Source organism: Pseudophryne corroboree, unplaced genomic scaffold (genome assembly GCF_028390025.1).
Source record: "Pseudophryne corroboree isolate aPseCor3 unplaced genomic scaffold, aPseCor3.hap2 scaffold_695, whole genome shotgun sequence".
Taxonomy (NCBI): domain Eukaryota; kingdom Metazoa; phylum Chordata; class Amphibia; order Anura; family Myobatrachidae; genus Pseudophryne; species Pseudophryne corroboree.
This window is the reverse complement of record NW_026970279.1, coordinates 4213-292570: the sequence shown is the minus strand read 5'-3', so window position 1 is coordinate 292570 and position 288358 is coordinate 4213. Positions and strand designations below refer to the sequence as shown.

The 288358-nt window shown below is 46.5% G+C and overlaps 4 protein-coding genes and 1 pseudogene across 4 annotated transcripts in view; 3 read left to right on the top strand and 2 right to left on the bottom strand.

Moving 5' to 3' along the window:
* The window catches only part of LOC135037961 (zinc finger protein OZF-like), a 36434-nt gene extending 18771 nt beyond the window's left edge, over positions 1-17663 (bottom strand). The window contains exon 1 of the mRNA XM_063954613.1: positions 17481-17663. Within this exon, the coding sequence (XP_063810683.1) occupies positions 17481-17622 (142 nt within the window). The 5' untranslated portion in view covers positions 17623-17663. The remainder of the gene's footprint in view (positions 1-17480) is intronic.
* Positions 17664-38207: 20544 nt separating this feature from the next.
* LOC135037959 (zinc finger protein 345-like) lies at positions 38208-86111 on the top strand. Its single transcript, XM_063954611.1, has 6 exons — positions 38208-38311; positions 40084-40115; positions 42876-42954; positions 43075-43176; positions 43332-43967; positions 83543-86111. The coding sequence occupies exons 3-6, from the start codon at positions 42921-42923 to the stop codon at positions 85276-85278; spliced, it is 2508 nt and encodes an 835-aa protein (XP_063810681.1). The 5' UTR covers positions 38208-38311; positions 40084-40115; positions 42876-42920; the 3' UTR covers positions 85279-86111.
* A 55175-nt stretch (positions 86112-141286) lies between these two features.
* LOC135037958 (zinc finger protein ZFP2-like) lies at positions 141287-287267 on the bottom strand. Its single transcript, XM_063954610.1, has 5 exons — positions 286998-287267; positions 201651-201768; positions 201470-201567; positions 200319-201327; positions 141287-142694 (listed from the first exon to the last, which is right to left on the bottom strand). Exons 1-5 carry the CDS (start codon positions 287064-287066, stop codon positions 141379-141381), a joined length of 2610 nt encoding a protein of 869 aa, XP_063810680.1. The 5' UTR covers positions 287067-287267; the 3' UTR covers positions 141287-141378.
* LOC135037963 (5S ribosomal RNA) lies at positions 194416-194534 on the top strand (annotated as a pseudogene).
* LOC135037960 (zinc finger protein OZF-like) lies at positions 238811-243560 on the top strand. The gene has a single exon (XM_063954612.1). The coding sequence runs from the start codon at positions 238890-238892 to the stop codon at positions 240327-240329; it is 1440 nt and encodes a 479-aa protein (XP_063810682.1). The 5' UTR covers positions 238811-238889; the 3' UTR covers positions 240330-243560.
* Positions 287268-288358: the final 1091 nt, after the last annotated feature.

The following is a 288358-nucleotide window of genomic DNA, read 5'->3' as shown; positions in this document are numbered from 1 at the left end:
AATTTCCACTCAAAGTTTCCTTTAAAGCCTAAGAAGTGTCCTGGAGCCACTCCTAAAGGGGGGGGTGCTGTCACGATCCGGGTATCTGGATGCCATTACCTGCCGTTTAGGTGTCTTCTGAGACTGGCCCAGCATTCCAAGTCCGGATCTCATCTGTGTCAACACTCTGCACATCCCTCCTGTCATTCTGAGACACTACCACAGCGACGCCATGTTTGAATCCAACATGGTGTCTCCCGTCCTCCGCGGCCGTTCCTGTGTTATTGCTGCAGGCTCTTAGAATGGCTTTTCACGCCTGCCGCTGCCTTTGCTGCCCTCCAAGTGTCTCAGCATATAACTGTCATCTGGCGTCTCCTGTCCTCAGCGACCAGCGCCGCCATTATCACCATGTTTGCACATTTCATTCCAAACCAGGTTTTCCCTCCAGGTTCCAGCATGGGCGCAGCCATGTTGGATTTGATCACATGCTCCAATTCCTCCAATCCACCATCCCTGGAAATCTGCATAATTGCCCAGCCAATGCCTGCATAGCTGCAGGTATAAGTATCCTGTGTCTGGGCCAGATAGATGTCAGTGCTTTGAATGGGCGCAGCCATCAAAATTGTTTGTTTGACTGCGCACTGAGTCCCTTTTTGTTCGGATAAGCTGCCGCACTTAAAGGTGACCAGCCTCCAAACATAAACAAAAAATACAAAATTGTGCTGCGCTCAATCCTGGTGTTTGTAATGTGCTTATCCCTCAATTTGTTAAAACTAATTGTCTGTATGGTTTTAGGTAAAGTATGACCTACACAGGAAGGTAATAAAACATAATATCTTTTATAGTTGACCAGTGTAATTTATAGTATATACCAGATCGTGAATGAAATACTTATGTGGCAACTGTATTTTTAAAGTACTAAGCTCCGTTTATTTAAGCAATTATAGTCCAATATTGTCCATATCATTTCTCAATGTCACCCTTTCTTAATGCGGCGTCCCGCATGCAAGTTTCACCAGATTCTACTTGGTACAGTCTTTTGAGTACTCAGTTGCTTCTGCAGTAATACTGTAAAAGGTACTTGAGTCTTCACGGTGTGGAGCACTCAAAGTTTATTCATATAGTACACAGACACAGGGGTTTCCTCCGGACTGGCTTACTCCTCTCACCCTGGCTGTCCGTGGTGCGTCCTGCTTCGGACGCTCCCCGTGCGCCAGTCGGTTCGATTGAGCAGCCTGTCTGAGGCAAGGGAGTCCGGGGGGCGCTCTACGGAGCTGCTCACCAGGCTAACCCCGCCTCATACGGACACTCACCTGTTGTCTCTTCCCGATGATAACCCGAGTTCCAACACCGACTTCTTCCTCCGTTCCTCGTCCTGCGGTTGCTTAGTTACGAGCGCGATCTCTGAATGTCCGGGTCACGTGACCAGTTCTCTCATAGATCGTCTCGTCCCCTCTGCTCCGTGTGGCAATGATAAATGAAATGTGGATAATAAAATCAGTGGTGCCTCCAACACGTTTCAGCCTCTGTCAGGCCTTCCACTGGGAGAATGGTGTCATGGGCGCAGCCATGTTGGATTTGATCACATGCTCCAATTCCTCCACTCCACCATCCCTGGAAATCTGCATAATTGCCCAGCCAATGCCTGCATAGCTGCAGGTATAAGTATCCTGTGTCTGGGACAGATAGATGTCAGTGCTTTGAATGTCATACCTTGTTCCAGTCTCTCTCTCCTGTGGCTTGTTTCTCCAGGTTCCAGTTCCTGTCTCCAGCATCCACAAAGAGACCCGCACCTGCTTTCCATCCTGCGGTGCAGCCTGACTCTACAGTCCTCCGTGGCTGTCCAGTTTCCAGCTATCTACTATCTGCTTCCAGCAGCCAGCTTTCAACAGATTCCAGCTTCTACTAAACACCGGTGCAGATCCAGCGGATCCTATCTTACCAGCAGTATCCACTACCACCGGTAATCATCTATCAGCTAATCTGTTTCTACGCTCCCAAGCATCTCACATCATCCACTCTGTGTTTCATCACCTGGCTGGTCCCATCCAGCATCCACTCCGTGACTTCAGTACCTGGCTGATTCCATTCAGCATCCACTCCGTGTCTTACCACCTGGCTGGTTCCATTCAGCTGATACAGCAGCTTACTCAAGTTACTAGTTTCACCTGTTACAACTACTGGCATGTTCCTCGGCTATCTCCACTACTACAACCAGGCCTGGTAAGGTTACTTCATCAAAGGACTATAACATCTGTTCTGAACCTACCAGTGGTCTGTGATACCTTCCATGGTTACGTGTTCCAGGAACTGTATTATTTGCCACTGTCATTGCTAACCTTGAATGCTGCTTGTCATTACACGGAGTCTGTTAATAAACTTTTATTTTGAATTTTAAACTGGTTGTCATGGTCACACCTTCGGGTAATCATTCTGCACTTACATGTCCAGGGGTCTGATTAATCCTCCCAGGTTTAATTTCATCTCAGCCCCTACAACCGAGGCTTCCTCCCATCAGCCTAAAACCCTCAGTTGTGACAATACCATTATCTTTGCCTTGTCCACAGGAAGGAGCACCTTCTGAGAAACCATGTCCAGTATCATTACCAGGAACTGAAGTATCTGCGTAGGATCTAAGTGGGATTTCTGCAGTTTGAGAATCCACCCATGATCCCTGAGTAGTCTGTGCTCTGAATATAGCCATTATGAGGAGATCGTCCAAGTATGGAACAATGTTCACTTCCTGCTTGTGGAGTTGTAGCAACATCTGTGTCATCACCCTTGATAACACCATCAGTGCCGTTGAGAGACCGAAAGGCAAGGCCTGGACCTGGTAGTGACTGTCCTGCAGTGCAAACTTGAGGTAAGCCTGAAGAGGTGGCCATATTGGGATGTGAAGATACGCATCCTTAATATCCAGAGAAACCAGGAATTCCCCTTCTTCCATGTCACGCTTGGCCTGAGTTGGGGATCTGATGGCTGATAATTGACTGAGGGAGCAGCTATCGGCAAAGGAAGGAAACGAGGTGGCTGAATGTAGTTCTTACTCATGGATTGAAGACTTAGGCCCGTGGATGTAGAGGGGTAGGCAATGAGGACAATGACAAAGAATGATACACTGAAGAAAGAGGAATTCAGTTTTAATGAGACCTCAATCATACACAACGACTAGGAGAGAAGTCTGAGAGAATTCTGAAAGATGGAAGATTAGTGATTTGTAAACGATGCTGAAGAACACTGACTGAAGAAGTGACTTGTGATTTGTAATTTATGCTGAAGAACACTGAATGAAGAGATGACTTGTGATTTTTAAAAAATGCTGAAGAGAGGATCGCTGTGAGCACCATCAGAAACGGAGACCCTCTAGCAGATAGAGGGCCCAGTGGTTAAACCTAGAGATGAGCGGGTTCGGTTCCTCTGAATCCGAACCCGCCCGAACTTCATGTTTTTTTTCACGGGTCCGAGCAGACTCGGATCCTCCCGCCTTGCTCGGTTAACCCGAGCGCGCCCGAACGTCATCATGACGCTGTCGGATTCTCGCGAGACTCGGATTCTATATAAGGAGCCGCGCGTCGCCGCCATTTTCACACGTGCATTGAGATTGATAGGGAGAGGACGTGGCTGGCGTCCTCTCCGTTTAGATTAGGAGAGAGAGAGAGAGATTGACCTGAGGCTGATACTGTAGAAGAGAGTGCAGAGTTTAGTGACTGACCACAGTGACCACCAGACAGTGCAGTTGTTTTATTTAATATATCCGTTCTCTGCCTGAAAAAAACGATACACACAGTGACTCAGTCACATACCATATCTGTGTGCACTGCTCAGCCCAGTGTGCTGCATCATCTATGTATATATTATATATCTGACTGTGCTCAGCTCACACAGCTTATAATTGTGGGGGAGACTGGGGAGCACTGCAGTGCCAGTTATAGGTTATACTATAGCAGGAGCCAGGAGTACATAATATTATATTAAAATTAAACAGTGCACACTTTTGCTGCAGGAGTGCCACTGCCAGTGTGACTGACCAGTGACCTGACCACACTGACCACCAGTATAGTTAGTAGTATACTATATTGTGATTGCCTGAAAAAGTTAAACACTCGTCGTGTGACTTCACTTGTGTGGTGTTTTTTTTTTATTCTATAAAAAACTCATTCTGCTGACAGACAGTGTCCAGCAGGTCCGTCATTATATAATATATATACCTGTCCGGCTGCAGTAGTGATATATATATATTTTTTATATCATTATTTATCATCCAGTCGCAGCAGACACAGTACGGTAGTTCACGGCTGTAGCTACCTCTGTGTCGGCACTCGGCAGTCCATCCATAATTGTATACCACCTACCCGTGGTTTTTTTTTTCTTTCTTCTTTATACATACATACTACTACATCTCTTTATCAACCAGTCTATATTAGCAGCAGACACAGTACAGTACGGTAGTTCACGGCTGTGGCTACCTCTGTGTCGGCACTCGGCAGTCCATCCATAATTGTATACCACCTACCCGTGGTTTTTTTTTCTTTCTTCTTTATACATACATACTACTACATCTCTTTATCAACCAGTCTATATTAGCAGCAGACACAGTACAGTACGGTAGTTCACGGCTGTGGCTACCTCTGTGTCGGCACTCGGCAGTCCGTCCATAATTGTATACCACCTAACCGTGGTTTTTTTTTCTTTCTTCTTTATACATACATACTACTACATCTCTTTATCAACCAGTCTATATTAGTAGCAGACACAGTACAGTACGGTAGTTCACGGCTGTGGCTACCTCTGTGTCGGCACTCGGCAGTCCGTCCATAATTGTATACCACCTAACCGTGGTTTTTTTTTCTTTCTTCTTTATACATACATACTACGACATCTCTTTATCAACCAGTCTATATTAGCAGCAGACACAGTACAGTACGGTAGTTCACGGCTGTGGCTACCTCTGTGTCGGCACTCGGCAGTCCATCCATAATTGTATACCACCTACCCGTGGTTTTTTTTTTCTTTCTTCTTTATACATACATACTACTACATCTCTTTATCAACCAGTCTATATTAGCAGCAGACACAGTACAGTACGGTAGTTCACGGCTGTGGCTACCTCTGTGTCGGCACTCGGCAGTCCGTCCATAATTGTATACCACCTAACCGTGGTTTTTTTTTCTTTCTTCTTTATACATACATACTACTACATCTCTTTATCAACCAGTCTATATTAGCAGCAGACACAGTACAGTACGGTAGTTCACGGCTGTGGCTACCTCTGTGTCGGCACTCGGCAGTCCGTCCATAATTGTATACCACCTAACCGTGGTTTTTTTTTCTTTCTTCTTTATACATACATACTACTACATCTCTTTATCAACCAGTCTATATTAGCAGCAGACACAGTACAGTACGGTAGTTCACGGCTGTGGCTACCTCTGTGTCGGCACTCGGCAGTCCATCCATAATTGTATACCACCTACCCGTGGTTTTTTTTTCTTTCTTCTTTATACATACATACTACGACATCTCTTTATCAACCAGTCTATATTAGCAGCAGACACAGTACAGTACGGTAGTTCACGGCTGTGGCTACCTCTGTGTCGGCACTCGGCAGTCCGTCCATAATTGTATACCACCTAACCGTGGTTTTTTTTTCTTTCTTCTTTATACATACATACTACTACATCTCTTTATCAACCAGTCTATATTAGCAGCAGACACAGTACAGTACGGTAGTTCACGGCTGTGGCTACCTCTGTGTCGGCACTCGGCAGTCCGTCCATAATTGTATACCACCTAACCGTGGTTTTTTTTTCTTTCTTCTTTATACATACATACTACGACATCTCTTTATCAACCAGTCTATATTAGCAGCAGACACAGTACAGTACGGTAGTTCACGGCTGTGGCTACCTCTGTGTCGGCACTCGGCAGTCCGTCCATAATTGTATACCACCTAACCGTGTTTTTTTTTTCTTTCTTCTTTATACATACATACTACGACATCTCTTTATCAACCAGTCTATATTAGCAGCAGACACAGTACAGTACGGTAGTTCACGGCTGTGGCTACCTCTGTGTCGGCACTCGGCAGTCCATCCATAATTGTATACCACCTACCCGTGGTTTTTTTTTCTTTCTTCTTTATACATACATACTACGACATCTCTTTATCAACCAGTCTATATTAGCAGCAGACACAGTACAGTACGGTAGTTCACGGCTGTGGCTACCTCTGTGTCGGCACTCGGCAGTCCGTCCATAATTGTATACCACCTAACCGTGGTTTTTTTTTCTTTCTTCTTTATACATACATACTACTACATCTCTTTATCAACCAGTCTATATTAGCAGCAGACACAGTACAGTACGGTAGTTCACGGCTGTGGCTACCTCTGTGTCGGCACTCGGCAGTCCGTCCATAATTGTATACCACCTAACCGTGGTTTTTTTTTCTTTCTTCTTTATACATACATACTACGACATCTCTTTATCAACCAGTCTATATTAGCAGCAGACACAGTACAGTACGGTAGTTCACGGCTGTGGCTACCTCTGTGTCTGCACTCGGCAGTCCGTCCATAATTGTATACTAGTATCCATCTCCATTGTTTACTTGAGGTGCCTTTTAGTTGTGCCTATTAAAATATGGAGAACAAAAATGTTGAGGTTCCAAAATTAGGGAAAGATCAAGATCCACTTCCACCTCGTGCTGAAGCTGCTGCCACTAGTCATGGCCGAGACAATGAAATGCCAGCAACGTTGTCTGCCAAGGCCGATGCCCAATGTCATAGTACAGAGCATGTCAAATCCAAAACACCAAATATCAGAAAAAAAAGGACTCCAAAACCTAAAATAAAATTGTCGGAGGAGAAGCGTAAACTTGCCAATATGCCATTTACCACACGGAGTGGCAAGGAACGGCTGAGGCCCTGGCCTATGTTCATGGCTAGTGGTTCAGCTTCACATGAGGATGGAAGCAATCAGCCTCTCGCTAGAAAAATGAAAAGACTCAAGCTGGCAAAAGCAGCACAGCAAAGAACTGTGCATTCTTCGAAATCCCAAATCCACAAGGAGAGTCCAATTGTGTCGGTTGCGATGCCTGACCTTCCCAACACTGGACGTGAAGAGCATGCGCCTTCCACCATTTGCACGCCCCCTGCAAGTGCTGGAAGGAGCACCCGCAGTCCAGTTCCTGATAGTCAGATTGAAGATGTCAGTGTTGAAGTACACCAGGATGAGGAGGATATGGGTGTTGCTGGCGCTGGGGAGGAAATTGACCAGGAGGATTCTGATGGTGAGGTGGTTTGTTTAAGTCAGGCACCCGGGGAGACACCTGTTGTCCGTGGGAGGAATATGGCCGTTGACATGCCAGGTGAAAATACCAAAAAAATCAGCTCTTCGGTGTGGAGGTATTTCAACAGAAATGCGGACAACAGGTGTCAAGCCGTGTGTTCCCTTTGTCAAGCTGTAATAAGTAGGGGTAAGGACGTTAACCACCTCGGAACATCCTCCCTTATACGTCACCTGCAGCGCATTCATAATAAGTCAGTGACAAGTTCAAAAACTTTGGGTGACAGCGGAAGCAGTCCACTGACCAGTAAATCCCTTCCTCTTGTAACCAAGCTCACGCAAACCACCCCACCAACTCCCTCAGTGTCAATTTCCTCCTTCCCCAGGAATGCCAATAGTCCTGCAGGCCATGTCACTGGCAATTCTGACGATTCCTCTCCTGCCTGGGATTCCTCCGATGCATCCTTGCGTGTAACGCCTACTGCTGCTGGCGCTGCTGTTGTTGCTGCTGGGAGTCGATGGTCATCCCAGAGGGGAAGTCGTAAGACCACTTTTACTACTTCCACCAAGCAATTGACTGTCCAACAGTCCTTTGCGAGGAAGATTAAATATCACAGCAGTCATCCTACTGCAAAGCGGATAACTGAGGCCTTGGCATCCTGGGTGGTGAGAACCGTGGTTCCGGTATCCATCATTACTGCAGAGCCAACTAGAGACTTGTTGGAGGTACTGTGTCCCCGGTACCAAATACCATCTAGGTTCCATTTCTCTAGGCAGGCGATACCGAAAATTTACACAGACCTCAGAAAAAGAGTCACCAGTGTCCTAAAAAATGCAGCTGTACCCAATGTCCACTTAACCACGGACATGTGGACAAGTGGAGCAGGGCAGGGTCAGGACTATATGACTGTGACAGCCCACTGGGTAGATGTATGGACTCCCGCCGCAAGAACAGCAGCGGCGGCACCAGTAGCAGCATCTCGCAAACGCCAACTCTTTCCTAGGCAGGCTACGCTTTGTATCACCGGTTTCCAGAATACGCACACAGCTGAAAACCTCTTACGGCAACTGAGGAAGATCATCGCGGAATGGCTTACCCCAATTGGACTCTCCTGTGGATTTGTGGCATCGGACAACGCCAGCAATATTGTGTGTGCATTAAATATGGGCAAATTCCAGCACGTCCCATGTTTTGCACATACCTTGAATTTGGTGGTGCAGAATTATTTAAAAAACGACAGGGGCGTGCAAGAGATGCTGTCGGTGGCCAGAAGAATTGCGAGACACTTTCGGCGTACAGGCACCACGTACAGAAGACTGGAGCACCACCAAAAACTACTGAACCTGCCCTGCCATCATCTGAAGCAAGAAGTGGTAACGAGGTGGAATTCAACCCTCTATATGCTTCAGAGGTTGGAGGAGCAGCAAAAGGCCATTCAAGCCTATACAATTGAGCACGATATAGGAGGTGGAATGCACCTGTCTCAAGCGCAGTGGAGAATGATTTCAACGTTGTGCAAGGTTCTGATGCCCTTTGAACTTGCCACACGTGAAGTCAGTTCAGACACTGCCAGCCTGAGTCAGGTCATTCCCCTCATCAGGCTTTTGCAGAAGAAGCTGGAGACATTGAAGGAGGAGCTAACACGGAGCGATTCCGCTAGGCATGTGGGACTTGTGGATGGAGCCCTTAATTCGCTTAACAAGGATTCACGGGTGGTCAATCTGTTGAAATCAGAGCACTACATTTTGGCCACCATGCTCGATCCTAGATTTAAAGCCTACCTTGGATCTCTCTTTCCGGCAGACACAAGTCTGCTGGGGTTGAAAGACCTGCTGGTGAGAAAATTGTCAAGTCAAGCGGAACGCGACCTGTCAACATCTCCTCCTTCACATTCTCCCGCAACTGGGGGTGCGAGGAAAAGGCTCAGAATTCCGAGCCCACCCGCTGGCGGTGATGCAGGGCAGTCTGGAGCGACTGCTGATGCTGACATCTGGTCCGGACTGAAGGACCTGACAACGATTACGGACATGTCATCTACTGTCACTGCATATTATTCTCTCACCATTGAAAGAATGGTGGAGGATTATATGAGTGACCGCATCCAAGTAGGCACGTCACACAGTCCGTACTTATACTGGCAGGAAAAAGAGGCAATTTGGAGGCCCTTGCACAAACTGGCTTTATTCTACCTAAGTTGCCCTCCCACAAGTGTGTACTCCGAAAGAGTGTTTAGTGCCGCCGCTCACCTTGTCAGCAATCGGCGTACGAGGTTACATCCAGAAAATGTGGAGAAGATGATGTTCATTAAAATGAATTATAATCAATTCCTCCGCGGAGACATTGACCAGCAGCAATTGCCTCCACAAAGTACACAGGGAGCTGACATGGTGGATTCCAGTGGGGACGAATTGATAATCTGTGAGGAGGGGGATGTACACGGTGATATATCGGAGGATGATGATGAGGTGGACATCTTGCCTCTGTAGAGCCAGTTTGTGCAAGGAGAGATTAATTGCTTCTTTTTTTGGGGGGGTCCAAACCAACCCGTCATATCAGTCACAGTCGTGTGGCAGACCCTGTCACTGAAATGATGGGTTGGTTAAAGTGTGCATGTCCTGTTTTGTTTATACAACATAAGGGTGGGTGGGAGGGCCCAAGGACAATTCCATCTTGCACCTCTTTTTTCTTTTATTTTTCTTTGCGTCATGTGCTGTTTGGGGAGGGTTTTTTGGAAGGGCCATCCTACGTGACACTGCAGTGCCACTCCTAGATGGGCCCGGTGTTTGTGTCGGCCACTAGGGTCGCTAATCTTACTCACACAGCTACCTCATTGCGCCTCTTTTTTTCTTTGCGTCATGTGCTGTTTGGGGAGGGTTTTTTGGAAGGGCCATCCTGCGTGACACTGCAGTGCCACTCCTAGATGGGCCCGGTGTTTGTGTCGGCCACTAGGGTCGCTAATCTTACTCACACAGCTACCTCATTGCGCCTCTTTTTTTCTTTGCGTCATGTGCTGTTTGGGGAGGGTTTTTTGGAAGGGACATCCTGCGTGACACTGCAGTGCCACTCCTAGATGGGCCCGGTGTTTGTGTCGGCCACTAGGGTCGCTAATCTTACCCACACAGCTACCTCATTGCGCCTCTTTTTTTCTTTGCGTCATGTGCTGTTTGGGGAGGGTTTTTTGGAAGGGCCATCCTGCGTGACACTGCAGTGCCACTCCTAGATGGGCCCGGTGTTTGTGTCGGCCACTAGGGTCGCTAATCTTACTCACACAGCTACCTCATTGCGCCTCTTTTTTTCTTTGCGTCATGTGCTGTTTGGGGAGGGTTTTTTGGAAGGGCCATCCTGCGTGACACTGCAGTGCCACTCCTAGATGGGCCCGGTGTTTGTGTCGGCCACTAGGGTCGCTAATCTTACTCACACAGCTACCTCATTGCGCCTCTTTTTTTCTTTGCGTCATGTGCTGTTTGGGGAGGGTTTTTTGGAAGGGACATCCTGCGTGACACTGCAGTGCCACTCCTAGATGGGCCCGGTGTTTGTGTCGGCCACTAGGGTCGCTTATCTTACTCACACAGCGACCTCGGTGCAAATTTTAGGACTAAAAATAATATTGTGAGGTGTGAGGTATTCAGAATAGACTGAAAATGAGTGTAAATTATGGTTTTTGAGGTTAATAATACTTTGGGATCAAAATGACCCCCAAATTCTATGATTTAAGCTGTTTTTTAGTGTTTTTTGAAAAAAACACCCGAATCCAAAACACACCCGAATCCGACAAAAAAAATTCGGTGAGGTTTTGCCAAAACGCGGTCGAACCCAAAACACGGCCGCGGAACCGAACCCAAAACCAAAACACAAAACCCGAAAAATTTCAGGCGCTCATCTCTAGTTAAACCACAAGAGCAGGTGGACTGGGAGCAAAGGACTGGAATAACAGAACTGACCACCAGGCGGACACAACAGAGCCAGGATACCAGGGGTTAACCTGGGAGCGCAGGGCACCTTACAGCAGCAAGTAACTTGAAGTACTGGCAACATAGCTAAGCATCAACCCCTTTTTATAAGGGAAGCCTGTACCGGATTGGCTGGACACGAACGGGGACACCTATTGACTTGGATTGGTCTCCAACATGGTGGCTCCCTGCACAGAGGACATATGTGGAACCAGCACACAGCCACTACCTCTGGCCCCAGCCTCCCAGACATCGCAACCAGCAACAGGACACTTGGAAACAGACACCTCCGGCTGCCATGCTCCCCTCCCCAGGACCCGGACCCCAGCCTCCAGACACCTGGCAGCCGCACCAGAAGACCTAGCTGTTGTAGCTCCTATCCATCGCAGCGAAACCAGCCAGTTAAGAGGAAGCTAAGAGGAAGGCTGCAGGGACCAGAAACGGTGGTAAGACTCAGGATGCTGACAGTACCCCCCTTTTTAGGGTGGTCTCCGAACACCCATGCTCCTTAGTGGGATTCTTGGCATGAAAGGCACAACTCAGTCTTGGAGCATGAACATCCTCTGCAGCAACCCAAGATCTTTCCTCCGGACCATATCCCCTCCAATCTATGAGATACTGGAGATGACCATACCTCTTGTGGAAGTCAAGAAACTTATGAACCTCGAATTCCTCATTTTAAGCAGCTTGAACCTTGGGAGGTTAAGGGAAAGCTGCCCAAAAATTATTTAGTACAAGAGGCTTTAGCAGAGAAATGTGAAAGGCATTTGGAATCTTCAAATAGGGAGGCAGTTTCACCTTGTAAGAAACAGGATTCAACACTCTTTTCATAGGATACGGACCGATGAATTTTACTTTCTGGTAGGAACTTTGAGTCTGAGGTTTCTGGTGGATATCCAAACACAATCTCCCACTTTGAGACTAGGAACAACCCTACGTTTCTGATCAGCATAGGTCTTTTATTTCTGGGAAGTCTTAAGTAGCGCCTTTTGAATTTGTCTCCAAATCTTAGTGAACTGACGAAAAGCGGATTCAGCAGCAGGAACCTCAAGAGGTGGGAGAGGAAGGAACTCGTGGATGAAAACTGTAGTTAATTAAGAAAGGAGTGGAATTGGTAGAAGAATGATATAGGTTATAGTATGCAAACTCAGCAAATGGGAGGTAATCCATCCAGTCTTCCTGAGCAGGGGACATGAACATCCGTAAGAAAGTTTCCAGATCTTGGTCGACTCTTTCAGTCTGTTCGTCAGTATGGGGATGGTAGGCTGAAGAGAAGTTCAACTTAACTCCTAGGACAGAGCTGAGAGCTTTCCAGAACTTGGCGACGAATTGAGGACCCTGATCAGAAACTAGTTCCTGTGGAAGGCCATGCAAATGAAAATTGTATGAGAAAAACAATTTGGATAGCTGAGGAGCAAAGGGAAGACCAGTGAGGGGTATGAAGTAAGCCATCTTCGAAAATCTTTCCACAATGACCCAAATGGTGTTGTGCCCTCTGGAGACTGGCAAATTGGTTATGAAATCCATAGAGATGTGAGTCCAAGGCTTTTGAAGTGTTGGAAGTGGATGAATAAGACTCGACGGAGATGTTCGTGGACTTTTATGTTGAACACACTTGGAACAGGCAGCTACAAATTCAAAGACATCCGTGGTAAAATGAGGCCACCAGTAGAATTGCTGAATGAACCTGAGAGTCTTAAGACCACCAGCATGACCCAAGAAAGATGAAGGGTGAGCCCATGTAAGCAATTTCCTGCAAAATTTTGGTGCTACAAAAGTTCTCCTTGGAGGAGGTAGAGGAACAGTACGAGTTGAAGCAAATGAAGCCGGATTCAGAATAAATTGTTTCTCAGAGGAGAGTGAATCATCCGTTTGAAAAGAACGAGAAAGTGCATCTGCTCTTTAATTTAAAGGTTCCTGGGTGTTTAAAGACTTTGAAGGAGAACCGAGAGAAGAAGAGAGCCCACCTGGCTTGCCATGGGTTTAAACAATAGGTTTAAGCCATCATTGAAGGACTTGGAGACGGGATGGGAGAAGATTCTGAATGATCAGGACTGGGGCTCAATGTTAGCTGATTAGGAAGAAGAAAAGGTCTCCAGTCATTTTGAGAGGTTTCCTGTTCAGGACGAGGTTTAGCTTTCTTATGAGTTGATATTCCAGTTCTGCCCATTCTTCAGTATAACATTATGGAGATCAGAGAACAAGGTCAGGAGGCCAGTAGCGACATAGCAGAAGTACTGAAGTGTGGAAATAGGGAGACATCAGTGAGCATAGACCCCCCAGTGGCCATCGGTTACAGAAACATCGTGAGGTCAGTTGTTTATGGGTAATAGCAAGAAGATGCCATCCTTGAGCGGTCAAGTAATTTATATGAGCCAGCAACTGGAGCCTGCTACTGTCCTGGACACATGGACTGTTACGCCATAGCTATACTGATGCCCCAAGAGCTCTAATTGGATCTTGCTGGGATTGAGGGGAGCAGGAGGGGAAAAAAACAGCAGCAGTCAAACAGTATGGAGGATGTAGTCAGCACAGTCTGCCACCAGAGGGAGTCGACAGAGCAGGAGTGGAGGCCAGGCAATAATAATAATAATAATAAAAGCAGTTCAGGCGACCACTTACTGCCCAGGTAGGGCCGCAGTGACAGAAGTCCTTGCAGGAAATCACTGAGGCTGTAGTGAAGGGCACTGATCATGGGCTGGCAGTGTCTGTAGCTCCCAGGGAAGCGGCTGGTTTCAGGAGAGCATGTGGCTATATTGCCAGTTTTCAAGATGGCCACTTCTGGCAGGGAAGCCCAGATCAGAAGAAACTGGCCGGCTATGGTGGGAGAACCAGGTCAGTAATAAGGCAGGAGAGGAGAGGGTACTAGGATGCAGGGGCACAGGGTAGCGTATCTGGCTGCACAGGAACCCCACGTGTATGTCCTCTATAATTCACAGCTCTGCCAGATTACCCTGTAGCACCATGGGTTAGGAGGAGAGGGGGAGATGCCGGGACACTGCTGCAGTGATGACAGGCAAGCGCTCCATGTATTCCCCGCTGCCACGACTCAGGGCTTCAATGGCCGGACAGTAGGACAAGGCAGGCTGCGGACAGGTGAGCTGACTAACCTGACGCCTCCCTGCTGAGGCCACCAATCCCCGTAGTATGCGCAGCATCAGATGCCAAGAGAGCAGCTCCGCTCAGTGTCTCCCGCTGCGTTCACCGCTGATCCCCAGTCAGTCTCTCCACATAGCACGGCTAGGCACCAGACCTCGCTGAGGTCTGGTCCACGGTGGGATCACTGCACAACTTCCGTCCGCGGTTTCGGATCCAGCTGTAGGCCGCAACCTGCAAAGCCAAATGAATGGCTCCCCGACTCTGCAACCTACACACCGGGGTGTCAAAACACACAGAGGGAGCAAGAAAGGGCCCGAAAGAGCCCGTAGGACAGCTGTAAAAGGCAGAAAGGACCTATATAAGCAGGAATTCCTTTATCCTGCTTCCTGCTGCCTTTCCAGTCAGGCCACACCCCCTGTGACATAATTTATTGATGTTGAAAACAAAAGTAATGTAGATTTTTGCACCAATCTAAGACCTGCGAATCTACTTTGGGAGCCACCTCCCTTTTTTTTTAACAGTCCCCAGCTGGACGAGGATAATTGGAATTCCATTTCTTGGAATTCTAACTTCCTACTGGGCGTAACCAAAAATTTTCATCAGCAGTTTTGGGATGTTTAAACACAGTTGCCTTAGTTTTTAACACAGGCTCTGCTGCCTCTTCTAATGATAGAATGGCTTACATAGAACTAATTAGCTCAGATGATATGCCCACTGAGCTGAGACCTTCCGAAGTGCAATGAGTCCTCATCCTCTAACGAATCCTCATCTAAAGCATGTGTAGATGGTGAAGATGTTGTATCATGTCTATGTGATTTACTTACCACCAGCCTTTCAGCCTGCTTTTTTGAGAGGCTGACAATTCCCTAGGTGTATAAACCTCAGAATGAATGTTGCATGTAAGGGTTAATAGGGAAACCTATCACTGGTATAGGAGCTGGTATAAACTGCTCAGCTACATTGGATAATGTCTGTGCAAAGTAGCCCATGAAGGTTCACCAGAACCTGTGCCTGCCTCATTGTACACGTGGGTAAGCGTTGTCGCGACCCGGCGGGGAGTTGTTGGAGCGACTCTAAGGTGCGTATAAGATGCTTTATAGAAAGATCACTAAAAAAAAAAAATAGTAATACAATAAAATAAAATAAGAAAACTTATGGCTGCTAAAAAAACAGCAGCCCTCTGACCATGGTCCGGCTCCTGCCGCACCAAAGAACTGATTTGCCTGAGTCAGGAGGCGGTGATATATGGACAGGCCCGTTGCATGCTGGGAGGCCGAATGCTTTGACCGTTTTTTGCAAATCTGCTGTCACGTCATCATATCCCAATGTTATCCTGTGGATAACCTGTGGACCCTGGCAGAGAAAGATATATATATTTAGGAGGATAGAATTTGATCGGTGTTGTTACACTGTTTTGTTGGCAGGTTACTTGATACTTTTGTCCTCATTGGTTACTATAGGTCACGTGGACGGGGTTCTCTCCGTGTCCCCGGACGTAGCATGTGTTAGATGACGTCACTTTGATGCGCTGGAGTGCGCGACGGATGGCGACATGGACTGTTCCACCGGGTATATTAGGAGAGTGGTTGTCTGTCTCTTGTGTTCTGCACCCTGATGAAAATGCCGCGAATAGAGCATTGAAACGTTGGTACACTAAACCTGCCTGGTCTATTTATTCTGAGTGCCGCCTTGTATGGATTCTACATTACGTTGCACCAACTGATGCAGCCTGGTTTGGAGGGCACCAGCTATTGATTCTTTAATATTTTCTTCAGGTTTCTTTTTCAGATGGAACCATGGGTCGTGCACGTGATACAACTGGCAAAAGGGATCCATTGGTTTTGGCCAAGACCAGCATTTGATTGTTGGTGATTCCTTGTAGACAGTGAGTAGTATCCATCTACAGTGGAAGAAGCATGGACACCAAGAATCTCAGCGGGTGAATAGTGGGCGAAGTAGATCATGACAAATCGGGACCACAGGCATTTAGGACCCCTAGCAACCACCAATCGTTCCAAATGCATCAGGAACTGCACCAACAGTACAATGCCGGACCCAGCCAAGCAGTCCCACAGTCCCAGATCTGGTGAATTGGAAGGCCACGTGAGATGTGGTGGCACGTCAGACTGGTGCTCTGAAAACCTATCCAAGCCTTTCGGCCACTGTTCCGCCGCTGAGAGCATACCTAAAGTCTAACACTAATGTGATAGCTGTTTTTATGGTAATTATTTTGAGCAATAGAGTAGGACCTGCAGTATAGTGGGGTCCCTTGTCAGGGGCTGCAGGCTTAAATGCACTGAGCAATACATGAACTAAAACTCCACTGTTTATTATTGTTAGTTAATATAGTGAGTGCAGGACACATTTATGTATGTAGTAAGGCTACTGGGAGACCTTAGATTGAGCAATATTGGATCTGGCCATTACATTCCCTAAAGTCATAACCTCAGAACTGCACAGAGCAGGAACTATTATTCACAAGTAATTAGGAATGTGTTCATCATGAACAAGTCCACAATTACCGTCTGAAGGTTACACAATTATTTCAAGTCTACAAAATTGATATTTGAGAATAAAGCCTTTAACAGAAAACACCCCTGAAGAAGTCACTATTGACAAAACGCGTTAGGTGACACGCAATTTGGATTTAGAGTGAATTGGAGTGGATAAGAACAAGCCCGCCCATGCAAGGGTGACAACAAGTGCAAAACGCTTGTCTTCTGATTATACAGATATGTACTTGTGATAAGATTTTACTCTGTTTTACTTGAAGTTCTAGATTCAAATTTCATTTAATACAAATTGCATTTGGTGAGCTCAGGTCTACTGTATAGCAGGAAATATTTCATACCTGCATCATCTAACAAAATGCATATAAATTAGGCACTCCACAAAAAACAATACTAATTATATTATATACATACATACATATATACACATTTATATATAATCACTAATAATAAACTTATGCTTGTTACTTTTAATAACATTATAGTGTTGTGTGTAATAACTCTCTACATGTGATATTTGTCATAGGTAGCCTTGTGTTAGAAACACCCAACTGAGAACAGGGCTGATGGCGGAGGAGGGTGTAGGATAAGAGATTGCTGTAGTGACTGAGCAATGAGAATATGTGACTTCTGTAATAAGTGTTTATTACTCACCTGTGCTGATATCTGTAGGGATCTCCTCCTCCTTACACTGCTGATCACCCCTCACATACGTCTCTTCTTCTCCCTCTATATCTTCTGCCTTTATATCAGTCACATACGTCTCTTCTTCTCCCTCTATATCTTCTGCCTTCATATCAGTCACATACGTCTCTTCTTCTCCCTCTGTATCTTCTGCCTTCATATCAGTCACATACGTCTCTTCTTCTCCCTCTATATCTTCTGCCTTTATATCAGTCACATACGTCTCTTCTTCTCCCTCTGTATCTTCTGCCTTTATATCAGTCACATACGTCTCTTCTTCTCCCTCTGTATCTTCTGCCTTCATATCAGTCACATATGTCTCTTCTTCTCCCTCTATATCTTCTCCCTTTATATCAGTCACATACGTCTCTTCTTCTCCCTCTATATCTTCTGCCTTTATATCAGTCATATATGTCTCTTCCTCTCCCTTTATATTTTCTGTTTTAATATCAGACAGACGTTGTACCTAAAAAACAAAAAACACTATAATGACATTTGCATACAGTCAGATTAAACTGAGGTGAAACAGTATAATATCAGTGTATAAGACACATAGCTCCTCTACAGATCATATAGTGATGGTCACTTTGGTCTATTGGGGAAACCCTAAATCCCATCTACCTGAACCTCCTGTGGGATCCTGTGATTCTCCTCTGTACAATCCTGGGAATACAGAGGACGGGGACATCTCTCTGGGGTATCTCTGTTACTGGGTCCATCTGTAGGAGACACACAGTGACTGAGTACAGTGTATATATGTGATTATCAGATGATGTGTGTATATAGGGGGCCCCCATACCTGCTCTCCCCTGTACAATACATGATTGTCTCCTCTTACCCAGTGATGTGAGGGGCAGGTGATTCTCCATCATCACGTCCTTGTACAGACCCCTGTGTTCCTCTATATACTCCCCCTCCTGCATGGAGACATAGACAGTGACATCCTGACACCTTATAGGCACCTGACACAAACAGTGATACAGTCATCACCCAGACACATCCCCTGGTGTTACTGTATAATGTCCCATTCCCAGCAGTCACCTCTCCAGTCATCACCCAGACACGTCCCCTGGTGTTACTGTATAATGGCCCATTCCCAGCAGTTACCTCTCCAGTCATCACCCAGACACGTCCCCCGGTGTTACTGTATAATGTCCCATTCCCAGCAGTCACCTCTCCAGTCATCACCCAGACACGTCCCCTGGTGTTACTGTATAATGTCCCATTCCCAGCAGTCACCTCTCCAGTCATCACCCAGACACGTCCCCCGGAGTTACTGTATAATGTCCCATTTCCAGCAGTCACCTCTCCAGTTATCACCAGACACGTCCCCCGGAGTTACTGTATAATGTCCCATTCCCAGCAGTCACCTCTCCAGTCATCACCCAGACACGTCCCCCGGAGTTACTGTATAATGTCCCATTTCCAGCAGTCACCTCTCCAGTCATCACCCAGACACGTCCCCCGGAGTTACTGTATAATGTCCCATTTCCAGCAGTCACCTCTCCAGTCATCACCCAAACACATCCACTGGTGTTACTGTATAATGTCCTATTCCCAGCAGTCACCTCTCCAGTCATCACCCAAACACATCCACTGGTGTTACTGTATAATGTCCCATTTCCGGCAGTCACCTCTCCAGTCATCACCCAGACACATTCCCTGGTGTTTCTGTATAATGCCCCATTACCAGTAGTCACCTCTCCAATCATCACCCAGACACATCCCCTGGTGTTACTGTATAATGTCCCATTCCCAACACTCACCTCTCCAGTCATCCTCCAGACACATCCCCTGGTGTTACTGTATAATGCCCCATTCCCAGCAGTCACCTCTCCAGTCATGACCTAGACACGTCCCCCGGTGTTACTGTATAATGCCCCATTCCCAGCAGTCACCTCTCCAGTCATCACCCAGACACGTCCCCTGGTGTTACTGTATAATGCCCCATTCCCAGCAGTCACCTCTCCAGTCATGACCTAGACACGTCTCCTGGTGTTACTGTATAATGCCCCATTCCCAGCAGTCACCTCTCCAGTCATGACACAGACACATACATTGGTGTTACTGTATAATGTCCCAATCCCAGCAGTCACCTCTCCAGTCATCACCCAGACATATCCCCTGGTGTTACTGTATAATGTCCTATTCCCAGCAGTCACCTCTCCAGTTTTCACCCAGAAACATTCCCTGGTGTTACTGTATAATGCCCCATTCCCGGCAGTCACCTCTCCAGTCATCACCCAGACACGTCCCACAGTGTTACTGTATAATGCCTCATTCCCGGCAGTCACCTCTCCAGTATTCACCAAGACACATCCCTTGGTGTTACTGTATAATGCCCCATTCCCAGCAGTCACATCTCCAGTCGTCACACAGACACATACATTGGTGTTACTGTATAATGTCCCAATCCCAGCAGTCACCTCTCCAGTCATCACCCAGACATATCCCCTGGTGTTACTGTACAATGTCCCTTTCCCAGCAGTCACCTCTCCAGTTTTCACCCAGAAACATTCCCTGGCAGTCACCTCTCCAGTCATCACCCAGACACGTCCCACAGTGTTACTGTATAAGGCCTCATTCCCGGCAGTCACCTCTCCAGTCATCACCCAGACACATCCCTTGGCGTTACTGTATAATGCCCCATTCCCAGCAGTCACCTCTCCAGTCATCAACCAGACACATCTCCTGGTGTTACTGTACAATGTTCCATTCCCAGTAGTCACCTCTCCAGTCAGCAGTGGAATGATCTTGTTGGTGAGTTCCTGGATCTTCTGGTCACTGTGTCTCTCATGTATCAGTGAGTGAGGTGGAGGCACCGTGATGGGGCTCTGGGACCTGCTCAGTCCTCCTGACACATGAGCATGGCAGCTGGGTGTCTCACGCTCACCAGATGTCTTCTTCACACCTCTGTGAAATGGGGGAGACATAAATATCACTGTAAATATCCCCTCACCTCCACAGTCATGTCTCTGTATTATTACAGTAGATAATAGGATTTTGGTACTTACCAGATAAATTATTTTCTTTGAATCCACAGGGGGCACTGGAGTACTCTTGGGATATGGACGGTGCGAAAGCAGGGATAGGCACATTTAAAAATGTAAATGTGTAACCCTCCTTCCCCCTCTATACTCCCAAGATGCCTTAGTGTTTTTTTTTGCTGAGCCAAATAGGAGCGACAAAGAGGATGAACAACGGACAATTACATTAAACATCCTAGTAGTAATTGGTGTACCCCCTTCTTAAAGTAAACCTTAGTTACCTTCTAAAACTCAGTAAATAAAGACACGGAGACATGATTTTGGCAGAAAAATTGCTAGCTATTTATTTGACCCTAACCATAGCAAACCTGTGAATGGAAAAATTTGTTAAGCTGCCGAATCAGCCGGCAAAATGGTGGCAGAAAAAAGAACGGCTCAATTAACTATTGGTAAGGTTAAATTATTAAACTGACCGAAACCGTCCAAACCTTATCAAAAACCGGTAATAGGTGTCAACACAACCCCCACAGTGACTTCCCACCGCTCCTGGGTGCCCTGCCGCTGCCTCCCGGATGGGTGGTCGAGCGGCCATTAAGTCGATGGAGGTGAGTGCACCTAAACCAAATAAACTGAAGCTTACTACCTATATATAAGCGATACAACTACAAACTGCCGTTCTTTTCCGCCAATAAATAGCCAACGAATGAAAAACCAGCCAGCAATCAAAACGCCAATGCACTCCGCATGATTTAAGACAACCTTCATCCCCATAGGGCGGGAGGGCGGGAAAGAGATTCAAGCAGCAAAGAGGCCTAAAATGGCCGCTGCAGTCTATATATACCTCACCCTCCCCTTTTTCCTAAGGCTGTACTACCTCACTTCTGGGTACACCCCCTCACAGGATGTTTAACCCATTCCTCTCCTATGCAGTCAATTCTTTCTCCTAAACATCCTAGTAGTAATTGGTGTACCCCCTTCTTAAAGTAAACCTTAGTTACCTTCTAAAACTCAGTAAATAAAGACACGGAGACATGATTTTGGCAGAAAAATTGCTAGCTATTTATTTGACCCTAACCATAGCAAACCTGTGAATGGAAAAATTTGTTAAGCTGCCGAATCAGCCGGCAAAATGGTGGCAGAAAAAAGAACGGCTCAATTAACTATTGGTAAGGTTAAATTATTAAACTGACCGAAACCGTCCAAACCTTATCAAAAACCGGTAATAGGTGTCAACACAACCCCCACAGTGACTTCCCACCGCTCCTGGGTGCCCTGCCGCTGCCTCCCGGATGGGTGGTCGAGCGGCCATTAAGTCGATGGAGGTGAGTGCACCTAAACCAAATAAACTGAAGCTTACTACCTATATATAAGCGATACAACTACAAACTGCCGTTCTTTTCCGCCAACAGCGAAGGACTCCCACCCAGAGTCCTCGCACCGCCACCATAAACTACCCTAACTCCTGCAACACTAGGAACAGATCCTCCAGGAAAAACATCATCCCCTCATCGGATAGATGCACACCATCAGGCCGAAAAAGGTGTTTGTCTCGGAACCGAATCCTGGGGTGGCGAACCACTTTGCCTCCGTGAGCCAAGACCCACTTCGCCACCGCCGCATTCACCTTTATCCTGGCCTCATCTATTACGCGTCCGTCCTCCACACCGCGCCAACTCAACCTTGGCACCATCAGGGAAAAAACCAATACACAATTGGTCCATGCTGCGGCCACCTTCGCCAGATCCTGTATCATGGCCCACCTTAGCTCCAAAGAAGTCCTCTTCCCCAAGTCGTTGCCACCTAAATGGACAACCAATACCTTGGGAATTCCATGCTTCCTAGCTTGACTGACTAATCTATTCAATAGATCTGCCCACATCATTCCTCGCCAACCAAGCCACCTGATTCCCTGACCTCCAGGGAACCTTTGAGCCGTATCCGAGGCCAAGGACCTAGCTGCCCAAAAGACATAAGAGTGGCCAACCACCCAAACGCGCAAGCCATCAGCACAACAACCTGAATGGAAGGAAAAAGGGGTAAAATGTGTTACTAAAATCTATACCAGAAGATAGAAATTGCAATAACCTGAAGGATCTGCCAAAAAAGAAAAATTTCTTTGTTCAATAGTTCCTAAGCCGCAGCAGTCACGGCCTAGCCGATCTCCCGATATACTATTAAATTTAGAGCAAAGCAATTAAGACTTTAGGGGAAAGGTAAAATAAACGAAAATAAAAACGGGGGGGGGGGGGGGGGGGGGGGGAGGGGGTATGAAAAAAGAGGGTAAAACATGAAATAACTCAGCTGGAGGTGAAAGCATAAAAACCTGCTGAGGGACTTTGATAGCACAGATTAGCCGAATTAAATGATTAGAATTCAGTCCGTCAAGTCAGGCAAAAATAGCAAAATAACTCCAGACCCCCGCTGCCGGCTCACGCCCGCAGCGGCAAGTGGCTAATCCCTGAGTAGGATCACAAACTGGTAAACGAACAAACATATAGTGAACATGACATGATCATAAAACAGCAAACCTTAACTTACTCTAACTTATCGATGCCAGCTACGCTTCTGCAACAAATCTCAGGCGACGGGGCGAATGTATCGCTTATAACAGGACGACTTCCATCGTCCCACCGCCTGGATCTGGGCTCCCGAAAAACCCGCTGCCGCTGCCGCCGTAGCAGCCCCAATGCGGAAGGAGTGTGTACCGAAGTGGGAGGGGGAAAGGCCCAAGCTCGTCAGACAGCGACCCATCATCCACCGAAATTGGAACTTAGTTACTGGCAGCCCATTATAGTGCATCAACCACGACCCCTGACAGTCGGGCCTTACTGCTTCATATTGTACCGCCAACCGTACTGGGCATATGCTCTCATCCAATGCCGGAACCAGGGTGACCCATCGGCCCTTTCCCATCTGGTCCGTCTTAGAGCGCCGCAGTCTGCACAGCAGGGACCCCTCACTCACCACCACGTCACCCACCAGCATGCGCGAATCCGTACGCTTAGAAGGCGCTACCAACTCCGAAATCCTAAAGGCACCATGGTAGGCCATAGAAAAAGCCAATCTGAAAAGCAGCGCTTCAAACAAAGACGATGCTATGGCTCCCACCGACCCAATGATGTCCGGCAACAGTGCTGCATCAATGGGCCTCCTTCTGTCAGGTGGCGTAGGTGCAACGCGCGCCCATCCTTTCATAGCTTTAAGCAGAATCCCGCTTTTTGTCAGATCTGGAACACCTTTAATTCTGCAGAAAAACGCAATGCCAGCCAGGTACCGGGACACCACTGCTCTGGACCTACCCGAAACATAAAGCTGCCAAATAAAAGAAAGCATCATCCGATGCCCGCTCTTACCTCGTTGCTTCCGTCCTCTGGTAAAGTCTTCCCACTCGCTCCAGGCCTGTTCGTAAGCCTTAAGCGTGGATGGCGCGACCGACCGCAGCGCTAGCCCTTCCATTCCGGCTCGATGACCTGCCAGACATAACCGGGACAATGAAAACCCTGTTGATCGGCCTCGGGAGCCAGCAAGTAAAACCTATCCCAGTGCCCTCGCGATAGCGCATCAGCGACCCCGTTCTCCAGACCCGGCACATGCTGAGCACGGAACCACACGTTCCTGCGCAAACAAGTAAGCAGCAACTGCCCTAGGACCCTCAGCACCACGAGCGATTTAGCCCTCTGGTTGTTAATCGCGTGTACCACGCCCAGATTGTCGCATCTGAACAGGATACTGCGATGCGCTAGCCGCTCGCCCCAAACCTCCAGCGCAACCATGATGGGAAAAAGCTCCAGGAGCAGAAGGTCCCTAGTGAGACCAGCCTGATGCCACTCCGCTGGCCATGCTGCTGCGCACCAAGCTCCTTCAAGATAGCACCCAAAACCGGATGCTCCCGCCGCGTCTGTGAAAAGCTGCAATCTGGCGCTATCTGTCGTTGGTGTTAGCCATATCCGAACCCCGTTAAAATCTTCCAGGAACGAGGCCCAGACTGCCAGATCTCTTTTTATCTCGGCTGGCAACCTTACAAAGTGGTGCGGCCGGGAACATCCCGCGGTTGCTCTTTCCAGCTTCCGGCAGAAAACCCTGCCCATCGGGATGACCCGACAAGCAAAGTTAAACATGCCCAGCAAGGATTGCGCCTGCCGCAGTTTAACCTTACGCGAGCCCAGGAACTGTCCAATGACCTCGCGAAGCTTAGCCACTTTGTCCAAAGGCAGGCGACACTCGCCCGCCACTGTGTCGATCTCGATACCCAGAAATGACAGGCAAGAGATCGGCCCCTCCGTTTTGTCTTCGGCAACTGGCACTCCGAAGTGACAAAACAAAGCTCGTATACTGAAAAGCAGGTTGCCGCACCGCGGCGAACCTGCCGGACCCGTACAAAGGAAATCATCGAGGTAATGGGCAACTCCGTGCCCACCCGACGAAGACTCCACGCACCAATGCAGGAAGGTGCTAAAACGTTCAAAATACGAGCATGAAACGGAACATCCCATCGGCAAACATTTGTCGATGAAATATTCCGCTCCAATCCGGAATCCCATAAAACGAAATGAGTCCGGATGGAGGGGTAGCAACCTGAAAGCGGATTCGACGTCAATCTTTGCCATGAGGGCCCCAGTTCCGTAGCTGCGGACCAAATTGAGCGCCTCGTCAAACGATTGATATACTACCGAGCAATGGCCCTGAGGTATAGCGTCGTTTACCGAGGCCCCCGGTGGGTAGGAAAGGTGCTGTATAAGACGGAAGGCCCCAGGTGTCTTCTTGGGCACCACCCCCACCGGGGAGATGACGAGGTCAGCCACGGGGGGTGCAGCAAAAGGCCCCCCCATCCTGCCCAGCCTGACCTCCTTATCGACTTTTTCCCGCAACACTAAAGGCAAGGACCTAGCCGACTGAAGGTTCCTCTGCGCCCTAACTGTAACCTCGCTTGCAACAGGCAAGCGGAAACCAAAACTAAAACCTTCGAACAAAAACCTGGCATCGTCCTTATTCGGATACCAATTGAGCCATTTGCGCATAGCTTCTATCCTAACTGGCGTTGGTGCCCTGCGGAGCACTCCCGCCGGGAGCTCCCTTCGAATAGGGTTGTTTAGCGCGGGGACCCTGCCGAGCATTCTTGAAACAGGAGGAGGCGGGGTGGAAACCCCCGCAATGCAGGCAAGCGTGGCGGAACCGACACTGCTTGCCGTATGTACATGCCGCGTTGTTAAACGCGAAGCATAACCCCTTATTTCCTGCCTGTTTACCAGTCCGGACGGCCGACCTAACTTGCTTGGCCGGCCCCCCGACCCCGCCGAGCGCTTGGGCGGACGGACCAACTCGGGGTCCGTCCGCCCCAGCGCCCCGGGGCTCCGTGGTCTGTTGTGAGGCCCTGGTGACCCTAAGCCAGACCTCCACGTCTTTGAACCCAAAGTCCATAATGTACAACCCATCTTGTTTTTCTCTAAACTCCTCGTCATACCTACGCCATTCATCATCCGCCGACGTGCGCTGCATGTCATGCACGAGGTGCAGGTACCGGATGATGTTCATGTGTTCGTCTGGCCTGTCCTCGAGGTAACAAGCCGCGAAAACCCAGAACCCTGCAAGCCAATTATCGAACGTGCGAAATGCCTCGGCCCCTATGCCCTCCTTAGCGGTAGCTGCCTTGAATTCCTTCTTCGCGCCCTTCGTCAAGACGAAGATATCCACGAAGTCCCCTTTGCGAATGCTTTTGCTGCAGCTATCCCTGAGCCCTCGCATGACAGCTGTATATTCGCAGCGGACCACGCCCGGCAGGTCGCGTCGCTTCCTAGCCTTGCGAGATTCTTTGCTAACCCGCCTTCGCCTCTTATGCCGCTCCTGTCTCCCGGCTGCCTTTTTGGCGTATTTAATCGCCCGTTTCCTCGCCTTGGCCGTGCTACTTATGTCGGACACTGCCGAGGAAAGGGAGGAGGAGGAAGACGATGAAGAAGAGGACGAGCTGCGAGAACTTGAGGAAGTACTCGCGACCGACACTGACTGCTCCGCCTCACCTGAAGCCGTAGAATGATCGGATCCAGATTCATCCGGGGCGATGTATGAAACGTCCTCAACTTCCGATTCCGCTCCTTCCGTATCATTCCGATCAACTGCGGGCAAAAAGGGGGAAAAGGACCCAGAGACAGAGAGTGGCGAGGGCCTAGCCCTACTATGCGATGGCGTGCTACGTGAACGCACATTCCCACCCCGCCGTGGCTGCTGCTGCAGCTGAGCCGCGGCCGCACCAAGCTCACGGCACGCCCGCGCGACCCTCTGCGCGGCTGAGCCCGCGCCCGTTCCGCTAGGGAACTCCCCTGACCCGACCTCGCGGTCGGGGGCCGCTGAGAGCGGGCCCAAAGCTGCGACCACCGTGGCGAGGGCCGTAGTGAATGCGTCCTGATTAACATCCGCACCCCCTGGCGACGGAGCGTCCCCCGCTGGGCGTCGAGCGGGTGGAACGCGCCGTGTGGACCCGCTGATGGGCACGGGAAGCCATGACCCATCAGGACCACAAACCGGTCGGCCTTGCGGGGAAAGGTCCGTATTGACTGGGTGCCTCACCCCGGACCTAAACCCCCCCCCCGCTTGCCGAGCCCGCCCGCCCAGGAACCCCTGCGGCGATGAGGGCACTGCTCCGTGCCTCATGTGAAGGCCGCGGTGTTATGCTGTCCCTCCCGTCCACCCTGCTGGCGGACAATTGCCGCAAACCTGGTTGATCACCGCCAGGCCTATTTGCCCCCCTCGCCCCGCCGGAATTACTCCGTTGCGAGGAGGGATGAGGGGACATTGAACCGTGTGGCGGCGCTGCGCGCACACGTGTGCCCGTGGCGCCGCCGGAGCCGCGCGTTGGTGCGCGCGCCAGCCGTGCGCGCGCCCCAGCGCCTCCCATCCTGGCCTGCTGTGTATCCTCTGCACCCGACGATCCCGCGCTGGGCGCCTCAACGGGCCCAGGCCGGATCGCCGTAGTCCCTGCTGCTCTCCCAGTTCTCCCCCGCCGCGTGGACCTTGCAAGCGGCCCTGGCAGGGGAGACTGGTTGATGGACACCGCTACAGGAGCCGGGCGGCGTCCAGCGAGGCGCGCCAGCGCGCGCCCGCGGGCCACCACCGCCCCGACGCCCGCAGCTGAGCCTGGAGGTGAGGACCGTTGGTCCCCCCCCTCCAGGATACCAGACCTCCGGGCCGTCCCTTGCCGCCCACCGCGGCCGCCAGTAGCCTCATTCGCGACCGCAGTGCCGCCGGATGAGCGCGTCCGGCGCCCTGCACCCGACGGTCCTGCAGCAGCCCCAAGCCCAGACACAGCCTCCCCCGCACCGGAGATCCCGGCCCCGGGTTCGCTGGCCTGATAACGGGCCGGGGTGCCCGCAGAACGACGAGGGCGGCTGGAGGCCATAACAATGTTAAAGTTTCAAAAGGGGAAACGATCTGCTAGGCAGACTTACCCCAAAGAGATTCAAGCAGCAAAGAGGCCTAAAATGGCCGCTGCAGTCTATATATACCTCACCCTCCCCTTTTTCCTAAGGCTGTACTACCTCACTTCTGGGTACACCCCCTCACAGGATGTTTAACCCATTCCTCTCCTATGCAGTCAATTCTTTCTCCATAACATTATAACATAATGGACAATTAGAAAGTTGACACGACAATAGATAACAATCACCTTAACATTTGAACAAGTCGGTGAAAATGTGTTACCATAAGAACTATTGAACTTACCACCAGCCAGGTGAAACTGCTCTGGCTGGGTGTCCAGTGCCCCTTGTGGATGCAAAGAAAAGGATTTATCTGGTATCAAAATCCTGTTTTCTTTCTAATCTACTAGGGGTCACTGGAGTACTCTTGGGACGTACAAAAGTTTCTCCCTTGGGCGGAAGAGCTGTCTGATGTGAAAGAAGATATTACCTGTTTTAGAAAAGCGTGATTTGTCCAAAGTTCCGCTCTGTCAGTATGAAATACCAGATACAGTGGCTTGCATGACAAGGCACCCAATTGTGCTACACGCCTTGCCGATGCTAAGGCTAAGAGAAATACTGTTTTCCAAGTTATAAACTTAACATCCACGTGTTGCAAGGGTTCAAAACTTGACTGCAAAACCATGCAAAACTACATTCAAGACCCATGGAGCTGTAGGTGGAATGAATGGAGGTTGAACTCTAAGGACACTTTGCAGGAAATTGTGAACTGTTGGCAAAAGAGCGAAACGCCTTTGAAAGAAAACTGACAAGGCAGAGACCTGCACCATTAGTGTCGCGAAACGTAGTCCTTCATCTAACCCCGTCTGTAAAAAGAGCAAAAGATGGGATAACTTGAAAGAAGATGTTGGAAACATCCTAGCTTCACACCAACCTATATAAGCTTGCCAAATTCTGTGATAATGAGCTGCTGAAACTGGCTTCCTAGCACGTAACATGGTTGGTATAACCAACTGTGGAATGCCCTCTTGTCTTGAGAGTGGTCTCAACAGCCACCCCGTAAAACGCAGCCACGCTAAATCGGGGTAAAGGAACGACCCCTGCTGTAGTAGGTCTGGACATAGCGGGATCAGCCAGGGATCATCTGCGAGTAGACCATGGAGATCCAAGAACCACACTCTCCGAGGCCAATGAGGCGCCACTAGTATGACGATCTTGGACTCTCGTTTGATCCACTTTAGCAACCGAGGAAGCAGGAGAAACGGAAATAGATACACGAGGCTGTATGGCCACGCTATGGTGAGAGCATTCACTGCCACTGTCTTTGGATCTCTTGTTCTGGACACATAACTGTCTGATGATTATGGCGAGAAGCCATTAGATCCACCTTTGGGTAACTCCACCGTTGGACTAACATCTGGAACACTTCTGGATGTAAGGCCCATTCTCCTGGAGGAAAATCCTGCCGACTGAGATAATCTGCTTCCCAGTTGTGCACTCCTGGAATGAAGACAGCCAACAATATCACCTGGTGATGTTCGGCCCAATTGAGGATTCGAGCAACCTCTCGCATGGCCTTGTGACTTTGAGACCATCCCCTTTTTGTTGATGTATGCGACTTCTGTCGCGTTGTCTGACTGAACCTGAACAGTCTGAAACAGGAGCAAGTGAACTGCCTGACGCAGAGCGTTGTAAATTGCCCTGAGTTACAGGACAGTGGTTAACAGTAATCTTTCTCGGTCTGAACATAGACCCTGAAACTGACAATGTTGGACCACTGCTCCCCCACCTTTGAGACTTGCGTCTATCATCAGAATTATCCAATTCCAGACTCCAAACCTTTTTCCTGCACTGAGATTTTGTATGTGGAGCCACAAGAGTAGTGACACATAACGGACAATTAAAAAGTTGACACAACAATAGATAACAATCACCTTCACATTTGAACAGGTCGGTGAAAATGTGTTACCATAAGAACTACTGAACTTACCACCAGCCAGGTGAAACTGCTCTGGGTGGGTGTCCAGTGCCCCCTGTGGGTGCAACGAAAAGGATTTATCTGGTAAGTATCAAAATCCTGTTTTCTTTCTAATCCACTAGGGGTCACTGGAGTACTCTTAGGACCTACCAAAGTTTCCCCCTTGGGCGGAAGAGCTGTTTGGCACCTGTAACACTAGACGGCCAAAGCTAGAAGCTGATGCTGCAAACGTATCAAACTTGTAAAAGCGCACAAACGTCTGCACTGATGGCCATGTAACTGCATGGCAAGGTTGTGTCGTAGAAGCTCTAAGGCCTGCTGCCCATGACGTTCCCATCGACTAGCATGAAAGTGTACCTGATGAATGGTCAGGTTAATCTATCTGGCCAAGGTCTGTTTGGAAGCTGGCCAACCTATATTGACTGCATCATAGAGAACAAACAAAGTATCCGTTATATGTACAGTTGATGTTCGGGCTACATAAACGTGAAGTGCACGTACCACATCCAATATAGCTGGAGTACCTGAATCTTCTGAAAAACAGGAACTGTGATTGGTTGATTGATATGAAAGAAGATATTACCTGTTTTAGAAAAGCGTGATTTGTCCAAAGTTCCGCTCTGTCAGTATGAAATACCAGATACAGTGGCTTGCATGACAAGGCACCCAATTGTGCAACACGCCCTGCCGAAGCTAAGGCTAAGAGAAATACTGTTTTCCAAGTTATACTACAGCAGGGGTCGTTCTTTTACCCCGATTTAGCGTGACTGCGTTTTACGGGGTGGCTGTAGAGACCACTTTCAAGACGAGAGGGCATTCCACAGTTGGTTATACCAACCATGTTACGTGTTAGGAAGCCAGTTTCAGCAGCTCATTATCACAGGATTACTGTCAATCAGTGTCCTGGAACTCAGGGCAATTTACAACACTCTGCGTCAGGCAGTTCACTTGCTCCTGTTTCAGACTGTTCAGGTTCAGTTGGACAACACAACAGAAGTTGCATACATCAACAAAAAGGGGATGGACTCAAAGTCACATGGCCATGCGAGAGGTTGCTTGAATCCTCAATTGGGCCGGACATCACCACATGATATTGTCCAGTTGAAAAGGACCTGAGTGAAATCTTCCGAACTGGAGTGTTTTGAAAGATGCTCCCATCTGTCTTACCAGTCGAATGCACAAATGCACCGAGACTGTCCGTGGTTTGAGCACTGGCAGTACTAGATGATGAATAGCATGTACTTTCTGTTGTGACAGGTAAATGCATTGATCCACCATAATCAGAATCATTCCTAACACTGAATTCTTTGACAATCCAACCGTACTGAACTAGTACACTGTACAACAGTAAGGCATGTTAAAGAATTTGTTGAGACGAAGCCTTGATGAGAAGGTCATTTAAGTATGGAACGATTATCACTCCCAGGGTTCTGAGATGAACTATCATCACAGACATCACCTTTGTGAATACCCGAGGCGCTTGTCGTACTGTAAACTTAAGTACGCCAGATGCGGATGTGGTGGCCAAATTGGAATGTGTAAGTACGTATCCTTGAGATCCCGCAAAATCATGAATTGCTGTGGTTCTAAACCTGCAATCACTGACCGTAGGGATTCCACCTTGAATGTGTAGTGACGTACCGATTGAACCCCTTTAGGTTCCATATTGGTTTGACTGAGCCATCCGGCTTTGGTACTACAAAAAGATTGGAATAAAACCCTTGACCTTGTTGGTGTACTGGAACCTGAACCAAAACTGCTGAATGTACGAGAGACTGAACAGCGGTCTGCAGACCTGCTCACTTGTCTGCTGACACAGGCAGACCTGTCTTGAAAAACTGCATCGGTGGTAGACAGTCAAACTCATTGAAACCTCTTAAAACAAAACTGCGGATCCACCCATCTGTGATGTCTGAAACTACGCGAAGGGAAACTTCTGAAGGTGTGCTCCCACAACTGAAGAGCAGAGATGGGCTGGAAGCCCGTCATGACACTGGCTTGAGTCCTGACGATGGTTAGTGGTTTGTTGAAAATCACGTCCCTCTCTGCATGGCGGCCTGTCAAGAACGCAACCACAGCAGCTATTGGGCTGCAAGCCGAGAACAAACTTGTCCAACGTCCAACGAAGCCGTACCTAAATACTCAACCAATTCACAAATGTGATCGGTAAGAAATATAAGCTGGTCTGAGGGAAAACCCTGTTGTAGGCCTAACCTGAGCTGTTTTACCCATGCAACTACAGCCTTGTTAACCCAAACTCCAACTTAAACAGGTGTAAGCATCACCCCTGTTGCTGTATACATGGACTTTAGCATGGCCTCCAGCTTACTCTCCGAGGGGTCTTTAAGCGTAGCTGCACCCGGGACTGGAATAGTAAATTTTAGTGAAAGTTTAGAAACTGAAGACTCCACCGATGGCGATTTAGTTGTCATAGCCTGTGGGAAAAGATATTTAGACAGAAATCGCTTTGTCCCAGAAAAGTGTTTAACTGGATTTAGCCATGCTTCTATTAACTGCTTATTAAGAGATATGAATAAGAAAAACACAGTCGCCCATAGTCTATTAGCAATAAAACCTCATATGTTTCAGTGCAACCTAGCAGCTGGCGTACCGCTCTAATGAGATCATCATAGCTCGGGCTATTAGTGACCTCACTATCTGACTCCTGACCCAATGCTGAGATATCAGCACTGAATCGTCAGAATGTGATTATGAGACAAACAATGACCATTCTTAGAAATTGAACTATACATGGACTTTGTAACCCAGCAAAGTTCTAGAAACATCCTGAGCCCACATTGGCTGCTCACACGGTAATAACCGTGAATCAGACTTAGCCGCCTCACGGTCTTTTCGTGCAGTGGACAACTCTGACTGCAAATCAGACATTCTCACAGTTATCACAGACAAGCTGCTGTTTCTCATATTGTCATGCAGACACAGACAGACAATAATACAGTGAGACAACATCCGCACAACTCAGTGAAAATAACTGTAGCGTCTATAATACCACGTGCACCGCACTGTGTCATAGAGGAAATCTATGATGGTCACTGTGCCACCTACTAAACACCCCTGCCCCCTCCAGTGGCCGTGTGTTGTAGGACTGACATATTGCTGTAGGAAGAAGCAGGAAGCAGGTGCGTCACCTTTGTGTGAAAACGGCATCCCAGCATGTGCATCTGACTATAACCTATGACCCCCAAAAGCACTTATAACCTAGGCCTAATAGCCTGTTATGTCCCTTATATCCCTGGCCACCATCCCTTATATTTAGGGGGAACCGCTGAACAAGGGACCGCCATGACCTCCCCCAATGCTTAAAGCAGTGAGCCGCGCCTAGTTTCTTCCACCACCCCCCCCGCATTGTATACCGTGCGCCAGCTATGAGCGACGGCGCCCTGCAGCAGCCTCAGCTACCCACCGTGGTCTGTGCGCTGGTGGAAGCCGGAGAGCGGGGTAGATGTGTGTCAGGCGTCCAGCGGCGGCAGTGTGATCTGTTTGCTGCTGCAAGCCGCGCTGCCGGGAGCCGCTTCTCTGGAGCAGCAAGGTGTAGCCTGACAGGTGCCCAGCGGCAGCATTATTTGACCGCTGCTGGAAGCCGCTTCCCAGTTGTCTAGAGGGGCAGATTGTAGTGGCCAGTGGTAGCGCTGTTTGGAGCTGCGCTGCCGGGAGCCGGGCAGGTGTGGAGCGACACAGGCGCCCAGTGGCAGTATGTGTCTGACCGCTGGTGGGAGCCGGGAAGCAGGGGAGTTTGATCCAGTAAAGCTATACCTTAGTAAGCAGCTTGTGGAAAACACGTTCCCTGCACATGGAGGGGCGGCAGCAGGAGCTGACTGCCCCACTATCACAGCAACAAACAGGCCCAATTGGGTGGCGGCATAAGCTGACTGCCCGCTCCTTACCTCAGTGTAATGGGGAGGCTCCGACGTGGCTTCTCTCTAAGCTCCATCAGCTCCTGCAGCCATGTCTGAATCAGCTAACGCTGATGAAGATCTATAGCGGGTCTTCTCTGTCTAAGCACCAACAAGCCTTCACTGCACAACAGCAGCACACACTCACGGACCCACGCTTCTTAATAAGCTGGGAAGTGTGATTGATACAAGAAAAAATATTTAGAAAAAGTAAATGTAAACCCTGGAATGACTCCAGGATGCGACCTTCCCTGGTGAAGGCACAAAAAACACTGAGGCATCTTGGGTGTATGGAGGGGGGAAGAGGGTTACACATTTAAATATTGAAATGTGCCTATCCCTGCTATCGCACACCATCCGTATCCCAAGAGTACTACAGTGCCCCCTAGTGGATGAAAAATAAATAAGTGATGTCACTGTGACACTCCCAGATCCCCTAACCTCCCCAGTCATGTCCCTGTATTATTACTATAGATACAAGTGATTTCACTGTGAAGCTCCCAGATCTCCTCACCTCGCCCTCACGTCCCTGTATTATTACTATAGATATGTGACGTTACTGTGATGCTCCCAGATCACCCTCACCTCCCCAATCATGTCCCTGTATTATCACTACAGATATAAGTGACGTCACTGTGACACCCCCAGATCCCCTCACCTCCCCAGTTATGTCCCTGTATTATTACTATAGCTATTAGTGATGTCACTGTGACACTCCCAGAACCCCTCACCTCCCCAGTCACGTCTCTGTATTATTACTATAGATATTTGATGTCACTGTAACACTCCCAGACCCCCTCACCCCCCAGTCATGTCCCTGTATTATTATTATTATAATTATTATTTAAGAAATAAGTGATGTCACAATGATGCTCCCAGATCCCCTTACCTCTACAGTCATGTCCCTGTTTTATTAGTGGAGATATAAGTGATGTCACTGCGATGCTCTCAGATCCCCTCACCTTCCCAGTCATGTCCCTGTATTCTTACTAGAGACATACGTGGTGTCACTGTGACGCTCCCAGATCCCCTTACCTCTCCAGTCACGTCCCTGTATTATTAGTAGAGATATAAGTGATGTCACTCTGATGCTCCCAGATCCCCTCACCTCCCCAGTCATGTCCCTGTATTAATACTATAGATATAAGTGATGTCACTGTGACATTTCCAGATCCCAATACCTCCCCAGTCATGTCCCATTATTATTATTACTATAGATATAAGTGACGTCACTGTGATGCTCTCATATCCCCTCACCTCTCCAGTCATGTCCCTGTATCATTATTATAGATATGTGAAATCACTGTGACATTCCAAGATCCCCTTATTTCCCAGTCATGTCCCTTTATTATTACTATAGATGTAAGTGATGTCACTGATGTCCTCACCTTCCCAGTCATGTCCCAGTGTTATTACTATAGATATAAGTGATGTCACTGTGAAGCTCCCAGATCCCCCTCACCTGCCCAGTCATATCCCTGTATTATTACTCTAGTTATACGTGATGTAAATGTGACGCTACCAGATCCCCCTCACCCCCCAGTCATGTCCCTGTATTATTATTATAGATATTAGTGATGTCACTGGGACACTACCAGATCCCCTCACTTCCCCAGTCATGTCCCTGTAATATTACTATAGATATGTAATGTAACTTTAACACTCCCAGACCCCATCACCCCCACTCATGTCCCTGTATTATTATTATTATTATTATTATTATTAAAGATATAAATGACGTCACTATGATGTTCTCATATCCCCTCACCCCCCAATCATGTCCCTGTATTATTACTATAGATATAAGTGATGTCACTGTGACTTTCCCAGACCTCCTCACCTCCCCATTCATGACCTTGTATAATTACTATAGCTATAAGTGATGTCACTGTGATGTTCCCAGACCCCTTCACCCCCCCCAGTCATGTCCCTGAATTATTATTACAATTATAAATATAAGTAATGTCACTATGATGCTCCCAGATCCCCTCACCTCCCCAGTCATGTCCCTGTATTATTAGTATAGATATAAGTAATGTAAATGTGACGCTTCCCCATCCCCCTCACTTCCCCCAGTCATGTCCCTTTATTATTGCTATAGATAAGTGATGTAACTGTGACGCTCCCAGACCACCTCACCTCCCCAGTCATGACCCTGTTATTACTATAGAAACATAGAATTTGACGGCAGATAAGAACCACTTGGCCCATCTAGTCTGCCCCTTTTTTTTAATCCTTTAGGTAATCTCAACCCTTTTTGAACCTTAATTCTTTGTAAGGATATCCTTATGTCTATCTCATGCATGTTTAAATTTCTCTACAGTCTTAGTCTCTACCACCTCTGATGGGAGACTATTCCACTTATCCACTACCCTTTCTGTGAAGTAATTTTTCCTTAAATTTCCTCTGAACTTTAAGGAAAAATTACTTATAGATATAAGTGATGTCACTGTGACATCATTACCACTCCCAATGTATAATAATAATAATAATAATACCAGGACACCACAAGCTGCTGTCCCTGTATAATAATAACCACACACAAAAACCTGCTCCCTCTGTATTATACTAATTACAACAGGACACCCCATTCTGCTCTCCCTTTATAGTAATAATAAAATGACACCACAGGCTGCTCCCTCTGCAAAATAATAATAATAATAATAATAATAATAATAATAATAAGACACAACAGGCTGTTCCCAATGTATAATAATAATAATAATAAAAATAAAAGGAAACCACAGGCTGCTTCTCCTGTATAATAATAATAATAATAATAATAATAACAGAACACCACAGGCCGCTCCCTTCTGTATACTAATAATAACAGGACACCACAGCCTGCTGCCCCTGTATAATAATAATAATAATAAGTGGACACCAATAGCTACTCCTTTATAATATTAATAATAGGACAACAAAGGCTGCTCCTCCTGTATAATAACAACAACAACAACAACAACAACAGGACACCACAGGCTACTCCCCCTATTGAAATAATAATAATGCTTCCTCTGTATAATATTAACAGGACACCACAGGCTGCTCCTACTGTATAATAATAATAACTGAACACCACAGGCTGCTCCCTCTGTATAACAATAACAGGACACGACAGGCTGTTCCTCCTGTATAATAATAATAACAGGACACCACAGGCTGCTCCTCCTGTATAATAATAATAACATCAGGACACCACAGGCTGCTCCCCCTGTAGAGTAGGATGCCACAGGCTGCTCCTCCTGTCTATTATGACAACACATGATGCTACCCATGTATATTATTGCAACACAGGCTGCTCCCCCTGTATATTATGACAACACAGGCCACTCCCCCTGTATACTATGACAGCACAAGATGTTACCCCTGTATATTATGACAACACAGGCTGCTCCCTCTGTATATTATGACAACACAGGCCACTCCCCCTGTATACTATGACAACACAGGCCACTCCCCCTGTATACTATGACAACACAGGCCACTCCCCCTGTATACTATGACAGCAGAGGATACTACCACTGTATACTATGACAACACAGGCCACTCCTCCTGTATACTATGACAACACAGGATGCTACCCCTGTATATTATGACAACACAGGCCGCTCCCCCTGTACACTATGACAGCACAGGATGCTATCCCTGTATATTATGACAACACAGGTTGCTCCTCCTGTATAATATGACAACACAGGTCGCTCCCCCTGTACAGCACAATGCCACAGGACACAACACCAGTAATGGGCCGGGTATAGAATTACGGTAAGGGTGGGTTCTGCGCCACCTGTATTACGGTAAGGGTGGGGTCTGCACCACCTGTATTATGGTAACGGCGGAGTCTGCGCCACCTGTGTTACGGTAACGGCGGGGTCTGCACCTCCTGTATTACGGTAACGGCGGGGTCTGCGCCACCTGTATTACGGTAACGGCGGGGTCTGCTCCACCTGTATTACGGTAATAGGACACTAGAGTGTCAGCCACCTGTACAGGGATAATGCAGCACCAGAGACTGCTCCAGCTGCACTATAACAAGGCACCAGAGGCTGCTCCCCCTGTAGTACAGAACCTGACACCAGAGCTGCTCAGCCTATAGAATAATAATAATAATAATATCATTACCTGCTGCCAGACACAGCAATGGCTGCTCCCTGCTCCTGCTGCCTTGTGGGAATGATAGAAGGAAGGCGGAGCTCAGACCAGGGGAAAATGGCCGCCGCTCCTGACGTCACCACACGGCCAGGGAACCTATTGCTGCTGCCGGACTGGTCTACAAGAAAATGGCCGCCGGCCTCCTGAACTGAGGACATATATGTTAATGTTAATTAGCAAAGAGCGGAGCTGTGGGCGGGTTGAAGTAGGGGAGGGGCAAGTAACCAGTAAGCAGCCTGTGCCAATCATGCCCTACTTTCGGACTGTGCGTTCCAGCTTACTTCCGTATTGTGCGTTCCACATACAGGAAGTGGGTTTTCATCGACTGTTGCAGCCTCCCAGTGTCCGTGGAGATCAGGTAATGGCGTCTTACTATACAGGGGGAGCAGCCTGTGGTGTCCTAATATTATTATTATACAGGGGGAGCAGCCTGTAGTGTTCTGTTAATATTATTATACAGGGGGAGCAGCCTGTGGTGTCCTATTATTATTATTATTATACAGGGGGAGCAGCCTGTGGTGTCCTGTTATTATTACTATACAGGGGAGCAGCCTGTGGTGTCCTGTTGTTATTATTATTATACAGGGGGAGCAGCCTGTGGTGTCCTGTTATTATTACTATACAGGGGGAGCAGCCTGTGGTGTCCTGTTGTTATTATTATACAGGGGGAGCAGCCTGTGGTGTCCTGTTATTATTACTATGCAGGGGAAGCAGCCTGTGGTGTCCTGTTATTACTATACAGGGGAGCAGCCTGTGGTGTCCTGTTGTTGTTGTTGTTATTATTATTATACAGGGGGAGCAGCATGTGGTGCCCTGTTATTATTATTAAACAGGGGGAGCGGCCTAAGGTGTCCTGTTGTTGTTGTTGTTGTTATTATTATACAGAGGGAGCAGCATGTGGTGCCCTGTTATTATTATACAGAGGGAGCGGCCTGTGGTGTCCTGTTATTATTATAAAGAGGGAGCAGCCTGGGGTGTCCTGTTATTATTATTATTATTTTTATTATTATTATTATACAGGGGGAGCGGCCTAAGGTGTCCTGTTGTTGTTGTTGTTGTTATTATTATACAGAGGGAGCAGCCTGTGGTGTCCTGTTATTGTTATTATACAGGGGGAGCAACCTGTGGTGTCCTGTTGTTATTATTTTTATACATGGGGAGCGGCCTGTGGTGTCCTGTTGTTATTAGTGTTATACAGGGGGAGCAGATTTTTGTGTACGGTTATTATTATACAGGAACAGCAGCTTGTGGTGTCCTGGTATTATTATTATTATTATACATTGTGAGTGGTGGTGATGTCCTACAATACTGGATGAATGGCCTGAGGTGTCCTGCTTTTAAAGACATCTGTTATTATCTTTATACTGGGGTGCAGCCTTTAGTGTCATTATTATAAAATGTATTATATGTAATTGTGGGGATTAAAAATATTGCTCAGTATGAAGCAAATGTACATCACACACCTGGGAGTGTCACAGTGACATCACTTATATCTATAGTTATAATACAGGTACATGACTGGGGAGGTGAGGGGGATATGGGAGCGTCACAGTGGCATCACTTATATCTATAGTAATAATACAGAGACATGACTGGGGAGGTTAGGGGATCTGGGAGCGTCACAGTGACGTCACTTATATCCATAGTAATAATACAGGAACATGACTGGGGAGGTGAGGGGAACTGGGAGTGTCACAGTGACATCACTTATATCTATAGTTATAATACAGGTACATGACTGGGGAGGTGAGGGGGATCTGGGAGCGTCACAGTGGCATCACTTATATCTATAGTAATAATACAGAGACATGACTGGGGAGGTGAGGGGATCTGGGAGCGTCACAGTGGCATCACTTATATCTGTAGTAATACAGAGACAAGACTGGGGAGGTGAGAGGATCTGGGGTTGTCACAGTGAGATCACTTATATCTATAGTAATGTAACTCCTCTTTACCTGGGGGTACAGTGTATATGTGCAATGTGCCTCCACCCAAGCTATTTAGAGCCCAATACTCTAATCGCTTAAGAAATACCCTACCCCTGTAGTGGTCGCCTATAACATTAGTATGTGATGTAACCAGATAGGACTATGCACATTTACCTATCGTACCTTTCCTTTGTGATTTCAGGCTCTTCCACAGATACGGAGACAGTTCCACCCGTAAGTATGCTAGTTTTAATATGTAAGAAGCTATAGGCCACCTTATACAGTTATATCATATAATACTCAAACCATGAACCGTTCTACTAATATACCCCACCTATACATAATAATATACCCCACCTATACATAATAATATACCCCACCTATACATAATAATATACCCCACCTATACATAATAATATACCCCACCTATACATAATAATATACCCCACCTATACATAATAATATACTCCACCTATACATAATAATATACCCCACCTATACATAATAATATACCCCACCTATACATAATAATATACTCCACCTATACATAATAATATACCCCACCTATACATAATAATATACTCCACCTATACATAATAATATACCCCACCTATACATAATAATATACCCCACCTATACATAATAATATACCCCACCTATACATAAGGTAATGCATGCAATACATAAAATACGATTCCACAAGAAAGTTGTGGGGCTGTGTTTGATAAACCACCCGGATTCTCTTACTATAATCGTGCACGGTTGCGGCCCTTTCATGTCTGTGTATAAGAAGTACTCTGGGTTATATGGGTCTCCACTTGGAGCAATTGTCCTCATGATTGTTGAGCAATCCCTACTTCACGGCAATGAATAGCATGGTTTCCATGGAAGATCTAATTGTAGCGCTCCTAGACAACCTGAAACAGGAAGGTAGTACATAGAGCTGTCCATCCTGGAATCCCTGACACCCGTGGTCTACTCGTTACATATAGTGGGGTGATGATCTGTGTTACCTGTCCCAGTATAAGCATAGCCCCACTGTAGATCCGTGGGGGTGGCTCCAGAACATACAGAAGTCCCGGTTATTGGGACCTGTCTCTGATAGGTGAGGGGTGCTTAGTCTCCCTAGTGTACCATTTCCAAGTTTAGGTGACCCTGCGCCCTCTCCGAGCTGCTTTCATCATTATACACCCCGCACTCTATGACTGCTACCCGGCTGGTCATTATCTAATGGATATGGAGTCTCTAGAGGTGATATTTATACTCCTCAGATCCACCAATGCTGCTGGTCCCTGTGCTACTGTGCTGGGGGCTGGTACTTTAATAGTTAAAGGATGGTAGGGGAGTATGCAGATTAGCAGGATTTATATGGGGGCATCCTGCACTTACAATGATAGTGTGCCCGGTCTGGACCTCCCCCCGACTCCGCCTCCACCAACAACCGGGCTCTCCCTGTCTTCCTGCGGGTTGGATGGGATGAGGGACACAGCTCTGCCTCGGGGGGATGGGGGGGGAAACTGTCTGCTACTGCTGGACTCCTGGTAGCTGCTGCCCGAACTGCGATCTCCTCCCATGTACTAGCCTGCCCCGCCAGCGCTCCGCCTCCCAGCACTCTCCATGACAACCAGGCACCGGGACGTCCCTGCTCGGAGTCCACCAGGGGAAATTAACACAGCTCTTCTCACCCGCAGCGGGAGACATCCAATTCCTTTCCCCCACAGGGGCTCTCTCACTCGCAGGGAACCGCCTTCCTGTAAGCTCCCTTGTCTCAGCCGCCAGCCTTTTTCTCTCCCCTTAGTCAGCCCACCAACAAAACCGCCACTACACGCGCCCAGCCACCTCTCTCAGCACACGGGACCTCTGGAAGCTTCTCCATGATCTCCACTGCGCGCTGCACGCTTACCAGAGTCCCCTCACCTTCAGCAGGCACAGAATAATAACATGCATAAACACACTATACATTATTGGATCACTAGAAAGATCCAAGTTATTATCACATATGTGGTATACATCAGTTGGCAGCATCTCTATTACCTTATAGAGCTACACATTCATTAATTGATTTGCCCCCTCATAGTGTCCCAAGGCCTTCAAATCACTAGAGTACTACAGTAATAATACAGGGACATAACTGGGGAGGTGAGGGCTCTGGGAGCATCACAGTGACATCACTTGTATCTATAGTAATAATACAGGGACATGACTCGGGAGGTGAGGGGATCTGGGAGCGTCACAATAACGTCACTTCTATCTATAGTAATAATACAGGGACATGACTGGGGTCTGAGGAGACTTGGGAGTACAATAACACCAGGATATGTGTCTGGGTGATGACTGGAGAGGTGACTGCTGGGAATGGGGCATTATACATTAACACCGGGGGACGTGTCTGGGTGATGACTGGAGAGGTGACTGCTGGGAATGGGGCATTATACAGTAACACCAGGGGATTTGTCTGGGTGATGATTGGAGAGGTGACTGCTGGGAATGGGACATTATACAGTAACACCAGGATATGTGTCTGGGTGATGACTGGAGAGGTGACTGCTGGGAATGGGGCATTATACAGTAACACCAGGGGATGTGTCTGGGTGATGACTGGAGAGGAGACTGCTGGGAATGGGACATTATACAGTAACACCAGGGGATGTGTGTGGGTGATGACTGGAGAAGTGACTGCTGGGAATGGGACATTATACAGTAACACCGGTGGACGTGTCTGGGTGATGACTGGAGAGGTGACTGCTGGGAATGGGGCATTATACAGTAACACCAGGGGATGTGTCTGGGTGATGACTGGAGAGGTGACTGCTGGGAATGGGACATTATACAGTAACACCAGGGGATGTGTCTGGGTGATGACTGGATAGGTGACTGCTGGGAATGGGACATTATACAGTAACACCAGGGGATGTGTCTGGGTGATGACTGTATCACTGTGTGTGTCAGGTGCCTATAAGGTGTCAGGATGTCACTGTCTATGTCTCCATGCAGGAGGGGGAGTATATAGAGGAACACAGGGGTCTGTACAAGGACGTGATGATGGAGAATCACCGGCCCCTCACATCACTGGGTAAGAGGAGACTGTCATGTATTGTACAGGGGAGAGCAGGTATGGGGGCCCCTATATACACACACATCATCTGATAATCACATATATACACTGTACTCAGTCACTGTGTGTCTCCTACAGATGGACCCAGTAACAGAGATACCCCAGAGAGATGTCCCCGTCCTCTCTATTCCCAGGATTGTACAGAGGAGAATCACAGGATCCCACAGGAGGATCAGGTAGGTGGGATTTAGGGTCTCATCCAATATACCAAAGTGATTCTCACTATATGATCTGTAGAGGAGCTGTGTGTATTATACACTGATATTATACTGTTTCACCTCAGTTTAATCAAAAAGTATGAAAATGCCATTGTATTTTTTGGGTTATTTAGGTAGAACGTCTTTCTCGTATAAAGGCAGAAGATATAGAGGGAGAAGAAGAGACGTATGTGACTGATATGAACGCAGACGATATAGAGGGAGAAGAAGAGACATATGTGACTGATATAAAGGCAGAAGATATAAGGAGAGAAGAAGAGACGTATGTGACTGATATAAAGGCAGAAGATATAGAGGGAGAAGAAGAGACGTATGTCACTGATATAAAGGCAGAAGATACAGAGGGAGAAGAAGAGACGTATGTGACTGATATAAAGGCAGAAGATATAGAGAGAGAAGAAGAGACGTATGTGACTGATATAAAGGCAGAAGATATAGAGGGAGAAGAAGAGACGTATGTGACTGATATACAGGCAGAAGATACAGAGGGAGAAGAAGAGACGTATGTGACGGATATAAAGGCAGAAGATACAGAGGGAGAAGAAGAGACGTATGTGTCTGATATAAAGGCAGAAGATATAGAGGGAGAAGAAGAGACGTATGTAACTGATATAAAGGCAGAAGATACAGAGGGAGAAGAAGAGACGTATGTGACTGATATAAAGGCAGAAGATATAGAGGGAGAAGAAGAGACGTATGTGAGGGGTGATCAGCAGTGTAAGGAGGAGGAGATCCCTACAGATATCAGCAGAGGTGAGTAATAAACACTTATTACAGAAGTCACATATTCTCATTGCTCAGTCACTACAGCAATCTTTTATTCTACACCCTCCTCCGCCATCAGCCCTGTTCTCAGTTGGGTGTTTATAACACAAGTTTATCCATGACAAACATCACATGTAGAGAGTTATTACACACATCACTATAGTGTTATTAAAAGTAACAAGCAGAAGTTTATTTTTAGGAATCATATATAAGTAGTAGTGTGTTTTTTGTGGAGCGCCTAATTTGTATGAGATCTAAATTTCTCAGTTTAGCAACCTTTTATTAAATAACCTTCATTTTGTTAGATGATGCACGTATTAAATAATTCCTTGTATATAGTAGACCTATTTGGCCATTTGTGGTCAGGTTTATATCATTACATTTAGCGAGGTGTAATCGTGGTGTAAAGGACAGAGTTTGATTCCTGATTAGTTAAAAAAAGCAAATCCCAAATACTGAGCAACATCACTAAACAGGTAATTTCAACTTTAAACTTGTCATTTATTTTGTACTGTCTGGACATGGCTACTAATAACAGATGCACGGACATAATTTTTAAAGCTATATGTGCAAATGCTAGGAGCTTAGGAGACAAATTTCCAGAGTTAATAGTGATAATGAGAAGGGATAACCTGGATATTGTGGCAATATCATGGTGCAATGAGGATCATGACTGGGACATAGCTATTCCAGGATACAATTTATTTAGGAAGGATAGAATGGTCAGTATAGGAGGAAGGGTAGCAATGTATGTTGAAAAAAAGCATAAAGGCTACTTCAATTAATAAAAAATATTTTAGACAATTCTGAGGCCCTTTGGGTCACCACAGAAACCGGGAAGAAGGACATTATTCGCATTGGGGTGATCTGTAGACCACCTAGCCAGGGGCAGGATTTGGACAGGAATCTATTTGTTATGCACACCAGTGCCTGCAGGAATGTACAGGTGTTTGAACTGTTATGCACTCCAGTGCCTGCAGGAATGTACTGGTGTTTGAACTGTTATGCACACCAGTGCCCGCAGGAATGTACTGGTGTCTGAATGGATAGGTATGCAAAACAAATGAACTCACAGACAGACTGGGAAATATGACATTACGTACACAGAAGGTGATAGGGTAACAAAATACACACAAAGTGAACAGAGAAGCCCAGAGGCTAAGGAACTGGGTGTCTCCCTAGTATTAGTAATGCTCAGATGGGAAAAGCAAGATGTTGTGTTTTAATACGTAGAGAACCCGAAATGCTGTTGCTAAGGGCAACAGCAAAACCCTAAAGGGTTACCAACGGGTGTGGCAGTAAACTCCTTGGTCAGAGATGGAATGATAGACACAAGGAGAGTCTCCACAATCCTAATTCTCACTTGCAGTGCACAGGTTCAGCTTACTGCCACTAAGCTGACACCTGACACCTTGCACAGTGAGACAGGATTTATGCAGGCAAGTCTTAGAATACAGCCGCAAACTTGCTAAGTTCACTGAGTAGTAAAAGAACCCCAGCAAGCTAAACGACTGACTCAAGTCTTACTGCTAGGTCTGGGTTGGCAGAGTGTAGTACCAAATCCCCAGGCCTATTTGCAGTAAGCAACAACAAATACAAAGCTACACAGTACTGGCTAACTTTCAGAAACTGACTAACCAACAAAGATTCAGCAGCATCTGCTTAACCTGAGAAGAGGCCTTATAAAGCAGGTGCTGTCCACGCCCCACTCAGACCTCACAGACTGTGAGCACAAAAACCAGCACCGGATCCCCTGCCGTGCACAGAGCCTGTAACCACTGCACAGCAAAAGACCCGAACCGGAGTATCAGCTGCGCTCAGGTTACTCCGCTAGCACTTGTCTCCCAGTTGCCATGACGACGTGGCAGCACAGGGCAGGAGACCCTAACACTATTGTTGGACATCAGTAAAATGGTTTTAAAGGGAGAAGTCATAATCATGGGAGACTTTAATTTAACTGATGCAAATTGGGTGGGGGTCTTTTACAAGTTCAGCTACAAGTGGCAAATTTCTATATTCCTTACAGGGAGCATCTCTCAATAAACAGCAGACATTTCCCTTCTGCATAGACGAGCGGTTGGGAAAGAAAGAAGTAAACCTCCTTTCTCTAACGTCCTAGTGGATGCTGGGGACTCCGTCAGGACCATGGGGAATAGCGGCTCCGCAGGAGACAGGGCACAAAAGCAAGCTTTTAGGATCACATGGTGTGTACTGGCTCCTCCCCCTATGACCCTTCTCCAAGCCTCAGTTAGGTTTTTGTGCCCTTCCGAGCAGGGTGCAATCTAGGTGGCTCTCATAAAGAGCTGCTTAGAAAAAGTTTTTAGGTTTTTTATTTTCAGTGAGTCCTGCTGGCAACAGGCTCACTGCATCGAGGGACTTAGGGGAGAGATTTTCAACTCACCTGCGTGCAGGATGGATTGGAGTCTTAGGCTACTGGACATAGCTTCAGAGGGAGTCGGAACACAGGTCACCCTGGGGTTCGTCCCGGAGCCGCGCCGCCGATCCCCCTTACAGATGCTGAAGATCGAAGGTCCGGAAACAGGCGGCAGAAGGCTCTTCAGTCTTCATGAAGGTAGCGCACAGCACTGCAGCTGTGCGCCATTGTTGCTACACACTTCACACTGAACGGTCACGGAGGGTGCAGGGCACTGCTGGGGGCGCCCTGGGCAGCAATATTTAATACCTTTTATGGCAAAAGAATACATCACATATAGCCATTGAGGCTATATGTATGTATTTAACCCAGGCCAGATATCTCAGAACCCGGGAGAAAAGCCCTCCGAAAAGGGGGTGGGGCTTATTCTCCTCAGCACACAGCGCCATTTTCCTGCTCAGCTCCGCTGTGAGGAAGGCTCCCAGGACTCTCCCCTGCACTGCACTACAGAAACAGGGTAACAAAGAGAAGGGGGGCATATTTTGGCGATATTTATATATTTTAAAGCGCTTATATCAGAAACAACACCTTTTAGGGTTGTTTATATACATTTTATAGCGCTTTTGGTGTGTGCTGGCAAACTCTCCCTCTGTCTCCCCAAAGGGCTAGTGGGTCCTGTCTTCGATAAGAGCATTCCCTGTGTGTCTGCTGTGTGTCGGTACGTGTGTGTCGACATGTATGAGGACGATGTTGGTATGGAGGCGGAGCAATTGCCGGTAATGGTGATGTCGCCCCCTAGGGAGTCGACACCGGAATGGATGGCTTTAATTATGGAATTACGTGATAATGTTAGTACATTACAAAAGTCAGTTGACGAAATGAGACGGCCGGAAAACCAGTTAGTACCTGCTCAGGCGTCTCAGACACCGTCAGGGGCTGTAAAACGTCCCTTACCTCAGTCAGTCGACACAGGTACCGACACAGATGAATCTAGTGTCGACGGTGAAGAAACAAACGTATTTTCCAATAGGGCCACACGTTATATGATCACGGCAATGAAGGAGGCTTTGCAGATCTCTGATACTGCAGGTACCTCAAAAAGGGGTATTATGTGGGGGGTGAAAAAACTACCTGTAGCTTTTCCTGAATCAGAGGAATTGAATGACGTGTGTGATGAAGCGTGGGTTAACCCAGATAGAAAACTGCTAATTTCTAAGAAGTTATTGGCACTATACCCCTTCCCACCAGAGGTTAGGGCGCGCTGGGAAACACCCCCTAGGGTGGATAAAGCGCTCACACGTTTATCAAAACAAGTGGCGTTGCCGTCTCCAGATACGGCCGCCCTCAAGGATCCAGCAGATAGGAGGCTGGAAACTACCCTGAAGAGTATATACACACATACTGGTGTTATACTCCGACCAGCAATAGCCTCAGCCTGGATGTGCAGTGCTGGGGTAGTGTGGTTGGATTCCCTGACTGAAAATATTGATACCCTGGATAGGGACAGTATTTTATTGACTTTAGAGCAATTAAAGGATGCGTTTCTTTATATGCGAGATGCTCAGAGGGATATTTGCACTCTGGCATCGAGAGTAAGTGCGATGTCCATATCTGCCAGAAGAAGTTTATGGACGCGACAGTGGTCAGGTAATGCGGATTCCAAAAGGCATATGGAAGTATTGCCATATATAGGAGAGGAATTATTTGGGGTCGGTCTATCAGATCTGGTGGCCACGGCAACTGCCAGCAAATCCACTTTTTTACCTCAGACCCCCTCCCAACAGAAAAAGACACCGTCTTTTCAGCCGCAGTCCTTTCTCTCCTATAAAAACAAGCGGGCAAAAGGACAGTCTTATCTGCCCCGAGGCAGAGGAAAGGGTAAGAGAGGGCAGCAAGCAGCCCCTGCCCAGGAACAGAAGCCCGCCCCGGGTTCTACAAAGCCATCAGCATGACGCTGGGGCTTTACAAGCGGACTCAGGAGCGGTGGGGGGCCGACTAAAGATTTTCAGCAATCAGTGGGCTCGCTCACAGGTGGACCCGTGGATCCTGCAGATAGTATCTCAGGGTTACATGTTGGAATTCGAAAGGTCTCCCCCTCGCCGGTTCCTAAAGTCTGCTTTACCAACGTCTCCCTCAGAAAGGGCGACGGTATTGGAAGCCATTCACAAGCTGTATTCTCAGCAGGTGATAGTCAAGGTACCCCTCCTACAACGGGGAAAGGGGTATTATTCCACACTATTTGTGGTACCGAAGCCGGACGGTTCGGTAAGACCTATTCTAAATCTGAAATCCTTGAACCTGTACATACAGAAATTCAAGTTCAAGATGGAGTCACTAAGAGCAGTGATAGCGAATCTGGAAGAAGGGGACTTCATGGTGTCCCTGGACATAAAAGATGCTTATCTGCATGTCCCAATTTACCCCTCACACCAAGGGTATCTCAGGTTCGTGATACAAGACTGTCATTATCAGTTTCAAACGCTGCCGTTTGGTTTGTCCACGGCACCTCGGGTCTTTACCAAGGTAATGACCGAAATGATGGTTCTTCTACGAAGAAAAGGCGTATTAATTATCCCTTACTTGGACGATCTCCTGATAAGGGCAAGGTCCAGAGAACAGCTGGATGTCGGTGTAGCACTAACCCAAGTAGTGCTTCAACAACACGGGTGGATTCTGAATCTTCCAAAATCTCAATTGATCCCGACAACACGTCTGCTGTTCCTGGGAATGATTCTGGACACTGTTCAGAAAAAGGTGTTTCTCCCGGAGGAGAAAGCAAGGGAGTTATCCGAACTTGTCAGGAACCTCCTAAAACCAGGAAATGTGTCAGTACATCAATGCACAAGAGTCCTGGGAAAGATGGTGGCTTCTTACGAAGCAATTCCATTCGGCAGATTCCATGCACGAATATTTCAGTGGGATCTGCTGGACAAATGGTCCGGATCGCATCTGCACATGCATCAGCGGATAACACTGTCACCAAGAACAAGGTTGTCTCTCCTATGGTGGTTGCAGAGTGCCCATCTGTTAGAGGGCCGCAGGTTCGGCATACAGGACTGGGTCCTGGTGACTACGGATGCCAGCCTACGAGGCTGGGGAGCAGTCACACAGGGAAGAAACTTCCAGGGTGTATGGTCAAACCTGGAGACGTCTCTTCACATAAATATACTGGAGCTAAGAGCGATCTACAATGCTCTAAGCTTGGCAAAACCGCTGCTTCAGGGTCAGCCGGTGTTGATCCAGTCGGACAACATCACGGCAGTCGCCCACGTAAACAGACAAGGCGGCACGAGAAGCAGAAGAGCAATGACAGAAGCTGCAAGGATTCTTCGCTGGGCGGAAAATCATGTCATAGCACTGTCAGCAGTGTTCATCCCGGGAGTGGACAACTGGGAAGCAGACTTCCTCAGCAGACACGACCTTCACCCGGGAGAGTGGGGACTTCATCCGGAAGTTTTCCACATGATTGTGAACCATTGGGAAAAACCAAAGGTGGACATGATGGCATCTCGCCTCAACAAAAAACTGGACAGATATTGCGCCAGGTCAAGAGACCCTCAGGCAATAGCTGTGGACGCTCTGGTAACACCGTGGGTGTACCAGTCAGTGTATGTGTTTCCTCCTCTGCCTCTCATACCAAAGGTACTGAGAATTATACGGAAAAGGGGAGTAAGAACAATACTAGTGGCTCCGGATTGGCCAAGAAGAACTTGGTACCCGGAACTTCAAGAGATGCTCACGGAAGATCCGTGGCCTCTACCTCTAAGAAGGGATCTGCTTCAGCAGGGACCTTGTATGTTCCAAGACTTACCGCGACTGCGTTTGACGGCATGGCGGTTGAACGCCGGATTCTAAAAGAAAAGGGCATTCCAGAGGAAGTTATTCCTACCTTGATTAAAGCTAGGAAGGAAGTGACAGCACAACATTATCACCGCATTTGGAGAAAATATGTTGCGTGGTGTGAAGTCAAGAAGGCCCCAACGGAAGAATTTCAATTGGGTCGATTCCTACATTTCCTGCAGGCAGGATTGTCTATGGGCCTCAAATTGGGCTCTATTAAGGTTCAAATTTCGGCCTTATCGATTTTCTTCCAGAAAGAATTGGCTTCAGTGCCTGAAGTACAAACTTTTGTCAAAGGTGTACTACATATACAGCCCCCGATTGTGCCTCCAGTGGCACCGTGGGATCTAAACGTAGTTTTGGATTTTCTCAAATCCCATTGGTTTGAGCCTCTCAAATCGGTAGATTTGAAGTATCTTACATGGAAAGTAACCATGCTACTGGCCCTGGCTTCAGCCAGGAGAGTATCAGAGTTGGCGGCTTTATCGTACAAAAGCCCATATCTGATTTTCCATTCGGACAGGGCAGAACTGCGGACACGTCCTCATTTTCTCCCTAAGGTGGTTTCGGCTTTTCACTTGAACCAGCCTATTGTGGTGCCTGCGGCTACTAGCGACTTGGAGGACTCCAAGTTGCTGGACGTTGTCAGAGCATTGAAAATATATATTTCAAGGACGGCTGGAGTCAGAAAATCTGACTCGCTGTTTATCCTGTATGCACCCAACAAGATGGGTGCTCCTGCGTCTAAGCAGACGATTGCTCGTTGGATCTGTAGCACAATCCAACTTGCACATTCTGTGGCAGGCCTGCCACAGCCTAAATCAGTAAATGCCCACTCCACAAGGAAGGTGGGCTCATCTTGGGCGGCTGCCCGAGGGGTCTCGGCATTACAACTTTGCCGAGCAGCTACGTGGTCAGGGGAGAACACGTTTGTAAAATTTTACAAATTTGATACCCTGGCTGAGGAGGACCTGGAGTTCTCTCATTCGGTGCTGCAGAGTCATCCGCACTCTCCCGCCCGTTTGGGAGCTTTGGTATAATCCCCATGGTCCTGACGGAGTCCCCAGCATCCACTAGGACGTTAGAGAAAATAAGAATTTACTTACCGATAATTCTATTTCTCATAGTCCGTAGTGGATGCTGGGCGCCCATCCCAAGTGCGGATTGTCTGCAATACTTGTACATAGTTATTGTTACAAAAATCGGGTTATTATTGTTGTGAGCCATCTTTTTAGAGGCTACTTCGTTGTTATCATACTGTTAACTGGGTTCAAATCACAAGTTGTACGGTGTGATTGGTGTGGCTGGTATGAGTCTTACCCGGGATTCAAGATCCTTCCTTATTGTGTACGCTCGTCCGGGCACAGTACCTAACTGAGGCTTGGAGGAGGGTCATAGGGGGAGGAGCCAGTACACACCATGTGATCCTAAAAGCTTGCTTTTGTGCCCTGTCTCCTGCAGAGCCGCTATTCCCCATGGTCCTGACGGAGTCCCCAGCATCCACTACGGACTATGAGAAATAGAATTATCGGTAAGTAAATTCTTATTTTCTCTTTCATCCACTAGGGGACACTGAAGTCTTATACAGTAGGGGTGTGAAGCTTGCAACCGGAGGTGTGGCACAATCTAAAAATTAGCATTGTCTGCACAGCCGGCTCCTCCCCCTTCACATCCCTCAGTTTGAAAAATTGTGCCAAGGAGGTACAAGCACAAGAGGGGAGCTCCTCTTCCATTTCAATACTGAGACTGAGTTGCCCTAATGTAAAGGGGGACGAAAGTCTTAAGAATAGAGAGACAATGATCCCTACTAAAGGGGATTTGCATCTCTCCTCAGAAAATCCGGAGCACAGAGTCAGCAGTGAGTACTGGTTGTAAAGGGGCCCTAGTTACAGTTACACTTACGGTAACCATAGCTTCTTCATGGATCCAGGAGGCGGACCGCACACAACGCTGTTACCTTCTGGCTCTAAGCCCTGGGACGCAGCTTCCCCCGCCGCCCCCCCACCCTCCTTCCCCTGGCGCTGTGACAGAACAATCGGTTTAATACTCCCGCTTCATGTCAGCTGCCCCGACCGCCCCTCCTTCCTCTACAGACAGAGGGCTGAGGGAGACACAGCGTGGCTGTCAGCGGCAGCATATACCACCGCCTCTTAAACACACAGCGGGGCGCTTGAAAAGAGCGTCCCCTCCCGCCGCCTGCTGAAACGACATATCTCTCACGGCTAGCAGCCGCAGCTTCCCCTGCACTCGCTGAGACCCGGGCTATATCCCCCGCACGCTTCCTCCCGCCGTCGGTGCTAGTACGAGGGATTCTCATACGCTGCTGCCTAGTAACTTAAGCCCTGTAGGCTAGCAGCGCAGCTCCTCCGCCGCTTCCCTTCTTTTATAGAGAGTAGAGGCTATTCCATTTGGGGGTTAGATGATGTTTGATGAGTTAGATAAGTTGATTTCGCAGGCAACTGCTATGACATCTACCTTTCTACCTACTTCTTACTCTAGCACCACGTCACACGTTAGAGGAGGTTGCTCGGGACCAGTGTTTAAATTCATTCGATCGCTGTCGTACCGAGCCAGAAGAGGTTTTGGAGCAACAGACTCGTGGAACCAGAGGTAGAGGTCGTTTATAGTCGACACCAGAAAAGCAGAGCAGACCTGCTGACAAACCCGTGGCATGACGGTTTCCCTGCTCACTTGGGGTCCCCCTTGGGGGGGCAGAGTTGGAAGGTTTTCGGGACGCCTGGGCAAAAACATCACCAGACATCTGGGTCAACAATATATTTCCCAGGGTTACAGGATAGTTATAAGAGCGTCCACACAGTCCATTTATTTGCAGCGCGAGGGCCTAGCTGCCCGTTGTGAGCAGGAGCGTTACAGGAGGCAACTTCAAAGACTCCTGCATACAAAGGGTTAAGTCGCCAGTCCCGGATCCTCAATGAGGAACGGGATTTTATTGAAAACTTTTGGTAGTGCAAAATACCTTCATATCCCGATTTGGACCCCTCACCAAGCTTACTTAAGATTTGCACCGGTGTGGGATCACTACCGAATTAGGGCCCTGCCATTCGGTCTATCATCAGCCCCAAGAATCTTTATAAAGATCATAGCAATAGTGGTGACAGGATTGAGACAGGGGTCACGATCATACCTTATCTAGACGATCTACTGATCAAGGCCTCATCTCAGAAACAGCTGATAAAGGATGCTCAGACATCTCATCAATTTCTCATTCAACATGGGTGGATTGTGAACTTCCAGAAATCCAACCTCATGCCAACTCAACGGATTAATTTCCTCGGTCTCATCTTGGACACGATACAATTAAGAGTATTCCTACCAGAGAACTAGATCCAGGATCCACAGAGGTTAGTGGCTCAGGTACTAAGGACACAGACAAGTTCTCTACACCTCTGTGCTACGTCTCGAGAAGAGGGTGGCGTCATTCGCAGCTCTCCGGTACGGAGGACTTCATTCCTGACCATTCCAGATGAAACTCATTGCTCAGGGAGCAGGTTTGCACTGGCTTCTTCAACGAAGAATCCAGCTTCCACCACGCACACGAACCTACTTGATTTGGTGGTCTTTGCACAAGAATCTCGCAGCAGGCAAGAGATTCGGCATTTGGGATTGGAGGATCCTGACAACGGACGCCAGTCTCAGAAGTTGGGGTGCCGTCCTAGTGGAACAAATTCCCAACGGTTTGCAGATTCAAGATGGAATAAATCCAGTCAGTTATTGTGGGTTTAGAACATGGAGGGTTCATGGTATCCATGGACATAAAGGATGGACGTTACAGGAGAGCAGCCTACCCATAAACATTCTCCAACTGAGAGCAGTTTACAATGCGCTTCTCTTAGCCGCAGACCTAGTCATGGGTCAACACTTAAAGATACAGTCGGACAATGTCACGACGACGGCTTACATAAACCATCAAGGAGGAACAAAGAGCAGGATGGCATTAAAGGAAGCCACAAAGATTTTGTTGTGGGCAGAAAGGCGAAGCATCATCCTCTCGGCAGTGTTCATTCCAGGTGTGGAAAACTGGGAAGCAGATTATCTCAGCCGCCAGGACATGCATCCGGGAGAGTGGTACCTACATCCACGGATTTTCGACATAGTGGTGAGGAGATGGGGTCTACCTCAAGTCGACCTAATGGCGTCTCGGCGAAACCATCAGCTGCCGCGATATGTGTCCAGGACAAAAGATCCAGCAGCAGAAGAGTGGACGCTTTAACACTTCCTTGGTGGGGTGTACTAGTGGTGACCGGCGGTCTCTTGACCGCCGGTCACCTTACTGACGCCGGGATCCTGGCAGAATACCGACGCCGGGATCCTGGCAGGGAGGGTCGAGTGCAGCACGCGGTCGCCACGGGTTCTATTCCCACTCTATGGGTGTCGTGGACACCCACAAGTGGAAATAGTCCCTGTTGGTCGGCATGCCGACCGTCGGGATAGTGAGCCGTTGGGCTCACGGAGGAGGTCATGTGACTGTCGGTCAGGTGACCGGCGGTCACATGAATACCACCCCCTTGGTGTTACAGGAGGGTTTACAATTTTCCACCTTTCCCACTCTGAAACGGTTGAAACGAGAACGAGTGTGGCCATTTCTAATCGCACTAGATTGGCTCCGCAGGAGTTGGTACTCAGACCTGCGAGGGTTACTAGTGGAAGATCCTTGGCGGTTACCTCAGAGGGAGGACCTGCTTTCTCAGGGACTGTTCCAACACCCAGACCTGCACCGGCTACATTTAACGGTGTGGCTATTGAAACCCGGATCTTAAGAAACAGAGGCATACCAAGAGCGGCCATTCCTACGATATTTGCCGCTAGGAAGCCGGTCACAGCCATGCACTACTACAGGATTTTTTAGGAGGTACATGGACTGGTGTTAAGAACGTGGGTGGAATTCGATGAACTTCCACTTATCCAGACTTCTACTTTTCCTTCAGGCCGGTCTAGATGTAGGACTTAGGCTGGGCTCTCTCAAAGTTAAAATTTCGGTGCTCTCCATCCTATTTCAACAAGCAGTTAGCATTCTTGCCAGAGGTTCAAACCTTTTTACAGGGGGTTCTGAGGATACAACCCCCTTCTCGTCCTACCACTGCGTTATGGGACTTAAATTTGGTGTTGGAATTTTTGAGATCTCCAACTTTTGAGCCGTTAGCAAGAACAGACCTGAAATATCTCTTTTGGAAGGTCACATTATTGCTTGCCTTGGTTTCGGACAGGCGGGTTTCTGAGTTGGGAGCCTTATCGTGTAAGAGTCCTTTGAATGTTTCATGAGGATAGGGCAGAACTCTACAAGAGCAGATTTCCTTCCTAAGGTTGGTTTCGGCGTTTCACGTAAACCAGCCAATTGTGGTCCCATCTTTTCAGGGTCTCGGAGATGGGAAAGTGTCCTTGGATGTTGTTCGAGCTTTACGGGTATATGTACAAGTTACGTCGTCCTTCAGAAAGTCAGACCATTGTTTGTTCTTTATGATGGGCCAAAGAAGGTTTGGCCAGCATCTAAGCAGCCTTTGTCTAGATGGATTCAACTTGCCATTTGGCAAGCTTATATTTCCTGTGGCAAACAGGTTCTGGTTCAGATGGGTGCTCATACACCAGATCAGTGGGTGCCTCATAGGCGGCTGCCAGAGGTGTTTCCACTACTCAACTTTGCAGAGCGGCGACGTGGTCCTCAGCCCACACATTCGCAAAATTTTACAAGTTTGATACCTTTGCGTCCGGACACTCTAAGTTTGGACGTTTAGTTTTGCAGGCCACCGACAGCACTCCCTCCCTTGGGGATAACTTTGGGATGTCCTCTACTGTGTAGGACTCCAGTATCCTCTAGTGGATGAAAGAGAAAAGAGGATTTTGGTACTTACAGATAAATCCATTTCTCTGAATCCTCTGTAAATGCTGATTTACTTACAGGACTAAAAGCAATACTTAAAACCACACTTAATACACTTTAAAATCGAGCCACTGCGGCCGCTGTATGCAATCCTTAACCTACGTATTTATTACTCAGTTTGTGTACAAAGTTCCGTACCGTGTACGCACTTTGCATACTAACGCCGCGACGGACGTACAAAGTACATGCGGTGCATACACACACAACGACACGCCGTGAGCACTATGCAGTTTCATGTGTATCTGTAATTCACTCACAAATCTAGCAGAGAAATAGACATGACACCAATTGTATTTAGGAAGTTGGGATCCTACCCACCAACATATCATTGATAAAAGGGGGTTACAACAAAGATACAACTACATTAAAAGAAAAGAGGCTACAGTCAATGGTACATACGTTTGGTTTCGCCTGCGCTTCCCGGTCCGGTCCTCAGTCATCAAGATAGATGACCTTCAGAATTGAGAGAGTGACCTGGCATGCAGCTGGCTTTTTATACATTTGTCCAAAACCTAACACAATGGAAACTGTAATCTCTTTGTCCATTAGACACAAGGATGGTCATTTACAGTACAGGAGAGGTCATAGGTCGGTTTGAATAGGTGGGCGATGTCTGGTCCAGGTGCACTTGCAGATATTCTCCTCTGGGTTCCCGCCGCATATCAAGAGTACAGTAAATACAGTTAATATTAATATTCTTCTCCTGGGCATAACTATTCGCAGGAGCGTGCGATCTTCTGCAAACTAACACTGAAATATTGCTCTTAAAATACCCTACAGCTGGATACCAAACACCACCTTATAACCTAGTTCTGTCCCCTCCTATCCTGTAAAGGTGAATCCCTTTGTTGCTGTAACATGTAAACAAGTATAAATCGCTGGTGCGGTGCATGTGGGCTATGTCCACATTGTGCACTGTTTGGATTAAATATATAATGTGTTTTTATGGCTTTTCCATGCGATTACAAACACTGCCGTAATTACTCATACCACGCGCTAATATGCAGGACCGTGGGAGCGATCATATGCAAATTGTGAATATGTGCATCCACGGCAGAACAAGAATGTGCACGGAGGCCATCTGTGTGTAGTTTGTACGTGATGTATGTACTGAAATATTTTTGACTTCGACAGTCCACCCTTTGGCAGTCATCAATAACTGCCACACTTATATATACAAGTTTGGATGATCGTGGGAGAGTTGTAGGTGAGAAATGTATAACATAGCAGGATAGTAAAAAGCATGTATGTATGAATCAATGTCTGAGGGGCATGTATCATCGTGCTGTATATGTTCTAAATAAGCTTCGAGGTATTGCGAAGTATACATTAAATCCTTCTCATCCCGTATTAAGGGTCTGTAAATGGGCAAACAAACACTACCGAGCTCTTTTTGGCTTCTTATTCCAACAAATGGGGTGCACATTTAGTTGATGATACATGGAGGGGGAACATATGTGAATGCTACTATATATGGGTAACACTTGTCGACTATGTGTGCCATTACCTGGAGGTTGCAGAGATGAAGATAGGATATATATATATAAATATATAGGTAAAGCATGAAATAAGCGGCACTCAAAGTCTGGTGAAGAGGTCAAATATATTTCACACACATAGGTGAACCGACGTTTCGGGGACCAAGCGCCCCTTTTTCAAGGTGAACAACAGTGTATATAAGAAAAATCATACCTTTTAAAGAAGGAGAAAAACCCGCCAAGTGCTCCAAAACACGCCCGCCCGGCCGCTCGTGGTCTGTCTTCCACTCCGGCTCTTCCGGATGATGTCATGTTCAATGCGCCCTGCGTGCGCGTCATTGCCATGGTTACCCGATGCTACCCTCGGCCGGGCTGCGGCGCTAATTAGAAAAATGTAAACAGTGTGAAATAGCAGAAGTTACAGAACCAACCACCACTAAAGCTAAATCAATTGCTGCAATTAGGTGATACTTGGGAGAATGTATATTATATACAAACCCTCCACAACTTTGTGTAGCATGTTTGAATATTTAAAACATAATGAATACAAAACGATGACCCATATGGCTTGCTGAATGGAAGTCTTATTTTGACAGACTGGTGCGGAATGGATAGAATGCAAAAGATCTCTAGTTTTATAAAACAGTGGGACTATTGCCGTGGTCACTGGAACACTGTAAAGATCAAAGGGACTATTAGACTAAAAGAAACGCCCCCTGCTGGACCAACTCCATTGTCACCACGTATCACCTTAATTGCTGCCAAGTGCAAATGCTCTTTAGAAAAGAAACAAATGTGCATGAAATAAGTCACTGATTCATAAGAACGGTCACAAGAATTGAACCCCTGCTCTTGTCATTAATTCTATGGTATTGTTACTAGAAAATGTTCCAATTCAATCTCTCGTTCAAGCCATGGGGATTGGTTGTGTTCAATTCAAAAATCCATTTGGTTTCTAAACGCAATAGTTTGCCATCCCTGTCTCCCCCTCTAATGTGTTTGGGAACATGATCTATGATCATGTGTTTCAAATCATTCATAGAGTGTTTAGCCAGCGCAAAATGTCTTGCCACCGGTTGCTCCGACTCCTTTCCTGCCAAAGCTTGCTTAATGGCCGACCGGTGGAGGGCCATCCTTTCCCTGAATGTCCTAACTGATTTTCCCACATAGTGGAGACCACATGGGCATTTTATGAGGTAGACTATGTGAGTGGTAGTGCAGGTGAGAACATGATTGATTTTATATGATTTGTCTCGATGGGGGTTGTCAAACCTGGAGCCAACTATCATGTTTTCACACGTAGTGCATTTGATGCACTTGTAGCACCCGGGCTGTCTGGTCAGGAAAGTAGATGAAGACTGTTCCTGTCGTTGGAATCCCGTAATGTCTGTATGGACTATTACGTCCTTGATGTTTCTGCCCCTTGAAAAACACATAATTGGTCGTGTCCCCCTAAAAGTCGGTAACGACTGATCCGAAGCGATGATGGGCCACAAGGCTCTAGTCGCTCTCTGTACTACCGGACTTGTGGTGTTGAATCTGGAGATGAAAGGGATGGCCAGGCTTTTTGCGCGTTTGCTGGGTTGGAGAAGGGCCTCTCTGGACAATTGCATCACCTCCTGCTTATGCTTTGCAAGGAGTTGACAATTATATCCCCGTTCCCTGAATTTCAGAATCATCTTATCAAGCTCTTCTTCCAGCTTATCTCGATCGCTGATCAGGCGTGATACCCTGATCATTTGGGAGTGAGGCAGACCATTTTTGAGGGCTTTGGGGTGGTGGCTGTTGGCTCTCAACAGGGTATTTCTGTCTGTTGGTTTCGTATAGACCCCTGTCTGCAATGCACCCTCCATGATGGAAATCTGTACATCCAGATAGTGAATGGAGCTTGTGCTAGTTTGATAGGTGTATTTGACACCTTCCGGTCTAGAGTTGGTAAGGTGCATCAGCTGGTCAAAACTTTCCGTGCCCCCTGTCCACAGGAGGAAGAGGTCATCTATATATCGGGAAAAGAATAAAATATGTTGAAAGATTGATTTCTCTTGAAAAAACACCTTCTCCTCTTCCTCGAACATGTAGATGTTTGCAAATGATGGGGAGACATTGCTCCCCATCGCACACCCCATCTTTTGGCGATAGAATTTGCCATTAAATAAAAATAAATTTTTTTCTAGGGTCATACGGAGGAGGTTCATGAACAATGGGATGTCTAGTTTGTCCATGTTTTCTTTTTTCAAGAAGGCTTCCATGGCTGTTAATCCTGCCTCATGTGGTATGTTAGTATATAGACTAACTACATCCACCACACACATGAGGGTTCCCTCCGGTACCTGCTGGATGGCTCTCAACCGATTAAGAAAACTGGTAGTGTCTTTAATAAAGTGCTTGTGCTTTAGAACCAATGGTTGCAATATACTGTCTAAAAAGACTGAAACTGGTTGAAAGATGGATTCTCTGGCAGCAATGATGGGTCTGCCTGGTGGGGAAAATTGGTTCTTGTGCAGTTTGGGTACCGTAAATAAAATGGGCACTAGGGGATTTTCCTGAAGAAGTGCTTTGTGCAGTTTTGTGGTTAATTTACCACTGTCCTTGGCTGCATCTAAAGTGCTTTTTAGTGCTTTTTGGTATTCAACGGTAGGATCACGGGCCAATTCCTCATACACGCTGACATCCGCAAGTTGACACTGTATGTCCTTCACATAATATTCCAAGTCAAGAATTACTACCCCTCCCCCCTTGTCCGCGGGACGGATGATTATGTCCCTATATCCGCCTAGTTGTTTAAGTGCAGTTTCTTCTTCTTTAGATAAATTGTGATGTTTTGGAACAGTGGCTGCTGCCTTGTTGTATTTGTGCACGGAATCATCCAGCAATCTAGTGAAGGCTTTAATGGAGGCGTTAGTGGACATGGGGTCAAAGGAGGATACAGAACGCTTATTGAGGAAGTCTTGGTGTTTGCAATCTAAATCAGTGGGTGCAGATTCTTTAGCCGGTGCATTTTGAAAGTACTCCTGGCGTCTGAGTTTGCGTGCATACTGGTGAAGCTCTATATTCCACCTGAAATCATTGAATGTGTTGGTAGGTACGAACGACAGGCCCTTCTCCAGTACACTCTGCTCTGCCTCAGAGAGTGTTCTCTTGGAGAGATTGTAAATCATCGTTTTTTGTTTGAGGTGGCACTTTTGGTCCCGCGTGCACTGGCCGCCCCTGCGGGTGGTCTGCCTCTTCGCCCTTTTTCGGGTTGTGCCACCGGCGGGGTCCCTAAAGGGACGCTGGGCTCCAGGGTCGGTCCTTCAGAGTCACAGAGCCCAAACTCGCTATCGCTGTTAGAGGTGCCTGCAACATTCTGCTGCATTTCTCTTCTCTTGCGCCAGCTATGTCTGCTTCTGTGGTTAAATTGGCCTGATGTTTGTGTACTTTCTCCCATCAACCACCTATACACCCGATTGGTGGTTTTCTTATATACACTGTTGTTCACCTTGAAAAAGGGGCGCTTGGTCCCCGAAACGTCGGTTCACCTATGTGTGTGAAATATATTTGACTTCTTCACCAGACTTTGAGTGCCGCTTATTTCATGCTTTACCTACTCACCCATTCCTGAGATGGCACCAAAGCAGTAAAATTGTGGAGGGGGAGTGCCGGTCTGGACAGTCTGTGTCTGTATATAAATATATATATATATATATATATATATATATATATTAGAGATGTTCACCGGACATTTTTCGGGTTTTTTGTTTTGGTTTTGGGTTCGGTTCCGCGGCCGTGTTTTGGATTCGGATGCGTTTTGGCAAAACCTCACCGAAAATTTTTTGTCGGATTCGGGTGTGTTTTGGATTCGGGTGTTTTTTTTAAAAAAAACCCTAAAACACAGCTTAAATCATAGAATTTGGGGGTCATTTTGATCCCATACTATTTATTAACCTCAATTACCATAATTTCCGCTCATTTCCAGTCTATTCTGAACACCTCACACCTCACAATATTATTTTTAGTCCTTTAATTTGCACCGAGGTCGCTGGATGGCTAAGCTAAGCGACACAAGTGGCCAACACAAACACCTGGCCCATCTAGGAGTGGCACTGCAGTGTCAGGCAGGATGGCACTTCAAAAAAATTGTCCCCAAACAGCACATGATGCAAAGAAAAAAAGAGGCGCACCAAGGTCGCTGTGTGACTAAGCTAAGCGACACAAGTGGCCGACACAAACACCTGGCCCATCTAGCAGTGGCACTGCAGTGTCGGGCAGGATGGCACTTCAAAAAAATTGTCCCCAAACAGCACATGATGCAAAGAAAAAAAGAGGCGCACCAAGTTCGCTGTGTGACTAAGCTAAGCGACACAAGTGGCCAACACAAACACCTGGCCCATCTAGCAGTGGCACTGCAGTGTCAGGCAGGATGGCACTTCAAAAAAATTGTCCCCAAACAGCACATGATGCAAAGAAAAAAAGAGGCGCACCAAAGTCGCTGTGTGACTAAGCTAAGCGACACAAGTGGCCGACACAAACACCTGGCCCATCTAGGAGTGGCACTGCAGTGTCAGGCAGGATGGCACTTCAAAAAAATTGTCCCCAAACAGCACATGATGCAAAGAAAAAAAGAGGCGCACCAAGGTCGCTGTGTGACTAAACTAAGCGACACAAGTGGCCGACACAAACACCTGGCCCATCTAGGAGTGGCACTGCAGTGTCAGGCAGGATGGCACTTCAAAAAATTGTCCCCAGACAGCACATGATGCAAAGAAAAAAAGAGGCGCACCAAGGTCGCTGTGTGACTAAGCTAAGTGACACAAGTGGCCGACACAAACACCTGGCCCATCTAGGAGTGGCACTGCAGTTTTCTAGCGAGAGGATGAGTGCTTCCATCCTCATGTGAATCTGAACCACTAGCCATGAACATAGGCCAGGGCCTCAGCCGTTCTTGCCACTCCGTGTCGTAAATGGCATATTGGCAAGTTTACGCTTCTCATCAGACGCTTTCAATTTAGATTTTTGGGTAATTTTACTGAACTTTTGTTTTTTGGATTTTACATGCTCTCTACTATGACATTGGGCATCGGCCTGGGCAGACGACGTTGATGGCATTTCATCGTCTCGGCCATGACTAGTGGCAGAGGCTTCAGCATGAGGTGGAAGTGGATCTTGATCTTTCCCTATTTTACCCTCCACATTTTTGTTCTCCATTTTTTAATGTGTGGAATTATATGCCAGTATCAATAGCAATGGCCTACTACTATATATACTGCGCACAACTAAAAGGCACCACAGGTATAGAATGTAAATGGATAGTATACTTAATGACGACACAGAGGTAGGCACAGCTGTGGCCTTCCGTATCGTACTGCTATATTATATAGTATACTAGTGGTCACTGTATCAGCAAACTGCAAAACTAAAATGCACCACAGGTATAGAATGTAGATGGATAGTATACTTAATGACGACACAGAGGTAGGCACAGCAGTGGCCTTCCGTATCGTACTTCTATATTATATATTATAATGGTGGTCACTGTGTCAGCAAACTGCAAAACTAAAATGCACCACAGGTATAGAATGTAGATGGATAGTATACTTAATGACGACACAGAGGTAGGCACAGCAGTGGCCTTCCGTATCGTACTGCTATATTATATAGTATACTGGTGGTCACTGTGTCAGCAAACTGCAAAACTAAAATGCACCACAGGTATAGAATGTAGATGGATAGTATACTTAATGACGACACAGAGGTAGGCACAGCAGTGGCCTTCCGTATCGTACTGCTATATTATATAGTATACTGGTGGTCACTGTGTCAGCAAACTGCAAAACTAAAATGCACCACAGGTATAGAATGTAGATGGATAGTATACTTAATGACGACATAGAGGTAGGCACAGCAGTGGCCTTCCGTATCGTACTGCTATATATAGTATACTGGTGGTCACTGGTCAGCAAAACTCTGCACTGTACTCCTCCTATATAATATTAATTATACTGGTGGTCCCCAGTCCCCACAGTAAAGCAGCACACTGAGCACAGATATGGAGTGTTTTTCAGGCAGACAACGTATACTGGTGGTCACTGTCAGCAAAACACTGCACTGTACTCCTGCTATATAATACAACTGCTCCCCAGTCCCCACAATAAAGCAGTGTGAGCACAGATATATGCAGCACACTGAGCACAGATATGGAGCGTTTTTTTCAGGCAGAGAACGGATAAAACTGGTGGTCACTGATCAGCAAAACTGCACTGTACTCCTCCTAACAGCTGCTCCCCAGTCCTCCCCACAATTAAGCAATAAAGCAATCAAGTTCAACAATAAACGGAGAGGACGCCAGCCACGTCCTCTCCCTATCATCTCCAATGCACGAGTGAAAATGGCGGCGACGCGCGGCTGCTTATATAGAATCCGAATCTCGCAAGAATCTGACAGCGGGATGATGACGTTCGGGCGCGCTCGGGTTAGCCGAGCAAGGCGGGAAGGTTCGAACCTGCCTCGGACCCGTGTAAAAAGGGTGAAATTCGGGGGGGTTCAGTTTCCGAGAAACCGAACCCGCTCATCACTAATATATATATATTGTACACACACATTCACAAACATTTTGGGTAGGGTTGACGTCTTTTCCGGTTGGATGTATCTGGGCAGAGGGGGAGACGGAGAAAAAACGGGTGAAAGAAACAGGCCATGAAATTCATTTTTACAATTTTTATCATATCACAGTTTCTATTGCAGGGTCATAAATTAAATCTGCTGCTGTAACCGCTCTCGCTCCTTAGACTCATCAAATTTGTGCTGCGCTTGCGCTGCGTCAGAATTCGAACACAGCTGAATATAAGACCAATATTTATGATGACTCCCAGGATACAAAGGAGAAACTTCCCCACACTCATAATGACATTCTGAGCCCACTCTCCTAACCCTGAGAACCATTTGCGTGGGTTCAACCATGAGACCCAACCGGTCAGTTCATTACTCACAGTCGCTAAGGTAAGGTTGTGCTTCCTCCTGAACTCCCACTTCAACTGTAAGATCTCGTCCATCTTCTGATCGATGATCTCCGTGGGGTTGTCAGTGCTATTCGTGATATTCGTGCAACACTTCACGCCATAGTGAGTTGCCAGGGTAACACAGTACCCACCTGTCACGGCTGTAACATAATTAAGGACCATCCTGTGCTGGATCAGTTCCTTCTTGTAGGCTTGTAACTCCCTTCCCGTGTACCTAAAGGTGTCATCATACATCTCTGTGATATTGTCTATCAAGTTCGCTAGCACATGGATGTATCTAAATAGTTCCTCTAGCAGTACGGGTGATATCTAATGCGAGAAGGAACTGAATCCCGGTGGATTCATGGATCAAATCAGAGGCTGCGTGCTCTGCCCTATCTAGGAGGTGTCTCTTGATGATGTGTTCATAGTGGGTATGAGTATAAGGAGTCTGAGCACCTCGGTGAACGTCTTTCATCTTATCATGGGTTATGGTCATGACCTCTGGTAGTACTCTCCCAATATAACACAATCCCTCGGAGTAAGCCACTTGTACGCCTTCCTCCCACATATGAAATAGGCATCCTCTGGGAGAACATAGGGGACAAAATACAACATCACCATATTGCAAACTTTCCATGTAAAGAAACCAATTCCTAGTTCTCTCATTTGCTCAGTACAAGTATCGGGCTGGATGATATGGGCGCAATACCCCTGCAATATTTTTCCAACCCACATGGACTTGCTTTCACTGGTATACCTATACCGAAAATACCTCCCACTGTTGGCTATCTTGCGTACAAGTTCAGAGTCGATAGGAATCCTATCAGCTCTGTGTGAAAAGGTCATTGTCTGGTTATTCCACGTCCCTTCCCAATTTCCTGGTTTTCAGTAATTGGAAATATTAAAACACAACAGGGATCTATCTACGTTGTACTGGTGGAGCTTCAAGCTAGGGGGCCTAGATATATTGAATTTCTTGTCCACCGGTCTCCTACCCCGTAATTCGAGTACCTCATCTATTGCTAAAGGGTACGGCACTTATCCTGACTTACTCTGCCCTTGAGGTACTTGTGAGCACACCCAGCATTCTGTCTGGTTTAAGACCTTACCCACTAATTGGTACAATCCTGAGCACTCATGTTTTGTTATTGTTATAAATTACCTTTGCTTCAGTTTGTGGAACTACAGGTCACAGCTAGCTCCTGCATTGTTGTCTCCCAGTCCCTTTGCTCCTGCACTCAGCAACTGACTTCACAGGTGTCTGGATTCTGTAATTACAGCTCGTTACCTGAAAACTACTATTCAGCTTGTCAGCCTGCTCAGTCTGCACTGCAGCTGCATGTTATATCTATTACTGGGGGCCTGTCTGGTACTCACAACTGATTGGTCCAGCCTGTTCTTTTAAGCCTCTCAATCCCAAGAGGCTTTGCCAGTTATAGCTACTCCATGTGGTGTTCTGCTCTCTGGTTCCTCTCTGGTCTCAGTTCATCTGTCCAGTGGGTATTGCCTTGTTCCAGCTTCAACATCTTGCTGACAACTTTAGTTTGCCGACTGCCGTTACCCTGTCTCCAAGTGTCTGCACCCCAGTCTGTCCGTGTGCCGCTATCTCCTGTGTCACCCCTGGAGTACCTGCTGCTGTTCCATCTCCATGGCCCCAGCGTACCATCTGGCCGTGTGCACCCTGCCACCTTCTCCAGTTCCTGTTTGTTCCTGTGTATCCCTGCGGTTGGTCATATACAACACCTCTACCATAACTCTAGTCCAGTTCAGGTATCAAGTGACCCAGACAGGGGGCCGCGACCTGCACGTCGGAAGCCGTGAAGCCCATATCCCCTGGTGAAAACCTCCCTGCGTGTTAGACTCCGCGCCTCTGTTCTGGGTAACGTCAACCACTTGGTACCTAATCCCGAATTCCGGATTCTGCACCAGTTCCTGACATTATAACTGGCCCACCACTTCCTGGGCATGGACCCGTCACAGCAAAATCCGGCTCAAATCTTGGCTGGTCAAATACAAAATTTTACTCAGCAACTGCAAGATCTAAAGCTCCGAGTTTCCACCCAGGAAGAAACTAGCAGGTCATTGGTTGTAACCAGAGCTCCTGGGCCTGAACCAAAGCTGCATCTTCCAGATCGGTTTACAGGTGCCCGGAAACAGTTCCAGAATTTCCATGATAGCTGCAAGCTTTATTTCAGACTCCGATTACATTATCGTCTGGTTCTGAGGCTCAGCGAGTAGGTATCATCATCTCCCTCCTGCAGTGGGAACCCCAGTCCTGGGCGTTCGGATTAAAAACGGAGAATCCCACCTTGCACACAGTGGATGCCTTTTTTAGCGCCCTAGGAATTCTTTATGATGACCCGGACCGAGCAGCTTCTGCAGAGGCTCACTTACGAGCCCTGAGACAAGGGAAAAACACGGCCGAGGTATACTGCACTGAGTTTCGCAGATGGGCAGGTGATAGTGGTTGGAATGACCCAGCCCTCCGAAGTCAGTTCCGCTTAGGCCTCACTGAGCAAATTAAAGACTACCTTGTCCAGCATCCTACTCCTGAAACCCCTGACAAGCTCATGCAGTCAGCAATTCGAGTAGATCGTCGGATCAGGGAACGGAGGATGGAGAAAGGTGGAGGGTCACCATCTCCCTCAGCAGTAGCCTTGGAAGAAGCCGAAGATTCCAGTGAACCCATGCAGATTGGGGCCTTTCGTCTTTCTGCTCAGGAAAAATCTCGTAGGCGATCGATGGGCCTATGCTTATATTGTGGAGCAAAGGGTCATTTTGCTAATATTTGCACCCTGAAGTCGGGAAAAGACAAGACCCAGGGGTAAAAGGGGAGTTACTCCTGGGTCTGGCTGGAATCTCTCCAAAAAATTCAGTCTTGCTTCCAGTTCAAATTAGTCTACCTACTCAGCAAGTGGCAGTCAAGGCTTTTGTTGATTGTGGTACAGCTGCCAACTCTATGGATATCTCTTTCGCCCGGTCCTGGAACATTCCTATACTAAAGATGAAGCCTTCTGTGACTATATGTGGCCTTGACGGTAACCCCCTCCTCAGTGGGCAAGTGTCTCAGCAAACTCCTCCTGTTCATTTAACTACTGGTCTTCTGCATTCGGAGAAGATTAGTTTCCTCCTTGTCAATTGCCCCCTGGCCTCCATAGTCCTAGGGCTTCCATGGTTGAAATCCCATAATCCATCCATCTGCTGGAAGACAGGAGAACTCTTACAGTGGGGAACAGAATGTACAGGAAGATGTCTGTCCTTGCCAGTGTGATGCTCTCAAGTTATACCAGAGGGGATACCGACTCCATATCATTCATTTGCGGATGTCTTCTCCAAGAAAGAGGCGGATACTCTTCCCCCCCATCGACCTTACGACTGTGCCATCAGTCTGGTATCCGAAGATAAATTACCTAAGGGTAGGTTATATGCTCTTTCTTTGCCAGAAACTAAAGCCATGGAGGACTATATTCAGGAGAACCTACGCAAAGGGTTTATTCGTCCCTCAAAATCACCAGTAGGAGCAGGATTCTTCTTTGTGGCAAAAAAAGACGGCTCCTTACGTCCATGCATTGATTATAGAGGACTCAACAAAATCACTGTTAAGAATTCTTATCCTTTGCCTTTGATTTCCGTGTTGTTTGATCAACTCCGGATAGCGAAAATCTTCTCTAAAATTGATCTTCGGGGGGCATATAACCTCATACGAATTAAGGCCGGTGAGTGGAAGACGGCCTTCAACACTCATTCTGGGCATTATTAATACCTTGTTATGCCATTTGGATTGTCAAATGCTCCTGCCGTCTTCCAAGATTTTATCAATGATGTGCTCCGAGAATTCCTGGGAAAATTTGTTGTGGTCTACTTGGATGACATCCTGATATATTCACGGTGACTTGAGCAGCATTGAGTCCATGTCCAGATGGTGTTGCAAAAGCTCCGTGAGCACCATCTATACGCCAAGTTAAAAAAATGTGAATTCGAAGTGAAGGAAGTCGCTTTCTTAGGCTACATCATCTCTCCCAAGGGGTTCTCCATGGATCCCAGTAAGCTTCAAGCAATTCAAGATTTGGCACAACCTACTAACCTTAAAGCTATACAACGCTTTCTTGGGTTCACTAATTATTACAGGAGATTTATTCGTTAATTTTCAGACATTGTTGCACCTATTGTTGCTTTGACCAAGAAAGGTGCGGATCCGTCACATTGGTCACCTTCAGCTCTACAAGCTTTTCTGAAGTTAAAAAAAGCCTTTATATCTGCACCTGTTCTTAGTCATCCAAATCCTGACCTGCCTTTTGTTATGAAAGTGGATACTTCTGAAGTGGGAGTGGGAGCAGTCCTATCGCAGAAAGATCCAGTGGATTCTAAACTTCACCCGTGCTCTTTTCTGTCCAGAAAGTTCTCTCTTGCCGAAGCCAACTATGATGTTGGAAATCGTGAACTGCTTGCTATCAAGTGGGCTCTAGAAGAATGGAGGCATTGGTTGGAAGGGGCGAGACACGTGATTACAATCCTCACTGACCATAAAAACCTATCCTATATTGAATCAGCCAAGAGACTGATTTCAAGACAGGCACGATGGGCATTATTCTTCACTACATTCAACTATGTGATCTCCTATCGGCAAGGATCGAAGAATCTTAAAGCAGATGCCTTGTCACGAAGCTTCCTTCCAATTCAAAATTCATCCTGCTCTTCTGAACCAATTATTCCTGTTTCCAATATCCATGCTGGTCTTGCTCAAGATTTAGTCTCCCAGATTCAAGCCAAACAGTCTCTTGCACCCATGGGGACTCCCTCAAGACTCCTCTTTGTCCCTAAAGAGTACAGGAAAGCAGTTTTATCTGAATTTCATGTAAAAAGAGTCTCTGGGCATCCAGGGATTTCTAAGACTCTGGATTTATTGTCTCGCTCAGTTTGGTGGCCTTCTATGTATCAAGATGTTAGAGAGTTCATTCTTGCTTGATCTGTGCTCAACATAAAACTTCTCGTAAAGCTCCCATGGGACATCTTACGCCTCTTACGGTTCCCTCAAGACCTTGGACCCATATTTCTATGGACTTTGTGGTTGATCTTCCTAAGTCATCGGGGTACAATACCATTTGGGTTGTGGCAGACCGGTTCAGTAAGATGGCTCACTTTGTTCCTCTTCGCAAGCTCCCCAGTGCCAGGGAATTGGCAACCTTGTTTATCCAACATATCTTTAAATTACATGGATTACCACAGGACATCGTCTCCGACAGAGGAACTCAGTTTATTGCTCAATTCTGGCGAGCTTTCTGTTCAGCCTTGGATATTAATCTTAGTCTGTCCTCTGGTTATCATCCACAATCCAATGGACAGACTGAGCGAGTGAACCAGTCTCTTGAACAGTATCGCCGTTGTTATGTTTCCAAGTACCATAACGATTGGGTGGACCATCTGGCATTTGCAGAATTTGCATATAATAATTCCAGTCACTCTTCTTCATCCATGTCACCCTTCTTTTGTCTCTCTGGGTTCCATCCTAGGTCTAACGCTTTTGACATCCTGCAGCAACAGACTTCTTCCCTTGATCCTGTAGCTTGTCTGAGGAAAATTTGGAGTAGAGTACGTCTGGCACTCAACCAAGTCTCTGTTCGTTCCAAACAATTTGCTGACAGACGACAAAGACCTTGTACTTTTAAAGTGGGTGACATGGTGTGGCTGTCCACTCGAAATATCAAGTTACGCCAGCCCTCTCAAAAATTTGGGCCTAGGTTCATTGGTCCATTCCGGATTATTAGACAGATTAATCCAGTAGCCTTTCGACTCCTTTTACCAAAATAACTTAAGATCAATAACACTTTCCACTGTTCCTTGTTGAAACAAGCATTTGTGTCCCAGAGATTTAGAAGATCTCCTTCCAGAAGGCCTGCCGCTGTGTTAGTCCAAGGTCACAAGGAGTTTGTTGCGGAAAAGATTCTGTATTCCAAGTTCAGGAGGGGTCAAGTTAATTTCCTCGTGCATTGGAAGGGTTACGGTCCGGAAGAGAGAACCTGGGTACCAGAGCGGTTTCTTCATGCACCCAGACTTAAGAGGTCTTTCTTCTGTGAATTTCCGGATAAGCCTGGTTCTAGGGGTTCCTAACCCCTCTTCAAGGGGGGGAGGGTACTGTTACAATCCTGAGCACTCATGTTTTGTTATTGTTATAAATTACCTTTGCTTCAGTTTGTGGAACTACAGGTCACCGCTCCTGCATAGTTGTCTCCCAGTGCCTTAGCTCCTGCACTCAGCAACTGACTTCACAGGTGTCTGGGTTCTGTAATTACAGCTCGTTACCTGAAAACTACTATTCAGCTTGTCAGCCTGCTCAGTCTGCACTGCAGCTGCATGTTATATCAATTACTGGGGGCCTGTCTGGTTCTCACAACTGATTGGTCCAGCCTGTTCTTTTAAGCCTCTCAATCCCAAGAGGCTTTGCCAGTTATAGCTACTCCATGTGGTGTTCTGCTCTCTGGTTCCTCTCTGCTCTCAGTTCATCTGTCCAGTGGGTATTGCCTTGTTCCAGTATTGAATTCCAGCTTCAACATCTTGCTGACGACTTTAGTCTGCCGACTGCCGTTGCCCCGTCTCCAAGTGTCTGCACCCCAGTCTGTCTTTGTGCCACTACCTCCTGTGTCACCCCTAGAGTACCTGCTGCTGTTCCATCTCCACGGCCCTAGCGTACCATCTGGCCGTGTGCACCCTGCCACTTTCTCCAGTTCCTGTTTGTTCCTGTGTATCCCTGCAGTTTGTCATATACAACACCTCTACCATAACTCTAGTTCAGTTCAGGTATCAATTGACCCAGACAGGGGCCCGCGACCTGCACGTCGGAAGCCGCGAAGCCCATATCCCCTTGTGGGGTTCCCTGGTGAAAACCTCCCGGTGTGTTAGACTCCGCGCCTCTGTTCTGGGTAACGTCAACCACTTGGTACCTGATCCTGAATTCCGGATTCTGCACCAGTTCCTGACACTAATGAATGGTAATCACTCAACAGATGTCGGTCCATATCGATATTAATGTTGGACTGACATCTCTGGATGCACCCGACTTCGACTATGTTCTCACAATTCCTACAAATACAATATCATCAGACAATAACCCTTCACATTGCCTCCGAGCTCCATGACTACCAGAGCGCTTACTGATACCAGCCTTTACTCGAGTGATGTGCTGCTCCTGAGATCCTACAAATTCGTACTTGCCATCAGAACGCATTCTAGATCCCTGCTCGACCTCTCTGGGACCCTCACCAAAACAGATTGTCCTGATCAAATACAGAATTACTAGCATAACCCGAAACGCAGTCTCTTGTGATAGATCCATTTCGTTAGGGGAAAGAAGGAAAATAAGAAGGAGAAAAGAAAAGAAAATGCAGGGGGAGGTGAAAAAAGAAAATGGTGCGACAACCGTCCTTGATCTTGTTGCTCTCCGTGCTCAGGTGCCTTTCAACAGTCCTGCCTCTCAACTTTCCTGGAACAAACACTCCAGTGATACGAGGTTCTCTACACTCTGCTCTTTGTTACGAGTCTTCTCCGGGTCAGCGACCTTCTTGCAGTGGGACGAGTGGACCCAAGTCTCTCTTTTGGGGACCTTTAATGCTGTAGTGCTGGTTAACAAGACTTGGTACGGTCCTTCCCACCTGTCAATGAGGCAACCTGAGCGTAGAAAATTTTGTATCACATAATCCCCAGGCTCAGTGTCATGACAATTACTGTTCGGTAGGTCAGGAATCGCCAGCTTTAGATTTCTTTGTTGATTTCTCAGCTGCTGGCTCATCCTAACCAAATATTTCACAGTCATATCATTATTGCATTTCAAATCATCCTGGGGGTCTATCATTACATGCGGTTGTCGACCAAAAAGAATTTCATGGGGTGATAAGTTAAGCAGGGACCTGGGAGTGGTTCTGATGCTGTATAACACTAGTGGCAAAGCTTCTGGCCACAGCAATCCAGTTTCAGCCATCACTTTGCTCAGCTTGTTCTTAATAGTGCTGTTCACTCTCTCTACCTTCGCACTCGCCAGTGGTCGGTACTGAGTATGCAGCTTACTATTAATTCCCATCAGTTTGCACATGACCTGAAAGACTTCACCTGTAAAATGGGTACCCCTATCGCTTTCAATCATTCTAGGAATACCATATCTACACACAAATTCCTGCACAATTTTCTGGAACGTAGCAGTATTTGTGGCAGCAGGGAACGCTTCTACCCAGTTGGAAAATACATCGATACATACTAACACATATTTCAAATTTCTACAGGGTGGTAACTGTATGAAGTCGATTTGTATTACTTGAAAAGGTCCATCTGTAGGAGGGATATGGGATGGCTCTGTTGGCATTGTCTTTCCAATATTCTTCCTCAAGCAAGTAAAACATGTCATTGCTCTCTTACCTGCATGAGAAGAGAATCCTGGTGCACATAGACCAGTTAGTCTTATTTATTTATTAGCAGTTTCTTATATAGTGCAGCATATTCTGTTGCGCTTTACAATTAGAACAACAGTTATAGAACAAAACTGGGTAAAAACAGACAGACATAGAGGTAGGAAGGCCCTGCTCGCAAGCTTACAATCTATGGGAAAATAGGCATTGATACACAAGGATAGATGCTACCTGTTGCATAATGGTCCACCAGATTGCTAGGTTCTTAATGAGTTGTATGATATGACCACCCAGCAATGTTGGAAGACAAAATGTGAGTTTATGTGGACTGTACAGAGGGGATGTAACTGGATAGGGAAGCATTGAAGGTTATGTGTGTGGGTCTGAAATTTGGTAGGCTTGTCTGAAGAGCTGAGTTTTCAGGGAATGTTTAAAGGTTTGGAGACTAGAGGAGAGTCTTATTGTGCGTGGGAGTGCATTCCACAGAGTGGGTGAAGCCCGGGTAAAGTCCTGTAATTTTGTGTGGAAACAGGTAATATATATGGTTGAGAGATGCAGATCTTGTGCAGAGCGGAGAGGTCTGGTAGGGAGATATTTTGAGATGAGTGAGGAGATGTATGATTGTGCAGTTTGGTTAATAGCCTTGTATGTCAGTAAAGGTATTTTATATTTGACACGGTAGAATACCGGTAACCAATGGAGGGACTGACAGAGCGGATCAGCAGATGAAGAACGTCTGGCAAGGAAGATTAGCCTCGCAGCTGCATTTAAAATGGATTGTAGTGGTGAGAGCCTATGTTTGGGAAGACCAGTAAGGAGACTATTACAATAATCAATGTGGGAGATGATGAGTGCATGGATTAGAGTTTTTCTCTGTGTCTTGTGTAAGATAAGGGCATGTTTTGGATATGTTTTTTAGGTGCATGTAACATGATTTAGAGACAGATTGAATGTGTGGAACAAAGGACAGTTCAGAGTCAAGGGTGACACCTAGGAAACGAGCTTGTGGGGTAGGGTGGATAGTTGCATTGTCAACAGTTATGGAGATATCAGGTTGGTAACTACTTTTAGCTGGTGAGAAAATAATTAATTGTGTTTTGGAAATGTTGAGTTTGAGGTGGCGAGATGACATCAAAGATGAAATGGCAGACAGGCATCCAGTGACATGAGCCAATGCAGATGGTGACAAATCTGGGGAGGATAGGTAGATTTGAGTGTCATCAGCGTACAAATGATACTGAAATCCAAAGGAGCTGATTAGTTTACCAAAAGAGGAGGTATAGGTTGAGAAAAGCAGAGGACCTAAGACTAAGCCTTGCGGTACTCCAACTGATAGAGGTAGAGAAGAGGAGGTAGAATCAGAGAAGTGAACACTGAAAGAGCGATTAGATAGGTAGGATGAGAACCAAGTGAGGGCTGTGTCCTGAAGACCTAGGGATTGTAGTATTTGTATGAGAAGAGTGGTCAACAGTGTCAAAAGCAGCAGAGAGATCTAGAAGAATAAGTAGTGTGTAATGGCCTTTTGATCTAGCAGTGATTAGATCATTCACTACTTTGGTCAGTGCCGTCTCTGTGGAGAGTTGGGCACGAAAGCCTGACTGAAGTCAGTCCAATAAGTTGTGGGAGTTAAGAAAGTGTATAAGGCGAGTGTAGGCAAGTCTCTTAAGTAGCTTGGAGGGACCAGGTAGCTAAGAAATGGGACGGTAGTTAGAGAGTGTGTTTGGGTCAGAGTTCTATTTTTTTTAGAATGGGAGTAATCACTGCATGTTTAAACAGAGCGGGAAAGATACCAGTAGAGAGAGAGAAATTACAGATTTAAGTTAAGGTTGGGATAAGCACAGGAGACAAAGTTTTACTGACCTGTGAGGGTATAGGATCAAGAGGAGAGGTAGTGGAGTAGGAGGATGGAAAGAGTGTTGATACTTCATCTTCACTTGTGGGATCAAATGAAGAGAAAGTGCCAGAGGGTTCAGGTCTTACATCTATAGTGGGGAAAGTATTGGAAGGTATTCTAAGGGATAGTATTCAGAAGTTCAATAAGGTCATTAAAAGGAATCAACATGGATTTGTGAAGGACAGATCATGTCAAACCAACTTGGCTTTTATGAAACCGTAAGTGCGAACCTTGATCAGGGTAAGGAGGTGGATGTAATCTTTTTAGACTTTGCCAAAGCTTTCGACACAGTACCACATACGCGACTTATCTATAAGCTACAAGAAATGGGGCAAGGGAGCACAATATGCACTTGGGTCAGAAATTGGTTAGATATTCGGTAGCAGCGCTTTGGGGTTAATAGATTATTTTCAAATTGGACTGAAGTGCTAAGTGGTGTGCCACAAGGGTCTGTACTAGGACCGCTATTGTTCAACATTTTCATTAACAACCTAACAGAAGGTCTAGGGAGCATGGTGTCAGTTTTTGCAGACGATAACAAATTGTGTAAGGTTTTAAATAACGGAGGGGGATGCTGAGCCTTCAGAACGACTTGGTTAAACTAGAAGCATGGACAGCCAAATCGAGAATGAGCTTCAACACAGACAAGTGTAAGGTAATGCACTGTGGTAACAAGAACAAAAGTAACACCTACATACTAAATAAGGCAATTTTGGGGGATTCTGTACTGGAAAAAGACTTAGGTGTCCTCATAGATAGCAAACTAAGCAGCAGTACCCAAAGTAGGACTGCAGCAAAGAAAGCTAAAAAGATATTAGCATGCATAAAACGGGGAATTGATGCAAGGGACGAGAGTATTATGCTCCCATTATATAAATCACCAGTGAGGCCACATCTTGAATACTGTGTAGAATTTTGGGCACCATACTACAAAAAGGATATTCTGGAGCTAGAAAAGGTTCAGAGGCGGGCGACCAAACTAATTAAGGGCATGGAGACTCTGGAGTACGAGGAAAGGCTTGCTAGGCTAGGCATGTTTATACTGGAAAAGAGGAGACTAAGAGGGGACATGATCAACATTTGCAAATATATAAGGGGACAATACACGGAGCTTGCGCGGGACCTGTGTTTGGTAAGATCAGCACAGAGGACACATGGACACTTGCTTAGGTTAGAGGAGAGGAGATTCCGCACAAAGCCGGGAAATGTTTTTTTCATAGTAAGGACAATACGTGTTTGGAATTCCCTGCCTTAGAGTTATAATGGCGGACACAGTCAACACCTTTAAGAATGGGTTGGATAAATTCCCAATGGATAAGGATATCCAGGGTTAGGGTGCATAGATAGTCACGCACTACAGTTATTAAAAAAAAGGAATAAACACAACGGCTGACATCAGCATCAGACAAAACTTAGGCCAAAAATAATACTGCACAGGAAACCACAAATAGGTTGAACTCGATGGACAAATTCTTTTTTCTTACGTCCTAGAGGATGCTGGGGTCCATAATACCATGGACTGGTCCACCAGGAGCCATTGGCACTTTAAGAGTTTAATAGTGTGGGCTGGCTCCTCCCCTTATGCCCCTCCTACCAGACTTAATTTAGAAAATGTGCCCGGAGGAGCTCTACAAAGTTTTTTTAGTAAACGTTTTTCTTAGAGTTTTTATTTTACCGGGAGGCTTCTGGCAACAGCCTCCCTGCATCGAGGGACTGAGGGGGGAAGTAGTGCCCACCCTGCGGGGTCTAAGCCACTGTCTCCGCTGACAGGACACTGAGCTCCAGAGGGGATAGATCGCTCCCCGCCACAGGGAAACGATCACCCCAGCAGCATGCCGCCGCCCCCTTGCAGAGCTGAAGTGTGGCAAGTGAGTCACCATCCCCCCTAACAAACGGTGGGTCGGTGTGAAGATGGTGGCTACAGGGTAGGTACTGCGCTCCCGGACAGCTCAGCGGTAACTATGTTCGGCACTGTGAGGGGCGCCCTGAGCCAGCGCCTGACCCTACACTGACCATTCCAGCCTTTCGGCATCTGCGGATCTCAGCCAGCACACAAAACCTCAGGCCAGTATAATCTATGAAGAGCGGGAAGACCACCCCATTAAGGGGCGGAGCTTCTCAGAGCAGACCCAGCAGCGTTTCAGCGCCATTTTCCTGCCTGCAAGTGGAAGATCAGTCCCTCCAGCGCAACTCCAGCTATCTGTACGGTACCGGGGGGTTGTAGAAGGGAGGGGAGGCTGTGTAAGACTCTGTCTCCTATTAAGGGACACAGTCAGCGCTGGCTTAGGGTCTCCCTATACCTGTGATGCGCTGTGTGTGGGTTGGCTCCAATCTCTTTGTCTCTCTGCCATTCTTGGGGGGGGGAATTCTGTCTGCCCTGTACCCTGTGTGTATGTGGGGTGTATTAGCAGACATGTCTAGAGACTCTGTCTCATATGCTGCAGAGGATTTATCTTCTCAGGAAGATCCCATCCCATGTAGTCAGGATTGCACTGTTGTAGCGCAGATCCCAGCTAGAGAACCAGAGTGGTTAGTCTCTCTTAGGGGAACTATTCCTCAGATTTCTGAGAGGGTTACAAGAACTGAGCATGTCACTCAGGTATTGCAATCCTCTATGGTTGTATGGTCTGATACTGCTCTCTCAGGGTCCCCGCGGTACATTCTCACAAACGTGCGCTTTCCAAGATTATGCAGGATGACACGGGCACCGATTCTGACACGCAGACGGTGACGGGGATGTGTCGAGGTGGACGGTGTCACTTGCTAAGGGGGTGCAGTTGATGATTGAGGACGTATGGGATGTGTTGCACATTTCTGACACAGCTCCTGAGCAGGTAGAGGAGGCCTTTTTCACGGACAGTAAGAAGGCCCCTCTCACTTTTCCAGCATCCAAGAAATTAAATGCTATATTTGAAAAGGCCTGGTAAAATCCGGAGAAGAAATTCCAGATCCCTAAGAAGGGTCTTGGTTGCTTTTCCATTCCCAGAGGATGATAGAAAGAAATTGGAGTCTCCACCTATAGTGGACGTCTCTGTTTCCAGGCTGTCAAAACAAGTGGTTTTACCAGTCCCGGGATCTACCGCATTGAAGGACCCGGCTGATCGCAAGGTGGATGCTACGCTCAAATCCATATATACGGCTTCAGGGGCTATACTGCAGCCTACTATTGCCTGTGCATGGATTTCTAAAGCTATAGCCAGGTGGTCAATCACTCTGCAGGAGGACTTGACTACGATGGATACAGGTGACGTTGATTTATTCTTATGTAACAGTAAGGATTCTGCAGGGTTCCTGGTAGATTCCATGAAAGACCTGGGTTCCATGGTTGCGGGGATCTCCTCCATGTCCGTCTCGACTCGCAGGGGTCTCTGGCTACGCCAATGGTCTGCAGATGCGGAATCCAGGAAATGCGTGGAGGGCCTACCCTACACAGGTCAGGCTTTATTTGGGGAGGCGCTGGATGCATGGATTGCCACGGCTACGGCGAGTAAGTCTCCTTTTCTCCCCTCAGCTGCACCGGCTACAAAGAAACCTTTTACACCAGCCATGTCACAGTCCTTTTGGCCTGCGAGGCCTAGAAAGAACAAGCCTTCTCACACCTTCTTCAGAGGTGGTTGTTCTAAAGGAAAAAAGCCTGCTCCCGCAGGTTCCCAAGACCAGAAGCCTGCATCTGGTACCCCCAAGTCCTCCGCATGACGGTGGACCGCACAGCCTGGAGTAAGGTCAGGTGGGAGCAAGACTCTGGCATTTCAGCCACATCTGGGTGTTGTCTGGTCTGGACCCTTGCATACAGGATATAGTGTCCAGGGGGTACAGACTGGAGTTTCAAACTTTCCCACCTCACCGTTTCTTCAAAGCAGGCTTACCGGCTTTGCTGGCAGACAGAGCAATTCTTCTGGAAACTATCTGAAAGCTGCTAGTGTCCAAGGTCATTGTTCCAGTTCCGCCTCATCAGTGGTACAAGGGTTACTATTTGAACCTTCTTGTGGTACCGAAGCCGGATGGTTCTGTACCGCAAATTCTGAACTTAAAGTCTTTGGACGCTTATCTCAGGGAGTTCAAGTTCAAGATGGAGTCTCTGAGAGCTGTCATCTCAGGACTGACGAAGGGGGAATTTCTGGTGTCCCTGGACATCAAGGATGCGTACCTCCACATTCCCATTTGGGCGCCGCATCAGGCTTATCTCAGGTTTGGACTGTTAGACGATCACTATCAGTTTCAACCGAGGGTCTTCACCAAGGTGATGGCAGAGATGATGGTTCTGCTCCGCAAGCAGGGGGTGAACATAATTCCGTATCTGGACAATCTCCTGATCAAGGCGTCATCCAGGGAGAAGTTGTTAAGATCCATTGCTCTCACGACACAACTGCTCAAGGAGCACGGTTGGATCCTGAACCTTCTAAAGTCTCATCTGGAGCCGAAAATGAGGCTTTCCTGGGAATGATCCTCGACACGGAGGTGCAGAGGTGGTTTCTACCGGTGGAGAAAGCATTGGTGATTCAAACAATAGTCCAGGATGTCTTGGAGCCTTCCCGGGTATCGGTTCATCAGTGCATCCACCTTCTGGGGAAGATGGTTGCCTCCTACGAGGCTCTGCAGTACGGAAGGTTTCATGCTCGATCCTTTCAGCTGGATCTCTTGGACCAGTGGTCGGGATCTCACCTACATATGCACCAGAGGATACGTCTGTCACTAAGAGCCAGGATTTCGCTCCTGTGGTGGCTACAACTACCACACCTTCTGGAAGGCTGAAGGTTCGGGGTTCAGGACTGGATCCTTCTAACCACGGATACAAGTCTAAGAGGTTGGGGAGCATTCGCTCAGGGAGAAACCTTCCAAGGAAGGTGGTCGTATCAAGAATTCCTTCTCCCAATAAACATCCTGGAGCTAAGGGCCGCGTACAATGGCCTTCTTCAAGCAGCACACCTACAGGCTCGAGTTGTTCAGGTTCAGTCGGACAACGTGACCACAGTGGTCTACATAAACTGAAAAGGCAGAACGAAGAGCAGGGCTGCAATGTCAGAGGTGTCAAGAATCCTCCTCTGGGCAGAAAGGCATGCAGTGGTGATGTCAGCAATCTTCATTCCGGGAGTAGACAACTGGGAAGCAGACTTCCTTAGCAGACACAATCTCCATCCAGGAGAGTGGGGCCTCCACCCGGAGGTGTTCGAGGAGGTAACCGGTTGGTGGGTGGTTCCTCACATAGACATAATGGCCTCCCGCCTCAACAAGAAGCTGCAGAGGTACAGTTCCAGGTCGAGAGACCCGCAGGCAGTGGCGGTGGACGCACTGGTAACACTGTGGGTGTTCACGTCAGTGTATGTGTTCCCTCCACTTCCTCTGATTCCAAGAGTTCTTCAACTTGTAAGAAGAACAAAGGTTCTGGCAATCCTCATTACTCCGGACTGGCCAAGGAGGGCTTGGTACGCGGATCTGCTGGAGCTTCTGCTGGAAGATCCACAGCCCTTACCTCTTCGGGAGGATCTGCTGCTGCAGGTGCCGTTCGCTTATCAAGACTTACCACGTCTACGTTTGACGGCATGGCGGTTGAGCGCCAGATCTTAGCTGGGAAGGGTATCCCGAGTGAGGTGATTCCTACCCTGATACATGCTAGGAAGGGGTAACAACTAAACATTACCATCGAATTTGGAAAAAATGTGTCTTTGTGTGAATCCAAGAAATTTCCTGCGGTGGAGTTTTAACTAGGACGTTTGCTCCTTTTCCTGCAAGCAGGTGTAGATATGGGCCTGAGATTGGGCTCCATCAAGGTTCATATCTCGGCTTTATCCATTTTCTTCCAAAAGCAATTGGCTGTCCTCCCTGAGGTTCAGACCTTTTTGAAAGGGGTTCTGCACATCCAGCCTCCCTTTGTGGCGCCAATGGCACCCTGGGATCTTGATGTGGTATTACAGTTCCTGCAATCTGATTGGTTTGAGCCTCTACAGGAGGCTGAAATCAAGTTTCTCACATGGAAGGCGGTCACTTTGTTGGCCGTAGCTTCTGCTTGACGCTTGTCGAAATTGGGGGCTTTGTCCTGTAAAAGTCTCTATCTGATCTTCCATGAAGATAGGGCGGAACTCAGGACTCGTCCGCAGTTCCTGCCTAAGGTTGTATCAGCTTTTCATATCAACCAACCAACCAACCTATTGTGGTGCCAGTGGCTACTGACACCTCAATTGCTTCAAAGGCCTTGGATGTTGTGAGGGCTTTGAAGATTTATGTGAGGAGGACGGCTAGTCATAGGAAAACTGACTCTCTGTCCTCTATGATCCCAAGAAAATTGGGTGTCCTACTTCTAAGCAGTCGATTTCACGCTGTATCAGGTTCACCATCCAGCATGCATATTCTACGGCAGGATTGCAGTGTCCAAAATATAAAGGTCCACTCTACTCGTAAGGTGGGCTCTTCCTGGACGGCTGCCCGGGGTGTCTCTGCTATACAGCTTTGCCGAGCAGCTACTTGGTCTGGGTCGAACACGTTTGCTAAGTTTTACAATTCGATACCTTGGCCTATGATGACCTCAAGTTTGGTCAAGCAGTTTTGCATGACCCTCCATGCTCTCCCTCCCGATCTGGGAGCTTTGGTACATCCCCATGGTACTAATATGGACCCCAGCATCCTCTAGGACGTAAGAGAAAATAGGATTTTAATTACCTACCGGTAAATCCTTTTCTCGTAATCCGTAGAGGATGCTGGGCGCCCGCCCAGCGCTGCATTTTCCTGCTTTGGTTTTATAGTTCAGCACTGCCTGGTTCCTAGGTAGGTTCTGCATTATTTACTGTTTCAGTTGTTGCTAAGTTTTCCGGCATGTTAGCCGGATTTGCCTGTTCTGTGAGCTGGTATGAATCTCACCATTATCTGTGTATTTCCTTCTCTCGAAGTATGTTGTCTCCTCGGGCACAGTTTCTAGACTGAGTCTGGTAGGAGGGGTATAGAGGGAGGAGCCAGCCCACACTATTAAACTCTTAAAGTGCCAATGGCTCCTGGTGGACCCGTCTATACCCCATGGTACTAATATGGACCCCAGCATTCTATACGGACTACGAGAAAAGGATTTAACGGTAGGTAATTAAAATCTTGTTTTTTCAACCTTAGATACTATGTTACTATGTAATAGAAAAGGAAACTATAGGTCAGTAAGACAATACAGTAGGAAACTATAGGTCAGTAAGACAATACAGTAGGAAACTAGGTCAGTAAGACAATACAGTAGGAAACAAGGTCAGTAAGACAATACAGTAGGAAACTGTAGGTCAGTAAGACAATACAGAAATAAACTATATGTCAGTAAGACAATACAGTAGGAAACTATAGGTCAGTAAGACAATACAGTAGGAAACTGTAGGTCAGTAAGACAATATGGTAAGAAACAATAGGTCAGTTAGACAATACAGTAAGAAACTATGTCAGTAAGACAATACAGTAGTAAACTAGGTCAGTAAGCCCATACAGTAAGAAATTATAGGTCAGTAAGACAATACAGTAGGAAACTATAGGTCAGTAAAACTATAGATCAGTTAGGCAATACAGTAAGAAACTATAGGTCAGTAAGACAATACAGTAAGAAACTCTAGGTCAGTAAGACAATACAGTAGGAAACTATAGGTCAGTAAGAAAATACAGTAGGAAACTATAGGTCAGTAAGACAATACAGTAGGAAACTATAGGTCAGTAAGACAATACAGTAAGAAACTCTAGGTCAGTAAAACAATACAGTAGGAAACTATAGGTCAGAAAGACAATACAGTAGGAAACTATACGTCAGTAAGACAATACAGTAAGAAACTATAGGTCAGTAAGACAATACAGTAGGAAACATTTAAAAAGGCTTTTTAAATGAGTTCCTCCTAACACCGCACAACTGCTCAGTGCGCAGACATTTGTGCGCAAATTAAAAAAACCTATGGAGAATTATCACCAATAACTTTTTGCGGCTAATTGGATAGAGATTTTTTGCGATGAACTGAATCCCCCCCATAAAGTGTTTATACATACAGTGTGATGTTACATCGAGATTACCGCTGGAGGAAACTATCACCTCTAGTAATCCCACACGAGCGTCCGTGTCACCTCTAGTAATCCCACACGAGCGTCCATGTCACCTCTAGTAATCCCACACGAGCGTCCATGTCACCTCTGGTAATCCCACCTGAGCGTCCATGTCACCTCTAGTAATCCCACATGAGCGTCTGTGTCACCCCTAGTAATTTCACACGAGCATCTATATCACCTCTAGTAATCCCACACGAGCGTCCATGTCACCTCTAGTAATCTCACACGAGTGTCCATATCACCTCTAGTAATCCCACACGAGGGTCCGTGTCACCTCTAGTAATCCCACACGAGCGTCCGTGTCACCTCTAGTAATCTCACACGAGCATCCATGTCACCTCTAGTAATCCCACATGAGCATCCATGTCACCTCTAATAATCCCACACGAGCGTCCATGTCACTTCTAGTAATCCCACATGAGCATCCGTGTCATCTCTAGTAATCACACATGAGCATCCATGTCACCTCTAGTAATCCCACGTGAGCGTTCAGTGTTGATCAAGCTCCAGTTTAAGCATCCTAGCCGTTTTTTGTTTTTTAATACACATAAAAGCAATGATTACAGGTAAAAAATTTCAGTTATAGAATTATATATTGTATCCTGTAACACCCTGGGTCTTGTCTACTCATTTTATATATTAATGTATTTTATTTCCAGCAGATGGACACACATGCAGGAATATCTCAGAAGGACATCTAATGTTATCCCCGGATTGTGACATAAAAGAAAATGACAGTATACAGGATTCTCCAGGAGCTAACCCCATTACCCCAATTATTCATCCAGCTCTATCAGCTGATCCCTCTGATCCTGGGAAATGTTCTCCTGATCACTCTAATATTGGTGCATCTGATACAGCTCTGAGAGTAGATACAGTGTTTCCCTGTTCTATAGATGCCAGATGTTTTGCACAGAACACAAAGCGTATTACCAATCAGCCAGTTAAGGCAGGTGAAAAGCCATTTCCTTGTTCTGTGTGTGGGAAATGTTTTACATATAAATCGGCTCTTGTTACACATCAGAGAAGTCACACAGGTGAGCGGTCATTTCCATGTTCTGAGTGTGGCAAATATTTTACATATAAATCAAATCTTGTTAGACATGAGAGAAGTCACACAGGTGAGAAGCCATATTCCTGTTCTGAGTGTGGGAAATGTTTTACACAGAAAACAGCTCTTATTGGACATGAGAGAAGTCACACAGGTGAAAAGCCATATTCCTGTTCTGAGTGTAGAAAATGTTTTGTACGGAAATCACGTCTTGTTGCACATCAGAGAACTCACACAGGTGAGAAGCCATTTCCATGTTCTGAGTGTGGGAAATGTTTTGCACAGAAATCAGCTCTTATTGGACATGAGAGAAGTCACACAGGTGAGAAGCCATATTCCTGTTCTGAGTGTAGGAAATGTTTTGCAACTAAATCATTTCTTGTTATACACCAGAGAAGTCACACAGGTGAGAAGCCGTATTCCTGTTCTGAGTGTGGGAAATGTTTTGCACAGAGATCACATTTTGTTATTCATCAGTATGCTCACACAGGTGAGAGGCCATTTTCCTGTTCTGAGTGTGGGAAATGTTTCGCACATAAATCAGTTCTTGCTACACATCAGAGAAGTCACACAGGTGAGAAGCCATATTCCTGTTCTGAGTGTAGGAAATGTTTTCCACAGAAATCACTTCTTGTTATACATCAGAGTAGTCACACAGGTGAGAAGCCACTTCCATGTTCTGAGTGTGGGAAATTGTTTTCATCGAAATCAAATCTTAGTAGACATCAGAGAAGTCACATAGGTGAGAAGCCATATTCCTGTTCTGAGTGTAGGAAATGTTTTGCACGGAAATCATCTCTTGTTATACATCAGAGAAGTCACACAGGTGAGAAGCCGTATTCCTGTTCTGAGTGTGGGAAATGTTTTGCACACAAATCACATTTTGTTATTCATCAGCATGCTCACACAGGTGAGATACCATTTTCCTGTTCTGTGTGTGGGAAATGTTTCGCACAGAAATCAGCTCTTGTTACACATCAGAGAAGTCACACAGGTGAGAGGCCATTTTCCTGTTCTGAGTGTGGGAAATGTTTTGTACGGAAATCAGCTCTTGTTACACATCAGAGAAGTCACACAGGTGAGAAGCCGTATTCCTGTTCTGAGTGTAAGAAATGTTTTGCACGGAAATCAGATCTTGTTCCACATCAGAGAAGTCATACAGGTGAGAAGCCGTATTCCTGTTTTGAGTGTGGGAAATGTTTTGCATATAAATCAAATCTTGTTACACATCAGAGGAGTCACACAGATGAGAAGCCATTTTCCTGTGGTGAGAATAAATCCGCTCTTGTTGAACATATTAGACATTACCCAAGTACGGAACCATTTAAATCTTCTGGAGTATAATTATCACTGTCATGCAATGTTCGTTAAGAGTGAATCCTATCTCCTATGCTTTATAAAATATACATGCTACCACTGGGTGATGTAATCAGACGTCATGGCCTGGTCTACCACTGCTATGCAGATGACCTGCTTTTTGCTCCATGTACTGAGAACCTAATACCAATCCTAAATAGTTGTCTAGCTGGGCGCCAGGGGTGGATGATGCCAGCCCAGCATTACATGGTCCAAGGTACCAGAAGCAGCTTCTGCCTCCTTACTGCCCTGCTGGCTTCTACAGATGAAAGACTGTTACCAGCAGTACCAAGAATCTCCTGTAATTCAGTAATTCATTTAAGGGTTGAACTTTTAGCTTTGCAGCCCTGACCATGGAACTCACTGCCTTGCACAGTCCAATAGGCCTCCACTCTAGAGACCTTCACAAACAGACTAATGACTGTTACTCACGCTTTTCATTAATGTACCTCTATTTACTTCCTAAATAATACATCCCAAATGCTTAGGTCTTTTTTTCTGCTGTTTATTTTGTATCTTGTGCTTTGTGTAAATGTGAATGTCTAATACCAGTTTGCACAATCTGTATTGCTGCACGACAATATGGCGGCCATTGGAACGTGTTTTCACTTCTTCTAGTTTGCCTAACTTGTTGCAGACACTCATCTTGATCAGGAGTGTCGAGTGTTTTCTGATACAAGATCCTGTCCATATATACCCTGTACATTACCATGTGCATTAGAGTCACCCGGGTTCCATCTGCGGTGGTTTGTTATATGTTACATCTATATGGTGCGGAGACTCCCCTGTATTTCATAATAAAAGCTTTTGTTTGCATCTAATTATTGCATTAAATCTTTTATTTTTTATGCTGTTTTATATTCCCGTCTGAATAATTATGCCATAATGTCTAATCTCGGAGTGGACCCCAGAAGATGTAAAGAAACCGTGTAAGTGTTCCATCATTCTGTTTTGTGTAAGCATACAGGTAAGTGATGGCACGGTGGTCACTGTCCATCACATTCCGGTGGTGTAATGGAAGTGGGACTGTCTTGGCTTATTCTAGTCTACTGCAGAAATAAAAAACTCAGCCTTTATCCTGCTTAAAAAAATTGCAAAGCCTATAAATCAAGCTTGGTTGGACAAGACAGAGGCCACATTAATGGTGGCACATCATATAGGCTGAGGACCCATGCTTCTGGTATATATGGCATAACTCCCTCTTCACCCACAAAAACCTTCCCTTCACCATTCACAATGTCCACCATTTCCCCTTCAGAAGGGACACAACTTTCCTTTGCTTGTTCCACCTCCACAGCCCAGGACCACCTGCATGACCATTACATGTTTATCTGGAGGCCAGGCATCTGGGAGGTTCATGGCCTGAGATGACCACAGAACCACCAGGTAGTGGGCAAGAAGAATCCACAGCCTCTAGAGGAACTGGAGAGTCCAAGGATCCACCCCGCATGAGGCAGAGAAGGGTCAACCACAGGGACTAGCTCACCAATTTCCTTCCTAAAAGCTGCTCTTTACCCAGTTTGGTACCTGTGGGCTCCCACTCCAATTTCCCTTGAGAGTCCTTACCCTCACTAATCCCTTCTGAACCTACCAGTTCCTTCCCTCTTCCAACCACTCCTCCTTTTTAAGCTTTTCACCACCTGCTGTGTGAGTCCCATCCAACTACTCCATTCCTTGACTCATTGGTGTAGCAACCTTCTTACCCCCACCACCCCCACCACACTGCTACACTGCAGTTAAGCTGTAAGACTTGCTGCTAGCAGTACTCACTATTCAGCACACACACTCACATCATGATTACACAGCTGTGCCACAGACACTGTCTCACTGACAACCAGGATGAGACACTCCCAGAAAGGCATGTATGTATGAGTACGGAGAGAGTGGGCGCAGTGGGGCTGCATCACTGACAGCCAGGACGAGACACTCCCAGAAAGGCATGTATGTATGAGTATGGAGAGAGTGGGCGCAGTGGGGCTGCATGACTGACAGCTGAGCCTGTCACGTCAGTGAGGTGACAAAATGCAAGATATAATTACCTAGCTAAATCAGGCACTAATGCAATGTTACATGTATTAAATGAGCACCAAATATATTGATTAGATAGCAGCTCCTATGCGGCAACTGGATGCCTTAGACGATATAGATTGTTTAAGTTTCAATAGAGACATAAATGAGCGCTGATGGTATATAAATAAAAATATTTCTAATATTTATTAGAGTTCAACACAATAAAAACAGTTATGCCAATAATAACCAGATAAAATGTAGCCACAATATTTCTGATTGTATATAAACTGTATACAGATTCAGCTGTAATCACTCATATTAGATCAATTGTACTTAAATGCAGCTGAATCAGCTGATATGTGCAGTATTGCGGTCCATTAATTAACATATTAGAGTGTAGGAGTACTCCAATTTATGTATATACCAGAGGGATCCCACGGTATGAAAGTGGATAATTTAAGTAGTTCAGTATCCTCACTTATAGGTCAGTGTTCTCACCCAATGTTGGTAATCTCCGCTGGTTCCCGTCAATAGCAAAGTGCAGTGTGAGCTACAAACGGCTGCAGGTATCCCTCACAGATGGACCAGTGGGAGATGCAGCGAGCTCCGATAATCAGTCTGCAGACAGGGCGTCTCACCACAGGGGCGGGCGGTAGCGTTCCGTCCCGTGTGACAGCAGTGAGGATCAATGAAATTGTTTATAGCGGGGTTAAACGAAGTGGATGAATCTCCTTCAATGGACCGACAATAGCTACAACACTCAACGCGTTTCTCCGCCACAGGCAAACGGCGGTTTCCTCAGGAGATATGAATACCCAATGAAGAATTAAATGGGTATTTAAACCGTTTGTATCCAATTGGCTTTTGAGTGGTGATATGCACACCTGAGTGAATGCTCGGTGTTGATTAATTTGTATAGAGTTGATCCACATGATGTAATTAATACAGATGCTCTTTTGTTAAAAAAAAAAAGGAACTATAAAGATAATATCAAGCTTAAACAATAAAATTAGTACTTATAGTAGATAGTGGTGGGAAAACAAAGAACACACTAATCCCCATATATATGTATACACAGATAGAATTTCTAATGGACATACAGATACCTAATATGTAGCTTTATTAATTTGACATTAAATACGTCTTGCTTTATAGAGATTATTTTTATATATAGTTTGAATATTTATTCTCTTCTCTATTCCTTTGAAGGGGTTTCGTGTTTCAAGTTATTCCCACCACTTTCTGAAAACATATATTCAATATAAAAAGGAATCTCTGAGGAGTATAACCATTAATTTAATTAGAAAGCTCCAAGAAACAAGTAATAACCCACCGAAAGCATATCGGACCAAACCACTGTATTCAAAATAGTAGGAGAGAAAATATTCAAATAGATGTTCCTAAGATATACAGATAATAATAATTAAACAGAAAAATCTTTTCTGAATCATCAGTCGTGACAGAGACCATCTGAGTTAGCCATGTGCATCGTCATATTCAGTGTAAATTGGTAAATATATATATATATATATATATATATATATATGAGTCTATTGTTGCTCATATCACACTAGATAAAGAATAATCCAGAGATAGATACAAAGTACCATGTGTATCATATACTCCATAGATATCTCAAAGGATATATATGTATGTATAGACTAGGTTTCTTAATAGAAGGATAAGAAAACAGCCAGGGAAAAAAAGGGGGGAGAAAAGAAGAAAAAAAAAAGGAAGCTATAGGATAAAATAGAATAACATACAGATATTGATTCATATATTATTCAGCTCAATGTTTTCGTTGAGCGCTAGAGGGAACAAAGTATCTATCATACAAATCCAGTATGCTTCCCTCTTACAGAGGAGGTTATATCTATCCCCACCTCGGAATGTCTGTTTTATATGTTCAACTCCCTGTATGGACAGAACCCCACAATCACCTCCATGGAGTGATGGAAACATGTCCAGGTACACTGTGTTTAGTTGACTTTTTAAGAATTAATCTTCTATGTTCTAAAACCCTAGACAGCATATTGTTCTACAGACATATTGGCAACCGCAAATGCAGGAGATTACATAAACCACAAATGTTGTCTGGCAGTTTATATTGCCCACTATATCGAAGTATTCTTTAGTTCTATATGATAAAAATTATGATAGTCAGAGAGATAGATGGGGCATCCCATTCCCAGCCGGAACAGCACACTATTTGTAAGAGCCGGAGCGGTGCAGGGCTACTGGCTGACAGCCTATCATCTGGATAATGTATTCATGTTAGACCTAGTTTTCTATTGTTTACTACCACCACAGTGGACACTCAAAGGGTGAGTCATATAAGGTACCATTGTACCTTTTTGTTTACTCCCTATTGTCCAACAGTGATCTGACCAGACATGGTTGCTCTCTCGCTGATGTAATCACCTTGATTAGAATATGTATTGTATTCCAATGCTGTAAGATCCTTAGACAAAGAAGTCACCCTTATCCCATGTAATATGAAGCTTCTGGGGGTATAAGTAGAGCTAACCAGAGAGCTGAAAGAGATTCTATGCTCCTTGACTAAAAAGTGATGTTCTGTCAGGAGTTTGTGGTGGGAATTGTCATGTGGAATTGGATTACAGAGGTGTGCTGAGCTGTTTATAACACATTCTGTTCAATAACCACTGTTGGTTTTTCATCTACCACTGTGCCTGAGTAATTTGGAACCCAGTATCTTCACAGCTACTATCGATGGCGGGTAACTACCTGGCTCTCTTCCTTTGATGGTAAATCTAGTTATCATCAGGTATAGACCATCAAAGATTCCTGATCATCAATGGTTGATGGCCAATCCTAGACCAGACCCTGAGTGACCACAGCCACCACCAGATCCACAATGTGTACCTAGAAGCTGCCACATCTGGCACTTTGTTACCTGCCATCAGATCTACCTTCCCCTAGACAGCCACCTTTCCACATCTAAGCTGGAACTCTGCAGGTTTCCTTCACCACCAGCTTTGATCTCCTTTGCATTAGCATCCCGGCCAGCCTCACACAGCATTATGATACCTTTTGACTCTTTATTTGCTGCAGCTGCTGTATAGTTCCTGTGATTTCCTCCAGCTTATTAACCAGCTGCACCAGCTCCTCATTTCATGTAACTCTCTCCCAGCTGCTGCAACAGATTTTTCTCCTGCAGGGTCCACAGGTTATCCACACGATAACATTGGAATATGATGACACGACAGCAGATTTGCACCAAACGGTCAAAGCTTTTGGCCTCCCAGCATGCACTGGGCCTGTCCATATATCCCCACCTCCTGGCTCAGGCAAATCAGTTTTTTGTTTGGTGTGGCAGGAGTCAGATCATGGTCAAGAGGGCTGCTGGTTTTTAGCAGCAGGGGAAGCAGCAGCCTCTCAACAAAAACAGGCTGAAAAGCCAGTGGTAAGTAAAGCACATAGACATGAAACAACATCTTCACAGTCTACACATGCTTCAGATGAGGATTCATTGGAGAATGAAGACTCATTACACTCCGGTTCTGCATACGAAGATGAGGAAGGAGGTCTCAGTTCAGTGGACATATCTGAGTTAATTAATGCAATGAAAGCCATTCTATCCTGAGAATAATAAGCAGAGCCTGTGTTAAATTCCAAGTTTAAACGTCCCAAAACAGTCAGGACTGAGTTTCCTGGGTCAGAACAGCTGGAGGAAATTATTGTAAAGGCTTGGGCTACTCCCAGTAAGAAATTTAGAATTCCAAGGAAATGGAATTCCAAGTATCCTCTTCCAGCTGAGGACTGTTTAAACAGGGAGGTGGCCCCCAAAGTAGATACGCATGTCATTCGATTAGTGGGAATATCTACATTACCTCTGCCTTCAACATTATTAAATTATGTCATGGATAGGAGAGTTGATGGTTTAAAAAAACAAAACATTTTTTCCCTATCTGGGGCAATCATAAGACCAGTCATGGCTTCAGCCTGGCTGGCAAAAGCAGTGGCTGCCTGGACTGATGCATTGGAAGGGGATCTTTCAATTGCATCTAGAGAGCAGAAATCTCATGTAGCACATATCAAGCAGGCTGCAATGTTCTTGGAAGAAGCAGCCTTGGATATGGGTACTATTGCCTCTCAGGCATCAGCTTCAGCAGTAGGCGCTCGCAGAGTGGTTTGGCTACGTACATGGAAAGCTGATTCAGAATCCAAAAGGGTTTTGGAGCCTTTACCTTTTACTGGAGATATTCTTTTTGGTAAAGAATTAATCAGTATCTTGGAGTCAGAAGCAGACTGTCAGATTGTGTTTGGTCTGTGTCCCCGGAGGGGGCGCTAGTGGGTCAGTGGAGGTAGGAGGAAAGAAACGAGGAGGTTGTAACACGTTCTTGCGCATGAGCGCAATGGTATTTATTCAGCAGAAAGTATAACAGAAATGCAGCAGAAATAATAGCAGATGAAAAGTCAATACTTGAAATGATAACAAAAGTCTATGGCAATGGGTGATGGATGAATTGAAAAATCATATCCAGAATATAAACAACGGAATGAAAGTCAATGGAATGATTCTGGTGTGGGAACCAGAGCAGGGTTTAAAACGGAGAACTAAGGCAGATGAAAGTTATTGCAAACCTGAGCATTAGCAGGAGACCAACTCACAGTGCAGGTGATGAGGCACTGGCAGCAGCAAGCTGTGTCACAGGTGGAGGGAATGATCACACCTGGAGTTTAGTCTTCAACCGCAGGCTGAAGCACACAAGGTGGTGATGAGTGTGAAGCCCAATGCTGGTTGCTGGTATTGCTGAGCCTTGAAGTTCCACGGGAGTAGAGCAGAATCACCAGGAGTATAAGTTCTAGCAGGAACTCAGGAGAGACAGGAGCTGATCCTTTCATGCAGGTTGTCAGAATGACACAAAGTCCAGGATGCCTGTGAGGTGGAACTGTAGCCTCCTATATACCCCATGGTGTGCAGGGATTGGATGGAGGAATGGAAAGTGGGTGCGGCCACGCACCGGATTGGCCGCAGCATACAGAGTGTTTGGAGACTGTCATGGCGGCGCCCACGCCGCGGCCTAGCGGGGACGCGGCGTGCACACGTCCGCTGGCTCAGGAGTACCCCCAGGATCCAGATGATGTCCCATGGCAGGGGCATAGGTGACAGGCGACCGCAGGGAGCCAGGACGGAGTCCGCAGCGGCGGACGGATGCCAGCCTGGTAAGACGATTCCTGACAGTACCCCCTCCTTTAGGGGTGGACACCGAACACCCACGTGGTTTGGAGGGATGAGCACTGTGGAAAACACGGATCAACCTAGGAGCATGGACATCAGATGAATTCACCCAGCTTCTCTCCTCAGGGCCATAACCGAACCAATCGACCAGGTACTGGAGACGTCCATACCGGCAACGAGAGTCCAGAATCTTGCTGATCTCAAATTCCACGCCCCGCTGAGTTCGAACCTTGGGACCTGCTGGAAGAGTATTCTGGAAGCGGTTTAGGACTAGAGGTCTGAGGAGAGAGATGTGAAAGGCATTAGGAATACGAAGTGTAGGTGGTAACTTTAACTTGTAAGCCACTGGGTTGATGACACTCTCAATAGGGTAAGGACCAATGAAGCGTGGTGCGAACTTCATGGATGGAACCCTGAGACGAAGGTTGCGGGTTGATAACCAAACCCTGTCCCCCGGTTTCAAATGGGGAACCGCACGTCTCTTACGGTCGGCATAGACCTTGTAACGACTGGAGGCTTTTTTGAGAGAAATGTGGATTCTTTTCCAAATGGAGGAAAACTGGGTCAGAGCAGTAGTGGCAGCAGGAACATCTATGTGAGGAAGTTCTTGAAACTCAGGTACTCGGGGATGTTGCCCGTAGACTGCAAAGAAGGGTGTCGTGTCTGTAGCAGTGTGGTAACGAAAGTTATGGGCAAACTCGGCCCATGGGAGCAGATTAAACCAATCATCCTGGGAGGATGTCACATATAGCCGTAGGAAAGTCTCTAGTTCCTGATTGACTCTCTCTGTCTGCCCATTCGTCTGAGGATGGTATGAAGACGAGAATTTCAATTTTATCTGCATGGCAGAACAGAGGGCCCTCCAAAACCTAGCAACAAACTGTACCCCCCGATCAGATATTATTTCGGAGGGTAACCCGTGTAAACGGAAGATCTCCTGTAGGAAGATCTGGGCTAGTTTCGGGGCAGAAGGGAGACCTTGGAGAGGAACGAAATGAGCCATCTTGGAAAATCTGTCCACTACAACCCAAATAGTGTTATGTCCCTGAGAAGGTGGAAGATCAGTGATAAAGTCCATTGATAGATGAGACCAAGGACGACTAGGGACTGATAAGGGTTGCAACTGACCTGCTGGAGACTGACGAGGAGTCTTGTGCTGCACACATTTTGGACAGGATGCCACGAAATCCTGGATGTCCACTCTCATCTTTGGCCACCAATATGACGCAGAAAGGAACTTGAATGTCTTCAGGACACCAGGATGACCAGTAAACTTGGATTGGTGGGCCCAAGCTAGCAACTTGGGACGGAGTTCTGGGGAAACAAAAGTCTTACCCGGAGGTGGAGCTGGAGAGACTTGAGAGGTAGCGAAAACCACGGGACTCAGGATGGAATGTGGCACAGAGTCAGATGTTCCCTCTTCTGATTCCATGGACCGGGATAATGCGTCAGCTTTCACATTCTGTGAACCTGGGCGGAAATGAAGCCTGAAATTAAAACGTGAGAAAAACATAGCCCACCTGGACTGGCGGGGGTTAAGGCACTGAGCTGCTTTCAGGTATAGCAGGTTCTTATGATCCGTGAAGATGTTAAACGGATGTTTGGCCCCTTCTAGGAGATATCTCCATTCCTCGAGAGCCAATTTGATTGCCAATAACTCTTGATCTCCCACGGAGTAGTTAGCTTCTGCAGGTAGAAATTTGCGAGAGTAGAATCCACAAGGGTGGACTTTCCCATCAGATCCCTTCTGGGAGAGAACAGCTCCAACCCCAACATTAGAGGCATCTACCTCCAACTCGAACGGCCTGTTGACATCTGGCTGTGACAGCACTGGAGCAGACATAAAGGCTAGCTTGATCTTCCGGAAGGCTGCCAAGGCTTCTTCTGACCAGTTGGAATGATCTGCCCCTTTCCGAGTCAGGTTGGTAATAGGAGCGATGAGAGTGGAGAATCCTCGAATAAATTTTCTATAATAGTTGGCAAAACCCAGGAATCGCTGGATAGACTTGAGGGAGTTTGGAATGGACCAATTGGCAATGGCTTCCAATTTTGCCGGGTCCATCTGAAGATCCGATCCGGAAATTATATACCCCAGGAAGGGTATAGAGGGAACTTCGAAGGTACATTTGGATAACTTCCCGTAGAGACGGTTCTCACGAAGACGTCGGAGAACTTCACAGACTTGTAGGCGATGAGATGGAAGGTCTTGAGAAAAGATAAGAATATCATCCAAGTAAACAACGAGGTACTTATACAGGACATCACGGAAAATCTCGTTCACGAAGTGTTGGAATACCGCTGGAGCATTACTCAACCCAAATGGCATTACCAGGTATTCATAATGGCCATCTCGAGTGTTGAAGGCTGTCTTCCACTCGTCACCACTCCGGATTCTGATGAGGTTATAGGCACCGCGGAGATCTAACTTGGTGAAGATGCGAGCCCCCTTAACTCTATCAAACAGTTCGGTAATGAGTGGTAAAGGATAGCTATTCTTGACAGTAATGTCGTTGAGACCCCGATAGTCAATGCATGGACGCAGTCCTCCATCCTTCTTCTTGACAAAGAAGAAACCTGCGCCAGCGGGTGATGATGACGGACGGATGAATCCTTTCTGAAGATTCTCTTTAATGTAGTTACTCATCGCCTCTGTTTCAGGAACAGACAAAGGATAGGTGCGCCCCCTGGGTGGCTTCTTGCCAGGAAGGAGATCAATGGGACAATCCCATTCCCTATGGGGCGGCAGGATATCAGCAGCCTTTTCGCAGAAGACGTCTGCGAAGTCTTGATAGACTGCTGGGAGACTTGGCTGTGACTTCACTTCGGTGGACTTAAGAGGACACACTTGGGCTAAGCAGGAATGATGACAGTGTGAACCCCATGAGGTAAGCTGCAACGTTGTCCAGTCGAACTGTGGGTTATGTAGCTGGAGCCAAGGCATGCCCAAGACAATTTCCTGGGTGGCTTGAGGAATGACCAGGAACTTGATAATTTCCGAATGGAGAAATCCAACTCCCAGAACCACTGGGGTAGTTTGATGTGAAATGTTCCCTTTGGTGATTCTACTACCATCCACAGCAGTAATGTAAACAGGACAAAAAAGTTCACAGGTAGACAGACAGAATTTGTTTACCGCAGCTTGGGTGATAAAATTTCCTGCAGCACCGCAGTCCACTAATGCTGACGCAGACTGGAGCCCAGCAGAAGTTTCTAGCGTCACTGGAAGAATGAGATCCTGTTGAGAAGGAGCTTGACAGAATGATCCCAACTTGACTCCTTCCATACAAGTCAGGACCTGGCGTTTCCCGAACGCATTGTGCAGGAGTTAATTTGATGACCCGCAGCAGCACAGTATAGGCAGAGCCTCTCTCGTATTCTTCTTGCCCGTTCCTCAGGGGTTAGGCGGGACCTATTTACCTGCATAGGCTCGTCAGAAGAAGAAGGAGGCTGAAACTGTACAGGAGGTATGAACCTTACTCTGCGAGACTCACTCCGAGCGCGTTCATTATTGCGTTCGCGGATGCGAGAGTCCAGCTTTATACACAGGGAGATCAAGTCAGACAGTTGAGCAGGAATGTCACGGGTTGCCAGTTCATCCTTGATCCGATCCGAAAGTCCGTGCCAGAAAGTTGCTACCAGAGCTTGGTTGTTCCATTGGACCTCTGCAGCCAACGTCTGGAACTGGATGACATATTGTCCCATGCTTCGGTTACCCTGACGAATCTGGATCAGGTCTGCCGAAGCTGATGTTGCACGACCGGGCTCGTCAAAGATCCGTCTAAAGGTTGACACGAAGTCAGAGTAGTTACTGATCAGGGGATCAGCACGTTCCCACAGGGGAGACACCCAATTCAGAGCAGATCCAGAGAGTAAGGAAATGATGTAGGCAACCTTGGACCTTGGTGTAGGAAAGTTATGTGGCAATAACTCAAACTGTATCTCGCACTGGTTTAGGAACCCGCAACATGATTTAGGACTGCCATCATATTTGCTCGGCAAGGGCAGGTGCAGACGTGACCCTGGAGCTGATGCAGCCGACACAGAAGAACTTACAGCACTGGCAGGTGCTGGGGTGACAGTAGGTGAGAGTACACTTGGCAGGGACTGCTGCAGTGTATCCAATCGGGAGGACATCCCTTGTAGAAAGTGAAGCATCTGCTGCTGCGCAACCTCTTGACCATCCAGACGGGAGACCAGATTTTGCAAGGCCTCTGACCCCACACTCCGTCCACCATCCGAGTCCATCGATCCTGGACTTACTGTCAGATTGTGTTTGGTCTGTGTCCCCGGAGGGGGCGCTAGTGGGTCAGTGGAGGTAGGAGGAAAGAAACGAGGAGGTTGTAACACGTTCTTGCGCATGAGCGCAATGGTATTTATTCAGCAGAAAGTATAACAGAAATGCAGCAGAAATAATAGCAGATGAAAAGTCAATACTTGAAATGATAACAAAAGTCTATGGCAATGGGTGATGGATGAATTGAAAAATCATATCCAGAATATAAACAACGGAATGAAAGTCAATGGAATGATTCTGGTGTGGGAACCAGAGCAGGGTTTAAAACGGAGAACTAAGGCAGATGAAAGTTATTGCAAACCTGAGCATTAGCAGGAGACCAACTCACAGTGCAGGTGATGAGGCACTGGCAGCAGCAAGCTGTGTCACAGGTGGAGGGAATGATCACACCTGGAGTTTAGTCTTCAACCGCAGGCTGAAGCACACAAGGTGGTGATGAGTGTGAAGCCCAATGCTGGTTGCTGGTATTGCTGAGCCTTGAAGTTCCACGGGAGTAGAGCAGAATCACCAGGAGTATAAGTTCTAGCAGGAACTCAGGAGAGACAGGAGCTGATCCTTTCATGCAGGTTGTCAGAATGACACAAAGTCCAGGATGCCTGTGAGGTGGAACTGTAGCCTCCTATATACCCCATGGTGTGCAGGGATTGGATGGAGGAATGGAAAGTGGGTGCGGCCACGCACCGGATTGGCCGCAGCATACAGAGTGTTTGGAGACTGTCATGGCGGCGCCCACGCCGCGGCCTAGCGGGGACGCAGCGTGCACACGTCCGCTGGCTCAGGAGTACCCCCAGGATCCAGATGATGTCCCATGGCAGGGGCATAGGTGACAGGCGACCGCAGGGAGCCAGGACGGAGTCCGCAGCGGCGGACGGATGCCAGCCTGGTAAGACGATTCCTGACACAGACTCCAAAAAAGTGAAGTTTCCTTCCACAAACAAATTCAAGCCTAAAATTCCAGCTTTTCAGCCCTTTCCGTCTCAAAGGAAAACAAAAGGAAAAGGAGATGGCAAACAGTCCCAATACAAGAAGTCTGGTGTTAAAACTGAATGATAATAATAATAATAGAGAGTTCTCCATTGTGATGATATTCAGCATATAGAATTTATTATCAAAGAGGGAACCGCTCCCAATATTCTGTGCAGAGGAGCCTGGACCAATACAGAATTCATCAATGAGCCTGTGTCTTTAGAACACTGACTTTACATTATTTATACCATAACATTATACAATTATTCAGAGCTTATTTACAAACAAGGCGTACATATAGATTAAATAATGGAGATACATTGGTTGATGAACAATTAGGGGAAATGCCAAATATGGTCAGATTAGCTAATTAAAGAGAGTGGGTTTTATCCATAAGATGGCAGACTTGTCCATGAAGCTTGAATCTCCTATATATAACAATTAGGTTCTCTGATAGGCTTCATTGTCATAAAGGTCATTCTTGTTCATAATAACGTGTTGTCTGAAGTGAAGGTCCATCAGATATTCCATGATATGTCCTTGTTCTGCCACAAAGTCTCATACAATATCATTGAGCTCTCGTTATCTACACACAGGCCTTGCTACTAGCCACATAAACACCTAATCAAATGATGCTCAAGGGTTGTGGGAGAATATTACTCTGTGCATAGTAACTATATACTAAAAGAGGACACTGTTTAAGGGAACATTAGAATATCAAGAATCATAGCACAATTAATGAGACAATACAGGATATTTGATATAACTTCAACATTCCACAGTTTTGTTTAATCTCTAAACAACTATCATATAATAAATCAAATACCATGTGTAAATGATTTGTCTGGTGATGAGTGGAGTAGTGTGAGATGTGAGATAGAAAAAGGAAAACCCGTTCTCTGGATACAATCGCTGGCACTAGTCCACTGAGTATCGATGCGAAAAGCCTCAACCCTCCCGAAAACTTGTATAGATAAGAGAAATGGAAGAGGTAGCGACAGAACATGTTGTTTCTTTACCCTGGCTATAGGTTGAGGTTCTTCTTCCTATGTGTGTGTGTATGAAGCAAAAGCATGTACGCACCTACTATTTCTGTTAGTGTGATCATGTGTGGGCTACCGCAGTGTAGGTAACCGGGGTCATCACCATAAGATTAGTTTTTGGCTTTCTTTGGGTTGTTAGTAGTTTGCCACACTGACGACCAAGGGCCGGCAGACATTTGATGCTTACATAGAGTATGTCACAACTGAGGGCCTGAGCTGACGGGAGGCAGCCTCAGTTGTAGGGGCTGAGATGTAACGGAACCTGGGAGGTTGTATCAGACCCCTAGACATGTAAGTAACATGTAGAATAACTGCCCGAAGGCGTGACCACGACAACCAGGATAAAAGTCAATGATGTTTATTATGACAAACTTCACAACACAGCAGCAGTAAAGGAAACATAAAAGTCAACAGAGGATAAATACAATTCCTGGGTACTACAGGGTGGCAAGGGCCACAGGCACTGGTAGTGTGAGACAGTTCTTATAATCTTCTAGTTGGAAAGTCCTTACCAGGCCTGACTGTAGCAATGGAGAGAACCCAGGATCGTACCAGCTGGTGTTCCAGGAAAGGCTGGGCTGCTGAAGATAAAACGGCTGCTGTGGATACTGGCTGGAACCAGACTGTTGTTGGTACGGAGTGGATACTGGCTGGAACCAGTTAAATAATAAACGAACTTGAGAGCAATGAAATAATAATGAAGTTTGGAGTTTGAGAGCGGTGAAATAATAATACCGGTGGAGAGTGGTAAACTGCAGAAAGGACACCGGCCCTTTAAGAGAAGCTGTACACTGCTGGAAGCTGGGCTGGAAGCAGGTGATCGATAATGAAGTTTGGAGTTTGAGAGCGGTGAAATAATAATACCGGTGGAGAGTGGTAAACTGCAGAAAGGACACCAGCCCTTTAAGAGAAGCTGTACACTGCTGGAAGCTGGGCTGGAAGCATGTGATTATTGTAACTGGAAACAGGTGAGTCCAGAATGGATCGGAGAGTCAGGCTACACCGCAGATGGAATGCTGGTGCGGGTCTCTATAGCAGAAGTCTGGAGACAGGAGCTGGAACCTGGAAGACAACCACAGGAGAGAGACAAACTGGAACTAGGTTAGACAACCAAAGCACTGACACCTTCCTTGCTCAGGCACAGCTTACTTATACCTGCAGCAAGGAAGGGGTTGGCTAGGCAATTATGCAAATCAACAATACAGACAGCAGATTGGTGGAAATGCTCAGATGACAAAATCCAAGATGGCTGCGCCCATGCAGACACTTGGAGGGAAGTTTGGTTTGTAATCCATGTGAGAATTGAAACAGTAATGGCGACGCCGGCCACAGGAGACGCCAGACTGACAAGCGCACATTTAACCACGCGGGCACAGCGGAGGCCGCGGCTGATGAAATCACCACTCTGACATTCTGCATGTGGAAACTCAGGAATAGCGGGATCCGGTCCTGGAACGCTGAGCCAGCCTTAGGAGGCATCTGAAGGGTAAGTAATGGCGTCCAGATACCCGGATTGTGACAGCACCCCCCCCTTTAGGAGTGGCCCCAGGACACTTCTTAGGCTTTAAAGGAAACTTTGCGTGGAAATTTCGGACCAAGGCAGAAGCATGGACGTCTGAGGCATTGGTCCAAGAGCGTTCTTCAGGACCATAGCCCTTCCAGTCAATGAGGTATTGTAACTGACCATAACGGAAACGTGAGTCCAAAATCTTGGCCACCTCGTACTCGACTCCCCGTTGAGTCTGAACTTTGGGAGCTGGAGGAAGTGCGGAATGAAACCGATTCAGGATCAGCGGTTTCAACAAAGAAACATGAAATGTCCTGGGTATTTTCAAGAAGGATGGTAACTGTAACCTGTAGGCAACAGGATTGATGACTTGTTCAATCTTGAAGGGTCCGATGTAGCGAGGTGCAAATTTCATGCTGGGAACTCTCAACCTCAAATTCTTCATGGACAGCCACACACGATCACCCACCTTGAGAGCAGGAACCGCTCTACGCTTTCTATCGGCAAACTTCTTATACCTGAATGAGGCTTTAAGCAGGGCTGCGCGGACGTTCCTCCAGTCATTTGAAAACTGACGCAAGGTGACATCCACTGCTGGAACAGAAGTTGCGGGAAGCGGTTGGAATTCTGGGACTTTAGGGTGGAATCCATAATTAATGAAGAATGGTGTAGAAGAAGATGAGGAATGGTATTGATTGTTGTGGCTGAACTCGGCCCAAGGAAGGAGTTGAACCCAGTCATCTTGAGAGGAAGACACATATATACGGAGGAAGGCCTCCAAGTCCTGATTCACCCTCTCGGTTTGACCATTGGTCTGAGGATGGTAAGCCGTGGAAAATTTTAACTTGACTTGGAGGGCTTGACACAAACTTCGCCAAAATTTGGCTACAAATTGTACTCCACGATCCGAGATGATCTCTTCAGGAAGACCGTGAAGTCGGAAGATCTCTTGTATAAACACTTGAGCCAACTTGGAAGCTGACGGAAGACCGGTGAGAGGGATGAAATGTGCCATCTTGGTGAACCGGTCAACTACCACCCAGATGGTATTAAACTTGTTGCAGATAGGTAGATCGGAAACAAAGTCCATCGACAAATGGGTCCAAGGTCGACGGGGAACAGATAATGGAACCAGTTGCCCCGCAGGCGACTGGCGGGAAACTTTGTGTTGGGCACACTTTGGGCAGGAGGCAATAAATTCCATAACGTCCTTCTTCAGAGTTGGCCACCAGTAGGACCTAGAAATAAATTCAAGGGTTTTCTGAATGCCTGTATGTCCAGCAAAACGGGAAGCATGGGCCCAATGCATGAGCTTCTTCCTTAGAACTGGCTTAACAAAACTTTTCCCTGGTGGAGGCGTAGAGTCCATCCCTACCGTGGAGAATGCCAACGGATTAATAATAGGATGCTTGTCTGCAGACTCGGACTCATTTTATTGCTCCCATGAGCGGGAAAGGGCATCGGCCTTACGATTCTGAGAACCCGGACAGAACTGGAGTTTAAAGTCAAACCTAGAGAAGAAAAGTGCCCATCTGGCCTGACGAGGATTCAGACATTGTGCGCCTTTGAGATATAAAAGATTTTTGTGGTCGGTAAGTATGGTGATTGAGTGGGAAGCTCCCTCTAACAGGTATCTCCACTCCTCCAGAGCGAGCTTGATGGTTAGCAACTCCTGATCGCCAATGGCATAGTTGCGCTCAGCTGGGGAGAACTTCCAGGAGAAGAAACTGCAAGGATGTAGATGTCCATCTTTGGCCCTCTGGGATAACACTGCTCCTACTCCAACGGAGGAGGCATCTACCTCTAAGATAAAAGGAGAGTCGGTGTCGGGCTGTTTCAGAACTGGTGCAGAGATGAACCGTTGCTTCAGAAGGTGAAAGGCCTGTGTAGCTTCCTCGGACCACTTGGACGGATTAGCACCTTTCTTGGTTAATGCAGTGATAGGCGCCACAATGGTGGAAAAGTCTCGTATAAATTTTCTATAATAATTGGCGAACCCTAAGAACCTCTGGACCCCTTTGAGGCTTAAGGGTATAGGCCAATTCTGGATTGCTTGGAGTTTCTCAGGATCCATCTCTAGTCCGGAACCGGACACAATGTAACCTAGAAACGGAATGGTTTTAACTTCAAACACACACTTCTCCAATTTACAATAGAGGTGATTGACACGGAGACGGGAAAGAACCTCTTTTACCCAGAAACGATGATCTTCGAGATTATTAGCAAAGATGAGGATGTCGTCTAGATAAACCACGACATGGTGGTACAAGATGTCCCTGAAAATCTCATTCACGAAGTGCTGGAAGACAGCTGGAGCGTTGCTCAATCCGAAGGGCATGACGAGGTACTCATAATGTCCGTCACGGGTGTTAAAGGCGGTCTTCCACTCGTCACCCTCACGGATTCGGATGAGATTGTAGGCACCCCTCAAGTCCAGCTTTGTGAAAATAGTTGCACCACTAACTCTATCAAAGAGCTCGGTAATCAGGGGTAAAGGGTATCGGTTCTTGACGGTAATGTCGTTCAGACCTCTGTAGTCGATGCACGGACGCAGACCACCGTCTTTCTTCTTAACGAAGAAGAAGCCTGCGCCGGCTGGAGAAGAAGATGGTCGGATGAAACCCTTCGCCAGGTTCTCTTTGATGTACTCTTCCATGGAGTGTGTCTCAGGCAGAGACAACGGATAAGTTCGGCCTCGCGGTGGAACCTTCCCTGGAATGAGGTCGATTGGGCAGTCCCATTCTCTATGAGGAGGAAGGATATCAGCAGAGGCTTTACTGAACACGTCCGTGAAGTCTTGATATGGAGGAGGCGGAACATCAGATGACCTGGGGAAGGAAGAACAAACAGGAAGAACTTTGGCTAAACAAGTCTCAGCACAGGAGGGACCCCATGCCAGTATTTGCGTAGTCGTCCAGTCAATTGATGGGTTGTGGAGACGGAGCCATGGAAGGCCTAAAACCACTGGATGTGTGGCTCTTGGAATCACTAAAAAAGAAATATACTCAGAATGAAGAACTCCCACTCTCAGACGAACTGGAAGAGTCCTTAAGGAAATGACTGCGTCAAAAATCTTGCTGCCATCCACGGCAGTCAAAGAGATGGACGAGGACAGTCTCTCGGTGGGTAGGGACCACCGTTTAACATAAGCTTCGGTTATGAAATTCCCAGTTGCTCTGGAATCAAGGAGGGCAATGACGTTCCTGTAACGTTGAGCAATTTGGAGCGACACTGGGAGGTTACAGTCATGAGGAGATGGAGAGGAGATCATTACTCCTAGCCGGCCCTCTCCTTGGCGAGCTAGGATCTGGAGTTTCCCGGACGTTTGGGACAGGCATTGATAGTGTGCGACGGAGCTGCACAGTAGAGACAGAGAGACTCAGAGAGACGTCTTCGGCGCTCAGCGGGAGATAGACGGGAACGACTAATTTGCATAGGCTCATCCTTGGATGGAGATGGTTGACGAGGAGGAGGAGCAGAAGATTTAGGAGTAGATGATCTTCCTCGCTCGGTTGCTCTCTCTCTGAAACGTAGATCAACCTTCGTGCAAAGAGAAATTAGCTCATCCAACTTAGAGGGCAAGTCTCTGGTAGCTAACTCATCCTTGATGCGTTCTGATAAGCCATGCCAGAATGCAGCATACAGGGCCTCGTCGTTCCATGCCAGTTCGGATGCCAGGATTTTAAACTGTATAAGATACTGTCCCACAGTACGTGTTCCCTGGCGTAAACGGAGAATCTCAGATGACGCAGATGTTATCCGGCCTGGCTCGTCGAAGATGCGCCTGAATGTAGCTACAAAGTCAGTATAGGAGGATAGCAGGGGATCAGACTTCTCCCATAAAGGTGATGCCCAGCCAAGGGCTGAGCCACTGAGAAGGGAGATGATATAGGCAATTTTGGTACGGTCACTGAAGAAATTGCCAGGTAGAAGCTCAAAGTGGATTTCACATTGATTGAGAAATCCCCTGCAGAACCTTGGAGATCCATCAAATTTTGCTGGCGTTGGAAGATGAAGATGTGGACTGGAAATGGGTAAGGTGGGTGGGGTTACAGCTGGTGTCACTGTAGTGGACGCACCGGACGTGCTAGGTCCACGGAGGGTCGTTTGAATCCCACCCAGCCGTGTAGAGAGATCCTGGAGACAGCGGATGATGTGGCCCTGTGCAGCCTCCTGATGTTCAAGTCGGGCTGCCAGTTCTTGCATCGGCCTGGTCGCTTGATCCTGGTCTCCGGCTGGATTCATTAGGTCAGTGCTTACTGTCACAACTGAGAGCCTGAGCCAGGGGCGGATTGGGACGCCGGGACACCGGGCCAGTTCCTGGTTGGCCGGTCCCATTGTCCCTATAGCAGGCTGACTCACCCCTCCACCTGGCCTCCGGCCGCGATCGGAGCTCAGCTCCGATCAGGCAGAGCTTGGAAACGGCCCCTGCACACAGTGCACAGCAACTGCCAGTGATGCTGCAGTCCGTGCAGCACTTCCTCATACAGCAAGCTCCGGACAATGCATGACGTCATGTAGGGGGCGTGGCTAGCACTCGGCACTGCTCTGCTGCAGAGAAGTGACTGAACCGACTACAGGGGCAGAAGAGGTTCAGTAGCTCAGTGCACGGTAAAGTACAGTAAGATGTAGTAGAAGAAGGGATGAGGGAGAGGACAGAGAGGTATATGTATTACTAATGAAAATAAAAGTGGAGTGAAAGAAAATAAATTGAGGTGGCAATGAAAAGTATGTAATAGAGAGAGAGAGAGAGAGAATAAGGCAAGTAAGAGGCAGCGGCTCTATGTCAGGGATTAGAAGAAAAATATGTCAGTAAACTATTATGGAGAAAAAGGAAGACAAAATAAATGAGACTAAAGTATAAAGACTAAAGAGGCTTCAAAGAGTGTAAAGAGTCAAGAAAAGGGAACAGGTACTTGCCTGTTGTAATATAGAGGGACAGGGACTTACTTGCGGTTGTAATATAAAGTGACAGGGACTTGTGTGTTGCAATATAGAGGGACAAGTATTTGCATGTTGTAATATAGAGAGACAGGTACTTGCATGTTGTAATATAGAGAGACAGGTACTTGCGTGTTGTAATATAGAGAGACAGGTACTTGTGTGTTGCAATATAGAGGAACAGGGACTTGCGTGTTGTAATATAGAGAGACAGGTACTTGCGTGTTGTAATATAGAGAGACAGGTACTTGCGTGTTGTAATATAGAGAGACAGGTACTTGTGTGTTGCAATATAGAGGAACAGGGACTTGCGTGTTGTAATATAGAGAGACAGGCACTTGCGTGTTGTAATATAGAGGGACAGGGACTTGCATGTTGTAATATAGAGGGACAAGTACTTGTGTGAGTTGTAATACAGAGTGACAGGGACTTGTGTGTTGTAATATAAAGGGACAGGGACTTGCATGTTGTAATATAGAGAGACAGGCACTTGTGAGTTGTAATATAGAGGGATAGGGACATGTGTATGTTGTAATATAGAGGGACAGTGACTTGTGTGTTCTAATATAGCGGGACAGGGACTTGCGTGTGTTGTAATATAGAAGGACAGGGACTTGCGTGTTTTAATATAGCGGGACAAGTACTTGCGTGTGCTGTAATACAGAGGGACGGGGACTTGTGTCTTGTAATATAAAGGGACAGGGACTTGCATGTTGTAATATAGATAGACAGGCACTTGTGAGTTGTAATATAGAGGGATAGGGACATGTGTATGTTGTAATATAGAGGGACAGGGACTTGTGTGTTCTAATATAGCGGGACAGGGACTTGCGTGTGTTGTAATATAGAAGGACAGGGACTTGCGTGTTTTAATATAGCGGGACAAGTACTTGCGTGTGCTGTAATACAGAGGGACAGGGACTTGTGTCTTGTAATATAGCGGGACAGGGACTTGCGTGAGTTGTAATGTAGAGGGACATGGACTGTTGTACTATAGAGGGACAGGTACTTGCGTGTGTTGTAATATATAGGGACATGTACTTGGGTTTGGTAATATAAAGGGATAAGGATTTGTGTGTTTTCTAACACAGAGGGACAGGGACTTGTGTGTGTTGTAGTATAGAGGGAAAGGGATCTGTGTGCGGTATAATATAGTATGAGTATGTAGTATGAGAGTGTGGACAGATAAAAAATTAAGGAAACTAAAAAGAGAAATTTGGAGAAAGTAAAGGACGAAGAGTAAAGATAATGAGAATAATATTACTATGATAAAATAAAGGAGAGACTATGGCCCTCATTCCGAGTTGATCGGTCGCAATGCGAATGTAGCAGAGTTACACACGCTAAGCCGCCGCCTACTGGGAGTGTATCTTAGCTTCTTAAAAGTGCGACCGAAGTAATCGCAATATTGCGATCACAAACCTCGTAGCAGTTTCAGAGTAGCTTCAGACTTACTCTGCCTGTGCGATCAGTTCAGTGCTTGTCGTTCCTGGTTGACGTCACAAACACACCCAGAGTTCGCCCAGGCACTCCCACCGTTTCTCCGGCCACTCCTGCGTTTTTTCCGGAAACGGTAGCGTTTTCAGCCACACGCCCCTAAAACGCCGTGTTTCCGCCCAGTAACACCCATTTCCTGTCAATCACATTACGATCGCCGGAGCGAAGAAAAAGCCGTGAGTAAAAATACTTTCTTCATAGCAAAGATACTTGGCGCAGTCGCAGTGCGGACATTGCGCATGCGTACTAAGCGGATTTTCATTGCGATGCGATGAAAAATACCGAGCGAACAACTCGGAATGAGGGCCTATATAATAAGTGAAGTGGAACAAGAGTAAAGTGTAGGGCATGACAGAATGTACAAAGAAGAAAGAGGATAAAAGGTACAGATGAGACAGTGCGGTTCGGTATGATTTACCATCTGTATCCCGACATCGGCATCCTGAGCGGTAGAATGCCGGCAGGGGGTCAAGCAAAACGAAGCCCCTTGCAGGCTCGGGGGAAAGCTTCAATCACATCAGGTTCTATACTCCCTCTATGGGTGTTGTGGAGACCCATAGAAGGGGAATGATCTACTTCACTGGTATACTGGCGGCAGTATGGTGCCCCCCGCCGTCGGGATCCCGGCATCGGTATTGTGACAGTCGGGATATCGACGAGTTAACTGCATACCACAGAATGTAACAAAAATATAGTGTAGGAGCATAAGGAATATAGCAGAACTAAGGATTCAAGTTCAGAATATGGGATCCCTTGGATTAGTATAACTACACTGGTCAAAACAATAAATGTACCATCGTGGGCTTGCGTCGCTTGCCATACTTCGGGCGGGGCGGCTCACTCCACTTTGCTTGCCACAGGTTACTGTTCCCATTAGATGTCCACGTGAATAGTGAAACTAATAGACCAGGGTTCCCATGTTCTGAACTTGAGCCAGACTAAGCAATGACCACTGATTAGGACAGTAAAGTACTGTATATATGGGGTCATTCCGAGTTGTTTGCTCGTTATTTTTTTCTCGCAACGGAGCGATTAGCCGCTAATGCGCATGCGCAATGTCCGCACTGCGACTGCGCCAAGTAAATTTGCTATGCAGTTAGGTATTTTACTCACGTTTTTTTCTTCGTTCTGGTGATCGTAATGTGATTGACAGGAAGTGGGTGTTTCTGGGCGGAAACAGGCCGTTCTATGGGAGTGTGCGAAAAAACGCTACCGTTCCCGGGAAAAACGCGGGAGTGGCTGGAGAAACGGAAGAGTGTCTGGGCGAACGCTGGGAGTGTTTGTGACATCAAACCAGGAACTAAACGGACTGAACTGATCGCAGATGCCGAGTAAGTGTGGAGCTACTCAGAAACTGCTAAGAAGTGTCTATTCGCAATATTGAGAATCGTTCGTTCGCAATTTTGATAAGCTAAGATTCACTCCCAGTAGGCGGCGGCTTAGCGTGTGCAATGCTGCTAAAAGCAGCTTGCGAGCGAACAACTCGGAATGAGGGCCCTAGTGAGAATAGACAAATGCCACCATGGAAGGGTTATGTAGTAGAATTAGCATAAATGTCAGAGGCCCAACTGCAGCAAAAGATGCAAGGACGGCTGTGTCAGGCTCTATGAAAAGTATCCCACCCCTTTCAACATACCCCACCCCTTCAACAGACCCCGCCTCCATTAGGGCTGCTTCCAGAAATTTCCCGGGCTGGTTTTCCATCCCAATCCGCCCCTGGCCTGAGCTGACGGGAGGCAGCCTCAGTTGTAGGGGCTGAGATGTAACGGAACCTGGGAGGTTGTATCAGACCCCTAGACATGTAAGTAACATGTAGAATAACTGCCCGAAGGCGTGACCACGACAACCAGGATAAAAGTCAATGATGTTTATTATGACAAACTCCACAACACAGCAGCAGTAAAGGAAACATAAAAGTCAACAGAGGATAAATACAATTCCTGGGTACTACAGGGTGGCAAGGGCCACAGGCACTGGTAGTGTGAGACAGTTCTTATAATCTTCTAGTTGGAAAGTCCTTACCAGGCCTGACTGTAGCAATGGAGAGAACCCAGGATCGTACCAGCTGGTGTTCCAGGAAAGGCTGGGCTGCTGAAGATAAAATGGCTGCTGTGGATACTGGCTGGAACCAGACTGTTGTTGGTACGGAGTGGATACTGGCTGGAACCAGTTAAATAATAAATGAACTTGAGAGCGATGAAATAATAATGAAGTTTGGAGTTTGAGAGCGGTGAAATAATAATACCAGTGGAGAGTGGTAAACTGCAGAAAGGACACCGGCCCTTTAAGAGAAGCTGTATACTGCTGGAAGCTGGGCTGGAAGCAGGTGATTGATAATGAAGTTTGGAGTTTGAGAGCGGTGAAATAATAATACCGGTGGAGAGTGGTAAACTGCAGAAAGGACACCGGCCCTTTAAGAGAAGCTGTACACTGCTGGAAGCTGGGCTGGAAGCAGGTGATTGTTGTAACTGGAAACAGGTGAGTCCAGAATGGATCGGAGAGTCAGGCTACACCGCAGATGGAATGCTGGTGCGGGTCTCTATAGCAGAAGTCTGGAGACAGGAGCTGGAACCTGGAAGACAACCACAGGAGAGAGACAAACTGGAACTAGGTTAGACAACCAAAGCACTGACGCCTTCCTTGCTCAGGCACAGCTTACTTATACCTGCAGCAAGGTAGGGGTTGGCTAGGCAATTATGCAAATCAACAATATAGACAGCAGATTGGTGGAAATGCTCAGATGACAAAATCCAAGATGGCTGCGCCCATGCAGACACTTGGAGGGAAGTTTGGTTTGTAATCCATGTGAGAATTGAAACAGTAATGGCGACGCCGACCACAGGAGACAGGAGACAGGAGACACCAGACTGACAAGTGCACATTTAACCACGCGGGCACAGCGGAGGCCGCGGCTGATGAAATCACCACTCTGACATTCTGCATGTGGAAACTCAGGAACAGCGGGATCCGGTCCTGGAACGCTGAGCCAGCCTTAGGAGGCATCTGAAGGGTAAGTAATGGCGTCCAGATACCCGGATCGTGACAGAGTATGAGAATTATAAAAATTATCATCATGACATAATGTAACACTTGATATAGCCACTTAGAAATACTAGCTCCCATCCATCCAAAAAGATCCCAATCAGCCGATTGGTTCATGTGTTCCTGTAAATCTTGTAGTAATTTAAGCTTCTGTTCAATGGGATTGTAATTATCAGAGATATTAAAACACATTCCTTAAATTGTTCCCATCCGCTACCTTCTCTGAGCAGTAACTAATCGATGGCTACTTGATATTGAATCATACCTTCTCTAATATCTCTCAGTTCTTCATTAATGAGTCCTATAGAGGTGCTTGTAGCCTTTATATTTTTAGCTAGTCCATAAAAGTAAAACTTCCTAGGTCTATCACAAGTCTATATAGTAAGCCAAAAGGCATATCAGTAAGGGTATTTTTTATAGTAAATTAATTGTAAATCATAGTATTTTAGCTCTATAACCACGAAATATAAATAGATACTTTTGGTAAGCGTGTCTCCATTGATAAGTGATATATTTCTTCTTCTGCTCAAGTACATATTCATCAGTATCTTATCAAAACATCATTTTGTACATATTCCTAGTGTTATTATATCTTCATATGCCATGGTCAGTGTGGGGAACATACTATATGTTTATGTTATTTTCCTTAAGCCATTATGGCTCATGGTGTAGGGAAAGGTAAGAAAGAGAAGATTGTCTCTTTGTTGGCGCACTAAGATAGAGAGAAAATTATTAATTTGTATAAAATATAACTTTTAATGTTAATCATCCCCAATCGTAGTATATCAACTATCTCAGGTAATACCACCTATACAATTCTAGGTCCAACACATTACTGTGGGATAGATCACAATATTGAGCAAGTTATTCGGATCCCACAATATGTCCTAAATCCCTTACAGTATGTCTGTAATCATTGTTATATAAGCTATAGTTGTATTAATGTACTGTAAGTCCAAACCCCTTGAGTAATGATCCCACAATCCCACACTTAATATATGAATTGACACAAGTAGAACCACCTATGCAGTTCTATGTTCAATAGAATATTGTGGGATGTGTCACAATATTACATTTACTGTTATATCTCTTCCCTTAGGATTGGATTATAATATATCATTAGTCCCTTGTGGTATACCTGTGGTCATTGTTTTATATATACCAAGGGGTGACAGTCACATTCATGTATGGTGTTTTACAGTATTGAGTGATTAATCCAGCCAAGGAGTTATCTATAGTCTCCTAATATTGGGGTATATTACCATTTCTCATTATGGGGTTCTCAGCCTAATTGGTTGTCTGAACTGTTTAAATAAACAGCTCATAAGTCATTCTTAACGTATCATTTCATTTGTGGATGACTCAAATCGTGAGATAGTTTAAACATAAATGAAGTAGTAGAAGCACGTATCATGTAAAAGCCTGTTATTGAAAGGTGGATTGAAAAGAACCTCACTCTAGCAGATTTCTTTATACATTGGTGCTTATCCAATTGCTACATACTCTGACATTGATTGTAGCTGATACGGCTTAAATCCTTCCCTTCACAGAGGGAGAGCAGGCTGCGGTGTAACACATTTGTTACAGTGTTGCTATGCAGTTCTCCTGCTGGCAGTACTGTAATGATGGGGTATATGTAATTGCGGTTGAATTGCCGCAAATGTCGAAAAACGGGGCATTTTAAATTTGACATTGCAATACAGTACTTTTCGATAAAAAACCGGACGTTTCAGCACCCGCCCTTCTCTTTCCGGGGATGCGGAAACCGATGCCCACTGTGTGCTTGTTACCATAATGGCTGAAATCTGATTAATGGCGTGCTAGTGCCATTCCACTGGGAGTCACCATGCTGTAGGCACTTCACAGCATATTGAGCAGCACCGTGCATATAGTCTCGCTATCACATGCTATCGATTAATCATCTGTCCTCCTCTCAGCATAGTCAGATCTGGAAAAAGAAAAGTAATACTACGCAATCTAGGGAGACCATGACCCAGCCGGGAATGAGATCATTCCTACAACCCACTCCCGCAACGCTTTCTGGAGATCTCTCTCCCTCAAGCCCCTCTTCCTGTCATTCCGCCTCTCCTGCCTCCCCTTTAGCGATGGAGCAACCCGCCCCCCACGCTCACAGTGATAATGCTCTTCAAGACATCTTGAAGTTTATGAAAACGCTTCCAACTAAGCAGGACCTCCAAGACACCATGCGTAGAGAGTTGGCATCTATCAAACATGATATCTAGCAGCTCTCGGATAGGGTAACAGCACTGGAGGACCATAGTGACTCCGCTGATGTCTTTATGGGGTCCCTAACGGATGTTATCAAAAGCTCAATCAGATGAAATCCGGTCGCTGTGGACCCGTGTGTTGGATTTGGACAATAGAGGTAGGAGAAACAATGTCCGGGTGAGAGGTATTCCCGAAGATGTCCCCCAGACAGGCCTAGTAGATGCCCTGACGAAAATATTCAACGCAGTTCTGGGTAAGGACCCGGCTAACGCCATAATCTTTGACAGAGCTCACCGTGCCCTCAAACCAAGAGGGCTCTCCTCCGACCGACCTCGGGACGTCATATGTTGATTGCTCATTATTTCCTCTTTCTGAGAGTAGTAATGCAGAGTGCGCCGCCTGGATGGCCTGGACTTTAATGGCAACCCAATTTCCATCTTCCAGGACCTCTCCTGGCATACGCTTCAACAAAGAGAGACCCTCCATCCCCTTACGGAGGAACTCCGTAAACGACAACTGAAATACCGATGGGGTTTCCCTTTCAGTCTACAGGTCTCCGCTTCGGGAAAGTTACACACCCTACATACTCCCTCCAACCTCCCCACTTTCTGCTCCGGTCTCGCTCTCCCACCCCCGAAGATTCCGGATTGGGACTTCATCCTCCCGGATCTGCACCCACCTCAACCTGCGGGGACTGGAGCGTCATGGCAAGTTGTACGTAGCTCTCAGAAGAAAGCTTCCAAAACCCTCCCCGTGTGCCAGGACTCCTCTGCTACCTGACGACATTGTTACTGCCCTGCAAACTGGATCTTCTTGTTTTCTGCAGGAGGGTTGAATGTTCCGGCTGTGGCATGCCGGGTGAGACACATCCTATGTGGCCTCGTGCCACTTCTGCCCCGTTTCACCGTGTTCTCCCCGGCTTCACCTTCAAACCTGGAGCTTAGTATTGAGACTATACTAGTAGACAGTTAGTTGTTACTGCCGGTTAATACTAATGTTTTGCTTTTGTTTTTTCGTTCTTTTTCTTAAAATGTTCATAGTATATATAGTGCCTGAGGGGGTGACTCCCTTGCCCCGGTCCCGCACACGGCCATTGTGCCCTATGGGGTTGCTGGTATACATACTTACCAGCTCTCCCATTGCAGGTGTTTCTTTGTTCCTGATGTTCCTATTCTCCGTGACCTGCTCTTTTTCCTTTCTTTCTCTTCTGTATTGTCTCTCACTTTCTTTAGTGACCTGTCCGAGTCTCCTGCTATCCTGTACTGTGATACGATTTGATGTCTGCCCCAGGTACACTTACATTTGCCTCTATCAACGCCAAAGGTCTTAACATCCCTGAGAAGAGGTCCCATTTATTTCGGACACTGCGGTCGGACGGAGTAGATGTGGCTCTGATACAGGAGACACACTTTAAGATCTCTGCCCACAGGCCCTCTTTAGTAAATCCTAGATTCCCGCTCGTTTACTACTCCAACAACCCCGAAAGTAAATCCAAGGGGGTCGCTATACTTTTTTCTAAAGCCCTACAAGTGACTGATGTCTCAGTCCATAAATTAGTTCCTGGGAGATTGTTGGTGGTCCAATGCAATATATTTTCTCAGGCGTACACTCTCATAGCCCTCTATGCTCCAAATCAGGGCCAACTGTCCTTTTTCCGTTCCCAACTTCCCCGGCTTGAAGCCCTCATGACAGGTATTGTTGTTTTGGGAGGCGACTTAAACTGATCCATGGACCCCTCCATTGACACCTCCCCGCCAGCCCCTAAATTCTCTGAACGAAAACATAGACAGGTTAGGAAGGTCTTCCACGAATTTCAACTTGCTGACTCTTGGAGGGTCACACACACACCGCTGACAGTGACTTCTCATTCTTCTCGCACCCACATCAGGTTTACTCACGTCTAGACTACTTGTTTCTGAGCCATAGACACCTACCCTTATTAGTGGACGCCTCCATTGGCTCCATTACTTGGTCAGACCATGCCCCGGTATTCTTGTCTCTCTCAGTCCTGTCCCGATCCCCCGGCCCTTGGACCTGGCGCCTTAATGAATCCCTCCTATATGATGAGTATTGCAAATCTGAACTAGATAAGGCGTTATCTGATTATTTTGCCATTAACGATACAGGGGAATTATCCAAAATTACGGTCTGGGAGGCCCACAAATGTGTTATACGGGGTAAATTGATCCAATTAGGCTCTTTGTGAAGAATAATAGACTGGCCTTAACCACCGCATTGTTGCATAAAATCCATTCTTTGGAGGCCCGCCATAAATCCTCCCTGTCTCCCTCCGATTGGTGGATCTGTCCGAAGCCCGTACATACCTCCAGGAAAATCCTCAATAACAAAACCCAGGCCTCTCTGCGTAAATGTAACAGCAAATACTATAAGTGGGGAAATAAACCGGAATGCTTGTTAGCACAGGCACTTAGATCCCAGAGAATGGCCTCTTTTATCCCCTCTATGAAAAATAGCGCGGGCTCCGTATGCATTAAGACACCGGGGAGGTTAAACAATGGGTGGTCTTGGAAGGGGTGTGGTTCATCAAATCGACAGTATCTAGGTCGACAATGTTTAGGTCAACCACTCTAGATCGACATGGAAGGAAGGTCGACAGGGTTTCTAGGTCGACAGGTCTAAAGATCGACATGAGGATTTTTTTGGGGGTGTCATTTTCTTTGTAGAGTGACTGGGATCCCAAATTAGTGCACCACGTCGCCTCACATGGCTCGCTTCTCTCGCCATGCTTCAGGCATGGTGCCTTCACTACACTACACTACACTTCTCTGCACAGATTACCGTTCCAATCGTAGTCCACGTGGATCGTTAAGTATGAAAAAATTCAAAAAAAGAAAAAAAATGTGAAAAACTCATGTCGACCTTTAGACCTGTCGACCTAGCTAATGTCGACCTAGAAACCCCATTGACCTTCCATCCATGTCGACCTAGTGACTGTCGACCTATAGTGGTCGACCTAAACATTGTCGACCTAGATACTGTCGATCTTCAGACCAGATCCCCTTGGAAGGCCTATATGTTCATCTATACCCTGAAATTTTCCCTTGTCTCCCGACCTTACCCAAACTTCCGCAACCCCACCCTACTATTTCTCCTACGCTCTCCTTTTGGAGAGGGATAAGACGACGACCGTCCCTCTCCTCGGTCTTTGGCCCCCTAACTTCCTTTTTGAGTAACCCTGGCTTTCCCACCTGGCCTCTCCCTTGTCTATTACCAAAACTGGGCGCTGGAGGCACTTTTCAGAGTAGATCAGCTAGATCAACCATCCGGGGTTAAGCAATTTTCAGATATTCGAGCAAAATGGGAGATCCCGCAGGCTGATTTCTGGAAGTTCTTACAGGTTCGACACTTCCTATCTACGGATAATATATACCGGCAAGCATCCTGGGAGCTGACTCCATTTGAAAGGATGTGTGTTGCGCCCTAGAACCCCGTACACACGGTGTCCACCTTGTCTAGACTCCTGTATGCGTCTGACTCCTTGGCCCCTCCTCCTTTCACCCAGAAATGGGAAAGAGATCTGAACATCTCACTCTCAGACAGCGAATGGGACTCTATTTTTCTTAAAGCCCATGGGAGTTCCATATGCATACAGGTCAGAGAAACGCATAAGATTCTGATGAGATGGTACAGACACCCTATCCTCCTACACGCCATTTCTCCATCTATCTCACCTGCCTGTTGGAGGTGTCATAAAGATTTAGGCTCTTTGTTACACATTTGGTGGACCTGTCCCCTTATTAAAACTTTTTGGGGTGATGTAATTTCCATTTCCAGTGTTATCCTTCATGCTCCTGTCCCATCTGACCCGGCCATTTGGTTGTTGATCCATTCCACTACCCCACTCTCTATCTATAAGACATCACTATTACGACACCTTGGCAATGCCGCCCGGGCAGTAATTCCCACTCTGTGGAGGTCCTCCAATCCTCCTACGTGGCATACCTGGTTCTCCAGACTGGATTATTATATGAATATGGAAGATATATTACTGAGTGCTGGGGATAGACGGTCTGAGTTTATTGCTATATGGCTGCCTTGGATAGAATAGAAGACCTCTGAGTCGTACAAGACCCATAATTCTTCTGCGAAATGAGATGAGAATCTATTTGTCATTTGTCTCGGGTTTGCATATTTGAATATATCTGTTCTTTTCACACATCCTTTCCTTCTCTTCTTTGCATTCTCGGCTTGGTCACCTTTTTCTCTGTTATTTTCTTTTTTCCATCCTGTGTCTATTTTCTTCTAATGGCTCCTGTCTCAAAAAATGTTAGTGCAGACTTTGTATATACTGAACACGCTGCTACTACCTCATTTATACTACTGTACGCCACTATATTAAGCCGTTTTCTAAGTGTCAGTTAATGTGTTCTTACGTGTTTATATAGCACATGTCTGTATTATATTCAATAAAAACAGATTATACGAAAAAAAATGGGGTTGGCCGAGATTGGGAATCTCACTCAGTGCGTGTCGTGCATGATGTATGCGCACCTGACACAACAGTCCAAGTGTGGGTACATCTGCGAGATGTGACCGTACGGCCACCCTGGTAGCCCAGGTAACTGATCTAGAGCGGACCGTTATGCGACTGAGGAGCATTCACAATCTCGAGCAAAGGTTAGATAGAATGGTGGAGGAGTTGCAGGGGGATCACTGGTAGATGAGGAAGATCAGGTAGACAGCTGGGTCATGGTTAGAAGGAAGAAGAGGGGGAGGAGAAGACAGGACATCTCCAATCTGCCAAACCCCAATAAATTCACCTGATTGGATGAAGATTCTGAGGATGGCAGTGAGAAAATGATGGAACCGGAGGAGACAGTTTCCTCTAGCAACCAGAGGAGCGGTCCCTACGATGCAGATGGGAAAAAGATAGTGAAGTACCTAGTCAGATTGTGGTGGTAGGGGATTCTATTATCAGGAAGACAGGGCAACCTACTACCGTGACTGTGATCGCCGTAATCTGTTGTCTTCCGGGTACTCGGGTACGACACATCATGGACAGGGTAGATAGATTGTTGGGAAGGGCTGGTAAAGACCCGTCAGACTTGGTGCATGTTGGCACCAATGACAAAGTTAGTGGTAGGTGGGTTGTCCTTAAGAAAGACTATAGGGACTTAGGCAAGAAACTTAAGGCAAGGACATCTAGGGTAATATTCTCTGAAATATTACCAGTACCACGCGCTAGCCCAGGGAGGCAGAGGGAGATTAGGGAGGTAAATGTGTGGCTTAGAGACTGGTGTAGGAAGGAGGGGTTTGTGTTCCTGGCACCCTGGGCGTTCTTCTCAGTCAGGTGCCATCTTTGTTGCGATGGATAGCAACTGAATGAGGAGGGGCTGTGGTGCTGCATGGTCAGAAGGTTGGAGCTTTTAGACTAGGAGCCTGGGGGGAGATTTTAGTTAGAATCTGTGGGTTAATTAGGCAGAGCAGTAAGGATGGGGGTAGTGAACAATTTGGGAGTGGAGAAGGGGGGAGCGTAAGATCAGATGGCAAGGGTATTTGCATGGGTATTGACACCAGAAATACTGACACAGGTATTGCCCAAGATATTCCCAATGTATTACCTAATGACAAATATGGCTCAGCAATACGGTATATAGAAAGTAATGTGCTTAGCATAAGGGAGGATACTAACATCAGGGAGGGGGGTTTAGAAAGTCTTATAGGTCAGATAGAGATAGTAGAGAGGAAAGCTGTATTAAGCATGATGGGGTGGAAAGGGAGGGAGGAGAATAACAGACAGTAAGGGTGAGTCTAGAAAGACACTTGTAAATATAGATAAGATACAACTAAAACAAACGGGCAATGGAGCAATGGAGAGGCTAAGCTAAGATGTATGCTTGTGAACGCAAGAAGCCTATCGGGTAAAAATAAGAATTTACTTACCGATAATTCTATTTCTCGTAGTCCGTAGTGGATGCTGGGACTTCCTTAAGGACCATGGGGATTAGCGGCTCCGCAGGAGACTGGGCACATCTAAAGAAAGCTTTAGGACTAGCTGGTGTGCACTGGCTCCTCCCCCTATGACCCTCCTCCAAGCCTCAGTTAGGATACTGTGCCCGGACGAGCGTACACAATAAGGAAGGATTTTGAATCCCGGGTAAGACTCATACCAGCCACACCAATCACACCGTACAACTTGTGATCTGAACCCAGTTAACAGTATGATAAACTTAGGAGCCTCTAAAAAGATGGCTCACAACTATAAACAACCCGATTTTTTTGTAACAATAACTATATACAAGTATTGCAGACCATCCGCACATGGGACGGGCGCCCAGCATCCACTACGGACTACGAGAAATAGAATTATCGGTAAGTAAATTCTTATTTTCTCTAACGTCCTAGTGGATGCTGGGACTTCCTTAAGGACCATGGGGATTATACCAAAGCTCCCAAACGGGCGGGAGAGTGCGGATGACTCTGCAGCACCGAATGAGAGAACTCCAGGTCCTCCTCAGCCAGGGTATCGAATTTGTAAAATTTAGCAAACGTGTTTGCCCCTGACCAAGTAGCTGCTCGGCAAAGTTGTAAAGCCGAGACCCCTCGGGCAGCCGCCCAAGATGAGCCCTCTTTCCTTGTGGAATGGGCTTTAACAGATTTTGGCTGTGGCAGGCCTGCCACAGAATGCGCAAGCTGATTTGTACTACAAATCCAGCGAGCAATCGTCTGCTTAGACGCAGGAGCACCCAACTTGTTGGGTGCATACAGGATAAACAGCGAGTCAGATTTTCTGACTCCAGCCGTCCTGGAAACATATATTTTCAGGGCCCTGACTACGTCCAGTAACTTGGAGTCCTCCAAGTCCCTAGTAGCCGCAGGTACCACAATAGGTTGGTTCATGTGAAAACCTGAAACCACCTTAGGGAGAAATTGAGGACGAGTCCTCAATTCTGCCCTGTCTGAATGAAAAATTAGGTAAGGGCTTTTATATGATAAAGCCACCCATTCTGAGACACGCCTGGCTGAAGCCAGGGCTAACAGCATTACCACTTTCCATGTGAGATATCTCAAGTCCACAGTGGTGAGTGATTCAACCAATGTGATTTTAGGAACCCTAAAACTACATTGAGATCCCAAGGTGCCACTGGTGGCACAAAAGGAGGCTGTATATGCAGTACCCCCTTGACAAACGTCTGAACTTCAAGCACTGAAGCCAGTTCTTTCTGGAAGAAGATCGACAGGGCCGAAATTTGAACCTTAATGGATCCTAATTTTAGGCCCATAGACAGTCCTGCTTGCAGGAAATGTAAGAAACGACCCAGTTGAAATTCCTATGAGGGGGCCTTCTTGGCCTCACACCACGCAACATATTTTCGCCAAATGCGGTGATAATGTTTCGCGGTTAGATCCTTCCTGGCTTTGATCAGGGTAGGGATGACTTCATCTGGAATGCCTTTTTCCATCAGGATCCGGCGTTCAACCGCCATGCCGTCAAACGCAGCCGCGGTAAGTCTTGGAACAGACAAGGTCCCTGCTGGAGCAGGTCCTTTCTTAGAGGTAGAGGCCACGGATCCTCCGTGAGCATCTCTTGCCGTTCCGGGTACCAAGTTCTTCTTGGCCAATCCGGAGCCACGAGTATAGTTCTTACTCCTCACTTTCTTTGCCTCTCATACCAAAAGTACTGAGAATCATGAGGAGGGAACCCCTACACCGACTGGTACACCCACGGTGTTACCAGAGCGTCCACCGCTATTGCCTGAGGGTCCCATGACCTTGCGCAATATCTGTCCAGTTTCTTGTTGAGACGGGACGCCATCATGTCCATCTTTGGTTTTTCCCAACGGTTTACAATCAGTTGGAAGACTTCTGGGTGAAGTCCCCACTCCCCCGGGTGGAGGTCGTGTCTGCTGAGGAAGTCTGCTTCCCAGTTGTCCACTCCCGGTATGAACACTGCTGACAGTGCTATTACATGATTTTCCGCCCAGCGGAGAATCCTTGCAGCTTCTGCCATTGCCCTCCTGCTTCTTGTGCCGCCCTGTCTGTTTACGTGGGCGACAGCCTTGATGTTGTCCGACTGGATCAATACCTGTTGACCCTGAAGCAGAGGCTTTGCTTGACTTAGAGCATTATAAATGGCCCTTAGTTCCAGGATATTTATATGAAGTGATGTCTCCAGGCTTGACCATAAGCCCTGGATATTCCTTCCCTGTGTGACTGCTCCCCAGCCTCGCAGGCTGGCATCCGTGGTCACCAGGACCCAGTCCTGAATGCCGAATCTGCGGCCCTCTAGAAGATGAGCACTCTGCAACCACCACAGGAGGGACACCCTTGTCCTTAGTGACAGGGTTATCCGCTGATGCATCTGAAGATGCGACCCGGACCATTTGTCCAGTAGGTTCCACTGGAAAGTTCTTGCGTGGAATCTGCCGAATGGGATTGCTTCTTAGGAAGCCACCATTTTTACCCAGAACCCTTGTGCATTGATGCACTGAGACTTGGTTCGGTTTTAGGAGGTACCTGACTAGCTCGGATAACTCCCTGGCTTTCTCCTCCCGAAGAAACACCGTCTTTCTGGACTGTGTCCAGGATCATCCCTAGGAACAGAAGACAAGTCGTCGGAACCAGCTGCAATTTTGGAATATTGAGAATCCAATCGTGCTGCCGCAACACTACCTGAGATAGTGCTACCCCGACCTCCAACTGTTCCCTGGATCTTGCCCTTATCAGGGAATCGTCCAAGTAAAGGACAACTAAAATTTTCTTCCTTCGAAGGAATATCATTATTTCGGTCATTACTTCAGTAAAGACCCGGGGTGCCGTGGACCATCCCTACGGCAGCGTCTGAACTGATAGTGACAGTTCTGTACCATAACCTGAGATACCCTTGGTGAGAAGGGTAAATTTTGACATGAAGGTAAGCATCCTTGATGTCCCGAGACATCATGTAGTCCCCTTCTTCCAGGTTCGCATTCACTGTTCTGAGTGACTCAATCTTGAATTTGAACCTCTGTATGTAAGTGTTCAAAGATTTTAGAATCGGTCTCACAAGCCGTCTGGCTTCGGTACCACAATAGTGTGGAATAATACCCCGTTCCTTGTTGCAGGAGGGGTACCTTGATTTTTACCTGCTGGGAATACAGCTTGTGAATGGCTTCCAAAACTGCCTCCCTGTCAGCGGGAGACGTTGGTAAAACAGACTTTTGGAAACGGCGAGGAGAATACGTCTCGAATTCCAATTTGTATCCCTGAAATATTACCTGAAGGATCCAGGGGTCTACTTGCGAGTGAGCCCACTGCGCACTGAAATTCATTGAGAACGGGCCCCCACCGTGCCTGAGCTTGTAAAGCCCTAGCGTTTGAGAGCTTGGCAGAGGCGGGAAAGGGTTTCTGTTCCTGGGAACTGGCTGATCTCCGCAGCCTTTTTCCTCTCCCTCTGTCACGCGCAGAAAAGAGGAACCCTTTTGTCCGCTTGCCAACAAGGCATGCGCCTGATAATACGGCGTCTTATTTTGAGAGGCGACCTGGGGTACAAACGTGGATATCCCAGCTGTTGCCGTGGCCACCCGGTCTGAAAGACCGACCCCAAATGTCCTCTTTTTTAAGGCAATACTTCCAAATGCCGTTTGGAATCCGCATCACCTGATTACTTTACTGGTAGAATTGGACAACACACTTATACTTGATGCCAGTCGGCAAATATTCCGCTGTGCATCATGCATATATAGAAATGCATCTTTTAATTGCTCTATAAGCAATAATATACTGTCCTTATCTAGGATATCAATATTTCCAGTCAGGGAATCCGACCACGCCAACCCAGCACTGCACATCCAGGCTGAGGTGATTGCTGGTCGCAGTATAACACCAGTATGTGTGTAAATACATTTTAGGATACCCTCCTGCTTTCTATCAGCAGGATCCTTAAGGGCGGCCATCTCAGGAGAGGGTAGAGCCCTTGTTCTTACAAGCGTGTGAGTGCCTTATCCCCCCTAGGGGGTGTTTCCCAACGCACCCTAACCTCTGGCGGGAAAAGGTATACTGCCAATAACTTTTTAGACATTATCCATTGTTATCGGGGGGAATCCCACGCATCCTCACACACCTCATTTTATTTCTCAGATTCAGGAAAACTACAAGTAGTTTTTCCTCACCAACATAATACCCCTTTTTGGTGGTACTCATATCAGAAATGTGTAACCATTTTCCTTTGCCTCAATCATGTAATGCGTGTCCCTATTGGAAAACACGGTTGTCTCTTCACCGTCGACACAGGAGTCAGTATCCGTGTCGGCGTCTGTATCTGCCATCTGAGGTAACGGGCGCTTTTGAGCCCCTGACGGCCTATGAGACGTCTGGACATACACAAGCTGAGTAGCCGGCTGTCCCATGTCAACAACTGTCTTTTATACAGAGCTGACACTGTCACGTAATTTTCAACAGTTCATCCACTCAGGTGTCGACCCCCTAGGGGGTGACATCACTATTACAGACACTCTGCTCCGTCTCCACATCATTTTTCTCCTCATACATGTCGACACAAACGTACCGACACACAGCACACACACAGGGAATGCTCTGATAGAGGACAGGACCCCACTAGCCCTTTGGGGAGACAGAGGGAGAGTTTGCCAGCACACACCAGAGCGCTATATATATACAGGGATAACCTTATATAAGTGTTTTTCCCCTTATAGCTGCTGTATTGTTTTATACTGCGCCTAATTTGTGCCCCCCTCTCTTTTTTAACCCTTTCTGTAGTGTAGTGACTGCAGGGGAGAGACAGGGAGCTTCCCTCCAACGGAGCTGTGAGGGAAAATGGCGCCAGTGTGCTGAGGAGATAGGCTCCGCCCCCTTATCGGCTGCCTTATCTCCCGTTTTTCTGTACATTTTTGGCATGGGTAAATACATCCATATAGCCCAGGAGCTATATGTGATGCATCTTTTGCCATCTAAGGTGTTTTCATTGCGTCTCAAGGCGCCCCCACCCAGCGCCCTGCACCCTCAGTGACCGGAGTGTGAAGTGTGCTGAGAGCAATGGCGCACAGATGCAGTGCTGTGTGCTACCTTATCTGAAGACAGGAACGTCTTCTGCCGCCGCTTTCTCCGGACCTCTTCGCTCTTCTGGCTCTGTAAGGGGGCCGGCGGCGCGGCTCCGGGACCCATCCAGGCTGAACCTGTGATCGTCCCTCTGGAGCTAATGTCCAGTAGCCAAGAAGCCCAATCCACTCTGCACGCAGGTGAGTTCGCTTCTTCTCCCCATAGTCCCTCGTAGCAGTGAGCCTGTTGCCAGCAGGACTCACTGAAAATAAAAAACCTAAAACTAACTTTTCACTAAGCAGCTCAGGAGAGCCACCTAGTGTGCACCCTTCTCGTTCGGGCACAGAAATCTAACTGAGGCTTGGAGGAGGGTCATAGGGGGAGGAGCCAGTGCACACCAGCTAGTCCTAAAGCTTTCTTTAGATGTGCCCAGTCTCCTGCGGAGCCGCTAATCCCCATGGTCCTTAAGGAAGTCCCAGCATCCACTAGGACGTTAGAGAAATGGGGGAATTGGAATGGCTTGTATCAAAGTCTCAGTATGATATTAGAGGTATTACGGAAACATGGTGGGACGATTCTCACGACTGTGTTGCGAATTTGGAGGGATATTCTCTTTTCAGGAGGGATAGGGCTACCAAAAGGGGAGGAGGGGTATGTCTCTTTGTTAAACCATCTCTAAAACCAAACTTAATAGAGGGTATTTTCGGGGAGGCTGGAGATAACGTGGAGTCGCTATGGGGTGAGATCACAAGTGGGGGCACAGAGGCGAAGAAACTAGTCATTGGCACGTGCTACAAGTAACCGGATATTAGTGTACATGACGAGGAGCAACTCTTACACCAAATTGAAAAAGCTGCGGGAATGGGGGACATCCTAGTGTTAGGGGATTTTAACTATCCTGATATAAATTGGAGTAACGTTTCATGTGTAAAAACTAGGAGCAGCAGGTTCTTAAATTCATTAAAGGATCAATACTTAACTCAATTAGTCGAGGACCCAACTAGAGGTAAAACTATTCTGGACCTAGTTATTACCAATAATGTGGACATTATATCACACACTAAAGTTGGGGAGATCTTGGGAAACAGTGACCACTATATGATCACATTCGACATCAGTTTCAAGAAACAGCTATAAGGGAATAACTAAAACATTTAACTTTAGAAAAACTAACTTCAATATGCTGAGACAGGCACTAAACGAGATTGATTGGGAAGTTTTGTTTCATGGTAAAGACACAACGGTAATGTGGGATGCTTTAAAAGGGTTGCTTGATAGCAATATTCACAAATTCATTCCTATGAACAGTGGCCCTCATTCCGAGTTGTTCGCTCGGAGATTTTCATCGCATCGCAGTGAGAAATCTCTTAGTGCGCATGCGTAATGTTCGCACTGCGCATGCGCCAAGTAACTTTACTAAGAAGAAAGTAAGTTTACTCACGGCTTTTTCGTCGCTCCGGAGAACGCATTGTGATTGACAGGAAATGGGTGTTACTGGGCGGAAACACAGCGTTTTAAGGGCGTGTGACTCAAAACGCTACCGTTTCTGGAAAAAACGCAGGCGTGTCTGGAGAAACGGTGGGAGTGCTTGGCCGAACGCTGGGTGTGTTTGTGACGTCAGCCAGGAACGAAAAGCACTGAACTGATCGCACAGGCAGAGTAAGTCTGAAGCTACTCTAAAACTGCTAACTCGTTTGTGATCGCAATATTGCGCATACATCGGTCGCACATTTAAGAAGTTTAGATTCACTCCCAGTAGGCGGCGGCTTAGCGTGTGTAACTCTGCTGAAATCGCCTTGCGAGCGAACAACTCGGAATGAGGGCCCGTAAACGCAGGAGTACTAAAAACAAACCAATAAGGAGGTCAAAGAAGCAATGGCTAAAAAGAGGCGTGCATTCAAAACATTTAAATCTAATGGAGGGGAGGAGTCATTCCAGCATTACAAGGAATGCAAAAAAAATGCAATAAAGTAATAATCGCAGCAAAAGTTGTAAACGAAAAGCAAATCGCTATAGAGAGTAAAAGCAATCCTAAACAGTTTTATAAATACACAAACAGTAAAAGGTTAAAGAAGGAGAATGTAGGCCCGTTAAAAGATGAATTGGGGGGGGCGTGGCTTGGTAACAAACCCAGGCAGTCGTGTAGTCCTGAGGCATCTATATTTACACTATTACCTGCTGCTACCTGAATCCCCACACTTGTTCCTGCACCCTCACCCCACTCCTACCTTGGGTGCAGTGGTCAGCGGAGCCGGCGGGTGCCTCCTGCACCCGTGCAGGTTGCGGCCTACTCACCCACCTGAAGCCGGGGGCTCAGTTTCTCTGCGGCCGGGACCGGAAGTGGACCGTATGCGCATCGCTGGCGAGGTACTTCCTCCGTCCCTCTTACTGCTGCCTTTGCTGCTCTCACCTAGTGCCTGGCCGACCCGGCCGGAGAGCTCCTCTGTGCGCTGCCCGGAGTGGGGACCAGCTGACCGGCGCCGAGGAGACAGAGGCCAGACGAGGATCGCATTACCGCGCGCGGGAGCGCGCCGGACCCCGCCAGACCCCGCCGGCTTACCAAGCCTCCAGATTGCCTCTTCACTGCCACCAATGATTAAGACTGCATAAGAAGAATAATAGACGGCCAGGTCTCGGAGGCCTTATAACAGAGTCAGCCGGCGCCATTTTGTTTAAGGGCTATTTGCCCACTTTGCCCATCACCACTGTCCTCCACACTGTGCTGCTTGTTGAGCACTGGTAAACATCTGACAACTGGGGATTAGCAGTGCACGGTGCCTCAGATGTCCCCCCCCCCCCCCCTCCTGGCCTCCATATTAATTTTTTTTTTTTTTGTATTAAATCTTTATTACCCTACATTTCCGTCTATTGAGGAAAACACAGCCAGTCTCACCTATTTGCAAACTGTCTCATTGCTGGGACTGGAATACCCTCTTGTGGCGACTCCCTGCATTGCACCCTTTCTTCAGACTTTCTTATACTATAACGGGGAGATAGCGGAGATAACAGGGGATGCCGGAATAATCTGCGAATACGGGGACTGCCTGAAGACGTCGCTCCCCAAAACGTTGAATCAGCTCTAACCAAAATATTCAATGAACTTTTAGGGGCGGACTCTGACTACCAGATGGTGTTTGACAGAGCACATCGGGCCTTGCGACCTAGAGGGACGCCAACGGAAAGACCCCGAGACGTCATCTGCAGACTCCACTACTTTCAGGAAAAGGAGGAGATTCTTAGAGCAGCCAGACGGGTAGCGGACATTATTTTTGAGGGTCACAGGATACAAATCTTCCCGGACCTCTCGTGGTCTACCTTACAACAGAGGCGTATACTCCGCCCCCTCACAGATGAACTTAAAAACCATAACATCAAATTTCGATGGGGATTCCCATTGTCTATCCAAGTGACCTACAAAGGAACCCTTTTTGTCCTACAGGAATATGATGGCGTTAAGGACTTCTGCTCAGCCCTGGATATCCCGGCCCCGAGTCTCCCTAATTGGTTGGACCCATTTGAACTTTCATTGTCTCCTCCACCCCAAATGGAACGGTGGCACAGAGTCCGTAATCCCAGGAGACGGCGACGGGACAACACGTTCAGGGAATCTTCAACCGTTCCTGCTGCTACAGTTGCCATAGATGACACGGGATGACGGAGGCGGGCAGGGCCTCCAGTTACAATCTCCAGGGACACGTGACTACTTGACGTATTTAATGTGATTTTGATATGTTGTTTTCTTTTTTTGCGATGTCCCTCCACTGCTGGTTGCATAGTTCTATGCCGTCAACTGTTTCGGTGTCTGTTTGCCTCTAATGCTTGCTCAGGTACTGACACTTCCTGCCTAGTTATGGGCGTTGGTTTTTGTTTCTTGATTCCTAGGTTGTGTCACTCCTATATTAGAGTAATGTTACCTGTTATGCCGCTTTGCCTTCAGCACCTAGTGCCTTACTTGATTTCGTAGTCTTCTGATTCAATTTCTATTTTATATGACCTGGTCTGTCCACTGAATAATTTTGTTTGTACCTCAATGTTATCTGATGATGATGTGTCCCGGTTCCCCTCAGACCCCCCTTGCTCTGCTATACATTTGTAGATCATGGGCCGTTTTTCTTATCCCATGACTAATGATGCAGAGTATTGCTGTTGTATTGACAGCTGTTTTCTTTGTTTTTTATTGTCTACGTTAATTCCCCCTGTTCTTCCTCTTGTGTTTCCCTCCCCCCCTCCCCCCACTTGGATGAGGTATTATGGGCGGTTACTCTTTCAGCAGTGTTATATAGGTGATACGTGGAAATGGCAGTGCTGGTATTCACTAGTATCAGATCAATATGGCTAATTTAAAGTTAGTATCATTCAACGTAAAAGGCCTTAACATCCCCGAGAAGAGATCCCGGCTTCTACACTCTCTGTATACCGACCAAGCGGATGTGGTGTTCCTTCAGGAGACGCACTTTAAAAGAGGTGCCTCTCCGAAGCTACACTCCCGTCATTTCCCACAGGGATATTTTAATGATTTCTCTGGGGCTAAGGCCAAGGGGGTTGCAATTTTATTCGCTAAGCACATTAGATTATGTGATGTATCAGAAACCCCTATTGGAGATGGGAGGGGCCTGTTGGTGAAGGCCACAATTGCTGACCAAACTTTCACCTTTGTCAACCTTTATCTCCCTAATCAGGGCCAGATCCGTTTTATGAGAGAGGCGTTGGAGCTGATAGAACAGTCTCTGGCAGGGGTATTAGTGATTGGAGGAGACCTTAACTGGGCGTTGGAGCCTCTTCTAGATACTTCAACTGGGGCACCCAGATCCTCATTACAAGATGTTAGACGCTTTAAGTCAATTCTGCATGATTTCCAGCTAATGGACACCTGGCGCCTGCTCCACCCCAAAGATAGGGACTACACATTTTATTCTTGTCCACATAATTGTTATTCCCGTATCGACTATCTTTTTGTGGATCATAACTCCCTTGATTTTCTTGTAGATGCCACAATAGGTCAAATAGTTGGCTCTGACCATGCCCCCACTACACTTACCCTGTCTTTGCGCCACCCCCCCCCGACGCCAATGGCGTTGGCGCTTTAACGAGCGATTTCTCAGAGACCCAGACTGTCGAGCCCAATTAGAAAGCACAATAGAGGATTATATTGCTTTTAATGTGACTGACGAGGTATCCCCTGTGACGGTGTGGGAAGCCCATAAATGCGTGGTTAGAGGCAAATGCATCCAACTAGGTTCCCTCCTTAAGAAACAAAAAAATGAATGTCGGGAAGCCCTACTTGCTAAAATTAAAAAACTGGAACTCATACATAAATCCACACTAACTTCCGATGTGTTGGCAGAACTGCAAGAAGCTCGGTCTTCCCTTAATAACTTGCTGAATGAAGGCACACGCAGGGCGTTCCACTGCTGCCGGCACAAGTTTCATAGGTGGGGTAACAAACCTGGGAAGCTTCTTGCCCGCTCTCTCCACGCCCAAAGATCCCTCACCTATATTAGGGAGATTAGGGACTCCTCTGGTGTGCCCCATGCTTCTGACGGTAAGATGGCTGAGATCTTTCAGGCATACTATACCAAACTCTATAATTTGACATCTCTGCGTTCCCAATGTGAACAGTCAATGCATGGGAAGGCAGTAGAGGATTTCCTAGAAGAGATTAATTTCCCGTCCCTCTCCCCAGCTATAATTAAAGCCCTTGAAGACCCTTTTACAAACGATGAACTTGTGTCCGCCCTGAAGTCCTCCCCGTCTGGTAAAAGCCCAGGCCCCGACGGCCTCCCCATATCTTATTACAAAACATTTCAAGATAAACTTCTCCCTCTCTTGCTCCACGCTTGCAATTCTGTCTCTCCGCAGGCCCCTTTTTCAAACCAGTCCTTAGAGGCACACGTCACGGTCATCCCTAAAGACGGGAAAGACCCATCATTGCCATCTAGTTACAGGCCAATCTCCCTCCTTAATGTTGATATTAAATTATACGCTAAACTCTTAGCGAACCGCCTGTGTTTGTTACTGCCTGCACTGATACACTCGGATCAGGTTGGCTTTGTTCGAGGTAGAGAGGCGAGGGACAACACCATACGGGTGATTGACCTGATAGCCCATGCAAGCTCCGATAAGGCTCCCATGATGCTTCTCTCCATAGACGCTGAGAAAGCCTTTGACCGCATCGACTGGGTTTTTATGGAAAAGACACTGCGACGATTGGGCCTGGGGGAAGTGTTTTTGCAAAAAATCTTAGCGCTATATCGAGCTCCCTCGGCACAGGTGCGGGTGAACGGAATACTTTCTGACCCGGTAGACATCTCTAATGGGACTAGACAGGGATGCCCGTTGTCACCATTGATATTTGTTATCTGTATGGGGGCTCTGGCTAGGGCCATCCGACAGAACCCTGTTATCACTGGCTTGAGGGTGGGTGAAACTGATCACAAACTTGCATTGTTCGCGGACGACCTGCTAGCGGTCGTTACGAACCCTGCTATATCCCTGTCTGGTCTTATGAAAGAATTTGCACGCTTTGGAGCATTATCCAATTTTAAGATCAATTATGCGAAGTCTACAGCCCTTAATATCTCTCTCCCCGCTAACTTAGTTTCGTCTCTGAAGACTATGTTTCCCTTCACCTGGCACCCCTCACACATTAAATATTTAGGCATCTTGATTCCCTCCTCACTTTCGACTACTGTCACTCTAAACCACCTCCCTTTGCTGCGTAAGCTGCGTAAGGAAATGTCGCAGTGGCTTCAACAGAAGTTCTCCTGGCTAGGCCGTATGAGCATTGTGAAAATGAATATCCTGCCAAGGCTGCTGTATCTTTTTCAGACCATCCCCTTAAAACTCCCCCATCAGTTTTTAGTAGACACACACAAAGCTATTAGCCGATTTGTTTGGGGGGGCAGGAAGCCCAGGTTCAAGCATTGCTACCTATTTTATAGGAAGACGCAGGGGGGGCAACAGCTGCCGATGGTCTCGACATACTATCAGGCTACGATTTTGAATAGGATCCTGGATTGGTCGCGACCTGGTGCCGGCTCTAAGCAGTGGGTTGACTTGGAGAAACGGTCCTCGGGTTTACAACTGCAGGCAGTACCCTGGCTTAAGACTATTGGCCGCTCCCCACACCTGACGGTTGGGCCCACCTTAGCTCTATGGAGAACACTGCGATATAGACTGGGTCTTTCCTCATCTACTTCCCTGCTTCTCCCGCTTCTTGACAACCCACTGTTTGGGCCGGGTATGGGTGGAGGTGCGGCCGCCAGGTGGAGACGGGCAGGCTTGACTAGGATAACACATGTGCTCTCTGGAGGGAGGGTCAGAGCTTTTGAGGAACTCAGAGAAGGCACTGATATTCCTGCGACTGACTTCTGGTTTTATCTCCAAATTCGTCACTTTACTCTGTCTCATAGGTCAACCGCTACATTAACTAGCAATCTTACACCTTTTGAAGCAATGTGCTCCCAATCCTCTGAACCCACACATGTTGTATCGGGTATATATAAGATACTTCTACATGGACATTTCACAGGAGATCCCGCTTTTTGCACAAAATGGGATGCTGATCTTGCACCTAGAGGGATACATATTAATTGGAAAAAGCACTGTGAAATTATGTCCCGTTGCTCTACAAGTTTAGAAGTTGTGGAAACACAGTATAAACTGCTTACTAGGTGGTATCGATGTCCCTCCCTTCTACATAAGTTCTTTCCTTCGGTATCTCCCTTATGCTGGAGATGTGGAAGAGACCGTGGTACCCTTATTCATATATGGTGGGACTGCCCCCTGATCTCTACCTTTTGGGGCCAGGTTATTAAAATTTCTTCCAAAATCCTGGGGTTTCAGGCTCCCACTGGGATTGACTTCTGGTTGCTCTCCCACACTACAATTCCACTAGCAAAGTATAAACATTCCCTTCTCAAGCATCTGAATAACGCAGCAAGGGCGGTGGTACCGGTTCACTGGAAGTCTCCGGTCCCCCCCGGAATATGGGAATGGTTCCAGCGAATAGAATTTTATAGAACAATGGAGGATATTTTTCATTCAGTCCTTGACTCACATGACGATTATGTCGCCACGTGGTTTTCTTGGCTGGAATTTAAATCTACCTCCACCTACAAAGACCAGATTCCACTAGACTCACCATGATACCGCTTTCTAACGTAACCCGCCTCACTGTACGGAACCCATATTTGCACCTAGTTAAGATTAATTAGCTCACCCATTCCCCTTCCCTGACTTTACCCCTTTTTCCCCCCACTATCCTTTGTCATGTCTTTTGTGTGGACTCTAGATGTTCTATGCTTTACTGGTCTAACGACCCCCGTGTTTATATAATGTTGTTGTGTTTGTAACATCTTTGTTTCTTCTGAAAAACCAAAATAAAGAATATATAAAAAAAAAGATGAATTGGGAGCTTTGATAAACGATGATAAAATAAAAGCGGAAATACTGAACAATTTTTTTCCTCAGTATTCACCAGGGAGGATCAGTCAGAGAAAGTAGTGCATAAAGATAGTGATGGTAATGACTCTTGGCTGAATACTTGTTGTCCTGGAGAGACTAAGCAAAATAAAGATTAATAAATCACCAGGGCCAGATGGTTTTCATCTGAGGGTTATTACGGAGCTTAGGTCATAGCTAGCAAAACCCCTATACTTGATAATCCACAGTTCAAACAGATCAGGCAAGGTACCTAAGGATTGGTGCATAGTGGTGGTAGTGCCATTATTAAAAAAGGAAACTAAAAATAATCCTGGTAACTATAGACCAGTTATCTTAACCTCTATAGTGGGCAAAATATTGGAAGGTTTCTTGAGGGATAGCATAAAGGATTATCTGCAGGTTAATAAGATTATTAGCAAAAGTCAGCATGGGTTTGTAAGGGACAGATCATGTCAAACTAACTTAATTAGCTTCTACGAGGAAGTGAGCGAGAATCTTGATCAGGGAAAAGCAGTGAATGTAGTGTATTTAGATTTTGCAAAAGCCTTCGATACAGTGCCTCACAGGAGACTGATCATCAAATTAAGGGAACTTGGTCTAGGATATACTATATGTACATGGATAGGTAATTGGCTGGATAACAGAGTACAACGAGAAACGGTCAACAGGATGTTCTCCAGCTGGGCACCAGTAGTCAGCGGAATACCACAAGGGTCTGTACTTGGCGCGCAACTGTTCAATATATTTATCAACGATCTAGGAATACGCTTGGAAAACACAGTGTCAATCTTTGTGGATGATACTAAGCTGTGTAAGGTAATTCAGATAGCGATTTGGAGTCTCTACAAAATGACTTATTTAAACTTGAAGCCTGGGTGTCTAAATGGGGAATGAGGTTCAATATAGAAAAATGCAAAATTATGCATTTTGGGAAAAAAACACAAAAGCAGCGTACACTCTAAATGGGGAAATTATAGGGGTAACTGTGGTGGAAAAAGATTTTGGGGTGCTCATGGATAATAGGCTTATCAGTACACAATGTCAAAATGCTGTAAAAAAGGCAAGTAAAGTGCTCGCATGCATAAAACGGGGCATTGAGACAAGGGACAAGGATGTAATCCTGCCACTGTACAAACCATTGATACGTCTGTATCTGGCATATTGTGTTCAATTTTGTGCACCATATTATAAAAAATATTTAGGAGAACTAGAAAGGGTTCAAAGGCGGGCTACTAAACTGATTAAAGGGTTAGAGACACTGGAGTACGAGGAAAGGCTTCCGTATACAGCGTAGGGAAGGGTTCTTCACGGTAAGGGCAATAAAAATGTGAAACTCCCTGCCGGAGAAGATAGCAATGGCAGACTCTGTAAATGCATTTAAAAACCGATTAGACAAATTTCTAACTGGAAAGAGTATCCAGGGTTATAGCATTTATCACAGTGACATTAATCTGGGAGTGGTAAGAATCATTGTTGTCAATTGGTACTAAGCATTACATCAGCAGGTACATTATAATATGAACAGCTGATCACAGAATACAGGTTGAACCCGATGGGCATTTTGCCTCTTTTCAACCTCACTAATTATGTAACTATGTGACTATTACCTTGTATAGAAGTTTAACCGTATTCAGACGCATAGCAAAAGAAACAACAGTAATAATTATTAGACTCATATGCATCCGGCACTTATTCAACTATTCATACTCAAAAGGTAGTTAGATACTTAGTGCTGTATTACCCAGCTCAGTAGAGTGGGATACGACGAGACTCACCTCACTTCCAGGACCGATCAATACGTTAGTGACCGCTGAGTGGATCCAGACACTAATAGTGTACACACTCGCCCCGTGAACCTACAGTGAACACAGATGCCAAAGTGAACAAAGCTGCACAAGTCACACAGCTGCCTATGCTGCGACTGGGTCCTTTTAGATACACAGTGTCTCAGATGGAAGCCGGAAAATGGTTCATGGGAGGGGTGAGCAGGGGAGCGTCCGACTCCCCACAGCTGACATCAATCCCAGGGATGGTGGCCTCATACTACCTCTGGAGCCTATGATCCTGAAGGCCTAGCACGGTGCACCCTAGGTGGCAGCAGCATCAGTGACTGGTAGTCTCCTCCAAAACAGTGCGGCTGTGTCCGTGTTCCCCCTCTAAGCAGAACCGATGCCTTACCTTCTCCCCATGCTCCGGTCACAGCCAAGTAACTTCTGCTGGACTTGCTAGTATATCCGATGCAGACTGCCGCCAAAACAGCACTGTACATGTGGGTAAGCGTTGTCATGACTCGGCGGGGCATTGTTGGAGCTACTCTCTCTAAGGTAGGTGTAAGACGCTTTTTAGAAAGATCACTCAAGAAAAAGACTATAAAAAAAAAATAAGAAAGCTTATAGCTGCTAAAAACTAGAAGCCCTCTTGACCATGGACTGGCTCCTGCCACACCAAACAAAAACTGATTTGCCTGAGCCAGGAGGTGGACGGGCCCACTGCATGCTGGGAGGCCAAAAGCTTTGACCATTTGGTGCAAATCCACTGTCGCATCATCATATCCCAATGTTATCCTGTGGATAACCTGTGGACCCTGCAGGAGAAAAAACTGTTACAGCAGCTGGGAGAGTTACATGAAATGAGGAGCTGGTGCAGCTGGTTAATGAGCTCGAGGATATCACAGGAACTATACAGCAGCTGCAGCTTAGATGTGGAAAGCTGTGGAGGTGGCTCTCTAGGAGAAGGTAGATCTGATGGTGGGTGAACAAGTGCCAGATGTGGAAGCTTCTAGGTACACATTGGGGATCTGGTGGTGGCTGTGGTCTCTCAGGGTCTGGTCTAGGATTGGCCATCAACTATTCATGATCAGGAATCATTGATGGTTCATATCTGATGATAACTAGTTTTACCATCAAAGGCAGAGAGCCAGGTAGTTATCCGCCATCGATAGTAGCTGTGAAGATACTGGGTTCCAAATCACTCAAGCACAGTGGTAGATGAAAAACCAACAGTGGTTTATTGAACAGAATGGGCTATAAACCGCTCAGCACACCTCTGTAATCCAATTCTACATGACAATTCCCACCACAAACTCCTGACACAATATAATTTCTTAGTCAAGGAGCATAGACTCTCTTTCAGCTCTCTGGTTAGCTCTACTTATACCCCCAGAAGCTTCATATTACATGGGGTGTGTGTGACTTCTTTGTCTAAGGATCTTACAGCATTGGAATACAATACATATTCTAATCAAGGTGATTACATCAGCGAGAGAGCAACCATGTCTGGTCAGCTCACTGTTGGACAATAGGGAGTAAATAAGAAGGGACAATGGTACCTTATATGACGTATCCTTGAGTGTCCACTGTGGTGGTAGTAAACAATAGAAAACTAGGTCTAACTTGAATACATTATCCAAAGGGTAACAGATAACGTAACACAATTGCATATATTAACAATATTAAGGTTGATTTAAACACAATATTGGGTGAGCAGTAATGGACATGTTATGGAGAATGAGGAAACAGATGAATGTATAGGGATATGGGGATAAAAAGTACATATCTGACATGAGAAATGAGGCATAGCTATATTGTCACAGACCTCTCATTTCCTCACAGTAGCCATGGGCCAGATGTTATTTCCCATCATTTACAGACTTCTGCGGATGCACCGAGATGCTAGGCTGTCAGCCAGTAGCCCTGCTCCGCTCCGGCTCTTACAAATACTGTGCTGTTCCAGCTGGGAATGGGATGCCCCATCCACCTCACTGATGTGACAGGCTCAGCTGTCAGTCATGCAGCCCCACTGCGCCCACTCTCTCCGTACTCATACATACATGCCTTTCTGGGAGTGTCTCGTCCTGGTTGTCAGTGAGACAGAGTCTCTGGCACAGCTGTGTAATCATGATGTGAGTGTGTGTGCTGAGTAGTGAGTACTGCTAGCAGCAAGTCTCACAGCTTAACTGCAGTGTAGCAGTGTGGTGGTGGTGGGGAGAAGGGGGTTGCTACACCAATGAGTCAAGGAATGGAGTAGTTGGATGGGACTCACACAGCAGGTGGTGAAAAGCTTAAAAATGAGGAGTTGTTGGAAGGGGAAGGAACTGGTAGGTTCAGAAGGGATTAGTGAGGGTAAGGACTCTCAAGGGAAATTGGAGTGGGATCCCACAGGTACCAAACTGGGTAAAGAGCAGCTTTTAGGAAGGAAATAGGTGAGCCAGACCCTGTGGTTGTCCCTTCTTTACCTCATGCGGGGTGGATCTTTGGACTCTCCACTTCCTGGGGAGTCTGGGTTCTTCTTGGCCACTGCAAAAGAAAAGAATTACCAGCGCTGGCTGATTATGTATGATTAATAGGTACTATACATCCGAAAGGCTTAGTGAATTAAAAACCACATTTATTCCACATGTAAAAACACATTAAAAAAAATTAAAAAAATTGGGAAATAAATTATTAAAAGTTAGAATATGCCACAATATGCCTGAGTTGATGATTTAGATGTCCACATCAACGGCTAATGACACTCAGAGGACCAATGTCACTGGAAATGTCCATCACTAGCAGTTCATGTGGACATCTAAATCATCAACTCAGGCATATTGTGGCATGTTCTAATTTTTAATAATTTATTTCTCAATGTTATTATTTTTTTTTTTTGTGTGTGTTTTTACATGTGGAATAACTGTGGTTTTTAATTCACTAAGCCTTTCGGATGTATAGTACCTATTAATCATACATGATCAGCCAGCGCTGGTAATTCTTTTCTTTTGCTGTATATTTATCCACCAGGGGATTTACCACCCCTCTTACCAGCTGCTATTGACAGCGCTGCCCCTCTCTTTCCTCCTTGGCAACTACCTGGTGGTTCTGTGGTCATCTCAGGCCATGAACCTCCCAGATAAACATGACATGGTCATGGAGATGGGCCTGGGCTCTGTGAAGTAGGTGGAACAAGCAAAGTTGTGTCCCTTCTGAAAGGGCAATGGTGGACATTGTGAATGGTGAAGGGAAGGTTTTTGTCGACAAAGAGGGTTATGCCATATATAGCAGAAGCATGGGTCCTCAGCCTATATGATGTGCCACCATTAATGTGGACACTGTCTTGTCCGACCAAGCTTGATTTATGGGCTTTGTCATTTTTTTAAGCAGGATAAAGGCTGAGTTTTTTTATTTCTGCAGTAGACTAGAATAAGCCCAGATAGTCCACTTCCATTATACCACCTGAATGTGACAGTCAGTGACCACCGTGCCATCACTTACCTGTATGCTTACACAAAACAGAATGATGGAACAGTTACAAGGTTTCTTTACATCTTCTGGGGTCCACTCCGAGATTAGACATTATGGCGTAATTGGAAAAAGATAATTTCTGTGCACCACACCCAGCGCAACAAGCAGACAATGGAGGGCGGCCCTAGGGTCAATTACACCAATGTAGATGCCTCTCCCCAGACACCAAAGTTACAAATAAAAAGGATGGATAGGAATAAGATACCACCAGGCGCCACAAATTTGATAAACAGAATAAGATGGGTATACAATACGTCCCTTATGTAGCTGGATTCAATTTCAGATGACCAGACTTGTCTCCTCATTTATTAATATATTCACATGTGAAATATAAAACAGAAAATACCATCATGTGCAGACAGTATAAAATTTAATAAACATCATGCAAGATGTAAACATGTAATAAGAATAAAAAACGGATGACAGCTACAGTGGAAACACGAAATAATTACCAGATGGTCTGAGAATAACCTCTGCACATCTCACCAGCCAGTCGATCCTGCTTAATAAGGACCAGATTCCTGTTCCCAGCTTCCTGATCCGGGTGGTCGTTGGTGATTTAAGAGCTTGTCTGAGAACTTCTATTGGGTTCTCAGACCATCTGGTAATTATTTCGTGTTTCCACTGTAGCTGTCATCCGTTTTTTATTCTTATTACATGTTTACATCTTGCATGATGTTTATTAAATTTTATACTGTCTGCACATGATGGTATTTTCTGTTTTATATTTCACATGTGAATATATTAATAAATGAGGAGACAAGTCTGGTCATCTGAAATTGAATCCAGCTACATAAGGGACGTATTGTATACCCATCTTATTCTATTTATTACATTTGTGGCACCCGGTGGTATCTTATTCCTATCCATCCTTTTTATTATGGTGTAATTACTCAGACGGGAATATAAAACAGAATAAAAAATAAAAGCTTTAATGTAATAATTAGATGCAAACAAAAGCTTTTATTATGAAATACAGGGGAGTATCCGCACCATATAGATGTAACATACAACAAACCACCGCAGATGGAACCCGGGTGACTCTAATGCACATGGTAATGTACAGGGTATATATGGACAGGATCTTGTATCAGAAAACACTCGGCACTCCTGATCAAGATGAGTGTCTGCAACAAGTTAGGCAAACTAGAAGTGAAAACACGTTCCTATGGCCGCCATATTGTCGTGCAGCAATACAGATTGTGCAAACTGGTATTAGACATTCACATTTACACAAAGCACAAGATACAAAATAAACAGCAGAAAAAAGACCTAAGCATTTGGGATGTATTATTTAGGAACTAAATATACAGACGGGTCCTCCGTTATCTTGGCTGACTGAAACGTTAGTCGCGATCAGGCATACGCAGCGTACCTGGGCGCAAGGAGGCGCACCTAGTCGTAGGAAGGCACACAGAGCGTTTGGCGTTACCTTTGAGTGTAATACCTAAGATCATCCACCAGATGTCGCTTTTATAAATCACCAATGCCCAAGCGTGTGGTCTCCATTAAAATACAATACTAAACTACAGCGTAAGAACTACTTTACTGGTGCATCTCATTACTCTACATTATGCTACAGTATGTCAAAGTCTATGACAGTATATACAGTACAGGTGCAAATAGTACAGCATATACAGATGCAAATTAACGTGTTACAGATACAGTATGGTCTATTGATGTTAGGGATATGCGAGTGTCCAAATTCCGTAGTATTAAGTATAATGGGGAGAGATAAAAGCTCCTCCCTAAGTTTCTGGATGCCAAATCCCTGTGTGTATAGTTTATACAGATGCAAATGAACGTGTTAAAACACTTGTGTATGCAGACACAACTAATGTGTGAAAGGAATAATGTAGCTCATTGACTTTACAGTATGTACAGTGCACAAAATGAGCGTCCGAGTCCCCTAACGGCATAAACAAACACCAATGGGGAGGAATCGCTCTTGGCAGTACTTTTACACATGAACTTGAGAATCTTCCATGCAGTGCTGTGGGCTAGCGATGAAGGCTCCGGTCTGCCAGGCTGAGTACCGGGTTCGATTCCCAAAGTGTCAATTTTTTTTGTGTTCCAGTGACATTCACTTTATTATTTTTTCTGTGTAATCCATTGTAAAACATTCAACAGCAGGGTACACACAGGTTTCACACAAATCGGGGTAAATCTGCAGGAGTGACTCATTCACTATCTAAAATACACAGCGGTAATGAGCACGTATAGGCATACCAGTAAATATAAATTAGTGTATTCTGACGCAACTAACTGTTCGAGCAACACAGTACTGTAGATCGTCGGCGTTAGAGAATCTGTGTTGTACATTATAAGCTGTTCCTGCTAATTAGTACTCTAATAGAAAAAACTGTACAGAGATACTAAGGACAGTGATTTGGCATCCAGGAACTTAGGGAGGAGCTTTTATTTCTCTCCATTATACATAGAAAGATTAAACTTGCCACTCTACGTTACAAGCTGTTCGTGCTATTTAGTACACTACTAGTGTACTAAATAGCACGAAACCCATCACAACAGTTGCCCAGATCAAGAACACTCTCCAGGAGATAGGTGTATATGTGTCAAAGTAAACAATCAAGAGAAGACTTCACAAGAGTGAATATAGAGGGTTCACCACAAGATGTAAACCATTGGTGAGCAATAAAACAGGAAGACCAGATTAGAGTTTGCAAACAACATCTAAAAAAGCCTTTACAGTTCTGGAACAACATCCTGTGGACAGATGAGACAAATATCAACTTGTACCAGAGTGATGGGAAGAAAAGAGTATGGAGAAGGAAAGGAACTGCTCATGATCCAAAACCTACCAGCTCATCAGTGAAGCATGGTGGTGGTAGTGTCATGGCCTGGGCATGTATGGATGCCAATGGAACTGGTTCCCTTGTATTTATTGATAATGTGACTGCTGATAAAAGCAGCAGGATGAATGCTGAAGTGTTTTGGGCAATTTTATCTGCTCATATTCAGTCAAATGCTTCGGAACTCACTGGAAGGTGCTTCACAGTGCAGATGGACAATGACCCGACGCATACTGCGAAAGCAACCAAAGCGTTTTTTTAAGGCAAATAAGTGGAATGTTATGCAATGGCCAAGTCAATCACCTGACCTGAATCCGATTGAGCATGCATTTCACTTCATGAAGACAAAACAAAAGAGAAAATGCCCCAAGAATAAGCAGAAACTGAAGACATTTGCAGTAGAGGCCTGGCATAGCATCACCAGGGATGAAACCCAGCATCTGGTGATGTCTATGCTTTCCAGACTTCAGGCTGTAACTGACAAAAGGATTTGCAACAAAGTATTAAAAAGTAAAAGTTTAATTAAGGATTCTGGAAACAAAGGAAGAAACAAGAGAGCGACTATGGTGTAGTATTTTTCAATCAGTTTTGTCTAGTGATGAGCGGATTCGGTTTTACTCAGATCTCAAAACAGAATCTTATTGGCTATCCAAAACACATGACATCTGTAAGCCAATAAGATGCCGTTTTGAGAACAGAGTAAAACCGAATCCGCTCATCACTAGTTTTGTCACACGCAAGAATATTATAGCGTACGGATTACGGCTTGACACATGGCATATCAGTCCCCCATTCTTTAGTCCAGGTTACTACTGGGATCTAAATGCTGCTAGGAGACACAAATAATCGCTATATAGCGTAGTATATTTCCGTATCTGGGATTAAATTCAGTTATCACACAAAATTTATATGCGTACCAGATAAATAAATATTTGCATATCAGTATGGATATTGTATCCAGGTCTTCATCTAGGAGATGGTAATCAGATCGCCCTTGGAAAATATGTCAAAGCTCAATTCACGAAACACTGATCCGGGCTGCGACCACATTAAGTAGTAAAGTACTTTTTGTTGAACTGGACGAGCGCACTGATCTACTGATTTACAATATTTGATTTAGGATTGTTTAGTTTGTACCATTACTTTTGGTCCCTTAAAAAGTGGGAGGCACATATAAAAACCTTTTAATTCCTACACGATTCACCTGATTTTGATGTATATACCCTCAAATTAAAGCGGAAAGTCTGCAGTTAAAGCACATCTTGTTTGTTTCATTTCAAATCCATTGTGGTGGTGTATAGAGCCCAAAATATGAGAATTGTGTTGATGTCCCAATATATATGGACCAGACTGTATATTGCATGAAGCATAGGAGATAGGATTGACCCTTGAGGAACATTGCATGACAGTGATAATTATACTCCAGAAGATTTAAATGGTTCCGTGCTTGGGTAATGTCTAATATGTTCAACAAGAGCGGATTTATTTCTCTCACAGCATGAAAACGGCTTCTCACCTGTGAAACCGCTGATGTGTAACAAGACCTGATTTCTGTCTAAAACATTTCACACACTCAGAACATGGAAATGGCTCCTCACCAGTGTGACTTCTCTGATGTGTAACAAGATCTGATTTCTGTGGAAAACATTTCATACACTCAGAACAGGAATACGGCTTCTCACCTGTGTGACTTCTCTGATGTGTAACAAGATCTGATTTCGATGCAAAACATTTCCCACACTCAGAACATGGAAATGGCTCCTCACCAGTGTGACTTCTCTGATGTGTAACAAGATCTGATTTCTGTGGAAAACATTTCATTCACTCAGAACAGGAATACGGCTTCTCACCTGTGTGACTTCTCTGATGTGTAACAAGATATGATTTCGATGCAAAACATTTCCCACACTCAGAACAGGAATACGGCTTCTCACCTGTGTGACTTCTCTGATGTGTAACAAGATTTGATTTATTTGTAAAAAATTTCCCACACTCAGAACATGGAAATGGCTTCTCACCAGTGTGACTTCTCTGATGTCTAACAAGATCTGATTTATATGTAAAACATTTCCCACACTCAGAACAGGAATACGGCTTCTCACCTGTGTGACTTCTCTGATGTTTAACAAGGGCTGATTTCTGTGTGAAACATTTCCCACACTCAGAACAGGAAAATGGCTTCTCACCTGTGTGACTTCTCTGATGTGTAACAAGATCTGATTTCTGTCTAAAACATTTCCAACAGTTAGAACAGGAATACGGCTTCTCACCTGTGTGACTTCTCTGATGTGTAACAAGATTTGATTTCGATGCAAAACATTTCCCACACTCAGAACAGGAATACGGCTTCTCACCTGTGTGACTTCTTTGATGTGTAACAAGATTTGATTTTTTTGTAAAAAATTTCCCACACTCAGAACATGGAAATGGCTCCTCACCAGTGTGACTTCTCTGATGTGTAACAAGATCTGATTTCTGTGGAAAACATTTCATACACTCAGAACAGGAATACGGCTTCTCACCTGTGTGACTTCTCTGATGTGTAACAAGATATGATTTCGATGCAAAACATTTCCCACACTCAGAACAGGAATACGGCTTCTCACCTGTGTGACTTCTCTGATGTATAAAAAGATCCGATTTCTGTGCAAAACATTTCCCACACTCAGAACAGGAATACGGCTTCTCACCTGTGTGACTTCTCTGATGTGTAACAAGATTTGATTTATTTGTAAAAAATTTCCCACACTCAGAACATGGAAATGGCTTCTCACCAGTGTGACTTCTCTGATGTCTAACAAGATCTGATTTATATGTAAAACATTTCCCACACTCAGAACATGGAAATGGCCTCTCACCTGCCTTAGCTGGCTGATGAGTAATACGGTTTGTGTTCTGTGTAAAACATTTGGCATCTGTAGAACAGGGAAACTCTGTATCTAATCTCAGAGCTGTAATAGAGTGATCAGGAGAACATTTCCCAGGATCAGGGGGATCAGCTGATAGAGCTTGATGTATAATTGGGGTAATGGTATTATCTCCTGGAGAATCCTGTCTACTGTCATTATCTGTTATTTCACAATCCAGGGATAACATTAGATGTACTTCTGAGATATTCCTGCTTGTGGGTCCATCTGCTGGAAATAAAATACATTAATATATAAAATGAGCAGACAAGACCCAGGATGTTACAGGATACAATATATCATTCTATAACTGCCATTTTCTTTTACCTGTAATCATTGCTTTTATGTTTATTAAAAAAACAAAAAAGCTAGGATGCTTAGACTGGATCTTGATCAACATGGAAGGCTCAAGTGGGATTACTAGAGGTGACCTGGACGCTCATATGGGATTACTAGAGGTGACACGGACGCTCATGTGGGATTACTAGAGGTGACGTGGGCGCTCATGTGGGATAACTAGAGGTGACATGGACGCTCATGTGGGATTATTAGAGGTGACATGGACGCTCATGTGGGATTACTAGGTGGTGACATGGACACTCATGGGGGATTATTAGAGGTGAGATGGACGATCATTTGGGATTACTAGAGGAGACATTGGCGCTCATGTGGGATTATTAGAGGTGACACAGGGACTCATGTGGGATTACTAGAGGTGACATGGATGCTCATGGGGATTATTAGAGGTGACATGGACACTCATGTGGGATTACTAGGTGACATGGGCACTCATGTGGGATTATTAGAGGTGACATGGACGCTCATGTGGGATTACTAGGAGGTGACATGGACGCTCATGTGGGATTACTAGGTGACATGGGCGCTCATGTGGGATTACTAGAGGTGACACAGGCACTCATGTGGGATTACTAGAGGTGACACGGACGCTCATGTGGGATTACTAGAGGTGACATGGACGCTCATAGGGGATTATTAGAAGTGACATGGACGCTCATGTGGGATTACTAGTAGGTGACATGGACGCTCATGTGGGATTACTAGAGGTGACACGGACGCTCATGTGGGATTACTAGAGGTGACACGGGCGCTCATGTGGGATTACTAGAGGTGACATGGATGCTCTTGGGGGATTACTAGGAGGTGACATGGACGCTCATGGGGGATTATTAGAGGTGACATGGACGCTCATTTGGGATTACTAGAGGTGACATGGGCGCTCATGTGGGATTACTAGAGGTGACGTGGGCGCTCATGTGGGATTGCTAGAGGTGACGTGGGCGCTCATGTGGGATTACTAGGAGGTGACGTGGGCGCTCATGTGGGATTACTAGAGGTGACACGGGCGCTCATGTGGGATTACTAGAGGTGACACGGGCGCTCATGTGGGATTATTAGAGGTGACACGGGCGCTCATGTGAGATTACTAGAGGTGACATGGATGCTCATGTGGGATTACTAGAGGTGACATGGACATTGCTATAAAAAAACACCAAAGAAGAGAAAGTGCTGTCCTGTTTGCGCACTAATAAATAATATATAACCTTTATTAAGTACAGTAAAGTATGTAAGATAAATCGTTGAAATATTAAACACAAAGTTAAGTGTATAAAGAGCTGAATAAAGTAATAAATATAAGATTTTACTCACCGATAAATCTATTTCTCGTAGTCCGTAGTGGATGCTGGGACTCCGTAAGGACCATGGGGTATAGCGGCTCCGCAGGAGACTGGGCACATCTAAAGAAAGCTTTAGGACTACCTGGTGTGCACTGGCTCCTTCCACTATGACCCTCCTCCAGACCTCAGTTAGGATACTGTGCCCTGAAGAGCTGACACAATAAGGAAGGATTTTGAATCCCGGGTAAGACTCATACCAGCCACACCAATCACACCGTATAATTCGTTATATTATACCCAGTTAACAGTATGAAATATTAACGGAGCCTCGTAACAGATGGCTCAACAATAACCCTTTAGTTAACAATAACTATATACAAGTATTGCAGACAATCCGCACTTGGGATGGGCGCCCAGCATCCACTACGGACTACGAGAAATAGATTTACCGGTGAGTAAAATCTTATTTTCTCTGACGTCCTAAGTGGATGCTGGGACTTCGTAAGGACCATGATTATACCAAAGCTCCCAAACGGGCGGGAGAGTGCGGATGACACTACAGCACCGAATGAGAGAACTCAAGGTCCTCCTTAGCCAGGGTATCAAATTTGTAGAATTTTGCAAAAGTGTTAGACCCTGACCAAGTAGCAGCTCGGCAAAGTTGTAAAGCCGAGACCCCTCGGGCAGCCGCCCAAGAAGAGCCCACCTTCCTCGTGGAATGGGCTTTTACAGATTTAGGATGCGGCAGTCCAGCCGCAGAATGCGCAAGCTGAATTGTGCTACAGATCCAGCGAGCAATAGTCTGTTTTGAAGCAGGAGTACCCAGCTTGTTGGGTGCATACAGAATAAACAGCGAGTCAGTTTTCCTGACTCCAGCCGTCCTGGAAACATAGATTTTCAAGGCCCTGACTACGTCCAGTAACTTGGAATACTCCAAGTCCCTAGTAGCCGCAGGCACCACATTAGGTTGGTTCAAATGAAAAGCAGATATCACCTTAGGGAGAAACTGAGGACGAGTCCTCAATTCTGCCCTATCCATATGGAAAATCAGATAAGGGCTTCTACATGACAAAGCCGCCAATTCTGACACACGCCTGGCCGAAGCCAAGGCCAACAGCATGACCACTTTCCACGTGAGATATTTCAAATCCACGGTTTTTAGTGGCTCAAACCAATGTGACTTTAGGAAACCCAACACCACGTTGAGATCCCAAGGTGCCACTGGAGGCACAAAAGGGGGCTGAATACGCAGCACTCCTTTAACAAATGACTGAACTTCAGGCAGTGAAGCCAGTTCTTTCTGAAAGAAAATCGACAGAGCCGAGATCTGGACCTTAATGAAACCCATTTTAGGCCCATAGTCACTCCTGACTGTAGAAAGTGCAGAAATCGACCCAGCTGAAATTCCTCTGTTGGGGACTTCCTGGCCTCACACCAAGCAACATATTTCCACCATATGCGGTGATAATGTTTTGCAGTGACATCTTTCCTGGCTTTAATCAGCGTAGGAATGACTTCCTCCGTAATGCCCTTTTCTTTTAGGATCCGGTGTTCAACCGCCATGCCGTCAAATGCAGACGCGGTAAGTCTTGGAACAGACAGGGCCCCTGCTGCAGCAGGTCCTGTCTGAGCGGCAGAGGCCATGGGTCCTCTGAGATCATTTCTTGAAGTTTCGGATACCAAGCTCTTCTTGGCCAATCCGGAACCACAAGTATAGTCCTTACTCCTCGTCTTCTTATTATTCTCAGTACCCTGGGTATGAGAGGTAGAGGAGGGAACACATAAACCGACTGGTACACTCACGGTGTCACTAGAGCGTCCACAGCTATCGCCTGAGGGTCCCTTGACCTGGCGCAATATCTTTTTAGCTTTTTGTTTAGGCGGGACGCCATCATGTCTACCTGTGGCCTTTCCCAACGGTTTACAATCATTTGGAAAACTTCTGGATGAAGTCCCCACTCTCCCGGGTGGAGGTCATGCCTGCTGAGGAAGTCTGCTTCCCAGTTGTCCACTCCCTGAATGAACACTGCTGACAGTGCTAACACGTGATTTTCCGCTCATCTGAGAATCTTTGTGGCTTCTGCCATCGCCATCCTGCTTCTTGTGCCGCCCTGTCGGTTTACATGGGTGACCACCGTGATGTTGTCTGACTGAATCAGTACCGGCTGGTTTTGAAGCAGTGGTCTTGCTTGACTTAGGGCATTGCAAATGGCCCTCAGCTCCAGAACATTTATGTGTAGGGAGATCTCCTGGTTTGACCATAGTCCCTGGAAGTTTCTTCCCTGTGTGACTGCCCCCCAGCCTCGAAGGCTGGCATCCGTGGTCACCAGGACCCAGTCCTGTATGCCGAATCTGCGGCCCTCTTGAAGATGAGCACTCTGCAGCCAACATAATAGAGACACCCTGGTCCTCGGAGACAGGGTTATCAGCCGATGCATCTGAAGATGCGATCCGGACCACTTGTCCAACAGGTCCCACTGAAACGTTCTTGCATGGAACCTGCCGAATGGAATTGCTTCGTATGAAGCTACCATTTTTCCCAGGACTCGCGTGCAGTGATGCACCGACACCTGTTTTGGTTTTAGGAGGCCTCTGACTAGAGATGACAGCTCCTTGGCTTTCTCCTCCGGGAGAAACACTTTTTTCTGGTCTGTGTCCAGAACTATCCCCAAGAACAGTAGGCGTGTGGTAGGAACCAGCTGTGACTTTGGAATGTTTAGAATCCAACCGTGCTGTTGTAGCACTTCCCGAGGTAGTGCTACCCCGACCAACAACTGCACCTTGGACCTCGATTTATCAGGAGATCGTCCAAGTACGGGATAATTAAAACTCCCTTTTTTCGAAGGAGTATCATAATTTCGGCCATTACCTTGGTAAATACCCTCGGTGCTGTGGAGAGACCGAACGGCAGCGTCTGGAATTGGTAATGACAGTCCTGTACCACAAATCTGAGGTACTCCTGGTGAGGATGGTAAATGGGGACATGCAGGTAAGCATCCTTGATGTCCAGAGATACCATGTAATCCCCCACATCCAGGCTTGCAATAACCGCCCTGAGCGATTCCATCTTGAACTTGAATTTTTTTATATATGTGCCCAAGGATTTTAAATTTAAAATGGGTCTCACCGAACCGTCCGGTTTCGGTACCACAAACAGTGTGGAATAGTAACCCCATCCTTGTTGAAGTAGGGGTACCTTGATTATCACCTGCTGAGAATACAGCTTGTGAATTGCCTCTAGCACAGCCTCCCTGCCTGAGGGAGTTGTCGGCAAGGCAGATTTGAGGAAACGGCGGGGGGGAACCACCTGTGAGCGAGCCCGCAGATCGCTGAAATTTTTGAGTCGGCCCCCCACCGTACCTGGCTCCGCCTGTGGAGCCCCACCGTCATGCGGTGGACTTGGAGGAAGCGGGGGAGGACTTTTGCTCCTGGGAACTGGCTGTATGCTGCAGCTTTTTTCCCCTACCTCTGCCTCTGGGCAGAAAGGACGCACCTTTTCTGTACCTGATAATACGGTGCTTTCTTTGGCTGTGAGGGAACATGGAGCAAAAACGTTGACTTCCCAGCTATTGCTGTGGAAACGAGGTCTGAGAGACCATCCCCGAACAACTCCTCACCCTTATAAGGCAAAACTTCCATGTGCCTTTTAGAATCTGCATCCCCTGTCCACTGCCGAGTCCATAACCCTCTCCTGGCAGAAATGGACATTGCACTTATTTTAGATGCCAGACGGCAAATATCCCTCTGTGCATCTCTCATGTATAAGACTGCGTCTTTAATATGCTCTATGGTTAGCAATATAGTGTCCCTGTCTAGGGTATCAATATTTCCCGACAGGGAATCTGACCATGCAGCTGCAGCACTGCACATCCATGCTGAAGCAATAGCTGGTCTCAGTATAATGCCTGAGTGTGTATACACAAACTTCAGGATAGCCTCCTGCTTTCTATCAGCAGGTTCCTTTAGGGCGGCCGTATCCGGAGACGGTAATACCACCTTTTTTGACAAGCGTGTGAGCGCTTTATCCACCCTAGGGGGTGTTTCCCAACGTGACCTATCCTCTGGCGGGAAAGGGTACGTCATTAGTAACCTTTTAGAAATTACCAGTTTCTTATCGGGGGAAGCCCATGCTTCTTCACACACTTCATTTAATTACTCAGCTGGGGGAAAAACTACTGGTAGTTTTTTCTCCCCAAACATAATACCCCTTTTTGTGGTACCCGGGGTAAGATCAGAAATGTGCAACACATTTTTCATTGCCTCAATCATGTAACGAGTGGCCCTATTGGACATTACATTTGTCTCCTCATCGTCGACACTGGTATCAGTATCCGTGTCGACATCTGTGTCTGCCATCTGAGGTAGCGGGCGTTTCAGAGCCCCTGATGGCCTTTGAGACGGCTGGGCAGGCACGAGCTGAGAAGCCGGCTGTCCCATATTTGGTATGTCGTCAAACCTTTTATGTAAGGAGTTAACACTTTCACGTAATTCCTTCCACAAGTCCATCCACTCAGGTGTCGGCCCCGCAGGGGGTGACATCACATTTATCGGCATCTGCTCCGCCTCCACATAAGCCTCCTCATCAAACATGTCGACACAGCCGTATCGACACACCGCACACACACAGGGAATGCTCTGACTGAGGACAGGACCCCACAAAGCCCTTTGGGGAGACAGAGAGAGAGTATGCCAGCACACACCAGAGTGCTATATAACATAGGGATCCCACTATAACTGAGTGTTTTTTCCCTTATAGCTGCTTACATTATGTATACTGCGCCTAAATTTAGTGCCCCCCCTCTCTTTTTTTTTTTTACGTAAACTGTTTTTTATTGCAACAATGGTTATACAGGTTAAACAACAAAAGAATGACCTTAGAAGACAAAATCCTTGCCAATCAAACAGCAATCAATCACAATTAAGTCCTCTAACATACATGAAAACATTGTCTATTTTTAGTCTCAAACAAACATAGAAATAACCATATGGTAAAACAGCGTAGCATAAGAGGTTAATGTAAGAAAAAAAAAGGGGGGGAAAAGAAGGAAGAGGTGGAGAGAGAGGGGGGGAGGGGGAAGGAAGGTAGCAAGTCGTATGTTTAGAATAGAGGTAATTGTTTAAAAACGTAAAAAACATAAATGAGTCCTAGAATAAGAAAGGCAAGGAGCGTAATCGTCTAGGGGCCTGAGATGAGAGATGAGACGGGAGGATTTCGGGATCACTCCTTTAAGTATATAGTTTAGGTTGATATGTATGTCCTATATACGGATGATTCCTTAAACTCATACCATGGGAACCAAGTGGCTGTGAAGTCTACTGATCTTCCCAATGAGAAGGAAACTAGATCCTCCATGTCTAGAAAATAATCAATCTTATTGAACCATTGTTTAATTGAAGAAGATGAGGATGATCTCCATAGGATTGGTATGACGGCTTTGGCTGCATTATTAAGATGGCGTAATAGTGAACCCTTATAGGAATATGAACCTCTGGGAGTGAGGTTGAGGAGCCAAAACTCCGGGTCTCTGGGGACGGTACCTCCTAGTATCAATTCTGAGCATTTAAAAACTTCCCTCCAAAAGTGTATTATGAGAGGACATTCCCACCATATATGCAGAAAGCTTCCTGGGGCTCCTCTACATCGCCAGCAAAGGCCTGAAAGGGTCGGAAACATCTTATTAAGCGCCAAAGGAGTCCTGTACCACCTATAAATCAGTTTATAAAGAGTTTCCATTGTCGACAAACATAGCGCACTTGCCTGGGTGTTGCGAAATATCAATTCCCAATTAGATTGTGAAGCCAGCATCGGCATTACTTTCTCCCAGGCACTCATGAAAGTAGGGGGTTGAGGAAAGAGGTCCTCTATAATGATCACATAAATCTGGGAAATGGTGTGTGTGGGAGCTTGAGGGGAAACGCACATCTTTTCAAAAGCGGTGAGTTCTCTGGTCATATCAGAGAGATGTTTGGAGGATCTTACAAAGTGATGAACCTGGAGAAATTTCCAAAAATCAGATTTCGTTATTGTCCAGAGGGATTGAATATCTGAAAACGAACGTACCCTACTCGAACTCACCAGCTGACCGACCCTGAAAAGCCCCTTCTCTGCCCATGAGGCGAAGGCCGTTCCTTGGAGACCCGGAGTAAACTCAGAATTAGAGATGAAAGAAGTCAATGGTGACCATTTGGAAGATATGTGACCTCTCAACCTAAGTGAGCTCCACACTTTAAGTGTGGGGGATACTGTGGGATGGGACACCTTTGGGAGGACTGGTAGCCATGGCGTGATTTCTATATAGTGTGGGAGGCAGCCTTCCTCTAGGAGCATCCATTGTCTACAGTCTTTTGCCCGTGTCCATTCCAGGACTCTATTCAGGTGTATTGCATGATAATAACTGGGGATGTGTGGAAGTTGTTGTCCTCCCTGATGTTTTCTCCGAAATAATATATCGTGCTTAAATCTAGGTGTATTGCTACCCCAGACAAAAGCTCGAATAAGACCTTGGATGTCCCTAAACCATTGGGGGGGGGGGGGGGGGAATGTATATGGGGAGGGTTTGGAGGAAAAACAATATCCTAGGTAAGGCATTCATTTTAACTACGTTAAATTCTACCAAACCAGGATAGTCGCAATTTCCTCCATTTTTGAAAATCTATGCGGAGTTTTTTCAACAAGGGGTCAAAATTTAGGGAAAAACATTTGGACATGTCATTAGATAATATAACCCCTAAGTATTTCAACTTATGGTCATGCCAAGTGAAGGGGAACGAGCACTTCAAGCCCGTTACCACAGTAGGGGAGGTAGTCAAATTTAGTGCTATAGATTTGGAGTAATTAATCTTGAAATTAGAAAGGGCTCCGAACCTATCAAATTCCATCATCAGGTTAGGGAGCGAGGTAACCGGGTTCGAAATCAAAGCTAATAAATCATCTGCATAGAGGGCCAATTTATATTCCCTCCCTCTCACCAGCAGACCAGAAATATTTTGGTTTGCCCGTATACTTCTAGCTAAAGCTTCCATGCACAGAACAAAAAGTAATGGGGATAGTGGACAGCCCTGTCTTGTGCCATTCGAGATAGTGAAGGAATCTGATAAGGAGCCATTGATCTTTATTCTAGCAGACGGGGTAGTGTATAGTGATAGGATCCTATGAAGACATGCGTTGCCCAGCCCCAGGTGTTTCAAAATACCAAACAAAAAATCCCAGCCCACCTGTTAGGGTCTCCTGCCCTGTGCTGCCACGTCATCATGGCAACAGGGAGACAAGTGCTAGTGGAGTAACCTGAGCGCAGCTGATACTCCGGTTCGGGTCTTTTGCTGTGCAGTGGTTATAGGCTCTGTGCACGGCAGGGGATCCGGTGCTGGTTTTTGTGCTCACAGTCTGTGAGGTCTGAGTGGGGCGTGGACAGCACCTACTTTATAAGGCCTCTTCTCAGGGTAAGCAGATGCTGCTGAATCTTTGTTGGTTAGTCAGTTCATGAAAGTTAGCCAGTACTGTGTAGCTTTGTATTTGTTTGCTGCTTACTGCAAATAGGCCTGGAGATTTGGTATTACACTCTGCCAATCCAGACCTAGCAGTAAGACTGGAGTCAGTCGTGTAGCTTGCTGGTGTTCTGTTACCACTCTGTGAACTTAGCAAGTTTGCGGCTGTATTCTAAGACTTGCCTGTCTAATCCTGTCTCACTGTGCTAGGTGTCAGGGGTCAGTTTAGTGGCAGTAAGCTAAAACCTGTGCACTGCAAGTGAGAAATAGGATTGTGGAGACTCTCCTTGTGTCTATCATTCCATCTCTGACCAAGGAGTTTACTGCCACACCCGTTGGTAACCCTTTAGGGTTTTGCTGTTGCCCTTAGCAACAGCATTTCGGGTTCTCTACGTATTAAAACACAACATCTTGCTTTTTCCATCTGTGCAGTTCTAATACAAGGGAGATACCCAGTTCCTTAGCCTCTGGGCTTCTCTGTTCACTTTGTGTGTATTTTGTTACCCTATTACCTCCTGTGTACGTTATGTCATATTCCCCAGTTTGTCTGTAAGTCCATTTGTTTTGCATAACAGTTCAAACACCAGTACATTCCTGCAGACACTGGAGTGCATAACAGTTCTGACACCAGTACTTTCCTGCAGGCACTGGTGTGCATAACATATTCAGCAGCCAAATACTCCTGTTGAAATTTTGTGGGAATATGGAGCATACCCCTCAAAATACGTTGCAACAGGTGGTCGATCAGGTGCAGGTCCTGACTCGACAATTTAATGATTTGTCCATTAAAATGCACACCTCCCAGGCTGCTGGCGGAGCTCCCGCAGCAGCAGCACCTGCAGGGGTTAAGGAGCCGAAAGTAAATCTCCCGGATCGTTTTTCTGGAGATCGCTCGCAGTTCTTTTCTTTCAAGGAGAGCTGCAAGCTATACTTCCGGCTTAGGCCTCAGTCTTCTGGGTCGGAGATTCAGCGGGTGGGCATAGTGATTTCCTTGCTACAAGGAGACCCACAGGTCTGGGCATATGGGTTGCAGCCTGACTGTCCGTCGCTTAAAAGTGTTGATGCTTTTTTTACGGCACTGGGCTTGTTGTATGATGACCCTGACAAGACGGCCTCAGCTGAGGCTCAGATTTCGATCCTTAAGCAAGGGCGAAGGCCAGTTGAGGTTTACTGTACGGAGTTTCGGAGGTTGGCCCATGATACCCAGTGGAATGACCCAGCCCTGAGACACCAGTACCGAAGAGGTCTTTCTAACCAGATAAAGGACCAACTGGTACAATATCCCTTGCCTGATAGCTTGGATCAGCTCATGCAGTTATCCATCCGGGTGGATAGACGGCTGAGAGAGCGTAGGCTTGAAAGGGAGACTGAGATTTCCTTCCTTCCCAAGGGAACCTCAGACTCTGAGGAATTTTCTGAGGAGCCTATGCAGATTGGGGCTACCCGCCTCTCCTCGCGTGAGAAGACGCGGAGGAGACAGCAGGGGTTGTGTTTGTACTGTGGGAATAAAGGTCATGTGGTAGTATCATGCCCAGAAAAGCCGGAAAACTTCAGGGCCTGAGGGTGATGGGAAATATCCTGTCAGGCCAGAAGTCAGAATTTCCCAAGAAGACTTTTATCATTCCGGTGACCTTGAAGATCCTCGGTCAAACTGTCAAGACTGAGGCCTTTGTGGACAGTGGGGCCGACGGGGTTTTTATGGACCGCCAATTCGCCCTGAAACACTCTGTTCCCTTAGTACCATTGGCATCGGAAATTGAGATTTGTGGGTTAAACGGGGAACCATTATCCCAAGGTAAAATTACCTCTTGCACTAGCCAGATTTCTTTGTTTATTGGAGCCACACACTCTGAAAAATTGTCCTTTTATGTGACTGTCTGTACTTTTGCCCCATTGGTGTTGGGGTTACCCTGGTTAAGGGCCCACAATCCTCAATTTGACTGGGTCTCTGGGGAGATTCTTAGTAGGGGTACTGATTGTTTCAGGAGTTGCTTGAGCCTTCCAGTCAGGCTCTCGCAGCTAAGTTTGCCAGGATTGCCAGGGTGTTATGCAGATTTTGCGGACGTGTTCTCCAAAAAAGTTGCAGAGGTACTACCTCCCCATCGCCCCTATGACTGTGCCATTGATTTGTTGCCAAATGCTAAGCTTCCCAAGAGCAGGTTGTACTCCCTGTCACGTCCTGAGACTCAGGCTATGGCAGAGTACATTCAGGAGAACTTGGCTAAGGGATTTATCAGACCTTCACAGTCTCCAGTTGGGTCGGGGTTCTTTTTCGTGGGTAAAAAGGACGGTTCGTTGCGACCCTGCATCGACTTCAGGGAATTGAACCGTATCACGATTAAAAACTCATACCCACTGCCTCTCATTTCGGTCTTGTTTGACCAGCTTCGTACTGCCACCATTTTTTCTAAGATTGACCTACGCGGTGCGTACAATCTAATCCGAATAAGAGAGGGGGATGAATGGAAGACTGCCTTTAATACCCACTCAGGGCATTATGAATATTTGGTGATGCCTTTTGGGCTCTGTAATGCCCCGGCAGTCTTCCAGGATTTCATGAATGATGTGCTCAGGGAATATTTGGATAGATTCTTAGTTGTATACTTAGATGACATCCTAATCTTCTCCCATTCCCTGGAGGAACATCGGAAGCATGTACGCTTAGTCCTCCAGAAACTCAGAGACCACCGGCTTGGGGCGAAGCTGGAGAAGTGCGAATTTGAAGTTCAGCAAATCGCATTTCTAGGATATATTATCTCCCCAGAAGGTTTCCAAATGGAGGGTTCCAAGGTACAGGCAGTCCTGGATTGGGTGCAGCCCACTAGTTTGAAGGCGCTTCAGCGTTTCCTGGGCTTTGCGAATTTTTATAGACGATTTATCGCTGGATTTTCGTCTATAGTGGCGCCCTTGGTGGCACTCACTAAGAAAGGGGCGGATGTTGCTCACTGGTCTTGTGAGGCTAAAGCGGCTTTTGCCCGTCTCAAAAGGGCATTTGTTTCGGCCAAGGTGCTGCGACACCCAGATCCAGAGCGTCCTTTTGTGGTGGAGGTGGATGCCTCTGAGATGGGTATTGGGGCAGTGCTTTCTCAGATGGGAGTGTCTGATAATCGCCTTCATCCCTGTGCTTACTTTTCCCGTAAATTTTCGCCTGCCGAGATGAATTATGACGTGGGTAACCGGGAATTGTTGGCTATTAAGGATGCACTCGAGGAGTGGAGACACTGGCTTGAGGGGGCTAAGTTTGTGGTCTCAATTCTTACTGACCATAAGAATCTGGCATATTTAGAGTCAGCGAAGCGTCTCAATGCCAGGCAGGCACGATGGGCTTTGTTTTTTGCTCGCTTTAATTTTTTGATAACATATCGCCCTGGGTCAAAAAACATCAAGGCTGATGCGCTCTCGCGGAGTTTTGCTCCAATCCAGGAGACCACCGAGGAGCCGTTGCCCATTGTTTCCCCATCATGTATTAAAGTGGGCATTACCCAGGACCTATTATCATTAGTCCTTAGAGCACAGGAGCAGGCTCCTCCAGACCTTCCGGTAGGTCTTTTGTTTGTGCCTCCTAGGTTAAGACAGCGAGTGTTCCTGGAATTCCATGCCAAGAAGTCGGCAGGTCACCCGGGTATTGCCAGAACTCGGGAGTTGCTATCTAGGGCAGTGTGGTGGCCCTCGGTGGCTAAGGATGTGGATCAGTGGGTTCAGGCATGTGACATCTGTGCCCGAAATAAGACTCCTAGAGGGGTTCCTGTTGGGCCATTACATCCACTCTCTATCCCATCTAAGCCATGGACCCACATTTCAATGGATTTTGTGGTGGACTTGCCCAAATCCTCGGGGATGACAGCCATCTGGGTTGTCGTTGACAGGTTTTCGAAGATGGCGCACTTCGTTCCACTGGTTGGGCTGCCATCAGCCAGACGCCTGTCTGAATTATTTATGCTGCATGTTGTGCGTCTCCACGGGTTGCCACTTGATGTGGTCTCTGACCGCGGATCCCAGTTTGTGGCCAAATTCTGGAGGGCATTTTGTTCCGATCTCCAGATTTCTGTCAGCTTGTCGTCTGGCTACCATCCGCAGTCTAATGGGCAGACTGAAAGGGTGAACCAGTCCTTGGAGCAGTTCCTCAGGTGTTATGTCTCCAAGTGTCAGACTGACTGGGTTGCTCATCTGTCCATGGCGGAGTTTGCCTATAACAACGCGGCTCACTCTGCTACAGGGATCTCTCCCTTCCTTTGTGTGTATGGGCATCATCCTAAGGCCAATTCTTTTGACCCCCTGGACTCCACGCCTGGTGGTTCCTCTGTGGTTTCGGTCCTTAGAGGTATTTGGCGGAAAGTGAAGAAAGCCCTTGTGTCTGTGTCATTAGTGACAAAAAGGGTTTTTGATAAGCGGAAAAGACCCTGCAGCTTCAAATTAGGAGACTTCGTCTGGTTGTCTACCAAGAATTTGAAGTTGAGACAGCCATCTCATAAGTTAGGGCCCCGGTTCATCGGCCCTTATAAGATCACCAGGGTTATCAATCCGGTGGCATTTCAGTTAGATCTGCCCCGTTCTTTGGGTATCAATAAAACATTTCATTGTTCCCTTTTAAAACGGGCGATTAGTAATCCTTCTTCCAGTGGAAGACCTTCCCCTCTTCTGATACGTGGCCAGAGGGAGTTTGTTGTTGAAAGGATTCTTGACTCCAAGGTGGTTCGGGGTCGGCTGTCATTTTTGGTGCACTGGAAGGGGTATGGCCCGGAGGAGCGGTCGTGGGTGCGCAGTTGTGATCTTCATGCCCCCAGACTGATACGCTCTTTCTTCTCGCAGTTCCCCGATAAACCCGGTGGTAGGGGTTCTTTGACCCCTCGTCAGAGGGGGGGTACTGTTAGGGTCTCCTGCCCTGTGCTGCCACGTCATCATGGCAACAGGGAGACAAGTGCTAGTGGAGTAACCTGAGCGCAGCTGATACTCCGGTTCGGGTCTTTTGCTGTGCAGTGGTTATAGGCTCTGTGCACGGCAGGGGATCCGGTGCTGGTTTTTGTGCTCACAGTCTGTGAGGTCTGAGTGGGGCGTGGACAGCACCTACTTTATAAGGCCTCTTCTCAGGGTAAGCAGATGCTGCTGAATCTTTGTTGGTTAGTCAGTTCATGAAAGTTAGCCAGTACTGTGTAGCTTTGTATTTGTTTGCTGCTTACTGCAAATAGGCCTGGAGATTTGGTATTACACTCTGCCAATCCAGACCTAGCAGTAAGACTGGAGTCAGTCGTGTAGCTTGCTGGTGTTCTGTTACCACTCTGTGAACTTAGCAAGTTTGCGGCTGTATTCTAAGACTTGCCTGTCTAATCCTGTCTCACTGTGCTAGGTGTCAGGGGTCAGTTTAGTGGCAGTAAGCTAAAACCTGTGCACTGCAAGTGAGAAATAGGATTGTGGAGACTCTCCTTGTGTCTATCATTCCATCTCTGACCAAGGAGTTTACTGCCACACCCGTTGGTAACCCTTTAGGGTTTTGCTGTTGCCCTTAGCAACAGCATTTCGGGTTCTCTACGTATTAAAACACAACATCTTGCTTTTTCCATCTGTGCAGTTCTAATACAAGGGAGATACCCAGTTCCTTAGCCTCTGGGCTTCTCTGTTCACTTTGTGTGTATTTTGTTACCCTATTACCTCCTGTGTACGTTATGTCATATTCCCCAGTTTGTCTGTAAGTCCATTTGTTTTGCATAACAGTTCAAACACCAGTACATTCCTGCAGACACTGGAGTGCATAACAGTTCTGACACCAGTACTTTCCTGCAGGCACTGGTGTGCATAACACCACCCTATCAAATGCCTTTTCTGCATCAGTGGATAACAGGATCGAGGGGGACGCGGACTGGTTAGCGTAGTGTATCATATTTAGTACCTTGGATGTGTTATCCCTGGCTTCACGGCCCAAAACAAAACCCGTCTGGTCTCCGTGAATCAACGCCGGCAACAGATGCTTAAGACGGTTAGCTACTAATTTAGCAAAAAGTTTTATATCAATATTCAGCAGCGAAATCGGTCGGTAACTAGCACAAAGACTGGGATCTTTGCCCTCTTTGGGTAGCACTGTAATGTGTGCTTCGAGGGACTGAGAGGAGAAATGGGACGTATCAGAGATAGTGTTGAAGGCTCTCACAAGGAGAGGCGCTAGCCTCTCCCTGAAAGCCTTGTAATAGGCAATAGTAAATCCATCTGGGCCTGGGCTTTTACCATTGGGCGAGGAATCAATAGCTTTCATGACCTCCTCTGCCGAAAAGGGCACGTCCAGGTCATCGGCATCTGCCTTGGACAATGTCGAGAAGTCTAGGGATCTCAAATAAGAAGATATGGCTGCCTGATGGGATATCTTATCTGCCCGCCCAGATGGCCCCGAAAGGTTATATAATGTGGAATAGTATTCCTGAAAGGCTTTAGCAATTTTAATAGTCTCATGTTGGGGGCGACCCTTGTTATCCTTAATTAGGTGAATAAAGGTGAGTGCACGTTGCTCGCGGAGGGCCTTAGCTAACAATTTCCCCGGTTTATTGCCCCATTGGTAATATCTGCTGCGGCACTTCCTATAGGAAAATTTAACCCTGTCAGAGAGCAATTTATTCAAGTCGGCTCGGGCGACCTCAAGGTCATAGTAGTGTTGGGGAGTTTGAGATTTTTTATGAAGGAGTTCTAGAGATTTTATCTTGGATAGCAAGTCCTCTCGAAGTTTTTCCCTCTGTTTTTTACGTACTGAGCCTAGTTGGATACACCCCCCCCCCGCAGGACACATTTGTGTGCCTCCCATACTGAGATTTTAGAGATATCCTCCATGTCGTTAGTGTCAATATAGGAGTCTAGGGCCAATTCCAGTTGCGAACGACATACTACGTCTTGCAACAGAGTATCATTAAAATGCCATAACCATTGACGTCTCGTATATGATGGGAGACGAATAGTAAGATTAACCGGGGCATGGTCTGACCAGACAATTTGTCCTATCGAGGATTCTGAAATCAAATGTAGGTGGCGATGACTTAGAAATAGATAGTCGATTCTGGAATATGTTTGATGGGGATGTGAATAAAAAGAAAAATCTACCTCAGAGGGATGTGTCAGTCTCCATGAGTCAATCAGCTGGTGGTCGAGCAGGGCACGTCGCACTCTCCTATACTCCTTCTCTGGTCGGAGGGCAATCTTCCTAGAGGTGTCATAAAGGGGATCAAGCGTCCAATTTAAATCTCCTCCCATCACCACCACTCCCTCAAGAAGAGGCTCAGCAGTTTCCAACACCGAAGTCAAGAAAGAGGTTTGTTTAGAGTTGGGAGCGTAAACATTTAAAAAGGAAAAGCGTTGGCCATGAATTTCACACTTAACCAACAAACCCCTACCTTCTACCAGTCTATGGGAGGAAACATTTAGGACAGGTAAGTGACGGGCCAAGAGAATAGCTACACCCAACGTCTTCCCATTGGGATTGTTAGCCATGAAAACATGGGGGTAATAGTGACTTTTAAGTGATGGGACGCAACCAATCCTAAAGTGTGTTTCTTGCAGCAGGGCAACATCCAATCTCTCGTCTCTGAGCCACTTAAGGAGTTTAGATCTTTTTTCAGGAATATTCAGGCCCTTTACATTAAGGGTAGTTACCCGTATTGTGTCTGGACCCATTGTGATTGAAGTTGTATCACATTGACAATAAACCTTCCTACCACAGGGATACAGAGGGAATAGGTAAGGGTATTAAGAACGTTTGTTAGTTTGGAAAGGAAACCGTGAAAAGTGGAGAAAAGAGAAGCAATGTGGAAAGATACATTGCGAGATGCATTAGTATTAAACTTTGTGAGTAACATCATGAAAATGAAAAATGCTGCAAATGGGGTGGAAGCGGTAGACCGCCGACTCCCAACCCTGGAGAAAAGGGGATGCAGCATGGTGGGGGTCTTACGGGGGGGCCAAGGGCAGCGACCGCCCTTGAATCACAAATGTATTCTTTAAGGAAGAAAAAAAGAGAAACACAAATACGAATAGACAATAATAATAATCACCTAGGGAAAATTACAAGCATCATTCAAAACACTAAACCGTGATAGCTAAATGTTGCGAGAAAACGTGACAAAGAACCTATAAGAAGTAATCTGAACACGTTTCCATTGCAGTAGCAATGGTGAAAAGAAAGAAACCACCTAACTGAAGGAACTTTAAACATTAAACATTTCAGGCCGCACATTTTAGAAACATGGTATATCACGTATTTAAAGAACGACAGATGTGTCAGTAGATATAGGAACTATCATCTCAATGCAGGTAAGGTGTCCTACTCATGGAGGCTTTGAAGAACGTGAACTTGTAGGCGGAGTCTCCCGTCCACGCTGGGATCGTACTTGTTGCCACGCGTCATCTGGAGGAGTCATGATTGGTATAGTGGGCTGGTGATGGTAAGAGTCCCACTCAGGTAATTGGATTGGTGGGACGCCCAGAGTTGCGAAAAAGGCCGGTAGATCAGGTGGTTTGGAGAGCATTGCTATCTTGCCATTGTGGGAGACCTGAAGAGAAAAAGGGAAACCCCATCTGTACTTTAGCTGAAGTTTCCGAAGGGAATCTGTAAGGGGTTTCAGGGTTCTGCGTTGTTGTAGTGTTGACCACGCCAGGTCTGGGAACAACTGAACCTTATCGCCTTGGAAATCTATGTTATCCAGTTGACGGGCCTTTCTCATTATCTCTTCCTTTTGCGCATAGTAATGGAGCCTACAAATCACATCTCTGGGCCTGTCCGATGGTATACCCCGAGGTCGGAGAGCCCGGTGCGCTCTGTCAATCATAATGTCCTCACTCGAATCCAAGTCGATAAGCTCTCCAAATATCTTTGTCAGCGCATTCGCCAGATCAGCCTGTTGGATACTTTCCGAGAGCCCCCTAACCCTGATATTTTTCCGCCTCCCACGATTATCCATATCTTCGACTCTTGACTTAAGGAAGGCTATATCTCTCCTCTGTTGGGAAATCACCTCCTGAAAACCAATTAAAGAGGATAAGCTAGCTGTCTCATGGCGTTCCAAGACATCGACACGGGTCGCTATCTGCGACATATCTTGTTGCAGCGCGGTCACTTCCCGTTTGATGGTAGACCGTAAACGGGTCTCTAAAGCTGAGAAATCCTGTTTCGTAGGAAGTGACTTAACATGTGAAAGTATCTCACCAATATCAGTTGTCAAGGATGCAGACAATGGCGGTTGTGGGGTCGAAGGAGTCGACATGACTTCCGTTTGCGTATTAATGATTGGAGAGTCCGGGAGGGCGTGGGTAGAGGTCGGGCTTGTTATGGGTGTAGTCAAGAATTGACGTAGATCTGAGGAACGGCGGGCCGCCGAGTTTGGAGTCTCATCTGGCCTGGTCTTCGCCTTATTTTTCTTCTTGCCTCTCACCATGACATCGGATTAGAAAGAAAGGTGGTATGATGTGTCACATTTACTTATCCCAGGTGATGTAGAATTATTTGGGCCGTCGCCGTGCAGTAGCCCCCCCACATGGCTCTAAGGAAACATCAGGCCAGCAGTCACATCAGCCGAGCAACTATCTGAGGTTTCACATATTTATGCGTGGAGTTGCGACTTATGAGTGCAGCGGCCTCTCGAGGGGAGGTATAGGTTATGTCAACAAGATGGCCGGCTCTAGTCGGAAGCAGCTGGGGGTTGATTAACAGCACCCGGAGCTGGGTGAAGTATTGCAGTCCCGTAAATACGTTTTATATTTAGGAGCCCGTGAGTCACCAGGGTCCGCTGGGGCCAGTAGCTATGTGTGGGTAGGTATCCGGACTCCAGGTCGACAGCACAAAGGTCGACACACTTTAGGTCGCCGCCAATTGGTCGACACACATTAGGTCGACAGGGTCAAAGGGTCGACATGGTCAAAAGGTCGACAGGAACAAGGTCGACGTGAGTTTTTCGCGATTTTTTTCTTTTTTTGAACCTTTTCATACTTAACGATCCACGTGGACTACGATTGGAACGGTAAAGTGTGCCGAGCGAAGGCACCATGCCCGAAGCATGGCGAGCAAAGCGAGCCATGCGAGGGGACGCGGTGCACTAATTCGGGTTCCCGGTCACTCTACGAAGAAAACGACACCAAAAAAACATAAAAAACTCATGTCGACCTTTTTCCATGTCGACCTTGTTCTTGTCGACCTTTTGACCCTATCGACCTTTTGACCCTGTCGACCTAATGTGTGTCGACCAATTTGTGTCGACCTTTGTGCTGTCGACCCCGAGTCCCAGACCCGTGTGGGTACTAGGGTGCTGAAGCAACGCTCTTGCACAATCTTACCGGGGTGAGCTTCCCAGAGAAGCAGCTCCGACACGCTGACCCCCTGCCCGGTGGTGTAATTCTGCACGATGTGTGCGATCCGCCTCCGGAGGTCCGCGGGCAGCGTGCGTCGTCAAGGTGAGTGCGGGTCTAAGCTCCAAGCCTGGAGCGAGGCTCTCCTCCCGTATGTCTGCCGGGCGCTGCACAGTTCCGGTCCACCGCCGACGGCCCTGGCCGGCCGGATCGCGAGCACAGCCGCCGCTCTTCAGTGTCCACCTCAGGTCAGTTCCAGCGTCTGTTCCGTCTCTCAGAGACAGTGGGGCGATCCGCGGCACAGCCACTCCGGTCCCGGAAGGCCTTCCGGGTTGAGGTGTAAATTGAGGCCCCGGTCTAATGGGTGCCTGCAGGCCGCAATCCGCGGGAGCTCCGGGAGGTGCTCCCCGATTCCGCGGTTCTGGCAGGGATGTTCCCAGTAGGTATAGAAGGGGCTTTGGATCTGCTTAGCTTACTTAGGAAGTGCAGAAATCGACCCAGGTGAAATTCCTCTGTTGGGGCCTTCCTGGCCTTACACCACGCAACATATTTTCGCCAAATACGGTGATAATGGTTTGCAGTTACTTCTTTCCTGGCTTTTATCAGCGTAGGAATGACTTCATCCGGAATGCCCTTTTCCTTTAGGATCCGGTATTCAACCGCCATGCCGTCAAACGCAGCCGCGGTAAGTCTTGGAACAGACAGGGCCCCTGCTGTAGCAGATCCTGTCTGAGCGGTAGAGGCCATGGGTCCTCTGATATCATTTCTTGAAGTTCTGGGTACCAAGCTCTTCTTGGCCAATCCGAAACCACGAGTATCGTTCTTACTCCTCGTCTTCTTATTTTGGTATGAGAGGCAAAGGAGGGAACACATAAACCGACTGGTACACCCACGGTGTCACTAGGGCGTCCACAGCTATCGCCTGAGGGTTCCTTGACCTTGCGCAATATCTCTCTAGTTTTTTGTTTAGGCGAGACGCCATCATGTCCACCTGTGGCCTTTCCCAACGGTTTACCATCAGTTGGAAGACTTCTGGATGAAGTCCCCACTCTTCCGGGTGTAGGTCGTGTCTGCTGAGAAAGTCTGCTTCCCATTTGTCCACTCCCAGAATGAACACTGCTGACAGTGCTAAGACGTGATTTTCCACCCATCTGAGAATCTTTGTGGCTTCTGCCATCGCCATCCTGCTTCTTGTGCCGCCCTGTCGGTTTACATGGGCGACTGCCGTGATGTTGTCTGATTGGAACAGAACCGGCTGGTTTTGAAGCAGGGGCCTTGCCTGACTTAGGGCATTATAAATGGCCCTCAGTTCCAGAATATTTATGTGTAGGGACTACTCCTGACTTGACCAAAGTCCTTGGAAATTTCTTCCCTGTGTGACTGGCCCCCGGCCTCGTAGGCTGGCATCCGTGGTCACCAGGACCCAGTCCTGTATGCCGAATCTGCGGCCCTCTATAAGATGAGCCGTCTGCAGCCACCACAGCAGAGATACCCTAGTCCTTGGAGACAGGGTTATCAGCCGATGCATCTGAAGATGCGATCCTGATCACTGGTCCAAGAGGTCCCACTGAAAGGTTCTTGCATGGAACCTGCCGAATGGAATTGCTTCGTAGGAAGCTACCATTTTTCCCAGGACTCGTGTGCAGTGATGCACCGATACCTGTTTTGGTTTCAGGAGGTCTTTGACTAGAGATGACAGCTCCTTGGCCTTCTCCATCGGGAGAAACACTTTTTTCTGTTCTGTGTCCAGAACCATCCCCAAGAACAGTAGGCGTGTGGTAGGAACCAGCTGTGACTTTGGAATGTTTAGAATCCATCCGTGCTGTTATAGCACTTCCCGAGGTAGTGCTACCCTGACCAACAACTGCTCCTTGGACCTCGCGCCTTTATAAGGAGATCGTCCAAGTACGGGATAATTAAAACTCCCTTTTTTCGAAGGAGTATCATCATTTCTGCCATTACCTTGGTAAACACCCTCGGTGCCGTGGACAGTCCAAACGGCAGCGTCTGGAATTGGTAATGGCAATCCTGTACCACAAATCTGAGGTACTCCTGGTGGAGGATGGTAAATGCGGACATGCAGGTAAGCATCCTTGATGTCCAGAGATACCATGTAATCCCCCACGTCCAGGCTTGCAATAACCGCCCTGAGCGATTCCATCTTGAACTTGATTTTTTTTATGTATGTGTTCAAGGATTTCAAATTTAAAATGGGTCTCACCGAACTGCCCGGTTTCGGTACCACAAACAGTGTGGAATAGTAACCCCGTCCTTGTTGAAGTAGGGGCACCTTGACTATCACCTGCTGGGAATACAGCTTGTGAATTGCCGCTAGCACAGCCTCCCTGCCTGAGGGAGTAATCGGCAAGGCAGATTTGTGGAAACGGCAGGGGGGAGGCGCCTCGAATTCCAGCTTGTACCCCTGAGATACTACTTGGAGGATCCAGGGATCCACCTGTGAGCGAGCCCACTGATCGCTGAAATTTTTGAGGCGGCCCCCCACCGTACCTGGCTCCGCCTGTGAAGCCCCACCGTCATGCGGCGGACTTGGTAGAAGCGGGGGAGGACTTTTGTTCCTGGGAACCTGCTGTTTGTTGCAGCCTTTTTCCCCTACCCGCCTTTTCCCCGCCAGTTTTTCTGGGGTCGAAAGGACTGTACCTGATAAAACGGCGCTTTCTTAGGCTGTGAGGGAACATGGGGCAAAAAAGCTGACTTCCCAGCTGTTGCTGTGGAAACTAGGTCTGAGAGCCATCCCCGAATAACTTCTCACCCTTATAAGGAAAAACTTCTATGTGCCTTTTCGAATCTGCATCCCCTGTCCACTGCCGAGACCATAAGCCTCTCCTAGCAGAAATGGACAATGCACTTATCTTAGATGCCAGCCGGCAGATCTCCCTCTGTGCATCTCTCATGTATAAGACTATATGCTCTATGGTTAGCAGAATAGTGTCCCTGTCTAGGGTGTCAATATTTTCCGACAGGGAATCTGACCACGCAGCTGCAGCGCTGCACATCCATGCCGAAGCAATAGCTGGTCTAAGTATAATGCCTGAGTGTGTATATACAGACTTCAGGATCGCCTCCTGCTTTCTATCAGCAGGCTCCTTCAGGGTGGCCGTATCCGGAGATGGTAGTGCCACCATTTTTGACAAACGTGTGAGCGCTTTATCCACCCTAGGGGGTGTTTCCCAATGTGACCTATCCTCTGGCGGGAAAGGGTACGCCATTAGTAACTTTTTAGAAATTACCAATTTTTTATCGGGGGAAGCCCACGCTTCTTTACACTTCATTTAATTCTTCAGATGGGGGAAAAACTATTGGTAGTTTTTTCTCCCGAAACATAATACCCTTTTTTGTGGTACCTGGGTTTATATCAGAAATGTGTAATACCTCTTTCATTGCCTCAATCATGCAATGAATGGCCCTAGTGGACATTAAATTTGACTCCTCATCGTCGACACTGGTATCAGTATCCGTGTCGACATCTGTGTCTGCCATCTGAGGTAGCGGGCGCTTTAGAGCCCCTGATGGCCTTTGAGACGCCTGGGCAGGCACGAGCTGAGAAGCCGGCTGTCCCGCATTTGGCATATCGTCAAATTTTTTATGTAAGGAGTCTACACTTGCACGTAATTCCTTCCATAAGTCCATCCACTCAGGTGTCTGCCCCGCAGGGGGTGACATCACATTTATAGGCAACTGCTCCGCCTCCACATAATGTTCCTCATCAAACATGTCGACACAGCCGTACCGACACACCGTACACACACAGGGAATGCTCTAACAGAGGACAGGACCTCACAAAGCCCTTTGGGGAGACAGAGAGAGAGTATGCCAGCACACACCAGAGCGCTATATAATACAGGGACTAACTGAATTATATCCCCTATAGCTGCTATAATCTTTATACTGCGCCTAAATTTAGTGCCCCCCCTCTCTTTATTACCCTTCTGTAGTGCAGACTGCAGGGGAGAGCCAGGGAGCTTCCTTCCAGCGGAGCTGTGAGGGAGAAATGGCGCCAGTGTGCTGAGGGAGATAGCTCCGCCCCTTTTTCGGCAGACTTTTCTCCCGCTTTTTTATGGATTCTGGCAGGGGTAATTATCACATATATAGCCTCTGGGGCTATATATTGTGATTATTTAGCCAGCCAAGGTGTTTTTATTGCTGCTCAGGGCGCCCCCCCCCCAGCGCCCTGCACCCACCAGTGACCGGAGTGTGAGGTGTGCATGAGGAGCAATGGCTACTTTGGCTACCTTGGTGAAGACTGAAGTCTTCTGCCGCCGATTTTCCGGACCTCTTCTTGCTTCTGGCTCTGTAAGGAGGACGGCGGCGCGGTTCCGGGACCGAACATCAAGGACGGGTCCTGCGGTCGATCCCTCTGGAGCTAATGGTGTCCAGTAGCCTAAGAAGCCCAAGCTAGCTGCAAGCAGGTAGGTTCGCTTCTTCTCCCCTTAGTCCCTCGTTGCAGTGAGCCTGTTGCCAGCAGGTCTCACTGTAAAATAAAAAACCTAAAATATACTTTCTTTCTAGGAGCTCAGGAGAGCCCCTAGTGTGCATCCAGCTCGGCCGGGCACAAAAATCTAACTGAGGCTTGGAGGAGGGTCATAGTGGGAGGAGCCAGTGTACACCAGGTAGTCCAAAAGCTTTCTTTTAGTTGTGCCCAGTCTCCTGCGGAGCCGCTATTCCCCATGGTCCTTTCAAAGTTCCCAGCATCCACTAGGACGTCAGAGAAAAACAGTTACAGCTTATACACTACAGACCTAACATTAATAACTAAACAGAACAACATGAAACAAATATAAACAATAGCGAACGATCGTAAACACAAGTACACAGAGTGAGAATGAATGGCATACACAAAAGGTAACAAAGTGGCTACAGAGAACATACCATACTCGCATGCGCAACCCGGACCCAGACCTCCGATATCAAGCAGATGATCGTTGATGAGAGAGAGTACTGGCCGGTCAGGGAACAGTGGCCTTTATATACACACCCTACAGTACAATACAATGGTCCCTACAATCTCATTGTCCATTGGACACAGGAATGTGTCTCTGCATTATAACAAAAGGTCATAGGTGGATTCGAACAGGTGGGCTGTGACTATTACAAACTGCTCATGTGGGAGGTATCCTCAGGCTTCCCGCCGCATGGATAATGAACTGCAAATACAGTAAATGTCTGTAAACTACTTTTATACATAACTATACGCAGCAGCGAACAATCTCTTCCTAACCAACACCGGAATGTTTCTAATAAAATACTCTGCAGATTGATACTAAACACCATCGTTCAACCTTTGTCTGACCCTTCGTATCATGCAAAAAGGAATCCCCATGTCCACGAACCATTTACACTATACATACTCGCAGACATTATTTAGGGGAATATTATCTACAAAACACACTATATTGGTTAAATATGTAGCGATCGAGTCGCTCGCTAGACGCTCACAAACTCCACCGTAAATACACATCTCAATGTGCAGGAGACGTAGGAGCGTCCCCTACGCAACCTGAGGGGATGCGTACGCACGGGGGAGTGGGTGCACGAGCAGCGGGCATGTGCATTGGGGTTAGTACAAGGCATTGTGAATCACAATATTTTTCGACTTTGACAAGAAATAGATTTACCGGTAGGTTTAAAATCTTATTTTCTCTTACATCCTAGAGGGACTCTGTAAGGACCATGGGGATTATACCAAAGCATCCAATCGGGCGGGAGAGTGCGTATGACTCTGCAGCACCGGCTGAGTAAACGCTAGGTCCTCATCTGCCAGGGTATCAAACTTGTAGAATTTAGCAAAAGTGTTTGACCCCGACCAAGTCGCCGCTCGGCAAAGTTGTAATGCCGAGACGCCTCGGGCAGCCGCCCAAGAAGAGCCCACCTTCCTAGTGGAATGGGCCGTAACCGAATTTGGTACCGGCAATCCAGCCGTAGAGTGAGCCTGCTGAATCGTGTCACAGATCCAGCGAGCAATAGTCTGCTTCGAAGCAGGTGTGCCAATCTTATTGGCCACATACAGGACAAACAGGGCCTCTGTTTTCCTAATACTAACCGCCCTGGCTACATAAATCTTTAAGGCCCTGACTACGTCCAGGGATCTGGAATCCTCCAGGTCACTTGTAGCCACAGGCACCACAATAGGTTGATTCACATGGAATGAAAAAACCACCTTAGGCAAAAATTGCGGTCGTGTCCTCAATTCAGCTCGATCCACATGAAAAATCAAGTAGGGGCTTTTGTGTGACAAAGCCGCCAATTCTGATACTCGCCTTGCTGATGCCAAGGCCAACAACATGACCACCTTCCAAGTAAGAAATTTCAACTCAACCTTGTTTAGCGGTTCAAACCAGTGTGATTTTAGGAACTGCAACACTACGTTGAGGTCCCATGGTGGAGGCACAAAAGGGGGCTGGATGTGCAGCACTCCCTTTACAAACATCTGGACTTCTGGAAGAGAAGCCAATTCCTTCTGAAAGAAAATCGAGAGGGCCGAAATCTGAACCTTAACAGAGCCTAATTTCCGGCCCATATCCACTCCTGTTTGTAGAATGTGGAGAAAATGACCCAGATGAAAATCTTCCGTAGGTGCATTCTTGGTCTCACACCAAGACACATACTTTCGCCAGATACGGTGATAATGTTTTACCGTCACCTCCTTCCTAGCCTTTATTAAAGTATGGATGACCTCTTCCGGAATCCCCTTTTTTGCTAGGATTCGGCGTTCAACCGCCATGCCGTCAAACGTAACCGCGGTGAGTCTTGAAATAGACAGGGCCCCTGTTGCAACAGGTCTTCCCTCAGCAGAAGAGGCCAGGGATCTCCTGTGAGCATCTCTTGTAGATCTGAGTACCAGGCCATTCGTGGCCAGTCTGGGACAACGAGTATCGTCTGTACTCTTCTTTGTCTTATGATCCTCAACACTTTTGTGATGAGAGGAAGAGGAGGAAACACGTAGACCAATTTGAACACCCACGGTGTTAACAGAGCGTCTACTGCTACTGCCTGAGGGTCCCGAGACCTGGCACAATACCTCCGAAGTTTTTTGTTGAGGCGTGACGCCATCATGTCTAATTGAGGAGTTCCCCAAAGATGTATTATGTCTGCAAAGACTTCTTGATGAAGTCCCCACTCTCCTGGATGGAGATCGTGTCTGCTGAGGAAATCTGCTTCCCAGTTGTCCACTCCCGGAATGAAGACAGCCGACAGAGCGCTCACGTGATTTTCCGCCCAGCGAAGAATCCTGGTGGCTTCCGCCATCGCGACTCTGCTTCTTGTCCCGCCTTGGCAGTTCACATGAGCCACTGTGGTGGGATTGTCTGACGGAATCATAACCGGTAGGTTTTGAAGAAGACTCTCCGCTTGTCGAAGGCCGTTGTATATGGCCCTGAGTTCCAACACATTGATGTGTAGACATGACTCCTGGTCTGACCAAAGTCCCTGAAAATTTCTTCCTTGTGTGACTGCTCCCCATCCTCGGAGGCTCGCGTACGTGGTAACCAGGATCCAATCCTGAATTCCGAATCTGCGACCCTCCAGTAGATGAGCACTTTGCAACCACCACAGGAGAGACACCCTGGCCCATGGTGACAGAATAATTTTTTGATGTAAGTGTAGATGAGACCCGGACCACTTGTCCAGAAGGTCCCATTGAAAAGTCCTTGCATGGAACCTTCCGAATGGAATGGCCTCGTTGGCCGCCACCATTTTTCCCAGAACTCGAGTGCACTGGTGAACAGATACCCTTTTCGGTTTCAGCAGGTCTCTGACCATGTTCTGGATGTCCTGGGCTTTCTTCATTGGAAGGAAGACCTTCATTTGTTCCGTATCCAGTATCACACCTAGGAACGATAGTCGAGTTGTCGGAATCAACTGTGACTTCGGTAGATTTAGAATCCAACCGTGTTGCTGGGAGCACTCTCAGAGAGAGCGCCACACTGCTCAGCAATTTGTCTCTTGATCTCGCTTTTATCAGGAGATCGTCCAAGTATGGGATAATTGTGACTCCATGCTTGCGCAGGACCACCATCATTTCCGCCATTATCTTGGTGAAAATCCTCGGGCCGTGGAAGTCCAAACGGCAACGTCTGAAACTGATAATGACAATCCTGTACAGCAAATCTCAGGAATTCTTGATGGGGGGCATATATGGGGACATGAAGGTACGCATCCTTTATGTCCAGAGACACCATAAACTCCCCCTCCTCCATGTTGGCTATTATCGCACTGAGCGATTCCATTTTGAATTTTAATCTTTTTATGTACAGGTTTAGGGATTTCAGATTCAATATAGGTCTGACCGAACCTTCTGGTTTCGAGACCACAAAGAGGGTTGAGTAGTAACCTCTTCCCTGCTGGTTCATGGGAACCCTGATTATCACTTGCTGTATACACAGCGTTTGAATTGCAGCTAACACTACATCCCGTTCCGACCAGCTAACACTACATCCCGTTCCGACGTGGAAACTGGTAGAACCGACTTGAAAAATCGGCGCGGGGGCACCTCTTTGAATTCCAGTTTGTAACTCTGGGAAACTATTTCTAACACCCAGGGATTCAGGTCTGAGCTGACCCAGACCTGGCTGAAAAGTTGAAGACATGCGCCCACCGGCGCGGACTCCCTCAGGGGAGTCCCGGCGTCATGCTGTGGGTTTTGGAGTAGCCGGGGAGGACTTTTGTTCCTGGGCCCCTGCCGAAGCAAGTGCTCTTTTGCCTCTGCCCTTACCTCTGGCAAGGAAGGAGGATCCCCGACCTCTTCTGGACTTGTGCGACCGAAAGGACTGCATCTGATAGGGTGGCATTTTCTTTTGCTGTTGGGGAATATATGGTAAAAAATTTGATTTACCTGCTGTAGCTGTGGAAACCAGGTCCGTCAGCCCATCCCCAAACAATATATCACCCTTATAGGGTAGTACTTCCATATGCTTTTTGGAATCCGCATCACCCGTCCATTGGCGAGTCCATAAGGATCGTCTCGCTGAGATCGACATGGCATTGGCCTTAGAAGCCAGCAATCCAATGTCCCTTTGAGCATCCCTCATAAATAAGACTGCATCTTTTATATGGGCTAGAGTTAAGAATATAGTATCCTTATCCATATTTTCAAAATTATCTGTCAGCTCATCTGTCCAAGCTGCAATTGCGCTACACACCCATGCCGACGCAATCGTCGGTCGTAGTACAGCACCCATATGAGAATAAATACACTTTAAAGGTAGTTTCTTGCCTGCGATCTGCAGGGTCCTTAAGGGCAGCTGTGTCAGGAGACGGTAGCGCCACCTTCTTAGACAAGCACGCCAGGGACTTGTCCACAGTGGGAGGTGATTCCCAAATCTCCCTGTCCTGTTTAGGGAAGGGGTATGCCATATAAATTCTTTTGGGGATCTGCAGCCACTTCTACGGAGTCTCCCAAGCTTTTATAAAGAATTCATGTAATTCATGAGATGTGGGAAAATGAATAATCTGTTTCTTTTCCTTAAACATGTGTACCCTTGTGTCGGGGACCGAGGGTTCATCCTCAACATGCAAGACATCCCTAATAGCCACAATCATACACTGAATGGTTTTAGTCACCCTAGGGTACAATTTTACTTAGTCATAGTCGACACTGGAATCAGAGCCCGTGTCGGTAGTAGTGTCGTGTTAAGGGACGTTTTTGAGACCCCGACAGGCCCTGTGAATCGGTCCAATCCGAGGATTGACCCCCTGATGTTCCCCTTAATTCAGCCTTATCAAGCCTTTCATGTAAAGATGTCACACTTGCATTTAACCTATGCCACATGCTCATCCAATCCTGAGTCGGCACCAGCGATGGGGACACACCACTCATTTGCTCCACCTCCTCCTTGGAGAAGCCTACCGCTTCAGACATGTCGACACACTTACCGACACCCCACACACACAGGGGGTTACCTATAAGGGGATAAATCCCCAACCAGGCCCTTAGGGGAGACAGAGAGAGAGAATGCCAGCACACACCCAGCGCCCAAACACTGGAATATATGACCAGACAGCGCTTTTATATATTTATAATGTTAATCTCCACTCACTGCGTCGCCAATGTGCCCCCTCCTCTTTTTTCCAGCCTGTGAAGCTCAGCAGGGGAGAGAACAGGGAGCCAGCGTTTTCTCATGCAGCCTCTGCGGAGAAAATGGCGCTGATTAGTGCCGGCGGCGGGCTTTGGTCCCCTCATGATATTGTAAGAAAATGGAAGGGGTCTGTGGATTTACTGTCCCACAGCCTAATCCAACATATTTATGCCCAAATTGAGGTTTATTGCTGCCCAGGGCGCGCCCCCCCCCCCTGCACCCTACAGTGCCTCTTGTGTGTGTGTGTGTGACTGGGAGCAATGGCGCGCAGCTTACCGCTGCGCGCTTACCTCATGAAGATCTGATGTCTTCTGTCGCCTAAAGTATTTTCCTCAATACTCACCCGGCTTCTATCTTCGGCATCTGTGAGGAGGACGGTGGGGCGGCTCCGGGACAAACCCCAGGTGAGACCTGTGTTCCGACTCCCTCTGGAGCTAATGGTGTCCAGTAGCCTTAGAAGCAGTGCCCAAATCTTCAAAGCCCTGACCACACCTAGTAACTCGGAATCCTCCAAGTCACGAGTAGCCACAGGCACCACAATAGGTTGGTTTATAAGGAAAGATGACACCACTTTTGGCAGAAATTGTGGACGGGTCCGCAATTCTGCCCTGTCCATATGGAAAACCAGATAGGGGCTTTTATGACAAGGCCGCTAATTCTGACACACGCCTAGCTGAAGCTAAGGCTAATAGCATGACCACCTTCCACGTGAGAAATTTTTACTCCACGGTTTTAAGTGGCTCAAACCAGTGTGACTTCAGGAAACTCAACACCACGTTAAGATCACAAGGTGCCAATGGAGGCACAAAAGGGGGCTGAATATGCAGCACTCCCTTTACAAACGTCTGAACTTCAGGCAGAGAAGCCAGTTCTTTTTGAAAGAAAATAGAGACAGGGCCAAAATCTGGACCTTAATGGAACCCAATTTTAGTCCCTCCTGTAGGAAGTGAAGGAAACGGCCCAGCTGGAATTCCTCCATGGGGGCATACCTGGCCTCACACCAAGCAACATATTTTCGCCATATACGGTGATAATGTTTAGCCGTCACGTCCTTCCTAGCCTTTATCAGCGTAGGAATGACCTCATCCGGAATGCCTTTTTCTGCTAGGATCCAGCGTTCAACAGCCATGCCGTCAAACGCAGCCGCGGTAAGTCTTGGAACAGACAGGGCCCCTGTTGCAACAAGTCCTGTCTTAGAGGCAGAGGCCATGGGTCCTCTGAGAGCATTTCTTGCAGGTCTGGATACCAAGTCCATCTTGGCCAATCCGGAACAATGAGTATTGTTCTCACTCCTCTTTTTCTTATGATTCTCAGCACCTTGGGTATGAGAGGAAGAGGAGGGAATACATAAACCAACTGGAACACCCACGGTGTCACTAGTGCGTCTACAGCTATTGCCTGAGGGTCTCTTGACCTGGTGCAATACCTTTGTAGCTTTTTGTTGAGGCGGAATGCCATCATGTCCACCTGTGGCAGTTCCCACCGACTTGCAATCTGCGTGAAGACTTCTTGATGAAGTCCCCACTCTCCCGGGTGGAGGTCGTGCCTGCTGAGGAAGTCTGCTTTCCAGTTGTCCACCCCCGGAATGAACACTGCTGACAGTGCTCTTACGTGATTCTCTGCCCAGCGAAGAATTCTGGTGGCTTCCGCCATTGCCACCCTGCGCCTTGTGCCACCTTGGCGGTTTACATGAGCCACTGCGGTGATGTTGTCCGACTGAATCAGCACGATTGGTCGCGAAGCAGAGTCTCCGCTTGACGTAGGGCGTTGTATATGGCCCTTAGTTCCAGGATATTGATGTGAAGGCAAGTCTCCTGACTTGACCACAGACCTTGGAAATTTCTTCCCTGTGTGACTGGCCCCCACCCTCGGAGGCTTGCATCGGTGGTCACCAGGACCCAGTCCTGAATGCCGAATCTGCGGCCCTCGAGAAGGTGAGCACTCTGCAGCCACCACAGGAGAGACACCCTGGCCCTGGGGGATAGGGTGATCAGCCGATGCATCTGTAGATGTGATCCGGACCACTTGTCCAACAGATCCCATTGAAAGGTCCTCGCATGGAACCTGCCAAAGGGAATGGCCTCATATGATGCCACCATCTTTCCCAGGACTCGCGTGCAGTGATGCACAGACACCTGTTTTGGTTTTAATAGGTCTCTGACCAGTGTCATGAGCTCCTGAGCCTTCTCCATCGGAAGATAAACCCTCTTCTGGTCTGTGTCCAGAATCATGCCCAGGAAGGGCAGACGAGTCGTAGGAATCAACTGCGACTTTGGAATATTTAGAATCCAGCCGTGCTGTTGTAACACTTCCCGAGAGCATGCTACGCTGATCAGCAACTGCTCTCTGGACCTCGCCTTTATAAGGAGATCGTCCAAGTATGGGATAATTGTGACCCCTTGCTTTCGCAGGAGCACCACCATTTCCGCCATCACCTTGGTAAATATTCTCAGTGCCGTGGAGAGACCAAACGGCAACGTCTGGAATTGGTAATGACAATCCTGTACCCAAAATCTGAGGTACGCCTGATGAGGTGGATAAATGGGGACATGAAGGTATGCATCCTTTATGTCCAGAGACACCATAAAATCCCCCCTTCCAGGCTTGCGATGACCGCTCTGAGCGATTCCATTTTGAACTTGAACCTTTTCAGGTATATGTTCAGGGATTTTAAATTCAATATGGGTCTGACCGAACCGTCCGGTTTCGGTACCACAAACATGGTCGAATAATAACCCTTCCCTTGTTGAAGGAGGGGAACCTTGACCACCACCTGCTGAAGATACAATTTGTGAATTGCAGCTAACACTATTTCCCTCTCTAAGGGGGAAGCTGGCAGGGCCGATTTGAGGTATCGATGAGGGGGCCTCTCTTCGAATTCCAGCTTGTATCCCTGAGACACAATCTCTATTGCCCATGGATCCACCTGGGAGTAAACCCACTTGTGGCTGAAATTTCGGAGATGCACCCCCACCGGGCCTAGCTCCGCCTGTGGAGCCCCAGCGTCATGCGGTGGATTTAGTGGAAGCCGGGGAGGACTTCTGTTCCTGGGAACTAGCTGTGTTGTGCAGCTTCTTTCCTCTGCCCTTGCCTCTGGCAAGAAAGGACGCACCTCGGACTTTCTTGTGTTTTTGTGATCGAAAGGACTGCATTTGGTAATACGGTGCTTTCTTAGGTTGTGAGGGAACATATGGCAAAAAGTTTGACTTTCCAGCAGTAGCTGTGGAGACCAGGTCTGAGAGACCCTCCCCAAACAAGTCATCACCCTTGTAAGGTAAAACCTCCATGTGCCTTTTTGAGTCAGCATCGCCTGTCCATTGCCGAGTCCACAGGACCCTTCTGGCAGAAATCGACATTGCATTTATTCTAGAGCCCAGAAGGCTAATGTCTCTTTGAGCATCTCTCGTATATAGGACAGCGTCTTTTATATGCCCCAGGGTCATTAATATAGTATCCTTGTCCAAGGTATCAAGTTCCTCAGATAAGGTATCCGTCCATGCTGCTACAGCACTACACACACAGGCCGACGCAATTGCAGGCCTTAGTAAGGTACCTGAATGTGTATAAATGGACTTCAGGGTACCCTCTTGTTTTCTATCTGCAGCATCTTTTAGGGTGGCCGTATCCTGTGACGGTAGGGCTATCCTCTTGGATAAGCGTGTTAGAGCTTTGTCCACCCTAGGGGAGGATTCCCAGCGTAACCTGTCCGTTGGCGGGAAAGGATACGCCATAAGCATCTGTTTGGAAATCTGCAGTTTTTTATCTGGAAATTCCAAAGCCTTTTCACATAACTCTTTTAGTTCATGTGAAGGGGGAAAGGTCACCACCTGCCTTTTTTCCCCCATACATATGAACCCTCTTGTCAGGGACTGGGGTTTCCTCTGTGATGTGCAACACATCCTTCATTGCTATAATCATATAATGGATGGCTTTAGCCAATTTAGGCTGTAACTTTGCATCATCGCAATCGACACTGGAGTCAGAATCCATGTCGGTATCTGTGTCAACAATTTGGGATAGTGGGCGCTTCTGAGACCCTGACGGCCTCTGCAACATAGGATCAGGCATGGGCTGAGACCCCAACTGTCCTAAGGTTTCAGCTTTATCCAACCTTTTATGCAAGGAATTAACATTATCATTTAAAACCTTCCACATATCCATCCAATCAGGTGTCGGCGCCGTTGGCGGCGACCCCACATTCATTTGCTCCCGCTCTGCTTCCACATAGCCTTCCTCGTCAAACATGTCGACACAAGCGTACCGACACACCACATACACAGGGGATGCTCTTTTTGAAGACAGTTCCCCCACAAGGCCCTTTGGAGAGACAGAGAGAGAGAGTATGCCAGCACACACCCCAGCGCTATATGTCCCAGGAATCACACAGTAACTTAGTGTTAACCCAGTATAATATGTTTTTGCACCTAATTTATGTGCCCCCCCCCCCTCTCTTTTTACCCTCTTCTACCGTGAATCTGCAGGGCAGAGCCTGGGGAGCTTCCTCTCAGCGGAGCTGTGGAGAGAAAATGGCGCTGGTGAGTGCTGAGGAAGAAGCCCCGCCCCCTCAGCGGCGGGCTTCTGTCCCGTGTTTCTGTACACAATTATGGCGGGGGCTCATGCATATACACAGTGCCCAACTGTATATATGCCCAACTTTTGCCAAGAGGTCCTAATTGCTGCCCAGGGCGCCCCCCCCCTTCACCCTACAATGACCGGAGTATGTGGGTGTAGTGTGGGAGCAATGGCGCACAGCTGCAGTGCTGTGCGCTACCTCAGTTTGAAGACTGTAGTCTTCTGCTGCCGATTTTGAAGTCTTCTTGCTTCTTTCACCCGGCTTCTGTCTTCCGGCTCTGCGAAGGGGACGTCGGTGCGGCTTCGGGATCGGACGACAAAGGGTGAGATCCTGTGTACGATCCCTCTGGAGCTAATGGTGTCCAGTAGCCTAAGAAGCAGGACCTATCTGCAGTGAGTAGGGCTGCTTCTCTCCCCTCAGTCCCACGATGCAGGGAGTCTGTTGCCAGCAGAGCTCCCTGAAAATAAAAAAACCTAACAAAATACTTTCTTATAGCAAGCTCAGGAGAACTCACTAAACAGCACCCAGCTCGTCTGGGCACAGATTCAAACTGAGGTATGGAGGAGGGACAAAGAGGGAGGAGCCAGAGCACACCAGTATCCAAATTCTTTCTTAAAGTGCCCTGTCTCCTGCGGAGCCCGTCTATTCCCCATGGTCCTTACGGAGTCCCCAGCATCCACTAGGACGTTAGAGAAATACGGGGGACCTACGTCTTTTGTCCCCCATATTTTTGGCACCAGGACTGGACGCAGAGCCCGATGCTGGTTGTTAAAATACGGGGAATCCCCTGTCATCCCCCCCCCCCCCCCCGTATTTTTACCACCAGGACCGGCTCAAAGAGCCCGGGGCTGGTTATGCTTAGGAGGGGGGACCCCACGCATTTTCTTTCAGGATTTTTAACCCATTCCCACAGAAAAACATGCTCTGATGGCTCCTAAATAGACAAACCAAGTAGATAATCCCTTCTAATATAAATAGATATGCTACTACCAATAAAAAAAACACCAAAAAAACATGTTTTAATTTTTTTTTATTAGATCACGCCAGCAAAATGAGGCGGACTGAAACTGACGAAATGACTGTCGAAAAGCACTGTTGTCGAATCGACATTCTTCAATTGAATATACTTTTGTCGAAAAGCTGCATTTTAACCATTGCAGACATGTCGAATTTGACAAATGTCGAATTGCAAAAAGTCGAATCTGAAACGGACGTTTTTTTGTCGAAAAGTACTGTATTGCAATGTTGAATCAGTTTTTTTTGTCGAAAATGCCCCGTTTTTCGGCATTTGCGGCAATTCGACCGCAATTGCATATGGCCCTATATCTATCTCACTGGGGCTCTGCACTCACTATAATAACTAACAATAATAAACAGGGGAGATTTAGTTCACCTATTGACCAATGCATTTAAGCCTGCAGCCCCCGACAAGGGACCCCACTATACTGCAGGCTCTGCTCTATTGCTCAAAATAATTACCATAAAAATAGCTATCACATTAGTGTTACACTTTAGGTATGCTGCTACCTGGTGTAAAGCTCACAGCAACTTACCTTATATAGGTGAGACCGTTACCTACACACCTAATGTAAAGCACCCAGGAGAACAGCGGACACAATCTATACTTACCTTATATAGGTGAGACCGTTACCTACACACCTAATGTAAAGCACCCAGGAGAACAGCGGACACAATCTATACTTAACTTAAGTCAGAGTGCATGAGAGAAGGTGACCACAAAAAGATTAATGAAAAACTAATCTAATAAACAAAAAGAATATATATATATATATATATATATATATATATATATATATATATATACATACACATACATACATACATATATATATATATATATATATATATATATACACACATACATACATACATACACACACACACACACACATATACATATATACATATAGGCCCTCATTCCGAGTTGTTCGCTCGGTCTTTTTCATCGCATCGCAGTGAGAATTCTCTTAGTGCGCATGCGTAATGTTCGCACTGCGCATGCGCCAAGTAACTTTACTAAGAAGAAAGTAAGTTTACTCACGGCTTTTTCATCGCTCCGGCAATCGCATTGTGATTGACAGGAAATGGGTGTTACTGGGCGGATGTACGGCGTTTTAGGGGCGTGTGGCTGGAAACGCTACCGTTTCCGGAAAAAACGCAGGCGTGTCTGGAGAAACGGTGGGAGTGCTTGGGCGAACGCTGGGTGTGTTTATGACGTCAGCCAGGAACGAAAAGCACTGAATTGATCGCACAGGCAGAGTAAGTCTGGAGTTACTCTAAAACTGCTAACTCGATTTTGATCGCAATATTGCGCATACATCGGTCGCACATTTAAGAACTTTAGATTCACTCCCAGTAGGCGGCGGCTTAGCGTGTGTAACTCTGCTGAAATCGCCTTGCGAGCGAACAACTCGGAATGAGGGCCATATACTCCTATGTAACCTGTAGAGCTGCACAGACCAGGAGATAGACATTTATGTATGTAGTAAGGCTACTGGGAGACCTTAAATTGAGCAATATTGGATCTGGCCATTACATTCCCTAAGGTCATAACCTCAGAACTGCACAGGGCAGGGACTATTATTCACAAGTAATTAGGAATTTGTTCATCAGGAACAAATCCACAATTACCGTTTAAAGTTTACACAATTATTTGAAGTCTACACAATTGATATTTGAAGATAACAAGACTTACGGTCGACTTACCAGGGTAACTCTTTTTCTTTGAGAAAAAAGGTACTACCACCTATACGCGCTATCCAATACAATACATAAATGATGCAGTGAATGATGTACAAACAATGTAATATCAATGATGGATATCCCAAATGATGTGAAAATATATATAGAAGGACATCTTTTTCTTTGAGGTCCACAGGATCCACAGTCCTTGTATTGGGGTGTAGGTGGTAGGAGTTGACTGGGCACCACACAGTTAAGCTTTTAGCTCCCATGATGCACCGGACCTCCTCCTCATATACCCCACCTCCAGCCTAGGGAAGCTAGTTTTGTTAACAAGCCAAAAGGCAGGAGCTGGATTTCAGGAGAAAAGGAAGACTTGAACATACAAGACACACTATCAAGCAGAGTAGAAAAAATCAAAGGGGGGAAGAAATTGGATTTTAATTACCTGCCGGTAAATCCTTTTCTCGTAGTCCGTAGAGGATACTTGGGTCCACATTAGTTCCATAGGGTATAGACGGGTCCACTAGGAGCATGGGCACTTTAAGAAATTAATAGTGTGGGCTGGCTCCTCCCTCTATGCTTCCTCTACCAGACTCAGTCTAGAAACTGTGCCCGAGGAGACGGACATACTTCAAGAGAAGGATTTAACTGAACAGTAGTGAGATTCGAACCAGCACACACAACCAAGAGGAAAGCCATGCTAACCAAACTTGAAAAGGAACAGCAATGGCTGAACCAACTATAATACTTAACCAAGTAACAGTGCAGAAAAACGAAGCACCGGGCGGGTGCCCAGCATCCTCTACGCACTACGAGAAAAGGATTTACCGGTAGGTAATTAAAATCCTATTTTCTCTTACATCCTAGAGGATACTGGGGTCCATTTGGTACCATGGGGATGCACCAAAGCTCCCAAAACGGGTGGGAGAGTGCGGAGGTTCCTGCAGAACTAATTGATCAAACTGAAGGTCCTCAGCGGCCAAAGTATCGAACTTGTAGAACTTAGAGTTCGACCCTGACCAAGTAGCCGCTCGCAAAGCTGTAAAGTCGAGACACCCCGGGCAGCTGCCCAGGAAGAAACCACCAACCGAGTAGAGTGGGCCTGAACCGATTTTGGAACCGGCATGCCTGCCGTAGAATAAGCATGCTGGATAGTAAGCCTGATCCAGCGAGCAATAGACTGCTTTGAAGCCGGGCACCCAATTTTATTGGGATCATAGAAAACAAACAGTGAGTCAGATTTCTGTGACAAGCCGTCCGCTTCACATACATTTTCAAAAACCTCACAACATCTAAGGACTTTGAAGAAGCAGAGGTGTCGGTAATCACCGGAACCACAATAGGTTGGTTGATGTGAAATGCAGACACCGCCTTAGGAAGAAACTGCTGACGCGTTCTGAGCTCTGCGTGACCCTCATGAAAAATCAAGTAGGGGCCCTTGTGAGACAATGCCCCCCAGTTCCGACACGCGCCTGGCTGAAGCCAGGGCCAACAGTGTAACTGTCTGCCACATAAGAAACTTTACGTCCACTGCCTGTAAATGCTCAAACCAATCCGATTGGAAGAACTGCAACACCACGTTGAGATCCCAAGGTGCCATAGGAGGCCCAAAGGGCAGTTGGATGTGCAGAACACCCTTCAAAAAAATATGAACCTCAGGAAGAGACGCCAATTGCTTCTGGAAGAAAATGGACAAGGCCGAAATCTGGACTTTCAAGGAGCCCAAACGGAGGCCCACATCCACTCATGCCTGCAGAAAAAGGAGAAACTGTCCCAGCTTAAATTCCGTCGCAGGAATTTTCCTGTTCTCACACTAAGACTTATTTCTTCCAAATACGGTGGTAATGTTTAGACATTACCCCCTTTCTGGCTTGGATCAAGGTTAGAATAACCTTATCCGGAATCCCTTTCTGGGCTAGAATTTGACGCTCAACCTCCATGCCGTCAAACTTAGCCGCTGTAAGTCTTGATAGACTAACGGCCCCTGTTGCAGAAGATCCTCTCAAAGAGGAGGAGGCCACAGGTCCTCCAGGAGCAACTCCAGTAGATCCGCGTATCAGGCCCTTCTTGGCCAGTCCAGAGCAATAAGAATTGCTTGAACCTTTTCCCTTTTTATTTTTTTTGAGAATCCTTGGGATTAACGGAAGTGGTGGAAACACGTAGACCATCTGGTAGACCCATGGAGTCACCAGAGAGTCTGCCGCCACTGATTGCGGGTCTCTCGACCTGGAACAATATCACAAGCTTCTTGTTGAGACGAGAGGCCCTCATGTCGATTTGGGGAAGTCCCCACCGACGTGCCAGGGACCCGAACACCTGCGGGTGAAGGCCCCACTCTCCTGGATGGAGGTCGTGTCTGCAGAGGGAGTTTGCTTCCCAGTTGTCCACTACCGGAATGAAGATTGCCAACAACGCCACCACGTCTTTATGCCCAGAGGAGAATCCTTTTTACCTCCGACATTGCAGCTCTGTTTTTCGTTCCGCCTTGTCGGTTTATGTATGCTACTGCCGTCACATTGTCCGACTGAACTTGTATGGCCTGATCTTGAAGAATATGGGATGGGAGGCGTTGTATACGCCCCGAGTTCCAGAATGTTGATCGGAAGTATAGATTCTTGACTTGACCATTTTCCTTGGAACTGTTCCCCTTGGGTGACTGCTCCCCAACAACTGAGGCTTGCGTCTGTGGGTAGCAGAATCCAATTTTTAATCCCGAACCTTCGGCTAGGTGAGAAGTCGGAAGCCACCGCAGAAGAGAAATCCTGGCTCTTGGCGACAGACGTATCCTCTGGTGCATGTGGAGATGCGATCTGGACCATTTGTCCAACAGATCCAGCTGGAAGGGCCTTGCGTGAAACATTTCATATTGCAGAGATCAGTAAGAGGCCACCATCTTCCCCAAGAGGCGAATGCACAGGTGCACCGAAATCCGGGTAGGTCTTAGAATGTCTCGTACCCTCGACTGGATCACCAATGCCTTTTGCATTGGGAGGAATACCCTCCGCGCCTCCGTATCCAGTATCATTCCCAGGAACGGAAGCCTCCGTTCACTCCCCGCAAGCGGAGGAGCAACATCAACTCTGCCATCACCTTGGTGAATACCCGTGGAGAGTCCAAATGGCAGGGCCTGGAACTGGTAGAGGCAGTCCTGTAACACAAACCTAAGATAAGCCTGATGAGGCTGCCAAATCGGGACATGGAGTTATGTATCCTTGATGTCCAGAGACATCAGGAATTCCCCATCCTCCAGACCTGAGATCACCGCTCTCAGAGATTCCATCTTGAATTTGAACACCTTTAATTATGGGTTCAGAGACTTTAGGATTAAAATGGGTCATACTGAACCTTCCGGTTTTGGCACTACAAACAGTTTGGAATCATAACACTTGTTTTGTAGGTGAGGTGGAACTGGCACAATGACCTGGGTCTGTACCAGTTTTTTTTTTTTTATCAATAATTTTTATTCAGATTTTTTTTTTGTTATGCAAACAGGGGTACAGAAAGAAAAGGAGAGGGGGGGAAGGGGGAGTAGTAAATACATGAGAGATATTTTGTATACTTATACATACATTTCAAAATCGATCAAACATGTGTATCAGAAGGAGTACAATGGACATAATGTAGTGAGGGGTACATAATAAAGGAAAAATAAAATAAAAAATGAATGAGTCCACAATAACTCCAAGAACTGCAACCAAGAGCACCGAGCGGCCCCATGCCTAGGAAGGGGAGGCGTCTCCAACTAGGGGAAGGGTGTGAGGGTGAATGTCCGGGGAGGACGATCGCCGTACTAAGTTGGCTCCCTCACCCTCCGTGGTAAAGAGCATCCAAGGCTTCCAACGCACTAGAGGGGACTTGGCAGAGAGGGAGCAAGGCATATACTCAGTCTCCATCAAGAATTGCCTCTGAATTTTATGTATGACTTTCATTAGGGGGGGGGTACGGATTGTTTCCAGTTCTGGGTTAAGGCCGCTCGGGCTGCAAGGCAAATATGACCCAAACCATATTGTAAATTAGCACCTACGGTGCGCGGGTAGACATTTAGTAAAGCGATGAGTGGGGTGGGGGTCAGGGTGAGTCCCAGTACTTTATTATTCAACCCAAACACCTCGACCCAGTACGACTTAATAGAGGGGCAGGTCCAAAAAATATGAAAAAGATGGCCCACCTCACCGCTGAGACGCCAGCAAAACTTCGAGCATGCAGGCCAAATCGTGTGCAACCTATCGGGTGTGAGATATAACCTATGCAGTAATTTGACGTGCATCTCGGAATGGTTTAGGCATTTGGACATAGTGAAGGTTGACAGAAAAATGTGTTGCCATTGGGGTTCGGTAAGGGTACAGCCAATATCAACCTCCCACCTGATTTGGGCTCTAGTTTTAAGAACGGGAACTAATGCTAGTAGTGTCTTGTACCAGAAGGAGATCTCACCTGCAGAGTCATCCTTAAGAAGACGACCCACGACTTGAGACATAGTAGGGTGCAATGGGGAGGGGGTAAGGTGTAGGCTGTTCCACCAATGTTGTATTTGATAGTATCTGAGCCTCTCAGATTCAGGTAAAGCAAAGCGTTCTTGGATGGTAGAGAAGGAGCTGAGCACGGGCCCGTTAAACAGGTCTCCCAGTAGACCGATCCCCCTAGAACGCCAACCTGTCAAAATTAAGATTAGGGATTAGGGCGGTTACTGTACGTAGGGAAATTCGAGGCAAGGTATGAAGGGGAGAATATGAGTCGATGGTCAGTTTATCCCAGACCTGTAAAGTGGCTCGGGTTGAGGGGAGAAGGCGTAGATCCGAGGGTCGCATAGATTTAGGTAGCCAAAAAAGATCCCTCAAGGGGAACCTGGGGCAGGTTAGTCCCTCCAAACACGTCCACTCCGAATGGACATCACTAGTGAGAGCTTTAATCTGAGCCAAAAGGCAAGCTTCTTGGTATAGAGGGAGGTTTGGCATGTCGAGGCCGCCTACTCTCCTAGGTAATGACATCCTGGCGCGGGACAATTTAGGTGGTCGCAAAGACCAGACATAATTGGTGAGGATAGTAGTAACCTTATCTAAATATTTCTTGGGGAAGACAAAGGGGATTGTGCGAAACAGAAACATTAATTTGGGAAGCAACAACATTTTAAAGGCGGCCAGGAGTCCCAGCCATGATATCTCATAGTTGAGCCACAATTTGGTGGACAATTGTAGCGCAGTCAGTAAAGGGGGGAGGTTAACATCAAATACAGAAGAGGAGGATGGGGGGATATGGATACCCAAATACTTTATCAAGGTTGTTTGCCAATTGTAGGGGTATTTAGTACGCAGAGGGGCCATGGAATGAGCGAGATTGATAGGCAGAGCGTCAGTTTTAGTTGTGTTTAATTTGTAGTAGGACGCTGCAGAGTACCTATCTAAAATATTGTGTAAATGAGGGAGTGAGGTGCAGGGGTCGGTTACAAATAAAAGAACATCATCTGCAAATAAGCATAGTTTATGGGGGACGGTGCCTAGATGGAATCCTGGGAACTGTGAGTCCGCCCGAATCTTAGCTGCCAAGGGTTCAATCGCCAGGACAAAAATGAGAGGGGAGAGGGGGCAGCCCTGATGCGTGCCATTGTAGATTGGGAAAGAGGAAGACAGGAAACCATTACTAAAGGCCCGGGCCGAGGGCGAGAATAGATGACAGGATACGGTCGCGGAAGCCAAATTTCAATAATACTTCCCGTATGTAGGTCCAGTTTATGCGGTCGAAATCCTTCTCCGCATCTAAGGATAACAGGAGGAGGCCCTGATCACGGGCTATGGAGTCTACGAGGTTAAATACCCTACGGCTATTATCAGACGCTTGTCGACCGGGGATGAATCCAACTTGATCAAGGTGTATCAAGGAGGGAAGGAGGGCGTTCAGTTGTTGAGCTATTAATTTAGCATATATTTTAATGTCTCCGTTTAACATCGCGATGGGGCGGTAGTTTTGTCAAGAAGTCAAGTCCTTACCTGGTTTGGGGATCGTGACAATACGAGCCTCCAGCATCTCCGTTGGGAGAGTGCCCTGAGAAGTGATTTCATTATAAACTGTTACCAGGGAGGGAGCCAGGAGGTCCTGGAGTGAAGCATAAAAATAATTTATAAAGCCATCTGGGCCTGGGGCCTTATCTTTAGGAAGGGATTTAATCGCCCTTAACGTGTCCGTGGTGGACCAGGGGGCATTCAGTACTTCTAATTGGTCATTGGTAATGGAAGGAAGTTTCAAGTCAGTGAGGAAGGAGTTGATAGAGGGAAGAGTGGGCTGCGGGGTAGAAGAGTCAGTCGAGAGATTATAAAGTTGGGAATAGAAGCCAGCAAACTGATTTGATATCTCCGAAGGGTTAGATATTTTGGCGCCTGTTGGGGATATAATAAGTTTAATTCTATTCCTAGCTTGTTGCGCTCTAGGCTTACGAGCAAGCAGTTTTCCCGGTCTATTCCCCGTCAGGTAAAATTTCTGACAAATCCTGTTTAATGAGGCCTGGGTACGCACCATAAGCAACGTCTGAACGTCTGAAGCTGGGACCTAATATCAGCTAACTCTTTCTGGAGGGATCTCGAGGGTCGAACTTGGTTTTTCTCCTCCAGTTCCTTTAATTTACGCTCCAAATCATTCAAGCGTTGCTGATGTAGTTTCTTAAGGTGGGCTCCTGCCTGTATCGCTGCCCCTCTAGCAACGGCTTTCAGCGCGCACCAGAAGTTCAGAGTGGACGTGTCCGCAGGAGAATTAAATTACAAGTAGGATATGATGCTGTCTACTATAATTTTTTTTAGAGACAGGGTTGGCCAGTAGGTGAGGGGAGAGTCTCCAAGGTCGGGGCGGGGCATCCTGACTATTAAGATCCCATTTAAGAAACAGTGGGGCATGATCTGACCAGGTTATTGGAAGGATATCCGCGGATCTAGTAAATTGGAGGGTCCATTTATCAGAAAACAAAAAATCAATGCGGGAATAGGAGTTGTGAACGGGAGAATAGTATGTGTACTCACGGCCCGTAGGGTTTTGCACTCGCCAAATATCGTAGATGTCAAATTCAGCCAGGAGATTGCGGAAGGCTAAGCATGGGGCGTTAGAGGAGGCTAATGGGGAAGGGGAGGGCCTGGGAGACCTGTCCAACCTAGGATCAAGGACCAGATTGAAGTCCCCCATTAGTAGGAGCAAGCCTGTACGGTTCCTCTGGATAACTAAACATAGTTTACGTAAAAAGGTCACTTGGTTTGAGTTAGGGGCATAAGCTGAAACCAGGGTAACCGGTTTGTCATTTAAAAGGCCACTCAAGATAAGATAGCGGCCATTTTTATCGGCAACCTGGGAGTGTAAAGTGAAGGAGAGAGTTTTTAAACAATATGGCTACACCATTCCTCTTAAAAGGGCCGTTTACAAAATAACCGATAGGGAACCTGTGGTCTTTAAACGTAGGGGGCGCTAAGGACGAAAAAGTGCGTCTCCTGCAGCGCAATAACATCTGCCTTGTGCCTAGCAAAATAGTCCAATGTTAACCTTCATTTATTAGGGGAATTTAACCCCTTAACGTTCATGGACAGCACCTGGAGCATCGTGACGGTCTAAAGCACGCCATGAGTGGTGAGATATTTCTGTATACATGTAAGAAATGGTTTTGTCTCATACAGTTAGAGTGTTGCGAAGGGGAGGGAGGAAATAACAAGGGAAGAAAGGGTAAGAACAAACCAAAACGACCCAGTGCATCGGGTCGGTATAACTACTGCAAGGGAAGCAGAAAAATGCAGCAGTACATTAGCGGGGGGGGACATGTGGCCTGACGCCGCCACCACCACCTATGACCTAGATAAGGAGAAAGGGAAAAAAAACATATACAAATATGCCTACCGACCATGTAAGGACAACAGAGAACATATACGCATGGACTAATAAACTAAACCATGAGGACGGAGCCGGGACTCCAGCATTACAACTACTAAGAGGGTGACTCACGTGGCCACGTCTAGACCAATAGTTAAGACCTATCCGCTAGAACGGTACAGCGTAACGTCCATATTCAAAGTCCAGGTTTACAGTGACGACTTCAGGCGACGAGCCACTCCGATTGAAGGGTTGACTGTTTCTTGGATCCAGGCGGCTTCGCGACAGGGATATCCCACTCAGATAGCAGCTTGACTCCTGCTTCCAATAAGGCAACTGTGTAGGATTTATTTTCATATGAGATGATGAGCTTTATCGGAAAACCCCATCGGTAATTAATCTCTTGGTCACGAAGCGCTAGTGTAACAGGGATAAACGATCGTCTTTTAGCCAAAGTCGAAAAATCCGGAAAGAGTCGTAACCCACCAAGCGCATCAGAGTCGGAGTCTCTTTCCGCCTTTAGGATGCGTTCTTTCGTCGTGGAGAAGTGCACTCATGAGCGTGTCTCGCGGGAGCGAGGGGGGCAACGAGCGTGGTTCAGGTAGTCTATGGATCCTGTCTATAAGCAGCTCCCTGGGATCAGCCCTGGGCAAGAGCTTCCTAAATAACGAGGTGGCGTAATCTTCCAGCTCAGAATTTTGCACGGAGTCAGGAATGCCTCGGATCTTGATATTATTGCGCAAAATCTGTCCTCGATATCCGCAATCTTGAGTTTAAACGCCTCCAGGTCATTCAGCTGTTAATCATGTGCCGCTATGAGGTCGTTGTGAGACGAGACCAATTCCTCGACTTTCCGTTCCAGATGGTCTGTGCGTTCCCCTATAGCATGCAATTCTGTCTTAACCTCTCGGACAGCCGCTGTGAGATCTTGAGTCAGCTGTTTTAAATGCTGATAGAGCCTGGTACAGAGTTTTGACCGTGAGAGGGGCGTCGGATTCCGGGTCGAACCCCGGGACAGAAGCAGGACTGTCGTAGAACTACTTGAGATAGTGCTACTCCGACCTCCAACAGTTCTCTGGACCTTGCCCTTATCAGGAGATCGTCCAAGTAAGGGATAATTAAGACGCCTTTTCTTTGAAAAAGAATCATCATTTCGGCCATTACCTTGGTAAAGACCCGGGGCGCCGTGGACAATCCAAACGGCAGCGTCTGAAACTGATGGTGACAGTTCGGTACCACGAACCTGAGGTACCCTTGGTGAGAAGGGCAAATTGGGACATGGAGGTAAGCATCCCTGATGTCCAGGGACACCATATAGTCCCCTTCTTCCTGGTTCGCTATCACTGCTCTGAGTGACTCCATCTTGATTTGAACCTTTGTATGTAAGTGTTCAAATATTTCAGATTTAGAATAGGTCTCACCGAGCCGTCTGGCTTCAGTACCACAATATAGTGTGGAATAATACCCCTTTCCTTGTTGTAGGAGGGGTACTTTGATTATCACCTGCTGGGAATACAGCTTGTGAATTGTTTCCAATACTGCCTCCCTGTTGGAGGGAGACGTTGGTAAAGCAGACTTCAGGAACCTGCGAGGGGGAGACGTATCGAATTTCCAATCTGTACCCCTGGGATACTACTTGTAGGATCAAGGGGTCCACTTGCGAGTGATCCCACTGCGTGCTGAAACTCTTGAGACGACCCCCCACCGCAACTGAGTCCGCTTGTACGGCCCCAGCGTCCTGCTGAGGACTTGGCAGAAGCGGTGGAGGGCTTCTGTTCCTGGGAATGGGCTGCCTGCTGCAGTCTTCTTCCCTTTCCTCTATCCCTGGGCAGATCCCCTTTATACGGCAATACTTCCATGTGCCGTTTGGAATCTGCATCACCTGACCACTGTCGTGTCCATAAACATCTTCTGGCAGATATGGACATCGCACTTACTCTTGATGCCAGAGTGCAAATATCCCTCTGTGCATCTCGCATATATAGAAATGCATCCTTTAAATGCTCTATAGTCAATAAAATACTGTCCCTGTCAAGGGTATCAATATTTTCAGTCAGGGAATCCGACCAAGCCACCCCAGCGCTGCACATCCAGGCTGAGGCGATCGCTGGTCGCAGTATAACACCAGTATGTGTGTATATACTTTTTAGGATATTTTCCAGCCTCCTATCAGCTGGCTCCTTGAGGGCGGCCCTATCTGGAGAGGGTACCGCCACTTGTTTTGATAAGCGTGTGAGCGCCTTATCTACCCTAGGAGGTGTTTCCCAATGCGCCCTAACTTCTGGCGGGAAAGGGTATACCGCCAATAATTTTCTATCGGGGGAAACCCACGCATCATCACACACTTCATTTAATTTATCTGATTCAGGAAAAACTACAGGTAGTTTTTTCACACCCCACATAATACCCCTTTTTTGTGGTACTTGTAGTATCAGAAATATGTAACACCTCCTTCATTGCACTTAACATGTAACGTGTGGTCCTAAAGGAAAATACGTTTGTTTCTTCACCGTCGACACTGGAGTCAGTGTCCGTGTCTGTGTCGACCGACTGAGGTAAATGGGCGTTTTAAAGCCCCTGACGGTGTTTGAGACGCCTGGACAGGTACTAATTTGTTTGTCGGCCGTCTCATGTCGTCAACCGACCTTGCAGCGTGTTGACATTATCACGTAATTCCCTAAATAAGCCATCCATTCCGGTGTCGACTCCCTAGAGAGTGACATCACCATTACAGGCAATTGCTCCGCCTCCTCACCAACATCGTCCTCATACATGTCGACACACACGTACCGACACACAGCACACACACAGGGAATGCTCTGATAGAGGACAGGACCCCACTAGCCCTTTGGGGAGACAGAGGGAGAGTTTGCCAGCACACACCAAAACGCTATAATTATACAGGGACAACCTTTATATAAGTGTTTTCCCTTATAGCATCTTAATATATAATCATATCGCCAAATAAGTGCCCCCCCTCTCTGTTTTAACCCTGTTTCTGTAGTGCAGTGCAGGGGAGAGCCTGGGAGCCTTCCCACCAGCAGTTCTGTGAGGGAAAATGGCGCTGTGTGCTGAGGAGAATAGGCCCCGCCCCCTTTTCGGCGGGCTTCTTTTCCCGTTTTTCTGACAACCTGGCAGGGGTTAAATACATCCATATAGCCCCAGAGGGTATATGTGATGTATTTTTAGCCAGCATAGGTACTTTCATTGCTGCCCAGGGCGCCCCCCCCAGCGCCCTGCACCCTCAGTGACCGTTGGTGTGAAGTGTGCGGAGAGCAATGGCGCACAGCTGCAGTGCTGTGCGCTACCTCATGAAGACTGAGAAGTCTTCAGCCGCCGATTTCTGGACCTCTTCTCTCTTCAGCATCTGCAAGGGGGTCGGCGGCGCGGCTCCGGTGTCCCATCCAGGCTGTACCTGTGATCGTCCCTCTGGAGCTAGTGTCCAGTAGCCTAAGAAGCCAATCCATCCTGCACGCAGGTGAGTTCACTTCTTCTCCCCTAAGTCCCTCGTTGCAGTGAGCCTGTTGCCAGCAGGACTCACTGAAAATAAAAAACCTAACAAAACTTTTACTCTAAGCAGCTCTTTAGGAGAGCCACCTAGATTGCACCCTTCTCGGCCGGGCACAAAAACCTAACTGAGGCTTGGAGGAGGGTCATAGGGGGAGGAGCCAGTGCACACCACCTGATCCTAAAGCTTTTACTTTTGTGCCCTGTCTCCTGCAGAGCCGCTATTCCCCATGGTCCTGACGGAGTCCCCAGCATCCACTAGGACGTCAGAGAAAATAAGATTTTACTTACCGATAAATCTATTTCTCGTAGTCCGTAGTGGATACTGGGGACTCCGTCAGGACCATGGGGAATAGCGGCTCCGCAGGAGACAGGGCACAAAAGTAAAAGCTTTAGGATCAGGTGGTGTGCACTGGCTCCTCCCCCTATGACCCTCCTCCAAGCCTCAGTTAGGATACTGTGCCCGGACGAGCGTACACAATAAGGAAGGATTTTGAATCCCGGGTAAGACTCATACCAGCCACACCAATCACACTGTCCAACCTGTGATCTGAACCCAGTTAACAGCATGATAACAGCGGAGCCTCTAAAAAGATGGCTCACAACAATAATAACCCGATTTTTGTAACAATAACTATGTACAAGTATTGCAGACAATCCGCACTTGGGATGGGCGCCCAGCATCCACTACGGACTACGAGAAATAGATTTATCGGTAAGTAAAATCTTATTTTCTCTGACGTCCTAGTGGATGCTGGGGACTCCGTCAGGACCATGGGGATTATACCAAAGCTCCCAAACGGGCGGGAGAGTGCGGATGACTCTGCAGCACCGAATGAGAGAACTCCAGGTCCTCCTCAGCCAGGGTATCAAATTTGTAGAATTTTACAAACGTGTTCTCCCCTGACCACGTAGCTGCTCGGCAGAGTTGTAATGCCGAGACCCCTCGGGAAGCCGCCCAAGATGAGCCCACCTTCCTTGTGGAGTGGGCATTGACAGATTTAGGCTGTGGCAGGCCTGCCACAGAATGTGCCAGTTGAATTGTGCTACAAATCCAACGAGCAATCGTCTGCTTAGAAGCAGGAGCCCCCAACTTGTTGGGTGCATACAGTATAAACAGCGAGTCAGACTTTCTGACTCCAGCCGTCCTGGAAACATATATTTTCAGGGCCCTGACAACGTCTAGCAACTTGGAGTCCTCCAAGTCCCTAGTAGCCGCAGGTACCACAATAGGTTGGTTCAGGTGAAACGCTTCCGAATGGAAAATCAGATATGGGCTTTTGTAAGACAAAGCCGCCAATTCTGACACTCGCCTGGCCGAGGCCAGGGCCAACAGCATGGTCACTTTCCATGTGAGATATTTCAAATCCACAGATTTGAGCGGTTCAAACCAATGTGATTTGAGGAATCCCAACACTACGTTGAGATCCCACGGTGCCACTGGAGGCACAAAAGGGGGCTATATATGCAATACTCCCTTGACAAACGTCTGGACTTCAGGAAGAAAATCGACAGGGCCGAAATTTGAACCTTAATGGACCCCAATTTGAGGCCCATAGACACTCCTGTTTGCAGGAAATGCAGGAATCGACCGAGTTGAAATTCCTCCGTGGGGGCCCTCCTGGCCTCACACCACGCAACATATTTTCGCCAAATACGGTGATAATGTTGTGCGGTCACCTCCTTCCTGGCTTTGATCAGGATAGGAATGACTTCCTCCGGAATGCCTTTTTCCTTCAGGATCCGGCGTTCAACCGCCATGCCGTCAAACGCAGCCGCGGTAAGTCTTGGAACAGACAGGGTCCTTGCTGAAGCAAGTCCCTTCTTAGCGGCAGAGGCCACGGTTCCTCTGTGAGCATCTCTTGAAGTTCCGGGTACCAAGTCCTTCTTGGCCAATCCAGAGCCACGAGTATAGTTCTTACTCCTCTCCGTCTTATAATTCTCAGTACCTTGGGTATGAGAGGCAGAGGAGGGAACACATACACTGACTGGTACACCCACGGTGTTACCAGAGCGTCCACAGATATTGCCTGAGGGTCTCTTGACCTGGCGCAATACCTGTCCAGGGAGGGTCGGACGCAGAGGTGGCTATAGGGGACTTCCGTGCAGTAGGAGGGGCAGGAGCCGCTTTCTGAGACGAAAAAGATACTCTAGGAGGGAGCACCTCTTTAACCTTTTTCGGCGGCATTCTGAAGCGATGGATCCCGGAGAATATATGGTGACAGGTTAGGTAAGCATAGAGGTCAAAGGTGGTGGTGTGTAAAGGGTCTGGACTACATTAGAAGAACGGCATCACCAGGGGCCCGGCATCCGGCTGTCAGCCTCCAGAAGAGCCCAAGCATCGGATCTATTCCCTTTCAAGTATGTTTCTGCTCCCTGTAAACGCAATAGTCTCCTTATGTTTAAGCTGTCAGTTCTAATTTAATTAACCAGAACATATGGGTCTCTTATTAAGTCCAGGTTTCCCTGGCGTCAGGCACGGCATTATCAAACATATGATTCTGCTGTGCTAATTCAGCTACTATAGCTGCTATTGGTGGTATTCCCCAATATATTGCGGTTACCAGCGCCACAATGCTCACGTTACCCGTGAACAAGCCAACTGCGAAACGTACGTTGGGTACGTGATTGAGGGTCACGGAGAGCGCTCTCACGTGACCGGTCTCAGACCAGCGACGGAGGACAGGAGATCGGGCGAGACGACCAGTCTGCACACCGCACGGACTTAGGCGGCTCGGCGGTAATTGACGGGACGGGGAGGCGCACAGCCAATAAGTAATTTCTCTCCCCCTTCCCCCGTGCTCACTGTCCCCATCATTACCATAAAGCCAAACGCCTATTTGGGTAATGTCATTTTGCTGGGTTTGAGGAGCAAGTATATGTTTAGCAACACCAATTATAGGTGTATTATCATTCACTCCGCCACCCGTGGTACTTAGCTGTCAATCTTTTGCTTGATAATTACTTAAGCTGCTTTCATGTTCCATACACATAAGTTAGCAGCAATCCGTTCTGTGAAGCATATAACAACTTACCATAGGTGCTATCTATGACTTACCGCACTATTACCTGTGGCATTTAGCCATTAACGTTTGCCTGTAAATTATTTAGGCTGTTTTGTATGTTCAAAAAATGTAATCTGAGTATATACCTATAACATAGTGCAGAGCAGTGGTAGCTGCAACGATGTGTGTTCTTTTCTTTTAAAAAAATTACATCTGGCTTCTAAGTATCGATTTATGTCAAATTCATGGCAACAATTGTATTTTGTTATATCAGCTGCTGGTATGTGAGTGTTTATGGTTGCATTGTTCAACTAATTGCAGCAAATATACATTTTTTTGAAGCACATCTATTTATCCTTTTTTTGGGTTATTTTAGCTAATTTTTCCACCTTCGATACAAATTAAGTATCATACCTGACAATTAAGCTCGGATAATTTCTTTATTAATGTTGGTGCATTAGAAAATATTATTCAATCAATGTTTTCCTGACGGGCAGATTCAATCTGCAATAACAGACACTTGGTTCATTTGAATTCTGTGTTTGCGTTTCATACATGCCTTAAATTATAATAGGCTATCTGTCTTGCTTTGCCTCACGCCACGAACAGAAATAACAGAGGCTCATGTTATCAACCCTTGCTGACCATATGATTTAACCATACCCATGTGTCTGGGTCGCTAAATTGGTGCAATGATGGTCAACAAAATTATCTAATAAGGAGGAATGCAATTGGCTAAACTGGCACAATAACACACATCCCTTACATAACAGCTGCACTCACTGCCCCTTTCCACACGTTACCTACTACCATACCACACTGGGTATGCCCAACCCCGTCTGACCTTGGAGGCAATACAGTGTTGGGCCTGGTCAGTACTTCAGTGGGAGACCACTTAGGAATACCAGGTGTTGTAGGTCTCCAGTGGAATTTAATTGGTGATTGCACTGAATCCACAGTGGGATGGGCATTTGCTTGCTAGACACTGAATTATCACAGTAACAATCCATCTAATATATTCGCAGACCTTATTCTATGTATGGCTTAGATAGTTTAGAGCCATCTTATTATTAAATTGGGTATCTTGTGTTTTTCATTAATTTTTTCTTAGTAATTTCAATTAGTGTATCTAGCCTTTTATCATATACAAATTATTAAAAGTTATGTTTTAATTACTTCATCATTACATCATTTTTCATACAGACATCATATCTGCAAGTAACTCTCCGGGAATGAGTGCTCCCAACCAAGGTCATTTTTTCTTCTCTCTTTAATTAGGGATAGATACAATGCAGTCACACAGCCCGGAACACCTGCACTCACATGTAAGGGATAGATACAATGCAGTCACACAGCCCGGAACACCTGCACTCACATGTAAGGGATAGATACAATGCAGTCACACAGCCCGGAACACCTGCACTCACATGTAAGGGATAGATACAATGCAGTCACACAGCCCGGAACACCTGCACTCACATGTAAGGGATAGATACAATGCAGTCACACAGCCCGGAACACCTGCACTCACATGTAAGGGATAGATACAATGCAGTCACACAGCCCGGAACACCTGTACTCACATGTAAGGGATAGATACAATGCAGTCACACAGCCCGGAACACCTGCACTCACATGTAAGGGACAGATACAATGCAGTCACACAGCCCGGAACACCTGCACTCACATGTAAGGGATAGATACAATGCCGTCACACAGCCCGGAACACCTGCACTCACATGTAAGGGATAGATACAATGCAGTCACACAGCCCGGAACACCTGTACTCACATGTAAGGGCCAGATACAATGCAGTCACACAGCCCGGAACACCTGCACTCACATGTAGGGGATAGATACAATGCAGTCACACAGCCCGGAACACCTGCACTCACATGTAAGAGACAGATACAATGCAGTCACACAGCCCGGAACACCTGTACTCACATGTAAGGGATAGATACAATGCAGTCACACAGCCCGGAACACCTGCACTCACATGTAAGGGATAGATACAATGCAGTCACACAGCCCGGAACACCTGCACTCACATGTAAGGGATAGATACAATGCAGTCACACAGCCCGGAACACCTGTACTCACATGTAAGGGATAGATACAATGCAGTCACACAGCCCGGAACACCTGTACTCACATGTAAGGGATAGATACAATGCAGTCACAAAGCCCGGAACACCTGTACTCACATGTAAGAGATAGATACAATGCAGTCACACAGCCCGGAACACCTGTACTCACATGTAAGGGATAGATACAATGCAGTCACACAGTCCAGAACACCTGCACTCACATGTAAGGTACAGATACAATGCAGTCACACAGCCCGGAACACCTGCACTCACATGTAAGGGATAGATACAATGCAGTCACAAAGCCCGGAACACCTGTACTCACATGTAAGAGATAGATACAATGCAGTCACACAGCCCGGAACACCTGTACTCACATGTAAGGGATAGATACAATGCAGTCACACAGTCCAGAACACCTGCACTCACATGTAAGGGACAGATACAATGCAGTCACACAGCCCAGAACACCTGTACTCACATGTAAGGGATAGATACAATGCAGTCACACAGCCCGGAACACCTGTACTCACATGTAAGGGATAGATATAATGCAGTCACACAGCCCGGAACACCTGCAGTCACATGTAAGGGATAGATACAATGCAGTCACACAGCCCGGAACATCTGTACTCACATGTAAGGGATAGATACAATGCAGTCACACAGCCCGGAACACCTGCACTCACATGTAAGGGATAGATACAATGCAGTCACACAGCCCGGAACACCTGCACTCACATGTAAGGGACAGATACAATGCAGTCACACAGCCTGGAACACCTGTACTCACATGTAAGGGATAGATACAATGCAGTCACACAGCCCGGAACATCTGTACTCACATGTAAGGGATAGATACAATGCAGTCACACAGCCCGGAACACCTGCACTCACATGTAAGGGACAGATACAATGCAGTCACACAGCCCGGAACACCTGCACTCACATGTCAGGGACAGATACAATGCAGTCACACTGCCCGGAACACCTGCACTCACATGTAAGGGGTAGATACAATGCAGTCACACAGCCCAGAACACCTGCACTCACATGTAAGGGATAGATACAATGCAGTCACACAGCCCGGAACATCTGTACTCACATGTAAGGGATAGATACAATGCAGTCACACAGCCCGGAACACCTGCACTCACATGTAAGGGATAGATACAATGCAGTCACACAGCCCGGAACATCTGTACTCACATGTAAGGGATAGATACAATGCAGTCACACAGCCCGGAACACCTGCACTCACATGTAAGGGACAGATACAATGCAGTCACACAGCCCGGAACACCTGTACTCACATGTAAGGGACAGATACAATGCAGTCACACAGCCCGGAACACCTGCACTCACATGTAAGGGGTAGATACAATGCAGTCACACAGCCCGGAACACCTGCACTCACATGTAAGGGATAGATACAATGCAGTCACACAGCCCGGAACACCTGCACTCACATGTAAGGGATAGATACAATGCAGTCACACAGCCCGGAACACCTGCACTCACATGTAAGGGACAGATACAATGCAGTCACACAGCCCGGAACTCCTGCACTCACATGTAAGGGACAGATACAATGCAGTCACACAGCCCGGAACACCTGCACTCACATGTAAGGGATAGATACAATGCAGTCACACAGCCCGGAACACCTGCACTCACATGTAAGGGATAGATACAATGCAGTCACACAGCCCGGAACACCTGCACTCACATGTAAGGGATAGATACAATGCAGTCACACAGCCCGGAACACCTGCACTCACATGTAAGGGATAGATACAATGCAGTCACACAGCCCGGAACACCTGCACTCACATGTAAGGGATAGATACAATGCAGTCACACAGACCGGAACACCTGTACTCACATGTAAGGGATAGATACAATGCAGTCACACAGCCCGGAACACCTGCACTCACATGTAAGGGATAGATACAATGCAGTCACACAGCCCGGAACACCTGTACTCACATGTAAGGGGTAGATACAAGGCAGTCACACAGCCCGGAACACCTGCACTCACATGTAAGGGACAGATACAATGCAGTCACACAGCCCGGAACACCTGCACTCACATGTAAGGGATAGATACAATGCCGTCACACAGCCCGGAACACCTGCACTCACATGTAAGGGACAGATACAATGCAGTCACACAGCCCGGAACACCTGTACTCACATGTAAGGGACAGATACAATGCAGTCACACAGCCCGGAACACCTGCACTCACATGTAAGGGATAGATACAATGCAGTCACACAGCCCGGAACACCTGTACTCACATGTAAGGGACAGATACAATGCAGTCACACAGCCCGGAACACCTGCACTCACATGTAAGGGACAGATACAATGCAGTCACACAGCCCGGAACACCTGCACTCACATGTAAGGGATAGATACAATGCAGTCACACAGCCCGGAACACCTGCACTCACATGTAAGGGATAGATACAATGCAGTCACACAGCCCGGAACACCTGTACTCACATGTAAGGGACAGATACAATGCAGTCACACAGCCCGGAACACCTGCACTCACATGTAAGGGATAGATACAATGCAGTCACACAGCCCGGAACACCTGTACTCACATGTAAGGGATAGATACAATGCAGTCACACAGCCCGGAACACCTGTACTCACATGTAAGGGATAGATACAATGCAGTCACACAGCCCGGAACACCTGCACTCACATGTAAGGGATAGATACAAGGCAGTCACACAGCCCGGAACACCTGCACTCACATGTAAGGGATAGATACAAGGCAGTCACACAGCCCGGAACACCTGTACTCACATGTAAGGGATAGATACAATGCAGTCACACAGCCCGGAACACCTGTACTCACATGTAAGGGATAGATACAATGCAGTCACACAGCCCGGAACACCCGCACTCACATGTAAGGGATAGATACAATGCAGTCACACAGCCCGGAACACATGTACTCACATGTAAGGGATAGATACAATGCAGTCACACAGCCCGGAACACCTGCACTCACATGTAAGGGAAAGATACAATGCAGTCACACAGCCCGGAACACCTGTACTCACATGTAAGGGATAGATACAATGCAGTCACACAGCCCGGAACACCCGCACTCACATGTAAGGGAAAGATACAATGCAGTCACACAGCCCGGAACACCTGCACTCACATGTAAGGGATAGATACAATGCACTCACATGTAAGGGATAGATACAATGCAGTCACACAGCCCGGAACACCTGCACTCACATGTAAGGGACAGATACAATGCAGTCACACAGCCCGGAACACCTGCACTCACATGTAAGGGATAGATACAATGCAGTCACACAGCAGAGCTAGCACCAGTCACACACAATGTAAGTAAATAACAATTGCAATGGGCACTGACGTCATCTCCTCACACCACAGTGGTAGGTAGGACTAGTGCATGTATAACCTGGCCACCTCTGGAGACAGAACCCAGCATTCCCAGAGCCCGGCATCACACTCATTCCCATTGGAATGTCCCTCAGAGACTCTTATAAGAGAAGCATGTGGGGGAGGGGCAGCCGAGAGGGAAACCCAGCTGTGGAATCTGGCTCTGGGAGAGGACCTACCTCCCCTGGCTGACATCACCCACCAGGTACCCTGGCCTCCATTATCCTATATATATGTATTATATGCATGCCCTGGTGGTCTAGTGTAACCCGTAGCAGCAGCCAGGGATCACATTAGAGCCTGCGGAAGCATGGACTGCATGTATTGTGGGTCCCACGTGCCAGAGAATGCCTTACCTGTCCTCCGGGTGCAGTCCGGGCCCCTGGACGCTGTACTAGCGCGGCGATCAGGAAGTAACCACGCCGGAATCATCAGTCTCTTAGCCTCACTGACGTTGCGGCACCAGCGGGGGATTGTTGGAGCAGCAGCGGTGGCGCTCAGAGAGACTCCCAGCGCTGCTCATTCATTCCTCTCCGCTGTGTGACCGGTGCTCCGGCTTCTGCCAGCACCAACACTAAAACTGCCCACTAGCCAGGGGCGGGGTACATGGGGAGGAGGTCCAGGGCATCCTGGGAAATAAAAGCTTAACTGTGTGATGCCCGGTCGACTCCTACCACCTACACCCCGATGTAAGGACTGTGGATCACTATGGACCCTAAAGAAGAAAACGCCTTTAACAGAAAACACCCCTGATTCAAATATTGCTGCCGACGAACGCAATATTAGCATTTCAGATCGCCACCCCCGGGTAAGGTGAGCTGAAATGCACAAAACTTTTCGTGATCGCACCCATGACATTAGTTGAGTTAAATAGCTTTACAAAGCTAATCCAGACTGCTATGGGCGCGATATGCCCAAACATGGGGGACAATTGAATATTGACCCGCAAACTCTTGTCACTTTAGACGGGAGATCGGGCGTGATATTACAATTGAATATCACCCCTTGTGTTATAAACACCCAACTGAGAACAGGGCTGATGGTCCTAGACTACATCACTGGGCAGATACATTTCCATCAATAGTCTGTACTGACAGAGGAGGGTGTAGGATAAGAGATTGCTGTAGTGACTGAGCAAGGAGAATATGTGACTTCTGTAATAAGTGTTTATTACTCACCTGTGCTGATATCTGTAGGGATCTCCTCCTCCTTACACTGCTGATCACCCCTCACATACGTGTCTTCTTCTCCCGCTATATCTTCTGCCTTTATATCAGTCACATACGTCTCTTCTTCTCCCTCTATATCTTCTGCCTTTATATCAGTCACATACGTCTCTTCTTCTCCCTCTATATATTCTACCTTTATATCAGTTACATACGTCTCTTCTTCTCCCTTTATATCAGTCACATACGTCTCTTCTTGTCTCTCTGTATCTTCTGTCTTCATATCAGTCACATACGTCTCTTCTTCTCCTTCTATATCTTCTGCCTTTACATCAGTCACATACGTCTCTTCTTCTCCCTTTAGATCTTCTGCCTTTATATCAGTCACATACGTCTCTTCTTCTCCCTCTATATCTTCTGCCTTTATATCAGTCACATACGTCTCTTCTTCTCCCGCTATATCTTCTGCCTTTATATCAGTCACATACGTCTCTTCTTCTCCCTCTATATCTTCTGCCGTTATATCAGTCACATACGTCTCTTCTTCTCCCGCTATATCTTCTGCCTTTATATCAGTTACATACGTCTCTTTTTCTCCCTCTATATCTTCTGCCGTTATATCAGTCACATACGTCTCTTCTTCTCCCTCTGTATCTTCTGCCTTTATATCAGTCACATACGTCTCTTCTTCTCCCTCTATATATTCTGCCTTTATATCAGTCACATACGTCTCTTTTTCTCCCTCTGTATCTTCTGTCTTCATATCAGTCACATTCGTCTCTTCTTCTCCTTTTATATCTTCTGCCTTTACATCAGTCACATACGTCTCTTCTTCTCCCAATGTATCTTCTGCCTTTATATCAGTCACATAGGTCTCTTCTTCTCCCTCTATATCTTCTGCCTTTATATCAGTCACATACGTCTCTTCTTCTCCATCTATATATTCTGCCTTTATATCAGTCACATACGTCTCTTCTTCTCCCTCTGTATCTTCTGCCTTTATATCAGTCAGACAGTTATCCTAAATAGCCCACAAAACAATATACATTAATAATGTCTGATTTCAGATAGTGTAATATCAGTGTATAAAACACACAGCTTCTCTACACATTATATAGTGACAATCACTTTGGTATATGGGCGACACCCTAAATTCCACCTACCTGATCCTCCTGTGGGATCCTGTGATTCTCCTCTGTACAATCCTGGGAATACAGAGGACGGGGACATCTCTCTGGGGTATCTCTGTTACTGGGTCCATCTGTAAGAGACACACAGTGACTGAGTACAGTGTATATATGTGATTATCAGATGATGTGTGTGTATATGGGGGGTCCCACATACCTGCTCTCCCCTGTACAATACATGACAGTCTCCTCTTACTCAGTGATGTGAGGGGCCGGTGATTCTCCATCATCACGTCCTTGTACAGACCCCTGTGTTCCTCTATATACTCCACCTCCTGCATGAAGACATAGACAGTGACATCATGACACCTTATAGGAACCTGACACACACAGTGATACAGTCATCACCCAGACACATCCCCTGGTGTTACTGTATAATGCCCCATTCCCAGCAGTCACCTCTCCAGTCATCACCCAGACACATCCCCTGGTGTTACTGTATAATGCCCCATTCCCAGCAGTCACCTCTCCAGTCATCACCCAGACACATCCTCTGGTGTTACTGTATAATGTCCCATTCCCAGCAGTCACCTCTCCAGTCATCACCCAGACACATCCCCTGGTGTTACTGTATAATGTCCCATTCCCAGCCGTCACCTCTCCAGTCATCACCCAGACACATCCCCTGGTGTTACTGTATAATGTCCCATTCCCAGCAGTCACCTCTCCAGTCATCACCCAGACACATCCCGTGGTGTTACTGTATAATGTCCCATTCCCAGCCGTCACCTCTCCAGTCATCACTCAGACATATCCCCTTGTGTTACTGTATAATGCCCCATTCCCAGCCGTCACCTCTCCAGTCATCACTAAGACATATCCCCTTGTGTCACTGTATACATATATATGCCAACCATGGCACTCTAAATCAACAAGACACCTACAAAAACTGTCACGTAAAGTAGAACGTCAGTGGCGTAAATCTCAGAATCCAAGTGACTTCCTCATATATAAGACCACCTACCACTCCTATCATCAGGCCCTGGACACTGCCAAACAAACATATTTCCAATCTCTTCTCATGCCACCAACCCCAAGCGACTTTTTAATACATATAAATCACTTCTTTACCCTCCCTCACCTCCCCCACTAGCTACTATCACTGCACAAGAACTTGCCTCCTACTTCAAGTATAAGAGTGATAAAATCCAAGATTAAATGGTATGCTCTTCCTCAGCCAGTGACCTGCTCCATTCCCTACCTGAACCCTCTGGCACTTTCTCTTCATTTGATCCCACAAGTGAAGATGAAGTATCAACACTCTTTCCATCCTCCTATTCCACTACCTCTCCTCTTGATCCTATACCCTCACAGGTCAGTAAAACTTTGTCTCCTGTGCTTATCCCAACCTTAACTAAAATCTGTAATTTCTCTCTCTACTGGTATCTTTCCTTCTCTGTATAAGCATGCACTGATTACTCCCATTCTAAACAAACACAACTCTGACCCAAACACACTCTCTAACTACCGTCCCATTTCTCAGCTACCAGGTCCCTTCAAGCTACTTGAGAGACTTGCCTACACTCGCCTCACGCACTTTCTTAACTCCCACAACTTATTGGACCCACTTCAGTCAGGCTTTCATGCCCAACACTCCACAGAGATGGCACTGACCAAAGTAGTGAATGATCTAGTCACTGCTAGATCTAAAGGCCATTACACACTACTCATTCTTCTAGATCTCTCTGCTGCTTATGACACTGTTGACCACTCTCTTCTCATACAAACACTACAATCTCTGTTATGATTCCAGCACTCCTGACCAGAGGAGATCTTATGACAAGGACCAGAGCGCTGGAATGGAATGCATGTAACGGGAGCAGGAAAGACTAGTTGCCCCAGGCGCCCTAACTCTATTGTCTCACCCGTGCTATCGGAAATCCCCTGCGAGACTATGGTTTCTTGAGCCCCTGGCAGCCACGTTTGAAGGGCGGATTATGTCTGCCCAACTCCGGTGCCACCCGGTCTTAGTGAGAAACAAAGGGAAATCCGAGGCAGGATGATAACAAGAGGACCTCTGACTGACAACAGGCCAGGGGCAACAAGCTAACTAACAAAACCTGAAGTATGTGCAGAAACCCGCCAGGGAAAAGGACAACCAAAATCCACTTGTCCAATACTCCTACCCAGCACCGCTGGATACCAGAGTGGACCTGTGGAAGCGGAACCCTCCGCGAAATGCTCCAAAACACAAATAATAAATAATTAAGCGGTCAAGCCGCAACACACGGCGAAGCCACGACTCACGAACACCACTGGATGTTATACGGTGATTAGTCAGGACTCCAGGAATAAGATGACAACTTCCGAGTTCAGGACTTCCGAATACTGGGATGACCGGATACAGCAAGACTGGAACAGACTCTCAGCAAACAGAGACAGCATGCAGGAAGCTATTACCGGCATCTGTGAGAATTCCTGAGAGTGCATATGAAGAGGAGTCCTCCAATCAGGTGCTGACAGGGCTAATTACCTACATGCCGTGCAGCTGCCTTGCTGCATGGCCAGGAAACAGGTGTAGGTTCATTAAACCCTGGACCCAGCAACGGGGAACGCGGTCCGTCAGTAGCGTCCCCGTTGCTAGGGTCCGTGCGGCTCAGTGCGCCCGGCGTCCAGCGTTGCCAGGGAGCCAGCGGATGTCCGCATACGGCATCCCTGGTTGCTAGGCGCCGGGCCGCACCGACGAGTGGACCCCGGCGCCTAATAGTACCCCCCCCCCCTTGAGGAGGGGTCAAGGAACCCCTAAAGCCAGGTTTCCAAGGAAATTCCCGAAAAAATGCCCTCTTGAGCCTTGGGGCATGAAGATCCTTATCCAGGACCCAGGACCTTTCCTCTGGACCATAACCTCTCCAGTGAACCAGAAAATAAAGCCGGCCCCTGGACAACTTGGAATCGAGAACCTTCTCCACCAGGAACGCCTGTTGTCCCTGTACGTCCACTGGAGATCTTCCCTGAGAGATCTTCCGAGGAAATTTACTGGAAGAAATGTATGGCTTCAACAGGGAGCAATGAAACGTATTACCAATCCGAAGAGATTTTGGTAAATGTAACCGGAAAGCAACTGGGTTAACTTTTTTAATGATATGAAATGGTCCAATAAATTTGGGTCCCAACCTAGCTGAAGATTGTCGAAGTCTAATGTTACGAGTCGACAACCATACTCTATCTCCCACCTTAAAATTGCAAGGACGTCGGAGCCAGTCAGAAATTTTTTCCTCTCAAAAGGCCGCTTTTCTTAGAGCAAGGTGCACTTTTTTCCAAATGGCTCTGAGATGGGAGGTTAAGGTTAGCGAGGAAACTGAGGAATGTTGAAAAAAAGAATTAGCTCTGGGGTGAAAACCAAAAACTGAAAAGAATGGAGACACGTTGGTGGAGGAATGACAAGAATTATTGTAAGCAAACTCCGCCAATGGAAGAAACTCCGACCAATCATTCTGGAGTTTGGCAGAGTACAAACGCAAATACTGTTTCAATGATTGGTTAACTCGCTCGGTTTGCCCGTTGGACTGTGGGTGGTAACCAGATGTTAATGACAATCTCATCTTTAATGAAGCACAAAAACACTTCCAGAATTGTGCAATGAATTGTGGACCCCGATCAGAAACAATATCAGTGGGCAACCCATGAAGTCTGAAAACATGGCGGAGAAACAAAACTGCCAATCCTTGGACAGATGGCAGTCGGGGAAGGGCAATGAAATGAGCCATCTTGCTAAAACGGTCCACTACCACCCAAATAACTCTGCATCCAGCTGAAAGGGGAAGGTCTACCACAAAATCCATGGAAATATGAGACCATGGCCTGAGAGGGACATTTAAGGGCATAAGTTGCCCGATAGGCAAGGAACGGGGAACCTTATGCTGTGCACAAACCTGACATGAAAAAACAAACTCCTTAACGTCTTTAGAAAGACCAGGCCACCATACTGAGCGGGAGACTAACTCCAATGTCTTAGAGATCCCTGGATGCCCGGAAACTTTGTTATCATGGAACTCAGTCAAAACAGTAGCTCTCAAGAAATCAGGGACGTAAAGACGACCAGCAGGAGTATTTCCAGGAGCTTGGTGTTGCAGCTGTTTTAACTGGGTAAATAAATCTTGTGTGAGGCCTGCCCAAATGACTGAAGATGGAAGTATGGGAGTAACAGGACTGTTATCATGAACCGGAAGAAAACTGCGTGACAGAGCATCTGCCTTGGTATTCTTGGAACCTGGCCTGAAAGTAATAATACATTTGAAACTAGTAAAGAACAAAGCCCAACGAGCCTGCCGGGCATTCAGCCGCTTAGCTGATTCGATGTATTGCAGATTCTTATGGTCAGTCAATACTGAAATAGTATGTGTTGCTCCCTCCAGCCAATGCCTCCACTCCTCGAAAGCCCATTTTATTGCCAGTAATTCCCGGTTACCAACGTCATAGTTGGATTCAGCGGAGGAGAATTTCCTGGACATAAAGGCACAAGGATGTAGTTCCAGAGACTCCGGATCCTTCTGAGATAGTATAGCCCCTACTCCAACCTCCGAGGCATCGACCTCCACAACGAAGGACAATCCTGGATTGGGATGTCTGAGGACTGGAGCCGAGACAAAAGCTTGTTTCAAGGCCCGAAAGGACAACTCCGCTTCACGCGACCAGTTGGTAGGATCCGCTCCTTTCTTTGTCAGGGCCACAATGGGAGCAACCAGGTCGGAAAAAGAATGAATGAACCTCCTGTAATAATTCGCAAACCCTAAAAAGCGCTGAATTGCTTTTAAATTGGTGGGTTGCGCCCAACTAAGGATGGCCTGGAGCTTCTTTGGTTCCATGAAAAATCCCCGAGGGGAAATAATGTACCCTAAAAAAGATACCTCCGTGACATGAAACTCACATTTTTCCAGTTTGGCATATAGATGATTCTCACGTAACTTTTGAAGAACCTGACGCACCTGGGTAACATGTTGTTCAATAGAGTCAGAATAAATCAGGATGTCGTCTAAGTAAACGACCACGAATTTCCCTAGGAAGTCACGGAGCACATCGTTAATGAGGTCCTGGAAAACTGCTGGAGCGTTAGACAAGCCGAACGGCATCACTAGGTACTCGTAGTGACCCGACTGAGTACTGAAGGCTGTCTTCCATTCATCTCCGGACCTGATTCGGATGAGGTTATACGCTCCTCTTAGGTCAATTTTGGAAAAAATCACAGCCGAACGCAGCTGATCAAAGAGGACGGAAATCAGCGGCAGAGGATAAGTATTTTTAACTGAGATTTTATTTAGGGCTCTGTAGTCAATGCAAGGTCTAAGTGAGCCATCCTTTTTCTCCACAAAGAAGAAGCCTGCACTTAAAGGGGATTTAGATGGCCTAATAAATCCTTTCCCTAGGCTCTCTTTAACATAGTCATTCATGGCCGCAGTTTCTGGCCCGGATAAAGCATATAACCTTCCCTTTGGCAATGCGGCACCAGGAGTTAGCTCAATGGCGCAATCATAAGGCCGATGGGGAGGCAGAATGTCTGCATTGCCCTTGGAGAACACATCAGCAAACTCCTGGTACTCCACGGGAATGAGTTCAGGAATGGCAGCAGCTATTCTGACTGGAAACGAAATACATTCCTTATCACAGAAGGTACCCCATTGAGAAATCTCCCCTGACCGCCAATCAATGGTGGGATTGTGAAAGGCCAGCCAAGGGTGACCCAGAACCACTGGAACTGCTGGGCAATGGGTAAGGAAGAACTCGATTTTTTCAGAATGAAGAGCTCCTACCGTACGTAGTACAGCGGGTGTACAGAGGGAAATAACCCCATTGGACAGTGGACTCCCATCTAAGCCATGCATGGTGACACACCTACCCAAAGATAACTGAGGAATGCCTAAGGCCTTAGCCCAAGTTAAATCCATAAAGTTTCCTGCGGCTCCACTGTCGACAAAAGCCGATACCGAGGAACTGAGGCTGCCAAAGGAAACCTTAGCTGGGACTAAAAGGGAGTTATTCGAGGAGATAAGCTGCAGACCTAGGTGAACCCCCTCACAATTCACCTGGTCAAGGCGTTTCCCGACTTATTCGGACAATTACGAGCAAAATGTCCCTTACCCCCACAGTACAAACAAAGACCAGAGTTTTGCCTTCTGGCTCTCTCTTCAGGAGACAACCGGGAGAGACCCATCTGCATGGGCTCCTCTAGGTCCTCAGGAATGGAATATACACATGGAGATGACCTGACCGATGCTCCTTTTTCAGCCTTCCGCTCTCTGAGACGACGATCAATCTTAATAGAAAGCTCCATGAGTTTATCGAGAGTCTCAGGAGCGGGATACTGGAGGAGACTGTCTTTAATAGATTCTGATAAGCCGAGGCGAAACTGACTGCGCAGGGCTGGGTCATTCCAGCCACAGTCGTTTGACCACCGGCGAAACTCCGTACAATAAACCTCTGCAGGATTCCTACCCTGTCTGAGAGCGCGCAATTGACATTCAGCGGATGCCTCTCTATCAGGGTCATCATATAATAGTCCTAAAGACCCAAAAAAAAGCGTCTACTGACAATAACACCGGATCATCTGCTTTTAAACCAAATGCCCAAGTCTGGGGATCCCCCTGGAGCAAAGAAATAATAATCCCGACCCGCTGAGATTCAGTACCCGAGGAGATCGGTCTTAAACGAAAATAAAGTTTACAGGATTCTTTAAAATTAAAAAACTCTTTTCTATCACCAGAAAAACGGTCAGGCAAATGCATTTTTGGTTCAGGAACTACCCTCGGGGAAGTTCGTAAAAGATCTTCCTGCGACTTCACCCGAAGGGAAAGATCCTGAACCATCTGAGTAAGTTCTTGAATCTGACTGACTAAGAGCTGACCAGGATTTGGTCCTAACCCTGTTGGATTCATGAGGCCGACAATTTCTTACAAAAACTGAATAAGAAAAAATGAAACTCCGTTTCATTTTAAGTTTTGGTATGGCCGGTAATAATGTTATGATTCCAGCACTCCTGACCAGAGGAGATCTTATGACAAGGACCAGAGCGCTGGAATGGAATGTATGTAACGGGAGCAGGAAAGACTAGTTGCCCCTGGCGCCCTAACTCTATTGTCTCACCCGTGCTATCGGAAATCCCCTGCGAGACTATGGTTTCTTGAGCCCCTGGCAGCCACGTTTGAAGGGCGGATTATGTCTGCCCAACTCCGGTGCCACCCGTCTTAGTGAGAGACAAAGGGAAATCCGAGGCAGGATGATAACAAGAGGACCTCTGACTGACAACAGGCCAGGGGCAACAAGCTAACTAACAAAACCTGAAGTATGTGCGGAAACCCGCCAGGGAAAAGGACAACCAAAATCCACTTGTCCAATACTCCTACCCAGCACCGCTGGATACCAGAGTGGACCTGTGGAAGCGGAACCCTCCGCGAAATGCTCCAAAACACAAATAATAAATAATAAAGCGGTCAAGCCGCAACACACGGCGAAGCCACGACTCACGAACACCACTGGATGTTATACGGTGATTAGTCAGGACTCCAGGAATAAGATGACAACTTCCGAGTTCAGGACTTCCGAATACTGGGATGACCGGATACAGCAAGACTGGAACAGACTCTCAGCAAACAGAAACAGCATGCAGGAAGCTATTACCGGCGTCTGTGAGAAGTCCTGAGAGTGCATATGAAGAGGAGTCCTCCAATCAGGTGCTGACAGGGCTAATTACCTACATGCCGTGCAGCTGCCTTGCTGCACGGCCAAGAAACAGGTGTAGGTTCATTAAACCCTGGACCCAGCAACGGGGAACGCGGTCCGTCAGTGGCGTCCCCGTTGCTAGGGTCCGTGCGGCTCAGTGCGCCCGGTGTCCAGCGTTGCCGCGTACGGCGTCCCTGGTTGCTAGGCGCCGGGCCGCACCGACGAGCGGACCCCGGCGCCTAACAATCTCTAGGTCTTCAGGACACAGCCCTCTCTTGGTTCTCATCCTACCTATCTAATCGCTCTTTCAGTGTTCACTTCTCTGATTCTATCTCTTCTTCTCTACCTCTATCAGTTGGAGTACCGCAAGGCTCAGTCTTGGGTCCTCTGCTGTTCTCAATCTATACCTCATTTCATAGCTGGGTGATCATATCAAACAACCCATTAAGAACCTAGCAAGCTGGTGGACCATTATGCAACAGGTAGCATCTATCCTTGTGTATCAATGCCTATTTCCCCATAGATTGTAAGCATGCGAGCTGGGCCTTCCTACCTCTATGTCTGTCTGTTTTTACCCAGTTTTGTTCAATAACTGATGTTGTAATTGTAAACCGCAACAGAATATGCTGCGCTATATAAGAAACTGCTAATAAATAATAAATACAACACAGGCCGCTCCCCCTGTATACTATGACAGCACAGAAAGATACCCCTGTATATTATGACAACACATGCCGCTCCCCCTGTATACTATGACAGCACAGGAAGCTACCCCTGTATATTATGACAACACAGGCCACTGACCCTGTATATTATGACAACACAGGCCGCTCCCCCTGTATACTATGACAGCACAGGAAGCTACCCCTGTATATTATGACAACACAGGCCGCTGCCCCTGTATATTATGACAACACAGGCCGCTGCCCCTGTATATTATGACAACACAGGCCGCTGCCCCTGTATATTATGACAACACAGGCCACGCCTTCTGTATAGAAAGAAAATACATTCCGCTCACCCTATATAATAATAGTAACAAGACACCACAGGTCCCTCCACTTGTATATTATGACAACACAGGCCGCTCCCCCTGTATACTATGACAGTACAGGATGCTACCCCTGTAATATGACAACACAGGCCACTCCTTCTGTATAGAAAGACAATACATGTCGCTCACCCTATATAATAAAAGTAAGAAGACACCACATGTTCCTCCAATTGTATATTATGACAACACAGGCCACTCCCCCTGTATACTATGACAGTACAGGATGCTACCCCTGTATTATGACAACACAGGCCACTCCTGTATAGAAAGACAATACATGTCGCTCACCCTATATAATAAAAGTAACAAGACACCACAGGCCACTTCCCCTGTATAAAAGGGCAACACAGGCTGCTCCCCCTGTATAGTAGGATGTCATAATCCACTACCCCTGTATAGGAGGATGCCCCAGTTCGCTCCCCCTGTACAGTAGGACAACACATGCCACTCCCCTGTATTTTAATACAGCTCCTCTGAATATTAATACAACATATGCCGCTCCACCTGTATAGTACAATGCCACAGGACACAACACCTGTAATGTCCCGTTTATAGAATTACAGCAACGGCGGGGTCTGCGCCACCTGTATTACGGTAAAGGCGGGGACTGCGCCACCTGTATAACGGTAATGGCGGGGACTGCGCCATCTGTATTACGATAACGGTGGGGTCTGCGCCACCTGTATTACGGTAACAACGGGGTCTGCATCCCCTGTATTACGGTAATGGCGGGGTCTGCATCCCCTGTATTACGGTAATGGCGGGGTCTGAGCCACCTGTATTACGGTAATGGTGGGGTCTGCGCCACCTGTATTACGGTAACGGCGGAGTCTTGCGCCACCTGTATTACAGTAATAGGACACTAGAGTGTCAGCCACCTGTACAAAGATAATGCAGCACCAGAGGCTGCTCCAGCTGCACTATAACAAGGCACCAGAGGCTGCTCCCCCTGTAGTACAGAACCTGACACCAGAGCTGCTCAGCCTATAGAATAATAATAATAATATCATTACCTGCTGCCAGACACAGCAATGGCTGCTCTCTGCTCCTGCTGCCTTGTGGGAATGATAGAAGGAAGGCGGAGCTCAGACCAGGGGAAAATGGCCGCCGCTCCTGACGTCACTACTCGGCCAGGGACCCTATTACTGCTGCTGGACTTGTCTACAAGAAAATGGCCGCCGACCTCCTGCACTGAGGACATGTATAGTAATAATCGTTACAGAGGGCGGGGCTGTAGGCGGGGTGAAGGAGGGGAGGGGCCAGTAACCAGTAAGCGGCCTGTGCCAATCATACCCTACTTCCTGTCTGTGCGGTCCACCTTACTTCCGTACTGTGCGTTCCACATACAGGAAGTGAGTTTTCATCGACTGTTGCAGCCTCGCAGTGTCCGTGGAGATCAGGTAATGGCATCTAACTATACAGGGGGAGCAGCCTGTGGTGTCCTGATATTATTATTATTATTATACAGGGGGAGGAGCCTGTGGTGTCCTGTTATTATTATACAGAGGGAGCAGCCTGTGGTGTCCTGTTATTATTACTATACAGGGGGAGCAGCCTGTGGTGTCCTGATATTATTATTATACAGGGGGAGGAGCCTGTGGTGTCCTGTTATTATTATACAGAGGGAGCAGCCTGTGGTGTCCTGTTATTATTACTATACAGGGGGAGCAGCCTGTGGTGTTCTGTTATTATTATTATTATTATACAGGGGAGCAGCCTGTGGTGTCCTGTTATTATTATTATACAGGGGGAGCAGCCTGTGGTGTCCTGTTATTATTACTATACAGGGGGAGCAGCCTTTGGTGTCCTGTTATTATTACTATACAGGGGGAGCAGCCTGTGGTGTCCTGTCATTATTATTAATATACAGAGGGAGCAGTCTGTGGTTTCCTGTTGTTGTTATTATTATACAGAGGGAGCGGCCTGTGGTGTCCTGTTGCTATTTGTGTTATACAGGGGGAGCAGGTTTTTGTGTACGGTTATTATTGTACAGGGACAGCGGCTTGTGGTGTCCAGGTATTATTATTAGACATTGGGAGTGTTAGTGATGTCTTACAATACAGGAGGAATGGCCTGAGGTGTCCTGCTTTTAAAGACATCTGTTATTATTTTTATACTGGGGTGCAGCCTTTAGTGTCGTTATTATTATTAATTTTATTATATGTAATTTTGGGGATTGAAAATATTGCTCAGTATGAAGCAAATGTATATCACACACCTGGGAGTGTACAGAGACATGACTGGGGAGGTGAGGGGAACTGGGAGTGTCACAGTGACATCACTTATATCTATAGTAATAATACAGGGACATGACTGGGGAGGTGAGGAGGATCTGGGAATGTCACAGTGACATCACATATCTATAGTAATAATACAGGGACATGACTGGGGAGGTGAGGGGATCTGGGAGAGTCACAGTGACATTACTTATATCTATAGTAATAATACAGGGACATGACTGGTGAGGTGAGGGAAACTGAGAGTGTCACAGAGACATCACTTATATCTATAGTAATAATACAGGGACATGACTGGTGAGGTGAGGGGATCTGGGAGTGTCACAGTGACATCACATATCTATAGTAATGTAACCATACCTCCCAACACGACCCTCTCCAGGAGGGACAACATGCTCTGCTTCTGGATTTTTCTTTTAATTTGTGATTGCTGGCACCTGTTTCGAACAGGTTAATGGATAAGAAAGGCGTTTCATTACACAGGTGAGGGCAATCATAAATTAAGAGGGAAGTCCAGGAGCAGAGTATTCTGTCCCTCCTGGAGAGGGTCATGTTGGGAGGTATGATGTAACCCCTTTTTTACCTGGGGGTACAGTGTATATGTGCAATGTGCCTCCACCCAAGCTATTCAGAGCCCAATACTCTAATCGCTTAGGAAATACCCTACCCCTGTAGTGGTCGCCTATAACATTAGTATGTGATGTAAGCAGATAGGACTATGCACATTTACCTATCGTACCTCTCCTTTGTGATTTCAGACTCTTCCACAGATACGGAGACAGTTCCACCCGTAAGTATACTAGTTTTATATGTAAGAAGTTATAGGCCACCTTATACAGTTATATCATATAATACTCAAACCATGAACCGTTCTAATAATATACCCCACCTATACATAATAATATATCCCACCTATACATAATAATATAACACACCTATACATAATAATATACCCCACCTATACATAATAATATAACCCAACTATACATAATAATATACTCCACCTATACATAATTATATACCCCACCTATACATAATTATATACCCCACCTATACATAATTATATACCCCGCCTATACATAATAATATACCCCACCTATACATAATAATATACCCCACCTATACATAATAATATACCCCACCTATACATAATAATATACCCGCCTATACATAATAATATACCCCGCCTATACATAATAATATACCCCACCTATACATAATCATATACCCCACCTATACATAATCATATACCCCACCTATACATAATCATATACCCCACCTATACATAATAATATACCCCACCTATACATAATAATATACCCCACCTATACATAATAATATACCCCACCTGTACATAATAATATACCCCACCTATACATAATATACCCCACCTATACATAATAATATACCCCACCTATACATAATAATATACCCCACCTATACATAATAATATACCCCACCTATACATAATAATATACTCCACTTATACATAATAATATACCCCACCTATACATAATCATATACCCCACCTATACATAATCATATACCCCACCTATACATAATAATATACTCCACCTATACATAATAATATACCCCACCTATACATAATAATATACCCCACCTATACATAATAATATATCCCACCTATACATAATAATATACCCCACCTATACATAATAATATACCCCACCTATACATAATGATATACCCCACCTATACATAATAATATACCCCACCTATACATAGTAATATACCCCACCTATACATAATAATATACCCCACCTATACATAAGGTAATGCATGCAATACAGAACATACGATTCCACAAGAAAGTTGTGGGGCTGTGTTTGATAAACCACCCGGGTTCTCTTACTATAATCGTGCACGGTTGGGGCCCTTTCGTGTCTGTGTATAAGAAGTACTCTGGGTTATATGGGTATCCACTTGTAGCAATTGTCCTCATGATTGTTGAGCAATCCCTACTTCACGGCAATGAATAGCATGGTTTCCATGGAAGATCTAATTGTAGCGCTCCTAGACAACCTGAAACAGGAAGGTAGTACGTGGAGCTCTCCACCCTGGAATCCCTGACACCCGTGGTCTACTCGTTACATATAGTGGGGTGATGATCTGTGTTACCTTTCCCAGTATAAGCATAGCCCCACTGTAGATCCATGGGGGTGGCTCCAGAACATACAGAAGTCCCGGTTATTGGCACCTGTCTCTGATAGGTGAGGGGTGCTTAGTCTCCCTAGTGTATCATTTCCAAGTTTAGGTGACCCTGCGCCCTCTCCGAGCTGCTTTCATCATTATACACCACCGCACTCTATGACTGCTACCCTGCTGGTCATTATCTAATGGATATGGAGTCTCTAGAGGTGATATTTATACTCCTCAGATCCACCGATGCTGCTGGTCCCTGTGCTACTGTGCTGGGGGCTGGTACTTTAATAGTTAAAGGATGATAGGGGAGAATGCAGATTAGCAGGATTTATATGGGGGCATCCTGCACTTACAATGATAGTGTGCCCGGTCTGGACCTCCCCCCGACTCCGCCTCCTCCAACAACTGGGCTCTCCCTGCGGGTTGGATGGGATGAGGGACTGAGCTCTGCCTCGGGGGTAAACTGTCTGCTACTGCTGGACTCCTGGTAGCTGCTGCCTGCACTGCGGTCTCCTCCCATGTACCAGCCTGCCCCGCCAGCGGTCCGCCTCCCAGCACTCTCCATGACAACCAGGCACCGGGACGTCCCTGCTCTGCGTTCACCAGGGGAAATTAACACAGCGCTTCTCACCCGCAGCGGGAGACATCCAATTCCTTTCCCCCACAGGGGCTCTCTCACTCGCAGGGAACCGCCTTCCTGTAAGCTCCCTCGTCTCAACCGCCAGCCTTTTTCTCTCCCCTTAGTCAGCCCACCAACAAAACCGCCGCTACACACGCCCAGCCACCTCTCTCAGCACACGGGACCTCTGGAAGCTTCTCCATGATCTCCCCCGCACACTGCACGCTTCCCAGAGTCCCCTCACCTTCAGCAGGCACAGAATAATAACATGCATAAACACTATACATTATTGGATCACTAGAAAGATCCAAGTTATTATCACATATATGGTATACATCAGTTGGCAGCATCTCTATTACATTATAGATTTACACATTCATTAATTGATTTGCCCCCTCATAGTGTACTCACTAGAGTACTACAGTAATAATACAGGGACATGACTGGGGAGGTGAGGGGATCTGGAAGTGTCACAATAACGTCACTTATATCTATAGTAATAATACAGGGACATGACTGGGGTCTGAGGAGACTTGGGAGTACAGTAACACCGGGGGATGTGTCTGGGTGATGACTGGAGAGGTGACTGCTGGGAATGGGACATTATACAGTAACACCAGGTGACGTGTCTTGGTGATGACTGGAGAGGTGACTGCTGGGAATGGGACATTATACAGTAACACCAGGTGACGTGTCTTGGTGATGACTGGAGAGGCGACTGCTGGGAATGGGACATTATACAGTAACACCAGGGGATGTGTCTGGGTGATGACTGGAGAGGTGACTGCTGGGAATGGGACATTGGCCCTCATTCCGAGTTGATCGGTCGCAAGGCGAATTTAGCAGAGTTACACACGCTAAGCCTACGCCTACTGGGAGTGTATCTTAGCTTCTTAAAATTGCGACCGATGTATTCGCAATATTGCGATTACAAACTACTTAGCAGTTTCTGAGTAACTTCAACCTTACTCTGCCTGTGCGATCAGTTCAGTGCTTGTCGTTCCTGGTTTGACGTCATAAACACACCCAGCGTTCGCCCAGACACTCCCCCGTTTCTCCGGCCACTCCTGCGTTTTTTCCGGAAACTGTAGCGTTTTCATCCACACGCCCATAAAACGCCGTATTTCCGCCCAGTAACACCCATTTCCTGTCAATCACACTACGATCGCCGGAGCGAAGAAAAAGCCGTGAGTAAAAATCCTTTCTGCATAGCAAAATTACTTGGCGCAGTCGCAGTGCGAACATTGCGCATGCGTACTAAGCGGATTTTCATTGCGATGCGATGAAAAAGAACGAGCGAACGACTCGGAATGAGGGCCATTATACAGTAACACTGGGGGATGTGTCTGGGTGATGACTGGAGAGGTGACTGCTGGGAATGGGACATTATACAGTAACACCAGGGGATGTGTCTGGGTGATGACTGGAGAGGTGACTGCTGGGAATGGGACATTATACAGTAACACCAGGGGATGTGTCTGGGTGGTGACTGGAGAGGTGACTGCTGGGAATGGGACATTATACAGTAACACCACGGGATGTGTCTGGGTGATGACTGGAGAGGTGACTGCTGGGAATGGGACATTATACAGTAACACCAGGGGATGTGTCTGGGTGGTGACTGGAGAGGTGACTGCTGGGAATGGGACATTATACAGTACCACCAGGGGATGTGTCTGGGTGATGACTGGAGAGGTGACTGCTGGGAATGGGACATTATACAGTAACACCAGGGGATGTGTCTGGGTGATGACTGGAGAGGTGACTGCTGGGAATGGGACATTATACAGTAACACCAGGGGATGTGTCTGGGTGATGACTGGAGAGGTGACTGCTGGGAATGGGACATTATACAGTAACACCAGGGGATGTGTCTGGGTGATGACTGGAGAGGTGACTGCTGGGAATTGGACATTATACAGTAACACCAGGGGACGTGTCTGGGTGATGACTGGAGAGGTGACTGCTGGGAATGGAACATTATACAGTAACACCAGGGGATGTGTCTGGGTGATGACTGGAGAGGTGACTGCTGGGAATGGGACATTATACAGTAACACCAGGGGATGTGTCTTGGTGATGACTGTATCACTGTGTGTGTCAAGGTTCCTATAAGGTGTCAGGATGTCACTGTCTATGTCTCCATGCAGGAGGGGGAGTATAAAGAGGAACACAGGGGTCTGTACAAGGACGTGATGATGGAGAATCACCGGCCCCTCACATCACTGGGTAAGAGGAGACTGTCATGTATTGTACAGGGGAGAGCAGGTATGGGGGCCCGCTATATAGACACATCATCTGATAATCACATATATATACTGTACTCAGTCACTGTGTGTCTCCTACAGATGGGCCCAGTAACAGAGATACCCCAGAGAGATGTCCCCGTCCTCTGTATTCCCAGGATTGTACAGAGGAGAATCACAGGATCCCACAGGAGGATCAGGTAGGTGGGATTTAGGGTCTGCCCAATATACCAAAGTGACTGTCACTATATGATCTGTAGAGAAGCTGTGTGTGTCTTATACACTGATATTATACTGTTTCACCTCAATTTAATCAAACAGAATGCAAATGCCATTGTATTTTTTGGGTTACTTAGGTAGAACGTCTTTCTCGTATAAAGGCAGAAGATAAAAGGAGAGAAGAAGAGACGTATGTGACTGATATAAAGGCAGAAGATATAGAGGGAGAAGAAGAGACGTATGTGACTGATATAAAGGCAGAAGATAAAAGGAGAGAAGAAGAGACGTATGTGACTGATATAAAGGCAGAAGATATAGAGGGAGAAGAAAAGACGTATGTGACTGATATAAAGGCAGAAGATATAGAGGGAGAAGAAGAGACGAATGTGACTGATATGAAGGCAGAAGATATAGAGGGAGAAGAAGAGACGTATGTGACTGATATAAAGGCTGAAGATATAGAGGAAGAAGAAGAGACGTATGTGACTGATATAAAGGCAGAAGATCTAGAGGGAGAAGAAGAGACGTATGTGACTGATATGAAGGCAGAAGATACAGAGGGAGAAGAAGAGACGTATGTGAGGGGTGATCAGCAGTGTAAGGAGGAGGAGATCCCTACAGATATCAGCACAGGTGAGTAATAAACACTTATTACAGAAAAGAATCACATATTCTCCTTGCTCAGTCACTACAACAATCTCTTATCCTACACCCTCCTCTGTCAGTACAGACTAATGAGGGATATGTATTTGCCCAGTAGGGGAGTCAGGAGCCATCAGCCCCTATTGTACTTTTGCTCTCCCCCTCACATCATGTCACTGTGTGTTACCAGCCCAGAGATCTGACCAGTCTCCTCCACACACTCTCTGGTGTATCTCATACATCAGGAGCCATCAGCCCCTATTATACTCCTGCTCTCCCCCTCACATCATGTCACTGTGTGTTACCAGCCCAGAGATCTGACCAGTCTCCTTCCCACTCTCTGGTGTATATCATACATCAGGAGCCATCAGCCCCTATTATACTCCTGCTCTCCCCCTCACATCATGTCACTGTGTGTTACCAGCCCAGAGATCTGACCAGTCTCCTCCCCACACTCTCTGGTGTATCTCATACATCAGGAGCCATCAGCCCCTATTATACTCCTGCTCTCCCCCTCACATCATGTCACTGTGTGTTACCAGCCCAGAGATCTGACCAGTCTCCTCCCCACACTCTCTGGTGTATCTCATACATCAGGAGCCATCAGCCCATATTATACTCCTGCTCTCCCCCTCACATCATGTCACTGTGTTACCAGCCCAGAGATCTGACCAGTCTCCTCCCCACACTCTCTGGTGTATCGCATACATCAGGAGACATCAGCCCCTATTATACTCCTGCTCTCCCCTCACATCATGTCACTGTGTTACCAACCCAGAGATCTGACCAGTCTCCTCCCCACACTCTCTGGTGTATCTCATACATCAGGAGCCATCAGCCCCCTATTATACTCCTGCTCTCCCCCTCACATCATGTCACTGTGTGTTACCAGCCCAGAGATCTGACCAGTCTCCTCCCCACACTCTCTGGTGTATCTCATACATCAGGAGACATCAGCCCCTATTATACACCTGCTCTCCCCCTCACATCATGTCACTGTGTGTTACCAGCCCAGAGATCTGACCAGTCTCCTCCCCACACTCTCTGGTGTATCTCATACATCAGGAGCCATCAGCCCCTATTATACTCCTGCTCTCCCCTCACATCATGTCACTGTGTTACCAACCCAGAGATCTGACCAGTCTCCTCCCCACACTCTCTGGTGTATCTCATACATCAGGAGCCATCAGCCCCCTATTATACTCCTGCTCTCCCCCTCACATCATGTCACTGTGTGTTACCAGCCCAGAGATCTGACCAGTCTCCTCCCCACACTCTCTGGTGTATCTCATACATCAGGAGACATCAGCCCCTATTATACAGATGCTCTCCCCCTCACATCATGTCACTGTGTGTTACCAGCCCAGAGATCTGACCAGTCTCCTCCCCACACTCTCTGGTGTATCTCATACATCAGGAGCCATCAGCCCCTATTATACTCCTGCTCTCCCCTCACATCATGTCACTGTGTATTACCAGCCCAGAGATCTGACCAGTCTCCTCCCCACACTCTCTGGTGTATCGCATACATCAGGAGACATCAGCCCCTATTATACTCCTGCTCTCCCCCTCACATCATGTCACTGTGTGTTACCAGCCCAGAGATCTGACCAGTCTCCTCCCCACACTCTCTGGTGTATCGCATACATCAGGAGACATCAGCCACTATTATACTCCTGCTCTCCCCCTCACGTCACTGTGTTACCAGCCCAGAGATCTGACCAGTCTCCTCCCCACACTCTCTGGTGTATCGCATACATCAGGAGACATCAGCCCCTATTATACTCCTGCTCTCCCCCTCACATCATGTCACTGTGTGTTACAAGCCCAGTTGGTTACTGGTCTCTTCAGGCGTCATAAAAACCATGGTGGCGGAAATGTCATCCCAGCTCGCTGGTAATAATCAAAAGACACAACAACTAAACTCTTGCCCATTTTGGCTTCCAGGGGGAATTTCTCACAGGAATCCAGGCCTTGTACTCGAGCCCTTCCGCCAGAGTATCTGTAAATGGAGTGCAGTCGGACCCTCTAGTTATCTCCAATGGTACCAGACAGGGCTGCCCACTCTCGCCTCTGATCTTTGCCTTAGTTATAGAGCCATTAGCAGCCCGCATTCGAGCCTCGCCCGACATCGGTGGGCTGAGGGTGGGGAGTTCTACTTACAAAATATCTCTGTTTGCAGACGATGTCCTCCTATCGCTTTCCTCGCCACACACCTCTTTGCCGAACCTTTTTGACCTCCTCTTTGAATATGGCCAAGTCTCGGGGTACAAAGTTAACTGGTCCAAAACGGAAGCTCTCCCCTTCCACATCCCCCCTCCCCGATTATCCCACATGCAAAGCAACTTTAAATTCACCTGGTGCACTTCTAAAATTCGTTATCTGAGGATCTTTATTACACGCCGCTACGGAGACTTATATAAGGAAAACTTTTCGCCACTGCTCAGAAACCTTAAAGCCGACCTCCATAAATGGCAATCACTAATTATCTCCTGGCTGGGTCGCATTGTAGCTCTGAAAATGAACATTGTCCCCCGCCTGCTTTATCTGTTTCAGACACTACCAGTGAAGGTTCCGGACTCTGTCTTAGCACAAGCCCACTCATGGTTGCTCCGCTTTGTGTGGAGAAACAAGGTGCCTAGGATAGGCTTCTCAACTCTGCGCAAACCAGTGCAGGAAGGAGGTAGAGGCTTTCCAGATATCCGTCTATACTATTTGGCCTCCCATCTCAGCCAGGCGGTGACCTGGTTTGCCCCTACACAGGCTTTACGCTGGCTTCAGCTGGAGACGGCGCTTAGCCACATCCCATCTTTGTCATCCCTACTCCTATCCCCTTTTAGAACTAGATCTCCCCACCTACAACTGCACCCGGTGCTAGATTTCACCTTTCAGATCTGGGACTACTGCACACGACGCTTTCACTTACTCTTATCTCCCTCGGCGCTTACCCCCTTATGGGACAACCCTTCTTTCGCACCGGGTCAGTCACTGACCCGCTCGCGTCCATGGGTGGAACGGAACATCCGTTTTGCCCTGGACGTGCTCTCCGAGGGAACTTGTGCTCCTCTATCGGATATCATGACGAAATTTGACTTCCCGGAGGCGAACCCTTTTACCTATTTCCAGCTGAGACACTTTGTCTCATCTTTATCAAACTCGTCCCCGTTCCAACCTCTCACCACGCTGGAGTCCTACTGTTATCACAAACCACTCGAACGTGGAATCATCTCTCTGCTGTATTCCCTTCTCCAGACTCGGGACCAGAAGACGACCCCGGCCTTCGTTCTCCAGTGGGAACGGGATCTAGGTCCGGTGCCTGATGGCTATGATTGGTCGGATATCTTCACTGCGGTCGCGAAGTCCTCTATCTCAACCCTGGTAAAGGAAAACGCATATAAAATCTTATACAGGTGGTATCTTGTCCCCTCAAGACTCCACAAAATGTTTCCCTCCTCATCACCCATGTGCTGGAGAGAATGCGGGGAACATGGCTCTTTCCTCCACATATGGTGGACGTGCCCTAAAATCACAATATTCTGGGACGCAGTCGCACGCCTGTTGAGTGCAGTACTCCAGACTCAGATACAAAAAGACCCTTGGTCCTTCCTGCTAGGCCTCCCCATTACTAACGCGCCCCCAAACTCCGGTAAACTACTGACACAGATCCTAAACGCGGCTAGATGCTCAATTGCCCTTCAATGGAAACAGAGGGAGCCCCCCTCTATTAAACAGGTCATCAACAAAGTATGGTATCTCGCAAGCATGGAAAAAATCACTGCATACCTCCATAATAGATCTTTCCAGTTTCTCCTGAATTGGGAACTATGGTTCGACTCACAGGCTCCCGCAAGTGGATTACGATCCCCCGGGAGCTCGATGGCTCTCCTGCTCTGAATTCGGTGATCTCCTACCCTGACGAGTAGTTACAAGCTTGCCCTTAAATTTGACCTTTTCGTGTCCCTCAGGTAGCACTTTCCCTTTTTATACTAACGCCCTATACGAGGTCAGCGGATCAAGGAGGCGCACTGGCGCCCCCCCCCCCTATTCTATTCCCATCCCGTCTTGTCCCGTTCCCCTTTCTCTCTCTTCATGCTCTCTCTTTCTCTCTTTAGACTTCTTCTTTCTAATGCCATAGTTAAGTGTGTAACTTCCGGTTCCCATCCGACAGTAGGGTCTCTATTCACCCAGAGGTATAATCCATAACTGTTTCTCGTTTTAACAAATGTATGATTAATGGCTCATATGTTATCTTATTCTTCTTATTTACCTCCTCTCTTTCTTATCGCAAGCTGGGAACCGCATAATCTTTGTTCCAAGGTTATATCTCTGTTTTTGGTTGTATATTGTTACACGACAACAGCTCACCCCACGTGTGGTGGGGAGCTGTGGTGATATTTATAACCTAAAAATTAAAATAAACAATAAAAAAAAAAAGACACAACAACTGCAGCAGGCTGTAGCAGACCTATAGTCCCTTTGGAAGACGCTGCAGTACAGCATTCATTTCTCTTACGTCCTAGAGGATGCTGGGTTTCCATTTAGTACCATGGGGTATAGACGGGTCCACTAGGAGCCAAGGGCACTTTAAGAAATTAATAGTGTGGGCTGGCTCCTCCCTCTATGCCCCTCCTACCAGACTCAGTATAGAAAATGTGCCCGGAGGAGCTGGTCACAGATAGGAGAGCTCCTGAGGAGTTTTTCTGTTTATTATTTTACAGGTAGGCTGGGTGTCACCAGCATGACTGCTTCATGGGACTTAGGGGGGAGAACGGCCCAACTTCCTGATGCGTTAATGGTCCCGTTACTCCGCTGACCGGACACTGAGCTCCTGAGGGTCCTACTCGCAATCCCCACGGCGAGCGTACAGACCCGCAGCATGCTGACACCCCTAACAGAGCCAGAAGTAAGAAGAGTGGTGAGTATAATGCTGGCGTCCCGGCTAGTGGTTCACCAGCGCAGATGGCGGCACATGGGTAGGAGCGCAGCGCTGCAAGGTGGCGGCTCCAGGCTTTCAGTACACACTGAGGTGTGATCGTGCTGCGGGGCGAGCTGACAGTCACAATACCCAGGACACTGGCAGATACAGCCTTACAGGGGTCTTACCCATCGTGTAAGCATAAAAAGTACCTCAGGCCAGTATAAAATGCGGGAAGACCGTGCGCCATTAAGGGAGCGTTTTTTTCCCAGTAGTACTACAGGTACCAGCGGGCCCGTTTTTCACCCGCATGCTGGTACTTGTGGTTCTCCAAGTACCAGCTTGCGGGGGAGGCTTGCTGGGACTTGTAGTACTACTGGAAAAAACAATATCTTTTTATTATCACAAAAGGCTATCAGCCCCCCCATCCGCAGCCCATTGGATGGGGGGGGGGACAGCCTCGGGCTTCACCCCTGGCCCTTGGGTGGCTGGGGGGGGACCCCTTGATTGAAGGGGTCCCCACTCCCCCAGAGTACCCCGGCCAGGGGTGACTAGTTGGATATTTGATGCCACGGCCGCAGGGCACGGCATAAAAGTGACCCCCGGCTGTGGCATTATCTGTCCAGCTAGTGGAGCCCGATGCTGGTGTTAAAAATACGGGGGACCCCTACTCTTTTTGTCCCCCGTATTTTTGGCACCAGCACCAGGCGCAGAGCCCGGTGCTGGTTTTAAAAATACGGGGGATCCCTGGCCAATTTTTCCCCGGATTTTTAGAACCAGGACCAGCTCGAAGAGCCCGAGGCTGGTTATGCTTTGGAGGGGGGACCCCACGCCATTTTTTTTTCTGGGTTTTTCCCGGTTTTTCAAATCGCGGCAAAATCCGCCAAATCGGCCGATTTTCGCCCGCGATTCTGGCGAATCCGTTTTTCATTGAATATGGTGAATTCCGGCAGGCACCTGCCGGAATTCACCTGGCGAATTGAGTCGGGAAAAAAAACGGCGAAAAATTGCCGCGATTCGCCGTGAATTGCATATACCCCATAGTGTGTTTTGTAGATAATATTCCCCTAAATAATGTCTGCGAGTATGTATAGTGTAAATGCTTCGTGGACATGGGGATTCCTCTTTGCATAATACGAAGGGTCAGACAAAGGTTGAACGATGGTGTTTAGTATCAATCTGCAGAGTATTTTATTAGAAACATTCCGGTGTTGGTTAGGAAGAGATTGTTTGCTCCTGCGTATAGTTATGTATAAAAGTAGTTTACAGACATTTACTGTATTTGCAGTTCATTATCCATGCGGTGGGAATCCTGAGGATACCTCCCACCTGAGCAGTTTGAAATAGTCACAGCCCACCTGTTCGAATCCACCTATGACCTTTTGTTATAATGCAGAGACACATTCCTGTGTCCAATGGACAATGAGATTGTAGGGACCATTGTATTGTACTGTAGGGTGTGTATATAAAGGCCACAGTTCCCTGACCGGTCAGTACTCTCTCTCATCAACGATCATCTGCTTGATATCGGAGGTCTGGGTCCGGGTTGCGCATGCGAGTATTCCCACGTATGGAATGTTCTCTGTAGCCACTTTGTTACCTTTTGTGTATGCCATTCATTCTCACTCTGTGTACTTGTGTTTACGATCGTTCGCTATTGTTTATATTTGTTTCATGTTATTCTGTTTAGTTATTAATGTTAGGTCTGTAGTGTATAAGCTGTAACTGTTTTTCTCTGACGTCCTAGTGGATGCTGGGAACTCCGAAAGGACCATGGGGAATAGCGGCTCCGCAGGAGACTGGGCACAATTAAAAGAAAGCTTTTAGACTACCTGGTGTGCACTGGCTTCTCCCACTATGACCCTCCTCCAAGCCTCAGTTAGATTTTTGTGCCCGGCCGAGCTGGATGCACACTAGGGGCTCTCCTGAGCTCCTAGAAAGAAAGTATATTTTAGGTTTTTTATTTTACAGTGAGACCTGCTGGCAACAGGCTCACTGCAACGAGGGATTAAGGGGAGAAGAAGCGAACCTACCTGCTTGCAGCTAGCTTGGGCTTCTTAGGCTACTGGACACCATTAGCTCCAGAGGGATCGACCGCAGGACCCGTCCTTGATGTTCGGTCCCGGAGCCGCGCCGCCGTCCCCTTACAGAGCCAGAAGCAAGAAGAGGTCCGGAAAATCAGCGGCAGAAGACTTCAGTCTTCACCAAGGTAGCCAAAGTAGCCATTGCTCCTCATGCACACCTCACACTCCGGTCACTGGTGGGTGCAGGGTGCTGGGGGGGGGCGACCTGAGCAGCAATAAAAACACCTTGGATGGCTAAATAATCACAATATATAGCCCCAGAGGCTATATATGTGATAATTACCCCTGCCAGAATCCATAAAAAAGCGGGAGAAAAGTCAGCCGAAAAAGGGGCGGAGCTATCTCCCTCAGCACACTGGCGCCATTTATCCCTCACAGCTCCGCTGGAAGGAAGCTCCCTGGCTCTCCCCTGCAGTCTGCACTACAGAAGGGTAAAAAAGAGAGGGGGGGCACTAAATTTAGGCGCAGTATAAAGATTATAGCAGCTATAGGGGATATAATTCAGTTAGTCCCTGTATTATATAGCGCTCTGGTGTGTGCTGGCATACTCTCTCTCTCTGTCTCCCCAAAGGGCTTTGTGGGGTCCTGTCCTCTGTTAGACCATTCCCTGTGTGTGTGCGGTGTGTCGGTACGGCTGTGTCGACATGTTTAATGAGGAACATTATGTGGAGGCGGAGCAGTTGCCTATAAATGTGATGTCACCCCCTGCGGGGCAGACACCTGAGTGGATGGACTTATGGAAGTAATTACGTGCAAGTGTAGACTCCTTACATAAAAAATTTGACGACATGCCAAATGCGGGACAGCCAGCTTCTCAGCTCGTGCCTGCCCAGGCGTCTCAAAGGCCATCAGGGGCTCTAAAGCGCCCGCTATCTCAGATGGCAGACACAGATGTCGACACGGATACTGATACCAGTGTCGACGATGAAGAGTCAAATTTAATGTCCACTATGGCCATTCATTGCATGATTGAGGCAATGAAAGAGGTATTACACATTTCTGATATAAACCCAGGTACCACAAAAAAGGGTATTATGTTTGGGGAGAAAAAACTACCAATAGTTTTTCCCCCATCTGAAGAATTAAATGAAGTGTAAAGAAGCGTGGGCTTCCCCCGATAAAAAATTGGTAATTTCTAAAAAGTTACTAATGGCGTACCCTTTCCCGCCAGAGGATAGGTCACGTTGGGAAACACCCCCTAGGGTGGATAAAGCGCTCACACGTTTGTCAAAAAAGGTGGCACTACCATCTCCGGATACGGCCACCCTGAAGGAGCCTGCTGATAGAAAGCAGGAGGCGATCCTGAAGTCTGTGTATGCACACTCAGGCATTATACTTAGACCAGCTATTGCTTCGGCATGGATGTGCAGTGCTGCAGCTGCGTGGTCAGATTCCCTGTCGGAAAATATTGACACCCTAGACAGGGACACTATTCTGCTAACCATAGAGCATATAGTCTTATACATGAGAGATGCACAGAGGGAGATCTGCCGGCTGGCATCTAAGATAAGTGCATTGTCCATTTCTTCTAGGAGAGGCTTATGGACTCGGCAGTGGACAGGGGATGCAGATTCGAAAAGGCACATGGAAGTTTTTCCTTATAAGGGTGAGGAGTTATTCGGGGATGGTCTCTCAGACCTAGTTTCCACAGCAACAGCTGGGAAGTCAGCTTTTTTGCCCCATGCTCCCTCACAGCCTAAGAAAGCGCCGTTTTATCAGGTACAGTCCTTTCGACCCCAGAAAAACTGGCGGGGAAAAGGCGGGTAGGGGAAAAGGCTGCAACAAACAGCAGGTTCCCAGGAAAGAAAGTCCTCCCCCGCTTCTACCAAGTCCGCCGCATGATGGTGGGGCTTCACAGGCGGAGCCAGGTACGGTGGGGGGCCGCCTCAAAAATTTCAGCGATCAGTGGGCTCGCTCACAGGTGGATCCCTGGATCCTCCAAGTAGTATCTCAGGGGTACAAGCTGGAATTCGAGGCGTCTCCCCCCTGCCGTTTCCACAAATCTGCCTTGCCGATTACTCCCTCAGGCAGGGAGGCTGTGCTAGCGGCAATTCACAAGCTGTATTCCCAGCAGGTGATAGTCAAGGTGCCCCTACTTCAACAAGGACGGGGTTACTATTCCACACTGTTTGTGGTACCGAAACCGGATGGTTCGGTGAGACCCATTTTAAATTTGAAATCCTTGAACACATACATAAAAAAAATCAAGTTCAAGATGGAATCGCTCAGGGCGGTTATTGCAAGCCTGGACGTGGGGGATTACATGGTATCTCTGGACATCAAGGATGCTTACCTGCATGTCCCCATTTACCATCCTCCACCAGGAGTACCTCAGATTTGTGGTACAGGATTGCCATTACCAATTCCAGACGCTGCCGTTTGGACTGTCCACGGCACCGAGGGTGTTTACCAAGGTAATGGCAGAAATGATGATACTCCTTCGAAAAAAGGGAGTTTTAATTATCCCGTACTTGGACAATCTCCTTATAAAGGCGAGGTCCAAGGAGCAGTTGTTGGTCAGGGTAGCACTACCTCGGGAAGTGCTATAACAGCACGGCTGGATTCTAAAGATTCCAAAGTCACAGCTGGTTCCTACCACACGCCTACTGTTCCTGGGGATGGTTCTGGACACAGAACAGAAAAAAGTGTTTCTCCCGATGGAGAAGGCCAAGGAGCTGTCATCTCTAGTCAAAGACCTCCTGAAACCAAAACAGGTATCGGTGCATCACTGCACACGAGTCCTGGGAAAAATGGTAGCTTCCTACGAAGCAATTCCATTCGGCAGGTTCCATGCAAGAACCTTTCAGTGGGACCTCTTGGACAAGTGATCAGGATCGCATCTTCAGATGCATCGGCTGATACCCTAGTCCTTGGAGACAGGGTTATCTCTGCTGTGGTGGCTGCAGACGGCTCATCTTATAGAGGGCCGCAGATTCGGCATACAGGACTGGGTCCTGGTGACCACGGATGCCAGCCTACGAGGCTGGGGGCCAGTCACACAGGGAAGAAATTTCCAAGGACTTTGGTCAAGTCAGGAGTCGTCCCTACACATAAATATTCTGGAACTGAGAGCCATTTATAATGCCCTAAGTCAGGCAAGGCCCCTGCTTCAAAACCAGCCGGTTCTGTTCCAATCAGACAACATCACGGCAGTCGCCCATGTAAACCGACAGGGCGGCACAAGAAGCAGGATGGCGATGGCAGAAGCCACAAAGATTCTCAGATGGGCGGAAAATCACGTCTTAGCACTGTCAGCAGTGTTCATTCTGGGAGTGGACAACTGGGAAGCAGACTTTCTCAGCAGACACGACCTACACCCGGGAGAGTGGGGACTTCATCCAGAAGTCTTCCAACTGATGGTAAACCGTTGGGAAAGGCCACAGGTGGACATGATGGCGTCTCGCCTAAACAAAAAACTAGAGAGACGAGGAATAAGAACGATACTCGTGGTTCCGGATTGGCCAAGAAGAGCTTGGTACCCAGAACTTCAAGAAATGATATCAGAGGACCCATGGCCTCTACCGCTCAGACAGGATCTGCTACAGCAGGGACCCTGTCTGTTCCAAGACTTACCGCGGCTGCGTTTGACGGCATGGCGGTTGAATACCGAATCCTATAGGAAAAGGGCATTCCGGATGAAGTCATTCCTACGCTGATAAAAGCCAGGAAAGAAGTAACTGCAAACCATTATCACCGTATTTGGCGAAAATATGTTGCGTGGTGTAAGGCCAGGAAGGCCCCAACAGAGGAATTTCACCTGGGTCGATTTCTGCACTTCCTACAGTCAGGAGTGACTATGGGCCTAAAATTGGGTTCCATTAAGGTCCAGATTTCGGCTCTGTCGATTTTCTTCCAGAAAGAACTGGCTTCACTGCCTGAAGTTCAGACATTTGTAAAGGGAGTACTGCATATTCAGCCCCCTTTTGTGCCTCCAGTGGCACCTTGGGATCTCAATGTGGTGTTGAGTTTTCTAAAATCACATTGGTTTGGGCCACTTAAAACCGTGGATCTGAAATATCTTACGTGGAAAGTGGTCATGTTATTGGCCTTGGCTTCGGCCAGGCGTGTATCAGAATTGGCGGCTTTGTCTTGTAAAAGCCCTTATCTGATTTTCCATATGGATAGGGCAGAATTGAGGACTCGTCCCCAGTTTCTCCCTAAGGTGGTATCAGCTTTTCACTTGAACCAACCTATTGTGGTGCCTGCGGCTACTCGGGACTTGGAGGATTCCAAGTTGCTGGACGTAGTCCGGGCCCTAAAAATCGATGTTTCCAGGACAGCTGGAGTCAGGAAAACTGACTCGCTATTTATCCTGCATGTACCCAACAAGCTGGGTGGTCCTGCTTCGAAGCAGACTATTGCTCGCTGGATCTGTAGCACGATTCAGCTTGCACATTCTGTGGCGGGATAGCCACATCCTAAATAAGTAAAAGCCCATTCCACGGGGGAAAGTGGGCTCATCTTGGGCGGCTGCCCGAGGGGTCTCTGCTTTGCAACTTTGCCGAGCTGCTACTTGGTCAGGGGCAAACACGTTTGCTAAATCCTACAAATTTGATACCCTGGCTGAGGAGGACCTTGAGTTCTCTCATTCGTTGCTGCAGAGTCATCCGCACTCTCCCGCCCGTTTGGGAGCTTTGGTATAATCCCCATGGTCCATTCGGAGTTCCCAGCATCCACTAGGACGTCAGAGAAAATAAGATTTTACTCACCGGTAAATCTTTTTCTCGTAGTCCGTAGTGGATGCTGGGCGCCCATCCCAAGTGCGGATTGTCTGCAATACTTGTATATAGTTATTGCCTAACTAAAGGGTTATTGTTATGAGCCATCTGTTGAGAGGCTCAGTTATACTTCATACTGTTAACTGGGTATAGTATCGCGAGTTATACGGTGTGATTGGTGTGGCTGGTATGAGTCTTACCCGGGATTCATAATCCTTCCTTATTGTGTCAGCTCTTCCGGGCACAGTATCCTAACTGAGGCTTGGAGGAGGGTCATAGAGGGAGGAGCCAGTGCACACCAGGTAGTCTAAAAGCTTTCTTTTAGTTGTTCCCAGTCTCCTGCGGAGCCGCTATTCCCCATGGTCCTTCCGGAGTTCCCAGCATCCACTACGGACTACGGGAAAAAGATTTACCGGTGAGTAACATCTTATTTTCCCCTTTTTACATACTAAAGATATTTACGAAGGTGTTGGAACCTTATCAGGTCTTGTGTATTTCACCATTTATTACATAGGGTTTCTGAGCGTCTCAATCGCTCAAACAGCTTTCTTATTATCAAGGTCAATAAGCGTTACATCATTGTAGTATTACAGCACTAAGGTTTACAGTATAAGCATACCCTTACAGTGTGTTAGCAAGGTTTACTGTGTGTCATTCAGTGAGCGTCTGCGCCGCTTGTGTCCCACTCTCGGACACAGCGTCCGCTACGCTAATAGCGTAGCATTACGGTGCTCGGCCGCCTATAGCGTGCTCGATACTAAACGTAAGCCCGCGAGCGTACGTGTCGCTCGTGCATCGCGCCCTCGGTCTAGCGTCTGCTACGCTAAGTGCGTACCCTTACGGTACTCTATGCGCCACTTGCGTACTTAGTCCATAAAAAGTATATAGCTAATGTTCCAAGGTAATAATTGACTTTATCATTCTCCTAGTCCGTAGAGGATGCTGGGCGCCCGTCCCAGTGCGGAAACTCTGCAAGACTTGTATATAGTTGTTGATTACATAAGGGTTATGTTACAGTTGGAATCTGTCTTGGACCGTTGCTGTTTTTTGTTCATACAGTTAACTGGTTATGTATGTTCCAGGTTACATGGTATGCTTGGTGTGGGCTGGTATGAATCTTGCCCTTGGATTTCCAAATCCTGCCTTGTAGTGTCCATCTCCTCTGGGCACAGTTCTCTGAGGTCTGGAGGAGGGGCATAGAGGGAGGAGCCAGTGCACACCCATAGTCAAAGTTCTTTTAGGTGCCCTATCTCCTGCGGAGCCCGTCTATACCCCATGGTCCTTACTGAGTCCCCAGCATCCTCTACGGACTAGGAGAAATAGATTTACCGGTAGGTTTAAAATCTTATTTTTTTTTACACTTGGCTATCAGCCTCCCATCCGCCGCCCTTGGATGGGGGGGGGGGGGGGGCAACCTCAGGCTTCACCCCTGGCTCTTGGTAGGCTGGAGGGGGGGGACCCCTTGATTTAAGGGGTCCCCACTCCTCCAGGGTACCCCGGCCAGGGGTGACTAGTTGGGGATTTAATGCCACGGCCGCAGGGACCGGTATAAAAGTGTCCCCCGGCTGTGGCATTATCTATCTAGCTACTGGAGCCCGGTGCTGGTGTGAAAAATACGGGGACCCCTACGTCTTTTGTCCCCCTACGTCTTTTGTCCCACATTTTTTTTGCACCAGGACCAGATGCAGATCCCCTGTCATTTTTCCCCGTATTTTTACAATCAGGACTCAGAGGCTGGTTATGCTTAGGAGTGGGGACCCTGTGCAATTTTTTTCAGGGTTTTTTAGACACCTTTGTGCCGTCCATGAAGTCAAATCCAGGACGCACACTATCGTCAATTGGTCCGTTTTTCGACAGCGGGACTGTCGAGTCCGTTTTTTATTGAATATGACGAATTTGGGTCCCCGCGGGAGGGTGTGTGACTGTTGAATTAAAAAACAGTCGAATTCCAGTCGGAAATTCGACCGCAATTGCATATACCCCATAATATACTAATCCACAGCACTCGCCGTTCCTAGATTTGGGGTGCAACACAGTATACGACCACATTGTTTAAATCAAATCACTGGGGCTCTGCACTCACTATATTAACTAACAATAATAAACAGTGGAGCATTAGTTCACGTATTGACCGATGCATTTAAGCCTGCAGCTTCCCCCCCACACACACATTACCAGCATTGTATCAATTAACACCCAATTAAAACCCAATGGTTTTTCTCTGACGTCCTAAGTGGGTGCTGGGACTCCATAAGGACCATGGGGAATAGCGGCTCCACAGGAGACTGGGCACATCTAAAGAAAGCTTTAGGGCTACCTGGTGTGCACTGGCTCCTCCCACTATGACCCTCCTCCAGACCTCAGTTAAAATCTTGTGCCCGGCTGAGCTGGATGCACACTAGGGGCTCTCCTGAGCTCCTAGAAAGAAAGTATATTTTAGGTTTTTTATTTTACAGTGAGATCTGCTGGCAACAGACTCACTGCACCGAGGGACTAAGGGGAGAAGAAGCGAACCTACCTGCTTGCAGCTAGCTTGGGCTTCTTAGGCTACTGGACACCATTAGCTCCAGAAGGATCGAACACAGGGCCCAACCTAGATCGTCCGGTTCCGGAGCCGCGCTGCTGTCCCCCTTACAGAGCAAGAAGCAAGAACGGAAAATCGGCGGCAGAAGACTTCGGTCTTCAACAAGGTAGCGCACAGCACTGCAGCTGTGCGCCATTGCTCCTCATGCACACCTCACACTCCGGTCACTGATGGGTGCAGGGCGCTGGGGGGGGGGGCGCCCTGAGGGCAATATAATACACCTTGGCTGGCAAATCTACACCATATATAGTCAGGAAGGCTATATAGGTGTAAAAATACCCCTGCCAGAGTTCCAGAAAAAGCGGGAGAAGTCTGCCTAAAAAGGGGCGGGGCTATCTCCCTCAGCACACTGGCGCCATTTTTCCCTCACAGCTCCGCTGGAAAGATCGCTCCCAGGCTCTCCCCTGCAGTTTTGACTACAGAAGGGTAAAAAAGAGAAGGGGGGCACTAAATTTAGGCGCAGTATATATAATATAAGCAGCTATAAGGGAAAAAACACTAAGTTATAGTGGGATCCCTGTGTTATATAGCGCTCTGGTGTGTGCTGGCATACTCTCTCTCTGTCTCCCCAAAGGGCTTTGTGGGGTCCTGTCCTCAGTCAGAGCATTCCTTGTGTGTGTGCGGTGCGTCGATACGGCTGTGTCGACATGTTTGATGAGGAGGCTTATGTGGAGGCGGAGCAGGTGCCGATAAATGTGATGTCACCCCCTGCAGGGCCGACACCTGAGTGGATGGACTTGTGGAAGGAATTACGTGAAAGTGTTAACTCCTTACATAAAAGGTTTGACGACATACCAAATATGGGACAGCCGGCTTCTCAGCTCGTGCCTGCCCAGCCGTCTCAAAGGCCATCAGGGGTTCTGAAACGCCCGCAACCTCAGATGGCAGACAGATGTCGACACGGATACTGATACCAGTGTCGACGATGAGGAGACAAATGTAATGTCCAATAGGGCCACTCGTTACATGATTGAGGCAATGAAAAATGTGTTGCACATTTCTGATCTTACCCCGGGTACCACAAAAAGGGGTATTATGTTTGGGGAGAAAAAACTACCAGTAGTTTTTCCCCCATCTGAGGAATTAAATGAAGTGTGTGAAGAAGCGTGGGCTTCCCCCGATAAGAAATTGGTAATTTCTAAAAGGTTACTAATGCCGTACCCTTTCCCGCCAGAGGATAGGTCACGTTGGGAAACACCCCCTAGGGTGGATAAAGCGCTCACATGCTTGTCAAAAAAGGTGGCACTACCGTCTCCGGATACGGCCGCCCTAAAGGAACCTGCTGATAGAAAGCAGGAGGCAATCCTGAAGTTTGTGTATACACACTCAGGCATTATACTGAGATCAGCTATTGCTTCAGCATGGATGTGCAGTGCTGCAGCTGCGTGGTCAGATTCCCTGTCGGAAAATATTGATACCCTAGACAGGGACACTATATTGCTAATCATAGAGCATATTAAAGACGCGGTCTTATACATGAGAGATGCACAGAGGGATATTTGCCGGCTGGCATCTAAAATAAGTGCAATGTCCATTTCTGCCAGAAGAGGGTTATGGACTCGGCAGTGGACAGGGGATGCAGATTCTAAAAGGCACATGGAAGTTTTGCCTTATAAGGGTGAGGAGTTTTTCGGGGATGGTCTCTCGGACCTCGTTTCCACAGCAACAGCTGGGAAGTCAACGTTTTTGCCCCATGTTGCCTCACAGCCAAAGAAAGCACAGTATTATCAGGTACAGTCCTTTCGGCCCCACAGGCGGAGCCAGGTACGGTGGGGGGCCGACTCAAAAATTTCAGCAGTCAGTGGGCTCGCTCACAGGTGGATCCCTGGATCCTTCAAGTAGTATCTCGGGTACAAGCTGGAATTCGAGACGTCTCCCCCCCCCCCCCCCCCCCCCCGCCGTTTCCTCAAATCTGCCTTGCCGACAACTCCCTCAGGCAGGGAGGCTGTGCTAGAGGCAATTCACAAGCTGTATTCCCAGCAGGTGATAGTCAAGGTGCCCCTACTTCAACAAGGACGAGGTTACTATTCCACACTGTTTGTGGTACCGAAACTGGACGGTTCAGTGAGACCCATTTTAAATTTAAAATCCTTGAACACATATATAATAAAATTCAAGTTCAAGATGGAATCGCTCAGGGCGGTTATTGCAAGCCTGGACGAGGGGGATTACATGGTATCTCTGGACATCAAGGATGCTTACCTGCATGTCCCCATTTACCATCTTCACCAGGAGTACCTCAGATTTGTGGTACAGGACTGTCATTACCAATTCCAGACGCTGCCGTTCGGTCTCTCCACGGCACCGAGGGTATTTACCAAGGTAATGGCCGAAATGATGATACTCCTTCGAAAAAAGGGAGTTTTAATTATCCCGTACTTGGACGATCTCCTGATAAAAGCGAGGTCCAAGGAGCAGTTGTTGGTCGGGGTAGCACTATCTCGGGAAGTGCTACAACAGCACGGTTGGATTCTAAACATTTCAAAGTCACAGCTGATCCCTACGACACGTTTACTGTTCCTGGTGATGGTTCTGGACACAGACCAGAAAAAAGTGTTTCTCCCGGAGGAGAAAGCCAAGGAGCTGTCATCTCTAGTCAGAGGCCTCCTAAAACCAAAACAGGTGTCGGTGCATCACTGCACGCGAGTCCTGGGAAAAATGGTAGCTTCATACGAAGCAATTCCATTCAGCAGGTTCCATGCAAGAACGTTTCAGTGGGACCTGTTGGACAAGTGGTCCGGATCGCATCTTCAGATGCATCGGCTGATAACCCTGTCTCCGAGGACCAGGGTGTCTCTGCTATGGTGGCTGCAGAGTGCTCATCTTCAAGAGGGCCGCAGATTCGGCATACAGGACTGGGTCCTGGTGACCACGGATGCCAGCCTTCGAGGCTGGGGGGCAGTCACACAGGGAAGAAACTTCCAGGGACTATGGTCAAACCAGGAGATCTCCCTACACATAAATGTTCTGGAGCTGAGGGCCATTTACAATGCCCTAAGTCAAGCAAGACCACTGCTTCAAAACCAGCCGGTACTGATTCAGTCAGACAACATCACCAGACAACATCACGGCGGTCGCCCATGTAAACCGACAGGGCGGCACAAGAAGCAGGATGGCGATGGCAGAAGCCACAAAGATTCTCCGATGGGCGGAAAATCACGTTAGCACTGTCAGCAATGTTCATTCCGGGAGTGGACAACTGGGAAGCAGACTTCCTCAGCAGGCACGACCTCCACCCGGGAGAGTGGGGACTTCATCCAGAAGTTTTCCAAATGATTGTAAACCGTTGGGAAAGGCCACAGGTAGACATGATGGCGTCCTGCCTCAACAAAAAGCTAAAAAGATATTGCGCCAGGTCAAGGGACCCTCAGGCGATAGCTGTGGACGCTCTAGTGACACCGTGGGTGTACCAGTCGGTTTATGTGTTCCCTCCTCTACCTCTCATACCCAGGGTACTGAGAATAATAAGAAGACGAGGAGTAAGGACTAAACTCGTGGTTCTGGATTGGCCAAGAAGAGCTTGGTATCCGAAACTTCAAGAAATGATCTCAGAGGACCCATGGCCTCTGCCGCTCAGACAGGACCTGCTGCAGCAGGGGCCCTGTCTGTTCCAAGACTTACCGCGTCTGTGTTTGATGGCATGGCGGTTGAACACCGGATCCTAAAAGAAAAGTGCATTCCGGAGGAAGTCATTCCTACGCTGATTAAAGCCAGGAAAGATGTCACTGCAAAACATTATCACCGCATATGGTGGAAATATGTTGCTTGGTGTGAGGCCAGGAAGGCCCCAACAGAGGAATTTCAGCTGGGTCGATTTCTGCACTTTCTACAGTAAGGAGTGACTATGGGCCTAAAATTGGGTTCCATTAAGGTCCAGATCTCGGCTCTGTCGATTTTCTTTCAGAAAGAACTGGCTTCACTGCCTGAAGTTCAGACATTTGTTAAGGGAGTGCTGCGTATTCAGCCCCCTTTTGTGCCTCCAGTGGCACCTTGGGATCTCAACGTGGTGTTGGGTTTCCTAAAGTCACATTGGTTTGAGCCACTAAAAACCGTGGATTTGAAATATCTCACGTGGAAAGTGGTCATGCTGTTGGCCTTGGCTTCGGCCAGGCGTGTGTCAGAATTGGCGGCTTTGTCATGTAAAAGCCCTTATCTGATTTTCCATATGGATAGGGCGGAATTGAGGACTCGTCCTCAGTTTCTCCCTAAGGTGGTATCTGCTTTTCATTTGAACCAACCTATTGTGGTGCCTGCGGCTACTAGGGACTTGGAGGATTCCAAGTTACTGGACGTAATCAGGGCCTTGAAAATCTATGTTTCCAGGACGGCTGGAGTCAGGAAAACTGACTCGCTGTTTATTCTGTATGCACCCAACAAGCTGGGTGCTCCTGCTTCAAAGCAGACTATTGCTCGCTGGATCTGTAGCACAATTCAGCTTGCACATTCTGCGGCTGGACTGCCGCATCCTAAATCTGTAAAAGCCCATTCCACGAGGAAGGTGGGCTCTTCTTGGGCAGCTGCCCGAGGGGTCTCGGCTTTGCAACTTTGCCGAGCTGCTACTTGGTCAGGGGCAAACACGTTTGCTAAATTCTACAAATTTGATACCCTGGCTGAGGAGGACCTTGAGTTCTCTCATTCGGTGCTGCAGAGTCATCCGCACTCTCCCGCCCGTTTGGGAGCTTTGGTATAATCCCCATGGTCCTTACGAAGTCCCAGCATCCACTTAGGACGTCAGAGAAAATAAGATTTTACTCACCGGTAAATCTATTTTTCGTAGTCCGTAGTGGATGCTGGGCGCCCATCCCAAGTGCGGATTGTCTGCAATACTTGTATATAGTTATTGTTAACTAAAGGGTTATTGTTGAGCCATCTGTTACGAGGCTCCGTTAATATTTCATACTGTTAACTGGGTATAATATCACGAGTTATACGGTGTGATTGGTGTGGTTGGTATGAGACTTACCCGGGATTCAAATTCCTTCCTTATTGTGTCAGCTCTTCAGGGCACAGTATCCTAACTGAGGTCTGGAGGAGGGTCATAGTGGGAGGAGTCAGTGCACACCAGGTAGTTCTAAAGCTTTCTTTAGATGTGCCCAGTTTCCTGCGGAGCCGCTATTCCCCACGGCCCTTACGGAGTCCCAGCATCCACTACGGACTACGAGAAATAGATTTACCGGTGAGTAAAATCTTATTTTTTTTACTTTATTCAGCTCTTTATACACTTAACTTTGTGTTTAATATTTCAACGATTTATCTTACATACTTTACTGTACTTAATAAAGGTTATATATTATTTATTAGTGCGCAAACAGGACAGCACTTTCTCTTCTATGGTGTTTTATTATAGCAATGTCCATGTCACCTCTAGTAATCCCACATGAGCGCCTACGTCACCTCTAGTAATCCCACATAAGCATCCATGTCACCTCCTAGTAATCCCAGATGAGCGTCCATGTCACCTCTAGTAATCCCACATGAGCGCCCACGTCACCTCTAGCAATCCCACATGAGCGTCCGTGTCACCTCTAGTAATCCCAAATGAGCGTCCATGTCACCTCTAATAATCCCCCATGTCACCTCCTAGTAATCCCCCAAAAGCATCCATGTCACCTCTAGTAATCCCACATGAGCGTCCATGTCACCTCTAATAATCCCACATGAGAGTCTGTGTCACCTCTAGTAATACCACATGAGCGTCCATGTCCCCTCTAGTAATCCCACATGAGCGCCAATGTCCCCTCTAGTAATCCCACATGAGCGCCAATGTCCCCTCTAGTTATCCCACATGAGCGTCCGTGTCACCTCTAGTAATCCCACATGAGCGCCCACGTCACCTCTAGTAATCCCACATGAGCGCCCACGTCACCTCTAGTAATCCCATATGAGCGTCTGTGTCACCTCTAGTAATCCCATATGAGCGTCCGTGTCACCTCTAGTAATCCCATATGAGCGTCCGTGTCACCTCTAGTAATCCGACTTGAGCGTCCGTGTCACCTCTAGTAATCCCACTTGAGCGTCCATGTCACCTCTAGTAATCTCACTTGAGCCTTCAGTGTTGATCAAGCTCCAGTCTAAGCATCCTAGTTTTTTGTTTTTTAATAAACATAAAAGCACTGATTATAGGTAAAAAAAAAAGTGACAGTTATAGAATTATATATTGTATCCTGTTACATCCTGGGTCTTGTCTGCTCGTTTTATATATTAATGTATTTTATTTCCAGCAGATGGACCCACAAGCAGGAATATCTCAGAAGGACATCTAATGTTATCCCTGGATTGTGAAATAACAGATAACGACAGTAGACAGGATTCTCCAGGAGATAACCTCATTATCCCAATTATACATCCAGCTCTATCAACTGATCCCCCTGATCCTGGGAAATCTTCTCCTGATCACTCTGATATTGGTGCATCTATTACAGCTCTGAGATTAGATACAGAGTTTCCCTGTTCTACAGATGCCAAATGTTTTACACAGAACACAAACCGTATTACTCATCAGCCAGCTAAGGCAGGTGAGAGGCTATTTCCATGTTCTGAGTGTGGGAAATGTTTTACATATAAATCAGATCTTGTTACACATCAGAGACGTCACACTGGTGAGAAGCCATTTCCATGTTCTGAGTGTGGGAAATTTTTTACAAGTAAATCAAATCTTGTTACACATCAGAGAAGTCACACAGGTGAGAAGCCGTATTCCTGTTCTGAGTGTGGGAAATGTTTTGCACAGAAATCTGATCTTTTTAAACATCAGAGAAGTCACACAGGTGAGAAGCCGTATTCCTGTTCTGAGTGTGGGAAATGTTTTGCATCGAAATCATATCTTGTTACACATCAGAGAAGTCACACAGGTGAGAAGCCGTATTCCTGTTCTGAGTGTATGAAATGTTTTCCACAGAAATCAGATCTTATTACACATCAGAGAAGTCACACTGGTGAGAAGCCATTTCCATGTTCTGAGTGTGGGACATTTTTTGCATCGAAATCAAATCTTGTTACACATCAGAGAAGTCACACAGGTGAGAAGCCGTATTCCTGTTCTGAGTGTGGGAAATGTTTTGCACATAAATCGTCTCTTTTTAAACATCAGAGAAGTCACACAGGTGAGAAGCCGTATTCCTGTTCTGAGTGTGGGAAATTTTTTGCATCGCAATCAATTCTTGTTACACATCAGAGAAGTCACACAGGTGAGAAGCCGTATTCCTGTTCTGAGTGTGGGAAATGTTTTGTATCGAAACCAAATCTTGTTACACATCAGAGAAGTCACACAGATGAGAAGCCGTATTCCTGTTCTGAGTGTGGGAAATGTTTTGTATCGAAACCAAATCTTGTTACACATCAGAGAAGTCACACAGGTGAGCAGCCATATTCCTGTTCTGAGTGTGGGAAATGTTTTGCACACAAATCATCTTTTGTTAGTCATCAGAGAAGTCACACAGGTGAAAAGCCGTATTCCTGTTCTGTGTGTGGGAAATGTTTTCCACAGAAATCGGCTCTTGTTACACATCAGAGAAGTCACACAGGTGAGAAGCCGTATTCCTGTTCTGAGTGTGGGAAATGTTTTAGACAGAAATCACATCTTGTTACACATCAGAGAAGTCATACAGGTGAGAAGCCATTTTCATGCTGTGAGAGAAATATATATGTTGAACATATTAGACATTACCCAAGCACGGAACCATTTAAATCTTCTGGAGTATAATTATCACTGTCATGCAATGTTCCTCAAGGGTCAATCCTATCTCCTATCTTCATGCAATATACAGTCTGGTCCATATATATTGGGACATTGACACAATTCTCATATTTTGAGCTCTATACACCACCACAATGGATTTGAAATTAAACAAACAAGATGTGCTTTAACTGCAGACTTTCCGCTTTAATTTGAGGGTATATACATCAAAATCAGGTGAACGGTGTAGGAATTAAAATGGTTTTTATATGTGCCTCCCACTTTTTAAGGGACCAAAAGTAATGGTACAAACTAAACAATCCTAAATCAAATATTGTAAATCAGATCAGTGCGATCGTCCAGATCAACAAAAAATACTTTACTACTTAATGTGGTCGCAGCCCGGATCAGTGTTTCGTGAATTGAGCTTTGACATATTTTCCAAGGGCGATCTGCTTACCATCTCCTAGATGAAGACCTGGATACAATATCCATACTGATATGCAAATATTTATCTGGTACGCATATAAATTTTGTGTGATAACTGAATTTAATCCCACATACGGAAATATACTGCGCTATATAGCGATTCTTTGTGTCTCCTAGCAGCATTTAGATCCCAGTAGTAACCTGGACTAAAGAATGGGGGACTGATACGCCATGTGTCAAGCCGTAATCCGTACGCTATAATATTCTTGCGTGTGACAAAACTAGTGATAAGCGGATTCGGTTTTACTCTGTTCTCAAAACGGCATCTTATTGGCTTACAGATGTCATGTGTTTTGTATAGCCAATAAGATTCTGTTTTGAGATCCGAGTAAAACCGAATCCGCTCATCACTAGACAAAACTGATTGAAAAATACTACACCATAGTCGCTCTCTTGTTTCTTCCTTTGATTCCAAAATCCTAAATCAAACTTTTACTTTTTAATATTTTGTTGCAAATCCTTTTGTCAGTTACAGCCTGAAGTCTGGAACGCATAGACATCACCAGACGCTGGGTTTCATCCCTGGTGATGCTATGCCAGGCCTCTACTGCAACTGTCTTCAGTTCTTGCTTGTTCTTGGGGCATTTTCTCTTCCGTTTTGTCTTCATCAAGTGAAATGCATGCTCAATCGGATTCAGGTCAGGTGATTGACTTGGCCATTGCATAACATTCCACTTATTTGCCTTAAACGCTTTGGTTGCTTTCGCAGTATGCGTCGGGTCATTGTCCATCTGCACTGTGAAGCGCCTTCCAGTGAGTTCTGAAGCATTAGACTGTATATGAGCAGATAAAATTGCCCAAAACACTTCAGCATTCATCCTGCTGCTTTTATCAGCAGTCACATTATCAATAAATACAAGGGAACCAGTTCCATTGGCATCCATACATGCCCACGCCATGACACTTCCACCACCATGCTTCACTGATGAGCTGGTAGGTTTTGGATCATGATCAGTTCCTTTCCTTCTCCATACTCTTTTCTTCCCATCACTCTGATACAAGTTGATATTTGTCTCATCTGTCCATAGGATGTTCCAGAACTGTAAAGGCTTTTTTAGATGTTGTTTGCAAACTCTAATCTGGTCTTCCTGTTTTATTGCTCACCAATGGTTTACATCTTGTGGTGAACCCTCTATATTCACTCTTGTGAAGTCTTCTCTTGATTGTTGAGTTTGACACATATACACCTATCTCCTGGAGAGTGTTATTGATCTGGGCAACTGTTGTGATGGGGTTCGTGCTATTTAGTACACTAGTAGTGTACTAAATAGCATGAACAGCTTGTAACGTAGAGTGGCAAGTTTAATCTTTCTATGTATAATGGAGAGAAATAAAAGCTACTCCCTACGTTCCTGGATGCCAAATCACTGTCCTTAGTATCTCTGTACAGTTTTTTCTATTAGAGTACTAATTAGCAGGAACAGCTTATAATGTACAACACAGATTCTCTAACGCCGACGATCTACAGTACTGTGTTGCTCGAACAGTTAGTTGCGTCAGAATACACTAATTTATATCTACTGTTATGTCTATACGTGCTCATTACCTGCAGATTTACCCCGATTTGTGTGAAACCTGTGTGCACCCTTCTGTTGAATGTTTTACAATGGATTACACAAAAAAATAAATAAAGTGAATGTCATTGGAACACAAAAAAAATTGACACTTTGGGAATCGAACCCGGTACTCAGCGTGGCAGACCGGAGCCTTCATCGCTAGCCCACAGCACTGCATGGAAGATTGTCAAGTTCATGTGTAAAAGTACTGCAAAGAGCGATTCCTTCCTATTGGTGTTTGTTTATGCCATTAGGGGACTCGGACACTCATTTTGTGCACTGTACATACTGTAAAGTCAATGAGCTACATTATTCCTTTCACACATTAGTTGTGTCTGCATACACAAGTGTTTTAACACGTTCATTTGCGTCTGTATAAACTATACACACAGGGATTTGGCATCCAGAAACTTAGGGAGGAGCTTTTATCTCTCCCCATTATACTTAATATTACGGGATTTGTACACTCGCATATCCCTAACATCAATAGACCATACTGTATCTGTAACACGTTCATTTGCATCTGTATATGCTGTACTATTTGCACCTTTACTGTATATACTGTTATATACTTTATGACATACTGTAGCATAATGTAGCGTAATGAGATGCACCAGTAAAGTAGTTCTTAAGCTGTAGTTCAGTATTGTATTTTAATGGAGACCACACGCTTGGGCATTAGTGATTTAAAAAAGCGACATCTGGTGGATGATCTTAGGTATTACACTCGAAGGTAACGCCAAATGCTCTGTGTGCCTTCCTACGACTAGGCGCGCCTCCTTGCGCCCAGGTACGCTGCGTATGCCTGATCGCGACTAACGCCTCAGCCAGCCAAGATAACGGAGGACCCATCTGTATATTTAGTTCCTAAATAATACATCCCAAATGCTTAGGTCTTTTTTCTGCTGTTTATTTTGTATCTTGTGCTTTGTGTAAATGTGAATGTCTAATACCAGTTTACACAATCTGTATTGCTGCACGACAATATGGCGGCCATTGGAACGTGTTTTCACTTCTAGTTTGCCTAACTTGTTGCTGACACATCTTGATGAGGAGTGCTGAGTGTTTTCTGATACAAGATCCTATCTATATATACCCTGTATATTATAATGTGCATTAGAGTCACCCGGGTTCCATCTGCGGTGGTTTGTTGTATGTTACATCTATATGGTGCGGATACTCCCCTGTATGATTTCATAATAAAAGCTTTTGTCTGCATCTATTTATTGCATTAAAGCTTTTATTTTTATTCTGTTTTATATTCCCGTCTGAGTAATTACGCCATAATGTCTAATCTCGGAGTGGACCCCAGAAGATGTAAAGAAACCTTTGTAAGTGTTCCATCATTGTGTTTCGTGTAAGCATACAGGTAAGTGATGGCACGGTGGTCACTGACCGTCACATTCAGGTGGTATAATGGAAGTGGGACTGTCTGGGCTTATTCTAGTCTACTCCAGAAATAAAAAAACTCAGCCTTTATCCTGCTTAAAAAAATTACAAAGCCCATAAATCAAGCTTGGTTGGACAAGACAGTGTCCACATTAATGGTGGCACATCATATAGGCTGAGGACCCATGCTTCTGCTATATATGGCATAACCCTCTTTGACGACAAAAACCTTCCCTTCACCATTCACAATGTCCACCATTGCCCCTTCAGAAGGGACACAACTTTGCTTGTTCCACCTACTTCACAGAGCCCAGGACCATCTCCATGACCATTTCATGTTTATCTGGGAGGTTCATGGCCTGAGATGACCACAGAACCACCAGGTAGTTGCCAAGGAGAGAGAGGGGCAGCGCTGTCAATAGCAGCTGGTAAGAGGGGTGGTAAATCCCCTGGTGGATAAATATACAGCAAAAGAAAAGAATTACCAGCGCTGGCTGATCATGTATGATTAATAGGTACTATACATCCGAAAGGCTTAGTGAATTAAAAACCACAGTTATTCCACATGTAAAAACACACACAAAAAATAAACAAAATATAAATAACATTGAGAAATAAATGATTAAAAATTAGAATATGCCACAATATGCCTGTGTTGATGATTTAGATGTCCACATGAACTGCTAGTGATGGACATTTCCAGTGACATTGGTCCTCTGAGTGTCATTAGCCGTTGATGTGGACATCTAAATCATCAACTCAGGCATATTGTGGCATATTTTAACTTTTAATTTATTTCTCAATTTTTTTTTTTAATGTGTTTTTACATGTGGAATAAATGTGTTTTTTAATTCACTAATCCTTTCGGATGTATAGTACCTTATTAATCATACATGATCAGCCAGCGCTGGTAATTCTTTTCTTTTGCAGTGGCCAAGAAGAACCCAGACTCCCCAGGAACTAGTAACCCACCCCGCATGATGTAAAGAAGGGACAACCACAGGGTCTGGCTCACCTATTTCCTTCCTAAAAGCTGCTCTTTACCCAGTTTGGTACCTGTGGGATCCCACTCCAATTTCCCTTGAGAGTCCTTACTAATCCCTTCTGAGCCTACTAGTTCCTTCCTCTTCCAACCACTCCTCATTTTTAACCTTTTCACTACCTGCTGTGTGAGTCCCATCCAACCACTCCTCCTCTCCTTGACTCATTGGTGTAGCATCCCCCTTCCCCCCCACCACACTGCTACACTGCAGTTAAGCTGTGAGACTTGCTGCTAGCAGTACTCACTACTCAGCACACACTCACATCATGATTACACAGCTGTGCCAGAGACACTGTCTCACTGACAGCCAGGACGAGACACTCCCAGAAAGGCATGTATGTATGAGTACAGAGAGAGTGGGCGCAGTGGGGCTGCATCACTGACAGCCAGGACGAGACACTCCCAGAAAGGCATGTATGTATGAGTACGGAGAGAGTGGGAGCAGTGGGGCTGCATCACTGACAACCAGGACGAGACACTCCCAGAAAGACATGTATGTATGAGTACGGAGAGAGTGGGCGCAGTGGGGCTGCATCACTGACCAGGACGAGACACTCCCAGAAAGGCATGTATGTATGAGTACAGAGAGAGTGGGCGCAGTGGGGCTGCATCACTGACACCCAGGACGAGACACTCCCAGAAAGACATGTATGTATGAGTACAGAGAGAGTGGGCGCAGTGGGGCTGCATCACTGACAGCCAGGACGAGACACTCCCAGAAAGGCATGTATGTATGAGTACGGAGAGAGTGGGAGCAGTGGGGCTGCATCACTGACAACCAGGACGAGACACTCCCAGAAAGACATGTATGTATGAGTACGGAGAGAGTGGGCGCAGTGGGGCTGCATGACTGACAGCTGAGCCTGTCACGTCAGTGAGGTGGATGGGGCATCCCATTCCCAGCAGGAACAGCACGGTATATGTAAGAGCCGGATCGGAGCAGGGCTACTGGCTGACAGACTAGCATCTCGGTGCAGCGGGAGAAGTCTGTAAATGATGGGAAATAACATCTGGCCCATGGCTACTGTGAGGAAATGAGAGGTCTGTTACAATATAGCTATGCCTCATTTCTCTGACGTCCTAGTGGATGCTGGGAACTCCGAAAGGACCATGGGGAATAGCGGCTCCGCAGGAGACTGGGCACAACTAAAGAAAGCTTTTAGACTACCTGGTGTGCACTGGCACCTCCCCCTATGACCCTCCTCCAAACCTCAGTTAGATTTTTGTGCCCGGCCGAGCTGGATGCACACTAGGGGCTCTCCTGAGCTCCTAGAAAAGAAAGTATATTTTAGGTTTTTTATTTTACAGTAAGACCTGCTGGCAGCAGGCTCACTGCAACGAGGGACTAAGGGGAGAAGAAGCGAACCTGCCTGCTTGCAGCCAGCTTGGGCTTCTTAGGCTACTGGACACCATTAGCTCCACAGGGATCGACCGCAGGACCCATCCTTGATGTTCGGTCCCGAGGCCGCGCCGCCGTCCCCCTTACAGAACCAGAAGCCAGAAGAGGTCCGGAAAATCGGCGGCAGAAGACTTCAGTCTTCACCAAGGTAGCGCACAGCACTGCAGCTGTGCGCCATTGCTCCTCATGTACACCTCACACTCCGGTCACTGGTGGGTGCAGGGCGCTGGGGGGGGCACCCTGAGCAGCAATAAAAACACGCTGTCGTTTGGACTCTCCACGGCAACGAGGGTGTTTACCAAGGTAATGGCAGAAATGATGATACTCCTTCGAAAAAAGGGAGTTTTAACTATCCCGTACTTGGACGATCTCCTTATAAAGGCGAGGTCCAAGGAACAGTTGTTGGTCGGGGTAGCACTATCTCGGGAAGTGCTACAACAGCACGGATGGATTCTAAACATTCCAAAGTCACAGCTGGTTCCTACCACAAGCCTACTGTTCCTGGGGATGGTTCTGGACACAGAACAGAAAAAAGTGTTTCTCTCGATGGAGAAGGCAGAGGAGCTGTCATCTCTAGTCAGAGACCTCCTGAAACCAAAACAGGTATCGGTGCATCACTGCACACGAGTCCTGGGAAAAATGGTAGCTTCCTACGAAGCAATTCCATTCGGCAGGTTTCATGCAAGAATTTATCAGTGGGACCTCTTGGACAAGTGGTCAGGATCGCATCTTCAGATGCATCGGCTGATAACCCTGTCTCCAAGGACCAGGGTATCTCTGTTGTGGTGGCTGCAGACGGCTCATCTTCTAGAGGGCTGCAGATTTGGCATACAGGACTGGGTCCTGGTGACCACGGATGCCAGCCTTCGAGGCTGGGGGGCAGTCACACAGGGAAGAAATTTCCAAGGACTTTGGTCAAGTCAGGAGTCGTCCCTACACATAAATATTCTGGAGCTGAGGGCCATTTACAATGCCCTAAGTCAGGCAAGGCCCCTGCTTCAAAACCAGCCAGTTCTGATCCAATCAGACAACATCACGGCAGTCGCCCATGTAAATAGTTATAGTTATTGCCTAACTAAAGGGTTATTGTTATGAGCCATCTGTTGAGAGGCTCAGTTATGTTTCATACTGTTAACTGGGTATAGTATCACGTGTTATACGGTGTGATTGGTGTGGCTGGTATGAGTCTTACCCGGGATTCCAAATCCTTCCTTATTGTGTCAGCTCTTCCGGGCACAGTATCCTAACTGAGGCTTGGAGGAGGGTCATAGTGGGAGGAGCCAGTGCACACCAGGTAGTCTAAAAGCTTTCTTTTAGTTGTGCCCGTTCTCCTGCGGAGCCCCTATTCCCCATGGTCCTTTCGGAGTTCCCAACATCCACTACGGACTACAAGAAAAAGATTTACCGGTGAGTAAAATCTTATTTTCTTATGTCAAATATGTACTTTTTATCCCTATACATTCAATTCATCTATTTCCTCATTCTCCATAACATGTCCATTACTGCTCACCCAATATTGTTTAAATCAACCTTAATATTAATATATGCAATTGTGTTACGTTATCTGTTACCCTTTAGATAATGTATTCATGTTAGACCTGGTTTTCTATTGTTTACTACCACCACAGTGGACACTCAAAGGGTGAGTCATATAAGGTACCATTGTCCCTTTTTGTTTACTCCCTATTGTCCGACAGTGAGCTGACCAGACATGGTGGCTTTCCCGCTGATGTAATCACCTTGATTAGAATATGTATTGTATTCCAATGCTGTAAGATCCTTAGACAAGGAAGTCACACACACTCCATGTAATATGAAGCTTCTGAGGAATATAAATAGAGCTAACCAGAGAGCTGAAAGAGATTCTATGCTCCTTGACTAAGAAGTGATGTTCTGGCAGGAGTTTATGGTGGGAATTGTCATGTGGAATTGGATTACAGAGGTGTGCTGAGCGGTTTATAATACATTCTGTTCAATAAACCACTGTTGGTTTTTAATTTACCACTGTGCCTGAGTGATTTGGAACCCAGTATCTTCACAGCTACTATCGATGGCGGGTAACTACCTGGCTCTCTGCCTTTGATGGTAAAACTAGTTATCATCAGGTATAAACCATCAATGATTCCTGATCATCAATAGTTGATGGCCAATCCTAGACCAGACCGAGAGACCACAGCCAGCACCAGATCCACAATGTGTACCTAGAAGCTTCCACATCTGGCACTTGGTCACCCACCATCAGATCTACCTTCTCCTAGAGAGCCACCTTCACAGCTTTCCACATCTAAGCTGGAAGTCTGCAGGTTTCCTTCACCACCAGCTTGGATCTCCTTTGCATCAGCATCCTGGCCAGCCTCAGACAGGTCCATGGAATCAGCATTATGATAACTTTTGACTCTCTATTTGCTGCAGCTGCTGTATAGTTCCTGTGATTTCCTCCAGCTCATTAACCAGCTGCACCAGCTCCTCATTTCATGTAACTCTCCCAGCTGCTGTAACAGTTTTTTCTCCTGCAGGGTCCACAGGTTATCCATAGGATAACATTGGGATATGATGATGCAACAGTGGATTTGCACCAAATGGTCAAAGCTTTTGGCCTCCCAGCATGCAGTGGGCCCGTCCATATATCCCCACCTCCTGGCTCAGGCAAATCAGTTTTTTGTTTGGTGTGGCAGGAGCCAGTCCATGGTCAAGAGGGCTTCTGGTTTTTAGCAGCTATAAGCTTTCTTATTTTATTTTTATAGTCTTTTTCTTGAGTGATCTTTCTAAAAAGCGTCTTACACCTACCTTAGAAAGAGTAGCTCCAACAATGCCCCGCCGAGACATGACAACGCTTACCCACATGTACAGTGCTGTTTTGGCGGGAGTCTGCATCGGATATACTAGCAAGTCCAGCAGAAGTCACCTGGCTGTGACCGGAGCATGGGGAGAAGGTAAGGCATCGGTTCTGCTTAGAGGGGGAACATGGACACAGCCGCACAGTTTTGGAGGAGACTACCAGTCACTGATGCAGCTGCCACCTATGGTGCACCGTGCTAGGCCTTCAGGATCATAGCTCCAGAGGTAGTATGAGGCCATCATCCCTGGGATTGATGTCAGCTGTGGGGAGTCAGACGCTCCCCTGCTCACCCCTCCCAGGAACCATTTTCCGGCTTCCATCTGAGACACTGGGGTATATTCACTAAGGTCCCGATTTTGACCGAGATGCCGTTTTTTCTTCAAAGTGTCATCTCGGTAATTTACTAAACTCAAATCACGGCAGTGATGAGGGCATTCGTATTTTTTTGGAAGTCCAACAAAAAAAATACGAATGAATACACCATCGGTCAAAACACGGCTGTTTAAGTATGAATCTCGGTCATTTACTAAGAAGTGCAAAGCAAAAAAAAAAAAACACTGCCGTGAAAAATTACAACTCGTAAAAAAGTGCTAAAAAAACCCAGACCTGCTTTTTATATCCGTGATTGGATAGGCATGCACGGATCCATGACATCCGTGCATGTATATCAGTGGGAAGGGGTGGGAAAGTGCTTATTTTCCCCAAAAAAATTGCGTGGGGTCCCCCTCCTAAGCATAACCAGCCTCGGGCTCTTTGAGCCGATCCTGGTTGCAGAAATATGGGGAAAAAATTGACAGGGGTTCCCCCATATTTAAGCAACCAGCATCGGGCTCTGCGTCTGGTCCTGGTTCCAAAAATACGGGGGACAAAAAGAGTAGGGGTCCCCCGTATTTTTAAAACCAGCACCGGGCTCCACTAGCTGGACAGATAATGCCACAGCCGGGGGTCACTTTTATATAGTGCCCTGCGGCCGTGGCATCAAAAATCCAACTAGTCACCCCTGGCCGGGGTACCCTGGGGGAGTGGGGACCCCTTCAATCAAGGGGTCCCCCCCCCAGCCACCCAAGGGCCAGGGGTGAAGCCCGAGGCTGCCCCCCCCCCCATCCAATGGGCTGCGGATGGGGGGCTGATAGCCTTTGTTGTAAAAAAAAGATATTGTTTTTAGTAGCAGTACTACAAGTCCCAGCAAGCCTCCCCCGCAAGCTGGTACTTGGAGAACCACAAGTACCAGCATGCGGGAGAAAAACGGGCCCGCTGGTACCTGTAGTACTACTGGGAAAAAAATACCCAAATAAAAACAGGAGACACACACCGTCGACAGTAAAACTTTATTTCACACTACCGACACACACATACTTACCTATGTTCACACGCCGACATCGGTCCTCTTCTCCCTGTAGAATCCACGGATACCTGAAAAGCAAAGTTCAATATACTCACCTTAACCAGGGTCCAGAGATAAATCCACGTACTTGGCAAAAAAATAAAACGCATTTACCCGCACCAAAAACGGACTGAAAGGGGTCCCATGCTGACACATGGGACACCTTTCCACGAATAAGACCTGTCAGTGACAGCTGTCACTGACAGGTCTCTAAGCCAATCAGGAAGCGCAACTTCGTTGCGCTCACCTGATTGGCTGATCGCTGTGACAGAGCATCGCTCAGCTCCCTCCATTATATTCAATGGTGGGAACTTAGCGGCTGATAGCCTTTGTTGAATTTGAAAATATATTGTTTTTAGTAGCAGTACTACAAGTCCCAGCAAGCCTCCCCCGCATGCTGGTACTTGGAGAACCACAAGTACCATCATGCGGCGGAAAATGGGCCCGCTGGTACCTGTAGTACTATTACTAAAAAAATACCCCAAAAAACACAAGACACACACACCTTGAAAGTAGTTTTATTACATACATCCACACAAACATACATACATACTTACCTATATCCCCACGCAGGTCGGTCCTCTTGTCCAGTAGAATCCAAGGGGTACCTGTTGAATAAATTATACTCACCAGCTCCAGGGTCCCAGGCTCCTCGTAGCATCACTTTGTAATCCACGTACTTGAATAAAAAAATAAAACGGACACCCGAGCCACGCACTGAAAGGGGACCCATGTTTTCACATGGGTCCCTTTTCCCCGACTGCCAGAAACCCACTCTGACTTCTGTCTAAGTTGGTTTCTTCAGCCAATCAGGGAGCGCCACGTTGTAGCACTCTCCTGATCGGCTGTGTGCTCCTGTACTGAGTGACAGGCAGCATGCGGCAGTGTTACAATGTAGCGCCTATGCGCTCCATTGTAACCAATGGTGGGAACTTTCTGCTCAGCGGTGAGGTCACTTTCGGTCAACCGCAGGGCAGAAAGTTCCCACCATGTGTCTTGTGTTTTTTTGAGTATTTTTTGAATAATAGTACTACAGGTACCAGCGGGCCCGTTTTTCCGCCGCATGCTGGTACTTGTGGTTCTCCAAGTACCAGCATGCGGGGGAGGCTTGCTGGGACTTGTAGTACTGCCACTAAAAACAATATATTTTCAAATTCAACAAAGGCTATCAGCCCCACATCCGCAGCCCATTGGATGGGGGGGACAGCCTCGGGCTTCACCCCTGGCCCTTGGGTGGCTGGGGGGGGACCCCTTGATTGAAGGGGTCCCCACTCCCCCAGGGTAACCCGGTCAAGGGTGACTAGTTGGATTTTTGATGCCACGGCCGCAGGGAACTATATAAAAGTGACCCCCGGCTGTGGCATGACGTACCAATGATTTGTACAGTGGCAGGATTACATCCTCGTCCTTGGTCTCAATGCCCCGTTTTATGCATGCAAGCACTTGCCTTTTTTTGCTGCATTTTGACATTGTGTACTGATAAGCCTATTATCCATGAGCACCCCCAAATCTTTTTCCACCACAGTTACCCTATAATTTCCCCATTTAGAGTGTACGATATATGTGTGTTTTTTGTCCCAAAATGCATAATTTAGCATTTTTCTATATTGAACCTCATTCCCCATTTAGACACCCAGGCTTCAAGTTTAAATAAGTCATTTTGTAGAGACTCCACATCACTATCTGAATTACCTTACACAGCTTAGTATCATCCACAAAGATTGACACTGTGCTTTCCAGGACTATTCCTAGATCGTTGATAAATGTATTGAACAGTATCGTGCCAAGTACGGACCCTTGTGGTATTCCACTAACTACTGGTGCCCAGCTGGAGAACATCCTGTTCACCATTTCTCGTTGTACTCTGTTATCCAGCCAATTACCTATCCATGTACAAATAGTATATCCTAGACAGTGTTTAGTGTAAAAAAAAAAAAATTAACCCCAGCACGGATCACACAGATCCGGCCGAGATTCATTTTTAAAAAGTCGGCAGTGTTTTGTAATCACTGCCCTAAAAAATAAAAAAAAAACACGAATGACATCGACATCGGAACAAATTCAAATGCAGAATACGACAGCTTAGTAAATTAGTCGTAATCAATTCAAAAAGTTGCAAGTTTACACTTTCGATGTCATTCGTGATTGAACTTTGACCTTTTTCCGAAAATTACGAATGTTAGTAAATATACCCCTGTGTATCTAAAAGGACCCAGTCGCAGCATAGGCGGCTGTGTGACTGGTGCGGCTTTGTTCACTTGGGCATCTGTGTTCACTGTAGGTTCACGGGGCGAGTGTGTACACTATTAGTGTCTGGATCCACTCAGCGTTCGCTAACGTATTGATCGGTCCTGGAAGTGGGGTGAGTCTCATCGTATCCCACTCTACTGAGCACGGGTAATACAGCACTAAGTCTCTATCTACCTTTTGAGTATGAATAGTTGGATAAGTGCCGGATGCATACGAGCCTAATAATTATTACTGTTGTTTCTTTTGCTATGCGTCTGAATATGGCTAAACTCCTATATAAGGTAATAGTTACATAGTTACATAATTAGTGAGGTTGAAAAGAGGCAAAATGCCCATCGGGTTCAACCTGTATTCTGTGATCAGCTGATCATATTATAATGTACCTGCTGATGTAATGGCTTAGTACTAATTGACAACAGTGACTCTTACCACTCCCAGATTAATGTCACTGTGTTAAATGCTATAACCCTGGATACTCTTTCCAGTTAGAAATTTGTCTAATCGGTTTTTAAATGCATTTACAGAGTCTGCCATTACTATCTTCTCCGGCAGGGAGATTCACATTTTTATTACCCTTACCATGAAGAATCCTTCCCTACGCTGTATACGGAAGCCTTTCCTCATACTCCAGTGTCTCTAACCCTTTAATCAGATTAGTAGCCCGCCTTTGAACCCTTTCTAGTTCTCCTAAATCTTTTTTATAATATGGTGCCCAAAATTGAACACAATATGCCAGATACAGACGTACCAATGATTTGTACAGTGGCAGGATTACATCCTCGTCCCTTGTCTCAATGCCCCGTTTTATGCATGCGAGCACTTTACTTGCCTTTTTTTGCTGCATTTTGACATTGTGTACTGATAAGCCTATTATCCATGAGCACCCCCAAATCTTTTTCCACCACAGTTACCCCTATAATTTCCCCATTTAGAGTGTACGATATTTGTGTGTTTTTTTGTCCCAAAATGCATAATTTAGCATTTTTCTATATTGAACCTAATTACCCATTTAGACGCCCAGGCTTCAAGTTTAAATAAGTCATTTTATAGAGGCTCCACATTGCTATCTGAATTACCTTACACAGCTTAGTATCATCCACAAAGATTGACACTGTGCTTTCCAGGCCTATTCCTAGATCGTTGATAAATATATTGAACAGTTGCGCGCCAAGTGCGGACCCTTGTGGTATTCCACTAACTACTGGTGCCCAGCTGGAGAACATCCTGTTCACCATTTCTCGTTGTACTCTGTTATCCAGCCAATTACCTATCCATGTACAAATAGTATATCCTAGACCAAGTTCCCCTAATTTGATGATCAGTCTCCTGTGAGGCACTGTATCGAAGGCTTTTTCAAAATCTAAATACACCACATCCACTGCTTTACCCTGATCAAGATTCTCACTCACTTCCTCGTAGAAGCTAATTAAGTTAGTTTGACATGATCTGTCCCTTACAAACCCATGCTGACTTTTGCTAATAATCTTATTAACCTGCAGATAATCCTTTATGCTATCCCTCAAGAAACCTTCCAATATTTTGCCCACTACAGAGGTTAAGCTAACTGGTCTATAGTTACAAGGATTATTTTTAGTTTCCTTTTTTAATTATGGCACTACCTCCACTATGCACCAATCCTTAGGTACCTTGCCTGATCTGTTTGAACTGTGGATTATCAAGTATAGGGGTTTTGCTAGCTATGACCTAAGCTCCGTAATAACCCTCTGATGAAAACCATCTGGGCCTGGTGATTTATTAATCTTTATTTTGCTTAGTCTCTCAAGGACAACAAGTATTCAGCCAAGAGTCATTACCATCACTATCTTTATGCACTACTTTCTTCGACTGATCCCCCCTAGTGAATACTGAGGAAAAAAATTGTTCAGTATTTCCGCTTTTATTTTATCATCGTTTATCAAAGCTCCCAATTCATCTTTTAACGGGCCTACATTCTCATTCTTTAACCTTTTACTGTTTATGTATTTATAAAACTGTTTAGGATTGCTTTTACTCTCTATAGCGATTTGCTTTTCGTTTACAACTTTTGCTGCGATTATTACTTTATTGCATTTTTTTTTGCATTCCTTGTAATGCTGGAATGACTCCTCCCCTCCATTAGATTTAAATGTTTTGAAAGCACGCCTCTTTTTAGCCATTGCTTCTTTGACCTCCTTATTAAGCCATATTGGTTTGTTTTTAGTACGCCTGCGTTTACTGTTCATAGGAATGAATTTGTGAATATTGCTATCAAGCAACCCTTTTAAAGCATCCCACATTTCCGTTGTGTCTTTACCATGAAACAAAACTTCCCAATCAATCTCGTTTAGTGCCTGTCTCAGCATATTGAAATTAGCTTTTCTAAGGTTAAATGTTTTAGTTGTTCCCTTATAGCTATGTTTCTTGAAACTGATGTCAAATGTGATCATATAGTGGTCAATGTTTCCCAAAGTCTCCCCAACTTTAGTGTTTGATATAATGTCCACATTATTGGTAATAACTAGGTCCAGAATAGTTTTACCTCTAGTTGGGTCCTCGACTAATTGAGTTAAGCGTTGATCCTTTAATGTATTTAAGAACCTGCTGCTCCTAGTTTTTACACATGAATCGTTACTCCAATTTGTATCAGGATAGTTAAAATCCCCTAACACTAGGATGTCCCCCTTTCCCGCAGCTTTTTCAATTTGGTGTAAGAGTTGTTCCTCGTCATGTATACTAATATCTGGTTGCTTGTAGCACGTGCCAATGACTAGTTTCTTTGCCTCTGTGCCCCCACTTGTGATCTCAGCCCATAGCGACTCCACGTTATCTCCAGCCTCCCCGAAAATACCCTCTATTAAGTTTGGTTTTAGAGATGGTGTAACAAAGAGACATACCCCTCCTCCCCTTTTTGGTAGCCCCGTCCCTCCTGAAAAGAGAATATTCCTCCAAATTCGCAACCCAGTCGTGAGAGTCGTTCCACCATGTTTCCGTAATATCTATAATATCATACTGAGACTTTGATACAAGCCATTCCAATTCCCCCATTTTACCCGATAGGCTTCTTGCGTTCACAAGCATACATCTTAGCTTAGCCTCTCCATTGCCCGTTTGTTTTAGTGGTATCTTATCTATATTTACAAGTGTCTTTCTAGACTTACCCTTACTGACTGTTATTCTCCTCCCTCCCTTTCCACCCCATCATGCTTAATACAGCCTTCCTCACTACTATCTCTATCTGACCTATAAGACTTTGTAAACCCCCCCCTGATGTTAGTATCCTCCCTTATGCTATGCACATTAGTTTCTATATACCGTATTGCTGAGCCATATCCGTCATTAGGTAATAAATTGGGAATATCTTGGCAATACCTGTGTCAGTATTTCCGGTGTCAATACCCATGCAAATACCCTTGCCATCTGATCTTACGCTCCCTCCTTCTCCACCCCCAAATTGTTCACTACCCCCATCCTTACTGCTCTCACTAATTAACCCGCAGCTTCTAGCTAAACCCTCCCCCAGGCTCCTAGTTTAAAAGCTCCTCCAACCTTCTAATCCATCCTGACAAAGATGCCGCCTGACTGAGAAGTCCACCCAGGGTTCCAGGAACACAAACCCCTCCTTCCTACACCAGTCTCTAAGCCACACATTTACCTCCCTGATCTCCCTCTGCCTCCCTGGGCTAGTGCATGGCACTGGTAATATTTTGGAGAATATTACCCTAGATGTCCTTGCCTTAAGTTTCTTACCTAAGTCCCTATAGTCTTTCTTAAGGACATCCCACCTACCACTAACTTTGTCATTGGTGCCAACATGCATCAAGATCGGGGGGACTTTACCAGCCCCTCCCAACAATCTACCCTGTCCGCGATGTACTGTACCCGAGCACCCGGAAGACAACAGACTATGACGATCATGGTCCCTGTAGCAGATTGCCCTGTCGTCCTGATAGTAGAATCCCCTACCACCACAATCTGACTAGATACCTATCTTTTTTCCTCCGGTTACATCATTTCCTCACTGCCATCCTCAGAACCTTCATCAAATTGGGCAAATTTATTGGGGTTTGGGGGTTCGGAGATGTCCTATCTTCCCCTCCCCCTCTTCTTCCTTCTAACCATGACCCAGCTGTCTACCTGATCTTCCTCATCTACCAATGATCTCCTCTGCAACTCCTCCACCATTTTATCTAAACTTTGCTCGAGATTGTGAATGCTCCTTAGTCTCGTAACGGTCTGCTCTAGATCAGTTACCTGGGCTTCCAGGGCGGCCGTACGCTCACATCTCGCACAGATGTACCCGCACTCGGACTGTTGTGCCAGGTGCGCATACATCATGCACGACATGCATTGAGTGAGATCCCCAATCTCAGCCACCCCCATTTTTTCATTAGTGCTAACTCCCTGCTACCTTCAGAAAATCAAAAAGAGGGGGACAGTCAATATATAAGGAATATATAAGGAACAATAAACAAATAAAATAAAGGAATAAGGGACACTAAATAAATAAATATATATATAAATAAAGGGATAGGATAAGTATACATTTAGTACAAATACAGGGACTCAACAATAAAATGCAGTAATGGACAAAGGAAGACAATCCGTTATACAACACAGTGGGAAAAGCTAATAGGGAAAGTTACTACTCATCTGCTCCACTGATCTGTGCACAGAAGTTGTAAAGAAATGTTTTCCAAACCAGCGCTCCAAACCAGCAGTGCTGCAACGTCCGCTGAAGTGGTCACCCCCACTTCCAAATAACCACCAAACAATGCACAAGATGCAGATGTGCGCACCCCCCGGGGTAATACGGGATTAATGCTTGAATATTAACTCCGTAGGAAATAGTCAATTACTTTAATCCTTCCTTAAAAATTAGAACAGAATTCCTCTTTTTTCCCTCAAAAGAACAGAAAATGAAGGAATATATAGTGAAGTACAGTTTTATTAAAAAAAAACTGCCAGCAATTTAAAATAGTATTAAAAACAATTCCACCAACATTTGATGGGGCAAATGTGCATGCCAGAATAAGTGGGGTCCCCAGTGATGGTTACCCTATAGCGCTTGTGAGATAGTGAACAAGTACCTCCCAGGAACTCAGCACTGTTTCTCCTCTGGCTATGGCAGTCCTGGGTACCTTCACAGATTCTTTATTCTGCTGCAGTCTGTCCCACAATACCAGCGCGTTTCTGCTCACAAGGAGCCTTTATCAAGGTATGGTGGAATAGAGAACTGGGGATATTTAAACCCAGTGCTGTGGTGTGATTGGTTTAGACTGTGCAGTGCAAGTAAACGTCTCCCTCTATATGTTACCTCATAGGGCTTATTTTAGAGGGTCTTATGTAGATATTTCACAACCCCTTTGGTGGTAAAATCATAAAATAATTATTTTTAAATACTTGAAAACATTAAAAAGAACCGTAATTGGGTGTGCGTTCCAACTTGTGGAACGCACACCTGACTTCCGCTTCCGTATGCTACTCGTTCCTATTTGTGGCGCGAGCTTGTCAGTTTGTGTTACTCCTCCCGCGGTCTGGAACGCACACGATTTCCATTTCCGCGCGGACCCCGTGCTATTGGCCGTGGTGATGTAGTGTACCTGCATCTAGGATTTCCATTCACGGAGGCCCCGATCGTGGAACGCATTTTTGGTTATTATGCGTTCCACAGACCTGCATTTAGGACTTAATACAAACAAACTTGCTAAAAAGATATAAAATGTCCCCTTATAGCAATATAATCATGAGTAGTATGAAAAAAATTTTTTAGGTATAAAAAAAGGTTATATGAAAATAACACCATAAATAGTGCCGGAAAGTAATTTTGAGAATGTCTTCGTAACCCCATGCTTATTAATAATATGTGTACAAATACAGCATTATGAAGGCAGGGGTGGAAATGAAAAGTAACCTTAAAGGAACATATAAATAGATTTTCATAAAATATATATATCAATAAATTATTATAAAAACCATTTGAGTCCAAAGTCCAGGTGTAGTCCTTTTGGAGCTAGAGTGCCCATATTATAAATCCACCTCATTTCAGTCTGTGCAAGATTCTCCTCCGGCCACTGGCTCTCCCCGACCGCTGGCTTCTTCTTGCTGCCGGCTTCTGGCTCTAGCACCTTGCTGCTCCATCCTTGTGTGCGCCTTCGTGTGTGTGCGCCCAATGTCACTTCTGGTTCCGGTCGCTCAATGCTCTGTCTCAGTAATAGGTTTCTCCTACATACTTGAAATGTATTTGTAGTTGATTATGTGCTCATATTGCTTATTATACTAATGTATAACCTGTGACTGATGAATTTATAATAATTCTGTCAGTTTTTTCTGTCTATTCAAATCTTCAATGCTGGTGCAAAGCAGGGTAGGGTCGGATTTTAGGTCACTTTAACAAAATTTAAAGTGATTACAGTCACAAATTGTGTAGTACACTGTGCAAGTGTCTGATTATTTATCATGTCTAAGGGGGTAATTCCAAGTTGATCGCAGCAGGAAAATTTTTAGCAGTTGGGCAAAACCATGTGCACTGTAGGGGAGGCAGATTTAACATGTGCAGAGAGAGTTAGATTTGGGTGGGGTGTGTTAAATCTGCAATCTCTTTTGCAGTGTAAAAATAAAGCAGCCAGTATTTACCCTGCACAGAAACAAAATAACCCAACCAAATCTAACTCTTTCTGCACATGTTATATCTGCCTCCCCTGCAGTGCACATGGTTTTGCCCAACTGCTAACAAAATTCCTGCTGCAATCAACTTGGAATTACCCCCTAAGAGCGACAAGGGTGAGGAAAATACACTCACAGCAGCACCAACACTCATATCCTGTTAGTCAAAGCTGAGCTAACCTCTCAGGATCTGGTTCAGAAAAATTGTTTTAGCTTTCACCAAAGTCTCTTGAAAAATCCAAGGAGGACATAGGAGCAAGTCGAACCCCCATGGGCTACCTTTGTACAGACATTATCCAGTATAGCTCAGTGGATAATTCCAACTTCTGTACCAGAGATAGGTTACAGTATTAACCCTTACATGCAGCATTCCTCCTGAGGTTTATCAGCAGGGGAAGCAGCAGCCTCTCAACAAAAAGAGGCTGAAAGGCTAGTGGTAAGTAAAGCACATAGACATGAAACAACATCTTCACAGTCTACACATGCTTCAGATAAGGATTCGTTGGAGAATGAAGACTCATTACACTCTGGTTCTGCATACGAAGATGAGGAAGGAAGGTCTCGGCTCAGTGGACATATCTGAGTAAATTAATGTGATGAAAGCCATTCTATCCTTAGAAGAATCAGCAGAGCCTGTGTTAAAATCCAAGACATCTGTGTTTAAATGTCCCAAAACAGGACTGTGTTTTCTGGGTCAGAACAGCTGAAGGAAATTATGAAAGAGGCTTGGGCTACTCCCAGTAAGAAATTAAGAATTCCAGTGAAATGGAATTCCAATTAGCCTCTTCCAGCTGAGGACTGTTTAAAGAGGGAGGTGTCCCCTAAAGTAGATACGCATGTCATTCGATTAGCGGGAATATCTATATTACCTCTGCCTCCAACATCATTAAATGTCATGGATAGGAGAGTGGATGGTTATCTAAAAAAAACATTTTTTGCCTGTCTGGGACAATCGTAAGACCAGTCATGGCTTCAGCCTGGCTGGCAAAAGCAGTGGCTGCCTGGGCTGATGCATTGGAAGGGGATCTTTCAATTGAATCTAGAGAGCAAAACTCTCATGTAGCACATATCAAACAGGCTGCAATGTTTTTGGAAGAAGCAGCCTTGAATATGGGTACTATTGCCTCTCAGGCATCAGCTTCAGCAGTAGCCGCTCACAGAGCAGTTTGGCTACGTACATGGAAAGCTGATTCAGAATCCAAAAAGGTTTTGGAGTCTTTTCCTTTTACTGGAGATATTCTTTTTGGTAAAGAATTAATCAGTATCTTGGAGTCAGAAGCAGACTCCAAAAATGTGAAGTTTCAATCCACATACAAATTCAAGCCTAAAATTCCGGCTTTTCAGCCCTTTCGGTCTCAAGGGAAAACAAAAGAAGAAGGAGATGGCAAACAGTCCCAATACAACAAGTCTGGTGTTAAAGCCGAATTATAATAATAATAGAGAGTTCTCCATTGTGATGATATTCAGCATATAGAATTTATTACCAAAGAGGGAACCACACCCAATATTCTGCGCAGAGGAGCGTGGACCAAGACAGAATTCATCAATGAGCCTGTGTCTTTAGAACACTGACTTTACATTATTTATACCATAACATTATACAGTTATTCAGAGCTTATTTACACACAAGGCGTACATATAGATTAAATCATGGAGATACATTGGTTATGAACAATAAGGGGAAATGCCAAATATGGTCAGATTAGCTAATTAAAGAGAGTGGTTTTATCCATAAGATGGCAGACTTGTCCATGAATCTTGAATCTCCTATATATAACAATTAGGTTCTCTGATAGGCTTCGTTGTCATAAAGGTCATTCTTGTTCATAATAACGTGTTGTCTAAAGTGAAGGTCCATCAGATATTCCATGATATGTTCTTGTTCTGCCACAAAGTCTCATACAATATCATTGAGCTCTCGTTATCTACACACAGGCCTTGCTACTAGCCACATAAACACCTAATCAAATGATGCTCAAGGGTTGTGGGAGAATATTACTCTGTGCATAGTAACTCTATACTAAAAGAAGACACTGTTTAAGGGAACATTAGAATACCAAGAATCATAGCACAATTAATGAGACAATACAGGATATTTGATATAACTTCAACATTCCACTGTTTTGTTTAATCTCTAAACAACTATCATATAATAAATCAAATACTCACTATGTGTAAATGATTTGTCTGGTGATGAGTGGAGTAGTGTGAGATGTGAGATAGAAAAAGGAAAACCCGTTCTCTGGATACAATCGCTGGCACTAGTCCACTGAGTATCGATGCGAAAAGCCTCAACCCTCCCGAAAATTTGTATAGATAAGAGAAATGGAAGAGGTAGCGACAGAACATGTGGTTTCTTTACCCTGGCTATAGGTTGAGGTTCTTTTTGCTATGTGTGTGTATGAAGCAAACACATGTAAGCACCTATTAAGTGTATATTTCTGTTAGTGTGATCATGTGTGGGCTACCGCAGTGTAGGTAACCGGGGTCATCACCATAAGATTAGTTTTTGGCTTTCTTTGGGGTGTTCGTATTTTGCAACATTGTTGACCAAGGGTCGGCAGACATTTGATGCTTACATAGATTGAGAATTATAAGAATTATCATCATGACAAAATGTAACACTTGATATAGCCACTTAGAAATACTAGCTCCCATCCATCCAAAAAGATCCCAATCAGCCGATTGGTTCATGTGTTCCTGTATATCTTGTAGTAATTTAACCTTCTGTTCAATGGGATTGTAATGATCTGAGATATTAAAAAACACATTCCTTTAAATTGTTCCTATCCGCTACCTTCTCTGAGCAGTAACTAATGGATGGCTACTGGATATTGAATCATACATTCTCTAATGTCTCTCAGTTCTTCATTAATGAGTCCTATAGAGGTGCTTGTAGCCTTTATATTTTTTAGCTAGTCCATAAAAGTAAAACTTCCTAGGTCTATCACAAGTCTATATAGCAAGCCAAAAGGCACATCAATAAGGGAATTTTTTATAGTAAATTAATTGTAAATCATAGTATTTTAGCTCTATAACCACCAGATATAAATAGATACTTTTGGTAAGCATGTCTCCATTGATAAGTGATATATTTCTTCTTCTGCTCAAGTACATATTCATCAGTATCTTATCAAAACATCATTTTGTACATATTCCTAGTGTCATTATATCTTCATATGCCATGGTCAGTGTGGGGAACATACTATATGTTTATGTTATTTTCCTTAAGCCATTATGGATCATGGTGTAGGGAAAGGTAAGAAAGAAGATTGTCTCTGTGTTGGTGCACTAAGAGAGAGAGAAAATTATTAATTTGTATAAAATATAACTTTTAATGTTAATCATCCCCAATCGTAGTATATCAACTATCTCAGGTAATACCACCTATACAATTCTAGGTCCAACACATTACTGTGGGATAGATCACAATATTGAGCAAGTTATTCGGATCCCACAATATGTCCTAAATCCCTTACAGTATGTCTGTAATCATTGTTATATAACCTCTAGTCGTATTAATGTACTGTAAGTCCAAACCCCTTGAGTAATGATCCCACAATCCCACACTTAATATATGAATTGACACAAGTAGTACCACCTATGCAGTTCTATGTTCAATAGAATATTGTGGGATGTGTCACAATACTACATTTACTGTTCTATCTCTTCCCTTAGGATTGGATTATAATATATCATTAGTCCCTTGTGGTATATCTGTGGTCAGTGTTTTATATATACCAAGGGGTGACAGTCACATTCATGTATGGTGTTTTACAGTATTGAGTGATTAATCCAGCCAAGGAGTTATCTATAGTCTCCTAATATTGGGGTATATTACCATTTCTCATTATGGGGTTCTCAACCTAATTGGTTGTCTGAACTGTTTAAATAAACAGCTCATTAGTCATTCTTAACATATCATTTCATTTGTGGATGACTCAAATCGTGAGATAGTTTAAACATAAATGAAGTAGTAGAAGCACATATCATGTAAAAGCCTGTTATTGAAAGGTGGATTGAAAAGAACCTCACTGTAGCAGATTTATTTATACATTGGTGCTTATCCAATTGCTACATACTCTGACATTGATTGTAGCTGATACGGCTTAAATCCTTCCCTTCACAGAGGGAGAGCAGGCTGCGGTGTAACACATTTGTTACAGTGTTGCTATGCAGTTCTCCTGCTGGCAGTACTGTAATGATGAGGTATATGTAATTGTGGTCAAATTGCCGCAAATGTCGAAAAACGTGGTATTTTAAATTCGACATTGCAATACAGTACTTTTCCACAAAAAAAACGGACGTTTCAGATTCGACTTTTTGAAATTCGACAGTTGTTAAATTCGACATGTCCGCAGTGGTAAAAATGCGGCTTATCGCCAAAATTCAATTGAAGAATGTCGATTCGACAAGAGTGCTGTTCGACAGTAATTTCGTCAATTTCATTCCGCCTCACTTTGCTGGCGGAATCTAATAAAAAATGTAAAAACATGTTTTTTTTGTGTGTTTTTTTATTGCTAATAGCATATCTATTTATATTAGAAGGGATTATGTACCTGCTTTGTCTATTAGGAGCCACAAGTATTATTTATATATTTTTTAAAAGAATATTTTTTTTTAACTGACTAAAATAGAGAGAGCACATGGTTTTCAGTGAGAAGGGGTGGGAATGGGTTAAAATCAAGAAAAAAATGCATGGGGTCCCCCCTCCTAAGCATAACCAGCTTCGGGCTCTTTGAACCGGTCCTGGTTGTAAAAATACAGGGGGGGAAATTGACTGGGGATCCCCCATATTTTTAGAAACAGCACCGGGCTCTGCGTCCGGTCCTGGTGCAAAAAATACGGGGGGACAAAAGATGTAGGGGTCCCCCGTATTTTTAACACCAGCACCGGGCTCCACTAGCTGGAGAGATAATGCCACAGCCAGGGGACACTTTTATATAGGTCCCTGCGGCCGTGGCATTAAATCCCCAACTAGTCACCCCTGGCCGGGGTACCCTGAAGGAGTGGGGACCCCTTAAATAAAGGGGTCCCCCCTCCAGCCACCCAAGGGCCAGGGGTGAAGCCCGAGGCTGTCTCCCCCCCCCCCCCCCCCCCATCCATGGGCTGTGGATGGGAGGCTGATAGCCAACTGACACAAAGAAAGAATATTGTTTTTTGTAGCAGAAGTACAAGTCCCAGCAAGCCTCCCCCGCAAGCTGGTACTTGGAGAACCACAAGTACCAGCATGCGGGGGGAAACGGGCCCGCTGGTACCTGTAGTTCTACTACAAAAAAATACCCAAATAAAAACAGTACAGGCACACCGTGAAAGTAAAACTTTATTACATACATGCTGACACACACATACTTACCTATGTTCACACGAGACTCGGTCCACTTCTCCAAGTAGAATCCATGGTGTACCTGAAAATAAAATTATACTCACCAAAATCCAGTGTAGCATCTCTCCTCTTCTTTTTTGTAATCCACGTACTTGGCAAAAAAAAAACCTGCATTTACCCGGACCAGCACTGAAAGGGGTCCCATGTCTGAGACCGCCGTGACTCCTGTCACAGAGGGTCCCTTCAGCCAATCAGGGAGCGCCACGTCGTCGCACTCTCCTGATTGGCTGTGCGCGTCTGAGCTGTCAGACGCGCACAGCACATAACCGCTCCATTATCTTCAATGGTGGGAACTTTGCAGGTCAGCGGTGAGGTTACTCGCAGTCAGTGGGACCCCTTTCATGGGACCCCTTTCAGTGCGTGGTCCAGGTAATGCAGTTTGTTTTCTTGCCAAGTACGTGGATTACAAAAAAGAGGAGAGATGCTACACTGGATTTTGGTGAGTATAATTTTATTTTCAGGTACACCTTGGATTCTACTTGGAGAAGTGGACCGAGCCTCGTGTGAACATAGGTAAGTATGTGTGTGTCGGCATGTTTGTAATAAAGTTTTACTTTCACGGTGTGTGTGTACTGTTTTTATTTGGATATTTCCCCCCCCCCTTACATTTTTCCAATTGGGACATAAGGCGCATGACTCGTTGGAAAGGGGCATGACAATGCTATGACATCCTTTCCACATTATATTTATAATAGAGAGAGAAAGCTTGTTGTTATTCAGTTACAATACCCTTTATTAATTAACACGTTTCAACATACTGCCATACCCAGGATTCAAACCTATAACCTGTTGAATTCGTATCAAACACCCTACTCATTGAGCTATTTGATCCTGCATAAAAACTATGTACACTATACGAAGCTACTGTAAGATTATAAAAACATAATCAGCATTGCAATTGAGCAGTTCTATGTAGTGTGCAGCCACACATGCAATCTCTTGCAGCCACACACTACATAGATCTGCTCAGCCGCAATGCTGATCATTTTTTCACAAAGTACAAGGTAAGCTTCAAATAGAATTCTCTAGCTTAGAATTATCTACCTTTCTATGCAAGGGCAGATAGCTCAATGAATAAACTGTCTGACTGCAGTGCCACAGGCAGTGGGTTTGAATTCCGGGTATGTCAGCATTTTGAAATGTAATAAAGGATAGTGTGACTGAATAACAAAGAAATCTCAAGTTAAGTTTATGAATGTTGTTTAGGTATTAGCGACAGAAGGCGACAAGGTTGGAGACAGGTGCAGTCAGGAGATGCTGGACTTCAAAAAGAGGGGAAGCTGCAAGTGAAAGTAATTAAAGTAGATAATTGACAAGTGCCACCAACAGCGCCCCCTAGCCTGCAGCGCTATGTGCGGTACCCCCTCCGCACACACCTAGTTATGGCCCTGATATCACGTATTACATTGATTCAATTACACTCATATGTGAGACTCCGTATTTCTGAGAAAGCCTATCATAGGAAATGTTCTCTAGGAGCCATTAAATCACAGATATGCTGTGCTGTGCTAGTTCCATTCAGGCATTGCACCACATGAAGTTTACTATATATCACGGATAACCTGAGGTGCGTATGTGCTAACCTATCTTCAAGTATTGTCTCACTATACATCCCATAGATAAACTAGATTGGTTGTCACTCATTTGGATATTTCTGGTCGTATTGTTACACAATTCTTTATATCATTAGATTAAATGTAAAAAAAATTCACAGTGAATTAAGCAGGCATATCAATGCCACTTTGAAACGCCACCCAACGTGCACGTTTCACACCAGCTTTGTCAGGACAAACCCGATTGCCCTACCTAGAATGACTATAAAGGAAAGGGGAGCCAATCGCGGACGGGTGTGTGAGCATGTGATCACGCATCACATCGTCCTCTCCAAGGCTCCTATTTACTTCTGCAGCGCTGATTGTCTCACACATGTCATGTGTCTAAAACGTCCAATCTTGGTAGATGATTCCCAGATCATAATAGAACCCGGGGATCAACATAAGTTAAATAAAAGGAGAAATTAAATAACACATTCAGCAGATGAGAATCTATACATAATCGAATCTTAGAGAATTTGTACTACATAAACGGATTTTTTTGGGTATAATTACATATATTATTGAATGCTTAATTGCATATTATGATCTCTAGGATAATTTCTCTCTTCATCATAAGATAAGTTAAGAGGGAAGGGGGATCATACATTGATAGAAATCCTAGACTGGTAATTCTGGTGTTGGGATTTATTAGCTAATGCTGAGCATGAATATATTAATGGTCCTGCGGTTTAATGCTTATATTATATGTGTATGAGTGATGGTGATTTAAGAATTATGACCGTGATAGGTGCAAAACAAAATATTGGTCAATGACCTTAGAGTGTATACATTTTTACGTGTTAATTAAATTAATTATCAAAATTGAGTGGTGAGAATTATTATAAAAATTAATGTGAATGTGCATATGTGAGAAAAAATAAAATAAATAAACAAATCATGTGAAATTATTGAAGTAAAAGCTATATAAAATAAACGTGCAGAAACGTGAAGGTGAAAATAATATTGTGTGTATATATATATATATATATATATATATATATATATAGAGTCACATGCCAAACACTCGTAATGAGAGTTGAGACAGAACCAGCACTCTGCGTTTGATTTTTCAAGATAGATTTTTACTCCAAGCAGTGTTTCCAAACATAGGTAATCACATCGGCATCAATATAGGAAGCAAAGGCATATACTCATCACTGGTAACATCCCAAACAGCCGTTTTCGGTGAACAACCTTCCTCAGGGGAATAACCATGCATATGATCTAGCTGCCATGTGAAGAAAAGTGCTTGTGTGCCGTGCAACTATTGCATCAATTGTGAGCTACTTATGTATGCTCACAATACCGTACTCACCACCAACACCTGGAGTCCGATGCCGCCGCCAGGGACCCATCACCTCATCACACACACACCCGGGTGCACAAGCCGTGGAACGCACGCCGGTTGCCGCGCAACCGGAAGTTCCAGTACGTGGAACGCAGGGTGCGTTTCACACGGCGGAAGTGTCCCCAGTCCGCGTAGAGTAAATTGGCAATAGGTCCCCAGGCAACATGCAGCGTCCACCACGTTCCTGGTGGCGAAGACAGAGATACAGCAATAATAAATCCACCATGTGGTGCAGAGTTAACTAAACAAATAATCTAATTATGAGCATTAATAATACCATACACACATCAGTGCTGAGCATTACTATGGTAACAAAGTTAATTGTTGTAAAGTATGTTCAAGAATGCTCATAATAGTGTAAAGGTAGGTAATAGAAAGAAAAAGAAAACAATACTGCAAAAAATAAAGAGCAATACACTAGACATAGGGGACGCTTTTTAGAAACGGTAAGCATAGAAACACAGAGTTACACTAAACATTAAGAAAAACTAGGACACACTAAACACTGTGTCCACCATCTACAATGGTGAAGGGCACAGCGATGGGGTCTAACATGGCCCCATCGTATGCCAACCTGTTCATGTATCAGTATGAACAGAGATACATCATGGGTGATTCTATTTTTTCCAGGTACATCAGCTTTTACGTTCGTTATATTGATGACCTGTTTATGCTGTGGACTGGGGGTGAACGGATGTTGCTTGATTTTGTTGATTTACTTAACAGTATCCCGGGATCCATCAGATTCACCTGCACCTATGACACGTCTGTGATTAATTTTCTTGACGTGAATGTACGAGTGCAGGATGGCTCTATAACCACAGAGATATATCGGAAGCCCACTGATAAGAACTCTCTCCTACTTGCATCAAGTTTTCACCCTATATCATTAAAGAGAGGTTTACCCTACTCCCAATTGGTCCGTGTGGCCAGGGTCACCTCTGACCGGAGGACACTGCGTGAGGCACTCACCAAGATGGGTGACAACTTTATTGACAGGGGTTACCAGAGGAATGAAGTTCGTCAGGCTATTGACAAGTGTATGCAACTTTCACGTGAGGATCTACTGCAACCTAGGGCAAAAACTGATTCAGAGCGACTGGTGTTTGCCAGCACATATTCAATTTCATCTAATGATGCCCGACAGTCTATTCGTAGACACTGGCATATACTGCAAACAGATCCTGTGATGGGACAATATTGTACACAACTGCCACTTTTCTGCTACAGACGGAGTCGTAACATGAAGGAACGCATAACCTTCTCGGATATCAGTCCACGAGTGGGCAGAGGATCACAGTGGCTACAGCTTCAACCAGGCGCATACCGATGCCACGGATGCGTCAACTGCAGTTTTATGCTAACTGGGAAGTTCTGCTATCATCCATATAAGGGTACCAAATACACCCTGAAACACAGAATGACCTGCGAAACCAAATACGTGACCTACATGATCACTTGTCCATGCAAAAAGCACTACATTGGTAAAACTATTCGGATGCTTAAAGAGCGAATAGCCATGCATAGATCCTCGATCAAAAAAGCTTATCAGAAGATGGATGGCAGCACACCCCCTGTTGCTAAGCACTTTGTCACTGCTGGGCATAAAATTAGTGACTTTTCCTACATGCCTATCGATCATGTACCCCCCTTGAGGAGAGGAGGGGACAGGCATAGACTGCTACTTCAGCAAGAATGTCGTTGGATCTATCAGATGGACTCCATGACGCCCCATGGGCTCAACGAAGAATTCTCCATGATACCCTTTCTGTAAGATGCAGAGGTCTGATATATCTTATGATGCCCGTTTGACATTTTATTTTATTTATTTTTTTTTCTATGGATAGTTTGGTTATGGTGCAGTGGTCTGATGGATCCCTCGATTTGATGGTGGACACAGTGTTTAGTGTGTCCTAGTTTTTCTTAATGTTTAGTGTAACTCTGTGTTTCTATGCTTACCGTTTCTAAAAAGCGTCCCCTATGTCTAGTGTATTGCTCTTTATTTTTTGCAGTATTGTTTTCTTTTTCTTTCTATTACCTACCTTTACACTATTATGAGCATTCTTGAACATACTTTACAACATTTAACTTTGTTACCATAGTAATGCTCAGCACTGATGTGTGTATGGTATTATTAATGCTCATAATTAGATTATTTGTTTAGTTAACTCTGCACCACATGGTGGATTTATTATTGCTGTATCTCTGTCTTCGCCACCAGGAACGTGGTGGACGCTGCATGTTGCCTGGGGACCTATTGCCGATTTACTCTACGCGGACTGGGGACACTTCCGCCGTGTGAAACGCACCCTGCGTTCCACGTACTGGAACTTCCGGTTGCGCGGCAACCGGCGTGCGTTCCACGGCTTGTGCACCCGGGTGTGTGTGTGATGAGGTGATGGGTCCCTGGCGGCGGCATCGGACTCCAGGTGTTGGTGGTGAGTACGGTATTGTGAGCATACATAAGTAGCTCACAATTGATGCAATAGTTGCACGGCACACAAGCACTTTTCTTCACATGGCAGCTAGATCATATGCATGGTTATTCCCCTGAGGAAGGTTGTTCACCGAAAACGGCTGTTTGGGATGTTACCAGTGATGAGTATATGCCTTTGCTTCCTATATTGATGCCGATGTGATTACCTATGTTTGGAAACACTGCTTGGAGTAAAAATCTATCTTGAAAAATCAAACGCAGAGTGCTGGTTCTGTCTCAACTCTCATTACGAGTGTTTGGCATGTGACTCTATTCATGAATTTAACCGGACACCTGCTTTTTAATTAATGGAGAGTGTCAGTGCGGCTTCCCGGGACTTTGTTCTGTGTTTTTGCTATATATATATATATATATATATATATATATATTTATTTATATTAGAGTATTTAAACCGATTGTGAGGACTCAATATGATGGTATTCTCAGATTAATCATTTTCCAATAAATTCCCTACAAAAATGGATGAATTTATGATAAGGTATATGCAAAAATCTTCTCTAAATTACCACGTCTGGTGAATTGTATATTGCTGTATGCTCCTTCTATATAGATCTCATCTAAAGATTTGAGTCCTTCTTTATCAATATGGTTATTAATAGTATTTGTAACATATAAGACATACAAGTAAGATTTTGACCTCTGCAAGAAAAAAAATCTAATGAACGTATGTCATCTACTAGATATGTATAGAATTAGACAGATATCTGCCGACATATAGTAAATGTGGTCCCACAGTACCCTCAATTGAATCCATAAATGTGTGGGCACATCGGGTAAGTGATCAATTTCTCAAATAAGGGAATCCCATGAGAGCTATCAATCAATAAAATGTATCATGGTGTGCATCGAGATCTTAATTCCCCATCATTGAAAGGTAAGTGGCTATTGTTATATTTTATCTCTTAAATCTCAGGGTATCATCACTTGGATTTGTGAATAAATGAGTGTAACAGGTAAGTAGTCTGTTTCTCAGAAGGGAGAATTCCGGGTACACAGTGGGTCACATGATGGTATGCATCAAAATCACATTTTTACCTAATGTATGTTCAATCTTCAAAAATAAGGTAAGTGACTATTATTTTCCTTTAGCCCTTTTGGATACTGGTATCCCATTAAGGATGCCATTGACCTTCAAACCTGAGAAGATCTCCATCTGTGTCCCCACCTCGGATGTTCATCTCAAAGTGTCTACTACCCAATGCCTAATGGTCTGTGTGAACTTATTTGAATGCTAGCCTCAAATAGGTTACATACTCATGTATTCCCTGCATAGGTGAATAAATTCTATGTTAAAGTATATCCAGGGCTCTTCCCTAAAACACCACATCTAATAATGACTATGTTACTGTATACTCCTCCTATATGGATCAGATCTGAAGTTAGCAATACAGGTATTGATAATATGCATAAAATGTGGGACACATGTACAGGAATCTAGCCCCTACAATGGATTTATAAGTACAAATCATCCCCTAAATATATATGAAATAGACATATGTCTATTAATATATAATAATGAATGTGACCTCAAAATACCCTCAACTGAGTCCATGGATATATATGGACACAACAAGTAAGTAATCAATTTCTCAAGAGAGAGAATCCTAGAAAGGCAAAAAAACATTAAGTCATATGATGGTATATATCAGAATCATAGTTCCCCAATTATAAAAAAGATAGGTAGCTGTCATTTACATTTGATCTCTCAAATCCCAGGGGATCATCACTTGAACTTGTGAGTAGGTGGACGTATCCGACAGGTAATCATTTACTCAAAAGGGAAAACTCCTGGATACACACTGGATCTCATAATGGTATACAACAGGATCATGTTTTCTCCTGATGTACGTTCAATCTCACTAAAAAGGTAAGTAACTGTTGTTTTCATTCAGACCTCTTGGATGTTGACATCCCATTAGGAATATAATTTGGCTCTCAAACCTAAGGAGATTGCTATCTATATCCCCACCTCGAATATTCGTCTCAAAGTGTCTCATACCAAAGGCCTGAAGGCCCTTTGGGATCCCATTGTGATGTTGCAGAAAGTGGTTGTAGGGGAGGAGGATAATTGGAATTCCATTTCCTTGGAATTCTGAATTTCTTACTGGGAGTAGCCCAAGCCTCTTCCATAATTTCCTTCAGCTGTTCTGACCCAGGAAACTCAGTCCTGACTGTATTGGGACATTTAAACACAGATGTCTTGGATTTTAACACAGGCTCTGCTGATTATTCTAAGGACAGAATGGCTTTCATCACATTAATTTACTCAGATATGTCCACTGAGCTGAGACCTTCCTTCCTCATCTTCGTATGCAGAACCAGAGTGTAATGAGTCTTCATTCTCCAACGAATCCTCATCTGAAGCATGTGTAGACTGTGAAGATGTTGTTTCATGTCTATGTGCTTTACTTACCACTGGCCTTTCAGCCTGTTTTTGTTGAGAGGCTGCTGCTTCCCCTGCTGATAAACCTCAGGAGGAATGCTGCATGTAAGGGTTAATCGTGTAACCTATCCCTGGTACAGAAGTTGGAATTATCCACTGAGCTATACTGGATAATGTCTGTACAAAGGTAGCCCATGGTGGTTCAACTTGCCCCTGTGTCCTCCTTGGATTTTTCAAGAGACTTTGATGAAAGCTAAAACAATTTTTTTGAACCAGATCCTGAGAGGTTAACCCAGCTTTGGCAAACATGATGAATATTGGTGCTGCTGTGAGTGTATTTTCCTCACCCTTGCCGCTCTTAGACATGATAAATAATCAGACACTTGCACAGTGTACTACACAATATGTGACTGTAATCACTTTAAATTTTGTTAGAGTGACATAAAATCCGACCCTACCCTGCTTTGCACAAGCATTGAAGATCAGATTAGACAGGAAAAAACTGACAGATTTATAGTAAATTCAGCAGTCACAGTTTATACATTAGTATAATAATCAATATGAGCACATAATCAACTACAAATACATTTCAAGTATGTAGTAGAAACCTATTACTGAGAAAGAGCATCGAGCGTCTGGAACCGGAAGTGACATTGGGCGCGCACACACAAGGGCGCACACAAGGACGGAGCGGCAAGGTGCTAGAGCCGCAAGCCGAAGGAGCCAGAAACCGGCAGCAAGGGGGAAGCCAGCAGCCAACGGCCGGGGAGAGCCAGCGACCAGGAGGAAGCAGCGGCCGGAGGGAGCCAGCAGCCGGTGGGGAAGGGAGCCTGCAGCCGGGGAGAACAACTTTTGTGCACAGATCAGTGGAGCAGGGAGCAGATAAGTATTAACTTTCCCTATTAGCTTTTTCCACTGTGTTGTATAACGGATTGTCATCCTTTGTCCATTACTGCATTTTATTGTTGAGTCCCTGTCTTTGTACTAAATGTATCCTTATCCTATCCATTTATTTATATTTTTATTTATTGTCCCTTATTCCTTTATTTTAGTTATTGTTCCTTATATATTCCTTATATATTGATTGTCCCCCTCTTTTTGATTTTCTGAAGGTAACAGGGAGTTACCACTAATTAAAAAATGGGGGTGGGGGGCGTGGCTTGGCTGCCATCGAGAGCACACAGGCTTTGGGTGAGCTCCCACCAAACCAGCCTTGCAGACCCCCTTTAAAGTAGCTCCAGCCCAACATCCTGCCCCCATATCCACCCCACTTGGTGCCTGCATACTTCGTCTGCCCCAGGAGCCGGGTTCGCGGTGCCAGGGGGGGGGGGGGACTCCTACCCCTCTGCGGGTTGCGGCCTGTTCTCTACCTGGGGACCGGGGACTCAATTTCCCCATCTATACAGCTGGAGACGCCTGCGGTGGGCTCGGGCGCCTCTCCCACCCTGTACCTCTTTCTGCAGCTTATCGCTTCCATAGCCACTGAGGGACCGTCTTCTGCAGTGGCTGCTGCCGTCCACCGCCCCCTCGCCCTATCTGCACGGCCTCGCCCGGCGGCGGCCCCGACCTCTGGACGCGGCACGTGACGCCGCTACGGCACCCGGCAAAGGGTCCCGGCGCTCGATCCTGGGGCCATCCCCGGCTGTCCCCAGGGCCTGCCTGCTCCTGGGGTGTTCGGAGATGCGGGGGACACGGCCAGCTACAGCCGCCCTCCTCAGAATCCACTCCAGACGGCCATCTTACCTCTGCAGTTGGAGGACCCTGTTGCAGCCTGGAGCCGAGCCGCTGACTGGGTGAGCCTTTTTCACTGACCCCACTGCTGCTGCTGCCCCCTTTCCCTTTTGCTCCACAGCTTGGGGAAGGGCTATTGGAGGGCTTTTTTCTTTCTCATATTTTGCACCAGTGAATCTGGAACTGTTTCTGTGCATTTAATATTTACTGCTGGTCCTGCTCCTATTACACAGTGGATTTGCCTTATGAGGTGTATGTATTGGGTTGGAGCTCCCCCTAGTGGCTCTCCCATATACTTGGACTTACATCTGTGACTCTACTGCCCTTATACCTGTCTGACAGAATTTGCAAAGTGCCTCGGGTCGCCTACTGGGAGCCGGTGACACGGATGTCCAGCACCCGCCCTCTCCTTTCCGGGGATGCGGAAACCGATGCCCACTGTGTGCTTGTTACCATAATGGCTGAAATCTGATTAATGGCATGCTAGTGCCATTCCACTGGTAGTCACCATGCTGTAGGCACTTCACAGCGCATTGAGCAGCACCATGCATATAGTCTCGCTATCACATGCTATCGTTTAGTCATCTGTCCTCCTATTAGCGTGGTCAGATCTGGAAAAAGAAAAGTAATACTACGCAATCTAGGGAGACCATGACCCAGCCGGGAATGAGATCATTCCTACAACCTACTCCCACAACGCTTTCTGGAGATCTCTCTCCCTCAAGCCCCTCTTCCTGTCATTCCGCCTCTCCTGCCTCCCCTTTAGCGATGGAGCAACCCGCCCCCCACGCTCACAGTGATAATGCTCTTCAAGACATCTTGAAGTTTATGAAAACACTTCCAACTAAGCAGGACCTCCAAGACACCATCCATAGAGAGTTGACATCTATCAAACATGATATCTCGCAGCTCTTGGATAGGGTAACAGCACTGGAGGACCATCGTGACTCCACTGATGTCTTTATGGGGTCCCTAATGGATGTTATCAAAGCTCAATCAGATTAAATCCGGTCGCTGCGGACCCGTGTGTTGGATTTGGACAATAGAGGTAGGAGAAACAATGTCCGGGTGAGAGGTATTCCCGAAGATGTCCCCCAGATAGGCCTAGTAGATGCCCTGACGAAAATATTCAATGCAGTTCTGGGTAAGGACCCGGCTAACGCCATAATCTTTGACAGAGCTCACCGTGCCCTCAAACCGAGAGGGCTCTCCTCCGACCGACCTCGGGACGTCATATGTCGATTGCATTACTACTCTCAGAAAGAGGAAATTATGAGCAGAGTGCGCTGCCTGGATGGCCTGGACTTTAATGGCAACCCAATTTCCATCATCCAGGACCTCTCCTGGCATACGCTTCAAGAAAGAAAGACCCCTCCATCCCTTTACGGAGGAACTCCGCAAACGACAACTGAAATACCGATGGGGTTTCCCTTTCAGCCTACAGGTCTCCGCTTCGGGAAAGATACACACCCTACATACTCCCTCCGACCTCCCCACTTTCTGCTCCGGTCTCGGTCTCCCAACCCTGAAGATTCCGGATTGGGACTTCATCCTCCCGGATCTGCACCCACCTCAACCTGCGGGGAGTGGAGCGTCATGGCAAGTTGTACGTAGCTCTCAGAAGAAAGCTTCAAAAACCCTCCCCGTGTGCCAGGACTCCTCCGCTACCTGACGACATTGTTCTTTACTGCCCTGCAAACTGGATCTTCTTGTTTTCTGCAGGAGGGTTGAATGTTCCGGCTGTGGCATGCTGGGTGAGACACATCCTATGCGGCCTCGTGCCACTTCTGCCCCATTTCACCGTGTTCTCCCCGGCTTCACCTTCAAACCTGGAGCTTAGTATTGAGACTATACTAGTAGACAGTTAGTTGTTACTTCCGGTTAATGCTAATGTTTTGCTTTTGTTTCTTCGTTCTTTTTCTTAAAATGATCATAGTAGATATAGTGCCTGAGGGGGTGACTCCCTTGGCCCAGTCCCGCACATGGCCGTTGTGCCCTATGGGGTTGCTGGTATACATACTTACCAGCTCTCCCATTGCGGGTATTTCTTTGCGCCTGATGTTCCTATTCTCTGTGACCTGCTCTTTTTCCTTTCTTTCTCTTCTGTATTGTCTCTCACTTTCTTTAGTGACCTGTCCGAGTCTCCTGCTATCCTGTACTGTGATACGATTTGATGTCTGCCCCGGGTACACTTAAATTTGCCTCTATCAATGCCAAAGGTTTTAACATCCCTGAGAAGAGGTCCCATTTATTTCGGACACTGCGGTCGGACGGAGTAGATGTGGCTCTGATACAGGAGACACACTTTAAGATCTCTGCCCGCAGGCCCTCTTTAGTAAATCATAGATTCCCCCTCGTTTGCTACTCCAACAACCCCGAAAGTAAATCCAAGGGAGTCGCTATACTTTTTTCTAAAGCCCTACAAGTGACTGATGTCTCAGTCCATAAATTAGTTCCTGGGAGATTGTTGGTGGTCCAGTGCAATATATTTTCTCAGGCGTACACTCTCATAGCCTTCTATGCTCCAAATCAGGGCCAACTGTCCTTTTTCCATTCCCAACTTCCCCGGCTTGAAGCCCTCATGACAGGTAGTGTTGTTTTGGGAGGCGACTTAAACTGATCCATGGATACCTCCATTGACACCTCCCCACCAGCCCCTAAATTCTAAATGAAAACATAGACAGGTTAGGAAGGTCTTCCACGAATTTCAACTTGCTGACTCTTGGAGGGTCACACACCCCGCTGACAGAAACTTCTCATTCTTCTTGCACCCACATCAGGTTTACTCACGTCTAGACTACTTGTTTCTGAGCCATAAACACCTCCCTTTAATAGTGGACGCCTCCATTGGCTCCATTACTTGGTCAGACCATGCCCCGGTATTCTTGTCTCTCTCAGTTCCCTCCCGATCCCCCGGCCCTTGGACCTGGCGCCTAATGAATCCCTCCTATATGATGAGTATTGCAAATCTGAACTAGATAAGGCATTATCTGTAACGATACAGGGGAATTATCCAAAATTACGGTCTGGAAGGCCCACAAATGTGTTATACGGGGTAAATTGATCCAATTAGGCTCTTTTGTGAAGAAAAATAGACTAGCCTTAACCACCGCATTGTTGCATAAAATCCATTCTTTTAGGGCCCGCCATAAATTCTCCCTGTCTCCCTCAGATTTGGTGGATCTGTCCGAAGCCCGGAAGCACCTCCGGAAAATCCTCAATGACAAAACCCAGGCCTCTCTGCGTAAATGTAACAGCAAATACTAAAAATGGGGAAATGAGCCGGGATGCTTGTTAGCACAGGCACTTAGATCCCAGAGAATGGCCTCTTTTATCCCCTCTATGAAAAATAGCGCGGGCTCCGTATGCTTTAAAAACACCTGAGATAGCAGCGTGCTTTAAAAATTATTATAACACCTTATATAATCTAGGTGATCCCTCTCCGACCCACGATCCCCTTTCTAATATGTTGAGATCCAGGAAATACTTAGCTAAAGTGGCGCTCCAGTTGTCACTCTCTGACTGTGACTCCCTGGAAGCACCCTTTACCTTAACTGAGGTTGAACAAGTTATAACCTCCACCCCCTTACGTAAAAGTCTGGGCCCGGATGGTTTTACCGCCATTTATTATAAGACGTTTAAAGAGACTCTCGCCCCCAGATTATTACAGGCCTTTAACTCCATCTCAGCTGATACACATTTCTCACGTCAGTCCCTGGAGGCTCAAATTAATGTGATTCCTAAACAAGGGACGGACCCCTCAGTGTGTTCCAGTTACAATCCTTTATTTAAACTAAAATCCGAGTTTTTTCCCATTTCAGCAAAGAGCAGTAGTATCGAGTCCTTTTATAAAATCACTCTAGAAGATTTCAAGGAACTGGTTGTGAAACAACAGAAACATACTCATTACCAGTCCAATTTATCACGACAAGAGAAGAGGGCTCTTAGAGTACTTACCCAAGATACTACAATTACCATTAAGGAAGCAGTGCAAAAAAATGGTGAGCTGCTCATATCAGATAGTGATGTCACTCAGGTGCTAAAAGGGAGGGGTAATTCTGTGAAGGAAAAAACAATGCTTCCCTAATGCACACTGAGTGAATAATATTCCTACATAATAGTCAGATAATACGGAGATCTTGGTTGCGTATATCTGCAGATATAGGGTTAAGCCCACAGGCTGATCGACAAGGCCTCTCCGTCACTGGGGGTCCCTAATATTAGGTATGGGTCCGGGGTGCAGGACCCCATAATGTCGGCACAGGTCGGCTACCCCAGGTCAGCACACAGGTGAGAGTTAATAGGGTTAATAAGAAGCACAGAAGTGCTATGTGAGTGGTGTGATTAAAATAATACAAAAATATATACAAAGTGATAGGGAAACTCATAAGTGTTAATAAAGTGTTAGGGTGTGCCGACCTGAAGCAGCCCAGCGATACCGACACAGGGGCCACCACACCCCACACCCACCCCACAAATAATTCCAAATATGTCTGGGTTGAATTCCCAGTGTAAGGCCACATGGTAATGGCTCCTACAGCATCTGAGAGCCAGCTTACCTGGGGATACCCCTGACTTCCCCCTATGGCAGTCTAGAGTCAGCAATCCCTCCTAATGCTGACCCGTTCATGCCTCTCAATACAATGCAAAAAAATGGTGAGCTGCTCACAAATGTGTTATACGGGGTAAATTGATCCAATTAGGCTCTTTTGTGAAGAAAAATAGACTAGCCTTAACCACCGCATTGTTGCATAAAATCCATTCTTTGGAGGCCCGCCATAAATTCTCCCTGTCTCCCTCTGATTTGGTGGATCTGTCCGAAGCCCGGAAGCACCTCCGGAAAATCCTCAATGACAAAACCCAGGCCTCTCTGCGTAAATGTAACAGCAAATACTAAAAATGGGGAAATGAGCCAGGACGCTTGTTAGCACAGGCACTTAGATCCCAGAGAATGGCCTCTTTTATCCCCTCTATGAAAAATAGCGCGGGCTCCGTATGCTTTAAAAACACCTGAGATAGCAGCGTGCTTTAAAAATTATTATAACACCTTATATAATCTAGGTGATCCCTCTCCGACCCACGATCCCCTTTCTAATATGTTGAGATCCAGGAAATACTTAGCTAAAGTGGCGCTCCAGTTGTCACTCTCTGACTGTGACTCCCTGGAAGCACCCTTTACCTTAACTGAGGTTGAACAAGTTATAACCTCCACCCCCTTACGTAAAAGTCTGGGCCCGGATGGTTTTACCGCCATTTATTATAAGACGTTTAAAGAGACTCTCGCCCCCAGATTATTACAGGCCTTTAACTCCATCTCAGCTGATACACATTTCTCACGTCAGTCCCTGGAGGCTCAAATTAATGTGATTCCTAAACAAGGGACGGACCCCTCAGTGTGTTCCAGTTACAATCCTTTATTTAAACTAAAATCCGAGTTTTTTCCCATTTCAGCAAAGAGCAGTAGTATCGAGTCCTTTTATAAAATCACTCTAGAAGATTTCAAGGAACTGGTTGTGAAACAACAGAAACATACTCATTACCAGTCCAATTTATCACGACAAGAGAAGAGGGCTCTTAGAGTACTTACCCAAGATACTACAATTACCATTAAGGAAGCAGACAAGGGAGGGGGGTTAGTCATAATGAATAAGGATGACTATATTAATGAGGCGCACAGACAACTGCATAACAATCAGTTTTATTCAATACTTAAAAACAACCCTACTCAGTCGTTCATACAAGAACTGCGTACCCTCTTGGATTCTGCAGTCAGCTCGGGGGTCATATCCAAGGAGGAACACAGATTCCTTCTTCCTCCATTTCCGGTCACACCCACCTTTTATTTTCTTCCAAAAATCCATAAATCACTCACATCACCACCCGGGCGGCCTATAATTTCTGGTATTGACTCACTTACATCTAATCTATCCTATTACATCGATTCCTTCCTTCAGCCACATGTTTCCACACTGAGGTCACATCTGAGGGACACGACGGACTTCCTTAACAAAATTCAAAATATACCCTGGAAATCAAGCTATGCATTCTTGACACTTGATGTTCAAGCGCTATATACACACATTCCTCATTCTAAAGGTATTGATTCCATACGTGAACGTCTGTCCTCGGATGGGGACCTCAGTGTGGAACACAGCCAATTTTTACTTGACTGTATTTCTTTCATTCTTCATCACAATTATTTTCTTTTTCTTGACGTTTATCATTTACAGACTATGGGGACGGCCATGGGGACCAGGTTCGCGCCCAGTTATGCCAACCTATACATGGGTGATTTCGAAGATCACCATGTGTGGGACGGCACCTGGGACGCGAACCTGGTTTTCTATGGCCGCTATATCGATGACCTCTTTATTATTTGGGATGGGGACTTTCTTTCAGCTTCTTCTTTTGTATCTTCTCTCAACTCTAATCACTATAACCTATTTTTCACTTCCACGTACAGTCAGGAGAGTGTTGACTTCTTGGATGTGACCCTTAGAGCTGTAAACGATAAAATAATTACCTCTAATTATATAAAACCGGTTAATACTAATTCGTATTTGCATTATAATAGTGCACATTATGCTCCCTGGAAACGCAATATCCCAAAGGGACAACTAATGAGGTTGAGACGTAACTGCACAGAAATAGAAACCTTCCATACACAAGCCAACACTATGATTGAATCTTTTAGGATAAGGGAGTATCCCGAAACTATTTTGGCACAAGCCTTAAAAGAAGTCTCTAGTATGGATAGGAATCATCTTCTGACTAAGCAAAAGAGTCATAAATTTACTCAGGAACATCAAAAACAAAAAGAAATAAAAGATAGACAGTGTGCTTTTATTAGCAAATACAATAGATGCTCAGGACAAATTAAAGCCATTATCACTCGAAATTACAAGGTTCTTAGACAGGATAATGTCCTAGGAAAACTATTACCAAGTAATGCACTAGTGATTTACAAGAAGAACAAAACACTAAAAACTATCCTAGCACCGAGTCATCTAAGGATGAATAAAACAAGTAAAAAAAACCCTAATCAAACCTGGCTTATACAGAGACCACCTGGTTTTCACAGATGTGGCAAAACAAGATGCACCATGTGCTCGTACATGCCAAGAAAAATAACATCTGTACAATTACCATCTAATAATGAAGAATATACATTACAATCTTTTATGAATTGCGACTCGAATTTTGTAATTTACCTCCTTAGATGTGGATGTAACCTATGTTATGTAGGAAGGACCACGAGACCACTTCATACGAGGTTTATGGAACACCGCCGCAATATCATGAAGAATTGTACCACACATAGTGTCTCTCGACACTTTAACGATATGCACTCCAATGACCCCAGTAGCCTTTCTATTGTGTGCTTAGAATATATCGCACCTACAGCCAGAGGTGGCGACCGGTTTAGAAAGTTATGCAATAGAGAGGTTTACTGGATGCTGAAATGTAACTCGTTACATCCCGATGGACTTAATGAGACAATAGAACTCAACTCTGTAATATAAATATCTGAATGTGTATTCTCTGCTATTATTCTTGTTTCCCCTCCCCCACATACTGTGTCATCATCTAAATAATGGTTTCCATATATTGTGACTGACCTTATGTTCCCTAGTCCTTAAAGACTCTAACAGGTATATGCAATAGCGGGCGAATCGCGTCATTAGATCCGCCTCTGTATGATTCACCCGCTATCGCCAGCCGCAGCCCTGTCGCCGGGACCCTGCATTCGCAATATTCAATGAAAAACTGATTCGCCCCTCTCGCAGGCGGATTCCGGCCAATCGGCGAGCAGTGGGTGTACTGAATTCGCCTTCCCGCCCAAAGCAGCACTATATTAGGGCTTGTTTGTTGCATGTGCTCTGCAGCCATTTTGTGAACCTGCAGAGAGGTGTGAGGAGGTGCAGACAGGGGCGGATTGGGAAATAAAAGTGGCCCTGGAAAAATTTATGGAAGTGGCCTCATGTGGGCGGCACCAAATCAACTGTAGGCGGAACCAATAGCAAAGTAGGCGGGATTTCTACTTCAAAACGTAATGTAGGCGGAGTTACACCAGTAAAAGGCAGAACATGTCATATTAGCTGGACCGAACATATTAAAATGTTTAGAAAGCATTATGTTGTAGCAGAAGTACTAAAGAAATTAAACTGGGGTGACATTTCATTTTCTGCACACTCACTAAATACATTTTAAAGCAATTACAGCTACATGCTTTACTCTATTACAGTGGTTCTCAAGCTTAGTCCTCAGGACCCCAAACAGCTCACGTTATCGATGTCACCTAGCAGGTGCACAGGTGTATTCATGATTACTCACTACCACATTTCATATGGTGGAGCTAACTATTTCACTTGTGATTTTGTGAGGAGATCTGATAAACATGCACCGTTTGAAGTCCTGAGGACTGAGTTTGAGAACCTGTGCTCTATTAAAAACAAGGAATACCATTGCCACTAAAACTTCCCCCCAACCTACCGCCGCTGACACCCCCACCGGACCTGACGCTAACACATCATCAGATTTTGAAGCATAGGTTGAGCAAGAGACAAATATTCTTTTTTCAGCACTGTTTTGTTGCATTTTCATGAACACACCTTTACTGTATTCACCGAAAATATATTGGCATCTACCCACCCCTATTCTGCCTCTCTGAGCATAAGTAGCTAAAGCAGGGGTGGCCAACAAGTCAGAGGCAAAGAGCTAAAAAAATATCTGTAGTCAAGCCAAAGAGCTGGTATCATAACTGGCACGAGGCCACGCCAAATTTTTGTGCGCCCGCCTTCAATATGACGTTTGTAGGAGCATGACCATGTGTCACACCCCCATTTTTAGTTACACTGGGGGTGAGAAACACTGAAACATTTTACACATTACGGCAGGCAAGAGCCCCTATTTTACACATTACGGCAGGCAAGAGCCCCTATTTTACACATTACGGCAGGCAAGAGCCCCTATTTTACACATTACGGCAGGCAAGAGCCCCTATTTTACACATTACGGCAGGCAAGAGCCCCCATTTTACACATTACGGCAGGCAAGAGCCCCCATTTTACACATTACGGCAGGCAAGAGCCCCCATTTTACACATTACGGCAGGCAAGAGTCCCCATTTTACACATTACGGCAGGCAAGAGTCCCCATTTTACACATTACGGCAGGCAAGAGTCCCCATTTTACACATTACGGCAGGCAAGAGTCCCCATTTTACACATTACAGCAGGCAAGAGTCTCTCCCAGTCAGAACTTGAAGACAGGCAGGGGAGGAGAAGGGGAAGGCTGCCCTACTAACGGATTGCCGCTGCGGCCATCCTCTGTAAAGGCCAGTACTCACCAGCCGATGTCAGAGAGATGTGTGCTGAGCGAAGCGCTCAGCACACATCTCTCCCGGCGCTCAGCACAGCGCGATCTGTGCTGAGCGTGCGGGGGGAGACGGGGGGGCCGCTCACTTCACCCAGCGGGTGAAGTGAGCGACCCGCTAGATTGGCCTGCATGCAGGCCAATCTAGCAGCAGCGATAGCGATGCGCGGGGCTGCGCATCGCTATCGCTGAGGGGGCTACACACGGAGCGATCGTGCTTAAAATCTAAGCAATCTAGTCAGATTGCTTAGATTTTAAGCAGCGATCGCTCCGTGAGTACCCCCCTTAAGTGTAGAGACGGAGATAAAGCTATCTCCGTTTCTCCATCAGGGGGGTTCTGCTGTCACGAGCTACAGTGTCAGGGAGTGGGCGGCAGGAGCCGCAGATCAATAAAGAAAGACGAAAGCCACAGGTTGGCCATGGCTGAGCTACAGTATAAATGCAAGATGAGAACAGTTTTTCCTATGGACACAAGTCTTTTTTTATGTCCTTATGCAGTACAGAAATTAATATTTTACAGAATACATTCAACTTACATGAGCCCCTATTATATAGATTACAGATTGTAAGCTTGCGAGCAGGGCCTTCCTACCTCTATGACTGTTTGTTATTTCCCAGTTTTGTTTTATCAATTATAAAGCGCTAAAGAATTTGCTGCGCTACATAAAAAACTGTTAATAGATAAGACCCCCTGACCACTGGACCAGACGCTAGGACCCCCTCTTGCCCACCAGACCGAATCCTACTGCTACCATCAACTCCCCCCCCCCCCCCCACCAAACCACCCATACCTACTGCAGCTGCTACCATCAAAGCCAGGACCTGCCGCAACCGGATCCAACCTACCCCCCTCATTCTCTGTAGGGGGCATCGTGGCCATTGCATCCCTTATTTCGAGTGCCGGGCTCCGGAATAGTGTGTGTGTGTGTGTGTGTGTGTGTGTGTGTGTGTGTGTGTGTGTGTGTGTGTGTGTGTGTGTGTGTGTGTGTGTGTGTGTGTGTGTGTGTGTGTGTGTGTGTGTGTGTGTGTGTGTGTGTGTGTATATATATATATATATATATAAAACACATTTTTACACATAACCTTTATCCCCCAACACACCCCAAGGCGTATTTCTAAACTCACACACATATAATAGTCCACATACACACACATTTAATAAAGTATTAGCACCCCACACACACATAGTTGTATGCTCACTTACTCATGTATTTTTCCCACACACTCACATACAGACACACTTAGTATACACACTCCCAAATGTATGCCACACTGTTACATTTCTGCACATAACCAACACCCCCCAAGCATTTGTTTACCTCCTGGTGGGTGTAGAAAGCAGGGTGTAGGATGGATGCTGGCCAGGAAGGGAGGAGGTCGGGACACAGGAGAGACGGGGCCAGCCAGTATAGTAGCTCATTGCTGGCTTGTCCCAGGGGAGGGGCCCCAACAATCCCGGACTGCATTTGCATATAGAAAAGGCTGGCTGCTCTGTGGCACTGTCCAAACTGCTACAGCCCTGAAACACCACATTTGAGGACAGTGAATGGGTGTCAGAGTTCAGAGCGGCCAGGAGCACACATTGCAGTGCCCGCCGGCCGCAAGCTATATGAAAGTACAGAGTAGCTGCGGGCCGGGGAGCACAGTGCAGGCAGGGCCGGTGCAAGGTTTCTCGGCACCCTAGGCAAATTGTCAGCTGCCCCCCCCCCCCCCCCCCCACATATATGTGTGTGCATGTAGTCTCATATTATATATATATATATATATATATATATATATATATATATATATATATACACACACACATGGTCGAAGTGGAAATTTGGAAGTGGGGGTATGCAAAAGTCAAGGATGTAAATATGCACGTGCCTTCGGTGCGCACGCTCCAGAAAAGGGGGCGTGGTCACCCAAAAGGGGGCGTATACCGTGTAGTAGAACCCCTTATACTATCTAGTACTGGTGCCCCTTTCACATTATAGCACACGGTACGAGCTGAAATTCACATTATAGCACACTGAATAAGCCGAAATTCCCCTTGTAGCACACTGAATGAGCCGAAATTCACATTATAGCACACTGAATGAGCCGAAATTCACATTATAGCACACTGAATGAGCCGAAATTCACATTATAGCACACTGAATGAGCCGAAATTCACATTGTAGCACACTGAATGAGCCGAAATTCACATTGTAGCACCCTGAATGAGCCGAAATTCACATTATAGCACACTGAATGAGCCGAAATTCACATTATAGCACACTGAATGAGCCGAAATTCACATTGTAGCACACTGAATGAGCCGAAATTCACATTGTAGCACACTGACTGAGCCGAAATTCACATTGTAGCACACTGAATGAGCCAAAATTCACATTGTAGCACAGTGAATGAGCCAAAATTCACATTGTAGCACACTGAATGAGCCGAAATTCACATTGTAGCTCACTGAATGAGCCGAAACTCACATTGTAGCACACTGAATGAGCCGACATTCACATTATAGCACACTGAATGAGCCGAAATTCACATTGTAGCACACAGAATGAGCCGAAATTCACATTGTAGCACACTGAATGAGCCAAAATTCACATTGTAGCACACTGAATGAGCCGAAATTCACATTGTAGCTCACTGAATGAGCCGAAACTCACATTGTAGCACACTGAATGAGCCGAAACTCACATTGTAGCACACTGAATGAGCCGACATTCACATTATAGCACACTGAATGAGCCGAAATTCACCATGTAGCACACTGAATGAGCCGACATTCACATTATAGCACACTGAATGAGCCGAAATTCACATTGTAGCACACTGAATGAGACAAAATTCACATTGTAGCACACTGAATGAGACAAAATTCACATTGTAGCACACTGAATGTGCCGAAATTCACATTGTAGCACACTGAATGAGCCGAAATTCACATTGTAGGACACTGAATGAGCTGAAATTGTGAAAGCAGGGACAGCCAGAGTGACGACAGGGAGAGAGAGACAGTGACGACAGGGAGAGAGAGAGTGACGACAGGGAGAGAGAGACAGTGACGACAGGGAGAGAGAGAATGATGACAGGGAGAGAGAGACAGTGACGACAGGGAGAGTGACGACAGGGAGAGAGAGACAGTGACGACAGGGAGAGTGACAACAGGGAGAGAGAGAGAGACGACAGGGACGACACGGAGAGTGACGACACGGAGAGTGACGACAGGGAGAGTGACGACAGTGACGACAGGGAGAGAGACGACAGTTACAGTGTGTGTGTTTGTAGGCAAAATACACAAACTATACATACACTCCACACACAAACATACATAACACAAACACAACACACATATACTGTACATTTAAACAAACATATACATTGTACTGCACATATATGTACCTGGGTTGGAGAGGAGAGACACTGCCAGCCACAAACAGCCACTGGAATGATGAGGACACACCACAGCATTGCACAGTAGCTCCCAGTATCTGCAGGCCACTATGCCGGCAATAGATCCCTCATCCCCGCAGCGGCAGCTGCGATCGCGATCGCGTACGCGATCGCGGCTTTCTAAAATAAGGAATGCAGTCCATCAGGGGGAATTTCTGGGTGCCCATAACACCCCCCCTGCGTGTGCTACGGGGTATGGTGCATGGGGAGGGGGGGGGGGGGGGGGGGGCAGTGAGAGAGTCGCGGCAGGATGAGGGGGGGGGGTAATATGGTTACTCTAATGAGTAACACTTTGGAGCCTGCACTCGTAGCAGGGGGGGGCAGCAGGTAAACTGCCGGAATATGTCACTGGGGGGCTGGCTGGGCGCCGGAACTGAACCTGCACTCGCGGCAACAGGGGTAGGGGGACAGCCGTCCGCAATCACGGGGGGGGGGGGGGGGGGGGACACTCGCGGGAGCATAACCTCTGAGCCTGTGGAGGGGAGGGGGGGTGGCTAGAAGTAATATGCTGCACCCCCCAGTCCGCAATTCGCCATGGGAACGGGGGGGGGGGGGGGGGGGGGAGACAAGACACATGCCAGAGCCGGCAATTGGTGGGAGGGGGAGGGATGGGTGCAGGCATCATGCTCGAGATCGGAGGGGCAGGGATCAGTTTGAGAATGTTGTAATGCTATCACTGGGGGGGGGGGGGGGGGGGGGGGGAGCGGCGGCAGCAACTGAGCAGCTACAACATTCCTGCTCCTCATCTCTTACGGAAGAGCAGGAGAGAATAAAGAAAGCATGTTCTAATTATCTTATAGTGCCGCCCTCCAGTGGCCGGCGCTCATAGGCAGCTGCCTAAAGCTGCCTAATGGTAGCGCCGGCCCTGAGTGCAGGCTGCGGAACTGAGCGACCTGACCTCTCCTGCTGAATGATCTCTTCTCCAAGGTGCGTGACGTGCCTGGCGTTGGGGCGCGTATACGTCCTTGTGGGCGGGGACTCTTCATTATAGCCACTGTACTAGTAGATCAGATTGGTGTGCGGGGCCGACTGTCATCCGTGTCCCCGCCCCCTTGGCGCGTCACCCAGTCACGGCTTTTGCGCATGACAGGCAGGCAAGGGAGGCTGGCTAACATATGACAGGCGGCCCCGCACACCAATCGGCCCACCGGGGAAACTCCCGGCGGCTTCTATGGCCAGTCCGGCCCTGGGTGCAGAGCTAGCAATTTGGTTGTTTGCTGTGGATATCTTTGGACACCCCAGCAGGCTTTATTCCAGGACAGTCAGGAGGATTCCTGTTACCCCGGAGCAGAGCCATTTTAGGAGCTTTT

Bases quoted from the DNA above. Each gene is read 5' to 3' on its own strand.
- LOC135037959 (XM_063954611.1), top strand. From the start codon at position 42,921: ATGATGGAGAATCACCGGCCCCTCACATCACTGG. The intron at 43,177-43,331 runs GTGGGATTTAGG...TTATTTAGGTAG, and splicing joins CCCACAGGAGGATCAGGTAG to AACGTCTTTCTCGTATAAAG. The intron at 43,968-83,542 runs GTGAGTAATAAA...TTTTATTTCCAG, and splicing joins CCCTACAGATATCAGCAGAG to CAGATGGACACACATGCAGG.
- LOC135037960 (XM_063954612.1), top strand. From the start codon at position 238,890: ATGTTATCCCTGGATTGTGAAATAACAGATAACGACAGTAGACAGGAT.
- LOC135037958 (XM_063954610.1), bottom strand. From the start codon at position 287,066: ATGCTGTGGTGTGTCCTCATCATTCCAGTGGCTGTTTGTGGCTGGCAG. The intron at 201,568-201,650 runs GTATGTGGGACC...TGTCTCTTACAG, and splicing joins TATTGTACAGGGGAGAGCAG to ATGGACCCAGTAACAGAGAT. The intron at 201,328-201,469 runs GTAGGTGGAATT...TGGGCTATTTAG, and splicing joins GGATCCCACAGGAGGATCAG to GATAACTGTCTGACTGATAT.